Genomic DNA, 232,180 nt, shown 5'->3' with positions numbered 1-232,180 from the left:
AATATTAACCAGACTGCTTTAACAATCACCCCATAGACTGTGTTACATAATCTGTTCCTTAGTAGCTTTTAGATTATTCCTTGACATAAGCATTAACATATCTATTTTAATTAAACATGATGTCAGGCTTTTCCTCACTAAGATAAAGTTTTTGTTAATTGGCTTGACAGGAAGGACTGGTTTTGTCAATTTAGGTTATATGGCAAATATTTTCCATAATTCGAATGAGCTTAAATGTGTGGTTCTAAGGTCTAGATGAAAATACATCTAAACTTTCTGATAAAAGTATTTCACCAAAAATATTGTATAAGTTTAATGAAATTAACAATAGTGTGATTTTCTCAAGCAGGTCTGAGTAAATTGAGTTAAACAAGATGCTTCTAAGTCAAAGGAACAGCTGTAAGAGTCTTTGTCAGGGATCAACACGCTATAACCCACAAGGCCCAATTTGCCTGCCTCCCATGTTTTGGTTTGTTTTGCTGGTGGTAAAATACAAGGCTATTTACCATTTTAATCATTTTTAAGTGCACAATTCCGTGGCAATTGTGAAATATATATTCATAGTGCTGTGCAACCACCACCACTATCCATTTCCTGAACTTTTTCAATATCTGAAATAAAAATGCTGCCTACCACCAGTTTTTGTAAATAAAATGTCATTGGAACACAGCCATGCTCGTTTATTTTCATATTGTCTACAATACAATGGCAGGGTTCAGTAACTGTGACAGGAACTATGGCCTGCAAGCCTAAAATATTTGCTATCTGTCCCTTCAGAGAAAATGTTTACAAACCCTAATCTTTGATACGCTGTAGAAAAGCCTTCCGGGTATCCTCCTCGGAAATTAATCAAGCTGGGGCGTCTGGGTGGCTCAGTTGTTAATCGTCTGCCTTTGGCTCGGGGCCTGTTCTCAGGGTCCTGGGATCCAGCCACGCATCAGGGTCCCTCCTCCGCTGGGAGCCTGCTTCTCCCTCTCTCACTCCCCCTGCTTGTGTTCCCTCTCTCGCTGGCTGTCTCTCTCTGTCAAATAAATAAAATTTAAAAAAAGAAAGAAATTGATCAAGCTAATGACTTTAAGGACTGGGAAACAGTCATGCAGTTTCCATTTCTTTTTTTCCCCTCAAAATTGAAGAAACTTAATCCACTTTTCACCTATAGATGAATAAATTTTTGATAGATCACTATAATTTGGAGAGCTAGCTGAGAAGTATGTTTCATCTCTAAACACTCTGGCACGCATTTTTTTAAACTTTTTTTTTTTAAAGATTTTATTTATTTATTTGACAGAGATAGACAGCCAGCAAGAGAGGGAACACAAGCAGGGGGAGTGGGAGAGGAAGAAGCAGGCTCATAGCGGAGAAGCCTGATGTGGGGCTCGATCCCATAACACCAGGATCACGCCCTGAGCCAAAGGCAGACGCTTAACGACTGCGCCACCCAGGCGCCCCAGCATGCATTTTTTTTAAGATTTTATTTTTTAAATTAATAAATTAATTAATTTATTTATTTTTAAAGATTTTGTTTATTTATTTGACAGAGACAGCCAGTGAGAGAGGGAACACAAGCAGGGGGAGTGGGAGAGGAAGAAGCAAGCTCTCAGTGTAGGAGCCTGATGTGGGGCTTGATCCCAGGACTCCAGGATCACGCCCTGAGCCGAAGGCAGACGCTTGATGACTGACCCACCCAGGCGCCCCTCCAGCATGCATTTTTTAAAAAGATTTATTTATTTTGAAGAGAGTGAGAGAGAGAGAGAGAGAGCATGGGGAGGGGCAGAGGGAGAGGGAGACAGGCAGACTCCCTGCTGAGTGGGGAGCCTGATGCTGGGCTTGATCCCATGACCCTGAGATCATGACCTGAGCCGAAAATTAAGAGTCAGATGCTCAACTGACTGAGTCACCAGGCGCCTCTCCAGCGTATGTATTTTTAACAAGAGATCAATATTTGTCTAGAGTTCTTTTCTTTTGAGGGAAAATTTACAGTGAAAGGCACAGATCTTGTGTTCCATTCCATAAGTGGTATGCATACCTCTGTGTAAACGCAAATCCGTTTCAAACTACACCTTATAACTATCACCCCAGAAAACTCCCTCATGCCTCTTTTCCTCCACTCCTGTGAGGCAACCAAGTCTGTTCTATAACGTCATTTATATTGAATCCTACTGTATATACTCTTTTGGATAAGACTTATTTCACTCAACATAATGTTTATGAGATTCATGCATAATGTTACATGTACCAAGTTTATTCTATTTGGTTATTAGTTGATTAGTCAACTGGGTTATTGATCCTTTCATATTTGAGTTGTGAGAGTTCTATTACTCTAGCTACAAGTCTCTTATCAGATATATGATTTACAAATATTTTTTTGTTTTGTGCTTTTTTTCATTTTCTTGTTGGTGTTCTTTGAGACATACTATTTTTTAAAAATTAGTTTCAGGCATATAACATAGTGATTTGACAATTCTTTTTTTTTTTTAAAGATTTTATTTATTTATTTGACAGAGAGAGAGCACAAGCAGGGGTAGCGGCAGGCAGAGGGAGAGAGAGAGACGCAGACTCCCTGATGACCAGAGAGGCCAACAATGCAGGGCTCCATCCCAGGACCCTGAGATCATGACTTGAGCAAAAGGTGGACGCTTAACTGACTGAGCCACCCAGGTGCCCCTATATCTAATTTCTTTCAACAATATATTGTCTTTTTCAGAGTATAAGTGTTAAAGTTCTTTTAAAATTTATCCCAAATATTGTGCTTTTTGATATTATTGTGAATGTAATTTTTTCTTAATTTCAAGATTATTTATTTCAAGTGTATGGAAATACGATTGACTTTTGTATAGTGATCATATATCTTCCAACCTTGCTGAACTCATTTAGTTTTCATTTTCATTTTATTTTTTAGAGGACTGATTAGGATTTTCTATATAAAGGTCATGTCATCTACAGATAGAGATAGCTTTACTTCTTACTTTCTAATCTGAATGCTTTTTTTTTTTTTTGCCTATTTGTCCCAGTTAGAACTTCAATGTTGAAGTGGTGAGAGCAGATATCTTTGTTGTGCCTGATGTTAGGAGAAAAGCAATCAGCCTTTCACCATTAAGGATGATGCTGTTGTTAGCTGTGGACTTTTCACTGATGCTCCCTAGCGGGTTGAGCAATTAATTTCCTTCTACTTCATATTTGTTGAGTGTTTTTTTTTTTTTTTTTTTAAAGATTTTATTTATTTATTCGACAGAGATAGAGATAACCAGCGAGAGAGGGAACACAAGCAGGGGGAGTGGAAGAGGAAGAAGCAGGCTCATAGCGGAGGAGCCTGATGTGGGGCTCGATCCCATGACACCGGGATCACGCCCTGAGCCGAAGGCAGGCGCTTAACCGCTGTGCCACCCAGGCGCCCCTGTTGAGTGTTTTTATCAGGAAAGGGTCTTGGACTTTGTGTGATTTTCTTTTTTAGTCAATTGATATGAAGTGAAACTCAAATCAAATATAAATTGCATCACAGAAGGAAGAGCTGACCTTGGGAGTATTGACCCCGAAGCTCTTCCAGAGACTCTTGAGGAACTGCGTTATGCCGAATTTATCCATACAAATGAGGAAAGTGTGACGAAAAAGTGAAGTCAACTCCGAGGAGTTGATACCTGCCAAAAGCTTCACATTAAAAGTGCGAAGCACAAAATGTTGAAAACTGATCCAAGCTTAGAAAGGGGTATGAGGGGCGCCTGGGTGGCACAGTCGTTAAGGGTCTGCCTTTGGCTCAGTGCGTGATCCCAGCGTTCTGGGATCGAGCCCCGCATCAGGCTCCTCTGCTGGGAGCCTGCTTCTTCCTCTCCCACTCCCCCTGCTTGTGTTCCCTCTCTCGCTGGCTGTCTCTGTCAAATAAATAAAAATTAAAAAAAAATCTAAAAAAAAAAAAGAAAGGGGTATGAGAATTTGACAAAACACAGAAAAAAAATGCTTGCTTCTAACTTATATGAGAAGTTCAAACTGCTAGAGGTTAAGTTTTTCACCAAAAACCAGAACACTTTAATTCTTAATATTTCTGGTTTATTATTTTTTGTTTATTTATTTACTTTTAGTAATCTCCACACCTGATGTGGGTCTTGAATGCCAGACCCTGAGACCGAGAGCTGTGTGCTCTTCTCACTGAGCCAATCAGGCACCCCAATATTTCTAATGTTTGCATAAATTTAATTATACTATATCCATTTCTTTATACAGTTACAACTGATAGGGTTTTTCATGTTTTGATAAAAAAGTTTAAAGGCCATGGAATAATCGTGATTGTCCGCACTGATTATTAAGGTTGCTTTGCTTAGTGTCTGCTTGCACAGTCATTTTTAGGGTATTACACTCCTGTGCAGAAAGGACTGTCTGTATTAGAATATGGTCACCAAATTATTACATATTTAGACTTCATTAGGTTTTAAGAGTGATGTCTTTTTAAATGATTTATTCATTTATTTGAGAGAGAGAGAGTGCGGACGCATAGAGGGAGAGGGAGAAGTAGACTCCCCGCTGAGCAGGGAGCCTGATGCAGGACTCGATCCCAGGACCCTGAGATTATGACCTGAGCTGAAGGCAGACAGACACTCAACCAATTTAGTTACCTAGGCACCCCAAGAGTGATGTCTTCTTACTTTTCCTATTCCCTTACCATCTCTTCTAAAATAATTCAGTCCTAAAGCCTTTAGGTGGTGTCAGCAAGGTAGATAAGCATATCAGGGTGACTTAGCATGTGACTGTAGCAGGATCGAGTCCTGCATCAGGCTCCCGGTTTGGTGAGGAGTCTGCTTCTCCCTCTCCCTCTCCCTCTGCGTGCACTCTCCCCCCGCCCCCAGAGATCTATAGAGCTCCCCCACCATGTGCTCACACACGCACTCTCTCTCTCTCTCTGGCAAAATTAAATAAAATCCTTAAAAAAAAAAAAGAAGAACTTCACAGTAGAGAAGCCTCCCAGATACTGTCTTAATCAACTTATCAAAGTTATGGAAGTCATGAAATCATGTGCCATTTGTATGCAGTGAAAAGAACACAGCATGAAAAACATCAGCCAAACTCAAATTGAGGGACATTCTACAAAATAACTGGCTTGAAATCTTCAACATTGTCAATGCTGTGAAAGTTAAAGCCCAAGGAACTGTTCTAGATTAAAAGAGACTTGAAACCTATCTAATAGGATGCATGATTGTGAACTGGAAAGTGCTGTAAGAGTTTCCAGGGGCAATAAGAAAAATGAATGGGGTCTGAGGATAGTATAAATGTTAATTTCCCGGTGTTGATGGGTGTATTATGATTATGTAACAGAATGTACTTGTCTGTGGGAGATATACACTAACATTTTTGAGGATGATGGGGCATCATGTCAGCAACACACTCTTATATGGTTCAGGAAAAGAAAAAGCTCTTTGTACTATATTTGCGACTTTTTTGTAAATTTGAGATTATTTCAAAATAAAGACTTTTTAAATGATTTATTTTTAAAAGATTTTATTTATTTGAGATAGCAAGAGAGCACGAGCTGAAGGGGAGGGGGAAGCTGGAGAGGGAGAATTAGGCTCCCCCACTGAGCAGGTAGCCCAATGCAGGGCTCAATTCCAGGACCCTGGGATCATGACCTGAGTGGAAGGCAGATGCTTAACCAACTGAGCCACCCAGCTGCCCCCAAAATAAAAACTTTTAAAACATGATATAACCATATTTTTAAAAAAATACCCATCTTTATAATGTGCTCAATGAATTGTATTGAACAATTTCAGATGTTTTTCTTAAAAAAAAAAGGTATGTAGTTTTCCAAATTACTTTAGAAGTTATATGAGCAAAAGAATTGGAATACCACTAGCCTGGAAGAACTAACTTCCTTCTCTATGGCTCCAGGCAAATGAAATCGTTTTCTGAATTCCTCCGGAGCATTTACTTTGCTCTACTCACAAGCAGTTAATAGAAACACAGTTGGGGTGCCTGGGTGGTGCAGTCAGTTAAGTGTCAGACACTTGGTTTCGCTCAGGTCGTGATCTCAGGGTCATGAGACGTAGCCGTGCATCAGGCTTCGAGCTCAGCACGGAGGCTGCTTAAGACTATCTCCCTCTCCCTTGGCCCCTCCCCTGCCTCTCTCAAATAAATAAATCTTTAAAAAAATGTAGAAAACACAGTGTACTTAGGAGGGGGGGTGCAGTAGTATTCCAGGGTCTACTGCCTGGGTTCATAAACTGACTCTAATACCTGCTAGCCAGTTACTTAACCTCACCTCTCTCTGCCTTAATTTCTTTATCTGCAGTAATACAGGTGTACTTAGCACAGAACACAGCACATACAAGTGTCCCATTAACAGCAGCGATTGTCAGTATTTCTAAAGTCTGAGCTCTCAGGGGGCAAGATTCACATCTTACTCATATTTTATTCTCATTGTTTCTGTCCTACACTGTTTATCAGGTCATCTTTTTTCATCTTCTTCCTCTCACATATCATTCATATTTGCAACTATTATCTTCCTAATCTATAGATCTGATCATGTCATTCTCTCTGTTCAAGCTGATTTCCCAATGCTTACAGGATAAAGTCAAAATTCATTACCACAACCAATATCTCTGCTTTCACAACATGGGCTCAAAGAAGGTTTCACCCAGCTTGTTTTCATACTTTAAAGCCTTTGATCCGTTTTGTGTGTGTGTGTGTCTGAAATGTCCTTTCCTCCCTGATCACATTCTATTCGTTCTTAAAAGTTGGTCTCATGGGGCACCTGGGCGGCTCAGTCGTTCAGCGTCTGCTTCAGCTCAGGGCGTTACCCCAGTGTTCTGGGATGGAGCCCCACATCAGGCTCCTCCGCTGGGAGCCTGCTTCTTCCTCTCCCACTCCCCCTGCCTGTGTTCCCTCTCTCGCTGGCTGTCAAATAAATAAATTAAAAAATCTTAAAAAAAAAAAAGTTGGTCTCAAAAACTCACCAGACTTTCTCACAAGCAATTAGTCACCTGCTGTTCTGGTGTTACATAACATCATGTTTATAACGCCATAATGGCCAATCACACTTTGTTAATAATTTAAAATCTTTCTGCTTCTCCGTAGGTCATTCATTCACTCATTCATCAAATATTTATGGAATATCTATTAGATAACAGGCTCTGTTTCCAGCACTGGAAGTACACCTGTGACCAAGACACGATTAGGTTCTCATGTAATGGATGCGGACAAGTAAGAAAATAAGAAAAATACCAGGTCGTGATGAGTGCTACACAGAGGATGTCGCGTGAATATGATTAGCTGTTTAATATTGTACGGTCAGAGATCGTTTTTTCTAAAGTACCCTTAAGCTATGAATTTGAAAGCGCCTAAGTGACAGTTATAGGGGAAGAGCTGTCCAGGTCTCAGGAACAGCTGGTGCAAGGGCCCCGAGGTAGGAAGAGCTGGTGTGGCTGCAGCCACGATGGGGCGGAAGGTGTGTGCTGCCGAAGCAGCTCCGGGTGGTGGTCCCAGGTGACGTTTACAAAGGCTACGCGGCCAGTTCGTGCAGGAAGTCTGCGGGCAGGGGGGAAGCAGACGCAGATTCCCACCCCGCGTAGGGCTTCCTCGGCCAGCACTCGACACCCTAAACGGGCTTCCCCTTCGGAACTTCTCACGCCAGATCTTTCCTCTCCGGCGGTGTCAGCGGATGACACAGAACCTCCGTGCAGTGGTTGACGGGATGCAGGAACTTGGATACAGCACAACCCGCAGAGGCCCAGGTCGTGTAGTAGAGAAGGTGCGCAGCCTTCCTCGGCTGGCGGAAGAGGCGGGGGCAAGTGCTTGTCCCAAGCCCTCCCGGCGCCGATGCTGCGCATGCGTGCGCGCGTGCCCTCTTCGGTTAGGGACCGAGTCCCGAGAAGGGGAGGGGCTGGCCCTCCGGGCCGGAAGGGGGTTGGCTGGGCGGGGCCGGGAGGCGGTGGCAGCGGCTGCGCGCGCGCGCGCGCGGGTGCGAACGGGGATCGCCGCGAGGGCCGGGGCGGGCCGGGCGGTGGGGACGACAGACGGCGACGATGGCCGCGGCGGCGGGCGGCGGCGGGCTGGGGGCGACGGCGGGCGCCGCGGGCGCGGGAGGCGCGGCGGTGGCCGCGGGCCTGGCAGTTTATCGGCGGAAGGACGGTGGCCCGGCCAGCAAGTTTTGGGAGAGCCCGGAGACGGTGTCCCAGCTGGACTCGGTGCGGGTCTGGCTGGGCAAGCACTACAAGAAGGTGGGTTCGCGCGCCCGTGGGGGCCGGGGAGGCCACGCGACTGGAGCCGGGCGCAGCTACTGGTCTCGCGGGCCTCAGGCCGCCCCTCCCCCCCGCGCGCCACGAGGGACAACAAAGGCAGGCGCCGGGCCCGCCACGCCCCCGCCGTCCGCTCTCTGTGCCCGCGCGCCCAGGGCTTCACCGGGCCCTCGGGGCCAGGCCTCTGGGAGTCCCCGCACCGCGGGCGAGAGCCCCAGCTCACCTCGGTGTGCAGGAGCATCTCGAGCTCAGCAAACCGGAGGGCGTGAATCTCTTTTGTTAGCTGCACTGGGCGTGTGTACAATGATTATCACAAACTGTCCGAGCCAGGGTTGTAAGAGCAGCTTAAAGTTTTGTTTGGAGACTCATCTTCAGAGTCAAGTGAGGTAGCTAAGGTTCTACTACCTGTTGTTGGTTTGGTATAGAATGACTAAACGATTGTAGTCGGAAGTTAATAACAGTAGGCCAATATAATGGATGATAGTATTGATGAGCACTGATATTAAAAAAATGACAGTTTTTACTTCATTGTACCTTTAGTTCCGTATAGTGTGGGTACAGGAGTTAACGTTCTCTTGTACCTAATGTGTTTGTACCTAATCGTACCTAATGTGCCTTCCCTGAAAACCCCATTTGTGCTAGACTGCCGCACTTTTATATCACCTTTATTTTCTTTGTACCACTTTGTGAGATTATGTTTTTCATTTAGCTGTTTCTCCTACTTTTGGGCGGTAAGTTTCGCTGAGTCAGTGGTATTGAAAGTTGTGACTTAACCTTTTATTTATAACGAGTGTTTTTTAACTTCCCCTTGTAGGTAATAGGAATGACTCCCTTAGAAGGTGTAATGAAGCAGACAGCCCAAAATACGTCCTCTGCCCCAGATCTCCGAACACCCTTTTCAAGTTCCATACTTCCCCCATTGAGAACCGTAGCACTGGAGCAAGAACCTTGTCAGGCCTCTTCACTGCATTCCCCGCCCCCCCCCCCCCCCCCCGCAATGGTTGGTACTCATTGCCTCGCCCTTAGTAGTTGCTTAGTAAATATTTGTTCAGTGAATGAAAAGACGAAGTATTCTAGAAACCTATTCATTTGAGTTGTGCAGCGCAATGGAGTCTGTCAGGTTTTGAAGGTTGATAGGGACAGGATCTTGGGTTCCTTTGACATTACACTGTGGTACTTTCAGAAGTGACTGTTTCTTACTGAAGTTTTAGGAAGTGAGAGACAATATATATTTTTATATGCTTTGACTTTTTTCGCCCTGAAATTTTGCAGTTACATTTGGGGTTGCCAGTTTTTCTCATCTGCATGTAAGCAGACCGAAATATTGCTCTCGCTTATATAGTAATAAATTGGACACTTTTTTTTGTAGGCAGCAGAGCTTCTAAAAGTGGCTAAGGGAATTGAATATATTTATATTATGAAAGTATTATTTTTATCATGTGCCCTTCAGCCAATGCTTTCGGTTTTAAATTCAGTGTACCTTAATGAAGCCTTCCGCCTGCCCCAGTCTGAGGTATAATTGGCATAATAACGTATTAGTTTGTCAATGTAGTTTTAGCAGAAATGAGGAATATTCCTTTGGATATCAAGGAAGAGAAAGGAGAAAGAGAAATAATAGTCATTTCTACCTCTCCAGACTGTGTGCATCTATTTGGGCCCAATTTTGTTTGAATGGGTTTGTTTGGTGGGTAAAGAAGTGGTTCTGGGGCTGACTGAGGGATTTGTCCCAGTGTTGAGGCCATTGGGCAAATCTTGGCTCAGTGTTATTCAGGCCATAAAAATAAAGTAAAAGTTCGTCTCAGGGTTTCATAAGGCCAGTGTATATTTCTTGGGCCTCCTCAAATTGAGGATTGTGTATTCCTTATGCCTGACAGCCAGAATCCTGTCAGCCCTAGAGAGTGGTATTGGAGTGGCGAAAGTACCATCCAGGACACAATATATTTCCACTCAGTATACACATTGATGAGTTTTAACTAAAGTTTTCTGTTGCATTTAATACTCCATTTTTACATTCATGAATCTCAGCAACTGAATGAAACATGGCATTGGTAGTCCCATTTTTATTAATGGGTTTATCCATGCATTCCATGAACAACTGGGCATCTAACTGTATCTGGGCACTTAAATCATAGCTCAGATCCTTACAACAGTTGTGAATAATAGACATTTATTTCATTTTACACATGAGTGGAACCCGAGACTCCAGATCTAAGTGACTTCTCTAAGGTTACAATGAGGAGTGGTAGATTTGGAATTCAGTGAAGGTCTGCCTGGCTCCAAAGCCCCAATTTTTTTTGCCACATATAATCCCTCTCATCAAGGAATGTAGTGAAAGGTAGTGGAAAATGTAGTGGTAAAGGTAGACATAGACACTTACTTGTAAAACTCATGTGGTTTCAAGTTAAAAGAGAACTTCCTTGTATTGTGTTTGTTTTCTCTGTGTCCTTAGTACATGTTTGTTCAATGCATGAACAGATTAGTCTAGGAACCTATTCATTTAAGCTTTGTTGATAAATTTGGCTCAGCAACAGAGAAGGGAGAGGGACTACTTTTTGATTAGGATGAGCTTCAACTAGGCCAAAGAAGTGCGGAGGAGGGGCCTCCTGGAGGGAGGCACAGATAGGTGAGTGGGAGCACAGGGCGATTAACTGTTGGCGTGAGGTTGCCTTTTAAGCCCACCAGCAGTGCAGAAGCTGTTCATCTCCTACCTGAGCTGCCGTTGTATTATTGGGTACATGTCTTTCATCCTCACTTTGATGAAGATGAAAGCTATATTTCTGCCCATGGTTTCTGAGTGGTTTTCAAATGATCAAACCTTACTGATCTTAAATGGGTTCAACTCAGATACCTTGGAGGTGAAAGATATCTGTGAACTATTAAGTTCCCAGGTAAGTTTCTTCCTGGTTTGACTTATTTGTGAAATAAGATTTAAGATGTTAATCTAAGGGTGATCACCAAAATAGACCAGATCGCCTAAGGAATGCATTTCAGTACACTTTACATAAAGTTTTTAACAGTTAAAGACAGTTTTTTTTTGTTTGTTTTTTTTATGGGGCATTTGCTGCAATAGGTTTGTTTAGGGACAAGTTGTTAAACTTTTGATACTTTATTAATACCATAGATAGCATAAAGCAGATATATTGATAAAACTTTCTCAACTTACCTTCCTATCTTTCTTTTTTTTCTTTTTTTTTAAATCTTCCTACCTTTCTTAATCAAAATACTTGAGACTAAAAATTTTTGGTTGTCTTAAGTAAAACATGCTGTTGAACTTTTTTTTGATCAAAAAATAAAATGTTTATGACTGAAATAAACTGTAGTCATTAAATTTTTTTTTGTTAATCAGGATTCAGTATTTTGAAAGTTGTCAAGAACCTTTTGTGTTTTAGGTAATGTTTTTGGAAGCCATTTGAAATGCACTCTATTATGTCACTATAGGATAGTGAATGAGCATTACACTTTGGAAGATGTGAGTTCAGTACTCTTGACTGCTAATTGGTGATGTCCTGGAGCAGATGACTTGATTCCTGTTTCAATTTTCCATATGTAAATTGAGAGTAAGATTGACTTCCACTAAGTTGTTGAAGATGGGGTTATGTAAATTTGAGGTGGTAATGATATTTTTGCGTATATCCTGCGGTCAGCTTGCTTTATTCTTATTGGTTAAATAGAATGTTAATATTTTGAGATGTTTAAAAGTTGATTTAAAAACCTTACAGTCATACATTGGCTGCCTTTTGAGTGGGTGTGAGGTATAATTTAATGCATTAACGTGACAGTTCATTTATAAATTAAAAATGTCATCTTTTTCATGTTTGGTAACTTTTGTGGGTGATTTGGGAAAAAGTAACCAAGGTTAAATATAATTAAAAAATTGGGGGTGCCTGGGTGGCTCAGTCAGTTAAGCATCTGCCTTTGGCTCAGGTTATGATCCCAGGGACCTGGGATTGGGTTCTGGGATTGAGTCCCGCATCAGGTTCCCTGCTCCACAGGAACCTGTGTCTCCTTCTGCTTGCATCTCTCTCTCTCTGTCTCTCCTGAATAAAATAAAAATAAAATGTAAAAAAAAAAATTGGTTTTTAAAATAGCTAAGGTAATAATTTTGATTGAATTTTGAACCTGGCCATCTTTATTCTGAAACTATAAGGTTGTCCACATGGAACCTTTTACATGTTTTTGTATTCTGAATGATATATCAGATGAAACATGCATAGTAGTGAAATTTAGAATATATATGAAGTTGTGTATACAGCAGTTGCTAAACTTAGTTTTTGCCTAAAGGGTTGATTTGGTTTTTGCTGAACAGCCTTCCTCCAAGATGGTGTGTTTTTCAGTTTTAGGATTTGGCATTGTTTGGTTATCTACAGGTATCTGAAAAATAAAAAGTTATTAGGCTTATTAATTTTTCATGTTGCTTTACTATGTACAAAAAATTGCAGTACACTATATGAGTTCTTTGAGAAATCTGTTCTTATAAAAATAATAAAGTTACCTTGTGGATATATGCTCCATATTTTGTCAGTTCTGTAGGATACATTTGAGAAGTTTATTAAAGATTATGTTACGTGAGTGCTATGAATAAGAAATACTCATAATTGTATATTTTATGAGTATTTCTTATTAAAGAGTTACTGTGTTAAGTTGGAAAAAACCAGAGAATGAATTGTCACTTGTAAGTGTATAGTCCTTAAAAAAGTAAACTTGATAATTTTTATGGGAATTGGTAATTGGCAATATATTATAAGAAAGGGGAATTGTAAGTAGTTTTCAACGTTTAAAGATTGTTTAACTGGTTTTTAGCTTTTATTTTTATTTATTTTTAAATTTTAAAAAAGATTTATTTATTTGAGAGAGAAAGAAAGCGCGGGGAGAGGGAGAGGGAGAAACAGACTGCCGCGGGGCTGGATGCCAGGACTCTGAGATCATGACCTGAGCCTAAGTTAGAAGCTTAACTGATTGAGCTACCAGGCACCCCTTTAACTTTTAAATTATGATAAAGCATATTCTTTAACTAAGATGTGTAGTAATACCTGAAACAGATTTTTTAAAAAAAGTTTAGTGATGCTTAAAGTGGGTTCCTGCTCTAGTTGTATCACCCAGAACTTCTTAGAAATGCAAATTCTTGGACCTGACCTGTGGAATTAGAAACTGGGTCTAAAATTTGAAGAACATTACTTTAGGGCCAACAGAATTGACATCTTACATGCTTAGTTGTATGAAGTTTGTTTCCATTTTTTGACTGGTATCTGGCACAGGTGTTTCACTTTGTGGCCTTATGAAATGTGTTTTCACAGAATACCCTTAGTATAAAAGAAAACTTTTTATAAGGATGAAAAAGGAATGGTCTAGAACAGGAATAGGCAGACTTTTTCTATAAAGGGCAGGAGAGTAAAGATTTTAGGCTTTTCAGGTCATGCTGTCTCAGTTGTAACTGCTTGACTCTGCTGTTACATGAAAGCAGCCATAGGCTATGTGTAGTGAATATGTGTGCTGTGTTTTGATAAAACTTTATTTATAGGCACTGAAATTTGAATTTCATGTAATATTCATGTGTCATGAAATTCTTTTTTTTGAAGATTTTATTTGCTTATTTGCGCGTGCGTGCGCGTGCAAGAGAGAGAAAGCACAAGTGAAGGGTAGAGGGAGAGAGAGAAGCAGACTCCCTGCTGAGCAGGGAACCCAACATGGGCTTGATCCCAGGACCCAGAGATCACAACCTGAGTTGAAGGCAGACGCTCAACCGCCTGAGCCACCCAGGTGCCCCGAAATATTATTCTTTAAAGTTTCTTTCCAGGGGTGCCTAGGTGGTACAGTCGGTTAAGTGTTTGTTGGTTTGGGCTCAGGTTGTGATCTCAGGGTCATGAGATCAAACCCTGTGTTGGGCTCCCTGCTCAGCGTGGAGTCTGCTTGAGATTCTCTCTCTCTCCCTCTGTCCCTCCTGCTCATGCTGTCTCGCTCTGAAAAAAATAAATCTTTAAAAAAATGAAATAGAATAAAATTTCCTTCCAACCATTTAAAAATATAAAAACTGTTCTCAGCTTGTGGGCCACAGAGAAACAGACAGTGGGGCTGGATTTTACCAGCCTTTGGTCATGTAATATAAAGCATTCCAACAAAATACCAGTCTTCAGCAAAGTGAACTGCATGCTGGCTGTTCCATTTAGAGTGGAAAGCTAATGCACCTGAATAAATAACATTTGGAGGATACTAAGCTTTAAGAAGAATCGCCTGTTTATATCATGCTTTATCTTTGCTCGGCAGTGGTACAAATTGAGAGCCATGGAATCTAGTGAGAGTAGATTGCAGCTGATAATCATTTTGCCATATATATATATATATATATATATATATATATATATCACTTACAAATATTTTTTGTAGTAGAAACCTACCACATTAATCTTGAAATGTTGGATGATACTGGGAAAGAGGTTTATTCCAGGAAGAAAAATTCATTTTATTATCTTTTGTTATCTTTTCAATTTCAAGGAGGTATAGATGTTTTTCCTGCTCAAAATTGGAAGTTTAAAAAATTTTATTGAATGTATTGGCTTTTCAAAGTGATATCGAACATTTCATACTTAAATAAATTTTCACATTTAATTTAACTTGCTAATTTATGCTTTCCTTGTCATGTTACCTGTTATTTTCCCTTGCTTTGGAACTAGCTTGCTGTCTGCCACTAGTTTGGCCTTTGGACATTGTTGACATTAGTGTGCATAACTTTTCAAATATATTTGTTTAAAAAAATTTTAAAGATTTTATTAATTTATTTATTTGAGAGATAACAGAGATAGCAACAGAGAGTGAGAGAGAGCACAAGCGGGGAGGAGAGGGAGAAGCAGGCTCCTCACCGAGCAGGGAGCTTGACGTGGGGCTTAATTCCAGGACCCTAGGATTATGACCTGAGCTGAAGGCAGACACTTAACCGACTGAGCCACCCAGGTGCTCCCCCCCAAATTTTTTATTGTAGTAAAAAAAATAACAGAATTTTCCTTCCTCACCTGTTTTAAAAACAGTGCAGTCTGCTCTTTGGCCACAAGTTATTTGTTTATTTATTATTTTATTTTATTTTATTTTTAAAAGATTTTATTTATTTATTCGACAGAGATAGAGACAGCCAGCGAGAGAGGGAACACAAGCAGGGGGAGTGGGAGAGGAAGAAGCAGGCTCCTAGCGGAGGAGCCTGATGTGGGGCTCGATCCCATAACGCCGGGATCACGCCCTGAGCCGAAGGCAGACGCCCAACCACTGTGCCACCCAGGCACCCCCCACAAGTTATTTATAGTCATCCCACATACAAAATACATTTGCATATAATAGGTCTCATCTGATTACAGTATCAGGCTCAAGTTTGAGGCTCAGGATCTCACCATCTAACTTTAGGTCCAGGTGCACGCGAGATGACTTGGATTCATTGCTTGGGCATGGTTTCTCTCCTGAGACCTGTTAACTAAAGAGATCAGCTATCTTTCCCTCCCCAGTGCCCCCAGTATTTATTTTTGTAAGCCCCTTTACAGCAGAGACCATGCTTCAGACCTCTGCAAATCTGTCACCTGGCCCGTGCTTAGTAGGTAATAGGAAGTGAGCTACCATTCTCTGCCGCACGATTGTCCCAGTTTTTGAGTCCCCGTCTTTATCTTGCAGTACGTTCATGCGGATGCTCCTACCAACAAAACGCTGGCTGGGCTGGTGGTCCAGCTTCTTCAGTTCCAGGAAGATGCCTTTGGGAAGCACGTCACCAACCCGGCCTTCACCAAACTCCCGGTAAGTACGTCGGCTTACTGTAACACTGGGGAACCTGCAGTTTCTGTACTTTCAGGTGCAGTCTCCAGCTCTTGCCTTTACTGCTGCTAGCCTGTAGAATAAACAGAGCATTATTGTTGCTTTTTAAGTATAGGAAGCTCCACTTTCAGGAGTCATTTAACATTTGCATGAAACATCCCAACAACTATTTATAGACTTAACTGTTAACATGTAGCTAACATTTTACTATGTTGTAGTTTCCTTGTAGTCTCTGCTATATCATGTCTTCTCTATTCTTTCTCCTGATTCAGTTCTTGTGTAGGATACTTTTTTGTGCAATTTTTATCTTTTGTTGGTAAGATTTTCTGAGCTTGTGTGTTGTCCTTGCAGTTGATACTTTGATAGTTTGGTTTGGTATACAAATACTGGGTTACGCTTTTTTTTCCTTTCCTTCCTACCAAAATATGTAGGTTTTGTTCTTTCCTTTCCTTTCCTTTTTATTTTTAAGTTCGTTTATTTTTAGTAATCTCTACACCTAGCGTGGGGCTTGAACTCACGACCCGGAGATCAAGAGTTACATGTCTACAGGGGCGCCTGGTTGGCACAGCGGTTAAGCGTCTGCCTTCGGCTCAGGGCGTGATCCCGGCGTTCTGGGATCGAGCCCCGCATCAGGCTCCTCTGCTATGAGCCTGCTTCTTCCTCTCCCACTCCCCCTGCTTGTGTTCCCTCTCTCGCTGGCTGTCTCTATCTCTGTCAAATAAATAAATAAACTCTTAAAAAAAAATAAAAAGAGTTACATGTCTACCAACTGAGCCAGCAGGTGCCCGTGGTTTGGTTCTTTCCTTAACATTAGATTTTGTGGAGAAAAATCTGATACTTGATTTTCCCATTTTTATACTGATCTTTGAAATATTGATCTTTGAAATTCAGAAATATGACTTGTTGTAAGTCATGATCTGAAGACTTAGTTATGTTTCTTTAGCTCAGGGAATATTCAGTCTATTAGTCTTCTCTCCCATCCCATATTCCTTCATGTATATTTTTGAACTCTGTAGAACGTTAGACTTCTAGGAATTACCTGTAGCTTTTCTCATAATTTTTGTCTTCCAATTCTCTGATTTGGGTTTTTGCAGTTTCCTGTCTGATGTTTGCTGCCTCCCCTGAGTATAGGTAGACCTTTTTTTTTTTTTTTTTAATCTCAGAAGTTTCTCATTTGGGTGTTTCTTATTTCATCACTAAACTTTTTATTTTAACAACCTATTGCTCTTTCAGGTATAACTGAGAATAGGAGATAGTGTATGTTTTTTACTGATCTTGCAGTAAACGTGTTTAGTTTGCTTATGGTATTTTTGCTGTCAAGACCTTTATTTTTATTTAGTCAGATATAGAATTGTGTTGTTTTGTTTTTGTTTTTGTTTTGTTATCTCTACCCCCAGTGTGGGGCTGGAACTTATGACCCTGAGATCAAGAGTCACATGCTCGGGGTGCCTGGGTGGCTCAGCGTTAAGCATCTGCCTTCGGCTCAGGTCATGGTCCCAGGGTCCTGGGATTGAGCCCCGCATCGGGCTCCCTGCTCGGTGGGAAGCCTGCTTCTCCCTCTCCCACTCCCCCTGCTTGTGTTCCCTCTCTCGCTGTCTCTCTCTCTGTCAAATAAATAAATAAAATCTTAAAAAAAAAAAAAAGTCACATGCTCTACTGAAGGAGACAGCCAGATGCCTGTAGAATTGTGGTTTTTGAATCATATTAGGAGGCTTTCTTCACTCGTAGGATGTTCTTCTAGTACTCATATAGCTTCATATTTTATACTTAATTCTCATCTGTTTAGAATTTATCTTGGTATTCAGTGTGAGCAGTGGACCCAGTTTTATCTTTTTTCTTATGATGATCTGGATGTCGTTTATTAAAAGTGCTTCTTTCCCCCCACTGATCTGAGCTCATCAAGTATTAAGCGATTGGTTATTTATCAAATCCTGAGAATTTAAAGAGCAATACAGTGTATATTGTTTGTCCTCAGGGGGTGCACACTCTAGTGAGCTGAATGAATAGAGCCTTTTACGTTTCCTGGTGATCTCAGGAAATGTTTTCCAGGGCAAAGGGCATTTGAATCTGAAACTTGAAAGTTGAGTGTGAGTTCTTCAGGGAAATGCTGAAGTGTGGGATTTTTTAGGCAGTAAAAGCATAAAGCATAAAAGCATAAAGGCCTGAGAAAATGTGGTACTTGAAGGCAGTTGTAACAGTTCAACAAGATTAGAACTGAGGACAAATAGGCAGAGAAGTGGGCTAAAATCAGTCATAATAGGCCAGGTTTACTGTGCTAGATGTGTGGCCTTTATCTCGAAAGTGATGGGGAACCACAACAAGGGAGAGAGTAGTAGGTGACTTAGTTGATTTTGGGTTTTAGAATAATCCCACAGGCTTCAGTGTGAAGAATGGGTTGGAAGCTAAGATTGGAGGCTTTGAAAACTCTTCATGAAGAAACCGCTCTCATAATCTACTGTGGTGATACCCTGTGAAGGAAGCAGTGGATTTAAAGAGGGCAGAAAGGAACTCAGAGTTTAAGGGGGCAGAACTTGGTAATATTTGGGGGGGGCGGAGTCTAGGGGCTGGACAGAGAAAGAATTTATTAGGAGGACTACACTGAGCAATCAGACTCCTTCGGCATGAAGGGGAAAGCCAGAGTAAAAGCAGGTTTCTGGGGAAGGGTACTCAGTGTAGTCTAACTGTGTTATGGTTGATTCTCCGATAGGCACTTCAGGTTTAGAAATCTTGTGGGTACAAGAAATGGGATCTGGAATTTAGAGTACAGGTTGAATGAGAAGAAGAGATTGGGAGTTACTGGGTAGTGGATGAATTCACAGTTGTGGAGCAAGGTCATTCCTTCTCTTTGGATTTGCTTTTTAACTTTATTCTTTTAAAATACCTACTTTTTAATGTGCGATTTATGTCATGTATGTGTAATATATTAGCAATGTAGTAAGTACCTGTGTATAATTTATGAATAAATTTTTAGATTTTGGAGGTACATGCTCATTTTGTACTAATGGGAATTACTCAACTGGATGATGAATGTAACTTCATTTTCTGAGCCGTGTGACTAATTGAGGTTTTTTGGGTAACTTTTGTAAGTTTAAAATTAATTCAAAGTAAAAATTTTGCAAGAATAATGCAAAGAACTTTCATTTTCCCTTTATTCAGAATCCCTGATTGTTAACATTTTACTGCATTTGCTTTATCACTCTTATTCTCTGTGTGTGTGTGTTTTTCTGAATCCTTTGAAAGCTCTGTGTTCCTTCACCTCTAATTACATGAGTTTACTTCTTATTCTTGTGTATTATGAACCAGATTAGAATTATTAAATTAGGAAGTGGTTGAAGTTATCATTTAAAACACTGTAACATAATACATATAGATTGCACTTTATTAAGTATAACGTTACTATTTAGAATAAAATTCATAGATATATTACACAAAGTATTTTATATGATTCATATTATATTGGTATTTCTAATTAAGATTGTATGAATGGTCTTAAAAAATAGTATGTACAGGAGGCTTTTTTTATGGGGTATTTAACTCTTGGGAATGAAACCATTATTTTTTTCCAGATTTTAAAGATTAGGGAAGAATATTTTTAGGCAGAAGCCATAAATAAAAATAATTCATGGCTTAGTGCCAGTGGGACCAGATGTACTTCTCTTCCTCTTAAAATAGTGTTTAACATTTTCCCAAATGAAAGGGATTGATGTAATGTGTGATGGTGTTAAGCAAAAGTGGATGAGAAAGACAGTTAATGAAGCAAAGAATGTTTTAGTGAAACATGTCAGCTGTTTAACCTTAAACTTTTTTTTTTTTCTTTCTGAATAAACAGTACTGGTATAAGAGTTCACTATTTGGGCTGATTCTTTTTTTTTTTTCTTAATCAGAGTGGAACTTTATATACTGACTTCCTAAGTCATACCGGATATTAAACAGCTGGCTCAATGTAGGGTATGTTCTATCTAATGCTAAATTGAGAAGTTAGAATTTAGGGAAAATTTGAAGGTTTATAAGACTAAAAATATGTTGTATAGGCAGGGATACCTGGCTGGCTCAGTCAGTAGAGCATGCGACTCTTACTCTCAGGGTTGTGAGTTTGAGCCCCACATTTGTCATGGAGCCTACTTAAAAAATAATATGTTGCATAGGCAAACGTAACATGAATTGAAACAGAAGAAAAAAGTGTTTTTACCTCCACCACAAGTAAAAATTCTTGTTTTTCTGTAAACTCTTCAAGGCTCAGTGCATAACATCATTGTAATGATAGGGTAGAGGCAGTTTTGTATTCTGCCTTTTAAAATAGGTCATAAGCAAGTGTGTTTAAAAACAAAGCTCTGAGATCTAGAAGACTGCTAGAAGGTCAAGTCAGAGTCTAAAGTAGCAGAAGATTTTAAGTACGTTCATGAGATGTTCAAAATTTTCACTTATTATCACATTTAAAAAAATTAATCATTTCATTTGCAACTATAACCTGACTACACGTTGCTATTCCATAAATTTCAGAGTGGAGAAACTACCTTTGGGAACATGGGACTAGGAAGAAGATTCTAAGTGTTTTATATGTATTGGAAGTTAGTCCTTTAAGTTTGTAGCTTAGACCTCTGTTTGATGAAAGTAGAAAGTAAGTGGCTGTTTAAGTGAGATGATGTGGGACATTTACTCTGTGATGCAATGATTTAGTTTCATTTTGCTTTTCTTCATATGTATCACCATGTCTGTATGAAGCTCTACAGAGAATAGTGTAGTTTTGCTTGTCTTTGAATTTTATAGGAACGGAATCCTAAGTATCTGTGTTATGAGCCATGGAGGAAGTATTTGTAACCGTGAAAAGACAGGTTGAGCCAAAATGAGGGAGATAGTCCAGCTGAACTGTTGAGCCGTGTCCCTGTAGATAGTATAAATTACTGTAGATAAAAGGATAAGTCCGAAAAACTCTGGTCGGTTCTTTTCTTGCCCTTGTAATTCATCTGCAAGATCAGTGAGCCTGGATGATCGGCATGACTGGTTAGAGCACAGCGGACCGCAGAGTATGGGCTTTTAGGGCCTGCACCTGTATGCCAGGCAGAGGGCATGCTGGGCCAGGTGTTGATCAGGGTTCCAGAAAACTATAGGACCATTGTTAATGGTGGGCCTGTAGTCCCATCCACACCATGTAGAGTCACAAGTAGAAACCTTAGTTCACTGGCATTGTATTCCTGATCTGTTCGGGTGATGTTTTATTTATTTTTTACCTGCCCCCTCCATTTTACTTCCCCCCCCATTTCCCTCTTTCTTTTCCCATAATGTTTCTCTCTCGAGCTTTACTTATGTCTGATTGATGTACTATAAGTGGTACATGTTTAAAATATGAGCTCAAGGTAATGAACATTTCCATCATCCCCATCATAAGCTTCCTTGTAATCTGTCTCCCACCCCGGTCCCCTGGCAGCCATTGAGGCTATAGATTCATTTACAACTTCATGAAATTGATATAAATAGCATCAGAGTATATACTTTTTTTGTCTTGGTTCTTTCATCATAACGGATTTTGTGATGTGCATCATCTGTGTTGTTCCATGTATTATTTTTCCTTTTTATTATTGATTAGTATCCCGTTGTATGGATAAACCACAGTTCATTTATCCTTTTACTGTTTGATGGGAATTTGGGTTGTTTCCAGCTTTGTGAGTAAAGCTGCTGTCATTGTTATAATGTACAAGTCTTTTTGTGACATGTTTTCATTTCTCCTAGGTAAGTAACCCAGGAGTGGGACGTTTGGGTGATAGCGTTGGTAGCATTTAACTTTAGTTCTTAAGAAAGTGCCAAACTGTTTTCTAAAGTGGTTGTATCATTTTACATACCATCTAGCAGTGTACTGTATGAGAGTTCCCGTTCCTGTGTATTCGTGTCAATGGTTGGTATGATTAGTCTTCATAATTTTATCCATTTTGATAGGTATATAGTGAAATCTCATACTTTCAATTTGCATTTTCATGATGACTGATGATGTTAAACATCTTTTTATGTGCTAATTGACCATTTGTGTCTCTTCCTTTGTGAGTTGCTTATTCAAACAATTTTTTAATTTGGTCCCCAGGACCACCCCACGTTCAGAGTTGCTAGATGGACTTATGGAACTCAGCCTATGCTTGTACTTACAACTAAGATTTTTTTTTTTTTTTTTTAAGTGTATTTATTTAAGTAATCTCTTCACCCAGCCTGGGGCTGGAACTCAGGACTCTGAGATCAAGAGTCGCATGCTTTTCCAACTGAGCCAGCTAGGCACCCCATGTATAACTAAGATTTGTTACAGCAGTCTAGTAAGTATACAAAGCCTAGTCACAAGGGGAAAAGACACAGGTGTAACCTGGAGGAATCTATGCTGCAGGCTTCTGTATGCTCTCTTCCTTATGTGAGGGGTCACACAAAGTGTATTCTTCCCCGGCATTGAAAATGTAGCATACGGGCAATATTTCTGCTCAGGGAAGCCTGTTAAGAGTCTCACACCCAAGGATTTCATTGGGGGCTGGTACCTTCTGTCTAGCACATACTTAGACTTCTAGATTACCCAGAAGGAAAGCAAGTATTCATAAAATCACAGTGTTTGTGCAAGTAGTCTAGGCTCAGTGAACCACCCTTCTTATCAGTTGACTAGGACTACTCTTAGAGGTAGATTTCCAGATGCTAGCCAAGGGCCAATTGGCAAGCAGGCCGTAATTACTGAGGATAGTCATCTCGGGCCTGCTGTGTTAATTCTTTTCTGCACAGTTTTTTTTTTTTTTTTAATTAAACTTAAAAAATTCTTTATATGTTCTGCATATGGGTTCTTTATAATATATATTGCAAATATTTCCTCCGAGCTTGGGATTTGACTTTTTGTTTTCTTACAAGCATCTTCCCAAGAGCAAAAGTTTTGAATTTTGATGAAGTCCAGTTTATTGATTTTTACAGTTTGTGCTTTTTGTGTTCAGAGAAACCTTTGTATACCCCAGAGTCACAGACTGTTTCCTGTATTTTCTTCTAGAGATTTTATAGTTTTAGGTTTTATATATTTTGGGTTAATTTTTATGTATAGTGTGAGGGTAAGGGCTAATGTTCTCTTTTATTTCAGTATGGATATCCAGTTATTTTAGAGCTACCATTTGTTGGGAAGATGTTCTTTCTTTGAATTGGCTTAGCGCTTTAGTTGAAAATCAGTTGACCAGATGTGTGTGGGTGTATATCTGGGTTGTTTTTTCCTATTGATTGAAATGTCCATCTTTTTGTTAATACCACATTTTTTATTACTATAACTTCATGACAAGTTTTCTTTTTTGCCCCCGATCTTTGTGCTTTTAATTTCTTTTTCTTGCGCCATTGCTGGGTAGCACCTTTGGCTCAACATCGAGTAGAAACGGTTAAGACGGGGGGCACCTGGGTGGCGCAGTCGTTAAGGGTCTGCCTTCGGCTCAGGGCGAGATCCCAGCGTTCTGGGATCGAGCCCCACATCAGGCTCTTCTGCTATGAGCCTGCTTCTTCCTCTCCCACTCCCCCTGCTTGTGTTCCCTCTCTCTCTGGCTGTCTCTATCTCTGTCAAATAAGTACAATCTTAAAAAAAAAAAAAAAAAGAAATGGTTAAGACGGGGCTCCTGGATGGCTCAGTTGGTAGAGCATGTGGCTGTTGATTTGGGAATTGTGAGTTTGAGCCCCACATCAGGTGTAGAGATTACTTAAAGTGTTTAAGACAGGAATTCTTTTTTTTCTTTTTAAAAATATTTTATTTATTTAAGAGAGAGAGAGAGAGAGAGAACGAGAGGGGGTAGGGTCAGAGGAGAAGCAGGCTCCCCAGTCAGAAAGGAGTCTGATGCGGGACTTGATCTTGGGACTCCAGGATCATGACCTGAGCTGCAGGCAGTTGCTTAACCAAGGAGCTATAAGACAGGCGCTGTAAGACAGGAGTTCTAACCTTATTCTTGTTAGTGGAAAAACATCCAGTTTTGCATTATTAAGTATGATATTAGCTGTAGCTTTTTCCTATGTGATCTTAATTCGGTTTTGGAAGTTCCCTACTATGCCTAGTTAGCCGAGAGCTTTTATTTCGAATGACTGTTGGATTTTATCATGTGCTGCTTCTGCATTTTTTGAGGTGGTCAAAAGGTTTTTCTTTTATTCTGTTAGTAACGTGAGCTTCATTCATTTGCTTATTTTCAGTTCATCAACCTGGTATTCCAGGATAAACTCTACTTGATCATGATACATTATCCTTTTTATAAATTATGGGGTTTAATTTGCTAGTATAAAAGTTTTCTTAAGGTTGAGTAATTTCTTAAGTATTTGATAGAATTCACTAGTGAAATAATATGGGCTTAGAGTTTTCTTTTGGGGGAGGTTTTAATAACTGATTCAGTTTCCTCAATAGGTACAGGGTGTAGATTCTGTTTCTTGTGTCAGTTTTGGCGATTTGGATTTTTCAAGAAATTTTTCAGTTTCACTGAAATTGAAGTTCAAATGAAGTTCACGTTATGCAGTTAATCCTTTTTTAGAGCCGTTTTAGGTTCATAGCAAAATTGAGCAGAAGTACAGAGATTTCCCATATACTCCCTGCCCTGACATATGGGGCATAACCTCTCCTCTGCCGGAAATCCTGCATCAGATTGCTACATTTGTTACAGTTGATGAACTTACATTGACACATCATTATCATCTAAAGAAAGTCCGTAGTTTACATTAGGGTTCACTTTTGGTGTTGTACATTGTACAGGTTTTGACAAATGTATAATGACATGTATCTACCATTATAGTATGACGCAGGATAGTTTCACTGCCCTGAAAATTCTCTGTGCTCTGTCTGTTCATTCCTTCCTCCCTTACTAACCTCTGACAACCATAGATCCTTTTACTGTCCATAGTTTTGCCTTTTCCTGAGTGCATATAATTGGAATATGTAGTAGTCTTTTCAGATTGTCTTCTTGCACTTAGTAATATGCATTTAAAAGTTACTCCATGTCTTTTCATTGCTTGCTAGCCCATTTTTCTTAGCACTGAATAATATTCCATTCCACACCAGCATTTGGTGTTGTCAGTGTTCTGGATTTTGGCTGTTCTAATAGGTGTGTAGTGGTATCTCATTTTAGTTTGCATTTCTGTGATTACATATGATGTGGAGCATCTTTTCATCTCTTTCTTATTTTATCTTTATTTTTTTAAGATTTTATTTATTATTTATTAGAGAAAGAGAGAGTGAGAGTGCACAAGCAGAGGGAGAAGCGGGCTCTGTGCTGAGCAAGGAGCCCTATGTGTGGGACTCGATCCCTGGGATCATGACCTGAGCTGAAGGCGGTCGCTTGACCAACTGAATGACCCAGGCGTCCCTTATTTTATTTTTCAAAAGATTTTATTCATTTATTTCTCAGAGAGCACGCACAAGCAGGAGGAATGGCAGGCAGAGGGAGAGGGAGAAACAGCTCCCTGCTGAGCAGGGAGCCGAGTGTGGGGCTCTATCCCAGGACCCTGAGGTCATGACCTGAGCTGAAGGCAGATGCTTAACTGACTGAGCCACCCAGGCGCCCCTTGAAGATTTTATTTTTTAAGTAATCTCTACATCCAGCGTGGGGCTTGAACTCACAACCCTGAGATTAAAAGTTACATTCTTCACTGTCTGAGCCAGCCGGGCACCCTAGCTCTTTCATTTTTGAAGGGCTGTTTTGCAGGATACAAACTTCGATTGACAAGTTATTTTTCTTTCAGCACTTTACCTATATCTTCTCATTACCTTCTGGCCTCCATGGTTTCTGAATAGAAATTGGCTGTTAATGTTACTGAGAGTTCCTTGTATATGATGAGTTACTTCTTTCTCCCTGCTTTTTAGATCCTTTCTCTTTTGACAATTTGAATATAAAGTGTCTTGGTGTGGATCTCTTTGAGTTTATCCAGCTTGGAGGTTGTTGAACTTCTTGGATGTGTAAATTCATGTTCTTCATAAAATTTGGGAAGTTTTGGCCATAACTTTTTCATAAATTTGGTGTTCTTTTCTCTCTTTTGGAACTCCCATAATATGTATATTGGTAAAATTGGTGGTGTTCCATGGGTCCCTTACACTGTGTTCATTTTTCTTCATTCCTTTTTCTCTCCTCTGGAATGGTTTCTATTAGTTTTATTTTTTTCCCTCTGAATGGGCCATACTTTCCTGTTTCTTTGTATGCTAGGTAATTTTTTGTTAAAAACAGGGCAGTTTGAGTGTTGTAATGTGCTAATAACTCTCGTAGTTAGATTCTCTCCTTTCCCCAAGGATTGCTGTTGGTGCTTGATGAAGGCTGCAGTCATTTGTTTGCTGAATTTTCCAAACTGCTTTTGTAAAGACTCTATTCTTTGTCAATATTGTCTTTGATGTCTCTGTGCTGTTATTCTTCATGGCCAGCCAGTTCTCGGAGATTTCCTGTTTTACTTTTGTTAGAAGATGTTTTGTGTATTATATCAGCATTTTTAGTTCTTTTCGGCTGGATGATTCTGGACACTTAGCCCAGGATATTTCCTGTAATGACTTTTTTAAGCATCATTTCAGGTTTTGGAGATCAGAGATAAAGTACAGGTCTCTTTAATCTGACTTGAATCAGGAGTCTGGAGAGAGTGTAAAAGCTGTTGATTTTGCCAAAATAAAGCTCATTCATTTCTTAAATTGAACTAATGTAACATATGGAATCAGATCAGTTTCTGGAACCAGGTGTTATGAAAGAGCCCTGGGCTTAGGAGTTAAATAGCTATGTCCTAACACTCTGTGACCTTGGGGAAAGGTACTTCCACCTGTACTACTACTTCTGGGAAAATGTTTCTTGCTCTGCTGACACTATGATGTAGCTGTGAGAATCACAAGATATGTGATAATGGAAGCTCTTTGAGAAATTAGAAGTGGTGTATAGTACTTAACAACATGAAAAATAGATTGCTCGCTTGTTCTATCAGAGGTTTTCTTGGTAAAAGTAAAAATGTAGATATTAAGGTAGACATATTCTTTGCACATTTATTATACTAGTTTGCCATCACCTCCAGCTCTTAAGGAAGGCCCCAAAGAGCTAGGTCTTCTGTTTCAACTCAACTCGTATCTGAGACAGTGTATTTTATGTAAACCTGAGGACTAACAAAATGTTGTAGTGTCGTTTGAACTGAAGCCATATTTTATCAATTAAACATTGATAAGATTTGCTTTACTTTCCTACTCACTGCAAGTGTTTGGTATGTATTTACTAATTGACATGCCTTTGTTGTGATGTTAGAAACTGCCTCAAAGACAGGAAGAGTGAAAGGCTGTTAATGAAGTTAGCTGGAGAACTGAATAATATTTACTTTGTGAAATTGATCTTTTCTTAAAATATTTATAGAAATGTAAAACACAGTGCTGACTTATTTTAAATCAATAATCAGAACTTAGTGAAATTATTATTTCTCTAAAGGAGGTTCATTGAGATGGTTACCTATATTCAGGGACGTGCATTAAATTATTTGGAATTTATTTTCAAACTGTCACAGGAACTTAACACATTTTAATATATAACTTTGGAATACATGTAAATACTTTGAAGGTAAAATTTATTGTCAAAGCCATTTCTACAAATGAGGCTGTGTATTTGGACTGGGTAGTATTATTTTGGGACATTTTAGATGAGTCACAGTCTGTAGGCTATCTCTCTCCGACACTTTGGAATTTCTGTCCAGTAAGTGTGACTGACTTCATGGCAGAGATTCTCATGAACTTGGTCAGTCTGGTGTAATGGAAAGAATATGAATCCGAGGACCGTCACTTTGGCAATCACTTTCCTTCATTTGATTTAGTAAACCATGCTGTGTGGTAAATAAGTTTTAGGGAGAAGGAAGTTGTTAAGAGGCATATAGTTATCAGAAAAGGAGTTGGACCTGATCATTGGTTTTATAATTGTTTCTTGCAGAGCACCTGAGTGACTGAGAGAACAGAGGAATAAATGGGGAGGTTTAAGAGGAATCTGTTGTTCCCAAGTTTTTCACTTTGAACAGTTTTTCTTGATTGACTTCCTTTTGAGCTTTCTGCTCCTAAAAGAGTTGTGTGGCAAAGAAACATTAGAAAATTGTTGAATTCGGTGAACATGATGATTCCTCCAATTTTCGGTATTTTATGATCTGTATCTGAGAATAGTATTGTTCTGCTAAGATCATGCAAAATTCTAGGACTTTTTGGAATGGGGAAGGGTGAAAGCCAAGATTAGCATGTAAGTCAAACAAAAGGACTTCTGAGGACAAATCACCAGTCTGTCACTACAGTGACTGGCGCTCTTGAAGTCACTTCAGAAGTTCCTGGTGTCCAGGAGATCCCATCTAGTAAGGGGAGGGTGCGGCTGGAGACTTCAGACTGCATGCAGCATGGCTCTTCTTTAAACCTTGTCTTACAACAATCAAATTTAGCAAATTTAACATTGGGACAGACATGCTGTTATTTACTATATAATCAGTCTTCACATTTCAACAAATTGTCTCAAAAATGTCCTCTTTAAGATCCAAACCAGGATTGCACATTTTATTTAGCTATGTCTCTTTAGTCTTAATTTCAAATAGTTCATCCTGTCTTTGTCATTCATGACTTATATTTTTGAAACATATAGTATAGGCAAGCATATTTGTAAAATTCTACCATGTTATTACTTGGAGATGAAATTTCTTCATTCTGATTGCTGTATAAGGGGTTGGTAAATTTTAGAGGGACAGATGGTAAATATTTTAGGCTTGCAAGCCATACAGACTTTGTCATAACTAATCAGTTCTGTTGTGGCATAAAAGCAGCCAAAGATAATATCTAAATGAGTAGGTGTGACTGTGTTCAATAAAAATTTATTTGAAAAAATGGGCGGCATTGTCATTTCTTGCCATATAGTATTACATTGTAGGAATATTCCGCAATTTATTTATCCATTCTGTCATTGATTGGCTTTTAGGGTAATTTGCAGTTTAGAGCTATTGTCAGTATTGCTGCTGTGAATATTTTTGTATGTATATGTCTTTCGGTAAACGTATGTATTTCTGTTCTATCCTTAGGAATGCAATTGCTGGGTCATGAGTGCATGTTCAGCTTTGGTAGATACTGCTAATCTTCCAGAGCAATTGTACCAATTCATACTCCCACTGGCAACGTACAAGGGTTCTAATTCTTTACTTTCTCACCCATGCTTGGACATTTTTTTTTTTTTTAAAGATTTTATTTATTTGACAGAGATAGAGACAGCCAGCGAGAGAGGGAACACAAGCAGGGGGAGTGGGAGAGGAAGAAGCAGGCTCATAGCAGAGGAGCCCGATGTGGGGCTCGATCCCACAACACCGGGACTACGCCCTGAGCCGAAGGCAGACGCTTAACCGCTGTGCCACCCAGGCGCCCCTTGGACATTTTCTTATTTTAGGTTTTTTTGTTTTTTTTTTTAAGATTTATTTATTTGAGAGAGAGAAAGAGAGCGTAAGTGGGGGGAGGGGCAGAGGCAGAGGGAGAGAACCTCAAGCGGACTCCCCGCTGAGTGCAGAGGCCAGCGTGGGGCTTGATCTTATGCCCCATGAGATCATGACCTGAGCCCAAAATTATAAGTCGGACACTGACTGAGCCACCCAGGTGGCCCCTTATTTTAGTTTTTGGGTGGATTTATGGTGATACTGCATTTTCTTTAGTTGCTGATGACCAGTGAAATTGAGTACCCTTTTGTATTTATTGATCATTTGGCTGTTCTCTTTATTGAAGTGCCTGTTCAGATCTTTTCCCCATTTTTTAAAATCTAGTCATTTATCTTTCTCATTTAAAAAAATTTAATTCCATAACATACAGTGTTTTATTAGTTTCAGGTGTACAACATAGTGATTAAACAATTCTGTACATTACTCAGTGCTCATCATGATTGATGGACACTTGGGCTGCTTCTATAATGTGGCTATTATAAATAACGCTGTAATAAGCATAGGGGTGCATATATCCTTTCAGATTAGTGTTTTTGTATTCTTTGGGTAAATACCCAATTGTGGAATTACTGGTCCATAGGGTAGTTTTATTTTTAACTTTTTGGTGAGCCTCCGTACTGTTTTTCACAGTGGCTGTACCAGTTTGCATTCCCACCAAGAGTGGGAATGTTTCTTTCTTTTCTTTTCTTTTTTAAAGGAGTTTTTCTTACATGTTTTGATTATGAGTCCTGTGTCAGAAATATTTATTGCAAATATCCTCTTGGTAGCTTATCTTTTTATTCTCATGATGATGTCTTTTTGATGAACAGAGGTTCTTAATTGTAATATAGGGCAGGGATCAGTAAACTTTTTCTGTCAAAGGCCAAGTGGTAAATAACGTTTTATATGCAATGTCTGTAAAAGGCCAGATAGTAAATATATAGTCTCTGCTGCAGCTTCAGTAAATATATAGTCTCTGCTGCAGCTTCTCGTCTTTTGTGTGAATATAGCCTCAGACAATGAGCATGGATTTTTTTCCAATAAAACTTTATTTACATAAACAGAAGCAGGTTGAATTTGGCCTGTGGGCTACAGTTTGCCCATTGCTGATATAGAATAATCTATAAGATTTTTTTTATGCTTAATGCTTTTTATGCCCTTTGCCTATTCCAAAGTCATAAATATATTCTGTTGTATTTTTCATAGAAGCTTTATTGTTTTATCTTTCACCTTTATAACTATAATCCATCTGGAATTGACCTGTGTGTATCATGTGAGGTGTAGAGGTCAGCATTCCTTTTTTTTCTTTTTTCTTTCAAACATGTGCATCTCCGGCTGTGGCTCCTATGTTTTGATGTGTGATGTTTTCATATCATTTAGTTCTCAAGTATTTCTGATTTCTGTTTTGACTTCTCCTTTGACTCTTGCATTATTATTTCAAAAGGTGATTGGAATGATTGATTTTTATTATAAATTTTGAATTTTGTTACATTAAGAACATATTTTAATATTTTTTGTAACTTGTTGAGATTATTGGTGTTGAGAAATCTGTCAGTCCAGTTGTTTGGTTTTTTTTAGGTACTCTCTTTTCTTCGGGTTGCTTTTAAGACCTCTTTGTCTTTGCTGTTATGCAGTTGCACTATGGTATGCCTCTGGGTGTAGGTTCTGTTATGCATTTTTAATATATTCCTCAGGGCTGATATGTTTCTTGAGGCGCCTGGGTGGCGCAGTCAGTTAAGTGTGTGACTCTTGATTTTTGCTCAGGTCATGATCTCAGCTGCCTGGGATTGAGCGCCTGCATTGGGCTCCATGCTCAGCAGGGAGTCGGCTCGAGGATTTTTCTCTCTCCCTCTGCCCCTCCCCCTGCTCTAGCATTCCCTCTCTCAAAAATAAATAAATCTTAAAAAGAAAAAAAGTACTGATATGTTTCTTGAAGCTGGGGATTTAAATCCTTCACAATTTCTAATCCTTCACAAATAAGTTTTAAACTTTTCTATGTGTAGTTGTGTAATCTGCTATATAAACTGACAGTTGTGCTTTTACTTTCATTGAATGGTGTGTGTGCTAGGAGTTACATGTATATCTTTTTCAAATCTTTCTCTTTAGTGTGTTTTAATCACTTTACATATTCTAATTGTACAAGTCCTATCGTATTTTTTTCTTCTATTTGAAATGTTAGGATTCTTTTGTTTTTTCTGTTGACTTAAGGGAACAAAACATAATTAAGATTTGTGTGTTTTTTGAGTTTTGGAACATCAGCCCTTCCTTCAGTGGAATTTTACCTGGGAATCCTGTTGGCCTGGCTGAGAATTTGCTCTTTAAGTCATTCCAGAGGACCTGCCAAAATTAGGACCGATTCTTATGTTAAATTGTCATGGGGTTCCTAACTGAGTGGTTAGTTAAATTTCAAACTCAAATTATCTTGAGATGGAACCTTGTTATCTTCTTTGCTGGCAGGTATTTTTTTCTAGGTCATCCTGTCCCTTCTGGTGCAACCTGTTGGTAGCCCTGACTCTACATGCCTGTATGGTGGGTGATTGCCTTAGTTCTGACGTCCTCCTTTGCTTATATCTGTAGTCTTATTTCCTGTCCTGCATCGACAGTGAAGAGCTAACCTTTATCTTATCAACGTTGTCATTACTTGCCTGTTTAGTCTCATTATCCCCGCCCCACGTCACCCTGGCGTGGTTTTTTTTTTTTTTTTTTTACCTCAGAAGACTGCCACTTTGACTTTTAGTTTGATTTTTTTTTCTTTGATTTTTGCACCTAGGGATTTCCTTTCTTCCTAGAAATCCAGCTACATTTAAAATAACATCTGTTATATTTTGTCCAGCATACATTTGAAGTGGTAGGGTTTTCTGTTATTCAGCCTCACATTGCTGCAGCCAGCAACACTTTTTCATCTGTAAAATGGCATGAAGAGTCAACTTCGTAGGATTGTTGTGAGGAGTAAATGAGGTACATTATTCTCATCTAAGATGCCAACACTATGGAATTGCCACGACTTGTGCATTTTTTCAGATGAATAGTAAGTTGTCAGTGATGTATATACGGTGCCTCATGGTAAATTTAAATTCTCAGTAATTGGTAGCAATGATAATGCTTTTTGTTCTCCCCAGGAATAAGAGTACTACAGCAATAATTAGCTATGATTAGAGGTGCTAATTATAAGACTATTATAGTTTCTCTTATTAACAACATTGGGAAAAATTTCTAGAAAGCACTATCTGAACTCCAAAGCAGTTAAAGTACACAGAGAAATGTAAGGAATATTTGATTGTCATATTTTGTGAAGTAAAAAGGTTCTGGACTCTCAGTGACGTGCCTTTTTTCCCCACAACTTTTCAAGGTGTGAAGATGACATTGTGATTTTCTGTGAACTTTCTTGGTGTCTTGGATGTACTCAGTTTCTCTTCCTTTATTCACTTTCTCATGTTTACTGTCTTGCACCATCACATTGATTAATAGACCAGGTCACGGCATTAATAGATGTGAAAGTTCTACGTACCAAGTATACATCCTCCTCCTTTTTTCTAGTTAAGACAAATTGCCTTTAATAAATAAGCCAAAGAAATAAATAAGGACACTATGGTACACATTTTAAGCACTTTTAAGTATTGCAGTTAGATTTATCTTTTCCTAGGTTTCATCAGCTCAGCAGAATTTTAGGTGGGCTATAAATAGGTAGGATGAGACCACTTACGTACATCCAGAATAGGATTAGATTAATTTTCCAAATAGTTAACCAGAGATAGAACAGCTTATCAGAAGCAGTGTAGTCACACAGCTGGGAATAGAAGCAGCGTGTTAGCGCTGTCCTTGATCCCCTGTCTCTGATTGGGGTGTGTAGCTACTGAGATAACTTTAGGCGAAGCAGCAGCTTGCTGGCTCTGGAAAGCTCAAGTTTTAGAATCCTCTTGCCCTTTTATTCTGTACATTTTTCAATACTTCTCAGGAGGAATTTACAACGAACAGTCCATGCTGCTCCTTCAGAGAATGTCTAAGAACGTGAGCTCTTGTATTCGAATTAACATCCAGTGTCAGTTAGGACAAGCCTTCTTCAGGGTGGGGGTGGTTGGGATGAGAGTTGGGTGAGGGGATACAGTCAGGGTCCCATGGGTGTCCCTGCCAAGTCTCTTGTCTCAGCCTCCAACTTGCCGTCCCCTGACTTCGATCTGCTACTTTTTTATCTGGGTGATTTTGATACTGAGCTTAATCATTAGGACCAGAGTCCCAAGTCCATTCCCATGTGGGCTCTAAGAATCCTTGATGTCTGCTGAGTGTCCCTTTTTGGTTTTTTTCTGTCACATCCTTATGGATTTATGTTTTCCTTTTTGCACTTGATTACTGGAACTAGTGCCCTTGACAGGTTCCCAAGTTTCCCTCTTTCTTTCCCTTTATTCAGATGTTACCTCTGGAAAATTGGAAGTCTTAGTTTCTCCTTCACTCATCATTTGTTCCTGTAGTGGTTGATACAAGTTACTGGGTCTGTGTTGAGCATATATCTAATATTTTAATTTCTCATATTTACTACCTGTCCAGAAATTGACCTTAAATTATGTGTATAGATGTTTTATTGTTCGGGTCTGGTCTGGTCAATGTGTAGCACGGCTATGAGTTTTTAAATTATTTTAGTATACTTGAACTATTGAGAAAAGTTTTACCGATTACCTATATTGTCAGGCACTCTGTTGAATGTTGATGTTAAAGATTTGACTAGGACACTGTTCCTGTCCTCAAGGAGTTCATATTGCAGGCGAATGTGTAAACTAGTCATCTCAGTATTATGCTGTGAGTGGTTTGCATGTGCGCACAGTAGTGATACGCATGTGTGGTTGGAGAGAGCATTTTAGCCCAGTCTCTGCGGCTTCAGGGAAGGCTTAGTAGAACTGTTTCATTCTATTCTTGTAGGTACCTACCAGCACATTATTCTAATTTAAGATGCCAACACTACAAAATTGTAATAACTTGTGCATTTTCTCAGATAAATAACATGTTGTCAGTGGTAAGAATTGCACCTGGCTGTATTTGTTTAGGAATATGTAATGCAACATTTGAGGTGTACTGGGAATAGTGTTGGGCAAGAAATTCGGAACTCAAACCTATGTATTTAAAAAGCCAACAGCATAACCAGAATGACTTGGAGGGCTTACTTGTTAGCTTATTTTGAAAGAGCTCATCTTTGATTCTTCTTAGTATTTTTTATTTTAAAAAATATTACTTATTTTTCATTGTAGTAAAATATTTTAATCATTTTTATGTGTGTAGTTCAGTGATATTAGTATATTCACATTGTAGTCCAGCTGCTACCACCATCCATCTCCAGAACTTCCTCATTTTCCCAGATTGAAACTCTACTCATTAAACAGTAACTCCCCATTCCTCGCTCTCCCCAACCCCTAGCAACCACCATTCTGTTTTCTGCTTTCTTATATTTGACATCACACAGTTCTTTCCATTATATTATTTTGTAAGAATCATTTTCAAGGAAAAAAATGCATGCTATATTTCTAATACTTCCATCTTATTGGCCTATTTGATGATCAGTTTATATGAAACTTTTACTTCCATAATATAGAAGTCATTCAGCATTTGATTTATTTGAGCATACTTTTATAATCGATAAAGTGCACATCTCTTTTAAATTGTTGCACAGATTTTAGCTATAATTTTATATATAATTTATAGTTACACTGTGTTTCATGGTCATTGAAAATATTATCGCAAGAGTTCAGTTATAATTTTTGCATGATTAAAGTCAGGGACCTAAATTGGGAAAAAAGTCTAATGTATACTAATATTTCTTACTCTGTAGGAAAATCATATTGTTGGAAACTGTATTTTACTAGAATTTTATACATTTTAAAAATTGTATTTTAAATTTACCAGTGGAGTTTGTAGTGTATCGATATTCTGTCCATTAGTGTTTCCTGCTGAAATGTTTTGACTTATTTTTTATAAATTTTGTTTTTCAGAGACTGTTTACTAAACGAGTGATATGTTAATTGAATTAAAAAAATTTTTAATCCACTTTTGGAAAAATTTCCTTATACCTTACTTGGTTCCAGAAAGTTATTTAAGGAGGTTAAGCTACCAGTTGTTTATATCTTTTGAGTTTATAAAACTTTTTTTTTTTTTTTAAAGATTTTATTTATTTATTCGACAGAGATAGAGACAGCCAGCGAGAGAGGGAACACAAGCAGGGGGAGTGGGAGAGGAAGAAGCAGGCTCATAGCGGAGGAGCCTGATGTGGGGCTCGATCCCAGAACGCCGGGACCACGCCCTGAGCCGAAGGCAGACGCTTAACCGCTGTGCCACCCAGGCGCCCCTGAGTTTATAAAACTTTGAATTCAGACATGACTAATTTTGTCAGAACTTTTATTTTTCTCATGTGTAACTTGTGTCATTTTTAGGCAAAATGTTTCATGGATTTCAAAGCTGGAGGGACCTTGTGTCACATTCTTGGGGCTGCTTACAAGTATAAAAATGAACAGGGATGGTAAGTTTTTGTGTTTATTTGTGTTTTGATGTGATATTTAAATTATTTAATGTTGAATCCTCTTCCTTCTTTGTATGGTGTCTAAAAGCACATTATAATTAATGTCCAAAGTGGAAGTTTTATCTGGTTTTCTAGTTTACTTTGTGCCTACGTCGAGGAAAAATATTGACCAACTATTGTATTTATTAGGCAAGTTATTTCTCATATATGGTTGTATCTAGGTAATAGATGAGGGTGCATTGTTAGCAAATTAGAAGGTAGGCTCACTGTGCAATATAAAAATGTGTATTGTGAACTTAGGTTGTGCTAAAAGATAGCGGCTTAAGTGTTCCCGTGAGCCCGGCCTTCAGAACGGGAGATGTCTAGTGTGCTGTCCTCAGGACACAGATGAGAGGAATCCAGCTCAGGAGCGCAGACCACTACTCGGGCAGTGGTGCAGCTAGGAGTAGAATCATTGCTGCTGTTCTTGCAATGTTGCATTTTCCCTTCACTCTTCTCTTTCCCTTTTCTTGCCCTGTCTCTCTTGGTGCTTTCTTTTCTTTCTTGAACTCTGGCATTTCTGCCATCTCTGGGAGGGAAGTTCAGCTGCTGAGACTAGTGAGTGTTTCATGGTGATGGTTCTGGAGTTCAAGGATAGCGGGGAGTTACTTCTCGAGCAGGGTTTGAAGGGGTGCTGGAGGGAATTGACTTGAAGTCCCGTCGAGGTTTTAGTTGTGTTGTCTATGTGCAGTTCAGTCTTAGCATCTTTCTAGAATACTCATGTAATTTGGGTACTTTGAAATTTAAGCTAATCCAATACTTTATGGCTGGGAAATACAAGTAAGTATTCACATTGATAAATGGGGCAAGTTTATAAGGAAATGATTTATTTATAATGAATAGCAAGTGACACAGACTTTGTGCATTTGCCGAACTTTTTACGTATGGGTGGGTGTTTAATAGAGATTGGTTAATTGATGCCATGAGCACAAGAGTGTTGTCACCAGAGGTGGTTTGCTGTTTTTGCAGCTCTGCTTCTGGCTGTGGTGTTGTGACTCTTACAGGGTGTTTCCTGAGCTAGGATTGATGGCGTGTCTGACTACTATCAGATGTGATTCGTACCCTACTGTTAGCTCTTGATTCCCACATGGAACTCTCTTCTTATTTTTTTGTTCAGTTTGTGTTCTTTTTTTTTTTTTTTTAAAGATTTTATTTATTTGACAGAGATAGAGACAGCCAGCGAGAGAGGGAACACAAGCAGGGGGAGTGGGAGAGGAAGAAGCAGGCCCATAGCAGAAGAGCCTGATGTGGGGCTCGATCCCAGATCGCCGGGATCACGCCCTGAGCCGAAGGCAGACGCTTAACCGCTGTGCCACCCAGGCGCCCCTCAGTTTGTGTTCTAAATCCTGACCTGGATTCAAGAGGACAGTCTCAAAGTGAAATAACTTCTCCGAAGTCACCTGTTGTGTGCCAGTGCAATGGAATATTTTTCGGTGGAAGGACTTAATGTGGTTTAGAAGAATATGTAAAATAAGATGTCTTTAAATTAAAAGGGAGACCAAGAAAGAAGTAAAGGTTAAAGTTAGAGACTTTAAGAGGAGTGAGGAACAAGAATTTTTCCAAGTCTTTTACTCACGTTGTACCAGAATCCTCCCCTTTCTGGTGAACCCCCCCCCCCCCCCCCCGAGACTTACACACTTGCAGTGAGTGGATCACTTACACTCTGACAGCGCATATTTTAGTAACCCCCTCTCCCCCCAATTTGGATGTCTGAATAGTGGCCTGTGGTCTTGACAGTGCCTCTGACTTTCCCCGTGCCCAGCATACACCTCTGAACCTCGTCTGTGTTCTCCAGTTAACGTCACAGTCTAGCTCCGAAGTTTGTTCATTTCCTTCTTACGGCCAAATGTTCTCTTTTCCTCTTGTTTCTGTTTGGTTCTTTCTTACTTCCTGCTTTCTTTTAGCTTTCAGTGATGTCAGGCTAGAGTATCATTGATGAAGTTGGGTGGGAACATTCAACAAACAGTACAGATTAAGATTCTAGAGTGTTTGATCTTTCTGGATGTCTCTAAATAGTCAGAAGTGAATGCCATATTTGTAGGTTTTCATTAAAGGATAAAACTTTCGGCTGATTTCATGTATAGTTGTATATAACTGAGGGATACCAAACCAGGAGAATTTTGACATCCTGTGGAAATCTAAAAACATTTCCTGAAGAAGGAGAGATTAAATACAACCAAATTCAACTCAGTAAATGTCAGTGTCCTCGTGCAGAGTGATTAGAATCCTATTCTTACCCTTCTACACAGATTACTGTGTATTGTAATCATATTTCATGCCTTTTAAAGAGATTATTGCTTGAAAATAGTTTGTGTTTTATTAGTTTTGCTTGGCTGTGGTGAACTAGGCTTAGTTAACATAAAGTTTAGACTTTGTCTTAATGTGAAAAGTGAGTGGCCTTTTATTTTTCCCTGTGACATGATTTACTGCCAACATTTATTTCTTGCAGATAAGCTCAGTCCTTACTTTTCTTTCTGCCTTAAGATTTGGTGGTTCAACTTTTATTCCCTGCCTTCAGAGTCTCCTTTTGATTTTTGCTTTTCAGATATTACTGCCGTAAGTCTCGGGTAGTGGCTTTCGAACTTTAGGAATCGCTTGGAATACTTTTTTTTTTTTTAAGATTTTATTTATTTATTTGACAGAGAGATAGAGCCATTGAGCACAAGCGGGAGGAATGGCAGAGGGAGAGGAAGAAGCAGGCTCCCCACTGAGCAGGGAGCCCAGTGTGGGGCTCGATCCCAGGACCCTGGGATCATGACCTGAGTTGAAGGCAGGCCCTTAACCCACTGAGCCACCCTGGTGCCCCCACTTGGAATACTTTTAAAAATATAGATTACTGGGCCTCTTGGACATACATTGTTAACTACTAAATGTGGTGTGAAAACTAAAAGTCTGCATTTTCACAAAGCACTCTAAATGGTCATCAGGCTTTACTCTGAGAAATGCTAGTTAGTGGGATTGTCATTCTAGCACAAACATGGTTTAGATCTTTTTTTTTTTTTTTTTAAGATTTTAAAAATTTATTTATTCGACAGAGAGAGACAGCCAGCGAGAGAGGGAACACAAGCAGGGGGAGTGGGAGAGGAAGAAGCAGGCTCATAGTGGAGGAGCCTGATGCGGGGCTCCATCCCAGAATGCCGGGATCACGCCCTGAGCCGAAGGCAGATGCTTAACCGCTGTGCCACCCAGGCGCCCCCATGGTTTAGATCTTTTAACTTGTGAAGAATTATCCATTTTTATAGCATATTTTAAAACAGCCATCTAGCTTTTAAATTTTTAAAAAATAATGTAGCAAGAGGCGCCTGGGTGGCTCAGTCATTAAGCGTCTGCCTTCGGCTCAGGGTGTGATCCCAGGGTCCTGGGATCGAGCCCCGCATCAGGCTCTCCCTGCTCCACTGGGAGCCTGCTTCTTCTTCTCCCACTCCCCCTGCTTGTGTTCCCTCTCTCACTGGCTGTCTCTCTGTCAAATAAATAAATAAAATCTTTAAAAATAATAATAATATAGCAAGGATCCAAAATACTTTAATTATCCCCAAAGCCACATATCTAGCAGGATATAATTTGTTGTCTACTTCTGTGTAGTAGACCATCCTCCTGCGTGTATGCTTACCTGTTTCAGGCTGTTTTTCTGTGGGCTATTTGCTCCCCATTTGGAGTGTGGCGTACAAGACCATCCTTCTGTTGATGGTCTCCTACAAGCTTTTGTAGCTTGCCGTTATTAGACAAAGCGCCTTACTCTCGAGGCCAACTTCTGTCACTTCCCACACAGCTGTTCCGCTATACTGTTGTCTGCTTTTCGCCTTGCTTCCAGCTCAATGCATTTTTGTCTTGCCTTTTCCAAGTTTGCTTCTGAAGTCCTTCACACCACTCTCCAAGGAATTAAAGTCATTCTCCAGGATCCTTTTTTGATTATTTTTATTCAGACTATATTTTCTATATGTAGCTGAGGATGAGAAGAGAACATCCCTAACAGTAGTCACAAGAGGCACAAAATTGGAGCAATAAAGCCAATGAAGGCCTTTTGACAGACAGTATTGCCTTAGGTTAAAAGGCAGATTGCCCGAGGAAAACAAAGCAGAAGACTCATTAATTAGTAAACCCTCAATGGAGAGCTCATATTTACATTTTAAATGGCCAAAGCTTTTAAAAGCCAGAGAGTTAGTGTTCCTTCCTTGTCTCTTCTAGAGGGCTGCATTAAGATCCAAAAAGGCTTTATAATTTTAGTTTTAATTTGCATTTCTCGTGTATAGGTTTGAGCATTTTTCTATATTGTATAAAGTGAAATTTATTTAAGTAGTGTTGGTTATTTCAAAACAAGTGAGATTAAATCTTTCAACTAAAGGTTATACCATATTTACCTGAGTTTATTTCAGTTTTTATTTTATTTTTTTTAAAGATTTTATTTATTTATTTGACAGAGATAGAGACAGCCAGTGAGAGAGGGAACACAAGCAGGGGGAGTGGGAGAGGAAGAAGCAGGCTCCCAGCAGAGGAGCCTGATGTGGGGCTCGATCTCACAACGCCGGGATCATACCCTGAGCCGAAGGTAGATGCTTAATGACTGAGCCACCCAGGCGCCCCTCAGTTTTTATTTTTTTAAAAGATTTTTAAAATTAACTAATTAATTAATTTAGAGCACAAGTGGGGGGAGGGGCAAAGGGAGAGGGAGAGGGAGAACCTCAAGCAGAGCCTGACCCTTGATCTCATGACCCCGAGATCACCACCTCAGCCGAAACCAAGAGTTGCATGCTTAACTGACTGAGCCACCCAGGTGCCCCATCTCAGTTTTTCATAATATCCATATATTTTAAATAACTTTTTTTGCTCACATAGCATATCGCTGAATCAGGAAAGCTTTAATTTGTCATGTTATTAAATCATTGTTTGGCAAACCATTTGAGTTTATTATGGAATCTCTAAACTATAAAAGCAGAGACAATAATATAATGAATTGCTATTTACCTTCATGAACCTTCAACTTTATATAATTTATCTATAAATATTTCACTGTTTCTAAAATTTTTTAAAAACATAGTATTTTGGGGGTGAAGGGGGAGAGGCAGAGAGAGAATCCTAAGGGATGCAAGGCTCAATCGCACAACCCTGAGATGATGATCCAACTGAGGCATCCAGGCGCCTCATGAGATTTTTTTTTTCTTAGGTAATCTCTGCCCAAGATGGGGCTTGAACTCCCTACCCTGAGATCAAGAGTTGCATGCTCTACCGACTGAGCCAGCCAGGCACCACTAAAAATCCTAGGCTATCCATCTATCTGTCTGTCTGTCTATCTATCTATACATAGATACATAGATACATACATACATACATACATACGCAGGCTACATGCCCAGTCTGGAGCCCAACACGGGGCTTGATCTCATGACCCTGAGATCAAGACCTGAGCTGAGACCCAGAGTCAGGCACCTAACCAAATGAGCCAGCTAGGCGCCCCAGCATAGGATTTAAAAAAATTTTTTAAAAGATTTTATTTATTTATTTGACAGAGAGACAGCTAGCGAGAGAGGGAACACAAGCAGGGGGAGTGGGAGAGGAAGAAGCAGGCTCCCAGTGGAGCAGGGAGCCGGATGGCGGGGCTCGATCCTAGGTCCCTGGGATCACACCCTGAGCCGAAAGCAGACGCTTAACGACTGAGCCACCCAGGCACCCCCCCAGCATAGGATTTTTTTTTTAAAAGCATTACAGCAGTGCCATTATCACAACTAAGAAAATTATCAATAATTTTTCAGTGTTATTAAATACCCACTTAGTGTTCAAGCTGCCCTGATTATTTCATGGATGGTTTTTATATTAATTCATATTGTTAATATTAATTTGTATTTTTGTGTTAATTTATATTAGTCAGTATTCAAACAAGATTCGTACATGGCATTTGGTTGATGTGTCTAAGTCTCTTTCAGAAAATTGGGGGACCTGGGTGGCTTAATAGGTTAAGATTCCCAACTCTTGATTTCAGCTCAGGTCATGATCTCAGGGTTATGAGGTCATGGAGCCTGCTTAAGATTCTCTCCCCCTGGGGCGCCTGGGTAGCGCAGTCCTTGGGCGTCTGCCTTCTGCTTGGGGCGTGATCCCGGCGTTCCGGGATCGAGTCCCACATTGGGCTCCTCCGCTGGGAGCCTGCTTCTTCCTCTCCCACTCCCCCTGCTTGTGTTCCCTCTCTCGCTGGCTGTCTCTCTGTCACATAAATAAATAAAATCTTAAAAAAAAAAAAAAATTCTCTCCCCCTACCCCTCACCTCCTTAAAAAAAAAAAGAAAATTAATAGTTTTCCACCTTGCTCTCTTCCCCCTCTTATCCTTGAAAGTTATTTATTTATTTATTTATTTTTACAAAAACGAGTTATCTTGTAGAATTTTCTGTGTTCTAGATTTTGGTAATATGTTCCCTAGGATATCATTTAACATAGTCTTCTAAATTTCTAGTAAAGTCGTAGTTAGATCTGATTGAGGTTTTTGTGTGTGTGTGTGGTGTTGTTTTTTTGGTCAACAGTGCTTAATAGACAGTGTTGTGTTCTTCCCTCTGGAGGCATACAATGTCTGGTTGTTTCTGCTCGTAATAGACCAATGTTGATGTTCAGTGCTTAGAATCATGCTTTCGTTACAACTTTTACCAAGCTGTAGCCTTCAGATTTTGAAAAAATTAGAAAGTAAGTATTCTAAAATATAGATATAGGTGCTTATTGTTTTTTAGGTAAGTCTTTGTAAGACTGTTACTCTCATTCCTATTTTATTTATTAGCTGCAAAACTGAGAAATTTAACTCATCAATAATCAGAAAGGCAGAATAAATTCTTAATTTTCTTTCTCTATTACCAAATTCATTTAGCTTTTAATCTTCATTTGCAGGTAAATCCAGGCAAGCCTATTTTAATTTGTTTAATGACTACTTTCAAACTATTTCTGATTTCTGGGAGTGACAATTCCCTTCAGCCTCATGTGAATCATTTACTAAGGAAGCAGTTTCTCTATGAATAATACGAGTAAAGGCTTATGTAAGCAATTCTGAAATGAGACTTTTCTGGATATAGTTCTTTTGTTATCAGAAGCCTGTGAAAGAGTGACCCTTTAAAAAGGGGAGACATATGTCGCTCCCTTTATTGTGCTGAAAGAACGAGCGGAAGCCTGTCTGCTCTAATAGGGTTGTCTCATTTAGTCATGTGTTATTCTGTTGTTCTGCCAGTTAATGGAAATTGCTTGGAATTTCTGACCTACCCTACCCCTTCCTCAGAAGCTCTGAAGTTAGGAAGGAAAATACTAAACAACCCAAAAAATGGGATTTAAGGATAAGTTCTGTGTACCAAGGTTAATTCAAGATATGGTTACTTGGGACAAAAGTCCCTCCTACATGTAAATGCCATTTTTGAAGCTGTAACTAGTTCCATTCCAGATTACCTATTTCTGTGCTTTAGTGGACACTTTCCTTAGTTTCCGAATTGGATCTCAGTCATAATAAATATTAATTTCCTGAGTGGTTTGCTTTTTAAAGCCACACTTTTTTTTTTTTTTTTTTTTTAAAGAGAGATGTGAGAAAGGGCAGAGAGAGAGGGAGGGAAAGAGAAGAATCTTAAGCAGGCTCCATGCCCAGCACAGAGCCTGACACAGGGCTCAATCTCACGCCGTTGAGCTCATGACATGAGCTGAAATCAAGAGTCGAATGTTTAATTGGCTGAGCTACTCAGGTGTCCCAGGAATTAAAATGGAGCAAAATCAGAGTAAATGTTGAATAAAAAATATGGAGAAAGAAGCATTCAAATTTAAATGGAAGTGAGTGAAAATAGGCAGACAACATTAGAATGTTATGCATGGGTACTTACATAAAAAGACACTGGGGAGAGAGAAAAGGTAAATAGATGAATTTACCAGATTTCGGACAATAGTAGGCTCAAAGAGAACACAGACACTGATGAATTTGAGCAAATGACTTTTAAGCATGTATAATGTAGATAAACTTCCCTTATACTTGAAGAATGGTATAGTCGTTCATTGCCTTTGGATCTGTGGACTCCTTTTCTGTATACTGTAAGATATCTTAGACTTGAGGAAAACAGGTTACTTCATGGAATTGGTACTTCGTTTTGACTGGAGTGGATCTTAATGTCATAATACTTAAAACATTAGTTCAAGAAGATTTTGACACTGCTTTCTTATACTGAGAAAATACCCTCACATGTTTTGTAGAACACTTTTAATTTCCAAATCTTTGCAGTTCATTTCTGTTGAGTGCTAAAACTAAGTTTTCACTTTTGTTTAAGGTACAAGACAGATTAACTAACGATTTTCTTCTCTTTAGGCGTAGGTTTGATTTACAGAATCCATCCCGAATGGATCGGAATGTTGAAATGTTTATGAACATTGAAAAAACATTGGTGCAGGTAACTCAGAAAGTTGAATTATTAAAAATTTTTTCCCTTTAATATAATTTCAGTTTTTTAAGATTGGCTTTTTTGAACCGCCAAAAGATCACAGGAAGAAAAATTTTCTGAACTCTATTCTTTATTCTTTTTATGGATTTCTGGGGATTAGAGCTATAAAGTATGACTAAAACTTGTCATTTATAGAATATTAATCCTAAACGTCTGGTGAAATAATCTATGATATTTTCTTTCTTTCTTTTTTTTCTTCTTTCTTTCCCCTTCCTTCCTTCCTTCCTTCCTTCCTTCCTTCCTTCCTTCTTCTCCTCTCCTCCTCCTCTCCTCTCCTCTCCTCTCCTCTCCTCTCCTCTCCTCTCCTCTCCTCTCCTCTCCTCTCCTCTTCTCTTCTCTTCTCTTCTCTTCTCTTCTCTTCTCTTCTCTTCTCTTCTTTCAAAGAGAAAGAGGGGTGGGGGGAATGGGCAGAGGGAGAGGATCTCACAAGAGAATCTTAAAGGGCTCAACCTCACGACCGTGAGATCATGACCTGAGCCAGAATTGAGTCGGATGCTTAACCGACTGAGCCACCCAGATGCCCTGATATTTTCTTTCTTTATTTCACCTAATCCGTTATTTGAATCCCTTTCATATTTAATATAAACGCTCTCAATCTACTGGTCACTCATTTATATAGTCTTTTTTTTTTTTTTTTGGATTTGTTTCATGGTTGTACCATAATTATAGATCTTATTTCCCCAACTAGATATAACCTGGAAGAGAGAACACTTAGTTTTCTTCTTTTCTTTCCTAGTATTTTCATTGATTACTGAATTAGCCTTCCTGGGGGGAGGTAGCTGAGAGAGATTCAGCTAGGTATTATCATTAACTTGATGCCTGAAACTTGTCTCATGAACTGTTAGCTAGAGAAAGAACTTTCTTTTATTGGTTCACTGATTTTTGGTGATGATTTGAGGCGTTAATATGCATGTTTTAATAATTGCTATTTGTAAGTTTAGAAATGGGAAAAAGAGCTATAAGTAACTTACATATGAGCCAAAATGGGCATTCCCCTGGGATCCACCCCTCAATACAAGGTGTAGGTTGAAACACTACATTAGATTTGGACTATTAAGGTCAGTTCAGGTATGATTGGCTATAGGAGTATCAATATGTCAGTGTGGTACCTTAATAAAAAATACGGTGAATTTCTTTAGGTTGTGATTCTGAACATATTTTGTCCAAGGTGTACTTAGCTGCAGAGAAGGGATCTGGGGATGGCATTAAGTGGCCTGCTGAACACCTAGGTTTTATATTGAGATGAGACTTCTACAGTCTGTACTAAAAAACGTCTTCCCATTTTAAGCACTATGGCTTTGAATGTCAACTTTGGCCATTAGGGTAATTCATTAATAATGTGACATCATTTCAAAACCAAGAGAATTTCAAAATCTGTTTGTTTTTTTTCTCCTCAGAGCAATTGTCTGACCAGACCCAACATCTACCTCATTCCAGACATTGATCTGAAGTTGGCTAACAAATTGAAAGATATTATCAAACGACATCAGGTAATAGACATGATCACTTTAGAAAATTGTGTAGTAAGCATCTTACAAATCTCAATCATATTATTTTTTAGTTTCTGTATATATCTGCATTAAATGAAAATTCTTTCTCTTTGGGTTCTTACAGTACCAAGTTTTTTCTCTCCATTCACCTCCAGTTCTTATCCTAAAGCATTTTCCCTCTTAGCATTGTTGAGATATAATTGACACCTAACATCGTGTAAGTTTAAGTTGTACAATATGATGATTTGATGCATATATGTATCCAAAATTAGCATTTAATAGTCACTAGTATGGAGTGATTGTAGTCTTATTATGAAATATGCTTATGCAGTTTATTTATTTTTTAAAGATTTATTTAATTTTATTAAAAATTTTTCAAAAAATGAATTTACTTATTTATTTGAAAGAGAGGAGAGAGAGAGAGAAAGCACAAGCACGAGTACAGGGGAGGGGCAGAGGGAGAGGGAGAGAGACAAGCAGGCTCCCTGCCAAGCAAGGGGTCTGAGATGAAGGCAGATGCTTAACGGACTGAGCCACCCAGGCGCCCCTAGATTTATTTATTTGAGAGAGAGAGAGAGAGAGAGAGAGAACAAGTGGATGAGTGAGTATAGGGGGCAGGGGCAGAGGGAGAGGAAGAGAGAATCTCAGGCAGACTCCCTGCTGAGTACGGAGCCCGGTAAGACCCTAAGATCATGACCTGAGCTGAAATAGAGAGTTGGACGCCTAACGGACTGAGCCACCCAGGTGCCTCTGGGCTTATGTAATTTAAAGAGACCATGTGGTCTGCATCACTGTAATCACAAAGGCAAACAAAGTAGAAGTTGATGACATAGTTGTTGGTAAGAGGAGAGCAAATATTGTTTCAAGTAAACCTGTCTTTCCTCACCCCCGCCACTCCAGTGATACGTATTGTGTTTATATATGTGGACTGGAAGATTGTATTTTCCCATAAGCCTACATTCTCTTGATTCACATGTGCCAGTGCTATCTTCAGATGTCTTTCCCTCCCTCCTCTAACCTCATTTTAGGCCGAGACCTGGATATTTACTGCATGTACGTTTGTGGCTACCTGTGGCTGAACTGTAAGCAACCCCATATCATAGTAAACTAGCTGAGGAGACCTGGGTAGAAGATAATTTTCTGAAACAACATCATTTGAGTGACAGAGTTTTACTAATCCTTAGGATTAGTTGAGAAACCTCCTGAAATATCTTTCTTTTTTCTTCTGCAAGAGAGGTTACCAGTTGTATTATGTTTCAGTTATTAGTAAAATATCTTCCAGGTTCCTAAAGTGAGAATTTCTAATACTGTTTACATTTGGAGATTTAGTATAGCCCTTTTCTTACACACAACGTCCCTACCGAAGAAGAAGATGATATAATTGTACTGTCGGATCAGGCAGTCTCAAGTACACTTCCTTGTCCCACCAGCATTTTGACTTTGAACCAGTCACTTAACCGTCTTCTTTTCTCTTCTGGACTGCTTATTGGAGTGGCTGTGAAGTGTAGTTTAATTACATGTAGAATGTTAGAAGGCAGAAACGGAACACATTAACGTGCTGGCGATTACCTTCAAGCTGAAATTACCTACTCTTATTGCTACCGAGTTAATCCTGGAAGAAGCTTAATGTATTTTCCTACAGTTGATACTGAACGTTTAGTTTTCATTTTTCTTAAAAGTCTGGCTTAGCGATTGTGTTCTAGGAATAACCTCTAGAGGGATATAAGGATTTTCCTGGTATCATAGAATCGTAGGGAAGAGACATTAAGCTAATGATATTATTGAATACTGATGATTAGGCCATTGCTCAAACATTTAAAATGCATTAATAACTCCAGTGTTTGAGTACTTAGAGTGTACCTGTCACTATCCTTAGCTCATTGCTAAATTGTAACAATTCTTGTGAAATAGGTATTTTTACCACTCTATTTCACAGAAGACACTGAAGCACAAAAAAACCTTAGGTATTTGTATCACCCACGTAGTAAATGGTGGAGCTGAAGTTCAAACCCAGGCCTGTCTGATTGGACTCCAGAGGCCAAAATCACAAACACTGTGCTCCTCTGACTTGCCTCACACTCAGTACATGTTAATATCCCGTTTTCAGCATCTTTTGTGGTTGTTCAGAAGTGTGCCCAAATACTTGTAATGATTGAGAATGCCTTGCTTTATAGTAGTTTAATTCATCTTTAGATAGCCCTCAATTTTAGGATTTCTCTCCAGTTGGAAATAGCATTGTCGTGTTTTTCTGATTGTAATAATTAGTAAATACTCATTGTCACAGATAAAATTTTAAGACTTATTCTAAAAAAAAAAAAAAAAAGACTTGTCCTCATTCTTATGGTCTCTAGAATGAGCACTTTTATATCTAAATGGCTTCCAAGTAGGGGTGCCTGGGTGACTTGGTTAAGCGTCCGACTCTTAATTTTGGCTTGGGTCATGATCTTGGGGTCCTGGGATTGCATGCTCTTCCTGTCTCAAATAAGTAAATAAAATCTTTAAAAAAAAGGCTTCCAAGTCATAATCTAGATTGTGTGCTGTAGTCTAGCTGTGGCCTAGCTACACCTTAATCTTAGTATTTATATCATCCACTATTCTTTTTTTTTTTTTTTAAAGATTTTATTTATTTATTCGACAGAGATAGAGACAGCCAGCGAGAGAGGGAACACAAGCAGGGGGAGTGGGAGAGGAAGAAGCAGGCTCCCAGCGGAGGAGCCTGATGTGGGGCTCGATCCCATAATGCCGGGATCACGCCCTGAGCCGAAGGCAGACGCTTAACCGCTGTGCCACCCAGGCGCCCCTATATCATCCACTATTCTAACATTGACTTAAAATAACAGTAGCATACATACATGATAGAGCCAATTCAAATGTCCATCCTATATGTATGTAACTGTAAGTTATTGCTCATGGTCTTAATTAAACCTGCATTGACTCACTTTAGATAACTGTGGTAATTTCTGATGACTTTGGAGTAACTTTTAGAATTAGAAATAATCCTATTACTGACAAGGTTTCCTAGAGAGATACATAGAGAATTAGGTAAGAGGTACTTGCATTATTTTTCTATACAACAATATAAACTGTGTCTAATAGATAATTTACGTGTTTCTGTTTGTTCTTGTTAATAATTCTTTTCCTTGACTAAAAATAACAAATATTATAGTCTTGAAACATAATAAAGAAGGTAGTGGCTTTATGATTCTTAGGCACTTTGCATCTAGCATTGCATAGTCTGTTTGCCATGCGCTTTACCCTTATGTTGTTCATTTCTTTCCAGGGGACTTTCACTGATGAGAAGTCAAAAGCTTCCCACCACATTTATCCATATCCTTCCTCACAAGAGGATGGTAAGTTAATTTTTGGTTATGAACTCCTACTTCACTAGATTTTAAGTTTTATCAGAGACTTAAACAATATAACTAGCTTTTTGAAAAAGAGACTTTCAAGTATTAAATAACTTGCATTGGTTATTTAAATGTTTTTCTATTTTTTTGCTGAATTGGTCTAAGCAAACTAATTCTTTGATGTCCAACTTTCTGATCATTGGACTTTTATTTCTTTCTTTGTTGGTTATTATCTGCGTGTTAAGTTTAGGTGCGCCTTATGTATTAACTTTGTTAATGTTTGCTGTGTCGCTTGTGTTCTGAAAATTAAGAGATATTGCGAAATGAACATTACTGGGGAAGATGGGCTTACTGGCTGTCTGAAGGGGCCCCTGAACAATATTTTAGTTTGCTGGATTTATAATGGTTCAGATTCTGAACTTCAGCTCTTCCATCCTGCAGGTTGATTTTGTCAGTGGCCAAAATTTGATAGAGCTATGGAAACTGATTTGTTGAGAAAGAAAATATGAATTAATAAATTAACCAGATTAATTTGAGAAATAGGTCTCCTATAAGTGATCAAGTCTTCTGGTTAGCATAACATATCCCTTTAGGACATCTGTATAAGAAGCTAAATTTTATCAGATTTGAATTACTAATTACCCCATGCTGAGTATTTTTTCTGATCAGTGCAGTTATACTAGAAGTCAATAACAACAAGATTACCAGACAATCCCTGTATGTTTGAAAATTAAGAAATATATTGCCAAGTAATCCATGGGTCAAAGAAGAAATTACAATGGAAGTAGAAAATCTTTGGAACTGGATAATTATGAAATGAATGATAAAGTACAAGAACGTTAAATTTTGTTGGACATAGCTGAAGCTATGCCCAGAGGGGAAATTTATATCTTTAAATGTGTATGTTAGGAAAGAAGAAAGGCTGAAAAATCAGTGATGCACACATCTTTCTCAAGACATTGGAAAAATAACAGCGAATTCAACCTAAGGAAAGAAGGAAATAATTGAGAGCGAAAATTAATCATGTGGGAAATACACAGGAGCAAGGTGCTCAGTAGTGTCAGAAATGGTTCTCAGAAAAGATCAGTAAGGCTATTCAAATCTTGCTGCAAATAAGCAAGAGAAAAAGAAAGAAGAAATAACGTCCAGAATGGAAGGAGGGACCTTGCTACGGATCCTCCAGGTGTTGAAAACAGTTCGTAGGTTAGGTTGCTTGATTGCTTGTGCATGCCGTTGCCTCATCCAGAGCCATGAAGTTTTACAACCTGTCTCTTCTAAGAGTTTTACAGTTTTAGTTGTTACATTTAAGTCTTTTCGTCATCAGTTTGATAGCTAAAAGTTTGATTTTATTTGTTACAGTCAAAATCTCAGCTCTGTGATTATTACACTTTTATAAAGTGAGAAGCCTCATCCTGCCTTTAGTGTTTAACTGGTTGTTTCTTAGCCTTTTTCCTGTTCAGTAATAGCAACTGGTGTCCACTAGGTGGGGGTGGTGGATAGCTGTGATGGTAGAATACTGCTTCTGTTGCTGGCTCTGTTTCTCTAAGGCTGATACAAAACTTTTATCATGTGAGCTTTTTGAGAAAAATTGCCTTTTACAAACTATTTGAACTGTAATTGTTACATCTGGCTACTTAGTGATTCCTTAGTGGTGCTAGTTTTATTTTTCTCCTTTGCTTAATACAACCTAGTTTAGTGCATACTGATGATGAGAGCAGTTGTTAGGAGATAGCATTTAAATTTAATTTTTAATATTTTGAAGGTTATTTTTGAAATATAAGACATGATTTGGCACATTGTACAATTTACCTTAGAATAACTGTCAGGTAAATGTTGACTCTCGGCAAAGCCTTGTGTTGGGCACCTTACAAGTACTTGTTTCAGGTGAGTGTGTAGATGATATCAGTTATCAGCCACAAAGACATTACAAACCATATTCTAAAACCCTTGAAAATGCAGTATACCTTTAATGAGGATTAGTCAAAATTTAAAATAAAAGGTGATATTTAATGGGCCAGTTGGTAAGATGTTTGGGGTATGGCATTCTAGAAGCGGGTGCACAATAAGCAAAAGCATAGAGATAATAAATTATGACCTTTGAGGGAACGGAAATGGTAAAATTTGGCTGTATATCTCAGGATGGTGGGAGAGAAGAGTAGGTAGGTGAGAGGACAAAGCTCTAGTGTGAAGAGTTTTGTTTTCAGTAGGTGGATGAGGGTGAGGGTGGATGATATTGATGACTCTGGTGGAGAGAAATATGCAACTGTGGCTGTATTAGGAAAATTTTCCTGGGAGCTGATTTCTGGGGTATATGATATAAGGAGACTGGTCAGAGAGCAAGACCCTTTGGGATGCTCTGAGTTAGATTGCTGAGTGAGGCAAAATTGTGTCATTGGATGAGATAAGTACATTTATCAGGAGAGCAAAAGAAATTACTCAGATGGCAAGCCAAGGATGGTCCACATCTTAAAAGTCATGGGAAAATAAGGAAAGTGTTTTAAAATGCAGGAGGTTGGCAATGGAAATCTTCTACAAAGAATAAAAGTGAGGCCTGAGACAAGCCATTTGGATTGGTCAGTAAGGAAATAATTGGTAACCTATGGGAGTGAAGTTTTAGTAACTTGCCAGTGAGAATAAGTTGTAGAGTGGGTGGAAGATCATCAGTTTCTCAGAATGTATGACAGAGAAAAGAAGATTGAGAATGCCACCCAGCAGGTGGCCTGGCTTTTGTCTTTCAAGATTTGGCTTTATAGTTTATTTCTGGGCAGAGCAAAAGTAAACTGAAACACATAATAGAGTTGAAACCTGGAAGGGATAGAAGAATTGATTTACGAAATGGGTTGAATGACTGGTTTTAGCAGAAAGAATATGTATTTCCTTAGAGATGAAAATAAATGAGAATTTTTAAAAATCGAGATATTCATTAGAAGAGGAAGACAAATCTTACTCAAAACATTTATTTAGATGAGTGGATATGTCGCATAGGTTTTCTTATCTTCATTCTTTTTGTTCATCTGACTTGAGAGTTTCAAATGTCCAGACTTTGAGTTCTCAGATTCCTCTGATTGGTCAAATCTGATGTTGAACCCTCTAGTGGAGTTTTCAATTCGGATATTCTATTCTTTAACTTTTTAAATTTTTGTTTGATTCTTTTTTATAGTTTCTGTCACTTTGTTGATATTCTGTTATTATTCACGCATCATTTTCCTAATTTTGTTTAGTTGTTTAATGTGTTCTTTTGTAGTGCATTGAGTCTCTTTAAAACCATTATTTTGGGGCACCTGGGTGCCTCAGTGGGTTAAGCATCTGACTTCGGTTTGGGTCATGATCCCAGGGTCCTAGGATTGAGCCCCGTGTTGGGCTCCTTGCTCAGTGCAGAGCCTGCTTCTCCCTCTCCCCTCTGCTCATGCTCTCTCTCTCACTCTTTCTCCAATAGATGAATAAAATCTTTTTAAAAAACCCATTATTTTAATTTCTGTATATCAGTTTCATATTCTGCAACTTTACTGAATTCATTTATTCTAAAAGTTTTTTGGTGCAGTGTTTAGGATTTTCTATATAGTAGCATGAATTCTGCAAATAATGATCGTTTCACTTCTTCTTTTCCATTTTGGATGCCTTTTATTTCCTTTTCTTGCCTAATTGCTGTGGCTAGGACTTCCAATACTGTGTTGAATAAAAATGGTGAAAGTGGGTATCTTTGTCTTGTTTCTGATCCTAGAGGAAAAACTTTCAGCTTTTCACCATTGAGTTCATATGATGTTAGCTGTGGGCTTGACATATATGGCCTTTATTATGTTGAGGTATGTTCCCTCTATACCACTCTATCAAGAGTTTTTATTCATAAGTGGATGTTGAACTTTGTCAAGTGGTTTTCTCTACATCTGTTGAGGTGATCATATGATTTTTGTCCTTCATTTTGTTGATGCGATATATCACTTCGATTGATTTTCTGGTGTTGAACCATCCTTGCATCCCTGGTATAAATCCCAGTTGATAGTGATGTTTGATCTTTTTAATGTATTGTTGAATTTGGTTTGATAATATTTGCTTGAGGATTTTTGCATCTATGTTGATCAAGGATATTGGCCTGTAATTTTTTTTTTCCCCTGGCACCCTTGTCTGGTTTTGGTATCTGGATAATGCTGGCCTTGTAAAATAAGTTTGGAAGAGTTCCTTCCTCTTATTTTTTTGGAAGAGTTTGAAAAGGATTGGTGTTAAATCTTGGAATGTTTGATAGAATTCACTAGTGAAACCATCTGGTCTGGGACTTCTGTTTGTAGGGGTTTTTAAGTTACTGATTCACTCCCCTTACTAGTAATCAGTCTGTTCAGATTCTCTGTTCATGATTCAGTTTTAGAAGGTTGTATGTTTCTAGGAATTTATCTGTTTCTTCTAGGTTGTACAGTCTGTTGGTGTTTAATTGTTCATAGTAGTTTCTTAACAATCATTTTTATTTCTGTGGTATGAGTTGTAACATCTCTTTCATTTTTGATTTTATTGATTTGATCTCTTTGTCTTTTTTCCTTGATGAGTTAATTTTGTTAATTTTTTATTTTTTTAAGATTTTATTTATTTGGCAGAGAGAGAGAGAGAACAAACAGGGGGAGCAGCAGAGGGAAAGGGAGAAGCAGGCTTCCCACTGAGCAGGAAGCCCGACATGGGGCTCAATCCCAGGACCCTGAGGTCATGGCCTGAGCTGAAGGCAGACACTCAATCCACTGAGCCACCCAGGCACCCCAGTTTTGTTTGTTTTTTTTCAAATAACCAGCTCTTGGTTTTATTGATCTTTTCTATTGTCTTTTTAGTCTCTTTTTCATTTATTTTTGCTCTGATTTTTTGTTTGTTTTTAAAGACTTTATTTATTTGAGAGTGAGAGAGAGCATGAGCTGGGGGAGAGGCAGATGGAGGGGGAGAGGCAGATGGAGTGGGAGAGGCAGACTCCCTGCTGAGCAGGGAGCCTGATGTGGGGCTCGATCCCAGGACCCTGGGATCATGACCCAAGCCGAAGGCAGATGCCTAACCTACTGAGCCACCCAGGTGCCCCTATTTCTGCTCTGATTTTTGATATTTTTTTTCATTCTATTAACTTTGGGCTTCGTTTGTTCTTCTTTTTCTAGTTCCTTGAGGTGTAAAGTTAGGCTGTTTTTTTGAGATTTTTCTTGTTTCTTGAGGTAGGCATTTATCACTATGACCTTCCCTCTTAGAATTGCTTTTGCTGCATCCCACACATTTTGGTATGTTGATTCTTTTTTGTTTTGGACTTTTTAAATTTCTCTTTTGATTTTTTTGTTTTTGTTGTAGTTGACCCATTGGGTTCTCATTTAAAATGATTATTTTGGGGCACCTTGGTGGCTCAGTTGGTTAAGTGTCCAACTCTTGATCTCAGCTCAGGTCTCCATTTCAGGGTTATATACAAAAAAAGGATTTTTTTTATTTGTCAGGTAATTAATAAATCTTTTTTTTCTCTAGGGTCAGTTTTTGAGATTAATTTTATTCCTTTGGTTAGACCATTTTACTTTCTCTTTGTGTGTCTTGTTATTTTCTGCTGTGTTTTTCCTTTGAAATAACAGCTGCCTCTCCTGGTCTTCATGGTCTGACTTTGTACAGGGCAAGACTTTCACCAGTCAGCTCAGCTTGAGATTCTAGGCATCTCTCAAAGGTTTTCAGAGGATACACCTTCTCTGCGCTTGTGTGTGAAGAGGTTTGCTGGTTTCTCGTTCGGGAGCTTGTAATATCTCGCTTTCTCTGTGTCTCTCTGCTTTACCACAAGTTCTGTCTTGTTGCAACAAGCCATTTAGCTCTCTTTTGATCTTTATGGTGCCCAGGCTTCCAAAGAATGCCGGTTCCCCATCAACACCGAGTCATTTGAGACAGAAACCTGTCCCTTCGGCAGCCGTCAGAAAAGCCAGAACATAGGTTGTACATTCCACTCGTCTTTCTCCCTGCCAGGGGAGAATCTGGGATCTGGGTGCTTTCTCCTGATCACGCCTAGTTGACCCAGCCTCTGTCTGTGGCATCACTGGTTCTCTGGTACTGCAACAGGTCGCTTAGATTTTGTTTGTTCTCATTGCCCACCACACACCGAAAATATAAGTGTTCCATCAGTGCTTTAGGTCAGGTGAGGCAAACAGCCCCCCTAATAATTTGGAATATCGGATGCACATTCAGTCGTCTGTTTTCAGCCCAAGGGAGAAGCTGCAATGTGAGCTTTTCCTCCTGATCCTGCTAAGCTCTGCTGGCTTGAGAGAATTGCTATTGTGGTTGATAAGAAATGGCTTCTTTTACTGTTACAATGCAGCTGTTCTTGACTTTGAGCTTGCCTGAAGTACTGCAACGCCTTAGTTGGTTCCTAGAGTTCTCATGGAGACTTTCTAAATGGTATATTGGTGTTAAGTCAGTGTCTCTGTAGCAGAACAAGGTCTGGGGCCCCCTGTAATCTTACTTTGCTGATGTTACTTCCTATACATTATTCCCTTTATGGCCAAATAACATTCCATTAGTGGATATACTACCTTTTGTTTAGCCAATTGTAAGTTTATGAACACTTATAAATAATGCCATTATGATCATTTAGGTACAGGTTATAGTGTGGATGTATGGTTCCAATTCCATCGTGTTTATACATAGAAACTGAATTGCTGAGCCATGTTAGCAACTCTGTATTAAACATTTTCTGATACCACCACAGTGTTTCCCAAGGTAGCTATACCATTTTACAGTCCCATCAGTGTTGTATGGAGATATAAATTTCTCTACATTCTCATCAACACTTTTTATTTGCTGTCTTTTTGTATTAGCCATCCTGGTGGGTGTCAGGCAGTATCTTTGTGGTTTTGATTTGCATTTCCCTGTTAATGATCCCAAGTGTCTTCTCATATGCTGTTGGGCCATATGTTCTTTGGAGAAATGTTTCATTTGATCCTTTGCTTGTTTTTTGTTTTTTTTTAAGGATTTATTTATTTGAGAGAGAGAGAGAGAGCGCACATGTGGGAGGGGCGGCAAAGGGAAAAGGAGAGAGAAAATCTCCAGCAGACTTCATTTGAGTGCGGCGCCTGACGTGGGGCTTGATCCCATGACTCTCAGATAATGACATGAGCCAAAACTCAAGAGTCAGACTCTCAACTGAGCTCCCCAGGTGTCACCCCCCTTTGCTTGTATTTTAGTTAGACTATGTCTTTATTGTTGAATTGTGAGAGTTATGTATATATTCTCAGTTTGGACTAATTTTTACTTATAAAGCTGTGGTTGTTTCATCGGTTCTCTGTAGCGTATGATTATCTCTGGGAAGAATGTGGATTTACATCTCTAACCTTTAGTTATTTCTGCTACTGGGAAAATTGCCAAAGGCAATCATTGCCACAGTCTCTTTGTATCAAAATCAGCTGTAAAAAGAATGGTATTCTTTTTTCTTTACCTCCTAAAGCTGCCCAGCCTTTGAAGATAGATTTAGTATCCTAAAGGGCAGCTCTTACTAGTTAAGGGTCAGTGTATTCTATTTGTTGCTACATAGTGAGTTATGAAAAGACCCACTGGCCACCTCTTCACTTTTTCCTTGGCCATTTTGGAATACAGGTTAAGGACGCAGGCTTGATTTCTTCCTATTCACTTTCTCTCAAGATAGTAAGGTGAGCAGTTGGATGCTTGAAAAAGAACACAGGCTTGGGGCATCTGGCTGGCTCAGTCAGTAGAGCATGTGACTCTTATCTCTAGGTGGTGAGTTCGAGCCTTACGTTGGGTGTGGAGCCTACTTCAAATAAAAATTTAAAAACAAAACAAAACATAAGCATGTGGGCTTTCATGTTTAGTCAGTGCAGCTGGGATGATTTCTTGTTGAAATTGGCAATGAGGGACACCTGGATGGTGTCAGTTAAGCGTCTGCCATCGGCTCAGGTCATGATCCCGGGGTCTTGGGATCGAGTCCCACATCGGGCTCCTTGCTCAGTGGGAGCCTGCTTTTCCCTCTCCTTCCTCTGTCTGCCGCTCCCCCTGCTTATGTGTTCTCTCTCCCCTCTCTGTCTGACAAATAAAATCTTAAAAAAAAAAAAAAAAAGAATTGGCAATGAAAAGCCACTCTTACTTAGCTGATTTCACTTAAGTTTTTCTATTTTGCTATTTCTTGGGTTTCAAGGGGCTTACTTTATTAATTTAATTAATTTGAGCACTAGAGACAAATTTGCTAAGCTAAATTTAGACTACCACAGAAACACCTCATAACAAGTACTAAAATATAGATATAATACAACTATGATTCAAATCAGTAAGGATCATCCTATAAATTTGTATAAATTTACATGTATCTTTGGTAAGGAAATTTGAAATAAATATATCTAATATCATATTGCTTACACTGTTGTTAGGAGGGCTAAATTAACAGGTAGGACACCATTAAAAAATAATAAAAATAGTATTGTTGGTAAAAGCTTGATGTAGCACTCTGTGAAGTGCTATAGGATACCACAGAAAGTGTATCTAGAGGAAGAAGAGTATATGGTAAAACTTTCATCAGGGACGTGAAGCATGACTTACACCTTGAAAAATGTATAGTACTTGCAAAGACTCACAGAGAAAGGGAGGAGAGGTTTTGGAAATGTAGTGAAGAATATAGTGATCATGATTTGGATGGAGTTGGAGACAAACAGGCAGGTGGGTGGGAGGGGAGTATTTTACTGCAGTGGACAATTGGATTTGCCAAGAGTAATGGATAATAGGCCTACACTATAGTAATTCTGAACACATGGCTGAACAACTTTCCCTTAATATAATAGATATGATATTCAATTATGAGAAAAAAAGTTTTGGGGGGGTGCTTATGAGCAAACCAAAAATTCTAAGTAGAAATTAAGTCTAAATAATAGTTTATTCATTTATTTTGTTAGCTTGACTAAAGTATTTTCTTTTTCCCTTTCAGAAGAATGGTTGAGACCGGTGATGAGAAAAGATAAGCAGGTGTTAGTGCATTGGGGGTTTTACCCAGACAGGTAATGTTGACATGTCCTGAGATCTGGTATAAAGATTTTTTTCAGTGCAAGTCAGAGTTATTTATATATAGTTTCATTTTCTGAATAGTGACAATTTTGTTTGCTTCAGTGCTTGATCTCACTTTTTGAGTCTTATTGATTTTTCTTATTGAAGTTATGGGATTCAATTCAAAGTCCCAAGGCTTTATTTATCTTAATAAACTGATACGTTTGCTGCATTTGCCAAAACACCCCTTCAATATGGTATTAGAGTGCTAATCTAGCTTTGTTTCCTTCAAGAAATGAATTTTTCTCCCTAGTATTTTATGAGTATTTAGTTTTATTTGTTTCTTTAAAAAATCTTCATGCCATACAATTAAGAATGAATTATTTTATGTCTAAAATTAAGTTTTTCTTCTTGGCAGAAATTTATTTCCCTATTGTCATTATTACTTTGAGATAATCATAATTCATACTGTGTTTCATTCTCTAAGTATAGATAAAGAATTTTATAAATATGAACTAGATGTTAGTGAAAATGGTGATCCTTTTTAAATTGATACTATACCTACATAGGACACTTAAAATAAGGATAACCTTCCATGAACTTTATCTTCTTAAACCTATAGTGGCGCTGTGGGGAAGATTCTGACCGTTGTGGTTTTTCATGTCAGAACAGTCTTCTTTTACCTCTACTTCTGTCCACTTTGAGCCTTCTCATATTACTGGAAGCAAATCTCAAACATAACATTTTAATAATAAATATTTCAATATGTATTTCTAAAAAACAAGGCCTCCTTTAAAAAAAATAGTAAGTGTAATATTGTCAAATCTAAAAAACAGAATTCCTTTATATTATCTATCCAGTGTTGTCATATAAGTGACATGTATGATTAATTTATAGATCGATATTTATTGGAAGTAGAATTCAACCACATTTTGTGATTAATTGATATATCTCTGAACCCATTTTTCAGTGTCTAGGTTCTGTCTCTGTCTTCCCTACCCACCTGACCACATGCATTGTCTCATTTAAGAAACCAGGGTATTTGTCCTGTATGTGGGATTTTTTTTTTTTTAATGACATCACTGTGGTATATTTGAACATGTTTCTCCATTCTCTGTATTTCGTTTAAATTGGTAGTAGGATCTAGAGTTAATCAGAGTCTATTTCAGTTTATGGAGGGAATAAGACTATTGCATAGATGTGTTCTTCATCTAATGATAAACCGTAATGTCTGCTTGTATGCTCTTTTTAAGTTAATCTATTTGAGTAACTTTATTTTACTTGTAAAGATACTTATTTATTTATTTACTTATCTTTTAAAAGATTTTATTTATTTATTTATTTAACAGGGGGAGAGAGAGAGAGAGAGAGAGAGAGAACATAAGCAGGCAGAGTGGCAGGGAGAGGGAGAAGCAGGGTCCCTGCTGACCAGGGAGCCCGACACGGGGCTTGATCCCAGGACTCAGGGATCATGACCTGAGCCCAAGGCAGACACTTAACCTAAGCCTGAGCCACCCAGGCATCCCAAGATTTCTGTTTGTTTGAAGATTTATTTATTTGAGCGAGAGAGAGAGAGAGAAAGAGTGGGGGGGGGGGGCGACAGACAAGGAGAATCTCAAGCAAACTCCACATTTGAGTGCAGAGCCTGACATCGGGCTCGATCTCATGACCTGAGATCATGACCTGAGCTGAAACCACCAAGTCAGTTGCTTAACCAACTGTGCCACCCAGGCACTCCTATAAAGATTTTTTTTTTCATATTTTAAAATTTGAATTCAGTTAATTAACATATACTGTATTATTGGTTTCAGAGGTAGAGGTCAGTGATTCATCAGTCTTTTATAATACCCAGTGCTCATTACATTACGTGCCCTCATTAATGTCTATCACCCAGTTACACCATCCCCCCACCTCCCTCCCTCCCAACAACCCTCAGTTTGTTTCCTATGATTAAGAGTCTCTTATGGTTTGTCTCCCTCCCTGATTTTATCTTGTTTTATTTTATCCTGTCTTCCCCTATGATCCTCTGTTTTGTTTCTTAAATTCCCCATATAAGTGAGATCATATAATTGTCTTTCTCTGATTGACGTATTTCGCTTAGCATAATACCAAGGTTTTTTTAAAAAGAAGATAAGTCTTTAGATATGTTCAGAATTTTAAGAGTATATGCACAGTTTTCATACAGGTTGAGTTAATTAGAACCAGACTGAATTAGCTTGAACCATAATTCATTACTTTAAATGAACTAACAGATTTTAAAATAATATTTAAATGAATGCTTTCTTAAAACATCTCTATTCTTGAGGCTTCAAGTAGTCCTTGGCGCTTTTAAGTAAACCTTTCAATATTATAGGAACTCTTAAAGGAAATCAGTTTGCCCTTTGAAACATTTAGGTGGAAACTCAAATTTATAATGACTAGCTTCGTAAGTACACATTTGAAATACATTTTATAATAACACGGTAAAAGTACGTTAGCCTGTTTGCTAACCTGTTCTTTATGGTTCAGATAAGATATAGTGGCTTGTCTTCTCAAGGCTTTGTTCACTTTTTCTTTATTAACTATATAGCAGTCACCCCAACCCCCTCATCTGTGAGGGACTCTAAATTTTAAAGACCCCCAGTGTACGCCTGAAACCACGCGTAGTACTGAACCTTCTATATACTATATTTTTTCCTGTACGTACATACCTGTGATAAAATTTAATTTTTAAATTGGGCACAGTAAGAGATGAACAGCAATAACTTATAATAATAAAATAGAACATTTGGAACAGTATAGTGTAAGAAAAGTTATGTGAATGTGGTCCCTCCTCTTAAAATACCTATTGTGCTGTACTCACCCTTCTTGTGATGACGACGATAAAATGCTTGTGTGATGATGAAGTGAGGTGAGTGGTACAGGCACTGTGATGTTGCGTTAGGCTTCTGCAGTCAGAAGGAGGACCATCTGCTTTCAACCACGTTTGACCGCGGATAACTGGAGGTGTGGAATGTGAAACCTGGGGTAAGGGGGGGACTGCTGGAGTTTGTGCCCTCACTTCTACTTCTGTGACATTTTGTACTCAAGACTTTTAGAGAATGTAAGGTTATCAGTTGCTAACTCACCATTGTTATCTTTACCTGGTATGATTAAACTTGGCACAGGATTTTTTTTTTCTCCAGCTCATGTTTTAAGTGTTCCTAGAAAACTTGCCAGGGTGCTATTAATAGACGTGTAGAGCTGTGCTTGTTCCAAATGCTTTTTGAACTGACTTCTGAGTAGTGGCTACAGGGAGCCAGTGCTTGTTACCATACTTGTATTTAATTTAGATATCCCTTGCTTTTACAATAATTTATTGGCCCATATAGTAGCGTTGACAGAGTTTCGATTTGGTAGATAATCTTATGCTTACCTCAAAATTGTGGAAGAGCAGGGGGAGTGATTCAAAGAGAGAACCCTTGAGCAAAGAGGTGTGAAGATATGGGGGGTGAGCCATATGGTATCTGGGTAACGAGGAGCCTCTATAAAGGGCTTTAAGTGGCCACTGCCTGGCATTTTTAAAGAACACCATGAGAGCCCATGTGGCTCGACTGAAACATGAGTGAGGGGAGAGTACTAGGAGACGGGGTCAGAGTGGCGGTCATAGGACGGGATCATGAGGTCTTGGCAATCCACCGTAAAGATTTTGGCTCTTTGAGTAAGGTAGGCGTTGTTGGAAGGTTTTGAATAGTGGTAATGTGGACAGATTTGATTTTCAAAAGGATCACTTTGGTTGCTTTGTGAAAAATGGACTCAGGGGCCTTGGGCAGAAGTAGAAGGGTGAGAAGTAGATAGATTCTGGGCATATTTCGAAGATGGAATGAACTGTAGAGGTTGTTAATGGTTGGATTATAGGATGTGATTGAGATCGAAGTCAGGGATGTCTCCAGGGATTTTGGCCAGAACGATTGGAAAGATGGAGTTGGCATTTACTGAGATGGGGATGATTGGCTAGGGTATATTTTTGGGATCAGGATGGCATTGCATGTTGAATTTTGAGTGTGTTAGTTTTAAAGCCTTCTTGAACATATAAGGGGGAATGTGGCTTTGGCAGTTGAATTCATGAGTCCAACATTCAGAAAAGAGGGCAGGTGAGTATGTATTTGAAGCCATAGGGCTGCATGAGATCAAGAGAGTGGGTAGACAAGAAGAGGATTATTCACAAACCAAAGCTGGGACCTTCCAGTGTTGAAGAGGTTTGGGAGAAGAGGAGAAACTGGCCATGCAGGCTGGGGAAAGGCTGGTGGCTGGAAGAAACAGCAGATAATAGTGCTGTCTTGGAGGCAAAGTGAGGGAAATGCTTTGAGGAGAGAGTAATCTCCTCATTAAAATTCTGCGCACTGAGGCTTGAACTTTGGACTTAACAGTGTCAAGGTCACTATAGACCTCTATACAGAAGAATTTTCTTGTCAGAGTGGCAGAGACAAAAGTGTGTGAAATATTGCTATTACTTGATCCTAAGAGTATTTCTAAAATACAGTTTTACCTTTTTATAAAAGATCTTTTTAATGAATGAATTTGGGTTCTAACCTGTTTTTCCTTTTTTCATTTCCTTTGTAGCTATGACACTTGGGTCCATAGTAATGATGTTGATGCGGAAATTGAAGATCCACCAATTCCAGAAAAGCCATGGAAGGTGAGAGATCCTTTTTTTAAAAATTTATTCTTATATAACTTAGTTTTTCTCAGCTTTCTTCCATAACAGTGCTTCAAGAAAATACAGAGTGGGGATCTTCCTTTCTTGTCATTCTATTAAGCTGTCCATGACCACGAAGAACTCATTATCTAGGTCTTAGTGGAAATGTTTGCAGTGGAGTTTGAGGAGACCCCAGAGTCCAGTTCCATTGTGGTTTGGGGTGGTTGAGAGAGGAGCAGGAGGAGTGCAGTGAAACATTGGTGGTGTCATTTAGGAAGGCTGGAAGCCGTGCCTACACAGCTCTTATGATGAAACAGACTTATTTTATTAGTCATTTCTATTACAGTGGTAAGAATTCATACATCAACTCTTATTTTTCGACTTTAAATGTTGAAATAATTCTGAAAGTTGCATGAACAATATACAACAAAATGCTACTTCATGCTCTTCTTCCAGATTCCCCTGTCGTTAATAATTTCAGGATGTCAATCCTTGAAACAGTATTAATACCTGATACAGAGCCCGTATTCCCTTTGCACCAATTGTCCCAATGATGTAGTAAGTTTTATACTAAGTCTCTTCCCTGATCCAGGATCCAGTTCAGGAGCCCACACTACATTTAGTTGTGAGATCTGTTTAGTCTACTCAAATGTGGGACTTTAAGCCTTTCTTTTTCTTCTGTGATTCTGGCATTTTTGAAATGTATAGGCTAGATTTTTATGTCTGTTAGAATGTCTTTTTTTCCCTAAAGGAATTTTTATTTAAAATATTTTATTTATTTATTTGTGTGAGAGAGAGCATGAGCAGGGGGAGCAGCAGAGGGAGAGGGAGAAGCAGACTCCCCGCGGAATAAGGAGCGGTGTGGGGCTTGATCCCAGGACCTTGGGATCGTAACCTGAACCGAAGGCAGACGTGTAATCCGACTGAGCCACCCAGGTCCCCCTAGAATGTCTTTGAATTTGAGTTTGTGTGGATATTTCCTCATTATTATATTTAAGCTATGCATTTTTGGCTGCAAACCTACATGAGTGATTTTGAGTAATTAGTCTTCAGTGCCTCACATCAGGAGGTGTGTATTTCAGTTTTTCCTGTTGTGGCTGATTGTTTGTTGAGGTACCGTCTGCCTGGTTTTCCCATTGTGGCATTACCATTTTTCTCGTTGAAATTAAAAATACCTTACACGAAATACTTTGAGATTATATGAATATCTTTTTCTTCATTAAATTTGTATCCCAAAGTGTGCTCACCCATTAATAATTCCTGCCAGGCTGAATTAGTTACTACTGGTGGTTTCCTCACTCTATCCATTCCATCTGTGGTTGTAATTGACATTTTGCAGGGGGAATGGGCTTTCCTTTCCCCCTGTACCTGTGCCTATAGTATCCGTGTGCACTGTGGAGCAGTGACACGATCGCCATTCTTCATTCTGATGAATTGTCCCCGTTTTGGCCAATGGGAACTCCTTTAAACTGCCTCCTGTGACTTTTTGGTATTATTTGATTCATTTTTGTATACTTTCTATTTCTGGGACAAAACGATGTTCCAAACCCTTTTTGTAATTCCATATCCGAGTCGTGGAATCAGTATTTCTGCAGGGAGCTCTGGTCCTGTCCATGAGCAGTGGTAATTATACACAGTTTTTATTGACTGCTTTATGTAGTATACTGAGCACTTAAATTGCATCAAAATATTAGATGGGAGACCTGATTCACCCTATTTCAAATTGCGTGACCTTCTGAAAGGCTTAGCCTTCGAGCTTCAGATTTCATCTGAGGAAAATGGAATTAACAAAAATTAGACTTCTTTGAAACCTTTTTATTTGGAAATAATTTCAAACTTAAATAACAAGAATAAAAATAGTAGGCAGCATACCTGTACACCCTTTATCCAGATTTGCCTCTTGTTTACATTTTACTCCCATTTTGATTTATCACTTCTACTCCATGTATTTTTATATATACATTTTTTATTCTTAACCTTTTGAGAAAAATGCATATACTTATGGCCTTTTCTCTAAAACATAAGTTTGTATTTCCTAAGAATAAGGGATTCTCATTCATAAGCACTTTGCAGTTATCAACTTTGGTAAAATTTCTAACATTGACCCAGTACGTTAATCTGCCGTCTGAGTCCAGTTTTGTCACGTGAGCCAATAATGTTTTTTGCAGCATTTTTTCTGTTACAGACTACTGTTGACTATCAGCTATTGCATTCAGATGTCCTGTCTCTTCAGTTTCCTTTAATCTGAAACATTACCCAGTGCTTCCTTGGCTCTTCTGACATTTTTGAATTTGAAAGGAATGTTTCTTGTTTGGAATTTGTGATCTTTTTTCATGGTTCAGTCAGATTATGCATTCTAGTCAGAATATTGCGTACGTGATGTGTCCTCCTTAGGGCATCGTATTGGGAGGCATGCCGTGTCCATCTGCTCCTTGGTGGTGGTGCTGATCACCCAGCCACGGTGTGTTCTGTTGGCTCCACTGTATAGTTCCTTTTTTTTTCCACTTGCAATTTATAAGCAATCTGTAAGAGATTCTTTTAGGCCATACAGATATCCTCCTTCTCATCAAAATCCTCTATCTGTTGCCCAGATTTAGCATCCACTTGAAATTCTTGCCTGAACCAATCTTTTCTTTGATGATTGCACAGTGATAATTTTCCATTCCAGCCCTCCCCCTGTGTTTACCAGTTGGCTTTCAGAGTTGTATAAGCAAGAGTCCTTCCTTTCCCCTCATTTACTTTTTTATTCATCTCTTATCAGTGTGGGTTTATGGAGTTCTAATTTTTCAGGGGTCAGTAACTTACTGCCTAATTATTTTGGTGCTGAAATTGTTTCATATTTGTGTACACAGGGAAGGATTGTCTAGTCCCAAATTCCAGTGTACTCCCTTTGAAAAATTCTGTTGGATAATAGGAATATGTAGGCTAGGTCTATGGTTTCAGTATCTATATCTACATCTGTATCTATACAACATTCAGAGAACCCATCATTTTTAAAATTCTTACGCAAAAACACTAACAAAAAAGCAAGAGAAGTTGCCATGTAAAGGGCTTGGAAGAATCCTGAATCTGACTCTCACTTCTCCACTCCCCAACTGTGGCTATCCCTGAAAGGTCTCCACAGAGCACCTGTGTACTCGACAGGGCGAGGTGATGGGTCTGATGATAGGTCTGTGTAAATGTCCTCTTTCATCATTCCTTAGAATTTTGTTGAATGCATAAACAGAGACATCCTTCATGCCTAGAGCAATGACTAGGCCTATTGCTTTGAATGGCCTAATGCTGTTGAATGTTTTTATCAGTGGTTTTCATCAGGATAAAGATGACACAGTTAATGAAATAAGCCAAACGGAGAAAGATAAATCCTGCATGATACTGCTTGTATGTGGAATCTTTAAGAAAGGAAAAAAACCCCTAGAAACAGTAGAGAAATGGTTGCCAGTGAGGAGGGGTAGGCGGAGTAAGAAGTTGGTAAAAGGGCACCAACTTGCAGTTGGGAGAAGAATTGTCTGAAGATCTAATGTGAAAAACATGGTGACTAGAATTGATGACACTGCATTGTATAATTGGAATTTGCTAAGAGAACAGAACTTAAATGTTCTCATACATAAAAAAGTACGTACGGTGATGGATGTGCTAATTAATTAGATGAGGGGATCCTATCTCAGTGTGTATACATATCATATCATCATGATGTATATACTTCGAATATCTTACAGTTTTATTTTTCAGTGATACCTAGATAAAGCTGAAATAAAGACAAATGACATGATTATCAAATTTCAGGGTCAGTTATTAAAACCTCAGTCTTTGCAAAACCAGTGATGCTTTCTTACTATATGCTGTAACATGGAATAAAAGTTAGAAATGGTTAAGTGGCCATTCACAGGTCTTTAATAGTCTCATGGTTGGGTTTCTTATTTTTATTTTTTTAGATTTTGTTTATTAGAGAGAGAGAAAGCGTGTGTGTGCTCGAGAGAGCAAGCGGGGGCTGGGGGGTGGTGGTGAAGGGACAAGCAGACACTGCACTGAGCTCCGGAGCCTGACACAGGGCTCGATTCCAGGACCCCAAGATGATGACCTGAGCTAAAACCAAGAGTCTGAAGTTCAACCAAGTGAGCCACCCAGGCGCCCTTATAGTATTACATTTTTAAACTTTTATGCAGTTGCAACTTTGAGTTGAGAGTAATTAAATACACTTCTTTAATTTCGAATACTTTAAAAACTGTAATGATTTACTATTTATATAGATACACATGCTTGAATGTCATTTTAGGTTCATGCAAAATGGATTTTGGACACTGATGTTTTCAATGAATGGATGAATGAGGAGGATTATGAGGTGGATGAGAACAGGAAGCCCGTGAGCTTTCGTCAGCGGATTTCAACAAAGAATGAAGAGGTATTTGGTTTGGCACCATTTTTCTCCACTTGATGTTTCTTCTTTCTGGGCCTCGCTGTTGTCAAATCTTCATGAATAAGCTCTGACATACAGTCCAAGGTGCATCACTTGTCAGGTATATAGGAAAGTTAACCAAATGGCCGTACAACCGTCTCAAGAGCTCGCATTCCCAAAGAAGGGGCATGCCAGTCTCAAAGTGGCGTAAGCAGTGTGGCAGCGGTGCAGCTGATTTTGTTTTCTAGGTCTGATTTCGATTTTGTGAACCAAATATTATTATGGGATAATGTAATTTAGTTGTTGGTTTTTCAAGGGAAAACTAATTTTGTCTTAATATTCTTTAATAGCTTTGTTACTGTACACACAGTAGTTAGTACATAGTATAGGTCTTAAAGGTAGAGTTCAGCCCTTTTTTAAGGCATTTATTACTCATTAATCCTTCGAGAAGCCCAACCACCAAAAGTTTTAACCATGGTTCTTAAGAAGCCACAACCTGCGAGGTAGGTGTGTCACCCAGAGGGAGGGGAGTCTAAGAGGGCTTAGATGTGTTGGTGTCTGCTGGTGACTGCTTAGGTAAGATTCTCATTCCCTTTCACTGGGGACACATCAGGTTTTTGCTTTTTGTTTTGTATTGTAGTTCTTTGAAAAATTTCTGAGACAGAAATACTTTTAATTGTTCACTTAGAATGTACCATTCTTTCATATCTGTTTTCAGCCCTGAAACTTTCTTACTAAAACTCTTTGGCACACAATGTGTATTTTTTATTTTTAAGAAAAATATTTTAAAACTGGGTCTTTTTTCGTATCCTTTCATTTTTAATTTGTCCTTATTTGCTGTGGAATTTGACTTAAATTTTATTTTTTATTCAGCCTCCCCACCCCATATGCTTACATATTTGCTTTCCCTTAATGCATTTCCAGCCAGTCTTTTTTGTCGTTAGGAATATTCTGACTTCTACATCACATTATTACAGAGGCCTGTCCGTAGCCATCTCTCTTCAGATTTAGATGGCTTATGTATTAATTTATTCACTTATTTTTAGGGTGATTCTATAAAAATGCATTTAATATCTCTCTTTACAAGTTTAACTTTAGATTTACTGTGCAGTGTGTACAGTTTAGATTTTCTTTAAAACTTCTTGTGTAGGCCTGTAAGAAGACTTAGATTTCCAATTTGATGCTACCGGGCTTCTGAAAGGAAATAGTTGTAAGGAGTATGAGGTTACCAGAGATAGTGAATGTTTAATCTCTGACTTTTTTTTTTTTTTTTTTTTTTTTTTTTTGGCACCTCAGGTACAATACTTTGGATCATCTTAGGTGTTAGTTCTTTATTGTCTATTTTATTAAATCCATAATTATCACCTACAGGTTGACTTTCGTATTTTGATGTGTATCCTGCGACTGCTGAACTCATTAGCTCTGATCGGTTTTTGGTAGATGCCTTAGGTCATCTATATATAAGGTCATGCCATCTGCAAATAGGGATATTTGTACTTCTGTCAGATTGACTTTTAAATCATAAATTGCAATGTTATTTAACATCTTTTGTGTCATAAAGTTTTCTCCTATTCCTTTTACTGATGTGTCAGGGCTAGTTCCTGATACACTTTCACAAGGTCATTCAGCCATTGTTTGTAGTTTTCATTAATTACGTTGCATATGTTTCGTATTTTCCAGTAGTTGTTGAAAATGCTTTTCCCATCTGGAAGCAGAAGATGAACAGGAACAGTTTTTGTTGTGCAGGATTTGGGCATGTCTGTTTTGTAGCTTATTTCCATTAATATTTCCATTGGTGGTTCATTGCCCGTAAGGTCAGAGAGTCTTGACTGGTGGTGATAGAGGATACTCTAGTGGTATTGGTATTGTCTTTGTGAAACTCACCTTTGGACAAAGGTTTGTAGAAACTGAGGAGTCAGAAAAGCTGGCTGATATTTATTTCCATTTACTTGTTCCTAGCCAGTCAGAAGTCCAGAGAGAAGAGATAGGAAAGCATCAGCTAATGCTCGAAAGAGGAAACATTCGCCTTCCCCTCCGCCTCCTACACCCACAGAATCCCGGAAGAAGAGTGGAAAGAAAGGGTAAGAACTGCAGCATGATTCAGATGCATTAAAACAAACTGCAGAGGGCATTCCAGATTTTACATTTATACCGGAAGTTTTGCTCAAAGGAGGTTGTCTTACTTTGACTTGGTAGATGTCTTTGCTCTGGTAGCTCATCTTGTCAGATGTTATCTGATGGCCATCTTCTGTTGTTTTTATGCTAAGGCACCTTATGTACAATCTTTTCTTAAATTGATGTGTATAATGAAATAATCACCATAAATCTGGTTAACATCCAACACCAGACATAGTTATAATTTTTTTTCTTGTAATGAGAACTTTTAAGATCTACTCTCTTAGTGACTTTCAGATGCACAATACTGTGTTAACTACAGGCGCTGTGCTGTATATTACACCCCTAGGGTTTGTTTATTTCGTAACGGTAAGTTTATACCTTTCACCAGCTTTCCCATTCTCCCCCGCCCCCTACCTTTGGCATCCACCAGTGTGTTCCCTCTATCTATGAATTTGTGTTTTTTGTTTTGTTTTGTTTTTTAGATCACATATATGAGAGATTATCTGGTATTATTTTTCTCTGAGTTATTCCACTTAGCAAAATGGCCTCATGGTCTATTCATGTTGTCCCAAGTAGCAGAATTTCCTTCTTTTTTTTTTTTTATGGCTGAGTAATATTCCATCACACACAGACACACACACGCATACCACATTTAACTTTGTATTCCACAGAAAACTCAACTGATATCTAATCTGTATTTAAAATATAGCCAGTCCAATTCCATGATCAAAATATGAGAGAAACTGTTTTTCCTGTCTCTGGCCTAGCCACGGGAAGGGGATGAATCTTTGCCTTCTGGATTGGAGCTTTGGCTCACAGGTTAGTGAGAGTAGAAACCATGTACAGAATCTTAAAACTGAAAGGGATCTTTGAAGTAGCATAAGCATCTTTATCTTAAGAAATAGAGATTGAGGTTCAGGATAGGGAGGTGACTTTTCCAAGGTCACACAGAGATTTTTGCTTAGAGTCAAGATTCAAAGCTGGACTCTGCTTCCCGTTAAGTGTATCCTTTCAAGTAAGTTCTGTCACCTTCACCAAGGTCTGAGGGTGAATTATTTGGCTCTTCATCTTTGTTTTCCTCTTCCCTTATTTTTCTTTCCTGTTTCTTCATCTCCTTTATAAGATGGCCATCTGATGTTGTATTTATACCAGGGCACCCTGAATACAGTTTTTTCTGTGTCTAATTGTATATTGAGCAGTGTGGCTGGTAAGGAATTTAAGAAATTATATTCACTATAGTTAGTGTCTCTTTCTCTGATTTTACCACCTGTCCCATTTGTGATCAGAATGGCTCCCTAGAGGAAATGAACCTGTGTCTCTTACATGTTCAGCAGAGTGCCTTGTTCAGGGCATCACATTTGTACTTTAGTGAATCTTGCTTGAGTGGGGATTCCGGTGTCTATTGAATAAGTTGTTGTGGGGATCAAGTGAGACTTTAAAGCTCCTGAGCAGAAATTTGTTAAATTTCTGGCTGTTGACTGGACTGTAAAGATCTACTTGTCATCTTCTCTCAGTTAGCTTCCTTTTATTGAGTTTTTCCTATAGCCAAATGAGCATTTTTATGCCCAGAATATGCCTTGAATCATGTTATTTCTTGAAGGGTAGGGTTATCCGTGTACAGAAACTGTTAGGGAAGTTAAAAAAGACTCCTAGTTTTATAAATAATACTAAAGAGCCAGTCATAGTCATAAAAGGATGTTGTTATTTTGTCAAGTCACATGTATTATGATATAAAAAACCCACAAAAGTAGATTTTTTTCCCGTGATTAGTGAGAGTAAGTAACCATATTTCTTTTTTCTTTTCTTTTTTTTTTTTTTTTAAAAGATTTTATTTATTTATTTGACAGAGAGGGAAACAGCCAGTGAGAGAGGGAACACAGGCAGGGGGAGTGGGAGAGGAAGAAGCAGACTCCCAGTGGGGGAGCCTGATGTGGGGCTCGATCCCAGAACGCTGGGATCATGCCCTGAGCCAAAGGCAGACGCTTAACAGCTGAGCCACCCAGGCGCCCCAGTAACCGTATTTCTTAAATCTCTAATCTGAGTCTTACGATTGATGCGCAGAGAATTCAGAGCTTCTTGATATCCCTGTGAAGAAAGTCATACAACTTTTCCAAGTGTTCCTGGGCCTGAAATCAATGCACCCTTCTTCCCACTGAGGGGCTGAGATGCAGCGCCAGGACACTCGTGGTCCCCAAACCAAGCTGTGATATCCTGGAGGCTCACAGTCATGGCACTGAGCCTCTACTCTGAGTATAAAACCTACCAAATTGAGTTTCCGAAAATACATGTATTCATGTCCTTGAACTGATTACATCTGTGTTCTAATGAGCAGTCTTTCAGGTTTCGTGTTAAGTTTCCTTTAATGAAAAGACATTGACATCTGTTTTCCTAACTCTTGTTTTATTGACCTTCCCTGCATTTTTTCTTCCTTTTTTAAGTATTTTGTCTCCCTAACACCTACAGGCTTTTGAAAAATTGTCATGCAGTTTTTATTTAAAAATTTTAAAAATATTTTTACCTGTATACCTGATTCTAACCTATGCCAGTATGTGGTCCGTCACAGAAGAGAACTCTGCTCACTCTCTCAGCAGTGTGAGGACTCAGGCTGGCCCACTAGGTATTTCTGTCAGCTCTTTTTCCACTCCTCACTGGTTTGTGTTCTGGGTTCTTGCCTGTTCCTTCCCAGAACAGGTTATCTCTTTTCTTACGCCTTTATGCCTGTACTCCTTATCCTGAAACATTGCCTACTTTTGGTGAAGTGTTAGAGCCCCCAAGGTTTAGCTTAGGGTAACCTTCAGTCTTGATGAAGTCTTATTTTCTTGGTACACTTCCTGTTATATGAGGTAGATGGTAATTCCTGTGTACCCCGTAATTCCTCAAGATAAGGAGTTCTTCCATTCTTGTTTGAACGCTAATCTGCTTCTGAAATGTGTTAGTTCAAAAATAAACTAAAGAAAGAGCAATGGCAGTTTTTACACACACACACACACACACACACACACACTCACACAGTACCATCCTAAGTGATTTTACTCTGCAGTTTTTGGTATTTGGATGACACAAAGAGCGAGGAAAATACGGTTGTACATATCTTTGAGAAAATTTCTTATGTAAGTGATTGTTTATGTGAGATAAAATATGTGCCATATTTACTTAGCAGATAATCTTTTATTACATAATTGAAGCCCCCTTTAGGATACTGTCTGCAATTTGTATGGTAAGATTTCTGGGCCCATTTCTTACTTCCAGTAACCCGTATTTTCCTTCTGGCTGGTTAGATGTAATTTGGGAATGTACCTAATTTGTTTGATTTTTATTTGTCTTTTAAAGCGATTCTGAGCATAGATTCTAACAATGAGGGTAAAGCCTCTGAAATTGTCTGCTCTGAGTAGCTATAGTCAGCCATATTTATATTTATATTTATATTTATATTTATATTTATATTTATATTTATATGCATTGTATGTTTTAGCCAAGCTAGTCTTTATGGGAAGCGCAGAAGTCAGAAAGAGGAAGATGAGCAAGAAGATCTTACCAAGGACATGGAAGACCCAACACCGGTACCCAACATAGAGGAAGTGGTGCTTCCAAAAAATGGTTTGTATTCTTCTGCCTAGACTGTGAGATGCGATCTAATCACTCTTAGCAATGCCATAGGATGAATCCTTTCTTGCTCTGTGCCCCCAGTTCCCAACTTTCAAGGTGAAGATGTTTATGAAATTACCTCTTTTCCTAATCTTTTGGTGTACTTTTGCTGCTTATTGAGAAAAACACTGTGACCAAAAAGTTCTCTAATGGGGCGCCTGGCTGGGTCAGTTGGTAGAGCATGTGATTCTTGATCTCAGGGTTGTGGTTCAAGCCCCACATTGGGCATAGAGCCTATTCAAAAAAAAAAAAAAGAAAGAAAAGAAAGAAAGAAAAATTTTTAAAAAAATTCTCTAAATTGAGCAGTGCTTTGAAATAAATGGTTTTTAAATCCCAATAGAATCAATATACAGGTGAGAAGGTGGCAGTACATTTTAACCTATTTAAGTCAGTTTTTGGGAGAAGAATATTAGACCGTTTTAACTATATTTGTATATTTGTCTATTTTTTTCCTTGATTCCTGTGAATGTTTTTTTCTTTTATGTATTTTCTTCATGTATTTGAAGCTCTGCTATTTAAGGGCATAATACACTTAGGGTCATCATGTCCTCCTGATGAACTGACTCTTATGTCTTGTGTGTCTACATGCCATAGTAGTGCTTGTCTTTAAGGCCAGGTTCTCTGATGATAATAAAGCTTCATCACAGCACACCCATTTCTTTATTTCTACAATTTTTGTTTATAATTTTTTTTTAAAGATTTTATTTATTCATTTGACAGAGATAGAGACAGCCAGCGAGAGAGGGAACACAAGCAGGGGGGGTGGGAGAGGAAGAAGCAGGCTCATAGCAGAGGATTCTGATGTGGGGCTCGATCCCAGAACGCCGGGATCACGCCCTGAGCCAAAGGCAGGCGCTTAACCGCTGTGCCACCCAGGCGCCCCTATTTCTACACTTTTTTAATTAGTCTCCGCTACTTGACTTTAGTAGTTTTGTAAATTACACAAGCTTTGTTCTTACATGTTAGATTTCCGAGTTACATCTCTCTTGCATCCTGTTATTTCATTTTGATTATGTAAAGCATGTCGATTTTAAACAGCATATTGTTGAGCTTTGCCTCCCTCCCCCCACCCCAATACACATTTTTTGTTTTTAGTCGGGAGTATGTGGTCCACTGAAATGTAACAGAATTATTATTGATGTCGTTGGGCTTAAGTCTGCCATTATGATATTTTTTTCCTATTTGTTCTTCTCTTATGTCTTCCCTTCTTTCGCTTTAATGCACTACTTTTACTGTTCTATTCTGGCTTCTGTGTTTGCTTTTCTTCTTCCTTTTTTTCTTTTTTCTTTTTGAAGATTTTATTTACTTGAGAGGGAGAGCGTAAGAGTGCATGAGCAGAGGTGGGGAAGGGCAGAAGGAGAGGGAGAAGCAAAAGCAGGCTTTTCCACTGAGCAGGGGGCCCGAGGCAGGGCTCGATCTGGGGACCCCGGGATCATGACCTGAGCTGAAGGCAGATACTTAAACGACTGAGCCACCCAGGTGCCCCTGCTTTTCGTTTATTTTAGAACTTCTGTGACTTCCTTTTTTATATCGCATAGTTCTAATTGAGATATTCTTCACATAGCATAAAATTCACCGGTTAAAGTGTATTTTAATCACTCCAGTGGTTTTTTTTTTTTTTTTTAGTGTATTCATCATGTTGTACAATCACCACCTCTTAATTCTAGAACATTTCCATCCCCCTGAAAAGAAACCCCTTACTTACTGGGGGTTAGTGTAGGTTATCTACTTCCTCCCATATCCTGGCAACCACTATTCTGTTTTCTTTTATATCGATTTTCATATTCTCTTTTTGATTTTTACCTTTTTTTTCTTAGTGGTTGCTGTAGGGATTACAATATGCATCTTCCAATTGTTTGGTTTTTTTTTTTTCTTTTTAAAGATTTATTTATTTATTTATTTTAGAGAGAGAGTGCGAGCGTGTGGGGGAAAGGCAGAGGGAGAAGGAGAGAGAGAATCTCCAGCAGACTCGGCTGCTAAGCGTGGAGCCCGTTGGGTGGCTTGATCATAAAAGTCAGATGATTCGCTGACTAAGCCACACGGGCGCCTCTCGGTTTTTGTTTTTTAAAGATTTTATTTTTAATCTCTATACCCAGTGTGGGGCTTGAACTTAAAACCCCAAGATCAAGAGTCGCATGCTCTACTGACTGAGCTAGCCAAGCATCCCCTAATATTTTATTTTATTTTATTTTATTTTAAGTTTATTTATTTAAGTAATCTCTATACCATTTTGGGACTCGAACTCACAACCGTGAGATCAAGAGTTGCATGCTCTTTGACTGAGCCACACAGGTGCCCCTCAAATATTTAAGTAAAAGAGCTATGTAGGTGATGGTAGTCCTAACACATAACTAACTGAGCTGTAAAAGCTGTAATAATGGATATAGTAAGATTTGGACACAGGAATGGCTGAATCCATCAGTAGAGTAGAATGTTTGGTTCATTCTAGGTCCATGTTTGTTTATCAATTTAATTTATTATGAATTTGGCAGTGCCAATTTGTGGGAAAAGACCAAACTGTTCCATAAATACTTCTGGAAAACATTTAGTACTGTTCTTTGTGTCATAAATAAGAATTTAAGCTTCGGGTGGAATAAAGTGCCAAATTAAAAAAAAAAAATGTAAAAGTAAACGTCCAAATATTAATGTACTTTTAAGCAAGTGTTATTAGCCTTGGGAGAAATATTTATTAGCCATTTAACAAAGAATTAGAACTCTGAATTTGTATAAAGATTCTTACACTCTATAGAATAAGAGACAAAGTATTTTGTACTGGTAATTTTATCAAACTTCGGGGCCAGTAAATGTGTGAAAAGATGCTCAACTTCATTTAACTATATATAAATTATTAAAGGAACATTTTTCACCCGTTTGATTTTCAAAACTCAGAAAGTAGATGATTCCCAAAGTACTGATGCTTTGAGAAAGTGGGTACTCTCAAATGCTGTTGGTGGAAGTGTAAATTGATGAAGCCACTTAACACAATTTGGCCAAATCTGTTCAGTTTTAAAATGTGTACATCTAGTAACAGTTTTAATTTCAGAGCTCTCATTTTAAGTAGGTATATGCGTGCTTATAGGTGAATATAAGAGAATGTGGATTACGCTGCAGTAAAAAATTGCAGATAAACAAAGTTGCCATTAATATAGGACTAGTCACCTTATGACCCACCCATCGACACAGTGGGTTTATTGAAAATGAAAGAGATGTAATTTAACTAAAAACACGTAACATGGAAAGGTCATATAGGCACACTGTTGAATGAGAAAAGTAGAATGCTAAGCACAGTATGGATAACATTTCTGTAAGATTTAAAAGCTAGGTCTTGAAGCCTACATAGGCATGTAAAAGGTACTCGTTCTCCCGCAACTTATCTACGTGAACGGCACAAAAATGGGAATCAACAAATGCACAGAAAATGTAGTAAAAAATATTTTGGGGGGAGGGATTGAAAGGTTCTTTTCAGGTTTTACTCTGTGTATTTTTGTATTGTGTCCTTTTGTCATGAAAAACTGGTGGTTGGGAAAGTAATTACACAGTGCAGTCTGTTACAGTAAATGTGCATCTTTCTGTGTTGGGCTTGGAGTTTTTCATGAAGGTGAGCACTGGATGATGATGGATTTACAGTGAGATTCACGTAGGTTTCAATCATCTTTTATACTGTTTTCTTCTTTTAAAAAAACTCTCCCCCTAAAACATGATTTTTTTTTTCTTTCCAGTGAACCCAAAGAAAGACAGTGAAAACACACCCGTTAAAGGAGGAACTGTCGCAGATCTAGGTAAAAACCAAAACAGTCTATACACTCCTGTGTTGTTTTCTTTCTCAGAGATTCAGTTCCTCTGGTAATTCTTTCTTTCCTGAGAGATGTTGCTTCCAGTTGCTGCTGCCTTTTCGGTCCAGCACAGACGTTGACCATGGCTCCCTTAGCACTACTGTCATTTCATTTGCTGCCATATCAGGAAATTTAATTTCCTGTGATCCATTTTTTCCCATTCTTACTGATTTGATTTTGCATCTTTAGAACAAACGTCTGTTGACTCTTAAATGCTTTATTTTCTAAAGTATTTCTTCTAGCTTTCTAAATAGTGTAAAATGAGAATCACATCATCTGCTCATAGTATGTAGAAGTTACAGAGTACATTTTCACAAGTGAGGCATAATCCTTGTATGTGCTGTTGGGTAAACAAGAGGAGTGTAGTCACTTGTTTAAGTTTAAAAAAGTAGAGGTAGTTTTAAACATCTTTGTTCTTGAGTGTTATATATGGATCTCAGTTTCTTTCTTCACCCGTGAAATTCAAAGGAGGGTCTCCTGGGTGGCTCAGTCAGTTAAGCTTCTGCCTTCGGCTTAGGTCATGATCGCGGGATCCTAGGATTGAGCCCCACCCATGTCAGGCTCCCTGCTCAGCTGGGAGTCTGCTTCTCCCTCTCCCTCTCCCCTCTCCCCTCACTCTTGTTCTCTCCCTCGCTCGCTCTCAAATAAACAAAATCTTTAAAAAAAAAAAATCAAAGGAGAACCTAGTGTTTTCCGTATATACTAAATTTTTGAATTTAGGGTATTTTACATCCGGAAGGGGTATTTGAGATTTCCTTATGTGGAAAATGAGACTTCAGTTTCTCTATCTCCTCACTAAGTGAATTCTGGATTTCAGACAAATTGCGGAGATTCTTTTTTTCCCCCCAGAGATCTTTTTTTTTTTCCCTTAAAGATTTAGTTATTTATTTTAGAGAGAGAGAGAGAGAGCGTGCGTACGCATATGTGAACTTGTGAGCTGGGGGAGGGGCAGAGGGGGAGAGAATCCTCAAGCAGACTCCCCACCGAGCACAGAGCCTGACGTGGGGCTCCATCCCAGGACCCGTGAGATCATGACCTGAGCCAAAATCAAGAGTCAGCCACTTAACTGACTGAGCCACCCAAGTGCCTCTTTCCCAGAGTTTCTTGATGACAGCTATGAGTAGGTGGTTAGGGTTTTTACTTCATTTCACTACACTCTCCTTTCTCTGGTTAAAGCCTGTCATTTAACATCAGTGGATGACTCCATTTTTGATTATGTCAAAAGTAGAAATAGGAAACTGTCTTGATGACATTTTATGTAAAGATGGTGTTAGGTCAACATAGTAAATGAAAAAGAAATGCTGTCAAAATATTATTCCTCTCTTAATTGTCTTTAACATTATTAATAGAATATTAATAACTATTAACAATTTCTGTTTTCTGTAAGTTTTTATAATGCCTGTTCCACAACTGGTACTTACCATTGAATCAAAGGCCAGGAAAACAAAACTAGCTATATGCAGCCTTTTCAGTACTGTAGCAGGGTAAATGATTGTTAAGATTTGATGATCTTCACTGGGACAATTTGTTAAACAGAATGATAGTTTATTTTTTATTTTATTTTATTTTATTTTTTAAAGATTTTATTTATTCAACAGAGATAGAGACAGCCAGCGAGAGAGGGAACACAAGCAGGGGGAGTGGGAGAGGAAGAAGCAGGCTCATAGCGGAAGAGCCTGATGTGGGGCTCGATCCCATAACGCCAGGATCACGCCCTGAGCCGAAGGCAGACGCTTAACCGCTGTGCCACCCAGGCGCCCCGATAGTTTATATTTTTTAAGTATATATCCTGAAAAGGAATCAATCTGTAGTTTTAAGGGAGTAGGTGATTGTCCTTTTAGAAGTGGAGGTAAGTATTGGAGTGTTTTTATAATAGACTTCATCAGAGGAGTCAAATTGAAGCCAGTTTTAAGAAATGGTTAGAAGTGTCAATTGGATTAAAATTTTTAGCGCTGGTTGTAAGAGGTCTTCCCTTTGTGAACGGTTTGAGGTCGAAATAGTAAGGGTTTTGTGGCTCAAGATCCTGCTCATCACAGCTGGAGAGCTAGAGTCTGTGGAATTTGAAACCGTTGTCCTGGCCTCTCATCCAGGGAGCAACAGGCTTTCCATGTATCACTTAAGCATCTGGCTTTCTGCAGTAGGTATATTCTAAACCATGCCAGCGGTAACTGATCCATCAACCGGGACTTCTGGTCACAGAGCTGTTGACTGTTTTCACTGGTCCATATTCTGCCTTCTGTGTCACGTAGCTGCATATACCCAGTCCTTCCTTCCTTTCTGTCTTGAGATCTCCAGAAGGTCAAGGTCTAGGGGTTGAGGCGAGAGTGTGATTGCCTACATCTGGAAGGAGGAAGAGAACATTTATCATTATTGTTTAGGAATCAGGAAGCAGGACAGCTGTCCCTCCTACTTTAGTATTATCAGAAGTCTATTTCCATTGGGTACCAAGACTACCGCAGGGTCAGAAATCTGTCATGCTAAATTTAAATGGTACATATATTGACCAGAGAGAGATCATTAGGTTGTGTTCCCACCATCTAGAGAGAAATTGTTTATCGTGTGTTTTAGCAAGATCCAAAGGACAGAAAGTTCATTTTGACAACCTTATTTAGATCTGTTCATCACTTCCTGGAATACAAGTAGTCACTGTGCAGAGCTGGATGCCCATAATTTATTTACCGCACAGTGAATCCCATATTCGTGCTAGCAGGTGTTTGTCTGACTTACAAATCAAGCGGCAGTGTCCGTCTCTGTTTTGCGTGAGTACCTGCCGGGTATCATTCTACATACGTTTGCATTTCACTGTAAAACCATGTTAGCCCCGTGTCATTGATGAGGAGATGGAGCCTGGAGGGGTTCAGTAATGTTTCCAAGCATACAGCTGTTAAGTGACAGAGCATAGACTCAGGTCCAGGTCTGTCTAACTTTCATGCCCATGCTCTGTGTCACTGCACTCTGCTCTTGTGCTGTGCTCATTTCTCCCAGCCTTTATTCATGCTCCTAGTGGCCTTTGAGATCTGTGAAGGCGTCGGGTCTGCCCCACCTGCGGCCCTTTGACCAGGCTGCTTCCTGTCCGGGGAAGGCTTGCTTTGTCCTTCCCTTGTGTTTCAGCTAAAATGTTACCTTTTCAGAGAGGCTTCCCTCTTCATTTGGAAGGGTCCACCCATTCAGCCCCTCTCTAAAATATATTGATTTGTTTTCCTCTGATACCATATGATACCTTTTGTGTGTTTTCTGTTCCATCTCCTACCACTCCTAACTGGAATGTGAACTCCACGAAGACAGGGACTTTTCTTTTTCTTTAATGTGTGCATTTGGACTGTGGCTGGCATGTTAGTAGAGGCACTCTACGAAATCCAGTGGAAAGTTTGAAAACTACCTATTCATGTACTACTGATCTTTTATATTCTCTGAAGTAGAGGTTGGTATACTTAACCTGGAAAGGGCCAGGTAGTAAATATTTTAGACTTTATGGACCATATGGTCTCTGTCTCAGTTAATCAACTTTCCCATTATAACGCACACACAGCCTTCATTCATACATAAACAATTATCTACACTGGCACTTCTAGTTTTCGCTATGGAAATCAGCTGCCACGTTTAAATTATACTTGGGTTTACTCTTGTTCTTTTGCAAGGCCAGCATTTATGTCCTGGAGTCCTCAGAATATATTAACATTCTTACCAGGACTTTGTCTCTAGTGATTGATTTTCATGTCTTTTCTTTACTCCTCATTTCCTTCACTCATTTCCTCTGAGATCCAAAATGTCATTACTTTGTTTCATCAAGTCTCAGGAGGCAAGAGCCCTAATCAAGTCCTTTACCTTTTATTAGCAAGATCATGACTGATAGTAATTAATTATAAACTCCTTGTTGTTGGAAATTTTTAATTATTAATGCTTTGAAGTTCTCACCTTTGTGCTTTTGTGTACAATTTCAATTTACTAAATTACTAGAGGTGGATTTGCTTTAGTAATGCTTTAGGTCTTTCCTTTTCTCTGTATGTAACAAAGTTTTAAAAATTATCTTGAAGTTTTCAAGTAATCTGAAGAACGTTTATCTGATTTTTAAATAAATCTTTTATTTTGATTTTACAGATGAACAGGATGAAGAAACAGTCACAACAGGAGGAAAGGTAACAATTTAGTTAGGCCTGGTGGAGAAGTAGCTGTCTGAGGGTCCTGTGTACGGAGCAGTAGGAACACTGATTAGAAGTGTCCTTAGAAATGTTCGATTTTGAGGCCCTTCTGATTTTTTTTTTAACACACCCTGAAATAACTTGTTTTTCTTAACTCTGAAAACTTTATTGAAAGGAAATTTCTATCTTCTCATGTAGTGTTCCTCTTATGCTGTAATTTCTGGTTCTGGTTGCAAGGTAGTAGTCAGAGCTGACTGCAGTGTTCCAGGTGTCCTCTGACAGGACAGGTAAGCAGGGCCCCTGTCGATTGCCTGGATTTTCTCACTTCCATTTCTGTGCGTACATCTCCAGCCCACAGCCTTTGAGCATTCTCAGAAGCTCTCACAGTCAGCAGCTTCCTGTTTCATCAGTCCTGTGGTAGAGACATAGCAGTCATTATGTTGTTGAAAGATGTTAGATTTAAGGCAGGATTTGACTTTCCTTTTTGGTAAATGGCCCATTGTTTATTCAGACTGTCATATTTGAGTGTGTTAAGTGTAGCTAATCCCTAATCCTTGAAATAACAATCCCCTTGAAATAACTCCCTTACTTTGCTGAAAATGGATAGTTCTTTTTCATTGAGTTAGAGAAATCCCCCAAATTGACATTTATTGTTTTTTATACATTCAAGGAATGAATGTATTTATAATAGGAGTTGCCTGAAAACTTTCAAGAAACTCATCTACATAAGGCTCTTTAACTGAATTGTTCTTATGATTCTTTTTTTTTTTAAGATTTTATTTTTTAAAGTTTTGTTTATTTTAGAGAGACCTAGTTCGAGTGACCGTGCATGCGCAAGTGAGGGGAGGGGCAGAGGGAGAGAATCTTCAAGCAGACTCCCCACTGAGTGCAAAGTCCGATGTGGGGCTTAATCTCAGGACTCAGGAGATCCTGATCTGAGCTAAAACCAAGGGTCGGGCACTTAACTGACTGAGCCACCCAGGCGCCCTAAAGATTTTCTTTTTAAGTAAGCTCTATACCCAACGTGGGGCTCAAACTTACGACCGCAAGATCAAGAGTCGCACAGTCCACTGACTGAGTCAGCCAGGCACCCCTATGATTTTTTCTTTAAAATTAGACTTTTTAGTTAAAGAGCTGCTTAGCAACCATTAACAGATGTTATATTTGTAAGACGATGTCATCATTTAGTTAAATACTATTGTGTGGTAGTAAAAGAGACCAAAATAAAAAGCCAGACAATTGACCTGTATATATATTTTTTTATGCCAGGGGCAGAGGGTATCTTGAAACCAAGGCCAAGTCTGTTGTAAAACTGAGATCAAAACTGGTTAGAAGTAGTTACTCTTAACAGCTGGTCCCATAATGTCATCCCGTGTGTGCCCTCATTCAGATAATTAAATCATGGACTATTGGCTTTTATTAATTGCAGTGCCAATCTTTCCCTGGTTTTCCTGCATAAAGGAAATTTTTTGTGTTCTAATTGAGTTTGTGAAACCTACTTGTTAAAAACTCATTAACCATGAGCATATTTTTTACTAGCTCCCCTGATTTGGGAAATAACATTTCTTACCTTTGTCATCAAAATTGTTTCAACATCATTTAAGTAACAAGCAGAGTTTCCTTGGGGCTTTCATACATTACATTTTTTTTCTATATTCATTGATCTTAAGAAAATTATTGTCTTAAGTTTCTAGGCAGTAACACTAGATCCTCACTACAAATACTATAAATTTGATGAATTAAAGGTAGAAATTAAGCTATGGAACCAGTATAAAAGAGTATGATTCAAAATTTGGTTCTTAATTGAAAAAAATTTCGTAAGAATAAAAACAGTAAAATACCACAGATGAAAGGTTGATAGGTAAATGGTATAACTATAGAAAATAGGAAAATATCTGAATGTCCAAAAACTTACTTCCTGTGGTATCCTTGATAAAAATATTTGATCAGAAGTTAATTATGAAGAATCAGTAAGATAAATAGAGATTGTAAGATATCGCATAAGTCACTTGGTCTGGAATTTTGAAACATTTGAATGTCGTAAATCCCCCCCTCCCCCAAAGGGAGGCAGGGACTAAAGGAAACTAAAGAGATGTGAGTATCCTATAATGTGGATTGCTTGATCAGGTTCTGGTTTGGGGAGAAAAATGTATAAAGGGCATTTCTGGGTTAATTGGAACCATTTGAATATAAACTGTATTACATGATATGATTATTTAAAGCTAGTTATTATTACTCTTTACTGGTAGCATAAGAAATGTTCTTGGGTTTTGACCCAAAGCAATGATTTTTAAATTACAGTATTAGCCAGTCCAGGTCTTTAGGTGGAATCGTTTGTAAAGCTTCCATAAATCTGATAAAAATCAGAGCTGACTTTCAGTAGTGAAAGTGATTGAGAGTGTAGGCCCTCATACTGAGTTTTCTGAAGTTATACCCTGTTTATAATTTCCTGGCTCTGTGCATCATTTTCTCATCCATAAAAGAGGTGATGATACCTGCTGTTATTGTGAGGAATGAATAAGATAAGGTGCATATAGTCACTAGCAGATACTTACTGATCAATATTTGGGATAGGGGAAGGCGTGCCATTATGCCTCATTAGTGTTCTTGAGTCACCTTCTAAAAAATAACTTGAGAACTAGTAATTTAGATTTGTGACTCCAGGATTAGAAAAATCTGGCCAAGTAAGAAGCAAGCTATTGTGGGAAAAGTTTCGGGCCTTCTCTGAGTTGATTACCTCATCTGTAAAAGGGAAGAATCTACAATGTCATTTGGACATCTTATGAAGGTACTTTAAAAACTGTGAAAGGCTGTTTTTAATTAAAATTTGTTTTTCTGAGCCTTGAAATTGAATCAGGTAACTTTATTTTGTGCTCTAATATGAGTAGCTTGAAAGTGGCTATTTATGTCCTGTAGTTCTCTGTTTCTCTAAACTCTGGCTTCTTTTCTGTAGGAAGATGAAGATCCTAGCAAAGGTGATCAGAGTCGCTCACTTGACCCTGGAGAAGATAACGTGACAGAGCAGACCAATCACATTATTATTCCTAGTTATGCATCATGGTTTGATTATAACTGGTGAGTGGGCCACATACACCTGTGAGTATGGTACTTAGGTGTGGGAGAACTTCCCTGCCCAAATCCCTGTATCACTAATCACTGTCAAATTGAATGAAGGGAAATCTTTAAAAAAAAAAAGTTGGGTGGGGGAGCCTGGGTGGGTCAGTTGATTAAGTGTCTGTGTTCAGCTCAGGCCCTGATCTCAGGGTCCTGGGATTGAGCCCCACATCAGGCTCTCTGCTCAGCGGGGAGTCTGCTTCTTTCTCTCACTCTCCCTCTGTGCTCTCCCTCTCTCTATCAAATAAATAAATAAAATCTTTAATAAAATGGATGAAGGGAGATGAAAAGTGATTCTATTTTCACTTTGGAATGTGTTCTTTAGAGCAGTTTAGGGATGGAAACTAAATTGCATTGTACCTAGGGATTGTAAAATTTTGTCAGTTTAGACTTAACTCATTTAGAATCAGTTACAATTCAGACAGGCAAGTAAGTATTTAATAATTTTAAAATACCGGCATTCATTATATGATTTTAAAATATAAGGGATGCCTGGCTGGCTCAGTTGGTGGAGTGGTGCAACTCTCGATCTTGGGGTTGTAAGTTCGAGCCCCACATTGGGTGTAGGGATTACTGAAAAATTAAAAAAAAAATCTTAAAAAAAATACATTAAAGAAATACATTTTAAAAAGAACCCCTCTCACTACCTACTAATGGCTTCATCTTAATAGGAATTTTTTTTTTAAGTGAGTTCTACACCCAGTGTAGAACCCTTGAGTTTGAACTCATGACCCTGAGATCAAAAGTCACATGCTTTACTGACCGAGCCCACCAGGTGCCCCAGTAGGAAATATTTTTAACGTTAAGAGGCTTTTCATGTATAAAAACTTAAAAGAATGGGGCACCTGGGTGGCTCAGTCGGTTAAGCGTCTGCCTTCGGCTCAGGTCATGATCCCAGGAGTCCTGGAATCGAGCCCCGCATCAGGCTCCCTGTGCAGCGGGGTGTCTGATTCTGCCCCTCCCCCTGCTCCTTCTCTCTCTCTCTCTCAAATAAATAAATAATCTTTAATAAGAAAACTTTGAGAAAACACCTTCCTCAGCATCTTCCCTGTCATGTACCACAGCAGTGTGGCATCATTGGAGTGCCGTTAGAGTCCTGTGTATCTTATTTGTTGATTACTTACGAAGTGTGACTATTTCATATCAGGCTGATTTTTATTTGGCTTTTTAGTTTTAAATATATGTACCAGAACTTACCCCTCCAAGCAGTTAGCTTCTTTAAGGTACTTTCATTAGAAAGTTGTACACTTAACTCTAATGATGTTGCCCTTACTTGGAATCTTGTGGTCTTATTTGGATCTATTGCTTGCTCTCAGTTGTTAAACATTATTTTTCTGTAAGGATAAATGTGATTTTATGTATGTGTGTCTTTATACATATACGTGTCTTAATACGTGCATTTGGACATATATATATATATCTTCAGAAGGCAGTTTAAAAGAATAGGGTGGATGATTCACTTGGATATATACCTAACTTTTTTCTAAAAACCACAAAGTATGACTCTAACATTGAGACTTTTCTGCATGCCTTTAAGATCAACTCTGAATGCCATTCCTAAATGGTTTGAATAAAAAGAACCTGGGACAGAATAAGTATATAGCTCTTCTCTGAAGGTCAATCGTCTTTACATTGATGATGTGTATTTTTAAATTTGGAAGCGTCTCAGTCTCACTATTGGTAATTATAATTGCATTTCAGATTCAGAATGGCTTAAAAGGACATACTTGAGAAACTAGTGTTCTTTTCCTCTAAAATTAAAAAAAAAAAGTGCAGTCATAACAGTATATATAACTTGGTAGGTTTTTACAGGTTGCAGAAACACTCATTTGCATCATAACCATTGCATGTCCCATGCCTTGCTCTTATGGATAGTGGAGGTGTAAGTCACATCCCTGTTTTATGGATAAAGACAAGTACTGTGTGTCAGTGAAAGCATTTCAGTGTTGCAGTGGAGAGTTGGAAGAACTCGGGTTTTCTGATTCTGATCACCCCACTTCCTGACTCATTCTCAGAACCTAAGGAGTCAGCTCCCAGCAATTCAGAAAAGAAAGTGTTAGGGGTTAAACATTTGTGTGTGTTTTGCTCTTGGTGAATATAGAAATTGTGTTTTTTGTGGGCTTCCTAACTTTTAAAACAATGAGAGGTGTATTTGAACTATATAATTAATTGCTTACAGCTATTTTTTTAGTAAAACTTGTAAAATCATTATACATATCTATGTAATATTAATTCATTTTAGAAATTATCTTCCTAGAAGTTTTCAGGTAATTCATTATTTTTATAGTATTTGGCAGTACAGATCCCGTTCAAACAATTTAAATGTTCCCAAATAATGCAAGAGTGAATGCTTTTTTTTTTTTTTTTTTAAAGTAAACTCTATACCCAACGGGGGATCGAACTCAGGACCCTAAGGTCAAGAGTCACATGCTCTACTGAATAAGCCAGCCAGCCGATGCCTTTAGTTATGTTCACAGATTATTGATTTACTCTTCCCTGCATAACCAGTACATGTTGCATATCTGGAAAGCCACTAAGAAACTAGAAGGTGTTCTCAGTAAAAACATTGATTAGTATGTGTCAAAACCTTTGTAAGAGATACACAGTTGGGTCATTTGTGCAGTGCATTAGGCCTGATTTTTACCTGGTCTCTGTAGTGCTTGATAAGCCTTTAACATTTTATAAAATTATCAGTGCCTTTATCTCAATATTAAAAATTAGTTCTATAACCTTTTTAAAGGCAGTAGATTACTGAAATCTTTAAAAAAATTCAGTTTAGCACAAAGTTTCTGAGGGCTGGACAAAAGGGCGCATTGATAATGTTAAGAGCACGGGAGACTGATTTTGTAAATTCCATCATCTTTTGGCCAGTAGTTCACTTCATCGGTGTGTTGCCATGCCAGCTGCTGTGATGTCTGTCCATTTCTGAAGAACTCTTTGTATTTTGTGGCTCATCATCTACTTATGATGTGTTAATGTCAAGAACATAATAAAACGTATAGTTTTCAATGTGTTGATAGAAGTTTTTGAGTTTGGGTATGGGAATAAAAAAACTATAAGTCTTGAGGGTGAGAGAGGGAAAGCTTTCTTTAACTTTATCATATGCTGCTAATACATAGGAACTTCTGCAAGCCATTAAGTTTTGAAAATAATGGTCAGTTATTGGATTTATCAGTTTTACTTTGAAAATTAAACTTAGCTTAAATTTCAAGATTTCATTTTTCTAAGAGGACTTTTAATTTTTTATTCCCCAGTATTCACGTGATTGAACGGCGTGCTCTTCCTGAGTTCTTCAATGGAAAAAACAAATCCAAGACTCCAGAAATGTGAGTGAAATGTGAAGGTGTAATTCTGATACTATTACTTACTTCAGAAGGGGCCAGTGTCTAGAAAAACTGTTTATTTGAATGTGTTGGGCAGGGGCTTTTAAAAGGTTACTTCTGAGTTCATTTTTGCTAATGTGTGGAAGTTTGCAAATGTGTGATTCCATTCAGATTCCGTTCCATTCCATTCAGAACAGTGTTCATATCTCAGCCACACAGAATTTCTTGTTATAGAGGGAATTGTTCCAGATTTGTTCTTCTTTCATTTGCATCTTAAACCTACAACCTTGAACCACATGCATGTCAGCTCTTACAGCAAAGATTGGTAACAGGCATTCACTAAAATGGGTTCAGGTTTCTCCCTAACAGTTCCCATCTTGTGTACATATATGTTATAGATTAGATAATATAATATAATATAATATAATATAATATAATATAATATAATATAATATATGTATAGTAATTTAGGAGAAAGTGGGATCTTTATCTTATTTTCCTGATGAATGACTAGTAATAGAAAGAATGTCAAATATGATGACATAGCTGTCTATAAATCGATCTTAATTACATAAAGCATTGTTGTGCTTTTGCATTGGAAATACAGAAACTTGGATGGAAGAATCTTGTCAGGAAGTATTTTTGCCTTTGCCTGGTGACCCTGAAATCACATTTTCTGGAAACCCTTTCCCCTAAAATAAATCCGCACCTATCATACTAAAAATATCTTTCTGTATATTATCTCTATAGTATTAATTCATTGTTTGTTATGCTCATGTGACTTCACAAATAGATGTCTCTTGTTTAAATTGTCAGAGAAGGATCATTTTCTACATAGAACATGTTGGAATATAGATAATTGAATAATAAATATTTTCTTATAATAGATTGTCCATGATAGTTTGAGATTTTAAGTTTAGATGTCAGAGATAATTCCAGCCTTCCCATAACAAAGCTATAAGGTTTCATTTGAAACCATAATCAGAGAGTTGGCATAAGAAACCCTTTTAGGTTTTCCATCTAGTTAGACATGGTATATTCTTCTAGCTAATGTGCCGATGGCCAGCCTTTGTAAATACCTATGGTTCTTGGCAGTCTTCTGTTTACAAGCATAGTTTAGTGTTTTAGCCAGCTTAAATTTAAAAATTTACCTTTAGGTCTTTGTTTATCCGCCTGTGCTTAATACAAGACCTTTTTTGAGCAGTGTATCTTTTCTACTCTGATGTAGCTACCCTTAACCTGCCAGACTTTTGTTTTACTTTTGTGGCAAGAACTTTTGCTGGGTCTCTAGCTTTTCAACACTCTTGTTTTAAATATTTTATTGCAGAAATGCTTGGGTATGTTGTGAAATCTGCTATGACTCAGTTTTTCTCTCCTTTTTTTAATCCGTTCTTGTCTTAGCTTTGGTTTTGGCCCCATGGGTTCTAGTCCTCGCCTAGCTAGGGATATAGTCATTGTTGGAGCCAGATCCACATGTGGCTCTAGGAGGAATCTAGAAATGAGATGCAGCATGTGTTAAGAGCATAGATTCCAGAGCGGCACCCCCCCCTCCCCTGCCCATGTTGAATTCTAGCTCCATGCTTAACCAGCCTTGTGGTCTAGGACACATTCTTTAATCACTCTGTGCTTTAGTTTGCTCATTGATAAATGAGATGATAGTACATCCTACTTCATGGAGAATTGTGAGGTTTAAATGAATTATGACTGGATACATAGTAGTTAGGGAGACAGCCTAAGTAACCAGGTGTTATTTGCAAATTCTGCAGGGCACTAAGGATTTATCCACTCAGCCCTGTGACCACTTTTGTATTTAAGTTAGTTCACATTGTTACTACTGCTATTATTATTATTATTTTTAATGTAAACTCTGTGCCCAGTGTGGGTCTCGAACTCACCTCCCCAAGATCAGGAGTTGCATGTTCTACAGCTGAGCCTGCCAGGCGCCCCTGTGTTACTTCACATTAACTTCATCAGGTTTTACTCCATTTTACTTCTTGTTAAATATTAGTAAATAGTTGTTTTGCATATTAGGGGTTCTTATCCTTGGTTACATTCATGACTGTAAATACTCAATACTGTTGTTGGTTGGAATAGTAACTTTTTATTGGATTTGGTTGTGAGGAATAGGATGATTTTGGGCTCTATGAGCTATTATTTCTGAAGGATGTGTGTCCACCTTATGAATTTTGCCACTGCTTTTTAGATACTTGGCATATCGAAATTTTATGATTGACACATATCGCCTAAACCCCCAAGAGTATTTAACCAGCACTGCTTGTCGGAGGAACTTGACCGGAGACGTGTGTGCTGTGATGAGGTAAAACACTGCTTTTTTCTCAGATGCTTCATTTCAGGTGGTTACTGATGTACGGCTGTTTCATGTTGGACTCATTAAACTCGATGTTGTCTTTGTTAATAAAATACTGTAATCAGATGTCTTTTATTTAGGGGTTGAATGAATGTATTTAATACCTTGGCGTTTTCTCCTCATTTTAAGATTTTACAATTGACATCTTTTATTTTATCATGAAATCATAAAATGACCAGGGATGGAGAGTGAGCTGAGCTGGAGAGTGGATAAGCTCTGTACGCTATAGATCTGTCTAAAGAAACAAATCAAATGTGTATCTCCTTGTTTGAATTTGGTCTGTGTGTGAGTTCTTTCACTATGGACTTAACATTTCTTCTCTTATTTCTGTGATTGAAATAATTAGGCTTTGTGAACTAGGTTTTGGGGTGCTATGCTGTCAACATTGAGTTTATAGATATTGTCCCTCCTACAACAAACCGAACTTGTCAGTTAACTTTGTGATGGTTCATAGCCTACAGAGAATGTTTACTTGTTTTAGTGTTCTTATTTTTTAGTGAAATGTATGATGGTTACGTAGGAGATGGGGGTACATTCTCTAGATTTTAACTTTCAGAGCTTTGCTCTTCCAGGGTTCATGCCTTTTTGGAGCAGTGGGGACTTGTTAATTACCAAGTGGATCCAGAAAGTCGACCCATGGCAATGGGACCTCCTCCTACTCCTCATTTTAATGTATTAGCTGATACCCCCTCTGGGCTTGTGCCTCTACATCTTCGATCACCTCAGGTAACTTAATTGTTACACTGCTATTATTATAATTCTGGTATTAGTGATTATTACACTAATAAACTAGTATTAGGTATTATTATTACACTATACACTGATTGTGTGAGACTTCTTCCCCTTCCTGACATTTGGAAAGTGGACATCCATACACATATTCTGGAAAAGATGAGTATGTCAACTAGATTTTATAAAGCCTTAAGTTAGAATAACGTGAGTCTAAGGTATAAATTGTTCTTCACATGAAACGGGAGAGCATATTAAAGAAAACTTGTCTGTTTTCTCTGGGATTTAAAAGAGGCAGAAAAATGGTGCTTACACAGTATGTTGAAATGTTGTTGGAAGTGTAGGGTGAAGGTGTGGGTATTTTTTTTTTCTTTTTTTGTAACATCTCCTTAGGTGTCAGTATTAAGCAATGTCTTAAAAACTTCTATCCCCTTGACTTTGTATTGGTTAACACAGCCATTTATCATTTTTCCAACTCCTAGGTCCCTGCTGCTCAGCAGATGTTAAATTTTCCTGAGAAGAACAAGGAAAAACCAATTGACTTGCAGAACTTTGGTCTTCGAACTGACATTTACTCCAAGAAAACCTTAGCAAAGGTAAGGACATTTTTCTAGGCACAGTTGGTCTGCAATTCAGCATGTCCCCTTCTTTGTCCTTCTAAAAAGTGTCATTTTTCATAAGAAACTTAACTTTCTGTTGTGTAAGAAGGTACACATTCTACTTAACCTTGTTGGCATTTTATAAAACAACAATCACTTATCTTACTATTTCTTCTGTATGGTTAGAATATAGGTATTTTATATTTTATATGATTAATATGTTAAAGAAAACAAGAAAAAGGGGAGAATTTCAACATAATTGGAATCTATAGAAAGGATCAAATGAATATTGTGAAATTGAAAAATACACCTGAAATTAACTCACTGGATGTTTTAACTGCAGGCCGAACACAACAGAAGATAGGATTAGTGAGCTCTATACAGGATAGTAGATATATTGAAACTAAAGCACCAAGAGAAAAAGAAACTGGATGAGGGTGAGGGAGGGGGACAGAGAGAATGGAATGCAAGGGCTAGGTGAGCTACTGTAAAAAGAATTCATGTTTATCATTAAAGACCTGTAAGAAGAGAAAGAATGAAGCAAAAGTGATATTAGAAGATGTAATGGCTAAACATTTTTGGTTAAAAAAAAAGATAATAACTCATAAGAGCCTGAACAGATCCAAATACAGAGGAAACCATGTTCAGGCACATCATGCTTAAACTTACCTTAAAAACTAACATCTTAAAGACAGCCACATTGGGGGGGGGGGCGGTGAGTGGGGTTGGAGAAGGACACATAAAATTCCAAGGAACAATCATAAAACTGATGTCTGACTTTTCAACAGAAATGACAGAAGCCAGAGGGGACAGCATAATAACATTTTAAAATGCTGAAGGTGAAGCTGTTGTTCTGGAGTTGTGTTTCCAGCAGAAGTACCTTTCAGGAGTGAAAGGGCAGTAAAGACATTGAGAAAGGTGTGAGGGCATCACTAGCACACAGGGTAGGAAACCCAGGGGCAGTTTTTCAGGGTGAAGGACTCTGATCCCTGACGGATGCACATGACTAGGAAGGAAGCAGTCCAGGGAAAAGAATGAATGTGTGGTTAAATATAAAGGAGTGTGGACTGTTGAAGCAGTGACCATTTTCGGGGGTTTATAACATGTAGAAGTGGCCAAAATGGCAGAAAAACAATTATATGAAGTCCAAGTCCTGATATCCTTTAGAAATGGGATCAAAATGCTGATTCCGGTTAAACTATGTAATACTTTGGGAAAGCATTTTGGAAGAGGCCTGGATCTACGTGAAGAAGAATGAGTGCCAGCAGAGGTCAACACCTGTGTCCATGAAAAGAGCTTTTCTCCTCATTTGCAGTTTTAAGAATGATAACCAGCAAACCTTTAGGTTTACAACATGTGAATGTTAAAGAGCACACATGGCTCAAGGCACAGGAGGGGAAAGTGGAAGTATACTGCATTAAAGTTCGCTACTAGATAGGGCATGTAAGGTAGTATTTGAAGATACACTGTGGCAAGTTAGACATGAGTATTGTGAATCGTAGAGTATTTAAAGACTCGTAACCAATAAGTTAATAATGGAGATAAAGACAATAAGAGTCCAAAAAAAGTTACTCTATAAGAGGGAAGGAATGAGAAAGGCAGGGGATAGATGTGCCCCGTAGACAAAGCCAGATGGGAGGTATACGCATGTCCACGGGGATAGCAATAACCTTGAGTGTAAGTGGTTGGAATATTCCCGTTAAGCAGCAGAGATTGTCAAGTTGCATAAAAAACTAAGTACAAGCATGTATTGTCTATAATAAATCCCCATGAAATATAAAAATAAAAGAATGAGGAAAAACATGCCTTCTAAACATTAATCAGAAGAACACCAGAGTCATGATGTTAATATTAGCAAAAGTAGACATTAGGGCACGTTATTTTACTAGAATTAAACCGTGGATATTTCATAATAAAGGAGTTAATCAAAAGGATATAATTGTCCCAAGTATGTGTACAGTTAATTTAAAAACTTCAAAATATATAAAACAAATACTGATAGAATAGAAAGGAGCAATAGGCAGACACACAAATATAGTTGGAAATTTCAGCAGTCCGTTCTCAGTAATTGATAGAACAAGTAGATTGAAAATTTACTGACTTAGAAGACAGACCAACACTGTGAACCAATATGACCTATTTGGTATGTAGAAGGCTCTGTGCAAAATAACAAAAACACTGTTTTTTTTTTTAAGATTTTATTTATTAGAGAGCATGAGCTGGGGTGGGGGAAGAAGGGGCAAAGGGAGAGGGAGACGCAGACTGCCCACTGAGCAAGGAGTCTGAGGCAGGGCTTGATCCCAGGACCCTGTGATCATGACCTGAGCTGAAGGCAGATGCTTAACCAACTGAGCTACTCAGGTGCCCTGAAAACACAATTCTTTTAAAGTTCTTGGGGAACACTCACCAAAGTATATTCAGTTCTGAGCCATAAAATGGGTTTCAAGAAATTTTAAAGGAGTGATACTATAAAATTGTATGATTTCAGATGTGTGATATAAATGTGGTTGGCTAACCACAACAAAATTAAGCTAGAAACCAAAACCAGAAAAACAGTAGAAAATGAATGAAATAAGGAGATGGTTATTTGGAAGGATTAATACATTTGATAACTGAAGTGATCAAGAAGAAGAGAAGACACAGATTATGGATCAGAAAAGAGAGAGAGGGAGAAAGAGAATCTTAAGCAGGTTTCTTGCCCAGCGTGGATCCTGATGTGGGGCTCAGTCTCACCACCCTAAGATCATTATAATCTGAGCTGAAGTCAAGAGTCAGGCTTAACTGACTGAGCCACCGGGGCACCCCCATGACATCTTTTAAGAGATGAATGCTGAGGGATTTGCAGACAGAAGAGGAAAGGACAGGGTACCTGGGTGGCTTAGTTGGTTAAGCATCTGCCTTCGGCTCAGGTTGTTATCCCAGGGTCCTGAGATCGAGCCCCGCATCGGCTTCCTGCTCTGCAGGGAGCTTGCTTCTCCCTCTGCCTCTTCCTCTCTCTACCTCTCTCTGTCTTTCATGAATAAATAAATAAAATCTTTAAAAAAAAAAAAAGAAAAAAGAAGAGGGAAGTGCACAGGTTAAAATGAGGTGGCTACAAACCAAGGAGTTCTGAGGCAGCCACCAGAAAGCAGAAGAGGTGTAGAATGAATTCTCTCCGAGAGCATCCAGAAGGAGTGCGGCCCTGCTTAACACTGTAATTTTTTGTCTCAGTTGTATTGATTTTGGACTAATAGCCTCCTGAGCTGTGAGAATGAATTTTTGTTAGGCCATCAGATTTATGATAATTTGATTACAGTAGCCACAGGAAACTAATGCACTTGAATAGCCTTGTATTGGTTATATCTATATATAGTGAGACACCTTCCTGAATACAAAACTCTAGGCCCAGGTGATTCTACTGATGATTTGTACCAAACATTTTTTTTAAGATTTATTTGTCAGAGATAGAGCACAAACGGGGAGCAGCAGGACAGAGGGAGAAGCAGGCTCCCTGCTGAGCAGGAAGCCCGATGTGAGACTCGATCCCAGGACTTTGGGATCATGACCTGAGCCAAAGGCACACTCCCAACCGACTGAGCCACCCAGGCGTCCCAGGACCAAACATTTAAGGAAGAAATAATACCAACCTATATAAACTCTTCCAGGAAATAAAAGTAGAGGGAACACTATTATAGCTATATATATAAACACACCCAGTCACTGAGCTCCTGGCTATATAAATAAGATAAATGAGTTTAAAAAAAGAATGAATATATAAAAGAATGTGCGTGAGTGTCCTTAGCAGCCTTATCTAAGATAGCCAAAAACTGTAAACAGTGATCAGTCAAGCATGGATATGGATGGATAAATTGTGGTTTAGTCAAACAATGTAGTATTAACACAGAAATGAAAAGAATTAACTTCCTTCATGTAAAGAGTGTGGTTGAATGTCATTGACATAATATTAAGCCAGACCCACAAACTCATACTGAATGGTTTACAAAATTCAGATCCAAGAAAAACTAACCTATGATTATAGAATTGAGAACAGTGTGTACTTCTGTGGGTTGCTATCAACTGGAGGTTTAAAGGAGAGACCCCTTGGGTGTTGATTTGAGTGGTCATTATATGCGTATATATGTGAAATTGTATTTAACTGTACACCGAAGATTTGGGTATTTTATCGTAGATACATTCTACCCCAATAAACACAAAAGAAAAAATTTCTAAAGTCATGCAGAAATCCTCACAGACATCTCATGGGCCCTGTTGAGATTATGCACTCTTCCCAGAACCAGTTTTTATCAAGAGGAAAAACTATCCTTTGTGGCTGAGAGGTAGAGAAGTGCTCACTGCGCACGTACCCAATAAATGCCGTCATGCGTAGCTTGTACGGATCTTTCCTGCAGTCAGGTTTGCCTTTTTCAGGACTTGGGTCAAGTGTTAATGAATTTTGTTCCTCTCGGAGCTCCAAATCTAATTGATGGTCACTTCTGAGGTTGGTTCACTAAAAGATGAACATTGGTTGTTGTAAAGTAATCCTTAAGGAATCTGACAATGTATTGTGAATTATAGCTATATGCATTTTTTCCCCTCTCACAGAGTCATGCTGTAGGCCTTGAATTCTACAATGCTTAGATTCCTCTTTATTCTCTAGTTAAAGGACTAGTTATTTTTAGTACATTTTTTGCAAAAATTTCAGAATGGTATGTATTGAATACCATGGAAACCTAGCAAGTCATAATTTAATTTTTACCCACAGCATATAGCAGAGTTATGCAGAAAGGTTGAGTCAAATAACTTGAAAAGCTTTATTGTCACAATCAAGGAAATAACAGGCCATAGAAATTTTCTCTTCATTTATAAAATTGTAATCTCCCGAAGTAGAGTTTTCAGAGAAGGGATATGTTAGAATTGGTAACATTTATAGGTGAAGAATAATGTCAGGTATACCACACATCCAGTTCTCTGCCAGTCTATGAATGGAGTAAGGCCTACCAACTCACGAAGTATGAATCAATTGATAAATCTTAATTTTTACATAATACAAAGTTGGCTTTCTTCTACCCCATGCTTATGTGAATTGGCAATTAAAGAGATTCTTACAGAAAGTGATTTGAAGTTTAAAGAATCACTTGGTGATTATTTTAATCAAGAGCTGTTAAAATTGAGAATATGAACTTGTTACAATTGGAATTAAGAGTCCCTCGGAGCGATTTGTCTTTGAATCTTGGAAAAAGTACTTCTTTGAAGTTATACCAAATATTTGTGTTATGTATAATATCATAGCCAGTTCATGGCATGCATTAAAATATTGTAGCCTTTGTAGCTTCAAAGGTATCGTTAAATATCAAAATAATAGAAATAACATATCTGAGTGGTCTGTGAGTCCTTGTTGGACAGCAAGAGATCGTTGACATAGATCTGCCTTTCTGCTGGATGTTTAGGGTCCTGAAGTGTTTTATCCCTCTTGCTCAGGGACTTATTTTGTGGTTTGCATAAAACAGCCCCCTCTACATAGAAGGGACTTGTGCAGAGCTCCATGTTCAGCCTTTAGGAAACGAGTACCTAATTTCTGGTTTTGTTTCTTCAGAGTAAAGGTGCTAGTGCTGGAAGAGAATGGACTGAACAGGAGACCCTTCTGCTCCTGGAGGTAAGCTCATGAATAGCAGAGCCCTGTTACCACACAGGAGATGGGTGCTTAGTTTGTGTGACTCACATTTGAAGTATCCCTTTGGAATTAATCCTGAAGTTTTTTGAACCATGTATTGAGTTTTAATAGAATTTTCTTGGGCCGTCATTATTTACATATCGTACCTTAAAGTGATGTACTGGCTATCCGTAGGGAAGAACAAGCCTGGATATGTGGGGTTTTTGGCCCAGGTTGTGTTGTTTTGTCTATTTGAAATCTTTGCTAATGTGAAACAAATATTGGAGCTTTGCAAAAGTAGTCTAGATTTCTAATTTTCCTCCAAAATTGGAAGATGGGGCAATTCTGGCACCTCATTCCCACATAGCAGTAATTGGCTGACCTCAAGTACCAGATGTTCCTTTGAAGTGGAGTCTTTCTTCAGTTTCCAGTTTTCTTTAAACTTAGCCCACCTTTGTCATTGTCGATGCGTTCTCTAGTGCTTGTATGCTTTTGAGTGTACAGCCTCTGTATTTGCCAAAAGGGGATTCCAGAAAAGTCGATAAAGACATCTGTCCCTGAAAATAGTGTTTTGTTCTTGAAAGCAGAATACTATGGTAAACCGATGATAATTCAAGATACCTGTCAGTCAGCTTGTTGAATGCTTTTTGGATTTCTTCATGTCTTTGGAGATTCTTGCAAATACTTACACAGGTAGATCTTAGTAATTATTTCTGCCCTGGAGAGTAGAAAATGCAGAATATTGGGGTCCATATTTATCAACCATTTCTGAAGAACCATTTGTCTTTGGCGTAGAAGAGTCATTGGGTAACAAGAAGACTGTGTGACACTACTTATTAGTATTTGTGGGTAGAATGTGCATGTGAGAGCTAAATTAGGACTAAATGAGGAAGTTTACTATTTAATCTCTTAGGAATGCTTTTGCCTACAAAGAACAGAAAATCTAACTAGCAGTAGATTAAACCAAAAGGACATTGGTTTTTTTGTTCAACTGGCTGTCTTCAGATTGGCAATTCCAACATTCCTTTTTTTTTTTTTTCCGGTTAAGATTTTATTTATTTATTGTGAGAGAACATGCGCGTGCTTACACAAGTGTGGGGGAGGCAGAAGGAAAAGAAGAAGCAGAAGCAGAGTTCCGGCTGAGCAGGGAGCCCAATGCGGGACTTGATCCCAGGACCCTGAGATCATGACCTGAGCTGAAGGCAGACGCTGAACCAACTGAGCCACCCAGGCACCACCCCCAGCATTCTTTGCACTGCTCAAGTTTATCAGCGGGTTCCTAGCTTTTCTGTTGTGTTGTTCCACCTTCTTTAGATGTCCATGTTCTGTCTCCGTGTTTTCTCTTCTGGTCACAGGAAGGCTTGTTTGTTTCCTGGGTTCATATCCCCATTAAAAATAGGAAGAAAGTTGGAAAGGGCACTTCTGGGGCCTTTTCTTCTTCTTGGGCTCTTCTTGGAATAAAAAGCTTAACGAGAAGTTGCTCATCAGTCTTTTTAGACGGGAGTATGCTATGCCACCTGGGTGTCTGCAGTAAGTTTGGTGTCAGTACGGTGACCTCCCCAGAGCAGGGGCCCACCATGGTGCCTGAGGCAGGGTGAACTGGCCTGGTCAGAAATGGAGCAGATCAGGGACGCCTGGGTGGCACAGCGGTTAAGCATCTGCCTTCGGCTCAGGGCGTGATCCTGGCGTTATGGGATCGAGCCCCACATCAGGCTCCTCCGCTGTGAGCCTGCTTCTTCCTCTCCCACTCCCCCTGCTTGTGTTCCCTCTCTCGCTGGCTGTCTCTATCTCTGTCGAATAAATAAATAAAATCTTTAAAAAAAAAAAAAAAAAGAAATGGAGCAGATCAGAACTCCCGTGCTGATCAGAAAATGTCTGCCAGATATCTGTGCCTCCAAACCATGGTGTCAGCCATTTGTTCTAATGAAAACGGCCTTCTATGAAAATGGTTAGTTGAGCTTGATACTCAAGTGACGCACAGTGCTTTCCTTCAGACTGCTAGCATGCTCGGATGGTTGATTTATAGTCCTCTCGTGTGCCTCACATTTCATTGTACCAAATACTGAAAACAAGTGGACTTGGATGTTTAGATTCATAAAATTAATAATTTTAAAGTAAAGTTGGATTGCTTTTGTGAGTATGTGGCAGTGAAGAGTAGAGAGCCTCTGAAGACAGTCTGGTACCACTGCCTTGATTCATGCTGAGGCTCACTCACCACTGCTTTTGCACCGACCGTGCACATGTCATTGTAATGAAAAAGGCAACGGTGTCCTGTTGTTACTAGGAAAACGGGTTGATCTCTGGGCCCCCCTGAAAGAGTGGTGCCCCGTGGGCCTTGCAGGCGACACTGAGATACACTGGACCTGCTGATGGCTCATGGTTCTGAATTGCTTTAATTTGGTTTTTCGAGTTGATCCAACAGTTGTGTTTTTAAGAAGTTTTAGTGGTGTATTAACAACTTCCTTTTCTTTTTTTTACACCCCTCTTCTTTTCCTTATTCTCTCTCCTCAATCTCTCTCCTCAATCTCTCTCTCTCTGGATTAAAATTCAAAAAGATTTCTTCTTTTTAAGTTTTTACTACTATTTTAATGTACTCTCATCTACTCATTCACTAGTAGTGATACGCAGAGAGCTGCTTTACTGAGCCACCCTTTATTTCGGGACTGTTTTGTCCGGTCCGATTTGCCATGGATGTTAATGTAAAAGTTCCCAGTACCTGGAGGGAACATGATAACACTTTCATATTGCTTTTTTAGAGTCTCTGGGCTCTGGGGAGAAATTTAGTTGTACAACACCGGTTGGAACACCAGGCTTATCAGTTCTTGTTCTTGCTACACACTGATACTCAAACTTTTCTCCTCTTCTGTGTTTGAGAATAGTGAATAGTAAATACAGAGTGAGGACAGAATGGCTGAGCTACTGTTTACCCTGAACATATCCAAGAAAACCATAGTATCCTTACACAATAGTACATTTTTTTCTCCTGCAGGTGGAACCTGTCCAGTGGCTGGTTTTTCTTTTAAACATGTAGTTGGATCAACAGGTGTTGTCTGCACTTACACAGAGGCTCCCCAGCAGTGCTGTTTACCACTAACACCTTCTATTTCTTTCATTTATTTATTGGTAATTAATAGCTTAAGAATATGAAGTGGATTTATAACCAAAACCAGTTAATTTTTTCCTAATAAATACATAAATCTGGAAGATTTGTTAAGGTCTCTGGTTCCCCCCCATCACACGATTTTATTAGACAAATGTTTTACACAGGCAGCATCCCAACTATTTTAGATTATTTTTAGACCACCCGCTTTTATTTTAAAAACACCTTATTTGATATGGTCTCTCATCAAAGCACAGTTCTTATATGGAATGCTGCAGGTTATTATCTGTGGTTATGTTCAGTTCATTGTGTTATTACAGATTTTGGAAGCATAGTTTCAGTTTTGCAAATAACCAATGTGGAATCTACACATTGGATGAATAAATGCAGTTTGAAAAAAGACCTTGAATTGGTAGACATGAAGGCTAATATTAGGCTTTATATTAGTTTTTTGAAAAAAAATATTGCATGAAATAAAGATAATGGAGACTTGTCTGAGTAGATTTCATTTGTAAACTGTGTGAGGAATTCCAGGTGTGTCACCTGAAAATGAGTCACCAGTTTAAGAAGCCACAAAAAGCTAACCTAGTCCTTCCATCAGCTTGGTTTATTTAGGTCTTTAATTTCTTTCAGCGTGTTTTATGTTTTCCAGCATGTTGATCTTACACATTATTATATTTATTCCTAGGTGTCTTATTTTTGTGGTATTTTAAATGCTTTTTTCGTGCTCGCTTCGGCAGCACATACACTAAATGCTTTTTTCAAATTTAAAACTTTTCATTGAGGGGCGCCTGGGTGGCACAGCGGTTGAGCGTCTGCCTTCGGCTCAGGGCGTGATCCCGGCGTTATGGGATCGAGCCCCACATCAGGCTCCTCCGCTAGGAGCCTGCTTCTTCCTTTCCCACGCCCCCTGCTTGTGTTCTCTCTCTCGCTGGCTGTCTCTATCTCTGTCAAATAAATAAAAATTTAAAAATCTTAAAAAAAAAACTTTTCATTGAAATAAAATTGAGTTTTTCCATTACATGTCTATCCTTGACTTTGCTAAACCTTTTAGTTTCGGTATCTTTTTTGTAGATTTCTTTGGATTTTTCTATATAAACAGTCATGTGTATTAATGAAAGACAGTTATTCTTCCTTTTATATATGTATGCTTTTTATTTATTTATTTTTGCCTGATTGAGATTTAATATAATTAGGAAAGCTATCAAATCTGTCTATTTTCTTGGGGCACCTGGGTGGCCCAGTCGTTAAGCGTCTGCCTTCGGCTCAGGGCGTGATCCCAGCGTTCTGGGATCGAGTCCCACATCAGGCTCCTCTGCTGGGAGCCTGCTTCTTCCTCTCCCACTCCCCCTGCTTGTGTTCCCTCTCTCGCTGGCTGCCTCTCTGTCAAATAAATAAATAAAATCTTTATAAAAAAAAAAAACTATTTTCTTATGTACTGTATAATCATTTTCATTATTTTTTTTAAAAACCCATCTAAAGAACAGTCACAGGCTTCTGATATTGTTATGTATTAGTTCCTTAGTACCTGATGCTAAAGCTCTTGGTTTTTTTCTGTTGTAGGCCCTGGAGATGTACAAGGATGATTGGAACAAAGTGTCTGAGCATGTTGGCAGTCGTACCCAGGATGAATGCATCCTCCACTTTCTGAGGCTTCCTATTGAGGACCCATACCTTGAGAATTCGGATGCTTCCCTGGGCCCCTTGGCCTACCAGCCTGTCCCTTTCAGTCAGTCAGGAAACCCAGTTATGAGCACTGTTGCTTTTTTGGCGTCTGTGGTGGATCCTCGTGTGGCATCTGCTGCGGCAAAAGCAGCTTTGGGTATGGACATTCCTGTACCATGTCACCAACACAGTAGTTTCAGATAATGGTTTAGTACTTTCCTTCATACACATGCTGGCTCAGATTTAAATAAGTGTTATCAGCTGCTGTGTTCATTTCAGTTGTATAGCAGAAAATCAGACATTACCCCTCTATGTTATATTTAAAAGTATTATAATATTTATTTTTTTAAAGATTTTATTTATTTGAGAGAGAACATATGCACAAGTGGGGCAGTGCAGGGGAGAGGCAGAGGCAGAGGGAGAGGGAGAGGGAGAAGCAGACTCCCCGTTGAGTTGGGAGCCTGACTCGGGGCTCGATCCCAGGATTCTGAGATCATGACCTGAGCCAAAGTCAAATGCCCAACTGACTAAGCCACCCAGGTTCCCCTAGAATATAATAGTTTAAAATAAAGAGCGTTTGTTAAGAATCGGAGGGGCAAAGCAGAGTTTTTGTGGTATATTTTGTGATTCATTTGGACGTTGACATAACCAGCAAAAGAACCATTTAACATTGTTGGATTTTATTATAATTAGAACAACAAAGAATTGTAGAATTTCATTAGTGTATATGACCATCTCATTTGGCGTTCTTGTTTTGCTGGGATAGATAAGACTGAGTCCCCAGAAAGGGCACTGTATGCAAGACCCTAAGGTATTGGATTTCCTAGTGGTTTACGTTAAAGCAAATATTTGTGCAAAACCAGGTCACACTTCCATTTTTATTCTTGAACAGAGGAGTTTTCTCGGGTCCGAGAGGAGGTACCACTGGAATTGGTCGAAGCTCACGTCAAGAAAGTACAAGAAGCAGCACGAGCCTCTGGGAAAGTAGATCCCACCTATGGCCTGGAGAGCAGCTGCATTGCAGGCACGGGACCTGATGAGCCAGAGAAACTTGGTGAGTTATGGCTGTCCCCAAGGACAGGGCAATAGATGTCGTAGTTTTCTATCAGCCTGCTAAAATAAGCGGGTTTGTTTGCACTTTTTAAGTGAGAACAGGGCGCCTGGGTAGCGCAGTCGTTAAAGCGTCTGCCTTCGGCTCAGGGCGTGATCCCGGCGTACCGGGATCGAGTCCCACATCGGGCTCCTCTGCTAGGAGCCTGCTTCTTCCTCTCCCACTCCCCCTGCTGTGTTCCCTCTCTCGCTGACTGTCTCTCTGTCACATAAATAAATAAAATCTTTAAAAAAAAAAAAAAAATAAAGTGAGAACAATGATTAGTATCAACTTGTCCCTTAAGATTAGTATATGATTTTTTTTCTCTTACCCCTTCCTTTTATGGTAGATAGAATTTAAAGGTTTTCTAAGAGCTGTTAATAACATCACAGTTGTGAAGTATCTGATGCCAGCTTTTAAGATTTATTTATTTAAGTAATCTCTACACCCAACTGGGGCTCAAAATCAAGACCCCGAAATCAAGAGGCATACGCTGCACCAACTGAGCCAGCCAGGTGCCTGTGATGCCTGTTTTTAGATCTAGGTTTTCAGCGTTTGAACATAAGAATACTGAAAGGACTTTCGTGATTATTTTAATTTATACATTGCTGGGTAGGTTTGAGTTCGTTGTTTTTTGTTTTTTAATTGAGGTAAAATTCATATAACATAAAATTCTCTATTTTAATCACTTAAAGGTATTCAGTCTAGTAGCTTCTAGTACATTCACAGGGTTGTGCATCCATCACCACTAACTCCAGAACACTTTGATCACCCCAAAAGATAATCCCATACCAGTTAAGCGGGTGTTTCCCGTTTCTTCTTCCCTCGGCCCTGGTAACCACTCATCTGCTGTCTGTCTCTGTGGATTTGCCTATTCTAGACATTTCCTGTAAATGGAATCATACAGCACTAGGGCTTTTGTGTCTGACTTCTTTCAGTTAGCATAAGGGTTTCAAAGTTCATCATTTGTAGTATAAGATCACTACTTCATTCCTTTCTGTGCTGAATAATACTCTTTCAGCGGATACACCACATTTTACTTATCCATTCATCGGTTCATGTACATTTTTATTGTTTCCGTTTTTTCACTATTTTGACTAACGCCGCCATGAACGTTGAGGTGTACAGCGTATTTTGTGAACATAGGTTTTTTGATTCTCAGTACTTAGGAGTAGGATTATTGGATCAAGTGGTAATTTTATGTTTAGCTTTTCGAGAAACTACTCAACTGTTTTCTGTAGTGGTTGTACTATTTTATGTTTTTACCAGCAACATATGAATGTTTTGACTTCTCCACATCCTCACCAGCACTTGCCCCCCCCCCCAAAAGATAAAACCGGAGTGTTTGTAAAGTATTTTCATTTGCATTCAATTTGGGGAGTATTGTCATCTTAACAATATGAAGTCTTTCAATCCTTGAACACAGGATGTCTTTCCATTTATTTAAATCTTCTTTAATTTAAACATTTTTTTTGAGGTTCTTGGTCTTGCATGTTCTTGGCACCTATTTTATATTTCCCTTAGTTAAATTTATTCCTTTGTATTTTATTCTTTTGAATGCTTTTGTAAATGAAATTATTTTCCTGATCTTAAGGGGAAAGTGTTTCATTATTAAGTATGATGCTAGTTGTTGGATTTTCCTAGGTTCCTTTTATTAAGTTTAGGGAAATTCCCTCTATGCATAATTTGTTTGAATGTTTGTATCCTGAAAAGGTGTTGGAGTTTGCCAACTGCTTTTGCTGTATCAACTGAGATGACCATGTGGTGTTTTTACTTTTTTCTTTAAATATGTTGTATTAATTGATTCTTGCCTGTCGAACTACTTTTGCAGTTCAGGAAAAATCCCACTTGATTGATTATGGGAATATTCCACATAATACTCTATTGGATTTAGTTTGCTTCTAGTATTTTGTGGAGGATTTTTGCATCTGTATTCATAAGGGACATTTGTTTAGTACTTTTCATTTTTTGTGGTAACTTTATCTGGTTTGATATCAGGGTAGTACTGATCTCTAAGAATGAGTTAGGAATTGTTCTTTATTTTTTTGAAGAGTTTGAGAATTACTGATGCTCATTCTTATTTAAATGTTTGCTGAAATTCATATAGGAAGCCATCAAGTCCTGATTTTTTTTTTTTAATGTTTTTTAAGAACTGATTTAATCTGTTTACTTGTTACAAGTCTGTTTAGGTTTTCTGTTTCTCTTTGAGTCAGTTTTGGTAGTGTGCATCTTTCTAGAAATTTGTCCATTTCATGTACACTGTCTCATTTGTTGGCCACACACACATACAAATCATAACAACCAAAAGTGGAAACAACTCAAATGTCTATCAGCTGATGAATGGGTAAACAAAATGTGGTGTTACGATGGAATATTATTGAACCATAAAATAGAATGAACTGTTGACATAATGCGACCTCATGGATCATCCTTGAAAACATGGTAAGTGGGGGAAAAAAACCAGTGAGAAGAGACAATCTATTATTTAATTCCAATTATATGAAATATCATGAACAGGCAGATTTATAGAGACAGAAAGTAGATTAATGGTTGCTTAGGGCTAGGAAGATCAGGCAAAGGGGGATGATAGCTAAAGGGTATAGAGTTTCTGTTTGAGATAATGGAAGGGTTTTAAAATTTACTGTGGTAATGATTGCATGTATCTGGGAATATACTAAAACTCATCTAACTGTACTCTTTTAATGGGTTGATTATATGAATTATATCTCAGTAAAGCTGTTTTTTAAAAAGGTTTATAATATCTTTTTACATTCCTTTTTATTTCTGTAAGGTTGATAGTAATGTCCCCGTTTTCATTCCTGATTTTAGTAATTTGGTCCACTTTTTTTTTCTTCGTCAATCTAGCTTTAGACTTACTGATTTTACCAACTTCTGATTTCAGTGATTCTTTCTGTTGTTTTTCTGTTCTCTGAGTTATCTCCAGTATAATCTTTATTCTTTACTTCTGCTCGTTAAGTTTGTTTTCTTTTTTCTTTTTCTTTTTCTTTTTTTTTTGAAAACTTATTTATTTGAGAGAGAGAGAGAGGTTGGGGGGTGGGGAGGGGGAGGGGAAGAATCTTAAGCAGACTCCCCACTGAGCCTGGAACCCACTGTGGGGCTCGATTCCACAACCCTAAGATCACGTGAGCAGAGATTATGACCTGAGCCGAAATCAGGAGTCATGCTCAACCAACTGAGCCACCCAGGTGCCCCTAAGTTTCCTCCGCTTTTTGATATTTCCTTACTTTGGAGGATGGGATATTGATTTGAGATCTTTCTTCTTTATTAATGTTGACTTCCATAGCTATATAAATTTCCCTCTCAATACTTCTTTTACTTTGTTCTGTAAATTTAGGCATATTTTATTTCTGTTTTCATTCTTCTCAAAGTATTTTGTAATTTCCCTCTTGATTTCTTCTTGGACCCATGGGTTGTTTTAGGAGTGTGTTGTTTAGTACATACCAGTTAGTGAATTTTTTAGATTTTCTTGTTACCAATTTCTAATTTCATTCCATTGTATTCAGAAAAGATAATTTGTGTGGTTTCTATCTTGTAAAATTTACTGAGGCATGTTTTATGTCTAATATATTGGCCTGGTGAGTATTTCTTTCACATTTTGCTGTTTTTGAATGGCATCTTCTGTGTATGTTTGGTTGGGCTGGTTTGTAGTGTTGTTCAAGTTGTCTACTTTATCATTTTTCTAGTTGGTCTATCCTTCATTGAAAGGATGTCTTGAAATTTCCAAATATTATTGTTGAGCTGTCTATATTCCTTCCTTCAGTTCTGTCTGGTTTTGCTTCGTATATTTTGTTAGTTGCATACATATTTATAATTGTTCTTTCTCATGAATTGGCCCTCTTTTTGGAAAAGATTTATTTGAGTGAGAGAGGGAGAGAGAGCACGAGTGGGGGAAGGGGTAGAGGGAAAGAGACAAGCAGACTCCCCACTGAGCAAGGAGCCCGATGCAGGACTCGATCCCAGGACCCTGAGATCATGACCTGGGCCAAAGGCGGACGCTTAGCCCACTGAGCCACCCAGGTGCCCTGAATTGGCCCTTTTATCATTGTATAACATCTTTTTCTCTTTAACCTTTTTTTTGCCTAAAAGTCTATTCTATCTGATAATGACATACTGTTCCAGCTCTCTTTTGGTTACTGTGTTTGCATGGAATATTTTTTTCCATTAATTTACTCTTCAGTGTATTTGTGTCTTTGAATCTAAGATATGTCTCTTTTTTTTTTTTTTTTAAAGATTTTTATTTATTTATTCCACAGAGATAGAGACAGCCAGCGAGAGAGGGAACACAAGCAGGGGGAGTGGGAGAGGAAGAAGCAGGCTCCTAGCGGAGGAGCCTGATGTGGGGCTCGATCCCATAATGCTGGGATCACACCCTGAGCCGAAGGCAGACGCTTAACCGCTGTGCCACCCAGGTGCCCCCTAAGATATGTCTCTTACAGACAGTGTATTGTTTGTTGAATTTTAGGATTTTGCAGACTTAGGTTGTACCTTTGGTTCTGCCCTGCATAGCTATAGCACTTTCAAAAGCTGTTTACCTTAGTTAGCTCTGAGTTCTTTCATGTGTGACAAGAAAGTGATGGTTAGGTACTCTCTATAACGTACCGTATAGTTATGCTAGTTGGTGATATTGGACAGATGACATTTTTGCTATTAAGGACTTTGGATTATTATTTTTTTTTTAAATTTATTTATTTATTTATTTGACAGAGAGAGACAGCCAGTGAGAGAGGGAACACAAGCAGGGGGAGTGGGAGAGGAAGAAGCAGGCTCCCAGCAGAGGAGCCCGATATGGGGCTCGATCCCAGAACGCTGGGATCATGCCCTGAGTTGAAGGCAGACGCTTAACGACTGAGCCACCCAGGCACCCCTAAGGACTTTGGATTATGTTTATTTAATTTATTATGAAGAGGAGTAAAATTTTAGGAAAGTCGCTTCATAAGCAATACCTGGCTTCTCAAATGGCAAGTGTTCTATATGTTAAAAGAGGCTTAATTTTCACACCTCGGTAAAATATTTTATATACAGTTATCAGTGGTGTATTCCCAACATTTCTTACTGGTTCATTTTTTCTTTTCATTTTGAAACAATTTCTGATGAATAACTCAAGTTAAAGGTTTCTTGCTGCCACCTTGCCAAATTCCATCTCTGTCTCAGTTGTATACACTTTATTAACTATGCTTCAACTGCAGTCATTTTATTTTTGTGTCTTTCATTTATTCTTGTAGAATAAAGGTTATGTGAAGTAAAAAGTAATACTGCCAGGCAGTACTCCACAGATGACACCATCTGACCTCCAGGTGCTCTGTTCTGGGTGGTTCAAGTAGCTCTCAGTGAGGTCTCTACAAGCATAAAATCTTACGGTCTCCATGGGTTGCACAGGTCCTACCCCTGGTGTTCCCTCTGCTTTCTTAAAAGTGTCAATTTAGCAGTCTTATTTTGCAGATATATCTGGAAACATTTTCAGATTAATCAAACCTCTCACTTTTAGCCCTCAGAGCAAATTATTGACCTGTTCTTTTTTTTAAAAGATTTTATTTATTTTTTTGAGAGAGAGAGAGAGAGAGAGAGAATGCGTGTGCAGGAGGGAGGAGGGGCAAAGGGAGAAGCAGGCTCCCCGCTGAGCAGGGAGCCTGATATGGCAGCCTGATGCGGGAGCCTGACGTGGGACTCGATCCCAGGACCCTGGGATCATGACCCGAGCTGAAGGCAGATGTTTAATGACTGAGCCACCCAGGCGCCCCTATTGACCTGTTCTTAAGAGAGTATCCATAGTATTTCTTAGTTTGAAAACTCACTTATTTTTCTGTCTTAGATGGACACCCAAATTAGCAAGCCAAGCCGCATCCCTCTTGCTTTTTATTGATTCTGCACCACCAGGCAGCGCCCAGCTCAGGCGGGGGAAGCCTGGGCCTATTGAATGCCTGGGAAATGTCTTACTTTCCTTGATGTTTTTGTGGTTTTGGTTCATTTGCAGGGTCCTTTGGTTCCCTGTGGTTATGGAATTGAAAAGGGTTGGCACAGTCTTCTTAGTTTGATTCAAAGAAGTTTCTGTACTTTGCAAAATCAGGGACAAGTTTCTACATGTAAATCTGTTTTTAAAATTTTGGTAGATGATACCATAGAGCATTAGGGGTTAAGAAACAGGTTGCAAACTTAGCCATTTCTAATTTAGCAGGACAAAACCAAAATCTAGCGACCTCAGTCTTTGTGGGGTCCTTTTTCTGACTCAGTAGTGAAGGTATGGTTTCCACAGTATGCAAAGCTTGGATCCGACTGCTGCAAAGAGCACTGGTGGTGACAGGGGATGATTCTTTGAATGGCACGGAAAGTAAACTTCATTCATGGTAGCTGGAAGTAGCCTATGAGAAAACCTCTCTGAAGTGCAGTGGATACTCACTAGTTGTAGCAACAGAATGTGGGTCCTTTTACCATTTAATAAGGGCAAAGGAAAATACCAGTATAGTATGAATATTTTGGAATGAGTTGTAAATAGAATTGTAACTTAATGCTGGCCTATGATAGTTAATGTGATTTATGTTGGGCTGTGACTGGTAGAATAAATTAGGAGACAGCAAATGGTTCTTAGGATGGAATTGGTCAGCAAAATTGTGGCATGAAGGCAAGAGCACACCTCCTTTCCTTCTGCTAGGGGGTTAGGGAGTTCAGGGAAAGGACGTATCAGTTTTACTTTTAAACTGACACTTGATATAACAAAATAGTGCCACTGATTTGAAATAGAATGATGTAGGATTTTCCTTATCAAGATAATTGTACTTGAATGGGAGATTGACATACTTTTTATTGTTACACGTAATTTACTGTGTTGTCCGTGTTAACTTACATGTATTAACAGTGGTGAAATGACAATACAGGAAAAAATAAATAAGTTTCCTTGTGAAATACAGGACTCCTCTTGGATTTCTCTCAGTAACGTATCTAACTTTTCATTGTGGGTTTGGAATGGGGGGAGTGTTTGGTAAAATCTGAAACACCTCTTATTTTCATTTTAGGAGACTTCTAGGAATTCTTGAGGAAATGAGTGCTCGCTTCTCAGAAGGGACTTGTCATTTCATTCTCTATAACTCTAGTCATTCACCAATATGTACTGACTTCTCTAAATCTGTATGGTTTTTTGTTTCTGTTTGGCCAGGGACCATTCTGGGAATAGAAAAAATACTGATATTTGAGATCTTTTGTATTTAACTAAAAATATTGCCAGGTTTTATTTGCCCTGGGTTATAGGGGAAGGTGAGGGAAGTTAAGAAATGAAAAGAATTTTTAAACATTTTTCAGAAGTCGCTGGAAATCAGCATTTCTTTGTGACACGTTTGTATAGGGGTTTTCTGACCGGTCTTTTGAGGGTTTTTTTTTTTTTCTGGATAATCCTTTGGAGGAAGTGGCATTGTTTTTATTGTAAAACCAAGGAAACTAAGTTTTATCAGATTGTATAGGCTTGTGAGAATCTGGTTTAAATTTTGAACCTGAATCTCTGGTCCTAAAGCTCAGCCTCTTTTTATTATGGCATACTGCCAGAAGTAAAATGTATTGGTACGTCTGTGTAGTTTTCATTCATTGAACAAGGATCATTAAGACCTTAGCTCCATCGTACTGTCCTTATATCCTATGGGAAATACAGTAGGAAGAGACCCAGGTCCTCTTGAAAATCTGTAGGAGCTACATAAGGAGACAGGCAAATGTACCAGGAAGAGCACTGGGTGATTCATCTCTACGAGATCAAGCGCTTAGAAACCCACGCCAGAATTTAGTCAGAGTGATTCAGTGTACGAGCCTACACCACGTAAGCATTCTTGAATGGGAGGTCAGGCTTAATCTAGAGTTGTTGTTGTTGTTTTTTTCCTTTTAACTCCTGGGGATAAATAAGACTGTAAATGTGTTGTGTTACCTGTCATTTCATTGTGTTTTAGGTGCTAGGGTACTGGTGAGCAAAACAGACCAAAATCCCTGCCTGCAAGGATTGTATATTTTCAAGGTGGAAAATGAAATATGTGATACATAAAGCTTAGATTGTGTAAATTTAATATGTATAAAAAGTATGTTGGCTGGTAAGTGGTATGGTGAAAATTAAAGCAGGATTCAGAAGATAAGCATCAAGTGTGTGGAATTGCAGTTTTCAAAGGTCAGGAATATGTTACCAAGAAAGTGACCTTCGAACAAAGATGTAAATGAGGGAAAGGAATCGTCAGACATCTAAGGTCAGAGTGCTGTGGGCGTTGGGAGCAACCATTGTACAGGCCCCTAGACAGGAGCTGCCTGGCATAGGTGAGGAATAGGAAGGGGAGATTATGGACAAGTAGCTGGATTGCACGGTAGAGGTGGTCATGGGAGATGATGAGGGGCTTATGAGCCATTGTAAAGTTTTAATTTTTACTCTAGGTGAGGTGGAGCCAGTGGGGGGGGGGGTTGACCAGAAGAGTGTCAGGGTCTGACCTATATTTTTAAAACTCATTCTGTTAGGTTGAGAACATCACTTGTCTAGGAGTCGTTAAGTTGATGTATTTTTCAGAGAACTTAACGTGATATATTTGAATATCAAAGATAATTTTTTTTACCGCATCACAAAAGCTTTTATTGAACACTTTATTAAATTTTTCTTTACTTGACCTCAGGTCTAAACAAAATAGCTTTTCTGATAACCTGTTTACTTGTAGTCAAACATCCTGAAATACTGATAGGATAGCACAGTGAGATTTCATGTGCCTACCAGTTAGGTGCAGGTTCAACTTTGCCGTATCTATCTATCTAGCAATCTGAATGTATGATTTTTATTTTGTTTTTGGTGAACTATTTCAAAGTAAGTTGTAGACATCATGAGTCTTTGCACCCTAGGTAATTCAGCGTGCGTCATCTTGTAGGAGTAAGGACATCCCTGTATAATGATCACGGTATGGTGGATCTTAGTCCCTTTTGAGGCCAGCAGCCTTTCCTCCCCCAGGGAATTAGAATGTATGTGCATATTCAAGGGTCTGTCGAAGACTGACTTACTGTAACCCCCATTTGTATTTCCTGATCTCAAGTATTGGTTTTATTTTTTTAATTTTTTGCCTCTGAGTAGATTTACTGTCTGTATCTTAATTTTGGTTTAGAGAAATTTGAAAGATTAAGTTAATCGATGCTTATTCCTTACAATTGACTGTGTATGCTATAGGGCTATTGAATCGCAAGTAGAATGTTCAGAGAAGATTCTTTTATATCAGTAAGTGGATTGTCCACCGAGCTCCTTAACACCCTGTGGAATACGCACTGCAAAGAGTGTATGTTGAGCCATTTGTCCCAGCTCTGTGTAGAAGAGCCCAATTAATCACTTCTAGTTTTCAGGAAGGTTAAAAACTAGTCTCTAGTTCATCAGGTGGTTAAGAAGAGCATCCTGACAATAATGTCGAAAGGGTCCCTTTCTAGGAACAGGAAGCCCAGAAGTGACGTTCTTGTTCTTGCTTCAGATACTATTCATCACTTATAAATAGCCTCATTCTTCTCATCACGAGGATTTCCATAACATTTTAAAAATCTGGCACTTCTAGAACACCATGTGTGAAAACATGCTAGGCTGGTGAACCTAAGCAAACAGTGGAACAGTATTTGATCATGGGACTTATATCGTGCAGGGTGGCTTCTCTCTTCTCTTTGTCAATATTCTATTTGAAGGGCTCTTTTAGATTTCAAGAGGCAGAGAAGGATAAGAGTCACTTTCCTGAGCAGCTCATAATTGGACATCTAACCTCTAAGGACTAGTTAATGCTGGCTCGGATTTAAGTAACTTTCCTAATGACCCATATTTATTAAATGGTAGGATATGTATTTTTAGGAAGAGATTGGCTTCCATTATATAATTATATAATGCCTTTTGGGGACTTTTATCAAATTAGGCCTTTCGGTTACTTGTTAGAGATCTCTTGCTGTGGGCTACTATGTAAGACATAAATAATACCCTCTATTCGGGGCACCTGGGTGGCTCAGTCACTTAAGCGTCCAACTCTTGATTTCAGCTCAGGTCATGATTCCAGGATTGTGAGATGGAGCCCCGTGCTCAGTGGGGAACTAATTCTTTCCTTCTCCCTCTCCCTCTGCCCCTCTCCTCTCTTGCATATGCTCTTTCAAATCAATCAATTGATCGTCGATCAGTCTTTTAAAAAAAGCAATACCCTTGCTTTTTTGTGATGGGCTACGCATATGTGGAAAAATTATTCAGTGTTCAAGGTTTGGAGACATAATGAAGCATACGTATATAGTATTAATTGTTCAGGGAGGACTGGGTACGGGAAGTGCTGTAAGAGTTAGCATAAAGGGACGTGTAGGTTTAGACTGAGGAAGACTTCACAAAGAAAGGATTTGAGCTGAACGGTGAAAAGGAGGTTTAGGATACCACTGAGCCAGAGTAGAGCAAGTTTTCGGTTCTGCAGAACAGTGTGAACAAAGGCACAGAGATGGTAATGGAAGGTTGTGCGGAGCGTGGGACATAAACCAGGTTAGCCGCAACCCAGAGTTCAGATAAGGACGTGGGGAGATGAGATGCACAGCTAGATGGGAGCAGAGTGGCAGAGGGTGGTGCAGGCTGGGACTATATATTGGCAGTTCCGTGGAACCCTTGAACTGTACTACAGGGAGTGACATGGTCCGTTTCCCGGAAGGGCTGAGTGAGTTCCTGCCATAGGCCTTACTTTATTCTCTGTTCCCTGAGAAGACACAAATTATTGGACTAGCAGCTCTCAAACTTTTTTGGTCTCAGGACTTCTTTATGCTCTTTAAAAATAATGAGGGAACCAAAATGCTTTCATTTATTTGAATTATATCTGTTGATATTTACTGTATCCAAAATTAAAACAGAAACTTTTAAACCAAAACAATACACGGGTGCATGTTCCTGTGGCTGACTTCATGTGTCATGCAGCCTCTGGAAAGCCAAGTTCCACACTTGGGGGAGAGGAGAGTGGAAAGGCAAATAACGTCTTTTTGTTGTTACAAAAATAGTTTTGATCTTGGGGACATTTCTGCCACTGAGGGCGGGGGATTGGTACCTGGACCACACTTTGTGAATTGCTGAATTAAACACTTGCCCTTGAAGAATATTCAGTTAGTGTGGGGAGACAGTATAAGTAGGTAGGTAGGAAAGGTAAGCAGAGAAGAAGGAAGGGAGGGAGGGAGGAAAAAGACAAAATACAGTTACAGACAGAGGCACATGTGAAGGAAACAGTTATGCTTGGGTCAGTTAGAGAAGGCTTCAGAGGAGGTAATCTTTTAAACAATAAGGAGAAAGGATAAAAGGATGAAAGTGTGTGACATATTCTGGAAATACTACCAAGAAGTCTGTGGGGAGCAGGTACTGTGGCCAAGTGCAGCCGTATAGATGTGTGTGTGGAGGGGGTTGATTTTGAACGGCTTTTACCCTCTGGAAACCAAGAAGTCTCCAGGAAAGAGATATAACAGGATTCAGTCTGTTTTAGAAAACCTGCAGACAGTTTACAGATGACGTGCAGGAAATGGAAGAGCTTCCACCAAATAATCGTAGTTCTTTTCCACAACGCATCACTACTTATTTGTAACCCACTTTCTTATTTTTGCAAGCATTTTGTTCTTTCCTTCAAGCTACCTTTCCCAGTTCTTTCAGCTCTTAGGAGACAGGTGCGGTGCCCATGAGAGGACAGTGTGGTGGCCTGGTGGGGGGAGGGGGTAGGAGCTCAGCTCTCCTGGAAGAGTAGAAGAGACATACAGCTAAAGTAGGTTTGGGGGCGCGGGGCAGATGTGGAGGCAGAGGCTGGAGTCGGTCGGGGGATCGGTGTTGTATCTGTGGGAGACAGAACAGGAAATAGAATGGAATCCGATTGGCGTTACCATTTCTTGTTTCTAGTCTCCGAAGAAATTGTCATCTCGTGGCTGCCAGCTAAATTGCCTCTCAACCTTGGTTGAGCTTCATTCGAAAGTCCAGTAGGTGTATAGATAGTTATCTATTGCTGCATAGTCAGTTACCACAAAGTCGGTGACTTAAAACCGGTTATATTTATTGTCTCGTTGCTTCTGGGAGTCGGAAATTTGTGCATAGCCTAACGGGGTCCTCTGCTTAGGCTGTCACGAGGCTGCGCTCAAGGTGGTAGCTGGGTTGTGTTCTCATCTACTGAGGAATCCACCTCCATGTTCCCTCCTGTTGTCAGAATTAGTTTACTTCTGCTTGTAGAACCGGAGGCTGCAGCTCCTTGCTGGCTGTTAGCTGGAAGCTGCCCTCAACTACCCGAGGCCCCCCACTGTTCTTCAGCATCTGGGCTTCCCCACCATGGCAGCTTGTGGCGTCAGGCCCGCAAGGAGAGTCTCTAGAGTGAGTGTAGTAAAGACAGGGCCTTATATAACTGAACATTCCATCCCCTTGCCCTTATTCTGTTGGTTAGAAACACGTCACGGATGCTGCTCGCTCTCAGGGGAAGGGGATTGTGCAAGGACATGAAAACCCTGAGTCAGGGATCAGTGGGGCCACTCTAGAATCTCACCACCTTGGTAGCCATTCTCCCGGGTTCTGGTCACAACCCGTTTGTCAGTGTCCCTCAATTCCCAACATTAAAGTTAAGACCTTAAGGGTTAGAGATGTCCACAGTATCTGGATTCATAAGCAGGACTGTCACAGCATGAACTTTCTGTCACAAGGTTTAGCAAACATACCAGATTGGGAAGGACCTTTGGAAGTTCAGGGCAGAATGAGAATCCTCTGTTGGTGTCACTGAGGCAGTGCTAAGGGCCATGGCAAGAGCTCATGTTAGTAGAGAGAGAAGACTTGGGTCCAGTCCACTGAATTTGCTAATAACATTACTGTCGTTGAGCACTTACTACGAGCCAGGTGTTATCATTTTGCATGGAATAATTCGTTTAATCGTTAGCATTGCACTTATGCAGAAGGTACTATCATTGTTCTCCTGTTGTAGATAAGCAGACTGAGGCATCTGGCAGCTAAGTGGCTTGCCCACAGTCACTTGGCTAGTAAATTCAGGGACAGGGTTTGAACCTAGACAGTCTGGATCCAGAATTCACCCAGGAAATTTTGGTTGTTAGACTAAATCCAGGTTGTCACCTGCTTTTATTTAGACCAGAATATATAAGAATAGTTTTTACATTTTTAAATGTAAAAATCAAAAAATCAAAAGAAGAGTAGTATTTTGTGACACATACAAATTATAGGACATTCACGTTTCAGTGTCTGTAAAGTTTTATTGAAACATAGCCACACTCCTTCATTCCCAGGCTGCTTTCACGGCTTTGACTTAAGACTCACGTGGCCTGCAAAGCTGGGAATAGCTACTCTCTGCCCTATGCAGAGCTCTGGTCTCTAGCATAAGGTCTGACTTATGAACTATGATGTTGATAGTTTCCCCTGGCTGACAGGGCATCCTCTCAGCGCAGTTGTGTGTCAAAGGATTTTGTACAATGTCCTCCTTTGTATGTTTGGCGTTGGCCCACTAGTTTGTTTTAGGTGCCTTCTTGCTTAAGTTTGGAACTCTTTTTTAAATTCATTCTAGTATCTTCTTCATTTATCTCCACAGACATGGGTCAGACCACACATTTGTAGGGACGGATTATCAACCGCCTAGTTTATAGACATCAACAAGACGACATGGCATATGGAAAGGGCTGCAGCCTCTTAAGCGTTTACGCTTCCAACCAGAATTCAGACCAAAGAGAAGCTGTTGTTTTGTGTTTCTTTTTCCAAGAAGATGTCTAAAAGCAGCTTGAAAAAATGTTTTGTAGGATAGAAACCACTTTACATACTCCTCCACATGGCATCTTGAGGAACACACAACTCCTAATTAACTCTTAATAGACGTCTCATTAAAGGTCTCAGCACTAGCCGCAGGTTTCTCCCCTTTAACTGTACCATCATCATACAAATAGGTATTAATGTCATGTAACCATTCATCATGGACTCATAGCTGATTAAAAGAGTTAATATCAAATGTGACTTGCCTTGTAATAGACAAAGTGAGTGTGTGATCTTTTTAGAATGTGGAGCTATAGGTTGTGGGTCGTCATTTAAAAGCAGATTATCTTTTTAAAAAAATGTACTGCATTCCTCCCACATTAATACTTAGTCTGTAATTAAGCTGACTCAGCAAAGGTGGCCTAAGGCCCATTCAATTAACAGTAACTTGTGAAGTTAGGTTTTTTTTTAAATACCCCATCTGTGTTTGGTTTTTGTTCAGATTTCTTCATTTTTATAGTTTAATGTGTCTTAATGCATGCTGCATATTTCATCTGAACTAAGAATTAGAGCATTAACTGTAAGATTCATCTCTGTTTCTTCCTTCTCACTTTCCAACCGCCAGCACTGACAGTCCTATATTTTGAAATACTGTTCTACTTTGTAAATGACTTTCATCTCAAACACGTACTGTATATGTTAGGTGTAATTTTGTTTGTTTGTTTTAATAATTTATTTGTCGAGAGAGAGCGAGCGAGCGCACAAGCAGGGAGAGAGGCAGAGGGAGAGGGAGAAGCAGGCTCGATCCCAGGGGCTCGATCCCAGGACCCTGGGATCATGACCTGAGCCGAAGGCAGACGCTTAACCCAGTGAACCACCCAGCGTCCCAATTTTTATTTGTCTTTAAACTTTATAAAACATGGTTTATTTTGACTTCTGAGACTGTTTTACTCACTCTTAGGTGTTTAGGGCACATCCACATAGCTACGTTGTCCAGGTAGGCACAGTTCAATGATTTCACTGCTGTGAAATAGGCTTTTGTGTGATTGTAACCCACTTTAATCATCCGTTCTTCTGTTACAGGGTGGGCAGTTTGGGTTGTTCTTGTTTGTTCTGTCTCAAACATGCATGTCCAGTCTTGGACGTACCGCACAGGGTACCTCTGCAGGGTTTCACTGAGACACCGCACTCCTCCAAGTGTGCTTGGTGGAGCGGTCGTTACATTGAGACAAGGCGCTGGCATCACTCAGCCCTCTGTTTAAATTGGTTGTTACTTTTTCATAAGGTGATTTTTTTGGTAGAGGAAAGTCAGAGAATTGAATATTTTGAACATTGAATCTTGATCATTCTTGTGTAACTTCTTATTTTGTTGTGGACTAATCCTGTGAGTTGTAGGGTTTTAGGAAATTCTAGTTTTTTCCCCAAAGTGAGTGTATCAGTTGACACTTGGACCATAACACTTGATCATGTACTTCTTAGTGTTAGGTTCTGCGGATGTAGTGGGTATAAAATCACATTCCATTGTGGTTTTATTTTTTTTTTTAACTTTTTAAAGATTTTATTTATTTATTTATTTGAGAGAGAAAGCCCAAGCAGGGGGAGTGGCAGAGGGCAAGGGAGAAACCGGCTCTCCGTGGAGCAGGGAGCCTGATGCGGGGCTCAATCCCGGAACCCTGGGATCATGACCTGAGTCAGAGGCAGACACTTAACAGACTCAGCCACCCAGGTGCCCCTCCGTTGTGGTTTTAAATTACACTTCTCTGTAACTCATTTGAGTATCTTCTGTTTACTGGGCATACACACATCATTCTGAACACAACTATTTTGTCTTTTGCTCACTTTTTAATAGTTTTTATGGTTTCCTTTATAAATCTGATATGCAGCTCTAGTTGTTGTGCTGCCTCTGTTTTCTCCTGTTTGGTTACTTGTTCTTCCTTTTCGGCATCTTTTAATGAAAAGAAGTCCTTGATTTTAATAGAGTGAAGTTGGAGCATGTGGGTGGCTCGGTCGGTTAAGCGACTGACTCTTGATTTCGGCTCAGGTCGTGATCTCAGGTTGTGGGATAGAGCCCCACGTCAGGCTCTGCTGAGCATGGAGTCTGCTTCCGATTCTTTCCCTCTCCCTGTTCCTCCCCCCACTGACGTTCTCTCTCTCTCTCAAACAAGTAAAATCTCTTTTAAAAAATAGTAGAGTGAAGTTAGTCCTTTATGATTAATATGAATATGAATGTGATGTAATCACATGAATAATATGATTAACACTTTTTGTGTTGTGTTACAAATATCATTCAGGTTTTGTTTTTTTCACATGTCTTTATCTAGAATTGGTTTTTAACATATGGAAATGTGGTTGCTTCTGTATGTTAATTTTATAGCTAACCACCTTGCCCTGTGATTATTTCTAGTAACTTTTCGGCAGATTCTTTCAGGTATACAGTTTTATTCTCTGCAATCATAACTGCTTGCTTCATTTTCTTAATTGACTATTTTGGGCTACAACCACTATGGCAGCATTAAAGGGACATAGTAATACTGTTACTGTGTCCTGCTCTTGATTTTAGAGGAGATACTGTAGGCATCTCTCCAGAAAGGATGACATTTATTGTAGGATTATTGATAATAGTCTTCTGGGGGCTCAGGAACTTCCCTTGTGTCCTTGGTTTTCCAGGAGCTTGTCATGAAAGATACTGAGTTTTCTCAAATACTTCATGGGTGTGTGTGATCAAATAAATCTATAGGCTCATAAATGTTAAATTATCTTTCTGATACTGCATATTGATTTGTCATAATGTAGTGCCTTTTTTATACACTGCTGTATTCTGTTTGCAGATTTTTTGCCTAGGAGATTTTCATTTGTGATTATGAGTGAAATTTAGCCTAATGGCTCTACTATACCTTATCTGTTGTCTGTATTTGATCTGTGAATCAGGGTTATCCTGGCCTCATAGAATGAATGAGGGGGTATTCTGTCTTCTGTTCTCTAGAAAAGTTTAAGTAAGTTTGTAATCCTCTGTTCCTTAGAAGTTTTGTAGAATTCCCCCAGTAAAAACACCTGGACCTGTAGTGATTTGGTTTAAGTTTTTAAATTTTAATTTAATTTTATTTTATTTTATTTTTTATTTTTGTTATGGGACTATTCAGGACTTCTTTTTCTTCTTGAATCTGTGTGGTAAAATACATTTTCTAATAATTTGTTCATTAAATTTTTCTGTTTGGCATAAAGTTTTTGGGAGTTCTTTGTCACTTTTGTTTTGACTTTTCCTTATTAATAGTTATGACCTTTCTTCCAGTCCTTACACAATTAATTTGTGCCTTCTTTCTCTTTTCTTGACCTGTCACATCGATTTATTGACTTTCTTATTTCAAAGAACCAAGTTTGGGGTATATTGAGTCTCTCTGTTGTATGTTTTAACTCTGTCAGTATTTTTGTTTTTTATTTCTTTGATTTTTATCCTTGTTATGTGTTTCTCTGTACCTTCTTTATTCTGTTGTTCTTTTTCTGCTGCTTCTCAAGAATATAGAGCATGTAAACATCAAGCATGTTTTTCTTTTCTGATGTAAGTTTAAGAAGCCTTTACATTTCCCTCTTCATGCTATTTTTACTGACTCCCAAAATTACATTTCTAAGCACAGAGAAATTTATCTGTATATTTTGAACTTCTAATTTCATTGCGTTGTGGTGAGAAACCTTGGGCTGTATGTCATTGACTTTTTGAAATTTATTAAAATTTGCTCTTTGACTTAATTTGTGATCAGTATTTTTTAATGTTACATGTGAGCTTGAAATTAAATACGTATGTGTTCTCTGATTGGTCGGGATAGAACCATCTTGCTGCATTTACATCCACTGTTGATCTTAATTGAGTAAAGTATATTCAAATCCCCCACTGTGAGGCACATTTTCATTTCTGTCCTGCCTTTTTGTCAGTTTTTGCATTATATAGTTTGACACTCTTTTATTAGGTTCCTAAAAGTATGAAAAATTAAAATTTTCTGGTGAATTAAACCTTTTCTTCATTACATTGTCACCCTCCATTTCTAATAATGCTTTATTGATGCCTGTATTAAGGAATAGCACTGTGAAAACGCCACCGTTCCTTGGATTTGCTTTTGCCTGGCTTATCTTCTTTTATGCTTTTGTATTTCCCATTTTCGTGGTCTCGGTATGGATCATTTCTTTAGAGGTATTTTATAGTTTTGTACTTTTCCTTTTACCTGGTTTAATCTGTTTCCCTTGACTTTATTTCTAGAAAATTTTTTGATCCTTTGCATTTTTAAAAAATCTCTGCACATCTCTAATGCTCTCTTTTTGATCGTAGATCTTTATGATTCTCTCTTTTAATTCTCTGTTGCATCGATGGCTGTGCTAGATTCAGGATCTGGCAGATCTCATCTTGGCAAACCTTGAGTGCTGAAACTGGCCGATAACGTTTCTGCTCAGTATTAGTGGCTTCCTCTCTTGATGTTTTGCTCTTTGTGAGCTCAATACTTGGACGGCTACAATTGGGATTGGAAAAACTGTCTGCAGGGGATTTTGTTTCTCTTGGTAGCCAGGGGTTGCCACAGGCTTTAGATCCGCCCCCGCCCTCCCACGGCCGACTGTAGAATCAGGCTTCCTTTCTCTGCCCTGGACCTGGTTAGTCCAGGGCTCAGCTTCCTGATGCTGAGCTACTTTAAGCAAATATGTCTGGGTGTGACCTTGAGTCTCCAACTTTCCATATACTTGATCCAGGTGCAGGATCCAAATATAAACCCTGGCTCCACTACTCCCACACTATGGCCCCACTCCTGGCACTGTAGTCTTTTGGCATTTTTTGGAAGGTGGTAATCTTCCACCTTATGTGAGATTCGTGATATCCCAAACTATCCTGTCCCCCCGTGCTCCTGGTCAGTCAGAATTCTGGACGCAAGGTTTGCTTCCATCTGCAAGAATTAGAGCAGGAGGGATTTTCCTGTTCAGTAACTTCAACACGATTAGTTTTAAATATGTTTGTTTAAATATGTTTTAAGTATTCTCACTGAGGACAAATACTATTAGTCTTGTCATTTACAAGAGAATAAAATTCAAATTAAAACTGTAGGATATTTGAATGCTTTTATTTAAAACCACAGCAAACCGTCATTATGTGTGAAATATTTGTTTCCGTATAAAATTCTAAAACCAAAAATATTTGTCTGATTGTATTGTCTTTGTTTTTAAAATCTTCATTAACTTCTTAGCTACAGCATATAGTTAAGACTCCCTTAGTACCACATTCAGGGCTCTTCCTCATGAGCATTATGTCCGTCCTTCTGATCTCTCCCATCTGTCCCCCCTTTCCTAGTCATCACCAAGGACTCCCATTTTCCCTGCACCCTTGAGTCTTTCTGTCTCTTCCCTTGAAATATCCTTCTCTGTACTTGTACTACCCACCCCCAGCCCCAGCCATGTCTGCCTAGAAAGCGCTTGTGTAGCGGTGTATTCTTCCCCGACTGAAACAGTCGTGTCCTCTGTCCTTCTCACAGCGTCTACTACATTCACATCTGTGATGGACTTGTTCCTTTGTGTCTTCTCCAGCCAGAATGTGATGCCCTGGAGGTTCAGTGAATATCTAGCTCAGCATTATTTCTCCAGTACCCGACACAAAATATTCAAAATACATACTCATTAAGCATTGATTAAATAGTTGTAAATTATTTGGGGCTCTTTTTTGCTTCTTTGTACTTAAAATTTTTTTTGAGGTTTTCATTTTTATACATGTAGTAAAAACCCTCAGTGCACAGCTCCATGCATTTTCACAAATTAAACACATTCATGTAAACAGCCCCAAGATCAAGAAACAGATCATTACCGGCACCTCAGGCACCCCCTTGAAGCCACTTTTTGTCTGCTCGCCCCTTCCCTGGTTAATGGCTGTCCTGATTTCTAACACCATTGATTACTTTCATCTGTTTTTGAGCTTTGAAATTAATATAAAGTCTGTGTTTTATGCCAGACTTCTTATGTCAACCTTACAGTTGTGAGACTTGTCCATATTATTGTGTGTACTTGTTTTTCAAGCATCACAGCTATATGATAGCTTTTATCTTTGTTCCATATTGTGTTACTTGTTCTTGTTCTTTTGCTTGTAGAAGGGGCTGAAGAGGAAAAAATGGAAGCAGATACTGATGGTCAGCAGCCTGAAAAGGTGAAGTCTGTGTGTTTGAATTCTCCTACAACAGAAAAGACACAGAGAGAGCATGACTTTCATAGCATAACGGTTTGGGTTTATTTTGATCTTTGATCCCTTTCAGGGAACTACAAATGATTCTATCAGCCATTGGACTTTGCTGGTTTAAGGTATAATTCTCACAAAGCCTAACCTATGACAGTTTTCACGTACTTATTCAGGGAAGATTTATCCACTCCCCAACCTCCTCTTTTATATCTCTTTCAGGCACAGTTGGGAAAATGAATACAAAATTATGGTTTTTATGAATATTGAATTACAGGGTTTGGTCCTGTACTTGTGCCAGAAGAGAATTATAGAATATTAAGGGATTTTGTAGGAGAGTTAACTGCCAGCAGGAAAATAATTAGAAAAGTCTTAATGAGAAGGTGATATTTGAGGTAGGTTTTAAAGAGCCAGTAGCACTATTAACGTTGAAATTGAAGCGGAGCGGAGGGACTCAAAGATCCCACTGGCAGTGAAGGAGACATGCTAAAGCCAGTGTGCAAAGGTACCATCAGAGTGCCCCCTGGGTTTGTGACCAATCTCGGACCCGAGAAGCTCCGAGTGCACGTGAGTAAGGCAGAACAGGACTTCATAGCCTCTTCGAGATCAGGGGCACGTCATTTAAAAATGGGCAAAGGACCTGAATAGACATTTTTCCGAAGAAGACATCCAGATGGCCAGCAGACACATGAAAAGATGCTTAGTATCGCTCATCAGCAGGGACGTGCAGATCAAAACCACAGTGAGTTGTCACCTCACGCCAATCAGAAAGGCTAACATCAAAAAGACAGCAAGTGTTGGCAAAGATGTGGGGAAAAACCAACCCTTGGGCACTGTTGATAGGAATGTAAATTGGTGCAGGCACTCTGGAAAACTGTGGAACTTCCTCAGAAAGTTAAAAATAGAACTACCGTTAAGATCCAGCAGTTCCAGTAGTGGGTATTTATCCCAAGAAAACAAAAACACTAATTCAAAAAGAGTTAGGCACCCCTGTGTTCACTCTAGCATTATTTATAACAGCCAAGACATGAAAGCAACACAAATGTCCATTGACAGATGAATAGACAAAGAAGAAGTGGTGTGTATCTCACACACACACAGGAATATTATTACTCAGCCATGAAAAAGAATGAAATCTTGCCATTCCCAACAACATGAATGGACCTAGAGGGTATTATACTAAGTGAAATAAGTCAGACAGAGAAAGACAGCTACTGTTAATATTTAACTTATATGTGGAATCTAAAACACAAAACAGAAATAGACACATAAATACAGAGAAAAAGCTAGTGATTGCCAGAGGGGAAAGGGGTTAGAAAGATGGGCAAAATAGGTGAAGGAGGATTAACGTACAAATTTCCCATTATAAAATAAATAAGTCACGGGGTTGAAAAGTACAGCAGAGCGAACATGGTCAATACTGTAATAGTGTATGGTATATGATGACACTAACGATTTATCGTAGCATCGTGTAATGTATAGAATTGTCAGATCGTTATGTTGTACACCTGAACCTAATATAACCTTGTATGTCAACTATACTCAATGAGAAAAAGGTAAGGTGAGGAGCACATGATGAGCATTCATTCACTATATGAGTGAACATATACAAGCTGGGATTTAAGGTCTTGATTGCATGTGTTGTTTTAAAATTGTATATAGATGAGGATGAGGATAATAGTAAAACTATAGTTCTTATACTGTTCTAAATATTATGCTTTATACTTTACACTTATGCCTTTATTAATACATCTGGTTCCTAAACAGTCTCATCAAGTCAGTGATAACCTCTTCATTTTATAGACAATGTTACATGATTTGTCTGAGGTCACAGGGATTTCAAAATCCATAAACGAAACCAAATTCCGACCGGAGGAGTTGAAGTTTTTAGTCCCCAGAGCATAATCACTGATGCCCTGTTGTGGCTCTTCCCAAAAACCATTAGCAAATGACTGTATTAAAGGGCTTTGTCAGCTTTTTTATTTTGGCAGCATTCCATCTTGCTTCTCTGTTGATCAGTTTAAATGCCCTTGGCCTTTTGGACAGGTAGTCGATAATTCATTTGTTTATTTTTGAAGCCTGTCTCTCTTTAACCAGTGAGTAATATGCATGAATTTCCATGACATCCTTTGGACACTGTGACCTGGCTTTATAGCAGAGGGCAGAGAGGGCAGGGACTGTGTGTTTTGGAGGCATATTGACATGTGAGCACTCAGGTGTTGAGGAAGTGAAAGGTATTTCTTTGAATTTATTAATTTGCTTTCCAGCTCTTCTCTCTAAGGCCCTTCTGAACCTACTTCATTTCCTGCCAAAAATAGTAGAGGCTTTTGTTACTCTAAGGTAATGTCACTTGTCGAAGGACTGTTTCTGCTCACTCTTCTGTTCTCTTCTTTTGTACCCCTTTCAGGCAGAAAACAAAGGGGAAAATGAAACAGACGAAGGCGAGAAAGCACAAGACGGAGAAAATGAAAAAAATAGTGAGAAGGAGCAGGACAGTGAAGTTAGTGAGGATACCAAATCAGGTAATTTGACGAAACTCTTTAAGACTTGATTTTTTATATATTTATTTATTTTAAAGATTTTATTTATTTGAGGGAAAGCTAGAGGAGGGGCAGAGAAAGAAGGAGAGAATCTCAAGCAGACTCCCCACTGAGTGTGGAGCCCAGCTCGGGACTTGGTCTCATGATGCTGAGATCATGACCTGAGCCAAAATCAAGAGTTGGATGCTTAATCAGCTGAGCCACCCAGGCACCCCACCCCCTCTTTAGACTTCATTATGTAAAACTGAAAAGCACTGGAGAAGTGCGGCCAGTTTAATTATGCAGAAATATTTCCTTACCTGTTCTGGGTTTGTTTCTTAATGTAACAGTAAATGTGCATTAGAGTTTGAGTTTTATTTTGCTCCCCCAGGGCTAATGCTCGTGGCTGCCTTGTGTCCGTAGCATGTAGACGGACAAGTTGTTCAGTGTGACTGAAGTCACCACACAGACCTGCCCTTTTAGTCTCTGAATCTGAGCTGGTGGCTCCATCGTGCCCATCTCAGAAGGCTTGCGGAAGTGCTTTGTTCTCAGCTTCTGATTTCCTGCAGACCCCAGGGTTTCCCGGAGCATTGCATTGACCGATCTTGTTCGTCTTTGGGCTCAGTTCCATTTATATCTTCAGGAGCTACACAGAAAGCTTAGAGAAATGAAGGGGAGACAAAGTGTACTATTTAGAAAATCCGTCTCAGATAGAGGTGCAGTTACATGCATGGAATGAGTCTGCAAAAATCTTAAAAAGAAGGCGGCGGCGGCACTGAGATCTCTTTGTAACCGCAGTCCTAGTTTGTCATGTGGCGGAGGTGAGAAGTACCGTGGCTTATTGAGGCTGGGCACACTGGTAATAAAGCTTTCTGATTTCTTTCAGAAGAAAAGGAAACTGAAGAGAACAAGGAACTCACTGATTCTTGTAAAGAAAGAGAAAGTGATCTCGGGAAGAAGAAAGTAGAACACGAAATTTCCGAAGGAAATGTGGCCACGGCCGCAGCAGCTGCTCTCGCCTCAGCTGCAACCAAAGCCAAGGTTTGCGCTCAGAGCCCCTGCCAGGCTCCCTTCAGCCCTGAATGGTCGCCTTGTTTGCAGTTATTGGGAACGTTAGTACAAAGAGCCTTGCACCCAACATGAGATGACTGCTTGACCGGCATTTCTAGGTTAAGAATTCTCGGGCAGGAGGAGGGGGCGGGGGAGGGGGTGCGAGTCACAGATCTGATCTTGAAGCTGGGGGCGGGGGGGGGGGGGGTGCTGCCTTCCTGGCGTTCCTTGTGCTGCTCCGCGCTCAGCTTTCGGCTCGTGGACACTGCAGGGATGGGGGGCAGAACTTAAAGTCCCTCACATTGGCCTGCAGAACTTGTTTCGGACTATTGTTCCAATTTCTGCTCTATTGAAATGTTTGTGATTTTTAAGACAAAAATCTGTTTCCTTGTATAAATACTTCACCCTGCTCTTACAGACTGAAAGGAGAGAGGGGGACCTAAAATAACTCTTTTTCTTCTTGAATTTGCCAGCTTTTCTGGGGGTGGTTTTCTCTATTTATAACCTAGTATTGGCTTCACGGCATATTTAAGAAGAAAGGAGAATGTTATTTTCCCCACTTTGTGTTAATTTAGCATTTTAAAGCCTTCCAGGCATGAGTATGTGAAGTTTTAAAAAAAAACCTTTTCACCTCTTCTCCATCTTACCCTCCGAAGTAGTTTCCTTCCATTGTAGGTTCCCACGTTTTGAACAGTATTTACTGGAACATACCTAATCGTTTTATCTTGAGCTGTTCTTAATCCATTGGTAAAGATATTCTTTCATGGTCTTTAATACCCACAGACTGTTCTGCTGCAGACTACTTCTCCAAGTGTTTAATCTGTGATGCATGATTTATAACAGACCCACAGATGACCCAGTTCAAACCACAGGACCTCCATTTTGAGTGCCCACCATTGGGTGTGGGTGCCACCCGTGAGGAGGAGGGGTGTAGCCAGTCCGTCCAGACGGCCACCGCAGTAGCTGGAGGTCCTGCGTGTTCAGACTTCCAGGCTCTTCCAAGGATGCCTCCTGATCTTCATGGTGATTTAGTTGCAGTATTAGGTATTCTCTCTCCTCTCCCTTCCCCTACCTCTGGGGACTACTGAGGGGCACCCTTGACGAAGTGAGTACTTCTCTGGACACCAGTTTGACCGTGGTTTCACATTTGTTCCGTTTTGTTCCTTCAGCTGAAGCAGTTTTTGGAGCCTCTCTTTCTTCTGCCAGGTTGGACTCTCTGGCATCTCATTGTCTGTGAGCTGAGTTCTCGTGGTTCAGGCTATCACCAGGGACCTTAAGGGCTGCCTTGGGCCTATTTCACAAATGAGCTGGGGGCCAGGAGGGCTTCTGTCCTTCGTGACTTTTTTTTTTTTTTTTTAAGATTTTATATATTTATTTGACAGAGATAGACAGCCAGCGAGAGAGGGAACACAAGCAGGGGGTGTGGGAGAGGAAGAAGCAGGCTCATAGCGGAGGAGCCTAATGTGGGGCTCGATCCCATAACGCCGGGATCACGCCCTGAGCCGAAGGCAGACGCTTAACCGCTGTGCCACCCAGGCGCCCCTGTCCTTTGTGACTTTTATCAGGAGACAGCACACCATCCCCCAGTCTTCAGATACGCAGCCTGCGGTCCTCTCTGTCTCCTCTCATTTTTTCCACTTTCCACGGCTGCTGAGCCACCAAATCCTTCCTGGTGTGGTCGTGCCCCTGGTGATGCCCAGCCCTTTCACTACTCCCTTAGGCTGGCCTCCCATCATCTGTTGCCTGGCTCTTTCAGCCCATTCTCTGTTTTCAGAGGAATCTTTCTCATTTTTTAATTTTCCATTGAAGTATAACTTACATTTGAATAAGTCTATTGAATATACGTCTACAGCTAGTGAATTTGTCGCAGACTGAGCCCACCTCTGGGCTCACAGACAACACCCACATCAAGCAGTATAACATTCCCAGCCTTCCAGAAGATTCCTCATATTCCCTTCCAGTTACTGTGCTGCCCCCCCCCCCCCGAAAGAATGGTTTCTAGCCTATTTCTTAATGCCATGGATTACTTCCTGCTTTTTTGACTTCATATAAATGGAATTATACAGTATGCAGAAAAATCTTTAAAAATACAAACAGGAACATGATACTTCCTTAAATAAGCTCCCTAACTCTTTCAGGCAAAAATTTCAAACTCTTTAGTGTGGAATTTACGAGTTTTTCATGCGCAGGACCCTTCTCTGTTCTCAAGCATCATTTCTTGCCTGTTTGACCTGAACTGTTTCTTGCAGTTCTCCTGGACAGAAGCCACTATGACCTCTCCAGCTGGGCTGTTTTGGGCCCACTTCCCTCTCACAAAGATGTTTCTCTCCCTTGCCCTCCTGTTGTCTCTTCTCCCTCTGCCGCTGTGTCTCCTTCACTGTAGGTTGCCAGAGAAGGAACTAAAATGGTAGACTCCATAAAACATCTTACAGATGCTTCATGATGTTTTCATGGTGGATGAAACCATCATGGCGTCATAGCTGTAAAAGTGTGCAGCTTCAGGCACAAAAGTTTGTGTATTGTGCATGGCTGACTGCCTTGCCACAGCTGTTTGGTTCCTTTACTGCAGAGAAACTGCTTTTATGGATCAGTTGCCCTGGTCCTTCGATACTCTGTACGAGGCTTAGAAGAGTCCAAAGAACATTTCCCTTCCAGATCACTGAATTTTCACTCCCTCATCCTCTCTCCCTCTTATTGCTGATAACGGGGAACTTAGATCGTTATTCTCATGACAGCTGCGTTTTCCCCAGATCTGTGAGTGATACACATGTGTGTGATGCATGACTTGGCACGTTTGAGCTGTTGAATGCCACTTACAGCTGGGTCTCATGCATTTCACAGCACACATAATCATCTTGGTGCTACATGGGAATTAAGGGTAAGGAATTCACTGAAATGACTGTAATTAGTACAGCCTATCTAGCCAATCCAAGTTTTCTCTTATTCTCTTTTTGTTCTTCTGTATCTATAAACAGCTTTGTTATTAAGAGTTTTCCTTGATACATTTTAATTGTTTGTCACACTGACATGGAGTGGTAATTATAGGTTCTGAATCTAGCTCCACAACACACAGGGAGGGTGGGCATGCTTTCTGGCTCTTCCCCATCCTTGCCATATGAGGGACTCGTTGGTAGCATATCCATTTCTTCGTTGCACCTACTGACAAGCTGTGAATTGACCCACCTGAAGAGTGGTGTGTGGGTGTGAGAAGGAACGCCATTGGCTGGGTGCTCTATATCCTTTCCATCTGGGTGCTTAGGTTTAGCTGGAAGGAAGAGTCCAGAACTATTGCTGGAATAAACCAGAAATCCCCCAAACTAGAATATGTTCTCTTTTTTTTCAGCAGCAGGAGGATTCAGTTCTTCCAAGATAGCAGAGATCACATTTTCTTAAGACCACAGACATTTTCTTCAGATTGATTCTGTCACCATCCCATGTCCGTGTACCTTGAAATGGCTAAAGTAGGTTTGTCTTCAAGGTTACCGGGTGTTAGTTCTATAGTAACAGGAAGATTCTTTCTCACCCCCAGTGACACCTCTTGCTCCCTTTTGCCTGAAATTCTCTTGAGATAGAAAATCTTTCATTGTACATTGTAGTCCTAAGGCTTTACCAGAGTAAGTGTTGACTGAAATCAATTGATAGTATGTGCATTGATCATTGGAACCATATCTTTTTACTTGATACTGTGAAGAGAAGACAGAAGGAAAAATTGACCTATTTGATCATTTTGCCTACAGTTCCCTCTCTTCACTTTCATCCTTATGTGACTAAACAGAGCCTACTCTTGTTCTACTACTTGAAATCCGTACTTTATTATATAAAATTCACCTCAATTCTATTACAACCAGCTAACCTCTTTGTTATCATTAATCTTTTTGTGGTTGTTTCTCCACATAGCATACTTCTGGGGCACACCCCCAGACCTCATCATTCTTAAGTTCCATAAAGCCAGTATGTGAAGAGATGGGTGTTCCCTGCAGCCCTTCTTGGGAAGGTCCTGGTCATTACTGCGGCCAGACCTTTGGGAATCCGCAGCCTGAGCATCAGCAGTGCTCTTGTCCCAGTTGACCGTGGCTGTGTACCCACCACAAAACCTGGCAGCTTAAGAACATCATCACTTTATTGTATCTTACCATTTTTGTGAGTGAGAAGCTCAGGCTGACTTAGCTGGAAAAGTCGTGCTCTGCATGGCTTTGGCTGGGCTGTGAGGGGGGACCAGGGGTGGCTGTACCACGGGACTGGCTGGCATCACCGTCTCCACACAGCTCATCTACAAAGTCATCTTGGGCTTCTTCATATTAGGGTGGTATCACAAGAGTTGGAAGCTTATAACTTTACGAGAAGAGTGTCCCAAGCAATGAGAATGGGAACCTATCAGTGTCTTACAGCTTGGGCCCCCAACCTAGTACTGTATGACCTCAACCCAGCTCTACCAGTCAAAAGTTCTGTGCAGATTCAAGGTGCGGGGATCGTTGACCACACCTCTAGATGGAAGGCATGCCACCTTAACCCCCGCAGTCTGCCCTCTGGTCACAAATTACCCACAGTTCTCCTGGTTGAAAAGTAAACAACACTCCATTGTCTCATATTTATGATACCAGGCTAAAGCTGGGGGTCTGAGATCTTCTCTAAATCAAGTACAGATGTGAAGCTCCTTAGGAATGGTCTTTCAGGTACAGCTCCTTGCATGTTGGTCTTCTCAGTTGGAAGAACTTGAGGACTGACTAACAGTGGTGGGACACATAGAGAAAAACTGCACTTACGTTCAAGAAAGGTGAAAATGGGAGGCACCAAGAGAGCACTCGTGGTTCAAGGCAACTTTCAAATCTAGTCAGGTGCACATTTCCAGGGTCTTTATTCACCGGGGCCCAGTCCTGCCCCTTATGACTTATTCTTTGCAGCTTTCAACTTGGCCCTTTGGGCTTTGGATTCTGCCTTCTGAGTCATTTTCCTTTTCCATTAAAAAAGCAGCCCAGTTTTGCTGCGAAGGGGCTTTCTTGACCTGCAGTAAGAGTCCCAGAAGAAAAGGAGAGAGTGAAAGAGGCAGAGGGGGAAGAAAGAAATTATGGCTGATTGAAAACTCCAAACTTGAATGAAAACATTAGTTTATGGTAATATAGAATATAGGAGACATGTTCTTAAAGATACATAGAGGTCCTCCCATCTAGTAGAGAGAGTCTAAGAGGTTGGCATACCCTTACGATTCTTAGAAATCCTACCATGTACTTGGTTCAGGAGCTCTTACACACACACCTTGATCTGTTTACTCTGAGGTCATGATTAACATGTAGTGCCCTGGAATTTATCTTTGTCCTGAAGCCATTTTCTAGTTTCAGATCCTTTCTGGGAGCAACTAGAGATGAGAAACCATTCTTTTTTCAAATCCTGCTCTGTTTGCTCTCAGTTGTCTGGGAGATTTCTGACTCTAATAATTATGGCCTGGACTGAATAGTTCCTTCTTTGGTTCCTTTCTCTTCTGGCTGCTTGTAATAAAATACCTAGAGGATGTTTATGTTTTGCCTGGAAATCACTCCAGCCAGATCCGTAAGTTCATTAATAACCCTTTGTACTGTCCACATCACTAGAAGTGACAATGTTTCCCGACTTTGTGCTGTTAATATAATAAAGATTGACTTCTCCCCACCTCCAGTAACCTCTCCGTCTTAAAGCTCTCGCCAGTGGTTTTCTTTTTCTTTTTTTTTTTTTTTCTTAAAGATTTTATTTATATATGTGACAGAGAGACAGCCAGCGAGAGAGGGAACATAGCAGGGGAGTGGGAGAGGAAGAAGCAGGCTCCTAGCAGAGAAGCCCGATGTGGGACTCGATCCTGGAACGCCGGGATCACGCCCTGAGCCGAAGGCAGACGCTTAACGACTGCGCTACCCAGGCGCCCCCTCGCCAGTGGTTTTCTTAAGGTCCTTTCACCCTGTGCCCACTGCGTGATCCAAAGCCACACTGAAGGTTTTTGATAAAACAGCACCCCATTTCCAGATACCAAGTTTCTCTTCCCCAAACAAGACTTCGTAGTTAGAAAAAAGAAGACCAAACAACCATTTTATTATATCTCATGATTGTGCAGAATTTGAGCCTAAACACCTGTGCAGTTTTGCTCCACGGGGTCATTAGTTGAATTGTAGTGGTACTCGCCTCATGGTAGGTTCATCTGGAGGGTCTGAGACAGATCCCTTCAAGTCCCAATCCTTGGCAAGGGTGGCTGGACCCTGTTCCCTCCTCATACAGTCTCATGGTTTCTCCCTGTGGTCTCTCCCTGTGGTCTCTGGAACATACTTATTATGTGGCACCTGGGGACTCCCAGAAGGAATGTTCCAAGGGACAGGACATGAAGTTCCCAAGCAGGGAGCTGGAAAATGGCACCACTGTTTTCTCTTGGGCAAGGCAGTTAGAGAGAAGCCTGTCTTGATTCCAGAGGAGGGATTATAGACCCTCCTTTCCATGGAAAGAAGGCCAGTGACTTTGTGGCCATCTTTAATCTACCACAAGTCCCTTCTAAGAATTCCCTGGGGAAGGTATCCACTAAAATATCAGTTCTAAATAGACATTTGTAGATAGCTATAAAAGGCCATTGGATTTCTAATTTAAATTTTTAATTCCAGCTCTGCCATTTACTTATCTCTTAACGTGAGGCAACTAAAATAAATTTTCTTTCTATTTATTTATTTATTTTTAATAATAATTTTGTTATGTTATGTTAGTCACCATACAGTACATCCTTAGTTTTGGATGTAGTATTCCATGATTCATTAAAATAAATTTTCTGAGCCTGTATCATTTTGTTTGAATCACAAGTCCTTTCTGATCTGCCTTTCTGACAAGATTATTATAAGAGTCAAATTAAATATATTTTTTAAAGATTTTATTTATTTGTCAGAGAGCACAAGCAGGGGGAGAGAGATAGGTAGTAGGAGAGGCAGGCTCCCCCCTGAGCAAGGAGCCCGAGGTGGGACTCGATCCCAGGACCCTGGGATCATCTCCTGAGCTGAAGGCAGGTGCTTAACTGACTGAACCACCCAGGCATCCCAAGAAACAAATTAAGTATTAAAAAAGCATTCTGTAAGCTGGAAAGTACCACATTTTGATTATTCATTAAACCAGTATCTGAGTGTCCATTATGTGCTGGACTCTGCTATAATGGTAGATTTATTTGGTACCAAAGAGATATGGATGGTGCCTACCTCTTAGGAACTCACAGTCAACCCACTAATCTTGAACATTATATTTTGGTTGAGCCATTAGGGTATACAGTTAGTCGTGAAGGAAAAAAATAACAAACTAAACTAAACATGTATAAGATGCTAGAAATGTCCCTTTAAGGAGTCAGTATCAAGTGAGATCTAGTTAGGGATTATGTACAATTTCATTTAATGTATATTGGAATGAAACTCTTACACATGCAATACATAAATTTATTCTACTTTTGCGTATTTAATTTTTACACAAGTCATGTTATAGATGGATTGCTGCTTTAGTAGATACTTAATCCCTAACAACAAAGATGTTTCCTCTGTTACGTCACGGATGATTTTTGAGTTTCTTGATCTCTTCCATCTCATAGAGGTGGAAACAAACCCACAGAAGTCAATGAGAAGCCCAAAGTTAGGTGACTAGTTGTAGAACCAAGATCAAAACCTACATCTGCAGACTTGGAGTCTGACTGTTCCCAACCAATGCAGAAACATAATCTGATAAAATCCTCCATTCTAATGAAAATGTTTTCAAACATTTTACAATTAAAAACCCAACAGCTAGCTCAAAAAATAAAGTACCTTTTTTTTTTGTTGTTCTCTTAATATGTCTGTGATTTAAGTTTCTGATTTTGAAGAACCAAAATATAACAGAAGAAAGAAGGAAACATCTAATACAGTGAAGTCCTCCCTGTCTCCATGTGTCGCCTTTCTTATTGGCCAGTTTTGTTTCTAGGCGAACTTTAGAACGGAGTTCAGTTCCCAGTTAACTGTGACCTTTGGTGAGATTATTAACTTTTCTAATCTTCAGTTTCTTTCTATATATAAAGAATTCTTTTCCAGCAGGTTATTATTAGAAGTAGAAGAAGTAGCATGAAAAGACAGCATGGTGTCTAGAATGTCATAAGTGCTTAATAAACCCCAATATTCCCCCTCAGTCCAGTAATGTATTTCACAAGTTAACTCTCACTTTTACCTGCTCAGATTTTTTTTTTTTTAAAGCAGACGTGAGTGGTATTTGGGTCCATTAACAACTTTTGTCCATTGCTTCATAACGTTTACCTAGTCACTTCAAGGCCCTATGAAGGCTTTGTAATTTCCTGCAGAATCTACTTCTGATAAGCCTTTGTGACTTCTCTGAATTGACTCAGTACATGTATGTCACCAAATCTGTACAGTCGCATAATTTCTTAGAGTCTTGGTAGCAGGATGTATGCCATTCTGTAAAGCATACTACTTTCTTGCCTTCTCCCAAGTGCAAAAGAAACTTATGCCAGTAAAAATAAGGACAGTCCTAGACGTTAAATCAAAAAAGAGGCTCTTCCCCTAGATCTAGAAGTGCAGGAGATGGAGAAATGGCATATTAACACATTCATTAGGATACAGTCAGCAAAATTAAGAAAGTGAAGCAATGCAAGGGACCAGGCCATTTCTTTCAGAGAAACCTGTTGCATTCCTCCTCTTACAAATAAGGATCGCAAGATGGAGCAGAAGTGAAGGGGCAGTCATTGGTTTTAATAATTGTAGAAAGAAAATCAGAGCTAATATATAAACTAACATTATTACTAAGACCCGAAATATGAAAAAGCCACATTTGATGTGGAACATTAATTCTTTTCTCCTGTTTCCACTCAATCCAAACGTTATCAAGCTCACCAGTGAACAGTCTTACACTTGGTAAGGGGTAATTTTGATACCTATTAAAACTTTTTCTTTAGAGGTCAGACTGAATAATTCTGTAACTCTTTAGTAGTAAACAAACTGCCGTAAGTAGTAAACAGACTTTCCCTAAGTCTTTTACTCAAATTTGTTTATTTTATTTTATTTTTTAAAGATTTTACTTATTTATTTGACAGAGAGAGACAGCCAGTGAGAGAGAGAACACAAGCAGGGGGAGTGGGAGAGGGAGAAGCAGACTCCCAGTGGAGCAGGGAGCCTGATGTGGGGCTTGATCCCAGGAACCTGGGATCATGCCCTGAGCCACCCAGGCACCCCTCAAATTTGTTTCTTTAGTTTGAAGGCCACGGGTTTTTCATCTGTCACTCCACAAAGCGCCCACGTTCACTTGTAGAGATTTCTGGTGGTTTCTTAACCTTGAGCACAGGTGAATTCTAGGCTTTTGATAAAGGCTGCCTCTTCTCCCTGCTCTCTACTCTCCACCTCATGTCCTTGTTTCCTCCCTCTCTCAAATTACCAAGCATGCAAAGCATGGGGTTTCCCCAGGCCTTGGCCCTAGGTAGTGAAAGTTAGGTGAATAGATAGAGTTGCGGTAAGTGTTGTCATGGAGCCCGTGGGAGCCATGATGCAGGGAAGCTGCCCAGAGGAAGTGATGCTTGATGCTGAGTTTGAAAAGACAGGTTGGAAGTGGTCCCGTGCAGGTAGAGGAGGGTCTTCCGACGAAGTGGGCTCCCAGGGCATACAGCTCACAGGTACGAGTCACCCACTGTGCTCCACGCACTGTTCGTACGTTGTGTGTGTCCTCACCACACCCCGATGTGGGTGCAGTTGTGTTCCGTTGTCACAAATGAGGAAACAGTCCCAGGGAGGCAGGGGAACTTCTAGGCCGTGGTTACATAGGCATACCTCGTTTTATGGTGCTTCACAGATAGCGCAGTTTTTTTTACAAATTGAAGGTTGGTGGCAATCCTGAGTTGATCAAGTCTGTCAGTGCCATTTTTCCAACAGCATTTGCTTACTTCCCGTCTCTGTATCACATTTTGGTGATTCTTGTAATATTTCAAACTTTTTCATTACTGAATTTCTTACGGTGATACGTGATCAGTGATTGCCACTTGCTGAAAGCTCAGATGGTGGTTAGTACTTTTTAGCCACAAAGCATTTTTTAATTAAGGTATATACATTTTTTTGAGGCATAATGCTATTGCATACTTAATAGACTTTACACGGTAATGTCAACATAACTTTTATATGCGCTGGGGAAACCAAAAAATTGATTTGCTTTGTTTCGTTACTGGTTTTATTGGGTGGTGTGGAACTGAACCTGCATTATCTCCAAGGTATTCCTGTACAGGCAGGAAGCACTCTGCCTGCCCTCTCCTGCGTTTTATTGACCTCTATGTGATGCGGCCTATCGGGAAAGAAGTAATGGACAGGGGTTGGCTTGGCAGAAAATTCTTACTATAAAAGGAGACACGGGGAATGCATAGGGAACTGTTAAAGCACATTCTAAATATCTGAGTAAGGGCTAACACTGGTCCAGTTTAAATTCTCAGCATAATTAAACCACACTTGATACATAAAGTAGCAAAATCACCTTTGCCTAGACAGCCACCTGTACAGTACCTCTCCTACCTCACACCTTGTATGTCATGTCACATTGAAGAGTTTTTAACCAGGTTTTTAATCCCTTTTCTGCCACATGATAGTTGTGTAGCCTTGAACAAGCTTTTTTTTTTTTTTTTTCCTTCCCACTTTTTGTTTGAAAGTAACTGTGGTTTGGGAGCGCCTGGCTCATTCGGTTAAGCGTCTGACTTCCGCTCAGGTTATGATCCAGGCATCTTGGGATTGAATCCCACGTCGGGCTTCCTGCTCAGCGGGGAGTCTGTGTGTCCTTCTCCCTATGCTCCTCCCCCATACTCGTGCTCTTTCTTTCTCTCAAATAAATAAAATCTTTAAAATAAAATAACTGGTTCCCAGAAGTGGCAGAACTTGGTATCACGGAACAGTCCTGTGGACTGTTCACCAGTTTCCTCCAATGATAACGTCTTCTTTTTAGTCTAGTATTTTTTATTCTGTTTTCTCCTCTATGATCTTGTTGATTCCATCAACTTCTGTTATGCTTTCCGTGTTGTTTCTAGTGATTTTAGGATGCATCCTTGAGTTGTCGTAGTTTAATCCAAAGTGTTCTTACCACTTCTTCAGTAATGGGAGAACCTTACTGCTTTTCCCCTGTCCACTGCTTCTCACTTCCTTTCTCCACTGCAGTGTTGTTTTTGTTTTTGTTTTTTGATGAAATAAGTTACTTTCCTCCTGTTCTAAGAACTCTTGAGAACTTCGTTCTGTGCAGGCCTACCGGCAATGACTTCTCTGTTGTTTCTCTTAAAAGGTCTTGATTTCACCTTCCTTTATGAAATGTAGTCTCAGTGGATATAGAATTCAAGGTTATGGTTATTTTCTTTCAATATTTAAAAGAATGGCCTATTCCACTGTCCACTGTAGCTATTAGTAAACCAGCTGTAAGCCACATTGTTATGCCATTGGGGGTGAATGAAGATGCTGTGTCCTTTCTTTTTCTTTTTTTTTTTTTTAAAGATTTTATTTATTTATTTGACAGAGACAGCCAGCGAGAGAGGGAACACAAGCAGGGGGAGTGGGAGAGGAAGAAGCAGGCTCATAGCGGAGGAGGCTGATGTGGGGCTCGATCCCAGAACGCCGGGATCACGTCCTGAGCCGAAGGCAGACGCTCAACCACTGTGCCACCCAGGCGCCCCTCTTTTTTTTTTTTTTAAATACTTTTCAGATTATCTTTTTGGTTTTAGTACTCTGTAGTGTACCTTGATATGATTTTTGTTGTTGTATTTTCTCTCCTTGGGGTTTGCTAAGCTTGAATCTCTATGTTGATCGGTTTCATCTGTTTTGGGAAATTCTCACCTCCTCCCTTGTTGAATACAGTTGACAATTGAACAACGTGGGGCTTAGGCTCCCCACAGTCAAAAACCAGCATATAAATTTGCCTCCCCCAAAACTGAACTAATAGCCTGCCGTTGACCAGGAGACTTACCGATAATATACACAGTTAATACTATGTTGTACGTTCTATGTATCATAAACTGTATTCTTATAATAAAGTAGGCTAGGGAAAAGAAAGTGTTACGAAAATCATAAGGAAGAGAAAAGACATGTATAAGTGGGCTTTCACAGCTCAGACTCGTGTTCTTTGAGTGTCTCCTGTGTTACTGCTACCTCATTTTCTGTCCTCTCCTGTGATCCCATCTACAGAAATCTTATGCCGTTTGCCTGTTTCTCATGTCTCTTAGCTTGGTTGTGGGTTTGTTGTTGTTGTTTTCATTCTTTTTCTCTCTGGTGCAGTTTGAATATTTTCTATTGACCTATCTTTCAGTTCATTAGTCGAATCTTCTGCTTTTAAACCTAATCTTTGAGTTACTGTTTCAGTTATCATATATTTTAATCATAATTTCAATCAGGTGCATATTAATTTTCATATAAATCCTAAATATATTGAAATTCTCGCTCTTTTTTTTTAAACATACCATGGAGAAAGGACAGTCTCCATTTTTTTTTAAGATTTTATTTATTATTTATTCGACAGAGATAGACAGCCAACGAGAGAGGGAACACAAGCAGGGAGAGAGGGAGAGGAAGAAGTAGGCTCCTAGCGGAGGAGCCTGATGTGGGGCTCGATCCCAGAAGGCTGCGATCACGCCCTGAGCCGAAGGCAGACGCTCAATGACTGCGCCACCCAGGCGCCCCTGAAATTCTCTTTCTATCCATATTTGCCTACATTTTCTTACATGTAGTGAGGGATCTTAACATATTCTAATGTTCCTGCCTGCGAAGTCCAGTGTCATGCCAAGTGTAGATCTGCTGCTTTGATTGAATGCCATGTATAAAAATTTAGATTCTCCGAATAAAAAGAAAAAAGTATTTTATATATACATAACATTTAGATGCCCCAGGTGATGATGTATTCTGTGTGTACGATTCAGCTTTCCTCTGTGGTGTTAACAGACCTGAGAAGGGGCGGGGGCTGCCTCGAAGCTAGGTGGCAAGTTTGGTCCTTGGCCTCCAGGACTACCCCTGATCCTTGGCTGTGACTGTGCAGAACTTAGGTTGGGATTTCGAAGTAATCTTTAGCACTTCAAAAGGGAGTTTGCAGGAATTTCTGTCTTTCCTTGAACCCAACTCTTTAGCTTTCCCATCCTCTGCATCTTCAAAATTTGCCAAGTGTCTGAGATGGTGACCAGCCTGTATTTGAGGTACCCTCCCCCATCTCTGCCAGCATCACTTCATCCATAGGCATGGGTTGCAAGCGTTCTTATACACTGGACACAAATCTCTCATCACACATATGATTTGCAAATATTTTCTCACAGTCTATGAGCTGTGTTTTCACCTTCTTGATGAGGTCTTTTGAGGCAGAGATGTTTTTAATGTTGATGAAGTCCAACCTCTCAGTCTTTTGTCACTTAGGCTTTTGGTGTCACATCTGAGAAATCTTTTACTTTACCCCCAAGATCATTTAGATTTACTCCTGTTTTTTCTCCTCAGAATTTTTTTTTTTTCCTCGAGAGAGCACATGAGTGGGAAGGGCAGATTGAGAGAATGAATCTTAAGCAGGTTCCATGCTTAGCACAGAGCTCAGTGCAGGGCTCGATCTCACGCCCCGGAGATCATGACCTAAGGCGGAACCAAGAGTCAGAGCCTTAACGAGCTGAGCCACCCAGGTGCCCCCCTTCTCAGAATTTTTTAATGTTAGCTCTTACCTGTAGATCTTCGACCTACTGAGTTAATTTTTGTATGTGATATGAGACAGGGTCCAAATTCACTGCTTTGCCTTTGGATATCCGGTTGTCATGGCACCAGCTGTTGACCCACCCACCCCCTTTTAAACTTTATTATAGAACTATTAGAATATATATAGAAAGAGACAAAATAGTATAATGACCCTCTGTGTGTCCACCACCAGCTTTGGTTATCAACATCTTGCCAGTCTCATTTCTGTTTGCTTTGGCCTGTTGATGACCCCCTGTGGACTTAGGGCTTCTTTCTTAGGTTGAGTCTGTGACTTCTGGATCGCATGTCTTTGTCTTTTTCTGGCTTTACACTGAATTAACTGTACCATATCCTTCAATAGCAGATGTAGGAATTAAACTTTTTTTTTTTTTAAGATTTTATTCATTTATTTTGGGAGAGAGAGCACAAGCAAGGAGGAGAGGGAGAGGGAGAGGACTCCATCCCAGGACCTTGAGATCATGACCTAAGCCAATGGCAGGCACTTAACCCACTGAGCCACCCAGGAGCCCCGAAAGTAAACTTTTTGAGTCCTTGATTTCAGATACGTCTTTATCCTGTGCGCACACTTAATTTGTGTAAGTTGCTGTACTTGAAATTCTAAATTGAAATGTGTTATCCCTCAGAATTTGAAAGGTATTTTACCATTGTTTTCAAAAACCTAGTTTTGTTTTTGAGAAAAGCCTGATACAGTCTGAATTTTTGTTTATAACCTACTTTTTTATTTGTTTGCCTTTCTGGAAACTTGTAGGATTTCACTCTGTTTCGTGGTCTTAGATTTCCAGAGTTGTTCCTTGCTGCGTATTTTTTCAATTTCTTGTTACTTGGTGGTCCTTTCTGTTCGAAAACTCTTGATCTTCAGTTTTGAGAAGAAATATTTTGGTGTGTTGCTCTAATAGTACATGGGGATGTCCCCAGCTTCCTGGGTAATTCTCAAAAAAATAGCATATTTTCTGCCAAAGCCATCAGAGTCTGTAAGTTCTGTTCTCTTAGAAATAGATCTGGGAACTGATAACATGAGTCTTCTCCAAAGGTGGGGTTACTGGTGGTGAGGCAATAACATGTGAAGGGAGACCTGCTTCTCACGTGATGCCTTCTTATAAACTTCTGATTTTCTGTTGTGCTACATTTCTTATTCGGAAATACAAATGGCATAACAATGTACAAGGATAGCAGGCCTAGGATCATGTCATCTTTATTTAAATTTGTTACCGATCTATAGTTCAAAGTGTGGTTAGGGTGGCAGACACGTGAACGGCTGTAGGTTCGTTCATAAAACATGCTCACTGTCACCTTTCACTTATACTTCTGCATCTTCCTGTAGATGGATCTCTATGGTGTAGAACCGCATTTCTAACATAAAAGAGTGAAAAATAAGACTCTCATTTAAGTGTTGTCTATTAAGTTAGCTCCCAAAAGCCTACGTTAAATGCCTCCTGCATGTTAGCTCCTTCTAGATTCTCTATGAAACAGAGATCGATTAGACAGCTGCTCCATGTTACTTCTCACTTGTGTAGAAGAAAGGTGAGCACATAAATTCAGCAGATACAGCGAAAGTGAATGGTGTTCGGAGTTTGTTGGCGCAGCTCTTGGATGGTGTGTGGGGAAGGTGGATTGACCCCTGGCCAGGTGCAGGTAGTCACGGTGAAATATGGGCCCCTCTTCTTCTCTGTGTAATGTGGTGCCTTCCTCTGTGTGCTGCTGAATAGGCAAGAAGTGTGAATAGGGCTCATCATGCATCCTGTGGCAGACGAGTAGCACATTCTTCCAGAGTAACTCCTTGTCCTGTACTATATTTGTTTCTCTTGCTCCAGATCCTGTCCTCAAACTTAGGGGTGGGATATTGTTCACCTCCTCCTTTCCACTCACAGTTCCACTCATTAGAGAGAAAGCAGAGGCTTTACATCTGAGTGTTGGGTGCGGGGGGAGAGGGGGAAGCTACTGCTTAGCTGTCCCTGGACAGTTCCTAAGGAGGGAAGGATAGTGAGGGAAGGCTTAGAGTAGAGGGTGCGAGGTAAGTGGGTGGCGGATGGGGAGGTGTACCCAGGCTGCTTGTGTCCTCCTCTTTGCCCATCAGTGTCCTGATTAAATTGCCCCTTCCTGGTGGGCCCTTTTTGAGAGGAGTTGTTTACCATGGGAGGGTTTATGGTTTTTTTTTTAACCATTTGAAAGGGTTATTTATACCTATAAGGACCAGAAATTCAGCAGTAGTTATTTTAAATTGAAATAAGTATTTGGTAGAGACATAGAGAGGGGGCATTTAGGGCACCATTTTTTTTTTTTAAGGTTTTATTTATTTGTCAGAGGGAGTGCACAAGCAATGGGAAGCAGCAGGCAGAGGGAGAAGCAGGCTTCTTGCTGAGCAAGGAGCATGATGCAGGACTTGATCCCAGGATCCCGGGATCATGACCTGAGCCAAAGGCAGATGCTCAACCGACTGAGCCACCCAGGCGTCCCTAGGGCACCGTTCTTAATTCTATAATCCTTACTTTGAATAGCAACTTCAGCATTTTGTTGCTCTATTTTAAACAAATATTTACCTAAGTAATTTGAATGATCTTTTACACTTAGCACCTGGCTGCCGTGGAAGAGAGAAAGATCAAGTCTCTGGTGGCCCTGCTGGTTGAGACACAAATGAAGAAACTGGAGATCAAACTTCGACATTTTGAGGAGCTGGAAACTATCATGGACAGAGAGAAGGAGGCTGTAAGTAAAGGGACGTTTATGGTGGCTTTCTGACCATTAAATGCTGACCACCTTTCATCAACTACAAGTTAGATAAAATGAATGGCAGTCTACTCTGTTGGTCCTTTTTCCGGTGTTTGCTCTGCCCGTTCAAAGGGATTGTCAGTCAGTCACTGATGATGAATAGAAGGAAATCTGTTCTCATTCTAAAACTAATGATTTAAACTTCAGCTTTTATACTTCTCAGCTTTCCACATGCTTGATGGTGTAAAATTCTTCCCTCTACAAAAGTTAGATCTTAGACTTCTTTTATGTTCTACTTGTTACCACTAAAGTAGAATTCATACAGATCCATTGTCTGATTCAAGAATTTTCTTGATTTCCTGTCTTCTTCAATACAAATATCAGAAAGTAGGAGTTAATCTCCTCTTGAGTTGGGAGCCTTGTTTCTGTGACCCCTTTTAACCAAACCCTCCTCTGGTCCAGCCTTGGACTCTCAGTCTTCCTCCCCTTCCCTGCATGGTGGAGGGCAGGTGGAGATAAGCTCTTGCTGAGCTCAGCATAGGTGGGGGCAGACACTTGTGAGAAGGATGTGGCCCAAACAGGGTCAAGAGAATTATGAAAAAGGCCAAACCTGAAGAAGGAAGCAACAAAAAGTAAGAAACATAGAGGCAGGGGAGCAGTTTGTCATTCAAGGTAATTTTTGGAGAAGTTTTTTTAATGAGTTGATGAAAAGAAGGATTGGTAACTTTTCTTTTTTTTTTTTTTTTAATTAAGATTTTATTTATTTAAGAGAGAGAGTGCGCAAGCTGGGGGAGGGTCAGAGGCAGAGGGAGAAGCAGACTCGCCACTGAGCAGGGAGCCTGAAGAAGGGCTTGATTCCAGGACCCTGGGATCATGACCCAAGCCAAAGGCAGATGCTTAACCAACTAAGCCACTCAGGTGCCCCAGGAATTGGTAATTTTCTAAGCAATGAACTGAATTTGAGGATTTAGGTAGGACTTCTTCTCTCTGATTATTTTGACTTTTTAATCTGTATATGAGATCCTGGTATCTAAATGGTAGAGCCTTAAAATTAAACGATCCCAGAGGAGTTCTAATTTTAAGGACCTTTTTGTATTTATTTAGCTGTTTCTTAGTGGTCAGTCCAATCACATCCTCTGGCAGATTCCTCAGGATGAGTAGCCCAATAACTGGCACCAACAGCCCACTTTCATTTTGTCCTGAGACCACCTCTTCCACTTTGGCAGGCATCCTGGCCCTGGAGGACGGCGAGGCTGCTTCAGTAACTCTTGACCCACACCCTTCCCCAGCCCACCCGCAGGTCCCTAACCCTGTAAGCGTGTCTCACATCACTGGCCCTCTCCTTCCCTGCGAGCTGCTGGCCACCCCAGTCTCCTCTCCATCACCCCCTGTGTACTGGCCACACCACGCCTCATTCAGGCTTCCCTCTGGCCTTGTTCTCTGTGCTCCTCTGCCAGCAAGGTCCTCTTCCCCAGCCCTGCATCCCTCAGCCCTGCCCCTCCAGGTGACCTGCCCACCCCATCTGCTGCGGTGGCAGCCTGACAGCACTTACACTGTGTCGTGGTTGCGGATTCACGTATCCGTCTCCCATACAGGGGTATATGCCCTGTGAGCACGGACTTGACCGAGTGTCTTTGTAAACACAGAACTGGCACGTCATGGGCTCTTGCGTCAGTGACTCTTGAATGCATGTGTGCCAGCACCCATGTCGGAAGCTAGAGAAGTGGAAGAGGGGAGTCCACCCTTTAGTCAAATGGGGAAGAGAGTCAGGCAAACAAATGATGGCGCAGTGTGTTCAGTGCTCTTTTGGGAGCAGAAAGGAGGCATACCTGGAGAACGGGAGGTGGGAGAGGGTGCTGGAGAATACTTCTGCTAGGTGAGCCGGAGCGTGGAGGAATGACTCTTTGTGTTTATTGTATCCTCTTAAGCTGCCCTTTTGTCATTTATGGATGTTTTTAGTGGACTCAGGGTAACAGGGTTATGATATAGTGGATTATTGGCACATGCAGGATTCATGTGATGATTGGGTCGTAGCCACTGGCAGCCAGATGCCCTGCTGTCGTTCATAAAGCAGCACCGATGGATGAGCCTGGAAGATTGGCAGCACTCTGTGCACTTAGAGAACACTGTCTGCATTCTCAAGGGCCTCTTTTCTCAGCTCTAAGTCACTCTCTCTTCAGAGGTTGAACCTGGGGATCCCCCACTCTTTGAAACCCCCAGTGAAACTGTCACCTAGATCAGCACACCCCCTGCCCCTCTCCAGTTCTCGCTCCGAGTCCTGGACACCCAGGGGCCGAGTGTAATGGCTGCACTCCTCTTAGCCCTTCAGAATTTCCCTTGTGCTGTGGATTTGTAACAGTTATTATCTCAAATTACAGAACTGCACTGTGATTTTCTTATTTGAATCTTTTTTGTTGTTGAATTCTAATCAAAGCACATAAAACATTTTAGAGGCTAGTCTCTGGATAAAACAGCACAACTGAAAATGTTGGGAACGCTGTTCTGCCGACTCTCTTCCCATCAGGTTGCTCTGCTCAAATCCTTTGGCGGTCAGCCTGCCTTCTCAGTCAGCATTTGGGGCAGGAAAATCCTTTGTATGGGGTAGTCCCAAACCCTAGCCACTGACTGTCAGTAACACAGCTGTGTTAGTTGTTCACTGCTATGGAAATAAGGACCCTAAAGCTTCGTGACTGCAAACAGAAAACCAGGTCTCACGTGGTTTCTGGGAGTTGGGAGCCAGGCACCTTGGCCGGGCGGCTCAGGGGCGGGGTCTTGCGAGGTTGCTGGCTCCCTAAGGTTCAGCAGGGCTGGAGCTCCCGCCTCCCAACTTACTCCTGGGGTTGTTGGCAGGGGCTTCTGCTCCTACCACACGAGCCTTTCTGGGGTGCCGTTCATGAAGGGGGTCCCTCAGGGTGAGTGATTAAAAAGAGCAAGAACATGAGCGAGCACCCAGAATGGAAGCCACACTGTTGCATGTAACCTAAACTTCAAAGTCCCACTCCTTCATTTCTGCTGTGTTCTCTCAGTCACCAGACCAACTCTGGCTCTGGGACCAGGTTGCGAGGTAGACATGGTTCAGGGAGGTGGAAGGTGTAAATACCAAGAAGTGGGAGTGTGGAAGCCAGCTTGGGGACTCGTTCTCAGAACCAGAGAGTTCTGCAAAATTCAAAATGTCCCCCATTCATGTTGTGCACAGTGACCATATAACTCTTTTTTCTCCACCAGGCACTACTATCCTGTCCTTCCCTGTGGGCAGGCAAAGCCATGGCCACTTTGCTAACCAGTGATTTCCACACGGGACTATTGAGGGAGTTAAATGAGAGCAGTGTGGCGTGTGCCTGGCACAGTGCCTCGAACACATAGTAGGTGTTCAGTTCATCACCACCTGGTGCTTCTCTGCCTACCACGTTGCCTCAGTTCACTTTATTTTTTAAAGATTTTGTTTATTTTATTGTATTTTATTTTATTTTATTTTTTTTTTTAAAGATTTTATTTATTTATTTGACAGAGAGAGAGAGACACGGCGAGCGAGAGAGGGAACACAGGCAAGGGGAGTGGGAGAGGAAGAAGCAGGCTCCCAGCAGAGGAGCCTGATGTGGGGCTCGATCCCATAACGCCGGGATCACGCCCTGAGCCGAAGGCAGACGCTTAACCGCTGTGCCACCCAGGCATCCCTGTATTTTATTTTTTTGAGAGAGAACACGAGCTGGTCAAGGGAGGGGCAGAGGCAGAAGGAGAAGCAGACTCCCAGCTGAGCAGGGGGCCAGTGCGGGGCTGATCCCAGGACTCTCAGATCATGACCTGAGCCGAAGGCGGACGCTTAACGACTCAGCCACCCAGCTGCCCCTGCCTCGGTTCACTTTAAGGTGTACTTCTTTACCTACAGGCAATAGCTCCAGGACATACTTTTTTTGAATTAAACATTTGGTTTTATTTATATAGCAATAGATGTCAAAGTCTTTTCTTAGACTTTAGGAATCAGATATAGGAGCACCTAGGTGGCTCAGCTGGTTAAGCATCCGACTTTTGATCTCAGGTCAGGTCTTGATCTCATGGTTGTGAGTTCAAGCCCCTTCTTGGGCTCCACACTGAGTGTAGAGCCTACTTTAAAAAAAAAAAAAAAAGAGATATGAACTTTCTTTTTTTATCTAATGACTTAAAATCAGTTCTCTTGAGTCTTTAGGTATGTAGAAATTAAGAACAAAGGATATAAATCTGAATCTTTTATAGATACTATCCATACAACTATAATTAGAGCTCAGTAGGTACCGTTAACAGCTCTCTCTCATGAAGTGCTGGTATTAGATAAAGGCAGTTACGAAATGCACAGAGCCCATCGAGGAAATGACAGGATAAAGTATTGACTCTAGTTCGGGTGAGGATGCTGAGCTTGTGCTGGGACCATAACTCAGAGGGTCATCCCACCTGAGCAGCCTTCCATGCCAGGTGGATAGCACACATCGGTCAAGAGAGCAGGTTTCAGGGGCGCCTGGGTGGCACAGCGGTTAAGCGTCTGCCTTCGGCTCAGGGCGTGATCCCGGCGTTATGGGATCGAGCCCCACATCAGGCTCCTCCACTATGAGCCTGCTTCTTCCTCTCCCACTCCCCCTGCTTGTGTTCCCTCTCTCGCTGGCTATCTTTATCTCTGTCAAATAAATAAATAAAATCTTTAAAAAAAAAAAAAAGAGAGAGCAGGTTTCAGGCATGGGTTGTGCTGGGGACTTGAGCCACCTGGAGAGAACTGGGGGGCCCTGTCTAAAGCATTCCCATTTGAATTAAAAAAATAATAATTTGATGCCCATGATGGGATGGATCTGTGAGCTGATCTGGTAGACCAAATGCTCTCTGAATTTCTGGAGGTCGTTTGGCTAGGTGTAGAACTGAATACGTTCGGTAAAGAGAGACATTGTGGGAATCTCAGAGCCAGTCCTCAAGGAGGCTAGAGGGTGCGTGAGACATTGAGATGCAGAGACACCACCTCCTGCGAGGCAGTGGGGCAATGGAAATCCAAAGGAGAGGGGGCCGTGGTTGGCCGAGATTATCAAGGAGAGCTTCCTAGTGGAGGAGGGGCTGATCCGAGCTATTAAGAAGGCCTAAATCCCGAATATGAAGAGAAGGACATGATTTCCGAGGAGACTGAAGAGTCAGCCAGCCCAGAGCTGATGGCTTTTGCCACACAGGTGATGTAAGTTTAAGGTAATTTGTTCGTTCCACAGATACCCAAGCAGCACCTACTTTGTTCTAGGCATGCGTATGGCACTGGGGTACAGTGGTGGATAAAACCCCACCAAACTCTTTGCCTTGGTAGAGCTTGAAATAATCAACGAAGGGCGTTAGGAGATGTTCTATGCGGTGTGTGTATGTACTGAACTGTATGTTACAGGCTGGGGAGGGGAGGTGGGGAGGGTCAAGGGAGAGATTGCACTTGACGGTGGTATCGGCTGAGTAGGCCTTACCGAGAGACGGACAGACACGTGCTTCTGAGGCCTAGAACCAGCGCAGAGGCTCTGAGGCAGGAGCGTGTTGGGGCACTGAGGAGTAGGTGGTTGGGCTGGAGCACAAATGAGGAGGAGGTGAGAGGATAAAGTCAGAGATTTGATGACCTAATCACGGAAGTCCCTGTAAGCCATCCAGAGGCTTTTCATTTTACTCTGATAGTGTGGAAAAACTACAGAGCCTATTTTATGCAGTCCATAAAAATAGTAAATGCAGAGAGCTGGCATGGTCTTGCTTATAGTTCCCCAGGGATCTGTGTTGTAGAGAGGAAATGACAAAGCGGCAAGGCTCGAAAAAGGAGAGTCTGGTGGCAAGGCCGTTAAAATAGCCCACATGAGGTGACGGTGGCCTGGACCAGGGTGGTGGCCGAGCAAGCGAAGAGAAGTGGTCAAGTTCTGGATAATAGGATCTCATCACACAGGATGCAGGTTTAGGGAAGTTTGTTGTACTTTATGACAAATGAGGGAAGGAAGAACAAAAAGCCAGAAGGTGAATTTCTTACTGACCCAGGAGAAGCCAATGCACTTGGTGTTCTCTGTATTTGGGGTAACGCATCTCTGTGCTGCCTGTCTTGTAACGGAACCTCTTGTTAGACGTGCACATTACATCACGAGTAGTTTTAGCTGAGATGAAGAAAGCTGTATCCAGTTGTAGGTTTAGTTCCGAACCAGAAATGCCTGGCCTCAGGAGGCAGGCACAAGGCAACAGGACAGAGTGACCGGTCACCACGATGTGTGCCTGCCCCTTTGGGTTTCACCTCCAGACGCACATGGGGAAGCCACAGGACACGGTTGTGGTGTTCTCGTTTCCACAGGGGTAAGAAGGAATGAATAGGTCTAGTTGGGACTTGGTTTTTTTGTAAATGGATGTCTGGTCATTGACACCAAACATTGCCAAGGAAGATGTGTGATTATTTACTTAGTTCTGAGGCCAAGTAGTCAGAGGCTTCAGGCCTCGGCTGATACCTCAGCCCCTGGCAGTGTAGATGGACTTGTGCGGCCCCCACCTTTTCCTCTTTCCCGCCCTCCCTGCTTTGTGCCCGTGAAGCTGGGAGAAGAGCTTTGTGTGAGCTTCGGCGGCATGTTGCAGCTGTGTCTGCGTTTGGTGCCTTGGTGCAGAAAAGTGCTCTGTTGTGCTCCAGTTGCACTTGGGTTCCTCTGTCCGGTGGGTACACAGTGCAGCACTGAGGGGGGAGAGGAAGGCAGGGTTTGAAAGCGGTGGGGGGATGTGTCTTCAGAGCTGGGCTACAGGCAGCTTTGTGTGAAACCGGCTGCCCTAGAGCCAGATTGGAGCCATGAGAGAAAATGGACAGATTCATTAACATTCTATCTACGTGAATGTACATACGCTGTTCACTTTAGCTGTTGGGACTTTGTCCACAGTTCTCGGAAATGGAAGGCGGAGAGGAGAAAATCAAGCTATCTATAGCACATGGCTTGCATGCTTTTAGTGTTGGGTTTTTTGTTTGGTTTTGATTTTTAGTGTGTGTGTGTGTGTGTGTGTGTGTGTGTGTGTGTGTGTGTGTGTTTAAAGATTTTATCTATTTGAGAGAGAGGAGAGAGAGCGCGCAAGCAGTGGGGAGGGGCAGAGGGAGAAGCAGACTCCCTGCTGAGCAGGGAGCCTGATGCAGGACTTCATCCCAGGACCCTGGGGTCATGACCTGAGCTGAAGGCAGATGCTTAACCGACTGAGCCACCCAGGCTCCCTAGCGGTTTGTTTTTTGACAAAAATATTATGTGTGATGAAAATTTTTTCAATAAAGAAATGAATAAATTGAAAAGTCTCTCTTATCCTCAGTTTCATTTCTAGGAATAATCACCTAATAGTTTGGTGTCTGATAGGACATTTTCATTGTGTATATAATGTGTGTGTGTATGTGAATACAAGGTGGCTTTTTTTTAAATTTAATTAGGATTGTGTAATAAATATTGCAGCAACTTGCTTTTTTTCCTCAGTGTATTTCAGACAACTATACATCGAAAACAGCACTTTAATGGCTGTCCTCAGACACACATATATACAGTTTTCTAGGACAGATTCCCAGATGTAGAATCACTGGTTTCATGCATTTAAAATTTGCTCAATACTGTCGAACTCTCCTCAAAAACTGCCAATTTACATTATGTCTGATTGTCAAAAAATGAATGCAGTCTTCAGTTGAACTCAGTAACAATGAGGTATCCACAACAAGAGATGTATGTCTATTGCTTGATGAGGCCAAGATGTGGCCATAAGCTCTGCTTCGTGTGCTGCCCTCCTGGAGCCACGCTTGCTGCTTGCTGCTTGGGCACTGCGCTCACCCCACAGCACCTTTTCAGCCCACACTGGAGCTTTGGTTTAACTGGGTTCTCTTTCAGGAATGTGTGTGTGTGTTTAATCACTCATCTATTTTAATTCTTCTAATTACTTTCTTTTAATTACCTTCCATGTTTTGAAATGACAAGTGAAGCTCAGGAAAAAATAGAATAATTAAAGTTAGTACATTTGTAGACATGGAAAATAGGGCAAATTTTTCTTTCTGTGGTTAATACCTTGAGAGGTCAGCTCTCAAAGAAGGACTGGTTTGGTTTAAAAACAAAACCAAACCACTGAGAGAGGTAACGTAGAGACTAAAATTTCCCTTCAGAGACACAAAATCCCTTCCAGGAACAGATCAGCTTCTTTACAGAACAGATCTTGACCTAAATTATAGTTCTTACATAACTGCGGGACTTCAGCCAAACCATCCAGACCAATAATGGTTTGACAAGAACATAGATAAGATGTCCTTTTCTGGCAACCTTTTATGTCTAACCTCAGCAAAGTCCTGAATTTCCTAGAAAGAATAGAAGAAAGCGAATCCTAGGACCTGTAGTCAGAATTTTTAGCTTCCTTTTTTATCAGTGCCTCTTACTGACTGATTAAATGTCTTGCAGAGCTGGACTTCCTGAGGACTCTCTTGGTTTTTACATCTTGCAGTTCCCTGCTCATTATACAAACAAGGAGGAACACCGGGCCGGGCTTTAACCTCTTCAGGTCACCCTCCCTAGAAAATGAAGAGCCCAGACCAGTCTGTTAGGACCGTAGCAGCACCCTGCCGCACTCCCTCCTGATGACCCTCAACCGCTCTCACAAAATCATTTGTTTCAGAAGATCTCCTTCTCCCTAGGAGACTCCCCGCAGCCAGCTAACCTGCCTGGGACATAAACTTTACCATCTATTCTCTCCATTCCCCCTCCTCCTCACCTGGTCATGCCTGTTCTCGTCCCTCTTCAGTCAGTGGCCTGTCCTCCTGCGCCCTGTCCGTCCATGGCCACTCCCTGGTTGCTACTCCTGATAACCAGAAGTGCTTCTCACTTGGTTCCACAGGGTCTTCTCCTCAGACAGCCCTCTGCTGAGAGCCCATATTCTTAGGCTAACTCTTCATGCATATTCCAACCAGTTTTTACTGATGATAGTATATAGTATTTATGTGTACAACTGGCTGCTCCTGAAAGCTAAAATGTTACCTTTTTTTAGTCTGTCAAATGCCTTGGAAGAGTGCTATCCAACAGAAATACAGTGTGAGCCACCTATGTGATTTAAAATTTTCTAGTAGCCACATGTAAAAGGTGAAATTGTAACGTTTATTCAGTATGTACAGAATATTATTTGAACATGTAATCAAGATGAAGAATACATTTTTTTCATGCTAAGTCCTCAGAACTCAGTGTGTGTTTTATACTTACAACACATTCCACTTCAGATTAGCCACATTTCAAGTGCTCAGGAGCCATTTGTGGCTTCTGTCTGCCGTCTCGGACAGAAAAGTTCTAAAAATGTCTCCCAGTGACTCGGATCTTGCCGTTGGAAATGGTGGGCTCGAACATTATTGGAAATAAATAGATCTGTTAACCCTCCTTATGATCTGTACGCTTCTTCCCTCCGAAATCTGCATGTTTATTTTCCTTCATGTTCAAGGTGATTTTCTCTTTCAGGACTGAATTAAATTAATTTTGATAGCATTTAAGGTGGGCTTCATCCTCTGAACTATTCTCAGGCATATGATTTCTGGATTTCCTGGCACGTATAATAGCTTATTTCTCTTTAGTTTAATTTGGGTCCCAGAAAGATTATCTTGAATATTGAAATACTTATATTCTTCAGACCAAGATTCATGCACATCTTTATTTAGGCACCTAAAATATTCTGTGAATGTGTCACCCAGTATAATTTTGGGTACTTGAAAGCCAAGATTTGCGGTGGCACTGCCAAAGCTCCACATAGAAAAATGTGGGTATTTGCAGCTAAGGCCACGTCCACTCATCCAGAGCATTTAACTCTGTGTCAGTTCTAAAATAGTAACCAAAGGATCACATCCAGAAGAGAGCACCTGGGAAAGTTGCGTGGACTTGAAATTTTATCCGTTGAGGGACTATGAAGAGGAGAGGAGAGGTTTGTATTACCTGGCAGTCATGAAATCTATTTTTACATATTTGAAGGCCTGCCAGACAGGATTCCGTGTGTACTGAATGAGCCCGGAGAGCAATAACCCCACTGGGTGAAGGTTACAGGAAAGGCAGACCTTGTGCATAACACAGAAAAGACCTTGACCTTGGTAACGGGTGTCCAAGTGGAAATACGCTACTCAAGAAATAATGCCATTCCTCACCACAGATGTTGGAGGTGGCTGTGTACGTGAGGTGGGATAGGGAGTTCAGGCATCAGGTTGATGTCCTGTGTGTCATCCACTCCTAAGACCCTCTCTTTGTGTCATCTCTCTTCCCCTTCCTTTTCTTGACAGTTAGAACAACAGAGGCAGCAGTTGCTTACAGAACGCCAGAACTTCCACATGGAACAGCTGAAATATGCCGAATTGCGAGCCCGACAGCAAATGGAACAGCAGCAGCATGGGCAGAACCCGCAGCAGGCACACCAGCATTCTGGAGGACCTGGCCTGGCGCCACTTGGAGCAGCAGGGCACCCCGGCATGATGCCTCATCAGCAGCCCCCTCCCTACCCTCTGATGCACCACCAGATGCCACCACCTCATCCACCCCAGCCAGGTGAGAGGCAGGCTCTGCTCATGGATGAGGCTGTGGTCATCCCTGTGGCACAGCATCAGAGGAGCTAACCACACCCTCGGTGATTCGGGCCTAGGACTGTGTAAGATACCGATTTTCAGCTAGGGAATTGTAGGCAAGTGAGACCTGGTTGCATAACCATCACCACATAATGTTTGCCATGTTCTGTTCCTGGTGTGATGCCTTTCTTTGGGTCGGTCAGCCTCCAAGTGGCCCATACATCCCAGAGTTCCTTAAAAATTCATCCTTGGGTTGTCTACTCTTTTTTTTTTTTTTTTTTTTTTAACTTACAGGCATTTTTAAAGATAGACATGCACAAAAATAATAATGCCGTGAACTCCTATGACCCAGCTTCCACACCCAGCAATTCCCTGCTAGTTTTCACTTTTTGTTGGAGAAATCTACCGTGGGCAAAAGTAGTGCGAATAGTGTAAGAATCCCCCCGTATTACCTCTTGTACGTATGCTTCAGAACTACCGATATTTTGTTTCTTCTTCCTCACTCTGGGGCAGGAGGTAGACTTTAAGGTATATCTCTAACCAAGATCTGAGAAATCTTATTCTTTAACATAACTACTGTTATCACACTCAGCGAAAGTAACCATAATTCCTAGTTAACTATCAATTAAGTGTTCTTGGATGCTTCATTTGTTTGAATCGGTGTTCAGATAAGGTCCACACATTGCATTTGCTGATAGTTCTCTTAAATCTGTCTTAATGTGTAAACAGTTCACCTCCCCTCCTTTTTTTTTTTTTTTTAAATGCGGTTCATATGTGGAAGAAATGAGGGTTTTGCACCTGTGACTATGCTGAAATGTGCCCAGAAGGTGCATGGTGTCATTTCTCATATTCTTCTCCCCACGTCCCTCCCCCACACATCTTCCATAAACCAGAGGCTTGCTCTGGGTGTTTTACCAGGTTCAGGTTCACTTTTTGGAAGCTGGCTTTTACTGTAATGTCAGTTGTCTCTCTTGGTGACATGAAGGTTGGCCAGCGGTTCTAGGCTGATCATCTGTTGTTAGGATGACCCATCCATTCAAGAGTTTCCCAACAGACTTCATCAGAGGTTTTACCTGCCTTTGAGAATCGCTTCTAGATCAGCTCTTTCATCAAGCCTTGCAAAATGGTGAGATGTCTCCGTTGATTTTTCCTTCTGCATTTATTTCTGTTCTTCATTTTATTAGCAGTGATTATTATTTAAAAAACAAAGAACAAAGAAACCTTGATCAATCACTTATCCTGAAAATGAGTTCCTTACAGTTCCTTTACTGAATAAAGGCTTCATCCTTTCTCTTTATTGGTTACCTGAATAATGGGTTCCTAACCACCGTCTTCACCAGAGGTGACCAGTAAGGGGGGGGGGGGCGGTTCTCCGGTGTGTGTATGTTTTTAGTATTGTGAATTTATGTAATTTTGTGTATTTTATGTATTTCAGTCTGTTATGGACATTACTGTTTTTGATGCTCAGATTGTCCTACCTTTAGTTCACGGGAGCCCTTTCAGGCTGGCAACTACGCACCACACTTTAACCACCTTGAAAGTTGATCTCACAGTCCTTTCAAACTTAACTACCTTCCCCAAACAAACAAAAACTACCCACCAGCATCATGAAAACCTAAAACATACCTTTAATTTCAGCTTTTCTCCCTGCCATGTTCCTTTCCTTCATAGAGAGCGACGTGCTGTGTATGACACGGCTCTATTAACACTTATCCTGTAAGATTTTCATAATTACTCTGTTGTGATGTGCCAGGTGTTTAGCAGAGCCCAAGTTTGTGCTTCTTGGGATGGAATGCAAATTCTCTGGCCAAGGCATGTAGAAATGAACTAAGGTAATATTGGGAGACCCTTGCGAGCCAGGGAAGGCCCCAACATGACCAATAACAGCTAGCCTGACTGCCTCAAATGGCAGATTTTCTAAATCTGCTCATGGAAATAGCCGGGCATGTTAGCTCGAGAAAGCTATGACTGAAAAAAACTGTGATCTGACAACTCATATCATCAATGTGGATCTTTTATTTTATTTATTTATTTTTTAAAAAGATTTTATTTATTTATTTGACAGAGGGAGACAGCCAGCGAGAGAGGGAACACAAGCAGGGGGAGTGGGAGAGGAAGAAGCAGGCTCCCAGTGAAGAAGCCCGATATGGGGCTTGATCCCAGAATGCTGCGATCACGCCCTGAGCCGAAAGCAGACGCTTAACGACTGCGCCACCCAGGCGCCCCAATGTGGATCTTTTATTTTAGTTCACAAACCAAAACGGGCTAGGTTGACTTCGATTGGGAAGCATTCATTTCACACACACGACTGTTAAATTACAGCTGTGGAATTGCTGGCTGCCATCGGACTCGCCACTTGATCTAAGTGATGTCTGTAGATATAGTCTTGGGAGTCCCCCTGCTCACAACGTAGGATTCTTTCTCCCTCAGTCTTTTCTGTCTGCTTGAACGGATCTTAAATGCTCTGTATGAGATGGAGTTTTCTTCAAAATTAAGCTTTCAAAATACACAAATGTTTAACAGAGTAAAGATCACAAAGTGATTTTTCAGAAACAGTGCTTACTTTTAAAATTTATTCCTCAAACTACAGGGATAAATGTTTAAGGGGGGAAGTTCCCTGTGGCTCCTTGGTGCTTGGTTCTGGTGGTGGTAAGCATCACCATCTGTAGTAACTGCTCACGGAGAGCTCCCGAGGAGCTCCAACATCTGCATTTAGCTTGTGAAAGATGGGAGGAGAGATGCTTTAGCCTGTCTCCCTGAGCTGCATCCTGGTGAGGACAAGTCTGCATGTTGGGCCAGTCACCCACCTCGTGCCGCTCACTTCTCAGTGTCCTCACTTTCCAGTTGAAGATCGTATGTGTGGCGGGGACCGCACGGCCTTGCTGCCTGACGGAGCCAGGATATGTGCGGGGCTCCATCTGATTCCAAAGTGATCCCACGATACTGCCGCGTGACCCCGGACTAAGAAGGGACTTAGGGCAGATTCAGATACAGCTATTCTCTTAGGGAGACCGTGCCAAAGAAACAAGAGTTCATAAAAATAGCCTCTAGAACAGACATAGGGTGTTTTTCTCATTTTACTTTCTCACAGAAATAAGCTTTTCTTCAATGAATTTTGAAGAAAAGGATCATTGCGTGTATGAAGAGACTAAAATCTATGACGAGATCATCTTTTTTCTTAAAGTTTTTTATTAAATATGTGCATATGAAAAAAGGTACAAATCATGAGTATTTAGCGAGTTTAAACAAAGAGAATATACCTGTGGAGCCACCCCCCAGAAGTCCCCGCTCGCCTCCTCTCTACCGCCTTTTTCCCCGGGGGCCACAGCTGTCCTGGTTTGTAACAGCAGCGACTAGTTGGGCTGGTTTTGAACGTTATCTAGAGGGAATCACGCAGTGGTTTTTGTTTCTGTCCTGTTTACTCAACACCTGGTACATGGGCTACATCCACGTCGTCCGTGGTTGCAGATTTGTTTCTCGTGTTTGCTCTATGTGGTCCGTTGCGGGGCTGTACCCCAGTTTATTAGTCTTTCCTCCTGTTGAGGGACATTTGATTAGTGTCCAGGTTTTGGTTATTACAGGTGGTAAATGCTACTGTGAACATGCTTGTGCACATGTCTTTTGATAGACACAGGTATACATTTTTTAATGTATTTTTAAATTTCAATTCAATTAATTAACATATAATGTAGTATTAGTTTCAGGGGTACAGGTCTGTGATTCATCAGTCTTATATAATACCCAGTGCTTGTTACATCATGTGCCTTCCTTAATGTCCATCACCCAGTTACCCCATCCCTTCGCCCTCCTCCCCTCCAGCAACCCTCAGTTTGTTTCCTGTGATGAAGAATCTCTTATGGTTTGTCTCCCTCTCTGATTTTGTCTTATTTTTTCTCTCTTCCCCTATGATCCTCTGTTTTGTTTCTTAAATTCCATATATGAGATCATATGATAATTGTTTTTGTCTGATTGACTTATTTCATTTAGCTAATACCTTCTAGTTCCTTCCACGTCATTGCAAATGGCAGGATTTCAATTTTTTGATGGCTGAGTAATATTCCATATGTATGGTATATGTACCATATCTTCTTTATCCATTCATCTGTCGATGGACATCTGGGCTCTTTCCATACTTCGGCTATTGTGGGCATTGCTGCTATAAACATTGGTGTGTAGGTGCCCCTTCAGATCACTACATTTGTATCTTCAGGGGAAATCCCTAGTAGTGCAATTGCTGGGCCGTAGGGTAGCTCTATTTTGAACTTTTTGAGGAGCTTCCATACTTTATTCCAGAGTGGCTACACCAACTTGCATTCCCACCAACAATGGACATAAGTGTACATTTCCGTTGTGTGTGCCCCAAAGTTCCTAGAACAGGTCATAGGATATGTGTATGTTCACATTAGTAGATGCTGCCAAGATTGTTCCAGAATGGTCATATGGATTTATATCCTTGCAATCTGGGAGAGTTCTAGCAGCTCCTGGTAATCATTTTTCCTAATTGCCCCTTTTGTGGGGGTGCTTTGGAGTTCAAATGTAAAATTAAATCAAGTGTGTTAGTAAAATTAAGAACAACAATAAATTGAACCCACTAGTTAAAAGTTGCCTTAATATCACCAGTTTGGAAAGAGCTGGTTGTTAACAGGTGAGCCTAGGGTGCCATATTCTGGTGATCAGCTAAAGGAGCCTTTCAAAGCCAAGCAGGTGAGGAAGTGGGTAGTGTTTTAGGTGAAGTTTGACTTCAGTCTCTGGTTTGCTACGGTGTCCATTAAGAACTTTGAGTTTGGTCCTTCCAACAGTTGTTTCCTAAGTCCTAGAAAGGTTTACAGGCCACAGCATTTATGTTAGGAGCTGAGGATAATTCTCTGTCAGTTGGCTAGCTTTTGGTATTTGTCCAGAATTTATGGTGTGTGAAGGAAGGGGAAATCAGCCTCTGAAAAGCCAGCAAGGTTGGGGAAGTGGCGAGAAGGTCAAGACTGATTTATCACTGGGTGGTTAATTTGTCCAGTTCTCTTACTTAGGGTTTGTATAATTACGTAGATCGATCCCACGTAATCTTTTCTCCACAAAACTGTCCATCAGTTAGTGGAGAGCCCATTAAAATAGCGGCTCAGTGTCATGAATCTGCCAGGCAGTCCAGCACCTGAGCGTGGGCCCCAGAGCGGCTGGTCGAAACCAACACCTGTCCTCCTCTACCACTCCTTAATTCCTTCAGATACTTAGAATGTTGTGTAGAGAGTACTGTCTTTATGCCGTTCTCACTCTTCCTTGGCGCTTATTACTTGGTCCTGCTCCTAACTGGGAAGTCCAGCTTTGTGTAGGTTTTGTTTTGTTCCTGTCTCTGACAAGGTGTCCCACGTTGGTCTGTTCGCTCCCAGAGAGAAAAGCGAAGGGAGTCTCTGTAGCAGCGTATTTCCGGTGTGCAGTGAGCAAACGGAGGACTGGGGGTGGCCGCAGCCGTCTTTGTACCGCCCTTAGATTTCGCTCGTCTTGGTAGAGTAAGCGCCACTGCATTTCATCTTTACACATAAATTGGAAAACTGTGATTTCTTGACTCAAGCCTTCCGAGTTCTCCCTGTGAAACTGCCATTCCATATGGCACGAGGTGAACAGTCGTGATAGCGGCCGGTTCTTGAGCACACGCAGAGTACCCTTTGAGCGCTCCCTGGCCTGTGGTAGCCATGACAACACGTGGGGGACCAAGGAGAGTGGCCTGGGTCACGGCTGCTGCTGCTTCCTGAGGTGCTCTTGACTGTGCTGCTTACCTGAGCCCAGATGGCTGGGGGTGTTTAATGGCACCACTCCCAAGGGCCTCGGCCCGTTCTTACAGGAACACAACCTATCATGAGTTGAGTCCAAAGGAAATGACAAAAATCTAGTGTGTGAGTACAGCATAAGCTCTGCCCTCCGCTGGGGATTTATAGTAAATGAGGCGCTTTGGAGTTTCCTGGCTCTGGAATGAGCTGCCTGTCTTGGGGAAGCCTCTGTGTGAAAAGCAGAAGGAAAAGGCCATGGTTTGGATACCTTTATGGGGTCCTTGTGGTTAATAATAGAAGGATTTTTAGAAGTGCCTAAAAGAACCAGGATAAGAATTGATCTGAATTGATGAGAACTCAGACATGGTAAAGATGATGTTTTAATGCTAAACATTACCAACAGAGTTGGTAAAATGTTGGTTGTTTAAGGAAATTTCAACCAAGGCATTAGTCACTTGGCTTTTAAGCCCCTAAGTTCGACCCACTTACACAACTCTCTACCCGTGGGAAACCATGCTCAGGAAGGGATTCCATCCAGTCATCCCTTCCCCACCCACTCCCTGGCCTCACAGCCCCACGCCAGAAAGGGAAAAGCCAGGTTTTTATTATCTGCAGTGCCTTTGGTCCTGCTTGCATCATGTGATATGGAGGCTGCTGAGCCTCTTTCCGGCTTAGCAGGTTACCCTCACAAAGAGAACAGTGAGGGCCCAGTCTTCAACAAAGAGCGTCTGTCGTGGGTGCCCCCCGGAAGCTGCTGCAGGAGGAGCAGTCCCTGAGGAGCCTGGGCTTCCCCTCTCTTGGCCCTGATTGTGTTATTTCCGTTCTCCGGGGCACTCAGCCAGAGGATGTGCTGTGGACAGTTAGAAAAGGGAGTGATGAAATGTGCCCAAGATTGGAAATTCACAAGTTCCCTTTCCTAGTTTCATGTTCTTTTCCCACCTGCCTCTCCCATCCCAAAAAATAAAAATCCTCAAATGATATTCCACCAGGCATGATGGGCGTAATGCTTTAGTAAAAGATCTAATAAACCTGAGAGAGTGTGAGGGATTTTTCCACTAGGCTAAACCTAATTTTAGCAAACCTTTCCATTTTTCAGGCTTCAGATGCCTGCTGGGTTTTTGGGTTTTTTTTTTTTTTAAGCTTGTATGTAGGTCAAACTCCCACCAGTTTTTGCTTTGATGCTACTGTTTTGAAGCCGTGTCTCGTCTCTTTCTCCCTCTCACCTCTCTTTCTACCAGGGAAGGAGATACCTGAATTTTTTTTTTTAACTGGCAAAACATACAAACACACCCTTCATTTTGTTCGGTAAGGTCTGCTCCTGTGGCTTTCTTCATGTTTAGTACGAGGTCATGGCGATGCCTTCAGACATTGTCATCCTTGTAAAAGTGGTGAGACCTTTGTCGGACACCAGAAAAAAAAACAAAACACAGGAATGTTTAGATTTCAAAAGACAGAGTTTGTATTGCAAGAAATTGATTGTCTTCTCTCCAGTCCTCTTAAATTCTGCCCCATTTCAGATTTGATCCTTAAAAGTCCGCTTTTCCAAGGAGAGAGCTGCTCCTTCAAGACAAGGTGGTGTAGGTGTTAAGGAAAAGAGAATGAGCCTCGGGGGCAGACAGACCTGGCTTTGAACCTCAACTGTCTCTGCTCCTTGGGAACTTACGGGCCAAATTACCCAGTCCCTCTGAGACTTCGTTTCCTTATCTTGAAACTGGGCTCTTTCTATCTCACAATCTACCTAACAACTTAGAGGATTCAGTGAAATGACTGTCATTGCCTGGCAAATGGCAGGCCCTGGCTCAGAACAGTATCCCTGTCTTCCCGCTATCTGTTCCCTAAATCCACTGCCCTAGATACCCAGCATTGTGAGTCGTATAGTGTGTGACAGCAGTAACCTCCGGATGGCACAGGGACATCGCCCACTCTTAGAGCTCATTGCTGTCCTGAGAAGTGTTTATCTGTGTGCAGTCTGATAAAAGCAGAAGTAATCTGTTCTTTCTCTAGCTCTTCCTTTTTGCTGCCACCTCTCCTAAGGAGCCACTGTTCTCTCCTACCCTGCACACCTGTGTCCCAGTGGCTTTATTGCCCTGTGAGGACAGGAAGGTGGGAAAACTTTGGTTTTCAGAAGGCTTCGGGATTTATAGCGAGAAAAAGAAGTTTCTTGCAGCTGTTGGGCTTACGGCCTTGGAAAACCCTAAAGCTACCCTGTCACAGCTTGTTGCCATAAAAATATAGGGAAATAGGTAAACAGGCCACTGCCACTGAGCAGGTAGCTTTGGAAATGGCACCACTGGGCCCTGCCAGCAAGAGCCTTTAGGCTTAGCCCAGTGCCTGTTGGATAGGCGTCACCTCACGGCTCTGTGTCGATCTGCAACTGATTCTCCTCTTTGCCTGATTATTTCTTGAATAGCTCATTTCCCTGCTGGAACTCCCACACTGAGCTGCTGGTGGAGAATTGTTTCTCTCTGGAGCTGGGTGTGGGTCAAAGCAGTGACCCATCATTTCAGTGGCAGCAGGGTTTGCATCACACAGCCTGTGGACCCCCTTCCTCCAGACCCTCAGCCACAGGGTACACTGTGGTTACAAGCACTGTGTCTGGAGCCGTGGTACCCAAGTCTGATCTGGGCTCCCCTTTACACTTAATGACACTGGCGAGTTACTCCGCCTTTACGTCTTCTCCCTTCACAGACTTGGTGACTAAAACAACAGACGTGTTCTCTCGGTTCTGGGAGCTAGACGTTCATTAGCCAGACCTGCTCTCTTCTGGGGTTCTTGGGGATAGTCTATTCCTTGTGTCCTCCAGCCTCTGGTGACTGGCGGCAGCCATGTGTCTCTTATAAGGACACTTGTCATTGGATTTAGGGCCCACCAAGATAATCCAGGATGATCTCCTCATCTCAAGATCCTTAACTTAATCACATCAACAAAGACCTTTTTTTCAAGTATGGTTGCGTTTACAGGTTCTGAGTATTAGAACATGTCCCGCATATCTGATTGGGGGGGGCAGGTCACCCTCCAACCCACTGCAGGGTGCCATAGTGTTTGTTAAATTAAAAACTTACTTGCACGGGTGTCTGGGTGGCTCAGGTGCTTGTGTCCAGCTCTTGGTTTTGGCTCAGATCATGGGATCAAGCCCCACATGGGGCACCGCACTCAGTGGGGAATCTGCTTGAAGATTCTCTCCCTCTGCCCCTCCCTCCCTACTCATGCTCATTCTCATGCTCATTCTCTCACTCTCTGATAAATCTTTAAAGATTTTTTTAAAAAAGATTTTTGCAGGAAGCAGAACAGTCTTATAACTGATACAGGAAAGAAGAAAACATGGTGGCTAGAACTGAAGTATACACCTTAGATTTTTTTTTTTAAGTTGTATTTGAGAGAGAGAGAGAGCACAAGCAGGGGGAGGGACAGAGGAGGAGTGAGAGCGTCTTAAGCAGACTCTGCGCCGAGCATGGAGCCCAACGCAGGGCTTGATCTCATGACCTGAGATCACCACTTGAGCCGAAACAGAGTTGGACGCTTAACAGACTGCACCACCCAGGCGTCCCGATTTTTTTTTTAATGCTGGTTGTTATATTAAATTCTTTCACATGAACTGTTTGATTTGAGCACAGAATAGTGTGGTAGAAAGAGAATTGGATTTAGAGTTAGAAGACTTGGATCTGATACTCTTATAAATTCTGTGACTGTCAGAAGTCCCTTAACTTTTCTGAGCTTCTGTTTTCTCTCTGTACAATGAAAATATTGGCTCTACAGCATGTTGGAGGAGCCAGTGACATAATAAGGCGCTATAACAAACCGTTTCCCCAATCAGACAGAAAGCCTGAAGGTGAGAGTGGGGCAGTTCTCTAGTTTCACTCTACAGAATAATCTCCAGAAACCCAGGCTCTGGGCATCCGCAGTGACTTGCCCAAGAACGCTCGATCTTGGTTGGGGTGACATGGAAGTAAGATCACCGCTGTTCAGTTTTCCAGTCTGGTTGGTTCATCTGTACTTTCCCTATTGAGCATGGCACTGGGTGGCTGCTGACCGGGATGCCCACTGGTGAGCCACGAGTTGGGGCAGCCCGCACCTTGCTCTTCACATCAAAGCGTCAACCTCTGTCTTACTGCTGAGAATGAGCAGTGGTTGGGACCGCACAGCGGTGCATCCTGCGACTTCTGTGAGCGCTCACCTGCTGTGCCCTTCCTTCTTCCTTGTTCCTTCCTTACCGGTACTTGTTCTGGCCTTTTTTGGTAAAGGAATGCTTTAGCACTCTCTTCAGTTTTCTGGAGAGAGGTCTGACAAGGGCTGGCAGAATATTCTTCGTCACTTGCTCAGGGCCTCTTGTCCAGCCTGAACTTGGAAGGAGGAGGCAGCTCGCACCCACTGACAGACAGGGGCTCTATTGGCTGGTGTAGTGCATGGTTTCCATTGGTCCCGAGTCCGTGAAAAGTTCTTTCATCTCTGGGTTAGAATTGATAGCTCCAGGCTTAAAAGTGGGTCTCATGCCTCCAACAACAAAAGTATCTGTTGTCTCCCTGTCTCATCACCAGAATACCGTTAGAGACTCACTCTTATTAGAGACTTAGGGACTCGGGAGCCTCTTGAACAGCGGCAGGGGACTGGCTCGATGGGCCGCTGCCTGTGTGAGCCTTTGAGAGTCCGTGCCTCCCCTGCACCCTGCTCACCACGGGGCGGCCAGTCCCCCGCATCTCCCATTCCCAAAGCAGGAGTCCTTGCCCGTCCCCTCCACTTCTTCCCCACTGTGCTTCCCACGTTGAATTCTCGCTCCTTCCCGCTGCACACTTGCGCTCTGCCTTGCTCTCTCATCCATTCCCAGGCCGCCTGTGGGGTGCCGCCCTCACCCCTCTGCCGTCATGCAGTCCCTCCTTCTCGTCAGAAGCTCGCTTGCTCTGCTCCAGGCTCCAGCTCCTCTGCATCCCTTCTCGAGCTCTCCGTCACACAGGCCAGCAGTTCCACACTCCTCCCTTCTCCAGAACCTTTCACCGAGTCCCAGCCCCGTTCTGCGTGCAGGGCTCATCCAGCCCCTTTGCTGTCAGTCCTGTCAGACCGACCGTGGGTCACATGGCTCTTACTTGAGCACATTGTTTTGTTGTGTTGTGTTGTGATTTAACCTTTTTGAGCCTGTTGTTCCTCAGGAAATGCAGGCAACAGCTAATAAGGTGATGCGGGTAGCCCGGAGTGGCGCGTAGGAAGATGCTACCGCTAAGTGGTAGCTCTCAGGAATAACGGGGGTGACGCTCGTATTATTTTCTGATGGCTTGACTCCAGCTGGGCCTTGCGCTTAGGATGGTCTGCTGTTCTGTCTCTAAGCCCCGCCTTCACTCTATAGCACACCATCCCAAGTCCCAAGTCATTCACAGGTTTGTCTCAATTGACTGGAAGGTTTCAGGGTTTGGGCCTGCTCCTTCTGTGGTTTTTCCTGGGTGTGCCTGCCACACGGTACATCTGTGGGATGTATGACATACGACATGCTCGACGGTAGTTCCTTTAATCTCCATGTCATCCCTAGATTGATAGGCTCTCCACCACTGCCTGAATGTGTCCTAACTATGGCACGGGCGCCCAGCAGCTTTTGGCTTCAGTGGTCAGTTGGTGTAAGAGTAGGTGGCAGTGTTAGCCCCGCAGTGAGTCCAGTACCTGCTTTTGCCTTCTCTGAAGCAGTTTGACCAAGCTTTCCTCCAGTGGATGGACCTTGGGGACTCCTCTGCTGGGCTCTTGCGTGATTGCATTGTAGAACACAGAAAGGTGGGCCTGAGGGCCCCAGACTTGCTGTCCTGTTTATTCTGAGGCATAATGTTAATATATTTTGCTTTCTAAAAGTTGTTCCCCAAAGACAGTGGACCACCTCTTCCCCTGACTCCTGAACTTCTGGAGTTCTCTTCCGTGACACCCCAGTAATAGGGGATTCCCGTTCCTGGGTCCTGGGTCAGGGAACAGACACTGGAAATAGATGGTGTGAGGCTTGAAACTTTGTGTGTCTTTCTTAAGACAGGCCTTTTTCTAAACAGTGACCAAGAACTCCCCTTAGGTTATCTCCAGTACTGCTCTCTATGTTATAGTCATTGACCGGTAGCTATCAAGTCCCAGCTCCCAAATTTTCCAAGACTGGACCTCAAGCATTCTTACTTTCAGCTGTCTCAGAACTGTCTAGAAACCTGTATTTAGTTTCATACAACTGACTTTACAGAGATACTGAAGTCCCTAGATTTAAAAAACGAAAAAACCCAGCATAGATTCCCTTTCCTTATTCTGGAGAGTGTATAGTTTGTGGAGACAGAGAGTGAGAGTGCCTGCGTGTGCTTCCACATTGGTCTGTGCCCATTAAACCATTCTCCTTTGTTCGTAGCTCTTTAAAACCAAGCCCAGCAGCCAAACCACTGAGTTTAAAAACTAATAAATATTTATCATATCTAAAGCAAGATTGGCAAACTACAACCTGTGGGCCAACTCTAGCCCATCTCCTGTTTTTGTATGGACTGCAGGCTAAGAATGGTTTTTATAGTTTAGATGGTTGGGGGAAACTCAAAAGAAGAATGTTTATATCTCATGAGGATTATGTGGAATTCACATTTCAGAGTCCATAAATAAAGGTTTATTGGGACACAGTCTCACATATTTGTTATCTGTGACACCTGTATGTCATCTGTGACTGCCTTCATGCTACACAGACAAAGTTGAATAGCTGTGACAGAGACCATATGGTCTGCAAGGTCCAAATATTTACTGTCTGGCTCTATATAAAAAGTTTGCTGAAAGTCCTGAAGACTCAGTGTGAAACTGCAGACAGGAGGTATTTTACTGTTCTTGTGTCTGGTGTCTCCTCTCATTAATTTCAAACCAGTAGGAAGAGATGAAGGGGTTGTCCATTTTTCTCCCTGTGCCCCCACCACCCCTACCACAGTACTTCATGGTGGGGATTAGAAGAAGAAACGTCTTGTGAACAGGACTTGGAAATTCCGATCAGAATCCCTTTATAATGTTGATTTCACAGTTGTGACACACATACTCTCCCACGAAGCCCCTGTGTGAAGCTCAGGCTTGACCTAGTGGCTGTCCTTGGACTGCGCACTAACTTGCTGTTAAAGTCCTCTTCATCCCCTGTGGCCTGTGCTTGGTATTTTGTGTCCTCGGCAGGATGTATGACAAGCCATTGTCCACCCAGACTAACCAAAACGAATGTTTTCTTTTAGGGTGCTTTTGTTATAATGGCTTCTTACAGCTACCTGCCTATACCAGGGTTTAGGGTAGTCATTCACTCCATAGATTGCCTCATTATCCTTCCTCCTCCTCCAAAAAATGAAAATCTGGACATAGAGATTATTACAGATTATTGCCCTGTTGGTATTTCAAATCCTTTGGAGGGTTAGCTATTTGTATTTAGCAGTCTTGGGCATTGAATTGATCCCTTTCTCCCTAGTACATTTACCTTAATACTTTAAATCTCCTTCCACAGGTCAGATACCAGGTCCAGGTTCCATGATCCCTGGGCAGCCCATGCCAGGCCGCATGATTCCCACCGTTGCAGCCAACATCCACCCCCCTGGGAGTGGCCCAGCCCCTCCTGGTATGCCTCCAATGCCAGGAAACATCTTAGGACCCCGGGTTCCCCTCACGGCACCTAATGGCATGTGTAAGTAGTGTGATGGCGGGAAGCATCATTCTAGGGTCTCTCTGGGTGGGCTGGAGACAAGGGACGAAGGCTTTATTTTGTAGATCATCTATAATTTGGCAGGTCCATGGACAGTGAGCCTGTGACTGTGGGTTCTGGAAGATTGGTTTGTGGTCAGTGCTGTTCAGCACCCCTGATGAGCACGTGCACGGGTGATGAGTGCAGATGCTTACTGTCATTTGGCCTTGTGTGCCATAGCCTTGGTGGCCTGCACTCTCGACCCTGAGGTCTGTGGGGAGGCCAGAAGGACATTCCTCGCCTACTCCTGTTTAAGCCTTTCTAGCTTGAATCTTGTTAGATACGCTCAGCTGCTGGTGGTTTTCCTACAGGAGCCTTTTATGGACATGGGGTTCAAAAGTGAAGGGTGTAAAGAACGAACCAGTTTAAGGCAGAAATCACAAGTCTCATATCTACTCTGAGATACTGGTAGTAGCAGCTTAGACTCAGGAAGGAGTATGGAGGGGCTGTGCTGAGAAGGAATAGGAGGTCCTGGCAGGCTCTGTGGAGAAGGCATAGGTGCTGCTGAGCAGTGTCTGTCTGACATAGGTATGAAGCCAGGGTTTTTCTTCAGTAGACCCCTTGGTGTCACCCAATCCTAGCCTCCAGAGGGTTGCCTCAGAAGCTCTGCCGTGCCCTTTACTCCTGTCCATCTTCTCAGAATGATCCCAAAATGCAGCCAGTAGTGGCCAGGTTCCCCAGCCACATCTGTGATCCGATTGATTTCCAAGTTCAGGTATGTGCCAAGGAGTTAGCTCCTATTCACAGTACAGAGAGCCAGGACTCAAGAGTTCCTGGTCTCCGGGAGCTTTAGTTGGGAAAACAAGAAATGAGCAAGCGGGTAGTAGCATAGAGGATTTACAAGTTACCAGAGACTCTGACGGGCTCTGAGTGCACTGGAGCACTCGAGGAGACTTCCCAGCGCCAGGAGGCAGGCTGCACAAAGGCATGTATCATTTCTCTCTGGACCCCCAGGGGCTAGGACAGAGTAGGTGCAGCAGTGTAGCTGGGTGGATAGGACCGTGACAGTAGAAAAACATGATCTCCCTTGAGTCCTTGGTCAACAATTGTAGCGTAGCGGATACTTCTTTTCCTTGGCAAGAAAACACTTAACCTCGCTGCCCTACAGGCAGTGTACAAACGTGCCAGCCTACCAAGACAGTTGACCAGTTTGCCATCCCAGTTGCAGAGATAATATCCTTGGTCTTTACCACTGTCCAGGATTTCGTCCTGAAGGGCGCTCGGGGGAGCACCTTGAGAATGTGGAGGGTTTCAGGTGCTCCCCCCACTTCCTGCCACGAATGAGTGTTTCCCGGATTCTGAGCTGCTGACTTGGCTCTAGGGTCCCAGACAGACCTTATTGGGTGAAGTGGTTCCCCTCTTCAGGGCTTTGTTTCCTCCCCTGGAAAGATGACCCAAGGGATTAGATCAGTGGATTTCAAAATGCTTTGAAGTGCTTTAGCCGTTTGGTGGAAATCTCCTGGGGGGAAGGTTGGGTGAACTGACTGGTAAGCAAGGCTGTACTTGAATTATTTGTTTCCTGTGTTTTCATTTCTGACAAAATCAAGAGGTTTTAAAAACCCTGGATTAAATAATCTCTAGGATTCCTTTGTACGCTAAGCAGCTAAAGTTGAAATAGGAAAGAGCCCCAGACACTCATACTAATTGTTCCCTTCAGGACCTGACCTAGTTTTTGGCCAAAAATCCAAGGACTGCAGTTCAGGAGCTGTGGGGCCTCCCAGGACTGTCCAGCTTGTCAGCAGCTGCCTCGAGTGAAGCTCTCTGGCCCCGGTGGAGACACTTAATCAGCAAGAAGTTATTGATAATCTGTTCTGTGCCCACCTAGGCCAGGCACTGAGAGAGAAAGAAAAGAAGACACAGAACTTGCCCAGGAAAGAGCTTTATCATTTAACTGAAGAAATAAAATTAGCAGAGAGAACCATTAAAATGCAATAAAATCAAACTATAATTAAGTTCTGCAGAGGTCTGGAGTGATTCTTGGAAGGGCCGGGCCGCGAAGGAGGTTGGGACCCCTGACCCCGCGAGCCGAGACCCGGAGGTTCAGGGGGACCTGACCTGCACGGCCCGCAGTGGCAGCAGCACCTCGAAGGCTGCGTTGATTGCCTGCCATAAAGAAAATTACTTCCTATGTCATTTTTCTCTGAGTGCGCTCTTTCCCAGGCCCCTGTGTTTCCGGCAATGACAAGTCCCTCTTGGATGTGTTTGCAGATGCCCCTCCACCGCAACCGCCGCCGCCGCCTCCGCCACCCGCAGATGGAGCCCCTCCGCCTCCTGCTCCAGGCCCGCCAGCCTCGGCCGCCCCCTAGCCTGGAAGATGCAGGCAGCGTCCACGCCCAGCGCCAGCAGCTGCAGGGGGGATGACGAGACTGGTGTTCCTCGGCTTCCTTGGGTTTCTTATAGGATTTTTCTTCTCGCAGCCCCAATCACACATCCCATATTTCCCCGTTCCTCTTGCCAGCCCTCTCCATGCTCTGACACGGCCTGCATTAGGTCCTTTGCCAGCACGCCAGGGGAAGCCTGTGGGGACCGTGTGTCCTGGTCATCCTCATGGTAGCCTGCGTCCCCCTGTCCTGCTGTGGGGGATACTGACAGTTTCTCCGCAGGTCCTGTGAGCATGAGAAGTTTATGTCTGTTGTTCCAGCGCTCTCCCGCCGTGTTTGGCTTTGTCTGATGCTTACGTGGTTAATGCTTTATAATCATTATGTTTTATTAACTTTTTTCTTCTGTCATTGTTGCTTTAAATGAGAGCGTCCTAAGTTCATAGGAACCAAAAAAAAAAAAAAAAAAAAGTGATGGGCAGAGGGAATAGCCAGAGGGGACAAACCTGAAGGCATAATAAGTGACCTTATTTCTGCTAATCTGAGCTAAGATTGGTGCTGATGGTGAAGTTTCGTGAGACTTTTGCCCCACATTGACGCACCAAAATTCAAAGAGATGGGGATGGGGCGGGACCCCTCTGATTTTATTCCTGTTGAGGACTGTGAGGACCTCCCCGCTGCGTGGCCCCTTTAGTACCTGGTAGGGGAGCACACAAGCATTAGAGCAGACCCCCTCCTTCCCCGGGCCCACTGGTTTTGGCTTTCTATGCAGATGGTTGTTGGATTAGGGGTGGGATTTGGGGAGGCGTTCCTTCATTCCCTAGACTAGCCAGGAACATTTGATGAGTCTAGGGCGATGACTGCCCACTGAGTCTAGTCCACTAGTCACTGCTTTGTACTCATTCTTTTTTCCCCTCTCTTTAAAAAAACCTTTAAAAAGGAAAAAAAAATGTAAGTAGATAGTGCTAAACATTTTAGCTCATGGAACTTGGTTAGGATGGCTGGGGGTTCAAGTCCCCAAACTACCTCTTGCAATCCAGGGTGAGTGGGGTTTAGTGAAGCGGTACTTTAGGTTTGGGACGGGATTGGAGAAGTGGGGCAGGATCAAGGGCCTCTCATCCCTTCTCCCTTCCCTTTCTGAGATCTCACATTCCATCTGTTGCAGGGTTGTCAGGGAGATGCTGGGGGTCCCAAGGCACTCAGTTGGCAATCAGAGCGTCATGCTTTGAGGGGTGGGGTGCTCAGACTGAGAGATCGGAACGCCATTCCAAAGCAGGAGCCACAGAAATGCCTTAACTCGAGCCCATTTCTACCCCTGCTGATGAATTACTTGAGAGTTCTTGGTTTTTTCTTCTTGTCCTTCTTCCCTCCCCTCTGTCCTTCCATGGACGGGGGAAGGGTGTGTTTGGTGGATCTTGATTTCCAAAGCACCTGGCCTCTTTGTGTCACATTCCCAAGTGGCAGTTTCATTATTTAGAATGCAAAGTGGAGCACCTTTTGGATATCTTTTTCTATATATTCTGTAAAGCTTTACATACGAGAGGGTGTACGGAGGTGTTTGTAAAACACCTCAGAACTTTCTTCCTTAGTATCAGAACGCAAAAAATAAATAAATAAAACCACAATTAAGATTTGCCTTTCAAACCCTCAGGTGTTGCCTCTAACCAGGTGGCCCTGGTCACCATCCGAGTACTGGAACCAAGGAGACCTTGTTCCTTTTGTGTGTTTGTTCTGGACTCTTGGAGTGGAAATGAGCTTGTTCCTGCTGGAGTTTAGTTCCAATGCATTTGCCTCCAGAAAGATCCCAGTGCCTTTTGACAATGGCCAGGGTGTTCCCTACTTCCCGCCAGTCTTTCCCAAAGGAAACTCATTCCAAATACTTACCTTTTCCACTGGGGTCTTAGAAGGAAAATGGAATTCTGGTTCATACTGTGGTCCCTTGTAACCTCAGGTCTTTAATGTGATCACTTTCAAATTTAAAAGATCCAGGTGGAAATGTTTTTACTATGCTGGTAACAATTCTACAGAGTACCTGAATTCTTAACACTGTTATGTTTCAATATAAGTGGTGACTTTTTTCTTTCCATGTCTTTGATCTGGTTTCGTTCCTGTAATACAGCCACCCAATTTTGTGAGGGGGGGGGGGGGAATAATACGTGGTTTTTGTACAAACGTGTTTCTCAGTGTGTTGTTATTTTGGAAAAATGAAGGGAGGGAGTTTTGGGAGATTGGAGGAAATTGATCAAGAAGACCTAATCTCCCTCTTTTTTAGTGAATAAATAGAACATTTCTGGAGTCTAGTCCCATTCTCTGCATTCACACACCAGTCTCTGCATGTGTCCTATGAAGAGCCTAAATATTCAGCCCCACCTGGTCCTGGTCCGCACTGAGTTCAGTGATTCGGGGCTTCCCGACTGACCACCTTAATGATGCTTAAGGAGCATACAGTTAAGTGTGCCTTGCCTACTCTTTCCATGGTCAAAGTGAAGAAAGGGGTGTGCGGCCTGCATCCATTCCAAGAGAGTGCGTAGTTTGGTTTGGTGAGCTGGGGCATGTTGGTCAGGGTGCAGTTCAGACGGCCCCCAGTTGGATGCAGGCCTTGAGGGCAGTTGGTTCCGTGAACCTCGATGTACTTTTAAGGACAGTCTGAGCATCTGCAGGTGCAAAACCCTGTGCAGAAAACAGGAAGAAGCCATTGTCTTCAAGATGCGTATGAACCCAGTGAAGCAAAGGCGATGGGTTCCGAGCAGAGAGGTGAACGTTCGGCTCCTCACAGAGGTGTGCCGGCCAGGCTGTGCTTTGCTGTCCGACCTGTGCCAGCTCTTACCTCTAGCAAAGGGTGCTAGGACCGGTGAGGTCTCCCAGAGTTCCTGTACTTCCCAAGGGTGATGGAGGTGAATCCTTGACCCAAACTAACTACAGACTGATAAACTTGAGTGTGAGTTATTTTTCAAGCATAACAGGACATGTAGAATCAACAGGTTCTTTCACAGGTTCCTCAGATCCTTGCTGTGGGGTGGTTCCCCCAAAAGTGGCTACGGACAGTTTTCCAACCTCCATACAGATCAGGATACCCGCAGGATTGTTCACAGACAAGCGGCTCAGCCCCCACCGTCAGAACTGACCGAGCATGTCTGGAGTGAGTTCCGAAATACTGTGTTGTTTTGTTTTTTAGAGAGGGGGGCAGAAGGAGAAGGAGAGAAAATTTTAAGGAAGCTCCATGCTCAGCATGGAGCCCCATGTGGGGCTCCATCTCACCACCCTGAGATCATGACCTGAGCCGAAATCAAGAGTCGGATGCTTAACCGACTGAGTCACCTAGGTGCCCCTGAAATACTGTGTTGTTAACAGATTTCCAGGGGGTCCCGACACACCTGGGCAAGGGACCACCCTTTGAGAACTCCTAGTTGGGAAGGTTGTGTGGTAGAGCAAGAGCTCTATGGTGCCTGACAGTTCATTCTATGAGTTCCATCCGTCCAGTAAACATTTGAGGGCCTCTTATGTGCCAGGCATTGGACTTTGCATGCAGTGAAGCCATAATTATGAATAAGGTGGACAAGGCCCCTGCACTCCAGGCCACTTACATTCTTCTGGGGTAGGGGGATACAAGACCATAAATAGTTAATAAGAAATAGGATTATTTTATTTTATTTTTTTAAAGATTTTATTTATTTATTTATTTGACAGAGATAGAGACAGCCAGCGAGAGAGGGAACACAAGCAGGGGGAGTGGGAGAGGAAGAAGCAGGCCCATAGCATAGGAGCCTGATGTGGGGCTCGATCCCATAACACCGGGATCACGCCCTGAGCCGAAGGCAGACGCTTAACCGCTGTGCCACCCAGCCGCCCCAAGAAATAGGATTATTTTAGATAGTGCCAAGTGGTCCCAAAGAAAAAGAAACGGCATAATCAAGAGCTTTCTGGGGGATAATGTAAATAGCCTGTGAATTGGATGTGCTTACATGGTCTCCTTCCTGCTGGGTGTGGTAACCTGAGGGTTCACCTTCATTCCAGGAAGACCTCATCTGAGTAATGAGCACCCTTTGTCTTGCTACACAGTGCCAGCCCTGAGATTTCCTTCTGCAAACCTCTCTGCCTGTGACCTTTAGTGTAAAGCCCCTGCTTTCTCCTCTATGGCTCCTGGAACACAGCTGCACTTCTGTTGGTCCCGTGGAAGGAGGACTTACTGGGAACAAGGCGAAAGCACCTTGCTCCCCTGTGAATGGATGGTCTCCATCTAAGTAAGTCCCTTGGAGAATGGGCGGGAAGCCCAGGACCTTCAGTGTTGGATCTCCTTGTGAACAGTTCCCCTGGACTTCATTTCCCCGTGGCTTTTTTTTAGGCCTGCCACCTCTCTTACTAGGAAGCACCTTTGACCCTGAATTTGAAACGGAGCTGAGACAGTGACTAAAAGGAGAGAGTCCTGTGAATCAACTTAATCAGAGGTTCTGAAACCACTTAAAAGCCAGCTCTGTCCTAGACCCGCCAGCCCTTTCCAACCCATGGGACCCCCAAGTGTCTGATCCCCTCTTCCTGCTCCTGGCCTGCCTTGGAGAACTGGGGCCAACTTTATTCCCTCCTGTCCCCAGAGGCCTTTCCAGGCCCTTCCAAACCCACGGAGAGCAGTCAGGTGACTACTGGCAGCCACCTTACCACTATGGACCCTTAGGGTACAGCCTTTGCAGACTTCTGCAAAATAGCCATGCCTGCATACAGTACAACGACCAACGCCTTCAGACAACTTAGACTGGAAAGAAAATACCTCCCACCTTCTGTGGCAACCTACCACCTCAGGTGCCCTCACAACCAGATGGTCCCAGAGGGAGCTGGGAAGCAGCAGTGCCATTGGAAGGTAATCGCTCCCTTGCACAGGCTGATTTCCATGACTGGTTTGGCCCTGACACACACGGATTTCCCATGGTCATCCAAATGGACTGGCATTCCTTGTTCGGTCTGCTTATTGTATAGTACCTGTGGGTTTCCTGAGAACCACCTGGAGAGGTCTCCTGCTGAGACAGCAGGTCTCTTCCTGCAGATAAGTCTAGTTGCTCCATGTCTGAGGCTGTGTTGGCTTGTGCTGTGTGGCTTTCTCCCAATTGACTTGGCTTTGACGGAATGAAACTCAGGGGCTTTTCCAATCTTGCAGCAGACCCATTGCCCGGACAAGATGACCATCTCCAGGTTGTGACATGCTTTTCTAGGATAAGTACTTGTGCAATTGAGAATCCAGAGTTCTTGCTGCGAGGAGGTGGTGGTCAGTGCACGTGACTCGGACCCCTGACTCTTGGCTCTTCCCTTCTTCCTGGTAATGGTGGAGAAGGTCCACTAGCAGCAACGAATCACCAAAAATCGTCCGAGCTGACTGCCCTGTAGTCCAGATCTCTCCTGGCAGGGGAGAGGCTGTGCTAGATGGCCCTTTCTGACTCTGACCTAGGACATGAGTCTGGATTATTTCCATGTTGTACCCTGTTAAGAAATAGTAGCATTGACTCTTAAATGCCCGGGTGTGAGGGTTGGGGCGAGAGGCAGGGCTTCCATTCTGCCAAGTGAGTCCTGCCCTCTGCATCCTGATTCCTCTCCTGAAATTAAGAAGCAAGAAAGAAAAGGTTTGAAATCAAGATCTTGGCTCAAGTCCTGGCCTTACCACATCATTAGCATGATCTCGGTGTCAGTTTGCAAATGTGCAAAATGGTTAAGATATTTGTACCATGATTGTGAGGAACAGGACAAATTAGAGTACTAGGAAAACTAAAAGCTCACAAAAATGTCAGTGCTTACTACTGAGGACTTGAAGCCAGGAACCGTGCTGCTTCCTGTCCAGACTGAAGTATGCCCCCAGCCGTGGCAACTGAAGCAGCTCCTGCCCTGGCCAGCAGCCCCTAGTTAAGCTAGAGGCTTCCTATGCACAAGGAGGCAGGCTGTAGCCATGGCAATGGGCCTTGTGCCTGCCTTGGTACTGGAGGCAGGTTGCCAAACCCAATAGGAACTTCAGAGGCAGGTAGAAGCCATTGCCTCACAAAAGCATCCTTGATGCCCAAAAGCACAAGACTTGAATGTGGGGACATGGGTGTAGGCTCTAGATAGAGGTTAATTTCCCTTTCACTCTTCAGTTCCTACCTCTTAGAACTTTTCTTTAGCCTACCCCAACCCCTATGTGCAGAAAAAGTACTGCAGTCACTGGACACTATGGTTAGCATTGTCTCATAAAGGAGACGGGTTAGTGACTCCCAAGGTCATGCGGATCTGATGCCGAATCCTGCTTTTCCTGTCACACTCCATTGCCTGATGAGCTGCTCCCATTCATCTCGTAGAGGTGTCTCCAAACCAGGTGTGCAGTGCTCAGTTCTGAAATGGCTGCTGAGGTCTAGGGAGGATCAGAATGAAAGTGAATGGCAACAATTGGTTTAAAATCCCAAAATGAAGAAAGTGATTAAAAGAATTTGTCTCCAAGGTAGGGAAGAAGGTCATTGAGGAAGGCGACATTTCATATTTTGTTTTATACCATATGCTTGTTATAATTCAAAAACTGAATTTAAGTCAGCCTGACTGGCTCAGTGGGTGGACCATGTGACTCGATCTCAGTGTGGTGAGTTCAAACCCCACACTGGGTGTAGAGCCTACTTTAAAAAAATTGTTTTAAATTGAATTTAAAAGAATATATTTAAATATTTAATAAAATATATTAAAATGAGAAACAAACTGGAGTAGCTGGAGTTTCAACAAAGAAATGGGAGAAGGGTCCTATTCAGACCTTTCTAGTGAAAAACACGGGAGTGGTTGTCGCCCCAGACGCCAAAGGCCGCATTGATGAGGGCTCCTTCCCAAACAGACTGGCCTGGGGAGGGAGGAGGTAGGTAGATCCACCAATATCCTCCACTCACAACCACCACCCAAGAGTCAAGGAGACAACAGAGAAGCACAGGGAAACAGACTTGTACATAAGCCAAGAAAGAAAATACGGAGCTAAGCCACAGACAAGGGAAGCAGAGATGGGGTTGGAGTGTGCGTTAGTGCCTCTGTGGCTGACCAGCAAGGGCAAAGTCCAGCCTGGCCCTCTGCTCAGAGAATGCTGTATTCCAAACTCGTATTTACTGTCCCCAGAGGCAGCATGAAGCCATGGAAAGAGCCTCACGATGTCAGCTCCAGACCCAGGGTTTTGGGGTGGAAGTACCTGGTTGCCATTCATTCGCATTTGCTTCTCCCAGCCTTCGGGAGCCTCCCACTGCCTGGTCCTGTGCACTCAACATACCCTGCGGGCCAGTGGGGAATTACTGTAGACCGATGGTTTCAGGGGCAGCCTGGGAAGGCTTCACAGAGGGGAAAGGCAATAGAAACTGAGCTTTCTGGCCCGTTTGCCAGGCAGACTCGGAAGGAAGGGAACACCAGCCTGTCTGAGGCTGCGCCGCAGTAGTGTCAGTGAGAGGAACACTCTTTGAACCAAAGGAACCCCATCCAGAGACGCACTAGGACATGAGATAGATTCTCCAACTTGGTTACCTATGTGGCTCCCTAGAGACAGAAATGGGAGTGTCTCTCAAATACCACGGGTGTCACGTCTAAGGTGGTGACCCCGAATGTCATCATTTGGGTCAGTAACACATCAGGAGGTGGATGGTTGCTTTGGGCGATAAGCTAGGTGACTAGGCCACAACTCCCCACCAAGCAGGGCTCTGGGGATGAGGGCTCCCTGGCTGAACACTGAGCTTTGGTCAGCCCGCAGACTATTCTAACACCGGGCCTGGAGCCCGCGTGTCCCTTGACTGCTATCTTGGCTGCTTGGGTCAGCCCAGGACATTGCGCTTTGGTGGCCTGGGACATATGGGAGGTGATGTATCCTGGGAGGAAGGGGCCAGGATTAAAGGCCGCTGCCCAGGCTGCCGCCGAGGAGGCGAGAAGGAAGGCGGGGTAGCCGCAGTCTCAGGAAGGTCTTGCCCCCTGCCCCTGGGATGCGTTGCGGAGGGCCCGGCTGTGCGCGGTCGGGCTTCGGCTGCGGACGGATTAGATCTGATCCGATTAGAGCCAGGGCCCTCGGCTTCGCCCTGTTGCCTGGCGCTGCCAGCACCCACCCCGCCCCCGTGGGCACCCGCAGACCTCCCCGAGACCCTTCTCCGCCCCAAACACGGCATTGGCGCAGAAATCCGAGAGGCTCCGTGCGCCCCGGACTCGGTTCATTTCCACAGCGCGAGCTCTGGCTTCCGCCCCCTGCCGCCCTTCCGAGCCCCGCCCCGAACTTGCGGGTGTCTGGGCCCCCGCCTCCGTGCTTGCCGCGTGGCGGGTGGGTTCCTCGCAGGTGGGGGGGGCCCGTGCCAGCCCTCCACGGGGAGGGCGGGCCCCGCCCCACAGGTTTCCCGCCCGTGCACCTGTCAGCTAAGGCCACGCGCGGCGCTGTGCTCCGCACCCACCCGCGCTACTCCGCGTCCGTTTGTCTCGGCGTCCCGAGCCGGGGGTCTGTCTGTCCCCGGCAGGCGGACCGAGCAGGGCAGGCGTCAGAGCTACGTGCGGCGGGGCGGGCGCGGCGGGCGGGGTGGGGGCGGCGCTGAGCGCGGCAGCGGCGGCGCGGGAGGCGGGGAGGCGCGGCGCGCCGGGGACAGCGGCGGACGGCGGCGGCGGCATGCGGCTTCTCGCGCTGCCCATCGTGGGCTGAGACGGCCGCAGCGCAGGCGGGAGGCGCGGCGGCCGGCGAGCCGAGGGCGCAGCCAGCCGGGCAGACCGCGGACAGCGGTCGGGGCGCCGTGCCATGGGCCGAGCCGGGGGCGGGGGCCCGGGCCGGGGGCCGCCGCCGCTGCTGCTGCTTCTGGGGGCCACGCTGGTCCTCGCCGCCGGGGCCGCGCCGGGTAGGTACCGACTGCAACCGGGACCCCAGCGGTTCTCGCGCCTCACCCTGGGCCAGGGTCCCGCTGGCCTCGGGTACAGGCGGAGTTCGCGAGCTGTGGCAAGGGGGCGGGGCAGCGCCTTGCCCGCGACCGGGGCGGGGGAAGGGGCGCGCGAGGAGGTGGGGTACTTGGGGGAGGCCGAGAGGTGGGGGGCGGCCCCGACCCGGGTGTGCGGACAGAGGTGCCGGCTGGGGGAGGGCCCTGAGTGGGCGGGGCCTGAGGGTGAGACTTCGGGGCGGGACCTGGGGTGGGGCGGGGCCTTGAGGGTGCGACTTAAGGGCGGGGTCTGGGGGTGGGGCGGAGTCCTGAGGGTCAGACCTCTGTCTTGGGCCGAAGGTGGCGGGCGTCCCGTTACACTGCGGGCCTCGTCGGGGGCGGGGCATGACGCCTGAGGGGCGGGGCATGAGCGGGGAACGTCGGGCCGGGTGTGTTCCCCGCCTGGGGGGCGGGGCCTGGCGGTGGGGCGTGGCCTTGGGAAACCTTGTCCCAGAGTCTTCGGGTGGGCGGGGAGGCTGGAAGACCGAGCCGCGGCGGGGGGCGGGGCCCTGACGCCGTGCCCCCTCCCTCCCGCCCACAGCGCGTGAGGCGGGCAGCGCCGTCGAGGCTGAGGAGCAGGTGAAGAGCGTCCTGGCGTGGGAGCCGCGTGCCAATGGCACGCGGGAGAAGGCCGGCCCACCAGCTGCTGGGGAGGATGAGACCGCGTGGACTGCACCTGGCGGCCAGCCGGCTGTGGTGGGGCCTGGGGTTGGGCCAGAGGAGGCACTGGAGGCGTCCTCGGCGGTGACCGGCACCGCCTGGCTGGAGGCTGACAGCCCGGGCCTGGGTGGAGTGACCGCAGAGGCCGGCAGCGGCGACACCCAGGCCCTTCCAGCCACACTCTTGGCTCCTGAGGAGGCCCTGGGACAGTCATCGATGCCCCCTGCCACCCCCGAGGCTACAGAGGCCAGCGGACCACCCTCCCCCACTCCTGGCGACAAGCTGAGCCCAGGCCCCGAACTCCCCAAGGAGAGCCCCTTGGAGGTTTGGCTGAACCTGGGAGGCAGCACACATGACCCGCATGGGCCAGAGCCCACTTTCCCCTTTCAGGGCACACTGGAGCCCCAGCCGGCCTCAGATATAATTGACATCGACTACTTCGAAGGATTGGATGGTGAGGGCCGTGGCGCCGACCTGGGGAGCTTCCCGGGGTCGCCAGGAACCTCAGAGCACCACCCCGATACTGGGGGAGAGACCCCTTCCTGGAGCCTGCTTGACTTATATGATGACTTCACCCCCTTTGATGAATCTGACTTCTACCCCACCACATCCTTCTACGATGACTTGGATGAAGAGGAGGAGGAAGAGGAGGATGACAAGGATTCAGCGGGAGGTGGAGACCTGGAAGATGAAAGTGACCTTCTGGTGCCCACTGAGAAGCCTGGTCTGGGGCCCGGGACTGGCCAGCCCACCAGTCGGTGGCATGCTATCCCCCCACAGCATACTCTGGGGATGGTCCCTGGCAGCAGCATCGTGCTCAGGCCCCGCCCGGGAGAGCCAGGCAGGGACCTGGCCCCAAGCGAGAATGGCACCGAGTGCCGCAGCGGCTTTGTGCGGCATAACGGCTCCTGCCGGTCAGTGTGCGACCTCTTCCCAAGTTACTGTCACAATGGCGGCCAGTGCTACCTGGTGGAGAACATAGGGGCCTTCTGCAGGTAAGGGTGTGGCAGGCAGGGGCACAGGGGCTTGTGAAAGAACTGGAGAGTGTATGTGAGGCAGACTCAGCAGAGAGGGGGACATGATGGGCACAGCTTCCAGAGGTGGTGCATTCCCAAGCCAAGAGGATCCTGGGATTCCCAGGTCAAGAGATGTTCACGTGATATCTTCCATGGAGAATTACCTCTAAAGTGACCTCATCACTAGGAGAGATTCCCCAGAAGTAAGATTTTGTATTTCTTCCAATTATATGTCCTTTACCAAAGCACTAAACTATAAAGGCAAAGTGAAGGGACTTCTCTAAGGGTTTTGGAAAGTGGCCTTTACTGGCTTGAGGGGTCTTGTTGGAGAGTTCTGGCTACGTTAGCACAAAGAGTAGGCTTATAAACCTACTCTGGAGGAAAGAAGGCCTCTGAGCACGCCCTCTGAGACGCATATGCGGCAGGAGGAAGACCCAGTCTACCCTCAGGGCACGTGTAGGGGGTGGGCATGTAGAGTCACAGTGAGGACCTTCTCGTTGGGAGCAGACCCCAGGAGCAGCCATGCAAGTAGGTCAAGCGAAGCAGAGTATCTTTCCTGACATAGCAGATGTGGTGGGGTTCCTTAACTTTGGGTAGTGGCTTTTCCCCTTCTACCTTGATTTTTGTCCTCCTTGGAATTACCCAGCGCAGAATGTTTTAAAGACCCAGAGAGTTTAGTGTCTCTAAGGATGTTGTCTGCAACCACCAACCCATGCCTCATCAGAAATACATCATAGACCTGCCCTCACAGCAAGATTTTAACCTGCTGGAGAGCTCACTGGCTTATTCTGGAAGAATCCCAAGTCGGGGTGATCTGGGTAGTTTGCTTGTCTCCATCCTTTACAGGCCCTAGAAGTAGGGTAAAACCCTCAGATTCCTCTGGGACTTGTTTCCATTGGTCCTAGGAGGAACATTTCTGTAATCTGGGTGTCTCTGCAAGTGTTGTTCCTGACGTTTTCCTTTTTCTTGGTCTTTTTGGAGGTATGTGAAGAATTCAAATCTGTAGGTCTTGATGTTCCGATAGAAGAATAATATATAGAAAGTGTGAATGTTGTGCCTTTGGCATTAAAGCTTGACTTCCAGTTCCTTCTTTCCTAGAAATGATCATGAAATGATTAGGGTCAGTCATATAGGATGTGTCCACACAGTTCTGATTGGAGTTGTCCAGTCATTGCTGAAAGGAGGAACTGTCATCAAGACATCATAGCCACAAGACCTTGCCAGTTGGTTAAGGGCTACCAGAAATATGTGGAAACCCTGGATTTTGCTCCTCAAGCTTTGGTTAGTGGGACTTTAGTGATGGTTAGTGGGATTTAGCCTGGGGTTCTGAACTCTCTGTGTGAAATCATTGTCTTTCATCCTACTGGAGGCCTGAGTTTTCACCTTCAAAGTAGTCTTGCTATCGCTACATGAAATGGAGAGCCCTTGCTGCCTCTCGAGAGCCAGAAAAGTTCCCAGAAGCTCCTGGAGCTCTCGGGACTCCTGAGTGGAAAGGCAAGCTTGTCCTCGGTAAGCTGCCCGGCTGTGCTGACCAGGGAGCCTCCAGTGGGTCCCTCCTCAGAGGGCTTTTCCACAAGTCCCCCCACCGGCTCCCCTTGCTCCCCTTCCCTCCCAGGGACACTCGGGCCTCCCTCCCAGAGATCCGTCCTCCGGCTGTGCCCGCCCAGGCGCGGCTGTGGCTCAGAAACTGTTTTGCATTCCGCTCACAGGAGACTGCCGAGCCCTCCGTTGCAGACTGCAGCACGCCTTTGTCTCTGTCACCCTGACCCACTGCAGGGAAATGAGCAGAGCTATGGCAGAACTTGTCTAGAACCGTGGGTCAGTGGGATCTTCTTTCCCCACCGTCCTCAAACAGATAGCTTCCCAGGACTGCAGAGGGTCCGTTGGAAAAGAAAGACTTTCCTGTTAGTCACGTCTCCCCACTCTATTCCGGGTGTGGAGTAGCGAATTCTCCGAGGTATGATTTCCCCTTTTCTGGACCCCTTTCTCTTGTCTGTCATTCACCCTGAGGTTCATGTCCTCCCTCCTTTGCCTGCCTCTGTATCCTTCCACATCTTTCCTCTTTGAAGCAGCCTGGTTCCCATGGAAACAGCAATGTCATTGGAAGAGTTGGAGCCTGGGAATGTCCCCAAGGGCAAGAGAAAGTCACTCAACAAAAGGACTAAAACCCACCCAGACGGTTGATTCTCACTGTGCTTTCATGACCGTTCTCATGGTAATAGCACAGGACGCTTTAGGGGCAGAATTTGGGGGGGCTGCAGAGATAGGAGAATATACATCCATCTTTGTGCTCGTCCTTGTCTGTCACTTCCTTCTGTCTCCGTGTCTGCGTAGCCTCGTGAACTAGACGGGACTGCAGAACAGCAGGATAGGATTTCCCGGGTAGGGTGGGTTGGCTACTTTTGTAGCCAAAGGTCCTATTGCCTTGTTTTTCACCCAGAGCTGAGGGCAGGGGGAGCTGAGAGAATCCTGTGATTGTCCTCCTTGAGGCTGCGAGGTCGAAACCCAGGGTTCCCACCCTTCGCGGTCCCTTAACAGTCATGTGAGTGACCAGGTCGCTCTGTCTCTCGGCGCCCTGGTTGTCTTGCTTATCTCCCGGACCCCAGCGCTGTCCTGCCCACTGCATAGAGCGGTTCTGCAGAATCTCCACTGTGAGGTCCGCACAGACTGGGCACAGCCCAGTTCCCCAGGTCCTCTAGACACTCATAGGAACAGGCTGCTGAGGTGAGTATGGGGCTTAGGGACCAGGCCCTTGCTGTGGCCACGGCTGCCTGCCCGTCACCTCAGTCTCACTCTGTCGCTGCCGCAGGTGTAACACGCAGGACTACATCTGGCACAAGGGGATGCGCTGCGAGTCCATCATCACCGACTTCCAGGTGATGTGCGTAGCCGTCGGCTCAGCCGCCCTCGTCCTGCTCCTGCTCTTCATGATGACGGTGTTCTTCGCCAAGAAGCTCTATCTGCTCAAGACGGAGAACACCAAGCTGCGTCGGACCAAGTGAGTCTGTGCAGCTGCACCCCTCCATCTGCTCCGGGGATACGGGCACGAGGGTTCCTGGCACCTGCTCCGCGTCCCTAGCTGTGTTGTTCACGCCAAAGACCCACCCAGGTTTGTCCATTCCTGCGCGGAATGTGCTGGCATTGTGGCAGAGTCCAAGCCCCTGTGGCACACGGCAGCTGTCTGGCACCATCCCCAGCACCCCGCCCTCCCCGGGATCGAGGGCACTTCAGGAAAAGGCACCCAGCGCCCTCCTGGTGGTGGTCCCCCATGGAAGTTACTGTGCTCAGTCTTCCAGCGGCAGACTACACCTGCTTCCTGGGTCTTTGACGGCCATGGCCTGTGTGAGGATTTCACCCACAAATCACAAGAAGTAACTCCAGCTCCCTCAGATCGGCGTCTCTCAGTACTGGCCCCTCTGACTGAATGCCGTCGAGAAGGAGCTTGGCAATGCATGGCCGTTCAAAGCCTGTCAACCCTTGGTCCAGACAGAAGTGCGAGGAATTTAAGGAAGTCCTCTTTACCTCTCCTAAGCAGAGCTTTCCTCTGCTGGGGATTTTCAGGGCCAGATGGGAATAGAGTCTCATTTCAGCTTCTCTCAGCAGAGGAGTGACTGTTGTGTGCGTGTCAGAATCCACACCCATTTCCCTTAAGTCCATGCCTTGAACACTGGGATGTGGCCTTACACACAGGGAGAGAATCAGTCTATCCCTGAGCAAAGTAAGGAATGTTCTGAGTGTCACGGGAGCCACAAAAGGACGAGGTTGCAGTTCTGCTTCCTTGGGGCCCGAGAAACAATTTATGCAGAACTGCCCCTACCTCCCTTTTGACCTGTTGCCCCTTTAATCCCCTCCCCCCTGACCTGAGATTCCCTCCAGAGAATGCAAGCGAAGGACTTTCCCTGGGTCCTGGGAAAAGGACAAAACGCCATCTGTTGCTCCTTTGCTGGGTAAACTCCTGCCCTGTGTGGATGCTGGCAGCCGCCTGGAGCCTTTCAGCTAACCGTCCAGGGGCTGAGGGGGCCTCTCCATTGTGCCTGTGCACTGACATGGGCCCTGTCTGTGCATATGCTCAGAAGCCTGGACCCTTGGTGGCAGGGGGAGGAGAGGGAGAGGGTGCAACCACCTACCTATCAGGGCAGCCGCCAAGGAGGACACGGGGCAGAGAAGGAGCAGCTGCCAGGGGAGTGGAGAAGCAAGAGCGGTGGCCAGAGACAGGGCCTCGTTCTAGGCCTTCCTCCATCAGCAGGCTATGTGTTCTGCACAGAGCATGGCCCCCGTGGCCCTTCAGCTCCGAGGCTGTCACCCTCCTTTCCCAGTGCATGCTAGCTTGCTTTCCCAAGCCCGGTAACCGCTCTGATAACGCTTCGCGCCCTCGATGCTCTGCAGACACTGTGGTTTACTGAATCAAAGATACACACTTCCCCCCACATATTAACGTCTCTGAAATTGGATTGTGTCTTACAATCGCTGGCATCTCATAATCACTGTTGGCCAGATGGCAGTCGTGATGTAGTTGTAATTGCCTGGCATTCACGATCCTGGCCAGAGCTGTTCATATTGTTGTCAGTGCTTTATCTAAAGTCTCAATGAGCTACTTCCAGTATATAATAAAAACTCTAGGTGATAAAGTATTAGATCATGGTTTAAATGGCAGAAGTTTTTTCTCCACAGTGCATCAAATAGTGGCACGTCTTAGTGTCGTCCGTGACGTTTGATGAAAGAAGTGTTTGACCCGTGAAGCTTTCGTCAGGTAGTGCCATGATCGTTGCACTCACATTTTCCCTGCTCTCTTCTGTCCTAACCAGCAAATTCCGGACCCCGTCTGAGCTCCACAACGATAACTTCTCCCTCTCCACCATCGCCGAAGGCTCTCACCCAAACGTAAGGAAACTTTGCGACAGTCCCCGTACCTCCTTCCCCCCCATGCCCGCACCTTGGCTCTCTGTGATAACTTACCTGTCAGGTGACTCGTCTTCTCCACACCTCCCCTTACCCACAGACACGCCCCGGCGGCTGCCCTTGTCTTTGGCCTATTTCGGAGCGTGGAGCCTCTCCTCACAGCTCTGGAGGTCAGCTTAGGGTGACCAGTTGGGGTGGTGACGTGGGGCTAGGGGCAGGATGGTGTGTCACTTGCCTGACAAGCAGAGTTATAGGTAGTACCAAAGATCTTTTTCCGGGATGACTCATGATTTTTAGCTTCATCTAGACTTTAGAAGTCTGGTTTGTCTTTCTCCGTGTCTTTCTACTTCCCGTATCGAGAAGAAAGACTCTGCTTTCGCTGTGAGGGAATGTCTTGTTGGTCACTGAAGTGGACGGTGGTTGTTCTTTGGGATGTATAGAAAAACAGTGTCCTTTACACTCTCTGAGGACCCTAAAAACTGGCAGGCATACTTACACGGGTTAGAGCTAAGGAGGACCCAAAACACTGGGGGAATATTAAGTCTAGGGGTAAATTCTGTTCTTGGGAGGATGGGCTCATAAGTACCAGTTGAAACTCAATAGAAGGTCCCGACAGACCATTTCTAGAGATCCTGGCCTTCTAGTGTGTTTTCTGGACCAGACTAACCAGTAAAGTACTGAGTACTGTCAGAGAAAATTTCAGAAATAAAGCAGAAACCACCCGAGCTCCAGATCACGTCACACCCAAGCCTGGGAATTCGGCGCGTGACGCAGGCCCCATACCAAGGTAAATGCATTGATACGCAGATAAGGGAGCTACACTCAGACTCTTCAGATGGACACGGTGAACATGAAGAGGAAATTTTGAAGAAGTTCTTTGAAACAACGGGGCACAGGCTATCAGAGTTCATAGAGTTCTCAACCGTCTAGGCCAGCGCCGTCCAGTGGCACCTTCCATGGGATGGAGACGCTCTGTGTCGGCACGGCCATTCCAGCAGCCACAAGCTACCTGTGGCTGAGGAGCTCGCGGAAGAGCGGCTCGTGCTGCTGTGTGGGACAGCACAGATCCAGACCACTGTTTTCCTTTGATAGATGGCGACAGTGTAGCCCCAGAAGGGCAAAGAGAGAATAATGGTCGATGTGACCTTGTTCACCAAACCCCAGGGAAGAACTTGTCCTGGTGGAGGAGGAGCAAAGGGGTCAACTTTAAAGAAGAAATGAAAGAGATTAGTTTAGGGTAATTTTTTAAAGTCTTTGATACAAAGGGTAGAGAACCAGATACGATTTTACTTGGTACGCACCAAGATATTAATACGTTCAAGACGGATCTAAGAACCCAGGACACCAGATGTCTTCTAAACTTTAAGATTGATAAACACAGTAATCAACCCTCGAGATAGGCACCTTGAGGGCAGGAAGAGTCTTCCTTGTCTCCATACACTCCATCCCTCCCTTGTCGGACCCCTTGAGGTAGTATGCGTGTAGTCGCCCTTTGTGGAATGCTGGCGAATGATGGCCAGTAAAGGCAGGGCCTTCCGGTTCCATTGTATGCATGGGGCAGCCCATCTGCAGTGGTTCCTGCAGGCAGGGTATTCATTGTCCAGAGCGCTAGGGTCCTTAGGAAAGTTTCTGTTGCTTGCATTTTCTGGCATCCCAGGTGTAGACAGACGCCGTTCCCCTTCCCAAAAAGGGAGGGGAAGAAAATAGCTCCTCCTGGAGGTCTTGGTGGCACGAGCCAATACAGAGGTTTCCAGTTCTTCTTGGCTGACCCGACTTTGTAGGAGGCATGGCATTTGTCCATGAACGCTCCCACTGACCTTGAGTTCAGAATATGACCAGCCTTAAAAATTCAGCAGGGCAGGGGCTGGTCAGCATGGTGGACCCTGCCTGAGAAGGGCCATGGGGTTGTCTGGGGAGTGCTCAGGACATCCCTCAGTGAAGTGGCAGGTGAGGCTGTGGCGGTGTCCAGCCCCTCCTGGACCTTGCAGGTCATTTCCACCTGGCATCTTTCCCTCAGCTTGTGCCCCAGGGGACATCCTGTCCTCTCTGCTGAAGCTCTGAGTGTGAGAGGGGATGAGTGTCCTGTCCAGCAGGGTGTGTACTCCTGGATTTCCTCCCTTCAGCTCTTAATTCTCTCCACCCAGCCCAAAAGTCAGACTTGGTCATATTCAGATCTTGTGGGCACTGACAGTTGAGACAGTTGCCACTTTATCGTGAAGCGGAGCCCTATTGCTTCAGCCACCACACTGAGTGCTTACAAGCAAGATGGAAGCTGGGAAATCTCCAGGTGAGCTGGGAGTGGGGGAGAGGGGCACCCGAGTCAAGCCTGCTCATGCGGCCTCTCCGGGCCCCGGCCCCTCACCCCTCAAGTTCCTTGGTGATATTGATGGCTCCGAAAATTTTGGAGAGTTCTGCTTATCTTCATAGAGGGGTTATTTCTTTTACATAACTGAAGGAGATCGAGTGGGTCATTTTCCTAGCCATTTCCGGTCATCTCTACGAGCCACACTCTGAAAAGATTTCAAACCAAAGAAAGGCGCTGCTTTGGGCTGGCATCAGGGGACGGAGCCGTGGCTGGCGCCCGCATCAACTGCACTTCCTTCCCCGCCTGCAGTCGTCTGGTGCGGCTCCTCGCCTGGGTTCTGCAGCTGGTGAGCCAGTGGCTGAGTGAGCGTGTGTGCAGCGAAGCACCAGCCCCTGAAGGAGTGTCAGGAGGAAAGAGAAAGCCTGTTCTCCTCCTCCCGTGCTGTGGAGGCCGGCAAGTTTTCCAGGAGGAATGGCTAGTGTGTGGGAAGCACAGCGTGACTGAAGTCACCTGAAATCCACGGGCAAACGCTGGGGGCCGCCCTGTTGGATCTTACAGCCATGCTGTCCATGGAATGTTGCGGATATGACTTGGTCTTCCTAAGATTCGACAGACCTTCCAGGATGTCAGTTTATTCATTACTAGGACATCTCCACGGTGTCCCTTAGTGCTTCTCTGCACCCCGCCCCCATTTAAATCTTTCTTTCTCGCTAGGCTCAATTTCTTTCATGCCCCGTTCTTTTTTTTTTTTTTTTAAGATTTTATTTATTTACTTGACAGAGATAGAGACAGCCAGCGAGAGAGGGAACACAAGCAGGGGGAGTGGGAGAGGAAGAAGCAGGCTCATAGCTGAAGAGCCTGATGTGGGGCTCGATCCCATAACGCCGGGATCACGCCCTGAGCCGAAGGCAGGCGCTTAACCGCTGTGCCACCCAGGCGCCCCGCTTTCATGCCCCCTTCTGAGGGAGGTTTGTGTCTGGACCAATGGGGCTCCAGGCCTGACCCCACACCACTCCTGGGCTGAAGGATGCCCGTTTGGCTGGGGTGGAATGCCAGGAAGAGGGGGACGCAGAGCAGTTCCCGGGACTGAGGCCAGATGGAGGGCCAGCTCCCTTGCCACGAGGGAGTTCCCGCAAATCAAGGCAGATGGGCCTTCTGCTGAGGATCCAGCAGCCCTAGGCGTAATAGGATCGGGTTCTGGAGGAGACACTTGGATTAGGATAGCTCTGTCTTGGTTCAGACACTCCCTCACCTGTCCTATTTGTTGCAAGTACTTAGCTCGTCTAATAGCATTGTTTGGATTCCTGTGTTCCTTATTTTTAGAATATACTTATCCCACCTATTGGCCCAGACGTCCATTTTCTCATCTGTCTAAATCCCATGAGCCAGGCTTGATTTGGGCCCCCACCTTCATGGCATTTGATGCCCAGGTGTGTAAGCACCCCTGAATCTACTTTTCCTCACATGATGCCTGTTTGCCCCCAAGGACGGTGTGATGTTGGGGGTGGGGGGGCAGCGTGGTGGGGGGGGGCAGTATTGAGCAGCATGAAAGTGAGTCCCATCTTTGTAAAAGGATTGGCAAGTACAGGCCATCCTGTCCTGTTCCAGGTTTGCTGGGGTCCAAAGTCTGCTCTACCCGGGATCTTTAAAGGCCCAGCTCTCAAGCTTCCGTGCCCAGTGTCTCTCCCCAAACAACACAGAATTACATGGCATGAAGAGTTCCGTTCTACCTCATCCTACTTCCCTCTCCATGCAGCCTCTGTGTGTGTGTGTGTGTGTGTGTGTGTGAGTGCATACTTAATATCAGGGAGCTCTTTCCATCTCACTACATCTAAATTTATGTCATAGAAGTTTTTTCTGAATCTCTCCCAGCAGCCATAGGAAAGATCAAGTGGCTGAAATCTGCCTCAGTAGTGTATGAAGTTCATTTCCTCTGGCTCCTGTGGCATTGGGAATGGGGAACATGTGTCCCCCCGTTGTCTGGAAATCCTTCCTGAGGGCTTTGAAGCTCTACTGTACTGTTCGGTTCGAGCTGGTCTTCTGGAAGAGTGCCAAGTGAGGCTGGGGGCAGGGGGAGGTGACAGTGATTTCTACAGGCACAGTCCTTTTGAACACCTGCCGTGTCCTGTGTCAGCCTGCAGCCTTTCCCTGCTTTCTTGCCAACCAGTCACTACCCCAACCTAGCGCTGTAATGGGTCAAACTCGGTAGCAGTCAGCGTGGACAAGAACTCACCACAGTTGTACGGAGAAGGCCCTACTCCTGAAGCCTGATGATTCCCTTCAGTTTCGGAAGTGGTTAAAGTAAGAACGGTCTGAGCTAGCTGGTCAGATAGCAACATTCTCTACCCTTCGCGCCACCCGTGTCTTTGATCAGCAGAGCTCCAGGCACTTACAATAGCAATTTGGAGCACCTAAGAGAGACCTGAGGCCTGCCACTCGCACGGGTATGCAAGCCCATCTCCGAGATATTGTGGGTTCCACTCCGGACCACCACAATAAATAAACATCGAGGTAAAGCGAATCAAAGGAAAGTTGTGGTTGCCCGGTGCATCTAGAAGTTAGGTTTACCCTCTCCCGTAGTCCAGTAGGTGTACGATAAGACAGTGTATACGCCTTCATTTAAAACTACGTTCCTGCTGAAGATTGCTAATCGTCATCTGAGCTTTCAGCGAGTCGTGATGACTGATCACAGATCACATAACAAACACAATTAATAATGAAAAAGTTTGACATATTGTGAGAATCACCAACATGTGACACAGACATGAAATGAGCAGACGGTGTCGGAGAACGATGCCGATGACTTGCTCAACACGGGGTTACCACAAACCTTCAATTTGTATTAAAAAAAAAAATGCAGTGTCTGCCAAGCGCAATAAAATGAGGTGTGCCTGCAATGCCCAGATGGCCCTGGAGGGAGAGAGCAGTGGGAAGGCAGGCGTCGCTGTAAGAGCTCTCCGAATGCCCAGAAGGCAGAACTAGGGGACTGTGGACAGGTGTGGGTTTCCTGAAAACCTGTAACAAGCCAGTTCAAGTCAGGGTCTGGAGCTGGTCCTGGGACTGCAGGCAACATGCATACCTGGGTAGGCAGAGGGCTCCGTACACGTCAGGGGAACCAGCAGCACGAGTATCGTTTGTACGGCAGGTCGTTGAGGCAGCGGAACTCACCCGGGCTTGGATTGAGGAAACACCTTTGTAAGTTAGCATCTTTTGGTCAGTAAACTCCTGCCAGTAAGGGGCACACACACCTCTGGCCTCTCGTCAGAGGACTATAGATGCCGCTGGGAAAGGGGCCCTAGTTTTGCTGGGAGCAGCTCTGCGCCTGACCATAGGCCTATTCGTGCCCCACCGCGTGCACCCACAAGACGTGTTCCCTGACCTGTACCGACCGTTCTGGAAGAGCAGGACTCAACAGCGGGAAGGCCCTGGGAGGTGGGCCGGCAGCCAAGCAGAGCTCACCAACAGGTGAGACTCTCGAGGGGCCAGACCACGTGTTAAAGGGACCGTTTCTCCCCAGTCTCTGTCGGAGGGCAAACCTTGCCCTTGCCTACACTAAAGGCATCTGTAATCCAGCTACCTGCCAAGCCTTCATCTCCATCTGGCCAGTGGTTTTCAGGATGATTTTTCCTAGAAAGCGGCTGCAAAGGCGTCACTTTGGCTCATTCAAGTCTTAGAGTTTCTTTCTTCTTTCAAAAGCCTGGGGTGGTGATTTGACCCCTCTATCCGCTGTCTCCTTCCCACCCCTCCCTCACCCTTTTCCCTCTTCCAGGATGATCCCAGTGCTCCCCACAAAATCCAGGAAGCTCTCAAGTCCTGCCTGAAAGAGGAGGAGTCATTTAACATCCAGAACTCCATGTCACCCAAGCTCGAGGGTGGCAAAGGTGACCAGGCTGACTTGGAGGTGAACTGTCTTCAGAACAACCTCACCTAAAGCAGAAGCAAGAAGAGAGGGGATGGGGGGCGGGGGGTGGGGGAAGAAACGTGACCTCCTCTTGTACAGAGTCTGTTTCTTGTAACCATTTGTTAAACTCTCTTCTTTCTCTGGTCTCATGGCATGCCTTGGTGTATTTTGTACAGGAGGGAGAAAACGCAAAATAAGCAAAGAACCTGAACAGAGTCGCATACAACTGGGTTGTTTTGTCTGTGCCGTCTGTACATTGCTTCTGCTGCTGTGATTTCTAAACCCATGCTGTTATTCAACTGACTTTTTTTTTGTACTTTGACCCACCTTTTTTTGCAATAAGAGTAAAAAACAAAGTTCTTGAAATAAAACTTTTTAAAAAGCCATTTTCCGGATGTCCGTGTGTCCACTCCCTACCCATTCTTGTCAGCCCATGTTGAAAACTTACCTTCCCCGAAGATGTATATTTATACGTGTTTGAAATCCCAGAAGTGCTCTAGCTATTAGCTGGGGTTGTCATAACAAAACACCATACACTGGGTGGCTTCAACAATAGAAATTTATTTTCTAACAGTTCTGGAGGCTGGATGTCCAAGAGCAAGCTTGGTTTCTGGTCGGATCTCTCTGCCTGGCTGGCTTGCACACAGCCACCTTCTTGCGGTGTCCTCACACGGCCTTTTCTCCGTGCACAGGTGGAGAGAGAGAGGTCTCTGGTATCTTTTCCTGTTCTGATAAGGATACCAGTCTTTATCAATTACCTCCTTATAGGCCCTACCTCCAGATACAGTCACACGGGAAGTTAGGGCTTTCACATATAACTTTTGGGGTGACACGATTCAGGCCATGAGTCTGTAGCACCTTATTTATTAAGAATATCCTTTCCTAGGGGTGCCTGGCTGGCCCAGTCAGTAGCACATGTGACTCTTGATCTCAGAGTCGTGAGTTCAAGCCCCCCTTGGGGTACAGAGCTTACTAAAAAAAGAGAGAAAGAAAAAGAATACCCTTGCCTTCCTTCATAGATAATTTATTGAGCACTTAGCCAAGCATTATGCCAGATGCCAGGAACTCTGGATGAATAAGACCCTAACTCAGGAAATTTACAGTGTACTTGAGGAACAGAATTATAAACAAGTAATTATAGGGGCACCTGGGTGGCTCAGTTGGTTGAGCGTCCCACTCTTGGTTTCAGCTCGGGTCCAAATCTCAGGATCCTGGAATTGAGCCCCATGTGGGGGCTCCACACTCAGCAAGGGGTCTGCTCGGAATTCTCTCCCTCTCCCACTGCCCTCCCGCCCCCTGTTCCCAATCTCTCTCTCTAATTAAATACATCAATTTTTTAAAAATAAATATAATACACTGTGTCAACATTAAAATACAAAGCTGTGAGAGTTGGAGTTTGAAGTTCAGAAAGCCTTCCAGGAGAGAGCTTTAAATTGGACTTTGACAGATGAGGGGGTGTTTTTCAGGATAACATGGGAGGAGAGGACATTCAAGGTCGAGGGAGGATATTCGTAGAAAAGTCTTGCCATATGACCAGAAATTGTGAGAGGGAGGGGTCCTAGGTGATGAGGCTGGAAAGGGCAATTTAGGACAGATTGCAAAGGGCTTTGAATGCCATTAAGCACGGCTGAGGTAAGGTCAGATTTGTTTTCTAAGAACATATGTCCAGAGACAGTGGTGAAGGCAGACCGGATAGAGATCGTAGCAATACAGGCAACAAATGAAGATAGATTAGAGAGAGAATTAGGAGTTCAAATGGCCATAATTACTACTGGGAGAGTTTTCTAGAAACTTGCCTGTGTTCAAACTATGATAATTCCGGTAAATGGAGTTCTTGTGAGCATGTTTCTGTTGCCTAATTTCTGCTAGTTCTACCTGATTTGTCTTCCCAAGTGCCTCATTATTTTTTAATTTGTGTGGGACATTGTATTTAGAAAATAGTTTATTGAAATATTTTACCTAGGATGATTTCTTCCTTTTGAGAGGGATTTTTGTTTGCTTCTGTCGAGTGCCCGGGGCACTAGAATTCTGGGATCACATTATTCTAGATCAAGGTTGGAGAGTCCCAGGCCACTGAAACCAGTCCACAGACCTATCAGACTATGCAAGGGCTGGTTTGCTTTTGGTTCACCCTTACCTCTAAGGGCACAATCCTCTGGGGTCACAGCCCCAAACAGGCAGGGGTTTACCACTGCTCTCCACCTTTAGTGGGCCCTGTACTCCAACTCCCTCCCCACGCCCCCAGATGTTCAGAAACATAACTTACTTTTCTAACCCCCTTTTCCAAATGGGTAAGTGTCTCCAGGGAAGAAGTGGCCCTCAATGCTGGGCTCACCTGTCTGAGTTCCTGTCCTCTCTGGGATGTCAGCCTTGTAATTCTGCAGTATTTTGTTAGTTCTTTGATGCTTTTCAGATATTTGTACATCTTTTGGTGTCCTTAGTGAAAGGGTTCGTCTAAATTTACCTCGTCTCCCACTTACTAACAACAGAAGTCCTCTGTTTTCATCCTGGGACTTTTGCCCAGATGGCATTCAGCTGGTTCTATGAGCTCAGTCTGCTCTTTGCTATTGGATAGGGCTGCAAATTAGGATGTTGGGTTATGGCCTGTGTGTATTGTGGTTTCCTAACCTGATGCTTATCCACTTTGGGGGCTTTGGCATGGTTTTACTTAGGATTTCCTGTACTCTCTGAATCAGGGGACAGACCTGTCTTTCATGGCTAGGCACCTCAGGGTCCTTTCACAAGGAGGCCCAATCGAGAGGGATTGTATGTGAAAGTACTTCGTAAGTTCTAAATCCCATCTAGACATAAGGGTTTGTTAGTATCGTTTTATTTTTCCCACAAGAGTGAGAATGCAGATCACTGCCCTTGGCTCTATCCCATCTTCACAGCATATGCAGGAGGGATAGGATAAACAGATCGGAAGGGGAGCAGGAGACAAAGCAGGCCTAATGAATAGAGTTACCAGATGTTGCCAAGAGTCTTTGACCCTCTGAAGAGGCTGCCATGTTGGAATCGGATGTGTCGATGTCTATCTGTGCTGACCCTCTTTCCTGCCAGGACGTTTGTGCCACTCAGTGACTGTGCTCCATGAGCCCAGCCAGCATCCTCTCTGGGGACCTCTGCTCTGCCCCTCAGTGATTATCTAGTGCTTGAGATGTCCCTCTTCAGCACCCTGGCGCTGTCAGGTGATGGTCCCCACATGCCTCCTGTCTGCTTTTTCCACCCCACTCTATAGCCTGTGTTGTGTCCTCCTTTCTAAAGAAAGGACACACCAAAAATGTGGGAAACGTAGGCATCATGGAAGAAAGTTCTTGTATCTGGGGGCCTTCCAGCACTGATGGATCACTTCACTTAGGAGAAGCGTACACGCGGTGCTGAGCCATCTGTCTCCACAAGGCATTTCCTTGACACGTACGCCACACCTGTGTTCGTTTCCTGGGACTGCCATAACAAATGAGCACGACCGAAATGGCTAACACAACAGAAATGTTCTGAAAGCCAGCGCTCTAAAATCCAGGCGTCAGTAGGGTCGCTCTCCCTCTGCTCCAGGGAAAAATCCTTCCTCACCTCTTCCCAGCTTCTGGCGTTTGCCAGTAATCCCTGGCATTCTTTGGCTTATACTTACATCACTCCAGTTTCTGCCTCTGTCTTCACGTGGCTGTCTTCCCTTTGCATGTGTCTGTCTCTCTATGTCTTTACCAGGCCTTCTTAGAAGGACCCCCGGTCATTGGGTTTAAGGCCCACCCTTATCCAGTAGGACCTCTCCTCTCAACTTGATTGCAGCTGCAAAGACCCTATTTCCAAATGAGAGTGTATTTACAGGTAGTGGGAGTTAGCACTTCAATATATCTTTTTGGTGAAACGCAGTTCAACCCATAAACACTATTTACAATACATTTCATGTCCATGTCTTCTCACATTCTCATTGGAGCCTGGAGTTGGGGTCTTTTAAGACTGGAAAGCATCGGTGACAATATTAGAACCCAGACTTTAAACTTCTATTTCAGTGTCCTTTCCTCTGTGTGACATCACACTACAGACACAGTCCCTTGTCCTTTCTCATATAATTTATAGAAATGAAAGGTTAGCCTGTGCTCCAAAAACACCGGACTCAGAGCTAGAAGGCCTCTCCACTGAGGAGTCAGGTGAGCTCTCTGACCCTCAGGTTCTTCATCTGTAAAACTCTTACCTCTTCACAGGACTACCTAGGCACCAGGGATATAGCGAAGAACAAAATGGACCAAAAGCCCTGCCTGATGGAGCTTACTTCCCCGTGTCAGGATGTTCATACAAGGTATGTGAATGTATTCTGAGAAGTGGAAGGGGCTGTATAAACGCACCCTCCAAACCCAAGGGAAAGGGGCATAAAGGCATGGGGTGTGTGAACACCGCCATCGCTGAGAACCACAGCAGAGCTCTTCCCTGAGCCTCGGAGCCCACCACAGGTATCTGAGAGGCTTTGGGGGAGTGAGGGTCTCTACTGAAGTAAAGTGGAAGTAATATGGTCTCCTGAGTGTGTAACCGTGAGATGACACAAAGTAGATGGGAGCGAAGATAGGCAGAGTTACCCGGAGGGATCTGATGGCCAGCCACACTGAACAGTACCCTGCCCGAGGGTTTATCAAAGCCAAGAAGAAGCACGTGTCACTTAGCAGGGTCAGGCCCCCGCGTATACACGGTGTGCAGTGCTGGGGTATGTAGCTAGGAGCAGAATTGCTAGGATGGAATTCAGCCTATCTCGACCTTTACAAGGTAATGCCAGAAGGGGCTCCATGGGTTAACAGCTCCCACCAACAGCGGGTGAGAGCTGCCGTTGCTGCACATCCTCCTCAGCCCTTGATATTCTCATGCATTGTTGGAGCGCCTGGCCGGCTCAGACGGTAGAGCACGCGACCCTTGATCTCGGGGTTGTGAGTTACAGCCCCACGATGGGTGTAGAGATTACTTAAAATAAAATCTTGAAAAAAAAAAGAGAGCGATTCTCACATTTTGAATTCTAGCCATTCTTTAGGCATGTAACAGTACGTAATTGTGATTTTAATTTGCATTCTCTAGCCATCAGTGGATTGCATCCCTCGCCCTATGTGTAGTGTTCACCTACATTTCTGCTTTTGTGAAACATCTGCTTGACCCTTTAGCCCATTTTTCTATCAGACTATCTTCCATCACATTTATGAGCTGTTTTATTGGTCATTTGTGTTGCAAATATCTTTTCCCGCTCTATGGCTTGCAATTTCATACTCCTAATCTTAAATTAACATTAAACTTCATTTTTATGTAGTCAAACTTATCAATCTTCCTTTCCGGTTACAAAATCATTCCCGAAGAGTTGCTTCCACCTAGGGTGTGCAAAGTCACATGAAGACATCCCTTACACCTTCATAGCAAGAAAAAGTCAGATAACCTGCACAACCACGATTTCTTGGTCTCCTCCGGGAGCTGAGGTCACAAGGCAGCCAGATAAATTGAATTCCAAAGGGTGACAAGCCCCAGCAAAGAGAGACAGCACAGATGAATTTTGTCCGTGGCAGAGCCCAGGAGGAAGAGGCAGCACTATAAAAATGGGAAAGGAGACAGCCATATGTTAATGAATTCATAAAGGCAAAGTTTAGCGTGCCTGACAGTTCCGAATCTCTGAAAGTTCCAGACACAAGGGTTGTCTACGGCCATTCACACTCTCTTTTCCACAAGGTTCAGCTGGGTGCGCACAAGAAAAACTGGGGGTGGGAAACATGAGACCCGAGAGCACCCCAGTTCGTGGCGCATGGGAACAAAACAACACCCACTTCCCAGACTCCTCTGTCACTCAAAGCAAAAGCCTTAAGCTTCTGGAAACCTTGCTGTTCCCACAACCAAGAAAAATGAACTGCCTCTGAGAGAGGATAAAGCAAAGCCACCTGCCTGGGCAGGTGGGGCAGGAAGGCCTTCTCCCCACTACAAACAATCATTTCCAATACCTGTTGAGGGAAGAATAGGAATCCTTCTGCAGAGGTATGAAGGAGGAGTAAAAGCAAACACAATGCCCCTGAAGGGGGGGGGGTAGACCCTGCCCTAATACAAAGGTCTGCTGCCAGTGTGTGTGGGGGGTGGGATCTAAAGACATGCTCCCATCCCAGCCTACCCTCAGATATAAATCAGAGTTTGGCGGGCAAGAAAGGGAAGGAAGCCCCACCCTGACACTCAGGTGGTGTGCGAGGTCTACCAAAGAGTAAAGCTGAACCAGGAAAAATGAGAAAAACTGCCCCCCCATCCCAGGTCTCACCCTGATTAACGAGTGGGAAAAGCCTGCAGAAACCCTCCTTCTCTGAGGTTCAGGCACACAGGGCCTGCTGAAAGTAGAATGTAGAAACACTGAGAAAAACATCCTAGCATCTCAGGCCTCATGTGAATCAAGAGGTAACAGCAGCTTGCCATTGGAGACGTTACAGCAACAGCAAACCTCAGACTCAGCTCTACTACTGACTTGACTACCTCAATCCCTCTACTGACAACCTAACAGAAAAAGAGACACGCCCATCTTCGGGCATCAGTACTACTTACCAATCTCTACCATTCTTTTACATACTGTATCTGACATTTATTTCACACCCAGAAACAAAAAAAAGAAAAGAAAAACAAATCGCTGTCAAATGATAAAGGGGTCAAAACAACCTGACCCAGAGATGACCCAGTTAGTAGAACTATGGGAGACTAACCTGTTAAAGGATCTGGTGGAAAAGATGAACAGTATGCATAAACAGATGGAGAATTTGCACAGAAACATGGATACTACCAAAAAAAAAAGGAGTCATGAAAATGTTAGAAATAAACAGCAAAATATCACCACAAAACCAGAAATGAAGAGTCCCTTCAAGTATATTAATAACATAGAAAATTAACTCCAGAACAAGGAATTTTACAGGGGTAAAGAGGGGCATTACATAATGACAAGATGGTTTTCTCAAGAAGACATGACAATTCTAAGTGTATAAACCTAATGACAACTTCAAAATGTATGAAACAAAACCTGATTGAAAGCAAAGAAGAAATAGCTGAACTCCACTTACAGTTGGAGTTTTCAGCATTCCTCCCTCAGTATTTGGATACCAAAATTATCGAAGGTACGAAAGACTTGAATAACACTATCTACCAACTTGATCTAATTGACCTTTCTATAATACTCCTCCCTCCAACAGCAGAATACACAATATTTTCAAGGGTGCATAGAACCTTAGTCAAGATAGATGATATTCTGGGCTATAGGGGTGCCTGGCTGGCTCAGTTGGTAGAGCATACAACTCTTAATTTCTGGGTTGTAAGTTTAAGATCCATGCTGGGTTTGGAGATTACTTAAAAAAAATTCTTAAGGAAAAAAAGAAAGCCTTTAAGATGATATTCTGGGCCATAAAATAAATCTCAAAATGTAAATATATTGAAATCATACAAAGCGTGTCCTGATTAAAATAGAATTAAACTAGTAATTGATAATAAGATATCTGGAAACCCCACATCCAAGCATTTGAAAATTAAACCACGCATTTTGACCCACCATTCAAAATCACAAGAGAAATAAAATATTTTTAATTAAATGAAAATGAAAACACAACAGATCAAAATTTGGGGAACGCAGCTAAAGCAGTACTTGGAGATTTAAGAACATTTAAGAACATTAAATGTTCTTATTAAAAAAGATTTCAGGGGCACCTGGCTGGCTTAGTTGGTGAAGCATGAGATTCTTGATCTGGAGGTTGTGAGTTCAAGCCCCATGTTGGGTGTAGAGATTACTTAAAAATAAATCTTAAAAAAATATTTCAAATCTGGGGCATCTGGGTGGCACAGCAGTGAGTGTCTGCCTTCGGCTCAGGGTGTGATCCCCGCATTATGGGATCGAGCCCCACATCAGGCTCCTCCGCTAGGAGCCTGCTTCTTCCTCTCCCACTCCCCCTGCTCGTGTTCCCTCTCTCTCTGGCTGTCTCTATCTCTGTCGAATAAATAAATAAAAAAAATCTTTAAAAAATATTTCAAATCAATGATTTAAGTTTCCATATTAATAAACTAGAAAAAAATGAACCCAAAGAAAGCAGAATGAAGATCAGCACTGAGATCAATGATATTAAAAAACCAAAAAAAAAAAAAAAAGGAGAGAGAGAGAAAGAGAACATAAATGAACCAAAACTGATTCTTTGAAAAGATTAATAAAATCTACAACCTCTAGTGAGACTGATCCAGAATGACAAACAAACAAAAAAAGAAGACACAAATTACATAATGATCAAGAATGAGAGAATGGGTCTCACAGCATTACAAATCGTGTAGACACTGAAATAGTAATGAAGAGTTTTATGAACCATTTTATGCCAGTAACTTTGTTAATTTCAATGAAAGGGACAAATTCTTTCAAAGACAACTAGTACTAAAGCTCAATCAGGAAGAAATAGATAACTCTAAGAGTCCTTTATTAAAGTAATTGAATTTGTAGTTAAGGTGTACTGATAAAAATTTTTAGTTCGATAAAAATTGAGAATTTTGGCTGTTTGAGAAACACTGCTAAGGAAAGGAAAACATAAGCCAGAGAGAGGAGAAAATATTTGCAAAACACACATCTGATAAAGAACTTGTATTCAGAATAACTAAAGAGCTCTTACAATTCAACATAAGAAGACAACCCAATATTTTAAATGAGCAAAATATTTGAATAGACATATCAACATAAAAGATATTTTGGGACTGCCTGACTGGCTCAGTGGGAAAAGCACGCAACTCTTGATCTTGGGGCCATGAGTTCAAGCCCCACATTGGGTGTGGAAATTACTTTTTTAAAAAAAGATATTTTGGTAGCAAGTAAGCACACAAGAAGATACTCAACATCATTAGCCTTTTGGGAAATGCAAATTAGAACTACAGTAAGATATCATTAGATAGCTGGTAGAATTGTTAAAATGAAAAGGTTGGGGCACCTGGGTGGTTCAGTCAGTTAAGCATCTGCCTTCAGCTCAAGTCATGATCCCGGAGTCCTGGAATTGAGCCCCTGCGTCTGGCTCCCTGCTCAGCGGGGCGTCTGCTTCTCCCTCTCCCTTTGCCGCTTCCCTTGCTTGTGCTCTATTGTGCTCTCTCTTTCTCAAATAAATAAATAAAATCTTTAAAAAATATTAAATTAAATTAATTAAATTAAATTAAAAAGACTGACAATACCAAGTGCTGATGAGGATGTGGAGCCACTGGAACTCTCAAACATTGCTTCTGGGAAAGCTCTCTGGAAAACAGATTGGCAGTTTCTTATAATGGTAAACATACATACAACCCATGAATTGCATTCCTAGATACATAACAGAAATAAAATATATGTCCATACAAAGACCTGTATACATATGTACATAGCAGCTTTATTCATAATCACCGAAACCAGAAAACAACCCAAATGTACATCAACCATGAGCAGATGAGCTGTCATACAATGGGATACTCTTTAGCAACAGAAAGGAATGAACTACTCATACACACATCAACATAGTGAATCTCAAAAACAACAGGCTGAGTTAAAGAAGCCAGAATATAAAGGCTACATCCTGTGGTGCCTGGCTGAAGCGTCTGGCTGGCTCAGTCAGTAGAGCGTGTGACTCTTGATCTCGGGATTGTGAGTTTGAGCCCACGTTGGGTGTAGAGTTCACTTAAAAAAAAAAAAAAAGAAGGCTACATACCATTTGATCTGTTTATTTTACATTCTGGAAAAGGTAACACTATAGGGACAGAAAATAGATCAGTGGCTGCCAAGGTCTGAGGATAGAGGGAGAGAATTGATTGCACAAGAATGAGGAAACTCACACAGATGGAGGTGTTCCATAATTTGCTCGTGCTGGTGACTATACAACTTGTACATGCATCAAAGCCCACCAAACTGTGTATTTTAAAAAGGTGAATTTTACACCGTGTGTCGGGAGTCCCCAAGATCATACCCAGGTGTAAGGATTCACGAGCAGGATTTGTAAGACTCAGCATGTAGTCCTACTCACAACTAAGATTTATTACAGTGAAAACATACAAAGCAAAATCAGCAAAGAAGAAAGGCACGGGGAGGGAAGTCCAGAGAGAAAAAGGAGCAAGCTTCCAAGAACCCTTTCCCAGTGGAGTCAACACAGGACATACTTAATTCCTCTAGCAATGAATTGTGACAGCAGATTTGAAATGTCGTCTATCAGGGACGCTCAAAGAGATTCAGTGCCCAGAGTTGTTACTGGGAACTGGTTATGTAGACACCCGCTGCTTAGCACATACCAAGACGCCAGTCTCCCAGAAGACAAGCAGGTGTTCAGCATAAACCACACTGTTTGCAGAAACCCTGTAGGCACAGTGAGCCACCTACCAGAGGGAGTGGTAAGAACCCTTCTGAAATTTGGAGTTTCCAGACGCCAGCCACAGACCAGCCTTGTAAGCAGTCCTTTCTCGGGTCAGCTATATTAACTCTTTTCTACACATATCTCAACAAACATAACCCAAAAAAGAAAGAAAAAAAAATTTTTTTTAAAGTGTTCTCTATCTTGAGGGGCGCCTGGGTGGCGCAGTCGTTAAGCATCTGCCTTCGGCTCAGGGCATGATCCCAGCATTCTGGGATCGAGCCCCACATCAGGCTCTTCTGCTAGGAGCCTGCTTCTTCCTCTCCCACTCCCCCTGCTTGTGTTCCCTCTCTCACTGGCTGTCTCTGTCAAATAAATAAATAAATAATCTTAAATAAATAAATAAATAAATAAAGTGTTCTCTATCTTGAGATGATGAAAGCACTTTCCTAGGGCACCTGGACGGCTCAGTAGGAGGAACATGCGACTCTTGATCTCGGAGTGATGAGTTCGAACCCCCTGTTGAGTGTAGAGATCACTTAAAAAGAAATCTTAGAAAAAAAACTTTTTAAAATTATAGAATAATTCCATATTTTTAAATAAAAACTATGTTTTGCCTTTCACATCCAGGTCTGTAATTATCCAGTGTTGTGTTAGAGCTGACTCATACCGGCTCAGGAGAAAGTGGTTCAATTTTCAGGTATCTTGTAAGCCAATTATTAAATACAGCGATTATTAAAAATTAACCTGTATAAACTTAATTAAATAGATTATGTTAAAAACAAAAGTAAAAAAAACAAAGGTAATACTCAAAATTCATCACTTCCTACTCATTTTACTATTATCTCTGCCCTTGAGGTTATTTATGTCAATTGAATCTGTATGTTGGAAATACCATCTGTGTACTGCTACCGCATATTTTTTTCCCTCCTCCTTTGTATTCAGTGACCTTATATTGGTTGCTTAGAGTCGACCAAGGTAGGAGCATTTACACCATGGAACTCACTAAACATTGGAAGTTAGGGATCATTCCTCTTGGGGAGAAGCTGGTTGTTAAATATTCATCAGCGCACTACTGTCTGTAATCCACCTGGGATTGATTTTTGTAAATGACATTAGGTAGGGGTCCAATTTCATTTTTTTTTTCTCAAATGGATATCCAGTTGGCCAGCATTATTTACTGAAAAGGCTACCATTTCTCATTTTCCTATTGCTCTATCATGTTTGCATCTAACGTATGTATATGAATGGATCTGTCTCTGAGATCTTTGCTGTCCCCTTGGTCTATTGGTCTACCTCTGTGCCACTTTCACACTGTTTTCCTAGCTTCACAGCAAACTGTGATATCCAGGATACCAAGCTCTCTCACTTTGTTTCCCAAACGTGTCTCTGTAGTTTTGAGTTCTTTCCATTTCTAAATGCGGTTTAGTACCAGCTTGTTTGGTTCCACCAAAACAAAAACATAAACAAAAATCCTTGAGATTTTGATTGGAACTGGGTGGAATCTGTAGGTCAATCTGGAGAGAATTGATCTTTACGATATTGAGTTGTCCAATCAATGAACATGGTCTATTTCTCCATTTACTTGCATCTTCTAGAATTTCTCTAAATATTGTTCTAGGGTTTTCTGCATGAAATATATTTGTTAGATTTCTTAACAGGTGCTTAATTTTTTTTACAGTATTATAAGTGCTATCTTCAAAAAAAATTTAAAGTAATATCTTTAGAGTTTTTAATTTTCTATTTTCTATTATATTTTGTACAGAAATTATTCTTTTTAAGATTTTATTTATTTATTTATTTATTTATTTATTTATTTATTTATTTGACAGAGAGAGACAGCCAGCGAGAGGCAACACAAGCAGGGGGAGTGGGAGAGGGAGAAGCAGGCTCCCAGCGGAGCAGGGAGCCCGATGCAGGGCTCGATCCCAGGACCTTGGAATCAGAACCTGAGCTGAAGGCAGACGCTTAATGACTGAGCCACCCAGGGGCCCCTCAGAAATAATTATTTGTAACATTGATTTGATATTCAGCAGCCTTGATAGGCATGCTTATAATAATTTACATATAGATTCTTTTAGATTTTCTGTGTACACAATTATATAATCTGCAAATAATGATAGATTTGTTCCTTCTTTTATAATCCTTATACATTTTAATTCTCTTTCTTGGTTTATTGCATTATCCAGAACCTTTCAGTATATTGTGAATAGATATGGTGGAAGTAGGCATCCTTGTGTCATTGCCAATCTCAAAGAGAAAGTCTTCAACCTTTCATCATTAAAAATAATGTGCTCTGGGGGCACCTGGGTGACTCAGTTGTTAAGCATCTCATTTCAGCTCAGGTCATGTTCTCAGGCTCTTGGGATCAAGCCCTGAGTCAGGCTTCCCACTCAGCGGGGAATCTGCCTGTTTTTCTCCCCCTGCCCCTCTCCCTGCTTGTGCTCTCTTTGTCTCTCTTTCTCTCTCAAATAAATAAATAAAATCTTTTAAAATGTTTTCTGTAGGCTTTTTGCAGACATCGTTTATCAAATTAAAGAAGTTTCCTTCTATTCATATTTTGCTAGGAGTTTTTTACTTTGAATGGATGTTAAATTTTATCAAAAGCTTTTTGGCATCTATTGAGGTAATCATGTAATTTTTGTCTTTTATCCTCTTAATACATAAAATTGCATTGACTTTTTAAAGGTCAAACCAATTTTGCAATTTTGGAGTAACTATAACTTGGTTGGATGCATTAACCTTTCAATTTGTTGCTAGGCTGTATTTTCTAACATGTATTTTTAGAAATTTCACATATAGATTCCTGAGTTAGATTAGCTTGTAACTTTCCTTTCTCGTGCTATCTTTTTTGGTGTTTGGTATCAGGGTTATTTCAGCCTTATAAAATGTACTGGGTAGTCTTTTAGGGTTCCCAGACCCAATTCTAATGTGGGGGTGGGGGTTTCACACACAACACCAAGCATTCTCAAACACCAGCGGGGTGTCCCAGAATTCAACTCAATTCTGACAGTATCTACCAGAGATAGCATCAGATCCCACACGTTAAGGGTTCAGTCCTACGAGGCTGCCCCCCACCCTCCACTTCAGATGCCAGTCACAAGCCTCAGGCAGTCCCCTGTGCTTTGGAAGACTGGCTACAGATTGGAGGTTCCAACGACCTTCTCCTGAGATTTGACTGGTTTTCTAGAGGGGCTCACAGAACTCAGGCAAGCACTGAAGTTTATCAGTTTATTAAAGGGTATGATAAAGAATATGAGTCACTAGCCAGAGGAAGCGATACATTGGGCAAAGTCCCGCACGAAGGAGTTTCTGTCCTCAGTGGAACTTGGGGCCCAGCTTGGCAGCACGTGGAAGTGTCCTGCTTCCCCAAGCATGGAAGCTCTCCAAAAAAAAAGTAGCAAAAAGCTGTTCTCTTTTTTATGGAGACTTTATTACATGGTCCTGATGGACTAAGTCATTGACCATTGGCTGATTCAGTCTCCAGCTCCTCTCCCCTCCTGCTGCTGTATACAACCTTGTATAGGGTTTTGTGTGGACAAAAGTTTTCAGCTCCTTTGTGTAAGTCTCCAGGAGTGCTATTGCTGAATCATATGGTAAGAGAATGTTTAGTTTTGTAAGAAACTGCCAAGCTGTCTTCAAAGTGGCTACACCATTTTGCATTCCCACCGGCAATGTAGGAGAATTCCTGCTGCTCCATGTCCTTGTCAATACTTGACATCGTCAGTGCTCTGGATTTTGGCCTTTCTAGTAGATGTGTACTCGTATCTTGTTGTTTTCATTCACATGTCCCTGATGGCACATGATATGGACCATTTTTTCATATGTTTATTTGCCATCTGTACATCTCTGGTGAGGTGTCTGTTAAGGTTTGGCCCATTTTAAACTCAGGTTTTTAAAAATTATTGTTGAGGGTTTTTTTTTAACTCCCCCTAATCCCCAACCCCAATTATTGTTGAGTTTTACGAGCTAGTCCATTATCATTTGTGTCTTTTGCAAATAATTTCTCCCAGTCTGTGGCTTGTCTTCTAATTCCCCTGATATTGTCTGTTGCAGAACAGAAGTTTTTCATTTTAGTGAAACCCACCTTATCAATTATTTCTTTCAGAGATCGTGTCTTCAGTGTTGTATCTAAAAAGGCATCACTATACCCAAAGTCATCTAGGTTTTCTTATGTTATCTTGTAGGAGATTATTTTTTTCAATTTCATTTTTAAGTAATGTCTACACCCAACATGGGCTCAAACTCATGACCCCGAGATCAAGAGTTACATGCTCTTCCAACTGAGCCAGGCAGCCAGGCACCCCATCTTCTAGAAGTTTTATAGTTTTGTTTTACATTTCAGTTTATGATCCACTTTGAGTTCATTTTTATGAAGCATATAAGGTCTGTATTTAGGGTCTTCTTTTTTGCTGCCTGTGGATGTCCAGTTGTTCAGTATCATTTATTTGTTAAAGAGATTAACTTTGCTCTCTTGTATTGCCTTTGCTCCTTTGTCAGAGATATTATATTTTATGTGGGTCTATTTCTGGGTTCTCTATTCTGTTCCATTGGTCTATCTGTTATTTTGCTAATAGCTCACTGTTTTGATTACTGCAGCTTTATAGTAATTCTTAAAGTTGAATAACACCTGTTCTTTAACTTTTTACTTCTCCAGCAATATAGTGTTGATTATTCTGGGGCTTTTGTCTCCCCATATGAACTTTGGAAGCAGTTTATTCACATCCATAAAATAACTTGGTGGGATTACATTGAATCTATAAATCAAGTCAGGAAAAACTGACATCTTGACAATACTGAGCATTCCAATCATGAGCATGGACTATCTCTCCATTTATTCCATTTTTCTTTTATTTTATTCATCAAAGTTTTATAGTTTTTCTCATATAGAGATCATATGTATTTTGTTAGATTTATACCTAAGTATTTTATCTTTGGGGGTGCTAATATAAATAGAATTATGTTTTTAATTTTAACTTCCACTTGTTCATTGTTAGTATCTAGGAAAGCAATCGGCTTTTGTACATTAACCCTTTTATCCTGCAACCTTGCTATAGTTTATTAGTCTCAAAAGTTTTTTTGTTGATTCTTTCAGATTTTCTACATAGGTGACTACATTATCTGCAAACAAAAACAGTTGTATACCTTTCCAATCAGTATACCTTTTTTTAAAAAAATATTTTATTTATTTATTTATTTATTTATTTATTTATTTATTTGAATGAGAGCGAGAGATTAGGGGGAGGGGCAGAGAGAGAGAGAGAGAGAGAGAGAATCCTCAAGCAGACTTCCCTCTGAGCACAGAGCCCAACACAGGGCTCAATCCCAGGACCCTAAGATCATGACCTGAGCCAAAACCAAGAGTCAGCTGCTTAACTGACTAAGCCACCCAGGCCCCCCAATCAGTATACCTTTTATTTCCTTTTCTTGCCTTATTGCATTAGCAAGGACTTCCAGTATGATGTTGAAAAGGAGTGGTGAGAGGGGATAGCCTTGCCTTGTTTCTGATCTTAGTGGAAAACCTTCAAGTATCTCAACATTAAGTAAGCTGTTAACTGTAGGGTTCATGTAGATAATCTTTATCAAGTCCAGAAGGTTCTCCTCTGTTTGTAGTTTACTGAGAGTTTTTATCAAGAAGAGTTTTTGGAAAACAAGTCAGGCAGAAAAAGACAAATACCATATGATGTCACTCCTATGCGGAATTTAAGAAATGAAACCAATGAATATAGCAGGGAAATTTAAAAGAAAGCGAGGCAAACCATAAAAAAGACTTTCAACTATAGAGAACAACTGAGTGTTGCTAGAGGGGAGGTGGGCATGGAGATGGGTTAAATGTGCAATGGGTATTAAGGAGGACACTTGTGATGAGCACTGGGTGTTGTATGTAATTGATGAATCACTAAATTCTACTACTGAAACTAATAGTACACTGTATATTAACTAACTGGAATTTAAATAAAAACTTGGAACAAATTTAAAAAGTTAATACCAAGAGGCAAACTAGGTATTACAAATGGGTGGTACAGAGAATTTTAGTTATCTTTTATTCAGTTATAAAATGTTCAACTCTATTCTAAACCTTTAATAAAATAAAAATTGTTGAAAAAAAGAATAGTTATTGGATTTTGTCAAATGCTTTTTCTGTATCTATTGATATGATCCTATGATTTTTCTTTTTTAGTCTGTTAATGTGATGGATTACATTAATTGATTTTCAAATGTTGAACCAGCCTTGCATACCTGGGATGAATCCTACTTGGTCTCTTTATACATTGTTGGATTTAATTTGCTAATTTTTGTTGAGGACTTTTGCATCTATGTTCATGAGAGACCTTGGTCCGTAATTTTCTTTTCTTGTAATGTCTATATCTGGGTTTGGTATCGGAACAATACTGGCCTCATAGAATGAGCTTGGAAGTATTCTCTCTGTTTCTATCCTCTGAAAGAAATTGTAGAGAATTCGTATCATTTCTTCCTTAAATGTTTGGTGGTATTCACCAGTGACCACATCAGGGCCTGGTGTTTTCTGCTTTGGAAGGTTATTAATTATTGACTCCATTTCTTTAATAGATATTGGCTGATTCAGATCATCTATTTCTTCTTGTGTGAGTTTTGGCAGATTTTGTCTTTCAAGGAATTGGTCCATTTCATCTAGATTATCACATTTGTGAGCATAGAGTTGCTCGTAGTATTCCTTTATTGTCCTTTTAATTCCCATGGGATCTGAGTGATGTCCTCGCTTTCATTTCTGATACCAGTAATTTGTGTCCTTTTTTTCTTAGTTAGCCTTGCTAGAGGCTTATTGATTTTATTGGTATTCTAGAAGATCCAGCTTTCGGTTTAGTTGATTTTTTTCTGTTGTTTTCCTGTTTTCATTTTTATTGATTTCTGCTCTAATTCTTTTTTTCTTCTGCTTACTTTGAATTTAATTTGTTCTTCTCTTTCTAGTTTCCTAAGGTAAAAACTTAGATGATTGATTTTAGGTGATTCTTCTAATAAATGTATTCAATGGTATAAATTTCCCTCTAAGCACTACTTTCACTGCATTCCTTAAATTTTAGTAAGTTACTCTTTAATTTTCATTTAGTTTAAAATATTTTTAAATTTCTGTTGAGATTTCTTCTTTGACTCACATGTTATTTAGAAGAGTATTGATTGGGGCGCCTGGGTGGCACAGCAGTTAATCGTCTGCCTTCGGCTCAGGGCGTGATCCTGGCGTTATGGGATCGAGCCCCACATCAGGCTCCTCCGCTGGGAGCCTGCTTCTTCCTCTCCCACTCCCCCTGCTTGTGTTCCCTCTCTCACTGGCTGTCTCTATCTCTGTCGAATAAATAAATAAAATCTTAAAAAAAAAAAGAAGAGTATTGATTAATCTCCATGTATTTTGGGGTTTTCCAGTTATCTTTCAGTTATTCATTTCTAATTTGATTTCATTGTAATATGAGAGCAGACATTGTGTACTTTCTATTCTTTTAAATTTGTTAAGGTATGTTTTCTGGCGCAGAATGCAGTCTATCTTGCTGAATATTTAATGTGAACTTGAGAAAAATGTGTATTCTGCTATTCCTAGTTTTTACCTTATGTAGTTTGTTGCTGTATTGTTAGGTGCACACATAATAGGAGTTTTTTTGTTGGGGCGCCGGGTGGCTCAGTTCAGCATCTGCCTTCGATTCAGGTCCTGATCCCAGGGTCCTGGGATCAAACCCTGTGTCAGGCTCCCTGCTCAGTGGGGAGCCTACTTCTCCCTCTCCCTCTGCCCCTCCCCCCTGCTCATGCTGGCTCTCTCTCTCTCAAATAAATAAAATCTTTTTTAAAAAATAATTTTTATGTCTTCTTAGAATTAATCTCTTTGTCGTTATGTAATAACCCACTTTGTGCATAAAAAGTTTCCTTCCTTTGAAATCTGCTCATTCTGAAATTAATATAGCTACACTTGCTTTATTTTGGTTATTGTTAGCATGGTATATTTTTCTCCATCCACTTATTTTTAATCTATATGTATCTTTATATTTAAAGTAGATTTCTTGGGGCACCTGGGTGGCTCAGTTGGTTAAGCAACTGCCTTCGACTTAGGTCATGATCCCAGAGTCCCAGGATCAAAACTCACATTGGACTCCTTGCTCAGGAGGGAGCCTGCTTCTCCCCTGCCTCCCATTCCCCCTGCTTGTGCTTGCGCTCTCTCTCTCTTTCAAATAAATAAATAAAATCTTAAAAAAAAAAATAAAGTAGATTTCTTAAAGACAACATATAGTTGGGTCCTGTGGGTTTTTTTTTTTTTTGTAGATTGATATTTATTTATTTATCTATTTATTTGAGAGAGAGAGGAGGGGAAGGAGCAGAGGGGGAAAGAATCCCAAGCAGACTTCACGCTGAGTGTGGAGCCCAACGTGGGGCTTGATTCCACAACCCTGACACCAGGACCTAAGCTGAAACCAAGAGTCAGATGCTTAACTGACTGAGCCACCGAGGCATCCTGGGTCTTGTGTTCTGATCTATTCTGACATCTCTTTTAATTGCTGCATTTAGACCACTGTCGTTCAAAGTGATTATTGATAGACTTGGATTAATATTTACCACTTCAGTATTGTTTTCTCTTGGTTGCCTTTGTTCTTTGTTCTTATTTTTGTCTTCCCCTCTTTTTCTGCCTTTTGTTTAATTGAACATTTTATATGATTCCACCGTCTCTCCTTTCCTCAGTAGTTTTTTTTATAACAGCTTCACTGAAGTGTAATTCACATGCCATACTACTTACCTAGAGTGTACAATACAATGGTGTTGAGTAAACTCAGAGTTATGAACGCTCACCTCTATTTTAGAACATATCCATTGCCCCAGAAAAACACCCCATACTTACCTCCATTTCTACTTCCCCCCGTCCCTAGCAACCATTCATTCATTTTCTGTCTCTCTGGATTTGCCTATTCTGGATATTTCATATAAATGGAATCACACAATATATGTTCTTCTTGTGACTGACTTCTTTCACTTACCATATGTTCTCAAGCATCGCCCATGTTGTAGCACGTCTCAGTATTTCAATCTTTTTATGACCATGTAATATTCCATTGTATGGATATATCACATTTTGTTGATCCCTTTATCAGTGGACAGACACATTTGGGTTTTTTCCATTTGGGGGCTATTATGAATATGCTACTGTAAACGTTCGTGTCTAAGTTTTTGTATGGACAAATGTTTTCATGTCTATTAAGTAGATACCCAGGAGTAAAATTGTTGAGTCATACGGTAACTCCATGTTTAACCTTTTGATGAATTGTCAGACTGTCTTTCAAGGTGGCTGCACCATTTTATATTTCCACCTGCAGTTTATATGGATTCCAATTTCTTCACACGCTAAGCAATCCTTATTATCTGTCTTTTTTAAAGGGTGTATTTATTTATTTGACAGAGAGAGCGCACAAGCAGGGGGAGCTGCAGGCAGAGGGAAAGGGAGAAGCAGGCTCACTGCTAAGCAGGGAGTCTGACGTGGGGCTAGATCCCAGGACCCCAAGATCATGACCTGAGCCGAAGGCAGACACTTAACTAACTGAGCCACCCAGGTGCCCCTGGTACTTATATTTTCTATATCTTAATGATTTTTTTTGTCTGATTTTTCTATTGATTGTGAGAAACGGGTTAAAAATTTCCCATTGTGATAGTGGATTTGTCTATTTCTCCTTATAGTTATATATATTTTGCTTTACGAAACACAAGACCATGTTACAGAACGCATACAGATGTAGAATGATTATATCCTGGTGAGTTGAACATTCATAGCATTGTGGGGTGACCATCTATCTGTATCTGTTGTGATGACTTTGGCCATTTTATCTGATGGGACCATAGTTATATCAGCTTTCCTTTGGTTTGTGCTTACAGAATGTATATTTCTTTTCCTTTCCTTTCTTTTTTCTTTTCTTTTCTCTTTTCTTTTCTTTTCTTTTCTTGTTTTTACTTTCAACTTTCCTGTATCCTTTTGTTTTAGATATTTATCTTGTAAACAGCATATGGATGGTTTTACCAGTCTGGAAATATTTTCTTTTTCAACTTAAAGATTTCATCCACTTACATTACAATCACTAATAAACTTGGATTTAAGTCTCCCACTTTACTATGAACTTTATCTTTATTCTCTGTTCCTCTTTTTCTTCTTTTCATTTTTTTGCATGAAAACTCTCTACACTTCTTTTTTTTAAGATTTTATTTATGAATTTGAGAGAGAGAGAGCATGAGGCGGGGGAGGGGCAGAGGGAGAAGCAGACTCCTCACTGAGCAGGAAGCCTGATGCGGGCTGATTTCAAGCTCGGTTCCAGATCCCTGAGATCATGACCCAAGCTGCAGGCAGACATCTAACTGACTGAGCCACCCAGGCGCCCCAATACACTCTACACTTCTATCTAATACCTGACAATTTTTTTTTCTTTTTTCTGTAAACTCTACACCCATCATGGGGCTTGAACTCACAACCCTGAGATCAAGAGTCACATGCTCCACTGACTGAGCCAGCCAGGCGCCCCTGACAAGATGTTTTGAAACAATCTCCTCTGAAAATCCATGTGTTGAATTGGAGCCTCAAACTTTTCTTCATTACCATTTGCCCAGTTTACAAAATGAAATGGTTATTGTTATTCCATGTTTTGCCATTATCAGTTTGAAAGTTATTAACTCTTTTTCTATGTATTTATTGATTTCTCTAGAACAGTCCTTTTCCTTAAGATTTTATTTGGGGGGAGGAGCACCATCAGGGGAAGGGGCAGAGGGAGAGGGAGAAACAGGCTCCCCACTGAGCAGGGAGCCCGATGCGGGGCTCAATCCCAGGACCCTGGGATCATGACCCGAGCCAAAGGCAGACGCTTCACCGACTGAGCCACCCAGGCGCCCCATCTCCAGAATAGTCCCGACCAATTTTCCACTCCGTGATCACTAGAAATGGTCTGCATTTATGCTGCCTAGCATAGTAGCCACTGGCTACGAGTGGCTATTGAACACTTGAAATGTGGCTAATAAAACCGAGGAGCTGGGGGCGCCTGGCTGGCTCAGTCAGTAGAGCACCCAACTCTTGGTCTCAGGGTTGTGAGTTCGAGCCCCACATTGGGTATGGAGATACTTAGACATAAAAAAAAATCTAAAAAAAAAAAAAAAACCCAAACCCTGAGGAACCGAATTTCAAATTGTATTTTAGTTTTACCTGATTTAAACACCCATACGTGGCTGGCGGCTACCATGTTGGATAGCACAGCTCTCAAAACTGCAACACACATTACTTTCTTTTCAAAGTCTGATACTGGTATTGTTATTTGCCTTCTCCCAAACAAAAAACCTTAGAACGCTAACTCACCTGTTCCTCTCCTGATATATATGCTACAGTCAATATTTTAGAATTATCTCCAAATATTTGCAATCTCTAAAGACATTATTGTTATCATTTTACCCTGTGTCCCTTTTTCAGTCCATTTCTTAGCCACTCTGGCCTTTCTTTCCTTGAATTTCCTTGAACTGCAAGCTCATCGTCACCTCCGAGGCTTCGCACTTGCTCTTCTGCTAGGGCACGTGCCTAGACTGTCTTCCCTGACATGGTTGTAAGGTTGGCTCCTCCTGACATTCAGGTCCCCGCTCAGGTGGATATTCTTGAGGCCTTATACTCCCTTGCATAATTTGTTGATTCCCTATCCCACTACCATAAGGGATCCCATTCCTAAGTACCTTCATCATTATGCCTCCTCTGAGAGACCCCCCCCCCGTTTCGGGGTAGGTCCCGACTGGCCAGCCAGTCAAGGTGATCCCTGCACCCTTGCCGTTGATTGGTTTTAAGCTTGAGCATACGACGCTGCTCTGGTAAATGAGGGAAGCTTGCTGGAGGAATTCTGGGGAAAATTTCCTATGCCAGGAAATGATGATCTCCTCAGTGAGTATGTCATGCCTGAATGTGATGCCTGGCACTGCTGCAGCCACCTTGAGACCGTGAGGGGCACTAACCTGAGGACCCCTTTAGGGTTCTCATAATATTTATCACTATTGGACACTATTCTTATTTTTTATTTAACAAATATTTATAGGGTACTCTATGGCATACACAGTTTGAAGTACGTTACAAATATTAACTCTTTTAATCCTTGTAAGTACACCATACAATAGATGCTTTTATTATCCCCACTTTCCAGAGAAGAAAGCTGAGGCAAGGGGTTTAATAGCTTCCTCCTGGTCGGAAGGCGGACCTAGAACTGGGACTTGAACCCAGGCCCTCTGACTCCAGAGTCAGTGCCCATCACTGCTGTCACCTCTCTGGTTTTTCATTACTGGGGACTTGTTTTCTGTCCGACTTACAAGGAATAATCGTTTCTTGAGAGGAAAGATCCTGTCTTGTTCACAACGTGATTCCAGGGCCCTGCAGGCAGACGGCAGTCTTTCCTGAATGCATGAATGAATGAATGAATGAACTGTAGACTCTAGTTCCTTGCTTACACCCCAGCCCCAGGCCTGGAATAGGGCTGAGCCTTCCTCAGGGTGTTTTAACTGGGGCCTGCAGAGTGAACCCATCTCTAGATCCCTGATGGTGCCCCATCTTCGAGGGCCCCAGGGAAGGCCTGTGCAGAAGTCGCAGTAGGCCTCAAAAGCATGGCCCTTTGTTTGGCATTGCCGTGTTGTTGCTGGGTGCTCTTGCGCCGGCCCCTTCCCATCCCTTCCCTGCAGAGGGAAGGGAGCTGGCCGGCTTCCCCCTTGGCACTACAATGCGCTCATTTGAAGTTCCTGAGGCCAGGCCCAGTGGGCGGCCCGAGCAGCCATCATTAATCACACAGCCCGCGGCTGCCTGCCCACGCGGCCGGCTTTGAGGGTTGGCCAGAGACTCTGGTGGGAACTGCTCACTGTCCTAATTGGGCCTCTCTTGGGAGGCGGCAGGTCCTGCTTCTCACTTGTCTTTGCCCTGGCCGCTGCCTCACCCTCTCAAGGAGGACAGCACGCTTCCTGGTCTGGCCGGCTCCGTGGCCAGCCAGGGCCGAAGTTCACCCTTGTTCTACAAATGGAGAAATAGGAGGCCTGGGGTAGACTGGGTCCCTGCCCGAGGCCAAGGCAAGGTCAAGCAAGGTTGCCAGGAGTTACCACCAGAGAGCCAAGTGACACAGCTCTGTTCCTCACTCTGCTGGCAACTGGAATGAGTTCCCACAGGAAAAAAGACCTCCCTTCGGCTCCTATGGCCACCCAGGCCCTGCCAAGCGGCATCCATGAAGATGTGTCCATGTGAGAATTGTCGCCCCCCACCCCACGCCAGAGACCCTGCCAAACCGCAAGAAACAGATGAGAGCATGGCCAACAGAAGTAGATGGCCGGTCCTCCTCTGACGCATAGTGGGGCAAAGCTGGGTTGCCAGGTACCGCTATGACTTCCCTGCTCTGTACCTCAACATTTGCCCTGCCTGGAAAATGGAAAGAGGTTTCAGATGCTTGGTGGCAGGACCAGAGGAGGCCTTGTCTGTGAGAGACTTGCAAGCTGCCTTTCATCAGTCAGACTCAGATCAGAGAAGAGCTTAATTATCGGCAAGACCTGGTCACCTATCTGTGGCTAAAATCACCTCTAGAAAATCCTCCAGGATCAGCAAGAAAGCTCTCACAGCCTGCTACCACAGTCCATTTTTCTCTGGCCTCCCTGAGTCACCCCCTGGTCCTCGTTCTACTCTCTGAGCACTTCGCATGAATCAGGAAGTCTCTTTTTTGCTTCGATGGTCTTTTCAGGACCCAAGGGCAACCAGAATGCTTCTCCTGAACCTTCTCTTCTCCTGGCTGAGTGTCTTCACTCCTCCAGCCATCCCTCCTATGACAGCTCTCCTGGCCCCTGGTTTTCTGGGTGCTCTTCTCAGGACATCCTGGGTGGGTCCAGAAGGGGTCTCTGTACTCTAGATGTGAACCCATGGGGGAGGCTTGCCCCAGGCCCACCCCAGCACTCACAGGGCCAGGGCTGGAGAACCAATGCAGACCCATGCCTGCAAGTTTACAAGTTTTCATTCAAGCTAACCATTCAATAAACTCTACTTGATCTTCATACCCTCCTGTCTTGGAAGGCGAAGCTTGCATTTAGGATTTCTAAACTCGGAGTTCTGCCCCAGAATGTGGTGGGGCTGGAGGAGCAGCCCAGATGCCTGGTCCTACAGCCTGGTCCCCTTCTCTCTTAGGCCTGTCTCCACCTTCAAGGCAAGATATGCCAGGAACACACATGAGGACACTTGAGTCCACAGGGTCCCGCTTTGCCCACACCCATCGGTTTCTGCAACCCCGTCCTTCAGGGAGAGGGCCGGGGAAGCAGGCTGGGGGCCATTCTGGGGTTCCAGATACCGAGTGTGGTCTGGAAGGGGAGAGTATGGACTCTGAGCAGGCACATCTTTGGCCCTGAAGACCCCACTTGCCTGGGTCTGAGGACCCCTCTTCTCTGGGTCTGAGGGCCTCAATGACTTGCCTTGTCCCCACGACCAGCATCGGGCATCCCTCCGTCCAGTCATCCTGAACTGATAACCCATGCATTCCCTTATGTCATGTCCTGTCCTGAGGGCTGTAACTGCTGTCTGTTCAGTTGGTTTGGGGGACCCGTGTGCTGCACTTGGCCTTTGTCGAAACCGAGTTTCGTGTTTCTAACCTGTGAAGCTTGCTTTGAGCCTCACAGTTCTGTCCTCCAGAAATAGAGAAGCGCTAACCGCCCGTGTCTGGCCACCCCTGTGGCACATGTTGGCTGAATGTGCCGCCAGCACCCCAAGCAAGCCCTTCATAAGTCCTCGCTCAGCCCGGAGCCTGGCTTTCTCCCCCGGTGTCAGCTCCTCTCTGGCTATGTGGGCCCCACGGTGTAGGGTTAGGGGCGCTGAAAGCCAGCTAGTGATGGTGGGGGTGGGGGTGGCGAACGGGGAGTGTGAACAGCACTTGGTGAACAGTGGAGCTCCCACACAGGCTCTGCTTCCTGGGCACTCGCTGCCTTGCCCAGCCCATCAGTAGGGCTGTAGGCGGCAGGTTGCCCGGTGCGGGACGTGGCCGGGCTCACGGGCCCCACTCCCAGGAGCTGCAGCTGGCTCAGGGGCCCACCGCAGGCCAAGCTTCCATGTCCTCTTCCCTGTGCCTGTCATCTCAGCCCTCCCTCCACATAACCTCATCCTGATGGTCCTTCCAGTACCTCCAGCCCTGTGCCCACCCATATCCTGTGTCTGAGCGGCACTGCTCAGACCCTCCCCGCAAGGAAGGAGCGCGGTCAGCTGTGCAGAGTGACCTTGCTTGAGGTCACCCCCTTCCTCCAGTGGCCCACATCCAGCAACTGGTCCAACTGCGGGTAAAAACCCTGGCCACCTCAGCCCAGTGCCAGACAATCCCGACGACCCATCTGAGCCGCAGGCCTTCCTGTGGGGTCAGCAAAGGCTGCCACTGGGCCAGCATCACGTCTTGACTTCTGTGGCACGTTGCAGACAGGAGCGTGTAGGTGACAGCAGGCTTGATGGGGAAACTTGGAAGGTTGCAGCTTAACCCTTAGATGGCTGTGATATTCCTTCTCCGTAACCCTCAATTCCTTAAGTTTTATTGAATTGTGATTAGTAAACGTAATAATACTTGCCCTCTAGCCACGTACCAGGCAAGGTGCTCAAGAGCATTACTTCATTTAATTCTTGCCTCAAATACGCATAGACGTCACTTCTTCTGTTCTTCAAAAGGAGCCACCTGAAGCCCAGTGAAGTTAATCAGCGAGAATGGGAGCACAGAGCCAGACTGATCTTTCTCCCCCCCGCCAACTTCTTTTGATGTTTGTTAGTTTGCCAAAACTGTATTTCTTTCTTTCTTTTTTTGAACTGTGTGTTTTTTCTTGAGAAAAAACTTTAACTGGGGTGCCTGGTTGGCTCAATTGGAAACGCATGTGACTTTTGAAATCAGGAGCGTGAGTTCAAGCCCCACATTGGGAACAGAGCCTACTTAAAAAAGAAAGAAAAAGAAAAAACCTTAACTAAGTCACATTATTCTCAAGTACACAATTACAATAATGCCCCTCATCCCAATATGATTTTTTAATGTATTTTACTTTTTTTTTCCAAGTATGCAGAGAGAGGGACATACAATGTTTAATAGTATATTTCTGCAAGGTTTTTTTCAGACCAGTATTTTTTTTTTATCTCTTAACCTTATATATTCATTCAAATATCTTTATGCTCTTATAAATCCTTTAGGGAAAGCTATTTTGAAATTTCCATTAAAAAAAATCTATGGGCACAGTGCTTATTTTCTGGTTTCTCAGTGAAACAGTTGTCTTCCTCATCGTGTTTCCCATGTTTGCCGAGGGGCCCAGGAGAGGTGAGTCCTTGGGGGTTAAAGGAATGATGGAGGAATTACTGAATGGACCAGCAGGGGTGTCAAGTGTATGACAAGTGTCAAGTACAGTGAGAAATCTTTGGAGAGCTATCTGAACCTTTCGGCTCTAAGCCACAGGTTTGGGGATTAAGATCCACCAAAAAATCTCTAGAACAGCTACAGGAATTCAGCAAAGTCACGGGATATAAAATCAATGCACAGAAGTCAGTTGCATTTCTACACACTATCAATGAAGCAGAAGAAAGAGAAATCAAGGAATCAATCCCATTTATAATTGCACCAAAAACCATAAGCTACCAAGGAATAAACCTAACCAAAGAGGTAAAGGATCTGTACTCTGAAAACTATAGAACACTCAGGAAAGAAATTGAGGAAGACACAAAGAAATGGAAAAATATTCTCTGCTCATGGATTGGAAGAACAAATATTGTTAAAATATTTATGCTACCCAAGGCACCTGGGTGGCTCAGTCGGTTCAGCGTCTGCCTATGGCTCAGGTCATGATCCCAGGGTCCTGGGATCAAGCCCTGCATTGGGCTCCCTGCTCAGCAGGGAGTCTGCTTCTCCCTCTCCCTCCAGCCCTCCCCCTCTGCTCGTGCTCTGTCTCTTGCTTTCTCTCTCTCAAATAAATAAATAAAATCTTTAAAAAAAAATGTTTATGCTCCCCAAAGCAATTTACACATTCAATGCAATCTCTATCAAAATACCACCAGCATTTTTCACAGAGCTACAACAAACCATCTTAAAATTTGTATGGAACCAGAAAGGATACTGAACAACCAAAGTAGTGTTGAAATAGAAAACCAAAGCTGGAGGCATCACAATTCCGGACTTCAGGCTTCATTACAAAGCTGTAATCCTCAAGACAGTATGGTATTGGCACAAAAACAGATACAAAGATTAATGGAACTGAATAGAGAACCCAGAAATGGACCCTCAACTCTATGGTCAACTAATCTTCGACAAAGCAGGAAAGAATATCCAATGGAAAAAAGAAAATCTCTTCAACAAATGGTGTTGGGATTTGGACGGCCACATGCAGAAGAATGAGACTGGACCATTTCCTTACACCATACACAAAACTAGACTCAAAATGGATGGAAGACCTCAATGTGAGATAGGAATCCATCAAAATCCTAGAGGAGAACACAGACAGAAACCTCTTTGACCTTGGCCACAGCAACCTCTTTTCATGACACGTCTCCAGAGGCAAGGGAAACAAAAGCAAAAGTGAACTATTGGGACTTGATCAAGATAAAAAGCTTTTGCACAGCAAAGGAAATAGTCAACAAAACTAAAAAGAACCAACAAAAAGGAGATATTTGCAAATGTCTTATCAGATAAAGGGCTGGGATCCAAAATCTATAAAGAACTTATCAAACTCAATACCCAAAAAACAAAAAATAAAAAAAAAAAGCCAGTCAAGAAATGTGCAGAAACATGAACAGATATTTCTCCAAAGAAGACATACAAATGGCCAAGAGACACATGAAACAATGCTCAATATGTTTGGCATCAGGGAAATACAAATCAAAACCACAATGAGGGGTGCCTGGGTGGCACAGCGGTTAAGCGTCTGCCTTCAGCTCAGGGCGTGATCCCGGCGTTATGGGATCGAGCCCCACATCAGGCTCCTCCGCTAGGAGCCTGGTTCTTCCTCTCCACTCCCCCTGCTTGTGTTCCCTCTCTCGCTGGCTGTCTCTATCTCTGTTGAATAAATAAAGAAAATCTTTAAAAAAAAACACACACAATGAGATGCCACCTCACACCAGTCAGAATGGCTAAAATTAACAAGTCAGGAAACAACAGATGTTGGTGAGGATGTGGAGAAAGGGGAACCCCCTTACACTGTTGGCGGGAAAGCAAACTGGTGCAGCCACTCTGCAAAACAGGATGGAATTTCCTCAAAAAGTTGAAAATAGAACTACCCTACAACCTGGCAATTACACTACTAGGTATTTATCCAAAGCATATAAATGGTGATTCAAAGGGATGCATAGCACCCCAATGTTTATGGCAGCAATGTCCACAATAGCCAAACTATGGAAGAGCCCAGACGTCCATCAGTGGATGAATGGATAAAGAAGGTGTGATACATACAGACAGGGGAATATGACTCAGCTGTCAAAAAGGATGAAATCTTGCCATTTGGGCCAATGTGAATGGAACTAGAGGGTATTATGCTAAGCGAAATAAGTCAGTCAGAGAACGACAAATATCATATGATTTCACTCGTATGGGGAATTTAAGAAACAAAACAGATGAACATCGAGGAAGGGAAGGAAAAATAAAATAAGATGAGAACAAAGAGGAAGGCAAACCACCAGAGAGTCTTAACTCTAGGAAACAAACTGAGGGTTGCTGGAGGGGAGGTGGTTGGGAGTTGGGGTAACTGGGTGATGGGCATTTATGAGGGCATGTGATGTGATGAGCACTGGGTGTTATATGCAACTGATGAATCACTAAATTCTACCCCTGAAACTAATACAGTATATGTTACCTCAATTGAATTTACATTAAAAATTTAAGAAAAAAGATCCTGTACAAGGTGAGAGTTGAGTGGGGGCAGAGCTCCCAGCGGCGGGTCAGGGCTGGGAGGTGGAGGAGCAAGGAAGGGGCTGTTCTTTTGCCCACATCCTGCAGAGAGCCCTCAACAGTGGCAGCAATTATTTCAAAACTAGAAATCCAAGCCACTGTAGGCTCAGAGCCCTGGGGTTCACAACAAGGCAAAGGAGCCCAAGAACCTGCGTCAGGGAGTGACGGGCTGTGTGAAGGGCTGCTGATGCTCCGTAAGGTGGGGAGCAATGAGACCAGTCGTGCGTGAGCCACCTGGGCGTCCTAGATGACCTTGACTCGAGCAGGTCCAGGGAGTGGTGCAGATGGAAGTGTGATTAGAGGGGACGCAGGACAGAGTGTCTCCACAAACACACATTTTTTTTAAAAGTCTCTTCATTTCATCTTGAAAATTCACATGAAATTTACATTTGACTTCATTTATTATATGGCTCTGTTTATTTCAATTTTAAAGGATTGACTTTTGTAGTGCTTAAATGTTAAATTCTTAACTTCTCCCCCAATTAAATATTCAAGTACAACCAATGCGCAGGTTGTCCCCTGGCCTCCTGAAGCCCTGTCCCCCTGGGGTATATGTGCCCCATTGCAGGTGCCCAGGCCTCCGACACAGGTAACGTGTCTGTGTGGCTGTTGCCAGCTTCCCACCCCACATCCTCAGAAAGCCGTCTTCCCAAACTGTCTCCTTCTCTTCTCTCAGCCTGATCCCAGTGCCCTGCCCACCCCCTCTTCTCCCTTCAAAGTAAGCACAATCTTGCCCAGCCTCCCTGGGGTTGGGCCGGTGGGACGCACCTGCCGGTGGCATACTGGTGCTGTGGCACTTTTCGCCTAGTTGGAGGTGTCTGCCCCTCCACTCCTCTGACAGGGGCTCTGACCATGCTTCCTGAAGGGACGGGTGAGCCCCGAGAGACCTTGTGACTACCCAATCAAGGCCCCCCCTTATCGCTGGAGGAACCGTCTGGGCCCCCAGGGGAGGAGGCAGACCCTTGGGCCAGGCCACACTGGGCGGGGTTGGGGGTGTGTAGATCTCAGGGCTGGTGGGTGCTCAGCCTCTCCGGGGCTGGCCTGTCTGACGGCTCCATCATTAGAGACCCAAGTGATGATTACATTCAGCTGCGCAGTTGTTGGCCAGGGTGGCAGTGCTGTGTGATGGGGACTGAGCTGGCACCAGAGTGTGGGACGACGGGCGGCTGGCAGGGAAATCAGAGCGGCCCTTCTGCCACTGGCTCCGGCTTTCCGCTGGTGACATGGAAGAGTATTAGGGCTCAGAACTCTGGACAAGGAGCTTTTATTCTCAGGGCTACGTTGTCGTTGGCTGGCAAAGCCCTGGAGACAGGAACAAAAGCCGAGGGGGCCCTGCCGGATCTCTCACCCTCCAAGCCCTGTGCCCTGCGGGAGCACAGGGGGCCCAGCCCCGCTTGCGGTGGGTGCCTGGCATCCAGCTCCATCTAGGTCTGCCTGGGGCCGGAGCTCCAGAGCCTGAGGGACATGTCCTCACCCTGCCCCGGAGGCCTGAACCACCTGCAGGCTGGCATGGGATTTCCTGAGGCTGCAGCGGCTTGCAAGGGTATCCCAGAATCCTGGAATGTCAGCGTGGGAGGAAACAGCAGACACCTACCCCAGCCTCCACTGAAATTTACAAGGAAGAAACTGAGGCCCAGAGAGAGGCCATGACTTGCCTGGGGTCACTCGGTGAGGGAAAGCCCGAGCTGGGACTAGAAGAAGGCCTTGTCCTCCAGAAAGGCACCAAGGCCAATGTCGTCCCACCACTGGCTAGTTTTGCCTGCTCTAGACTTGCTTCTAACGGAATCCGATAGTATGTGCTCTTTTGGGTAAGGCTTCTCTCTTCCAGCATAATGGTTTTGGGTGTTGAGGGTACCAGTATTTTGTTCTTTTACGGCTGAGTATGTTCCACAGTTTACCCATCAACCGATGGGCCTTTGGTTTGTTTCCAGCTTCTGTCTCTTACAAAGGAAGCTGTTATGAACATTTATGTACAAGTCTTATTTCTATAAAAAAATTTTGTCATGGAAAAGATAGAGAATAATGTGGCAAACATATTTTTTAATCAAGCGTAAACATCTCATCACATTTGCTTCTTCTTTTTTTTTCTTTTAAGAAGAAAATACACAGGGGCGCCTGGGTGGCTCAGTTGTTAGGCATCTGCCTTCGGCTCAGGGCGTGATCCTGGCATTCTGGGATCGAGTCCCACATCAGGCTCCTCAGCTGGGAGCCTGCTTCTTCCTCTCCCACTCCCCCTGCTTGTGTTCCCTCTCTCGCTGGCTGTCTCTCTCTCTGTCAAATAAATAAATAAAATCTTTTAAAAAACTAAAAAAAGAAGAAGAAGAAAATCCACATACAGTGAAGGCCCCTGGTATTTGCTTCCTCTTGCTCCCTCCCCAGAGATAACCACCTTCCAGACCTCAGCTTTCATTCCTGCGTACGTTGCTGGCAGTTTTACTAGGTACAGTCATTCATTCCATTCAACAAATATTGAGCACCTACTACATACAAAACCCCGATCTAGGCCCTGGTGGTGCAGCTGTGAACCTGGCAGGCAAAAATCCCTGCCTTTGGAAGACCTTGACTAATTAAAATATGTAGTATGTCAGGTGGTGCTAAGTGCTGGCAAGAAAAACCAAGAGAAGGGAGACAGAGTGAGGAGGTGGGAGAGTGGCTTGAATTTTAAATCAGGTAGTTAGAGAAAGCCTCACCAGTTTCTGTGGCTGTGTAAAAAATAACCGCAAGCCCCAAACAAGTGGCTTATGCACAAGAATCATTTACCACCACCTCTCCTGGCTTCTGTGGGTCAGGAATTTGAGATCATCTCAGCTGGGTGGTTCTGACTTCAGAGGCCTTACGAGGCTGCAGTCAGAGGGCGGGTGGGCTGAGACCATTACCCTGAGGGCTCCTTCACTCACATGTCTGCTGCCTGGCCTAGCTGAGACCCAGGCAGCTGCAGGCTGGCCCAGGCAGGGGCTCTTTGGGCATCTCTGTCTGTCTGCGGTCTCTCCTCTTGCTCCTTCCAGCGGTCAGGGCTCCAGAAGCATGTGAGTGGGAGAGAGCCGGGAATTGCCTTATTGGGGCCAGCTTTGGAAATCAGGGTCGCTTCTGCCATCACCTTGGTCAAGGCCGTTACGGAACTCTATCTGGGTTCAAGGGACGGAAACGCAGACATCCCCGCTGGCCGCCCAGGGAGTGTCAGCATCATGTTGTATGATCACGTGGCTGGGATACTGGTGTGTGAGAGATCCATCTGTCTCGGAAGACAGCATGTGTATGAGGGGCAACCAAATGCAGACCGTACTCCCGAGGGAAGGGCATTCACGGCAGAGGGAACCAGCAAGAGTTGGAGGTACCTGTCTGGCGTGTTCAAGAACCAGCAAGAAGGCCAGTGGGGTGGAGAGGAGTGAGTGATGGGAAGGCTGGTAGGAGAGGCACGGTCAGAAATGTAACCTGGGCCTTTAAGTCACTGCAGAGACCCCAGGTTTTCTCAGAATGTGAGGGGACCCATAGAGGGATTTGTAGCAGAGGGGTGCTATGGTCTGACTCAGGTTTTTTGGTGGCCGTTGGTTTTTAAAAAATTTTTTTAATATACCAAAATGCCTGCCTTAGTGACGTGCTAGTCCCACGTCATTATAATCCCAATAACCCTTGTCAGGAACATGCTCAAGCTGACCAGCCCCCTCTTATTTCTAAATGTTTGTGTGGTCACGTGTGTCTTTTAAACCAAAGTCACAGGGCTCAGGTGACTGATCCTTCTACAGCGAGCTTCCACCTGTTCATGGACCAGCGTCCAAGCCCTCCAGAAGGGGGGGCAGGGCACAGAAGAGCCCTTCCATGGCAGTGGGGGGATAACAAACAGCCCCAGATAGCCAGCTTTCCAAGCCCTGCCTCCCTTACCCACCCCTCAAAAGGAGATCCTTATTTCTAACCAGACTATTCATCTCATATTTGGCTACAAGAGAGGTGCCTGGGTGGCTCAGTCAGTTAAGCGTCTGCCTTCAGCTCAGGTCATGATCTCAGGTCCTGGGATCGAGTCCCGCATCGGGCTCCCAGCTCAGCGGGGAGTCTGCTTCTCCCTCTACTTCTGCCGCTCCCCTGCTCATGGTCTCTCTCTCTCAAATAAATAAAACCTTCAAAAACATTTTTTGCTCCCAGTGACCAGAATGTTTTCCTCTTTTAGAAAAAACACACATCTACACACCCATATATATAATTTTTTTGTTTTTACATCTAAATATAAAAATATTACTCTGCTTCATGTTATAAATGGAGGACCAAGCAATGAGAACTTTTTCTTCTAAGGTGGGTCAAGCCATCATTATGCCGAACTTGTCTCCAGGTTTAGCTTGTTTGGCCCCAGGAGGACGGGGGCATTTTCCTACCTGAGTCTCTCCTGAATCTTGCTTTTTTTTTTTTTTTAAGATTTTATTTATTTATTTGACAGAGATAGAGACAGCCAGCAGGAGAGGGAACACAAGCAGGGGGAGTGGGAGAGGAAGAAGCAGGCTCCCAACGTTGGAGCCTGATGTGGGACTCGATCCCAGAACGCCGGGATCACGCCCTGAGCCGAAGGCAGACGCTTAACAACTGAGCCACCCAGGTACCCCTGAATCTTGCTTTTAATAGAAAGTTGTTTATAACCTTATAGGAAGTGGAACTTCCCACCAAGAGGGAAAATCCTAACCTAACCACTGAGTAACACCCCTCCACCCCGACAACACTCGGCTACCTCAAAGAAAAAACTCTCCCCCTTCCTTCACAAATACTATGCTCTGTTGGGATAGCTACGCCTACTGGACAAGCACTGACTGGTCTGACAGGGGCTGAGGCGCGGACAAGGGCAGGAGCAGGAGGACTGGCTAGGAGCCTACTGCACTGATCCAAGCACACGACTCTGGAGACTCAGAGTAGACTGGCTGTTGCAGAGCAGGGCATGTTTTCCAGGTTGAGGCACCAGGTGTTGCTGGTGGATCCAGGGTGGAGATGAGAGAAAGTGAGGAGTGGACGGGGACCTGACTTCAACACTGGAGGCCAAACTGGGGAAGACTGTGGGAGAAGCAGGTTTTCGGAGACGATCACGAGTTGGTAGGAGATGCCTATGAAGGCATCCAAGTACAGATGTCAGTGAGGTGCCTGGAGAGAGGTGTGGGCTGGAAATGTGAGTCTCCATGCTGTGTTTTACTGGAAGTTCTAGCCAGGGAAATTGGCAAGAAGATAAAATAAAAAGCATCCAGATTGGAAAGGAAGAAGTAAAATTATATTTATAGATGACATTGACTACAACTCGTATACAGAAAATCCTAAGGAATGCAAACATACATACAACTATTAGAGCTAATAAACGAGTGTAGTAAGGTTGCAAGATACAAGATCGATATGCAAAAATCAGTTGTTGTTGTTGTTGGTATTGTTTTAAGATTTATTCATTCACTTTAGAGAGAGAGAGAGAGTGAGTGGGGTAGGGGCTGAGAGAGAGAATCTTCAAGCAGACTCAGTGCTGAGCACGGAGCCCGACTTGGTGAGGCGCAATCTCATGACCACGAGATCATGACCTGAGCTGAAACCAAGAGTCGGACGCTTAACCGACTGTGCCACCCAGGCGCCCCTGTATTTCTCTTCTGTAGCAATGAACTATCCAACAACGGCATTTAAAATAATGCCATTAATTCTCATTCTTTTCTGGTGGGAATGCAAAATCGTGTAGCCACTTCGGAAGACAGTTTGGTGGTTTCTGACAAAACTGACTCTACTCTTACCATACAGTCCAGCACTTTTGCTCCTTGCTATTTACCCAAGGGAGTTGAAAACAGGTCCCCAAAAACCCTGCATGTGATGTTTACAGCAGCTTTATTTATAATTGCCCAAACTTTGGAAGCAAGCAAAATGTCCTTCGGTAGGTGAATGGATAAGCAAACTGCAGACCCTCTAGACGATGGAATATTATTCAGCGTTTCAAAGAAGTGAGTCATCTGGGGCACCCGGCTGGCTCCGTCTATAGAGCACGCAACTCTTGATCTAGGGGTTGTAAGTTTGAGCTCCACATTGGGTGTAAAGAAAATTTAAAATTTAATTTTAATTTTAAATTTTTTAAAAGTGAGCCATCAAGTTAGGAAAAGACATGAAGGAAATATTTTTTCTACATTCCTTTTGCCTTTGTTCTCCACATCAGTTCCTGTGGTGTTCTCTCTCACTCTCCCTCCCTGCCACGTCCAGCCTAAGCGCCACTAATCTGGGTGCTTGCTGGCTGACTGCTCTACTGTTTCCTTTTTTTAAAAAAAAAAATTTATTTAAATTCCAGTTAGTTAGCATACAGTGTCGTATTGGTTTCAGGTGTACGATGCAGTGATCCAACACTTCCATACGTAAGGGGCGCCTGGCTGGCTCTGTTGGAAGAGAGTGAGACTCTTGATTTCAGAGTGGTGAGTTTGAGCCCCACATTGGGTGTGGATTACTTAAAAAAAAAAAAAAAAAAAAAAAAAAAAGAACATGACCATACACCCCCCAGCGCTCATCACAAGCACGGTCCTTCAGCCCCACCACCTATTTTCCCCTCCACTAAGGATTTCAACAATCCCCTGGGGCATAAATTGCTCTGCAGACCGCTGCCGTTAAGATGGCCCCTCCTCACTCCAGCCAGAACAGCGGTGATCCCCCACCTAGTTTCTAACCCAGACCACTAACTGGGCCCCAGGTTCCCATGTGCGCTGCTGGACATGCCCACCTCCACGGCCCCTAGGGCCTCCTACACCTTCAGCCGAGATCCATCCTGATGCCTCCCTCCGGTGTGGCCCTCGCTGCCTCCCCCTCACCTCAGCCCTTTCCCCCTGCTCCCCTCTTGTCACTCCTCCAGCCTGCAGGGCATTTTAAGATTTCTTCTCTCCCAGGCCTGGTTCAGCCCCTGCTGGGCTCCGGCCCCACCCCCTCGAATGCAGCTGCTCCGTGGCTCCCATGCCCTCCGAAGCCACACTCTGAGGGCATCACTCCCACCTCCTGGCCAGCATGGCCCCTGGGGCCCCCGCCTTCACCTCCACGGTCACAGCACCTCCCCCTGTGTGCTCAGCCTCTCACGCAAACAGAGTCTCACGTGCCCTGAGGCTCCTCCAATTTCAAGAAGGGCAGGCTCAGCAGAGGGCTCAGGGGTGCAGGCAATGTGCACTCCCCCGCTAACCCTCAATCGTGGGGACAGAAGCCAATAGAAAAAGGTTCTAGTCCCCTGTCCTGCGGGTGCGCACTTCTGGGGAGCGGGCACTCTGCATGCTTTTCGCAGCAGACTCCTGCCCCTTGACCACACAGCCCTGCCCAGAATCCCCCACTTCTGTCTCTCCCTGCTCCGTTCCGGGGTGCCCTTCCCAGTAAGTGACCTCATCTTGGCTCCACTTTTAGGGAAGCCAGACTAAGAACGCAACTCCTTCGTCTTCTCCAACCTTCTGGAAAGCTGCGACATCTTCCAGCTGTACAAACCAACTACAGGTCCTGATCCCATTCATTCATTCATCACACTTATTGAGCACCTACTGTATCACCAGCCCTCCTCGAGGTCCTTCATTAACAGACAAAATCCCTGGCCCACCCCAGCCTGCGTCCTAGTGAGGAGGGGCCCTGGGTAAGGCAATGAAAGGAAGGAGGAGGAAGCAGGATTGGGCAGAGGGAGAGCTGGGCTGGTACAAACACAACGAAGCCACGGTGGGCAGTTCTGGAACTGGTATGGTCTGTCGGAGTGTCCCACCGAGGGGGGGGGGAAGGACCGCGCCCCCGCAGCCCCTGCTGCCCGGGAAGAGGGTTGACTCCGGGGAGGCCCTGTGCAGCCCAGGCGGACCCTGGCGGATCTGAGCGCGGGAGGTAGTCGGGTGATGGCTCTTCCTGCAGATCTTTCTGCAAAGGGGGTCTGCCTAGGCAGCTCCTTGTCTTCCACATGGGCTGTGCTCAGGGAAGGCCTGGGGGAGCAGAGACTTGAAGGAGTTCAGGGAAGCGGAGCTGAGACACGTAGAGGACGAGCCTTACAGACAGGAAACAGAGAAGCGCAAGACCCTGGGTGAGCTCGCCTCTGAGGCCTCCAGAAGCACGGAGAGGCTGGAGTGAGTGAGCAGCGGGAGAGGAGGTCAGGGCAGTAGTGGGCCAGCTCTGAGGTCGTGTGAGGACTCCCCCCCCCCGCCTTTACTCTGAGCAGGAGGGGCGCTATGGCGGGGGGAGGGGGGTTAGGGCCGCGAGGACATTCCTGAGGGAGGGCGATCCTGGAGCGGGAGAGCCCATGACTAGTCCACCGCCAGGCTCCCAGATTGGGGAGCTAAGGACTGTCAGCCCGCGGGCACCTTGGAAATGCTCCGGAATGCGATGGTTTCGGGATCGCGCGGGACCGGTGCGCCCTGCATCTTTAGGCAGAGTCTGCTGCCCTCTGGTGGACGTGCAGGAGATTGCCCAAGCCCACTTCAGCTTGGCTTTTGTGGGCAGTCTACGGGTCCTGTGGGTTCACCTTCAACTCGGGGCTATAAAAACTCTCTTGTCATGAATCGTGGAAGTGTCACGGAGAAAAAAATTCATCAACTTGGACACAGGAAGGCAAAGGGAAACTATGGTATGGTTGCAACAGTATTTGGAGTGGAGCTGGGGCAGGGCTGTGTGATGCTTTCTACTAGGGACGGTCAGAGACAGAGAAATGGGGCTGGGGATGCATCTAGGGCTGGAAGCTGTAGAGCAGCCACAGTTCCCACGAGAACAAGGTGAAAATACGGGGCGTGCTTGCCAGAGACTCTAAGTTCCAGGGCAGACATGAGATCATGCTGGGGAGGGAAGGGAAGGGAAGGGAACGGAAGGGAACGGAAGGGAAGGGAAGGGAAGGGAAGAGGGCTGGCAAGTCCCAACTCATGGAAAGAAAATGGACAAAGGCCATAGATCAAAACAGAGTTGGAGATCCGGTGGAGAGAGGTTGTGAGAAGACTAGACAAAGGGGGAGCGATGGGAGTGTTGGAGCTACTGGAAGCATTGCTGGGGGCTTTGCTGCCAGAACCCAGGCACCTGCACTCCCACGGCTGCTGAAACTCCCCACGGCTGCTGCAGCCCACAGTCACCCACACGGAGGCCACTGCACCAGCAGAGTCACCAGAAGCAGGAAAAAAAAATGGCTTCTTCCTTCTTCCCGCCTTCCATTCTACTGCCAGTGTCTCCCTTGCAGAAATAACAAGAAGCCAGCTGGCAAAGGAGTCTGGAAGGTGTAGTCTGCAAGCTTCTCAACCCCTTCTTATAAAGGAGGGCCCTTCAGCCCAGGAGAAGTACCAATTTTCTAATTGTTATGTAAGATCCCCTTCTCCCTTTATTCCTCCAGTCCTTCCCACACCCTTTGACCCAATTTCCTGCATCAAATCCTTCTGCTTGAATCTTGCAGATTTGCCCTGGTTTGTTCAGCATGTACATAAACTATGACTGGGAGCAAATCCAGTTATGTGGGGATCTGAGGCTTATACAATGGGAGAGAGGAATTCTCATTAAGAAAAGGAATAGAGGGGCGCCTGGGTGGCTCAGTCGGTTAAGCGTCCAACTCTTGATCTCAGCTCAGGTCTTGATGTCAGGGTCCTGCATTCAGGTCCTGCCTTGGGCTCCATTCTGGGCGTGGAGCCTACTGAGAAAGAAAGAAAGAAAGAACGAAAGAACGAAGAAAGAAAGAAAGAAAGAAAGAAAGAAAGAAAGAAAGAAAGAAAGAGAAAGAGAGAAAGAAAGAAATGAAGAGAGGAAAAGAGGAAGGAAGGAAGGAAGGAAGGAAGGAAGGAAGGAAGGAAGGAAGGGGGAAGGGAGGGAGGGAAGGAGGAAGGTAGGAAGAGACAAAGAAAGAAAGAAAGAAAGAAAGAAAGAAAGAAAGAAAGGGAGAGAGAGGGAGGGAAGGGAAGGGAAGAAAGGAAGGGAAGGAATACAACGTTATGCATAGAAAAAAGAGCTTTATAAGCTTCATGGTAAATTCACCTTTCCTATGACCCAACGATTTCAGTCCAGATACATACCCCGGACAAAGTCTTGCTCATGTGTATGAGGTACCAAAAGACATAACTGAGTATGTTCACAGAGGTATTCTTTTTTTTTTTTTAAGATTTTATTTATTTATTTGACAGAGAGAGACAGCCAGCGAGAGAGGGAACACAAGCAGGGGGAGCGGGAGAGGAAGAAGCAGGCTCCCAGTGGGGAAGCCTGATGCGGGGCTCGATCCCAGAACGCCGGGATCACGCCCTGAGCCGAAGGCAGACGCTTAACGACTGCGCCACCCAGGCGCCCCCACAGAGGTATTCTTTGTCAAAGGAAAAGGCCGGAACTAACCCATCACTGTTGATGGGAAAATGGACAAATACAAGAAGAGTCAACATTTTATATTAAAGATACCTCTTCTCCTCAAATTGAATCTAACAATTCAATACGATACCAAACAAATTACAGCAAGGATAAACAGAACATACTCCTTCCAAAACTGATGTGTATCCCTTACTTCACACCAAACACGAACATCAGTTACAGATGCATTAAAGACTTAAACTTGAAAAGAAAAACTTTACAACTTTTGGAGAAAATCTAGAATATCCTTATGAACTTTGGGGTAAGGAAGACTTTCTTAAAGATGACTCAACAAGCTCAAACAAAAAAAGGAAAAGTTTGCTAAATTCTGGTTCATTTAGATAGACAACCCACAGCTTCTACTTCCATCCAAAGTGGGAGTAGAAAGGACTAGATTTACTTTCTTGCTTAAAAAAACAAACAAAAAGGAAAAGATGACGTATATAAATATATGCAACAGCAACTTGAAAAACATTGGCTATCAGTTGACAAAGGACAGGGATCCTTAAAAAATGGGCAAAGAACAAGGTGACCCCTGTGATTGTCCAAGCTGACTGCCTTGTTTCCAGACAGGGAGAAGGAACTAAAGTAAAACACTCCCTGAGCTGCAAAGGTGGAGTTAAGAGCCTGGGGAGACTGAGGCTGCCTGAGTTCATAGGACACAGTACCAGCAAAGAATTGTACAGAGAAAGATCCCCAAGACCTGCAGGGGGTCACCCTCAAGTATCCAGCTGTGAGGAACTGCCCAGGACTGGGGAAAGAAGCATCACAAAGAATAAAAGGACTAAACATGCTGGGAATAGAAGGGAACTTTCTCAACCTGATACGGGGTATTCATGAAAAACCCAGGTTAACATCATACTCAGAGGTGAAAGATCGGATGCTTTCCCACTAAGAGCAGGAACAAAACAAAGATGTCTGTCCTCACCTCTCCTATTCCACATCATACTGGAGTTCTAGCTAGGGCCTTTAGGCAAGAAAATTAAATAAGAGGCATCCAGATCGGAAAGGAAGAAGTAAAACTATCTCTATTTGTAGATGACAAGATCTTATATGTACAAAATCTTGGAAGAACCCACTAAAAAAAACCCTAGAATGAACAAGTTCAGCAAGGTTGCAATATACCAACTGAATACACACAATTGTATTTTTACACATTTGCAATGAACGATGTGAAAAATGATGAAGAAAAATTCCATTCATGATAGCATAGCAAAGAAAAAAAAAAAGGCATGGGAGTAAATTTAACCAAAGTGCAAAACTTACATTCCAAAAGCTACAAAATATTGTTGAAGGAAATTAAAGATCCATATAGATGTAAAAATATCCAATGTTCATGAACTGGAAAACCTAACATTGTGAAGATGGCAATACTCTTCAAATTGATCTATACATTCAACACAGTCCCTATCAGAGTCCCAGCTGAAGGGATCCTTACCTCACACCATGTACAAAAATTAACGCAAAACAGATCAATGATCTAACTGTAAGAGCTAAACCTATACAATTCTTAGAAGTCAATACAAAGGTAAGTGTTCATGACCTTGGATTTTGCCATGGATTCTTAGATGACACCAAAAGCCCAAGCAAACAAGGAAAGAAGATAAATTGGATTTCATTGAAGCTAAAAACTTTTTTGCTTCAAAGGATGCCGTTAAGAAAGAGAAAAGACAGCCCATAGTTACATAAATACAAACATTTATTCCTTCAAAATGAGCACATAGCAGGTGCTGAGGAATGAGAGTGAATAAGCCAGAAAAAAACCCCAGCTCTGGGGCACCTGAGTGCCTCAGTCAGTTAAGTGTCTGCCTTCAGCTCCGATCATGATCCCGGGGTCCTGGGATCGAGCCCCTCATTGGGCTCCCTGCTCAGCAGGGAGCCTGCTTCTCCCTCTCCCTCTCCCTCTGCCTGCCGCTGCCCCTGCTTATGCTCTCTCTCTCTGTCAAACAAATAAATAAAATCTTTAAAAAAAGTAAAAGACAAAAACCCCGCTCTTCTGCCTTCTAATGTGAAGATTCAAATAAGGACATTAAGAAAGGAACAATGAGCTCAGACTCTAAAAACCTGTCCGGCTGTTCATCCTCAACACAGGTAAAGCCAGAGGTCACCAGAAACAGTATTTCCCTCAAGGACATGCTGCAGATGCAGTCTGACAGTAACCCATTTCTTTGGGTGGTTTCTTCCTGAGAAACTGTGCTAAAATTTC

General features: G+C 42.5%; 2 protein-coding genes and 1 long non-coding RNA gene across 3 annotated transcripts; 2 read left to right on the top strand and 1 right to left on the bottom strand.

Annotated features, from left to right (window-relative positions):
- The first annotated feature begins 8,003 nt into the window (after positions 1 to 8,003).
- Positions 8,004 to 171,053, top strand: SMARCC1 (SWI/SNF related, matrix associated, actin dependent regulator of chromatin subfamily c member 1). The gene is made up of 28 exons (XM_026500714.4): positions 8,004 to 8,198; positions 15,864 to 15,983; positions 35,807 to 35,892; positions 44,237 to 44,318; positions 45,767 to 45,859; positions 49,140 to 49,209; positions 58,118 to 58,187; positions 62,755 to 62,830; positions 67,107 to 67,232; positions 69,186 to 69,307; positions 72,817 to 72,941; positions 76,709 to 76,768; positions 80,921 to 80,958; positions 83,915 to 84,036; positions 87,330 to 87,401; positions 89,602 to 89,715; positions 90,339 to 90,492; positions 90,978 to 91,091; positions 96,667 to 96,726; positions 101,387 to 101,645; positions 102,381 to 102,542; positions 122,400 to 122,455; positions 124,890 to 125,004; positions 125,888 to 126,042; positions 142,317 to 142,451; positions 152,713 to 152,974; positions 166,207 to 166,383; positions 168,649 to 171,053. The coding sequence occupies exons 1-28, from the start codon at positions 8,004 to 8,006 to the stop codon at positions 168,744 to 168,746; spliced, it is 3,318 nt and encodes a 1,105-aa protein (XP_026356499.1). The 3' UTR covers positions 168,747 to 171,053.
- Positions 171,054 to 172,398: 1,345 nt separating this feature from the next.
- LOC130543611 (uncharacterized) lies at positions 172,399 to 177,230 on the bottom strand. Its single transcript, XR_008959089.1, has 2 exons — positions 177,161 to 177,230; positions 172,399 to 175,122 (listed from the first exon to the last, which is right to left on the bottom strand). It is a non-coding gene; the product is annotated as an uncharacterized LOC130543611 (long non-coding RNA).
- A 156-nt stretch (positions 177,231 to 177,386) lies between these two features.
- CSPG5 (chondroitin sulfate proteoglycan 5) lies at positions 177,387 to 190,494 on the top strand. The gene is made up of 5 exons (XM_057311697.1): positions 177,387 to 177,592; positions 178,209 to 179,322; positions 182,153 to 182,341; positions 184,149 to 184,224; positions 190,317 to 190,494. The coding sequence occupies exons 1-5, from the start codon at positions 177,496 to 177,498 to the stop codon at positions 190,476 to 190,478; spliced, it is 1,638 nt and encodes a 545-aa protein (XP_057167680.1). The 5' UTR covers positions 177,387 to 177,495; the 3' UTR covers positions 190,479 to 190,494.
- Positions 190,495 to 232,180: the final 41,686 nt, after the last annotated feature.

This window comes from Ursus arctos, unplaced genomic scaffold (genome assembly GCF_023065955.2).
Source record: "Ursus arctos isolate Adak ecotype North America unplaced genomic scaffold, UrsArc2.0 scaffold_14, whole genome shotgun sequence".
In the NCBI taxonomy this organism is placed as follows: Eukaryota; Metazoa; Chordata; class Mammalia; order Carnivora; family Ursidae; genus Ursus; species Ursus arctos.
Note: the sequence above shows the minus strand (reverse complement) of the source record. Positions and strands in the feature narration are given on the sequence as shown.

Coding starts and splice junctions, on each gene's coding strand:
- SMARCC1 (XM_026500714.4), top strand. CDS start 8,004: ATGGCCGCGGCGGCGGGCGGCGGCGGGCTGGGGGCGACGGCGGGCGCC. Junction 69,308..72,816: donor AAGAAGAGTGGAAAGAAAGG/GTAAGAACTGCA, acceptor TGTATGTTTTAG/CCAAGCTAGTCTTTATGGGA. Junction 142,452..152,712: donor TGGACAGAGAGAAGGAGGCT/GTAAGTAAAGGG, acceptor TTTTCTTGACAG/TTAGAACAACAGAGGCAGCA.
- CSPG5 (XM_057311697.1), top strand. CDS start 177,496: ATGGGCCGAGCCGGGGGCGGGGGCCCGGGCCGGGGGCCGCCGCCGCTG. Junction 177,593..178,208: donor CGCCGCCGGGGCCGCGCCGG/GTAGGTACCGAC, acceptor TCCCGCCCACAG/CGCGTGAGGCGGGCAGCGCC. Junction 182,342..184,148: donor ACCAAGCTGCGTCGGACCAA/GTGAGTCTGTGC, acceptor TGTCCTAACCAG/CAAATTCCGGACCCCGTCTG.